Source organism: Hemicordylus capensis, chromosome 4, assembly GCF_027244095.1.
Source record: "Hemicordylus capensis ecotype Gifberg chromosome 4, rHemCap1.1.pri, whole genome shotgun sequence".
NCBI classification, from domain to species: Eukaryota; Metazoa; Chordata; class Lepidosauria; order Squamata; family Cordylidae; genus Hemicordylus; species Hemicordylus capensis.
In genome coordinates this window covers 53400140-53678013 of record NC_069660.1, presented here as the reverse complement: position 1 = coordinate 53678013, position 277874 = coordinate 53400140, and the positions used below count along the sequence as shown (strand labels likewise).

At 43.2% G+C, this 277874-nt stretch overlaps 3 protein-coding genes and 1 long non-coding RNA gene across 16 annotated transcripts; 1 reads left to right on the top strand and 3 right to left on the bottom strand.

Moving 5' to 3' along the window:
- Positions 1-51292: 51292 nt before the first annotated feature.
- On the bottom strand, positions 51293-57057 carry PHLDA3 (pleckstrin homology like domain family A member 3). Its single transcript, XM_053250813.1, has 2 exons — positions 56092-57057; positions 51293-52203 (listed from the first exon to the last, which is right to left on the bottom strand). Exons 1-2 carry the CDS (start codon positions 56450-56452, stop codon positions 52055-52057), a joined length of 510 nt encoding a protein of 169 aa, XP_053106788.1. The 5' UTR covers positions 56453-57057; the 3' UTR covers positions 51293-52054.
- A 14255-nt stretch (positions 57058-71312) lies between these two features.
- On the bottom strand, positions 71313-104169 carry CSRP1 (cysteine and glycine rich protein 1). The gene is made up of 6 exons (XM_053247079.1): positions 104014-104169; positions 88410-88522; positions 77368-77536; positions 75357-75486; positions 74576-74669; positions 71313-73219 (listed from the first exon to the last, which is right to left on the bottom strand). The coding sequence occupies exons 2-6, from the start codon at positions 88519-88521 to the stop codon at positions 73143-73145; spliced, it is 582 nt and encodes a 193-aa protein (XP_053103054.1). The 5' UTR covers position 88522; positions 104014-104169; the 3' UTR covers positions 71313-73142.
- A 3502-nt stretch (positions 104170-107671) lies between these two features.
- LOC128323624 (uncharacterized) lies at positions 107672-116404 on the bottom strand. Its single transcript, XR_008306395.1, has 3 exons — positions 115911-116404; positions 113537-113693; positions 107672-108619 (listed from the first exon to the last, which is right to left on the bottom strand). It is a non-coding gene; the product is annotated as an uncharacterized LOC128323624 (long non-coding RNA).
- PPP1R12B (protein phosphatase 1 regulatory subunit 12B) lies at positions 116389-277511 on the top strand. 13 transcript variants are annotated; one of them, XM_053247061.1, is made up of 26 exons: positions 116398-116855; positions 144101-144231; positions 146443-146561; positions 153591-153750; positions 155703-155847; positions 156136-156210; positions 159544-159620; positions 160209-160336; positions 163488-163600; positions 171064-171264; positions 172904-172983; positions 174115-174240; positions 177388-177570; positions 178091-178276; positions 196055-196145; positions 196597-196794; positions 197165-197348; positions 198235-198347; positions 201891-201932; positions 251803-251819; positions 252822-252960; positions 254365-254469; positions 254673-254726; positions 256450-256500; positions 269587-269621; positions 271949-277511. In XM_053247061.1, the coding sequence occupies exons 1-25, from the start codon at positions 116577-116579 to the stop codon at positions 269602-269604; spliced, it is 3015 nt and encodes a 1004-aa protein (XP_053103036.1). In that variant the 5' UTR covers positions 116398-116576; the 3' UTR covers positions 269605-269621; positions 271949-277511. The 13 variants fall into 13 exon arrangements, 11 of the variants coding, with proteins under 11 accessions (XP_053103044.1, XP_053103043.1, XP_053103041.1 ...); XM_053247059.1 differs by lacking the exon at positions 269587-269621 and adding an exon at positions 267231-267411; XM_053247064.1 differs by lacking the exons at positions 116398-116855; positions 269587-269621 and adding exons at positions 138971-139036; positions 267231-267411.
- Positions 277512-277874: the final 363 nt, after the last annotated feature.

Genomic DNA, 277874 nt, shown 5'->3' with positions numbered 1-277874 from the left:
AAAATATATATTTAGAACAGTTAAAAACATATCAGGCTTTAATGAAGATGGATAAGGACCTTTTGCTCAAGTAAGCTTCTGGTGAGAGGTGAACGCGGTAAAGAAAATGTTGAGTACCCCCTTATCTTCTGAGCAGAAGCTTCCTCTTTGCAGTTTCCGTACACCGTTTTAAACCAGTGTGGCAACAAAAGAGGTGTGTGTGTGGAGGGAGGGAGAGGGAGAATATTTTTATATATACAAATACAACGAATATTTATATACTGCTTTTCAACAAAAGTCCCCAAAGCGGTTTACATAGATATAAATAAACAAACAAAATAGCTCCCTGTCCCCAAAGGGGTCACAATCTAAAAAAGAAACGTAAGATAGACACCAGCAACAGCCACTGAAGGGATGCTGTGCTGGGGATGGATAGGGCCAGTTGCGCTCCCCCACTAAACCAAGAGAATCACCACATCTATCTATTTATTTATATTTTTAAAACTTATATACCGCCCAAACGTTCATCTCTGGGCTGTTAACATAAAACAATTAAAATACATATAAAAGTTAAAACAAATCAACAGTTTGAAAACAACCATAAAATTAAAACAGACAATTTTAAAAAGCTGGAAAAGCTTGGGCAAAAAGATGGGTTTTCAAGTGTTTTTTTTTTAATTGCCAGAGATGGGGAGGTTCATATCTCAGCAGGAAGCACATTCCAGAATCTCGGGGCAGCAATCGAGAAGGCCCGTCTCTGTGTAGCCACCAAACGAGTTGGCGGTAACTAGAGACGGACCTCCTCAGATGACCTCAATGGGCGGTGGGGCTCATAGTGAAAAAGATGCTCTCTTAAATACCCAGGGCCTAAGACATTTAGGGCTTTAACTAGCACTTTGTATTTTGTCTGGAAGCCTATTGGCAGCCAGTGTAGCTCCATCAGCCAAGGAGTAATGCGGTCTCTTCGAGATGACTCAGAGACCAACCTGGCTGCCACATTCTGAACCAACTGAAGTTTCCGCACTACGTACAAAGGCAGCCCCACATAGAGCACATTACAGAAGTCAAGTCTGGAGGTCACCAACAGATGTACCACTGTTTTGAGGTCACGGATCTCGAGAAACGGGCACAGCTGGCGTATCAGCCGGAGCTGATAGAAAACACTCATGGCCACCGCCTCAACCTGAGAAACCAGTGAGAGGTATGAATCCAGAAGTACTCCCAGACTGCGAACCTGTTCCTTTTGGGGAAGTGTGGCCCCATCTAGAACAGTTAGATCAAAATTGTCTCTAGTTCTGATCCCGTACAATAAGTACCTCCGTCTTATCTGAATTCAGCTTCAGTTTATTCTCCCTCATTCAGCCCATTACTGCTTCCAAGCAGACATTTAGGGAGGATATGCCAGCTCCTGAAGAAGCTGGCATGGAGAAGTAGATCTGGGTGTCATCAGCGTACTGGTAACACCCAGCTCCAAATCCCCTGATGATCTCTCCCAGCGGTTTCATGTAGATGTTAAAAAACATTGGAGAAAGTATGGAGCCTTGAGCGACACCATACTTAAGCTCAGATTTTGAAGAGCAACAATCTCCAATCAACAGGATCTAGAATCTGTCCGAGAGATGGGAGCAGAATCTGTCCGAGAGATGGGAGCAGAACCACTGTAAAACAGTGCCTCCCACCCCCAACTCCCTCAGACAATCCAGAAGGATACTATGGTCGATTGTATCGAAAGCCGCAGAGAGATCCCAAAGGAGCAACAGAGTCACACTTCCTCTGTCAATTCCCAATTGGAGATCATCCATCAGGCCGACCAAGGCAGTCTCCACCCCATAGCCCGCCCGGAAGCCAGTCTGAAATAGGTCTAGATAATCAGTTTCCTCCAAGACTGCCTGGAGCTGAGGCCACCACCCTCTCAATTACCTTGCCCAGCCATGGGAGTTTGGAAACAGGCCTATAATTGTTCAACTCTGATAACTTCTTCTAAAGAAGCTAATGCAGGCTTCTTAAGAAGAGGTCTAATGATTGCCTCCTTAAGACAAAGAGGCATCCTGCCCTCCCTCAGAGAAGCATTTATTATTTCCACCAGGAAAATAATAAATAAATAATAAATTTATATTAAATAAATAATTCCTCCCTGCTAGATAGAATAAGCCATGTTGGGCAAGGGACAAGAGAACAAGTGGTAGGCCTCACCGCTCCAAGCAGCTTGTCCTCATCCTCAGGAGTCACAAACTGAAACTGATCCAGTCGAATCACATAAGAGGAGTTGTTGGGCACCTCCAGTTCAGACATCAAATTAATTGTGGCACTTTTAAAAGGTGCCTCTTTGCTCAGTTAGCAGGGGCCACTCAGTTAGCAGTATATGTAATGTCCATGTCAACTGTGAGCATACATAAGGGTGCTCTTTTAAAAAAAATTAGCAGTCCCCACAGACAAAAGGGTAACCCATTCCTTTGAGAGCTTGGGAGCATGGCGCACAAAGAAGGACTGCTGGTATTAGGGAAGCTACATGCACGGCAAGCCCTGGACACGAAAAAGAGATTGTAATCAGACTCAGTTGAACAGTGATGAACTGAGATAGAGTAGTGGGGAAGGGAGTTCAGGGATGGACTGTCCTACAACTTGATCGCAAAACCATCTAAAACCATTGGCAAATGTGCCAACGTTGTTTAACGGAGAGAGCCTTTGTTAAGTGTTTCATCAGTTTCCATAGGGCCTTACACTCTGGTTTTTTTCCCCAGGGGGATTTTTAGGGCCCAGTGAGCTGATTCGCACCTGTTCTCTTGTGTATTTATAGAGCAGATCTTATGAGCACACAATTCAGAGACTATAGTCCAATGAGGACAATGCCTGGCATGTTAATCCCTGTTGCTGCTATTATGGTGGAGTCAGAGAATATAGGCAAGAGATTTGACTGTAGTGACAGGAAGGATGGGTGGCTGCAAGAGTGAAATGAACCACCCCCATCCAAACCTAGGTGTCGATGCCTGAAGATGGAGCTTTATCACAGGAGTGCTGCTAACTGAACAAAAGAGGCACCTTTTAAAAGTGGTGATTCTCTTTACTTAGCCAGGGGAGAGCAACTGGCCTTATCCATCCCCAGAGCAGCATCCCTCCAGTGGCTGTTGCTGGTGTCTATCTTGTTTCTTTTTTTCAGATTGTGAGCCCTTTGGGGACAGGGAGCCATCTATCTATCTATCTATCTATCTATCTATCTATCTATCTATCTGTCTGTCTGTCTGTCTGTCTGTCTGTCTATCTATCTATCTATCCATCTATCTATCTAATTCTCCTAAACGTAACTGTTGCTACGGAAGAAGCGCAGCGGTGGGTTGGAGGCAGCGGTGAACTGGCTGGCCTCCAGGAAGAACTGCAGTGGTGGGCCAGAAGAAACAGTGGGCTGTCCAGCATCCTGCTTCATAAGGTGGCCAACCAGGTGTTCTTGGGAAGCCCTCAAGTGGGGAGGAGAAAGCAACCACTCCCTCCTGTTGGCATTCTCTAACACCTGGTGTCCAGGGACATGCCACCTCTGATCCTGAGGCAGTATACAGCTATCAAGGCTAGTAGCCATTGAGAGCCATATCCTCCCTTAATTTGTCTACCATATTTTTGCACCAAGAACTCACGGGTTATACTGTTTTTTGAAAATGGAAGTGCAGGAACAGGGACTTAAACGAGTGTTTTCCAGCAAAACATTAACACAGACCACCTCGTTTCTATCCCCACCACCCAGTTTCTCTCCCTGCCTCCCCTGCCACCCCATTTATTTCCCCACTGCCTCTCCCCACCACCATTTCTCTCCCCACTGCTTTGTTTCTTCCCCCATGAAGAGTAGCGGGGTGCAGTCTTTCCAAATGACTGTGAACAAGGACCCTGAGGAACTGTGGGCTCTAGGCAAGTGTGAGCACTTGCTGTGTGCAGGGACTGTGCATGAAAATACGGTAATCTCTGTAAAAAAAAATCTAGATTGGTGACCATCCCATCTGGTGGCAGCGAATTGCATAGTTTACTACATATTGTGTCAAGGAGTACTCCTCAAGTATCAATTCTGAGGAAGGGAGAAACATGTCTCTATAATCACTTGATCCACACCGCACATCATTTTATACACCCCTATCATGCCCCCTGCTTACTCACCTTCTTCCTGAACTAAAAAGGCCCCAGAGTTGTAGCTTTTCCTCACAGGGGAGTAGGGGTGTGCAAACCATTCAATGCTGGTCATGCCCAGGCCATGCAGGGTCCCACTGCGCAGGCACGGCAGCCTCCAAAGTAGCCACCAAGCCAGGGAATAGGCCCGGAAAGGGCCGAAGATGCCCAAACTGGGCAATTTCTAGTAGAAGGGAGAGGGGGCGCCTCCACGGACCCCCCCCCCACCACCACCTTGGAGGGGTAAGTTTAAAAGGGGGGAATTAACAATGTTCATCAAAACTGCCCCCCCGAACCAAACCTGGGGGGGATTGAAGGGGGCCAAAACTAAACTGGCCTGGTGCAGTTTGAGTTCGGTTCGAACTCAAAACGAACCGGGCCAGGTGATTTTGTGCACATCCCTACAGAGGAGCTGGTCCAACCCTCTGATCATTTTGGTTTCCCTTTTCTGCACTTTTCTTACAAGACCTAGTGGAGGAGTGTGGGGGAGATATTGTGTGTTACAGCTACTCATCAAAGAATCAGTTCTCTTCTGTTGCTAATTAATATTGTCTGGAAACATGGAATTAAAGTTCTAAAAGGAAATCCATCAGGGAGATAGATAAGGCCTACATGCCTTGAGACAGCTACATTCAGGAAGTGGGGAAGGGAAAAGAAGGAAGTCTCTCTCTCGCCAGGTAAGGGAATGAAACCGGAGACTATCAGTCTAAAAAAGTATAACAAAGGGGAAGTAGAGTAGAGAAAGTGTGGTCAGCGAGGGAATGCCCTGACTGGCTGACTCTACCCCTAATGCCCCTAGTGGTCAATAGGGTTGCTGGTGCCAAATCAAATGTCAATGCCATCAGAAGCTGCGCCTCCAACAGATCTCCTACATCAGGGGGTCCCAAGTATGGCTCCCCAGATGTTGTTGGACTACAAGTCCCATCACCCCTAGCCACACTGTTCTTTAGCCATGGGGATTATGGGAGATGTAGGCCAATATCATCGGGGGACCCAAGCTTAGGGACCTCTCTCCTATGGCATACAAGAAGTAGAAGACATGTCTCCTGCTATTCCCCCTTGGACTCTCCTCTCTGTCGGCTCTAAATAACATTTATCACACATTTAATAATGATAATAACTGCCCAGAGCCTTTGGATGGGGCAGTATAGAAATGTAATAAATAAATATGATGATGATGATGATGATGATGATGATGATGATGATGAAGAAGAAGAAGAAGAAGAAGAAGAAGAAGAAGAAGAAGAAGAAGAAGAAGAAGAAGAAGAAGAAGAAGTTGTTGCTGGCAACTTCTGGATGGGATGAGGGCAGGGGTGTAAGGAAGCTGCCAATGGCCTTGGTTCAGCCTGGTGCCAGCAGCCCCCCAGCCAAGCCCCCTGTGTAGACGCAGGCGGCATGGTGCACTTGCAAATGGAGCCATGAGCCCCATTTGCAAGCAAACTGGCTCTCCCTGCTTGCCGCAAATGCGGCGCTGGCCAAATTGGCTCGCTAATGGGGACATGTTTCCATTTGCAAGCATGCCACACCCCTTGCATCTGACATCAGATGCAGGGGGCATGGCTGGGGTGCTAGGCGCGGCCTCTGACCACAGCGGCCTGGGTTCTGGGGGGGGGGGAACCACATACAATGGTGGCTCCACCCCTAGATGAGGGTCTAAGAACCAAATTTGGGAGGCCTGTTCTTTTCAGATGGGTTTTGGTGTCCCGTTGAACTGCGTGGATGCCCAAAATGATCCCAGAAGGGGACTGTAGACCCTTCTCATGCCAGTTGACACTATCAGGACAGGAGTGCTGTGGGTCCTAGGCAGGGGCGTAGCTATAATTGAGCAAAAGGGTTCAAAGAGCACGGGCCCCCAGCTCCTGAGGGCCCTTCAGCTCCACCCCTCCCTATTTTCTTCATTATCTCCCTCACTCTGGGGGGCCACCAGAGAGAGGGATGAACACGGGCCCCCTCTCCCCTACCTTCGCCCCTGGCTAGGGACTCCTGCTACATTGCTCCTGGTGCAGACACCCCTCCCTCTTAGAAGTGAAGGATGGTGAGAGGGGTGCAATGTTCATATTTAAGGGCTGAACTCCTTAAATATGAAACACTCATATTTAAGGGCTGACCTCCTCCTCGAGATTTCTAGGTTGAGTGGTCAGAACCCAGACGAGGCTCTTTTCTACTAACTTAGGGGCTTTTGCTATTAGGTCCGCTCCCTGTGTGTGTGTGTGTTTGTTTGTTTATTATCAAATTTATACCCCACCCAAACTTACATCTCTGGGTGGCCAGTTTATGAGACTCCATCCTGAACCATCAGAAATAGCCAGGCTCTGCTTGCAGACCCTCATGATGCCATCCTCTCTCCCCATCTGGCTCCACTAGTTTCCACCCCAAAATGCACCCTTGCCCCCGGTTGAAAACTATTTTGAGGACTACAGATTCTACTATTCTGAATGGGGAAAAAGGAAAGGTTGTGCTGTCGAGTCGGTGTCAACTCCTGGCGACCACAGAGCCATGTGGTTTTCTTGGTAGGGGAGTGGTTTACTATTGCCTTCTCCTGAACAGTATGAGATTAGGCCTTTCAGCATCTTCATATCACTGCTGCCCAATAGAAGAGTTTCCCATATTCTGGGAAACACACCAGCGGGGATTCAAACCAACAGCCTCATGCTCTGTAGGCAGGTTGCTTCCCAACTATGTCATTAGGTGGCTTATACACTCATACTGTATAATTGTAATATCTATATATATAATACACTAAGGTTGTATGTGGCAAGCCCCACCCACACAGTGCTTTACAGTGCTTTGCCAATCGGAGGTAACAGAACAGAAGCACCGTGGTCAGCGGGGGTTCCATATGCAGATAGGGAAGAGGAGCAGTGAGGGGGCGAGTGAGCAAGCGAGCGAGTGGAGAGAGGGCAAGCAAGTGGCGGGGAGGGGGAGGCTGAGTGTGAGTGGCTGACACTGAGCAATAAAGCAAGGGCTGTGGCGGGGGGCAAGGAGAGCAACAAAGTCCTAGCATGCAGATGCTCTGTGCTGGTCCAGCTATTATTAGTCAGTTATTGTTATTGTTGTTGTTGTTATTAATTTGCTAAATATAAGTAACAGATCTCATTTAGTATTACAACAACAACAAGAAGAACAACAACAGCAAGAAATATTTATACACCGCTTTTCAAAAAAAGTTTCGAAAGCGGTTCACATATAGAAATAATAAATAAATAAAATGGCTCCCTATCCCCAAAGGGCTCACAATTTAAAAAGAAACATAAGAGAGACACCAGCAACAGTCACTGGAGGTACTGTGCTGGGGGTGGATAGGGCCAGTTACTCTCCCCCTGCGAAATAAAGAGAATCACCACGTTAAAAAGGTACCTCTTTGCCCAGTTAGCAAAGGAGTGCCCAGTTAGGACTTGCCCGTTTAGCAAACCTTACCTAACAAAGTGTAATATATTTAAACCTGAAGATTCTTATTTTGACCTTGATCACTGACTTATGTTAATCACGCAAAGTTCTGCTCAGAGTTCTAGCACCTCCAGACTCTGCCCCCAAAGTCTCTGCACTTCAGGGAAGCTTGCAACCCTTTGCACATGCAATGCCTCTAGAGTGCTGGGCTAGATGACATGTGATCCAATGCATATGACAGTGGGATTTAATAAAAATAAAGTAAAATAAATAACAACAACAATACAACTTTATTTTTTAGCCACCCCATAACAAATTGTTCTCTGGGTGGCTTACAACACAACATTAAAACATAAGATAAAAACACAAAACACCTTAAATTATAACAGACCAAGAAGGGGGGCGGGGGGGAATACAAAATACAATACAATACCATGTAAAAGGCTTTTTAAAAAACAAACAGTTAAAATCCTATCAAAAATTAAAAATTTAAAATGCCTGAATGAAAAAAAAAAGGTCTTCACCTGGTGGCTAAAAGAAAAATGTTATGAAGCCAGGTGAATCTCACTGGGGAGGCTATTCCATAAATGGGGTGCAACTAGAACCATTCAGTTCTTTTTTTTTAATTGTAGCCGTAGGTCAAACAAAAACAATAACACAACCATTCAAAATTACAGTAAATAGAGTAAATATAACAATACATATACAGATAAAGTAAAACTACCATAAAACCAAACCTATAAAAGACCGTGGCGGGATGTCTGTCTCATCGCCCCATAAATAAATTTGGCTACCACTTTGGTGACTTCATCATTAGTATCAGCCAAGCAGTAGTTAAGATAGAAGGAATCAGGCCTACCAGGGAATTGCTCTAGTAATGGATACAGTCATTCACTCCTAGAATCACGGTAAAGGGAGCAGTATAGAAGAGTATGAGTGACTGTTTCCAGGCTACCCTCCCCACATGGACACAACCCCGAAACAGGAGGCTCTAGTACCAAAAAGGCCCTCTCCCTAGGAGCCACCCACTTCACCTCGTTTGGCAGGAACACTCAGAGGAGGGCCTCGAAAGAAGATTTTAAGGTCTGGTTTGGGACATATGGGGCAAGGCGCTCAAATAACCTGGTCCAAAGCCATTTAGGGCTTTAAAAGTTAACACTAACACTTTGAATTGAGCCTGGAAACAGACTGAGAGCCAGTGCAGCTGACAAAGCACTGGAGTAATCTGCTCAAAATGTCCAGACGCGGTCAATCATCTTGCAGCCCTATTTTGTACCAGTTGCAGTTTCTGGACCATTTTCAAAGGCAGCCCCATGTACAATGTGTTGCAGTAATCTTGGCAAGAGGTTACCAGAGCATAAGTAACCGTGGCCAAGTTTAACTGGACAGCTGATCTTGTGGTAAAGGTAAGAGTGCCGTCATGTCGGTGTTGACTCCCGGTGACCACAGAGCCCTGTGGTAGTCTTTGGTAGAATACAGGAGGGGTTTACTATTACCTCCTCCAACACAGTATGAGATGCCTTTCCTCCACAGCAATACAGGAAGATGCCTTTCAGCATCTTCCTGTATTGCTGTAGTAAGCATAAATTGTCACCTTTGCTAAGCCCTGGTTGCATTTAAATTGGAGACTACATGTGAACACTGTAAGATATATTCTCCTTAGGGGTTGGGGCCGCTCTGGGAAGAGCAGAAGGTTCCAAGTTCCCTCCCTGGCATCTCCAAGATAGGGCTGAGAGAGATTCTTCCTGCTACCTCGGAGAAGCCGCTGCCAGTCTGTGTAGTCAATATTGAGTTAGATGGACCAATGGTCCGACTCGGTATATGGCAGCTTCCTATGTTTCTATGTTCTTATGGCTGCTACTTTTTGGTATTCTTTATGTTTTCTAATTGTCTTAATTGTTTTTAATATTTCAATGTGATTTTAGGATTTTAGGGAGGGTTATTATATTATTTTTTGTAAACCGCCTTGTGGTGGCTAAAGATAGTATATAAACTGAACAATAGGTAGGTAGGTAGGTCGATTAGATAGATAGATAGATAGATAGATAGATAGACTGATTGATTCAAAGTCCATGAGAGGAGAAGGGAGCCAAAACATGGCCTGGTGTAACTTGTGAACCAAGCCACAAACATTAAGTAAGTGAAGGTTTATCATCCCTTTATGACAGGAAGCTTTACCTGCTGTAAAAGGCACAGGACAGAGCCAGAAAAAGTTGGCAAGACCAAATGAAATATTTTCTCTCGGTATGAAGGGGCATTACTTAAGATGCTGTGTATGTGTGTGTGTGATTCTAATTGTATAGGAATCTATAACCAGTTTGTTCAAGTACGAACAAAGCATTTGCAGCTTTGTAGCTTCTCTTAATTTATTTATTTTTAAGTACACTCCTCGTCAACAAGCCAGGGCAAGTTTCTTCCTTTGCCTGATTCCCAGCCCAACATCCCAGCACAGGGATATTAAGCTTTAATGAGTTTGACTGAAACCTTTATCAGGCAAGGGCTTGGGCGACTCAGCTTTTGGCCAGGAGTCAGGATACTGGTGCTGATGCCTGCCCAGAGGTGGGTTTCAGTGCCAGGAAAGGCATTGCTAACAAAGACAAGCTGCTGATCTTGTGACCTGTGGGGCCATCTATCACGGAAGCAGGGGTGGGGGCTTGTCAGGCTCAGCCAAACAAAGAGTTTTGCTCATCCCATTGACATGCCATGTTATTCCAGGGTCAGGTTTCCAATGTTCCCCTTTTGTTGAGCATCCAAGTTCCAGGGTGAGGAATGAAGGGAGGGTGTTGTGGAAGAAGGAAGACAACAGGGGGGTTAAAGGAGCAGAAGCATTGCTGAGCATTTAGAGAAGTGTTTTCTTCAACTTTTGAACTGAGAGTGGGGGAGGCTTCTAAGCTTTCTCTATCTTCTAAGCCCACTAAGTGCCAAATGTATTGCTGCATGTGAAGCTTTATGGGTTAAAGTTAAATGGAAAAAATGAATGCTGGACTGATAGGGAGAGTCGTCTTAAGAGTTTCTTCTTTTTCTGTTAGTATGAAACCAACAGACAGCCCCGAAATGTAGGATTAGAGTGAAGCACTCAGCTTGGGTAGCTTGAGCTGGGTTCAAAAGGTTTAGAGTGGTTTTCCCCCACTGCTATTCAAAGCTAGGGAAAGATATTCCAATTGGATTGACTGATGATACAGTACGTATATCCTGCTTTAGAACATAAAATGGATCCAAAGTTAATTACAAGTCACATAGCAAACGGCCAACATCCCCACTAATTATGCCCCTGTGCCCCAGGAAGGAGCTTCCAGAGCTCTGCTGCAGCTATCATGTAGGATGGGGCGATTTTAATGGATCTCTCTTTCCACTGAAGGTGCCCTGCACCACCCAAAAATATGTCCCAAGAGTCTCACAACCCATAGAGAAATATTTTTGAGTGGATCAGGACACTTCTGAGGGAAGGAGAGATCACTTAAAACCCAATAAAGGAGAAAAACAAGATTCCCTGGAAAGCAAGTTTCACAACCTTGGTGCCACCACAGAGAAGGCCCTGTCTCTCCAATAGAGGAGTATGCCGAGCAGGGTGTTCATTGATGACCCTGCCTGTTCTGGATGGGGTCACGCTCCACCGGAAGGAACAGGTACGCAGTCTGGGGGTGCTCCTGGATCCATACCTCTCCCTGGTGTCCCAGGTTGAGGCGGTGGCCAGAGGTGCTTTCTATCAGCTTTGGCTGACATGAACAAATGAACAAACGCAACAGAATCTGCTTTCTCAGAATGGGAATCTAGAGAATTCCACTCAGTAAAAGCATTCCTATCTCCAATCTTTTCTAGAGAAGGCTTGGGTTCTTCTGTTAAGCAACTCAGTTGTGGTCACAAACATTAGTGCTAACAGAAACAGGCACAGTTGAGTGATAAAAACATTCCTTGATCAATTATTAACTCCTTCCTTATGTTTCTGACTGTGGTATTAGAATAAATTTTTCACAAGGAACACAGTGGAAGTGTTGCAGAGCTGTCATGGAAACTAATTGGTTCTAATCACAGGAGGTCATTAATATTATCTTAATTCAGCCACACCCTCCCTTGCCTCATTTTTATTTATTTTTTGTCACCTTGCCTGGCGGGCTGGTTGATACAGACTAGAAACGGAGATGAAATTTTGAGGTCTACCTCTCTCCCCTTTTACTGTTCTTCTTCTGTGTCTGAGTTGTGCTCTTGCTTTGGCTTCCAACTTCAAGTCTATGCCACCTTTAAGTACCAGAAAAACTTTGTCAGGATACTTTCTATATATGTTTTTGAACTGTGATAACTAATTAATAAGCTTTCACTTTCACTACCATTACTAGCCATCAGTAGACAAATGGATTGCGTCTTACTGCATTTTTCAGCAGTTGTGATGCTTTATGGTAGAATGCTTCATGCTGGCTAGCAGTTTGCAGCATTTTAGTTCAGTTGACATACATACTGCTTTCAAAGAAAAGAGATTTCAGATATGAAACTAAATAGCGCCAAGGGCAGTTTTGTATGAAGCCTGTGTTTCAGAAGAATTAAACTCATTTATTTTCAGTTTAAAAAGCATGCTTATTTATTGCTGGGCAGAGCATACACTGACTTAAAAACTGAAAGGAAGAAGAGAAGAAGAGTCCTGATGCAGCTCCTGATGCCATTGACTCTTAGCAGCAGCAACCCCATAGACCACGAGGGGCACTAGGGATTGAGATAGGAACATAGGAACATAGGAAACTGCCATATACTGAGTCAGACCACTGGTCTATCTAGCTCAGTATTGTCTTCACAGACTGGCAGCGGCTTCTCCAAGGTTGCAGGCAGGGATCTCTCTCAGCCCTGTCTTGGAGATGCCAGGGAGGGAACTTGAAACCTTCTGCTCTTCCCAGAGCGGCTTCATCCCCTGAGGGGAATATCTTGCAGTGCTCACACATCAAGTCTCCCATTCAGATGCAATCAGGGCAGACCCTGCTTAGCTATGGGGACAAGTCATGCTTGCTACCACAAGACCAGCTCTTCTCTCCTAAGACCAGCTGTCCTCTCCTAGACCAGCTCTCCTCTCCTAGACCAGCAAGGGAATCCCTTCTCTGACTACGTTTTTGCTGCTCTACTTCTGCTTTGTTAGACTGATAGTCTCAGGTTTCATTATCTTACCTGGAGAGCGAGAATTCCATCTTCTTCCTTCCTCCTCTTCCTATATGTAGCAACCAGCCAGGCATGTAGGCTTCTCTATCTCCCTGATGTATTTTCTGAAAAACACCTGCTTTATTTAGAACGTTAACTCCATGTCTTCAGACAATATTAATTAGCAGTGCTTTGCTTACCTGTGCTCTTCTGCTGCAGCTGGGATAGATTTATTTTATTTATTTATTGAAAATATTTATACCCCGCCCCTCCAGTACGCTACTGCTCAGGACGGCTCACAATAATAAAATAGATACAATGTAAAATAAAACTAAGAAAATTAACCAAATTAAGGTAAATAAGTTAAAAATCCAGGCTAAAAACCACAATCAGAATTACTGTTGCTGTTTTATAAGTTCCAAATTAAAAGTTATTTAAGAAGCTAAAAATAAAGAATTATAAAAACTAAAGAATCTACCATATAGAACCAGAGATGGAACATTTAAAAGCCTCTTTAAAAATGTGTTTTAGTTGTTTTTTAGAAACACTGAGGGAGGAAGCATGGTGAAGCTCTTCAGAGAGGTCATTCCAAAGCTGAGGGGCCAGAACCAAAAAGGTCCTGTCTCTAGTCCCCACCAACTGGATCTCTGTTAATGACAGGGCCATGAGCAGAGCCTGAGGTGGTGAGCAGAGGGCCTTGACAGGTTCGTATGAGCTGATGTGGTCTGACAGGTACCCTAGCCCCAAGCTGTATAGAACTTTAAAGGTCAAGACCAGCACCTTGAATCTAGCCCAGAAGCGGGCCAGTCACCAATGAAGCTTCCGCAGGATGGGTGTGACACTCATGAAGCAACTTACACCCACAAGCATCCTTGCAGCACCATTCTGGACCATCTGAAGCTTCCGAACTGTCTTCAAGGGCAGCCCCACATAGAGCACATTGCAGTAATCCAATCTGGATATTACCAAAGCATGGGTGACTGAGATCAGGTCCGACTTCTCCAAGTAGGGTTGCAGCTGGCGTCCCAGCCGTAGCTAGTAAAAAGATTTTCTGCATACCACCACCACCACCTGCGCCTCCAAGGACAGTGTTGGGTCCAGAAGCACCCTCGAGCTGTGGAATTTGTCTTTCAGAGATAGTGTAACCCTGTCCAATACCAGATTTAGCTCATTACTCGGATGATCAGTTTTACCAATCCAGAGCACTTTTGTTTTATCTGGATTAAATTCCAGCTTGTTTGCCCCCATCCTGCCCAGAACAACCTCCAAACCCCAGTTCAGAGCATCTACTGCCTCCCCGGTGTCTGCTGACTTAATAGGTAGAGCTGGGTGTCATCAGCATATTGATGGCACCACAGCCCAGAGGTTTCATGTAGATGTTAAACAGCATAGGGGACAGAATAGATCCCTGTGTTACTCCATAGGCCAAAGGTCAAAGGATGGAGCAGGCATCCCCCAGCACCACCTTTTGAGTACGACCCTCCTGGTAGGAGCAGAGCCACCAAGTAGGAGCGTGCCCCCCAAGTCCCAACCCGGATAGACATCCTAGAAGGATACCATGGTTGATAGTATCAAAAACGGCTGAAAGGTCCAGGAGTAGGGATGTGCGAACCGGTTTGGGGGTTCAATGGTTCTAGATCAAACTGAACCCCTCCCCCCAATTCCATCTGGATGAGGAACAAACCCCACAACCAGTTAGCAAATATTATTATTATTATTATTATTATTATTATTATTATTATTATTATTATTATTATTTTAAAAATTAACCTTTCTCCCCTCCAGGGGAGTTCGTTGGGGTGGTGGTGGTGGTCCGTGAAGGTGCCCCCTCCCCCTGCCAGCCTTCAAAATGCCTCCCTCCGGCCCACTCAGGCCATTTTTTGGGCCCGTTCAGACCTCCATATATTTGTGTGGCAGCCATTTTGGAAGCCACTGAGCATGAGCAAATGGCCTCTGTGAGGCCTGTGAACCCCCCCCCACTCCCGCCACCCCAACGAACTTCCCCAGAGGGGAGAAAGGTAAAAAATGGGGGGTTGGTTTTTTGGGGGGATGTTCTAGGGGGTACAAAACTGAACTGGGCCAGTCAGGTTCAAATCCAGTTCGGACTTGAACCGAACCAGGCCAGCCGGTTCCATGCACACTCCTATCCAGGAAAATCAACAGATTCACACTCCCTCTGTCTATCTCCCGGTGTAGGTCATCCACTAGGGCAGGCATCCCCAAACTGCAGCCCTCCAGATGTTGCTGAACTACAACTCCCAGCATCCCTAGACACAATTTTTTGTGGCTGGGTATGCTGGAAGTTGTAGTTCAGCAATATCTGGAGGGCCGCAGTTTGGGGATGCCTGCACTAGGGCAACCAAGGCAGTTTCCATCCCATATCGAGGCTGGAAGCCAGACAGGAAAGGATCTAAGTAATCCGATTCATCCAGGGCTTCCTGAAGGTGAGACGCCATCATGCTCTCCAACACTTTGCCCAGGAAAGGGAAAAAGTTATTTAAGTCATATGGGTCCAATGAGGGCTTTTTAGGAGGGGCCTAATGACTGCCTCCTTAAACTGAGGGGGCACCACCCCCTGCTTTAAAGAGTCATTCACCACCCCCACCACCTATGGGCCCAGTCCCTCTATAGATGTCCTCACCAACCATGAAGCACAAGTATCGAGGACTCAAGTGGTAGGCCTAAGCCTTCCAAACAGCCTGTCCAGCACCTCAGGAAACACAGTCTGAAAACCATCCAATATAACAAGACCAGACGGTGGATTGGCAACATCTAGTTCCAGTGCCGCAAAAATCTTAGCATCCAATTCAGCACAGATACGAACAATTTTATCCACAAAATGTAACACAAATTGGTCACAGTGGGCTGCCAAGGGTCCTGTGAGGGTCTTTGGGGCCCTCAGATAGGAGGCCCTGAATGACAAAAAAATCTCCGCTGGATGACATTGAGCAGACACAATAGTGGTGGAAAAGTAGGATTTCTTTGCCGCCATCACCACCATAGAGTAGGCCCTAATATGGACTCTAGCCTGTGTTCAGTCACATTCATTCTGAGTTTTCCACCAATGATGCTCAAGCCGTCTTGCAGCCTGCTTCATTGTCCACAACTCACCTGTATACTAAGGAGTGGCTTGGACTTGGAGGGTTGGAAAAGAGTGTCCTAGATAAACAAATCTCCCCTCCAAGCTCTCTAACGTGTCCAAGCCAAGGGTAGCATCTAACTCCAGGCATAACAGAAGGTTCAGATATTTAACTCTGTAATGGCCATGTTACTACAACAGAGACATGAACCTCCGGAGAAAGAGCCTACAGCATTTTTGTAGTTCAACTAAAAGCCTTGCAGTATCTAGGATTATACCTTTGAGAGCACCTTCTTCTGGATGATCCCCATCGCACATTGAAGTCATCTGGAGAGGTCAGTCTCCAGTTACCACCGGTACATCTGGTGGCGACTCGGAACCTGGCCTTTTCTGTAGTGGGCCACTGTGTGAAACAGGATGCTGGACTAAATGGGTCATGGGCCTGATCCAGCAAGGCTGTTCTTATGTAGCTGCTCCTGGCCTATGGAAAGAACACCCAGCAAATATCCGCAGTTTAGGCTTGCTGTCGAGCCTTTTAAGAGGGCTCTGAAAACTTACTTGTTCGGCCTGGCCTTCCAAGGATTTTAATTTTTTTAAAAAAGTATTTTAATTGTTTTTAAATGGTTTTGAATTGTTTTTGAATTATTTTTATATTGTTTTTAACACTGTGTCTTAAATAGTGTGTAGCTTTATGTCTTTTTAATTTGTTGTACACCACCCAGAGCCTTTGGATGGGGCGGTTTATAAATGTAATAAATATATAAATGTGATAAATTTGATAAACAAACAAACAAACAAACAAACAAACCATCACCATTGTGGCTGGGGATGGCGGGAGTTGTAGTCCAACATCTAGGAAGCCAAGGTTGGGAACCCCTGACCTAAACAATGCTATGGCACATTTGTGGTTAAATAACCACTTTGAGAGGGGCAATGTTTGGTAGGAAAATTATGTGGAAGTAAAGTGGTACACATCTACCTTTACTTCAGTCACAGTCCAGAGCAAGGCCTTGTAGTTGTGTGGCTGCTATTTTTTGACGGGAAATGAGCCCCTAACTAGACAATGGTGCATTTAATATCACATCTAATTTGGCATTCAGACTCCTTGAAAATCAAACTGAGACTGTTCCTATATTAATTCTTTCAGATATGTATCCTGACACCTGCATCTCAAAAGGTTTGCAAAGATCAGACAGAAAGCTGAGGAGCTGTACATGCTGAGGAGCTGTATTCTCCAGATAAACCTTGCAGTGAGGTAGATGACCGGCAGTGAGCAGGGAATTGCACTGGAAGACCCTTGAAAGTCCGTCCCAACTTTAAAATTCATTTTAGCACAGAAGTTACAGGAATCTTAAGATGTCTTTAAAAAGCAAGGCCAGAATCAACCCCCTCCATTTCCAGAGTCCTCTGAACAAAGGGACCATGGAGCCATTCCCTTTGACCTTTTAAAAGGTAATCGCTTCCAAAGTGAGTACTGCATGGGACATCTTTAGAAACAACAGCTGAGCTTTTGTTGCCTTTAAAGATAGCTTTCTGGAGATAATTCCTCAAATGGGTCCCGTCCATCCTCCTCGACCCTTGATGTCCCCCTACCATAGGCTGCTGCTATTTACACTGCCAGCTCCCAAATGTCAGGAGAGCCTGGAATGCAGCCCAGACAGCAGCAGCTGCTGCCAGAAAACGCCATTGTATCCGAGGAGGCAGAGAAATTTCCAAGGTAAGCTTCAGAACAAAGGGAAGATATTACCAGTCTCCTCAGAAGGCGCAAACATCACCAAATCTGCCCACGAACTGTCATCTTATTTATAACCTATAGCTATATGTGGAACCCAAACACACCTGTGATGCCACCTCTCTTCCTTTAAATGCCTCTTTTCCATGTGGTTTGGGCTTAATCCTTTCCCCCAACTCTAACCAAGCTTTAAGTTCATGTAATAGCCTTCTTTGTCCACATTCTTCCCTCCTTTTCCTTCATCAGGTTGCATACGATGGAGGGGGCTCTAGTCCATAAAAGCTCATATTAGAATAAATGCATTAGTCCAAGGGTGGCCAGCCTGAGGCTCTCCAGCTGTTGTAGGACTACAGTTCCCATCATCTCTAGTCACAATTCATTGTGGCTGGGGATGATGGGAGTTTTAGTCCAACAACAGCTAGAGAGCCTCAAGTTGCCCCCTCCTGCATTAATCTTTAAGATATCAAAGGACTCCGTTGCTTTTGCTGCCACAGACTAACATGGTTGCAAATACAAAGACGACGGATATTTATATACCGCTTTTCAACAAAAGTCCCCAAAGCAGTTTACATAGATATAAATAAATAAATAAATAGAATGTTATTGCTCTAAAACTCCTTACCCTTGTCTGCTCTTTCTCCCTTCCTCTGTTGTTTCCCCACTGTCTATTGTAGATTGTAAGCTCTTTCTAAAGAGGAGCATGGATCTTGCCTATGGAACTACATGACACAATAACATGATGTGATATTTGGTTTTTTTATTGTTTTAGATTTTTGTTTTAATACTCTTTTTGCAATCTGCTTTAAGGTCAGTTGACTGGTGTGTGTGTGTGTGTGTGTGTGTGTGTGTGTGTGTGTGTGTGTATATGTAGGTAAAGTTGTGCTCTCAAGTTGGTGTCGACTCCTGGCACCCACAGAGCCCTGTGGTTTGTAGAATACAGGAGGGGATTACCATTGCCTCCTCCCACGCAGTGTGAGATGATGCCTTTCAGCACCTTCCTATATTGCTGCTGCCCGATATAGGTGTTTCCCATATTCTAGGAAACATACCAGCAGGGATTCAAACCAGCAACCTCTTGCTCACTAGGCAAGTCATTTCCCCACTGCACTATTAGATGGCTATATATAAATCAAATAAATAAATTGCTTATAGTCCATTTTTTTCTCTTCCAGGCATCTCACAATCTGAAAAAAAAATGATGTCACTTACACATCCACATGAATTAAAATGATTCGTTTTTAAAACACACACATGGCAGTAAAAACTAGCCACAGCAAAAAGAAGCAAACAACATAATAGCATAAAAGTTCATGATATTACTTGTCAACAGCTGAAGAGAATAAAATGGTTTTAATTTGGTGTCTAAAATATAAGAGGGTAGGCACCAAATGGGTTTCTCTGTGGATTATATTCTATCATTGGAATGCCACCGCAGAAAAGGCCCTGTTCACAGTAGCCACTTGTCTGCACCTCATAGGATTACCTCAGCGAATGGACAGGTTCCTGCTGGAGAAGGCAGTCCTGGCACCAGGCCATGTGAGCCTTTATAGGTTTAAAAAAACAAAAAAACAAAAAAACCCAGCACTTTGAATTACACTTGGAAACACACTGGGATCCTGTGTAACTCTTTCAACACCAGCAAGATATAGAGGCTGTTCTCCTGAGCAGCCAAGAGCGGGCTAAAGCAGCCAAGCCCACTCTTGGCTGCTTGTGAGAAGCAGCGGGAGGCATGCGGCTGCCGCCACTGCCACCACCACGGCAAACCCACCTTTGGAGCCCTTCTGCAAAAGGAGGTTAAGAGAGCAAGTGTTCTCTAGACCTCTGTGTTTTGGTCGTCTGCCAGCCCTGACTGCTTGCAGCCAGGGCTGGGAGACTACAGGGTCCCCATCCAGCATCAGGGGAACCCCCACAATGCTCCACATACTCATGAGGTGCATTATGAGAGTTTTGGGTGGCGGGGTGTGTTTCCCGTCCCCTAACCCTCTGCACTGCTGGCAGCTACCCGCAATTGTGTGGGCGGGCGATCCACCCTCCAAGGAAGAATAGAGGGATCTTCTTCAGGGAGGTAAGTGCTAGCAGCCTTAGGAACATAGGAACATAGGAACATAGGAAGCTGCCATATACTGAGTCAGACCATTGGTCTATCTAGCTCAGTATTGTCTTCACAGACTGGCAGCAGCTTCTCCAAGGTTGCAGACAGGAGTCTCTCTCAGCTCTATCTTGGAGATGCTGCCAGGGAGGGAACTTGGGACCTTCTGCTCTTCCCAGAGCAGCTCTATCCCCTGAGGGGAATATCTTACAGCGCTCACTCTTCTAGTCTCCCATGCATATGCAACCAGGGTGGACCCTGCTTATATAAGGGGACAAGTCATGCTTGCTACTACAAGACCAGCTCTCCTCTCTCTTCCTTCCTCCCTACTTCCCTTTTTTTATTTATTTAGTTACTTTTACTTAACCTGTTGAAATATGTTTGAGCCCTTTCTCAATGATAATTCTATATAGTGGTCCCAAATAACAAACTGACTACTGTATTCTGAACTGGCAGAAATTTGTGAATGCTCTTCAAAGGCAGCTCACATATAAGACGTTGTGCTAATCCATGGGTTCCCAACCTTAGATGCCCAGGTGGTGTTGGTCTACAACTCCCATCATCCCCAGTCACAATGGAGAATGATGGAGTTGTAGTCCATTAACATCTGGAGACCCAAGGATGGGGACCCATGCAATAAGCCAATTTAGCATTACCAAAGCATGGATAACTGGCAAGTCCATCTCTTTCCAAGAAGGGAGAAGCGTAGCACTCAGCTGCATGCAATTTGGGACTCCAATGACAGGGCCAGATCTAAAAGCCAAGCTGTGGACCTGCTCAAGAGAAGAGTGCACCCCATCCAGAACAAGCTAAGCACTACCACCATCTTCAATACCCAAAAACATACTTTTCTCACCCCCCCCAAAAAAAGCATCTTTCCTCTCCCTCCCCCTCCCCAATAAATAAATGAGGAGTTGCTCCTCAAGGTTTCCTTCTGCCAGTAATACCCCTGTCTGAAACATGTGAGTGGGTTCAAGAGGAGGCAACTACCTCCCTAAATGGTGTCCCTATGTAAATGGCCCTGCCCATAACTTCTTTCATATTGTGGGCTTACATCCAACATTTTGTGAGACCTCCCTGGTAGTTTGAATGAGCATTGCTTTCTGTTTCCACACTCTGAGTGCAGAGCTTGTGATTGAAGTCCAGTTCTTATGAGAAGTTCAACGGTTCTTCTCTTTGCCATGTTATCCGTGGGAAGCCCCGCAGGGGTATGAAGTTACACAAAATTAAGTGTCCCTATTTTCATCTGACAACTGCTGAAGGGTTAGGATTCTCAACTTTTTTTATGGCAGGGATCCTATGCCTTTAACAGCAGCTGCGGAATAAGCATAAATTCAATAGCTGAAACATTTCCCAGCATGGAGATGCAGGGATGAGCAACGCTTCCCCTGCTGAAGCCTTGGCTGTTCCACAGATGCTGAAGTCACAGGAACCTGTCAGAAGCAAAAGTCGGCAGCCCTGGGAAGGATAGGCTGAAGGCCGATCTGAAATACACTTTGATTGCCAAAACCCATCACCAAGCAGAAAACGTTGGGCAAGCGAATTTATTGAAGCATGCATTTATTTATTTTATTTTGTAATCTTGGTGGCTATTGAAAAATGCATTTACTGTTTTTAACAGTATTGGCTGACACATGCTCTTCTCTCCCTCACTTGGAGTGAGGGAGGAAAAGAAAGCACCCTGCTAGCACTTCATTTGCCAGCTGGAACAGAGCAGGAGAAGGGCTGTGCCTCATGCTTCCAGCCAGCGAGCACCTCACTCACCAGCTGGTTGTGGGAAGAGAACAAGGGGTGCCCGAGGGAGGGGCAAGGAGCACATGGCTCCACTGACCCCGGTGCCCCAGGGACATGGGTCTCACAGGAGACCCTAGGGAGGAGAACTGGTCTTGTGGTAACAAGCCTGACTTGTCCCCCTTACCTGAGCAGGGTCCTGGTTGCATATGAATGGGAGACTTGATGTGTGAGCACTGTAAGATATTCCCCTCAGGGGATGGAGCCACTCTGGGAAGAGCAGAAGGTTTCAGGTTCCCTCCCTGGCAGCATCTCCAAGATTGGGCTGAGAGAGACTCCTGCCTGCCACCTTGGAGAAGCCGCTGCCAGTCCGTGTAGACAATACTGAGCTAGATGGACTAATGGTCTGACTCAGTATATGGCAGCTTCCTATGTTCCTATGACATTTGTGCCTCCCCGCCCCCCTCCCAGCCATGTCCAGTGGTGGCTATGCCACTAGGCTGACACAACATGACAGGCAGGGATCCATCAACGGGATCAGAGCTGCATTGAAGCCGGGAGCCTTCAGAGAACAGTGTGCGAGGAGGGAGACTGGGAAGCTATTTTCACTTCTCTCCCCTGCCTGAAAAAGCACTGGTTTATCTACTGCACAGCCCACCATTGTTCTAAGGGTCTAGTGGGTCGCAAATTCTACTTAAAAGTAGGTGGGCACTGGCTGCAGAGGTGGGGTGTTTCAGTGCCTGCAAGCAGTGTCATTGCCGTTCCCTTGGTCCTCCCATTGGGAATAAACAGTGATGATGCTGTGCTTAGGAGGCATGGAGGCCTACTACCTCCACAGCCAGAGCCCATCTACTTTTGAGTGGAACTCAACAGCAGCTGTAAATCTGCCTTAGACTGACGGTGGACTGTGCAATATGTAAGCCACTGTTTGCTGCTAAGTGGGCACAGAGGCACCCTTTAAAGTGGTGGATTTTGTTGGGGGTTCTTAATTTTACCCCCAGGAGTAAACAGCAGAGCACTAGGGAAGAGCACACACTCCAAGTATGGAGTAGTTAGCACAGGGTTTAGTTGCTGCAGCTATTTAGAGAAGTCACATGGAGATTCTTGTAGAACTAAATACGAAGTATTTATCAGTGAAGTACACTTTGGATAGGAAAGACCTGATCCTAGTCTAAAGAACTATATAATGAATTGGGAGGGAGAGATAGAGATGTTTCCATCTGCTCTCTAAGAGGAAAGGAAGGATTGTGAGATTCAACAGGAAATACCTGAAGGGTAATATTGGGGGTCATAGAGTAGAGACGGGCAGAACAGTTAGGGAGACCCTTACTCACTATCTCTACTCCCAATGCCCCTAGTGGTCATTAGGATAGTTGGTGCAAAAGGTCAATGCTCTGGAACTCCATCTCCAACAGATTTATTCTACTGAGCAGAGGGAGAGCAACTGGCCCTTTTCAGCCCCAGCACAGCATCCTTCCAGTCATCTTTCCCAGTGTCTGCCTTATGTTTCTTTTTGGATTGCGAGTCCTCTGGGAACAGGAAACCAACATATTCTTTTCCCTATGAAAACCACATTAAGGACTCCCCCCCCCCCAAAAAAAAAGCAATACAGAAATGTTCTGGCTCAGGATAAGGCAGTTCCATATGAATGTCCATACACCCTCTGTGGGCCAGATCATACCTAATCATGAACACTTTATTTTCAGCACAAGGCTTCATTTTCTTATTCTGCCATCCTATCCTCTATCTTTCCTATCTATCTATCTGTCTGTCTATCTATCTATCTATCTATCTATCTATCTATCTATCTTTGTAAACCACTTTGAGGACTTCTGCTGATAAGCAGTATATAAATATTCACAGTAGTAGAAGTGTCCCCATCCACAACTTAGATGTGGGTCACGTCCCCTATCCTGTACTCCCTTGTGTTTGCCTTATCTTTGCCTTCCTGAGATATCAACCCAGGTGTAGCCTTCATGAAATCGTATTTTGTCACCTCTGACTCTGTGAAAATTGTAAAGCTTTGATCCTCTGAACTTCACTCAGATGCCAGACATGCTCCAGTCCTTAGAATGCCAAATTAAGAAGCAAAGCAGCATGCTTGTGTACCAAATGTCAGGGAGATGAAGTCACCAAACTGCCTCTAGAGGGCAGCCCAGAGCAGCTAATAAAGCATCTGGCCCATGAGCCAGTTGGGAGGCTAGCCAGGCAAATGTCCCTCTTTGGGGGCACATTGTGTTCTGGTCCAAGAGAAGCAGAGACAGCTGCAGTGTTCTTGGCTGGGAGCCAAGGAAAGTAAACAGGCTTTGTTTTCCTATATTGCAGTTCCCTCCAGCTTTATTCATGTTCACAAGGGATAGTTCTAGAATTTGGATCACCTTGAAATTGATGGAAGAGCCCCTCACATTCGGCTTTAACCGGCATGGTGCTAATGTTTGGCTAGGTGTCACCCTTTTTTCCTCGTGACTGTTGGTATTGGGGGCTGAACCACAGGGAATAGCAGCAGTTCTGCCGATTAGCTTATCAGAAAAGGTGAAATCAAGATTTTAGCACCCCAGTATATACTTACACAAAGTAGCACAGGGGTTGCAAATCTTCAAGTCATTTAATTAGTACCACTTAGCATTTATATGCTGTCACCAGTGCTGTAGAAAATACACAGGACTGACTGGGTAGCCTGAAGCACCACCTAAAAGTAGGCACATTGGGGGCGTGATAGAGGAGCTGCAGAATTCTGGGCAAATATATTGCCCAAACTAGCCTCCTGCAATTTTACTGACTCAAGCTACACATCCTGTGGCAACAGCATGGAAGTACAGGAATGGTGAACCAGTCTTGCAGTAGTGTGCATGAATTGTCCCCTTTGCTAAGCAGGATTTGCCTTGGTTTGCACTTGGATGAGTGACTACATTTGAGCACTGTTTGCTATAAGATATTCCCCTTAGGGGATGGGGCTGTAGCTCAGTGATAGAACATCTGCTTGCATGCAGAATGTCCCAGGTTCATCCCCTGGCATCTCCAGGAGGAGCTGGGAGAGACTCCAGTCCAGAACCTTGGAGAGCTGTTGCCAGTCAGTGTAGACTGTCCTGAGCTAAATGATGTTCTGATGGTATAAGGCAGCTTTCTATGTTCTCCTCTAAGCATTTGAGGAGGTCCCACCAAATATATTTTCTCCCCCAAATTGTCTTTCTTTCCCCCCTACAACAGTTTAAGTGATGAGTTCCTCCTCTGTTTATTTGCACCTCCTCTGCAAGGGCAGGTGGGAGTTTCTCCAAAGTGGAGGTGAGCATGCTCACTCCACACAGATTTGCTTAGAGAAGTTGCTCCATGAAGAGATCTTAGAAGAGGCACTTCCACCACTCTTAAGCTGGAGGCAGAGAAGGCTGAGGGGGCGGAGAGAGATAAAGGGCAACCATCTCTGACAACTTTTTAAAAGTCTCTAAAGACACATTTATTCACCCAAGCTTTTAACTACACTTGTAGTTTAAAATTTAAATTCTTTTTAAGATTTTATCTTGGGTTTTAATTTGTTTTATGTTGCTGTAAACTGCCCAGAGACAGATGTTTGGGGCGGGTGGGTGGGTGTTTGTGCGTGTGTTGAAATATGATACATAGACAGACCAAGGCTGAGCCACTTACGTGCTTCTCAGAAATGCTACCTGCCCCAGAAATGCTACCTGAGAAATGCTTCTCAGAAATGCTACCTGTTCCACGCACAGGTACAGTGAGACTGGCAGAACTGAGGGGTTTCAATGCATGGATGAGATGTTGGTGCCGGGAGGAGGGGTTTAGATTTGTTAGGCACTGGGACACATTTTGGGGCAAGCAAGGCCTGTACAAAAGGGACGGGCTGCACTTGAACCAAGATGGAACCAGACTGCTGGTGCTTAAAATCAAAAAGGTTGCAGAGCAGCTTTTAAAATGACACCTGGGGAACAGCTGATGGGAGCTGGGCAGTATCCCGTTTGGCAAAAGCCATCCTTTAAAGTGTGAGGCTGCAAAGAATTCAGATAAAACAGAAGGGGACAGAGCAGGACCACATAAAGAGCAGACAGAAAGCTGTGCCAGCTGATCAAAGAGTCAAAAGAAAGATAGCATACACCAGGTGAGAAATTCAGCGTATAGATGCTTATATGCCAATGCCAGAAGCCTCCGAGCCAAGATGGGTGAGCTGAAGTGCTTGGTTGCTAACACAGAAATAGATATAGTGGGCATAACAGAAACAAGGTGGAACAGTGAGAACCAGTGGGACACTGTTATCCCTGGGTATAAACTCTATAGAAAGCACAGGGAGGGGCACCTTGGAGGAGGGGTAGCACTGTATGTTAAAGAAGGGATAGAATCTAACAAGGAAGAAAACCTAGGTGGACCGGAGTCCTCCACAAAAACCGTGTGGGTGACAATACAAGGCCTGAAAGGAAATGCGCTACTGGGGACGTGCTATCGCCCTTCAGATCAAAACGCTAACAGTGACTGGGAGTTGCAGGAAGAAATCAGGGAGGTGTCAAGGAGAGGCAGGGTTGTAATAATGGGTGACTTCAATTACCCACACATAGACTGGGTAAATTCACAGTCAGGTAATGACAAAGAGGTCAAATTTCTAGATATGCTGAATGACGGTGCCCTAGAACAGTTGGTCTTAGAACCAACCAGAGTGAAGGCGACCTTGGACTTAATCCTGAGTGGACCCTTTAGGGAACAGTGACCATAATGCGATCAAATTCAGCATACATGCAGGAAGAGAATCACCAAGGAAGTCTAACATGGATGTATTGAATTTCAGAAGTGGAAACTTCTCCAAAATGAGGAGTGATGCACATTGGGAAAACTCCAACTTCAAGTATACACTGATGGGATCTGAGCTGTTGGTGACTGACCAGGAGAGGGATCTTGGGGTCGTGGTGGACAGCTCGTTGAAAGTGTCAACTCAATGTGTGGCAGCTGTAAAAAAGGCCAGTTCCATGCTAGGGATCATTAGGAAGGAGATTGAAAATAAAACTGCTAATATTATAATGCCCTTATACAAAATGATGGTGCGGCCACACCTGGAGTACTGCATACAATTCTTTTAAAATAACATCTTAAAAAAGGACATTGTGGAACTGGAAAAGGTGCAATAGAGGGCAACCAAGATGATCAGGGGCCCAGAGCACCTTTCTTATGAGGCAAGACTACAACACTTGTGGCTATTTAGTTTAGAAAAAAGACAACTGTGGGGAGACATGATAGAGGTCTATAAAATCATGCATGGTGTGGAAGTGGATAGGGAGAAATTCTTCTCCCTCGCACATAACACTAGAACCAGGGGTCATCCCATGAAATTGATTGCCAGGAAATTTAGGACCAACAAATGGAAGTACTTTTTCACACAACGCATCATCAATTTGTGGAATTCTCTGCCACGAGATGTGGTGACAGTCAACAACCTGGATGGCTTTAAGAGGGGTTTGGATAACTTCATGGAGGAGAAGTCTATCATCGGCTACTAGTCGGAGGGCTATAGGCCTCCTCCAGCCTCAAGGCAGGATGTCTCTGAGTACCAGTTGCAGGGGAGTAACAGCAGGAGGGAGGGAATGCCCTCAACTCCTGCCTGTGGCTTCCAGCAGCATCTCGTGGGCCACTGTGCGAAACAGGATGCTGGACTAGATGGGCCTTGGGCCTGATCCAACAGGGCTGTTCTTACGTACCTTTTCCTCCACTGACAGCAAAAAGGCTAAGAACAACTTTGTACAGAGGTTACATGAATGCTACTCAGAAGATTTCCTGTCAAGCACCCTGATCCTATTTCTAGAAGCAAAGGATGCTTAGGACTGCAGCCTAAGGGTATGTTCACAGGTACTTTTTAATATAGGACTAATTAGTGCTGAACCAAATCCCACACACATTTCTGCACCAACAAGTTAATACCTGTACTGTTCAGCTGCTACAGTTTCTTGCATAAGTCATGTCATCATTGTCTCTGCGTTTCCCCTCATCCACCTGGAATAAATCACCTGCTGTTCCCTTCGAAAAGCACAGAGTGTAGAAACAGGAGGGATGCTCATGCCTTCTTTCATTTTAATCCTGGTTGACAGCGCTGACTGATTAAAGGCCAAAGTCCACGTTACAGTAAATGCACTGTTTGGCCTTCCAAATGTCCTCATTTCCCCGGTATCCTCATTTTCATGAGAAAGAGGAAAGGCAATCTGTCTGGCCTTTGCCCACTCCCATGTGCACCTGGCAGACCTGGCCCCCTTTCAGCCAGTGGCTAGACCTACCAGACCATGAGATAAAGCCAGCAGGGAGACTTGGCAGCCTTTCTGCCAGTGACCAGGGCTTCTCTGCCACAGAAGGCCAAGTCTATCCACTGCACATGGGAGGCCTTGGTTGCACCAACAGCCAGATCTACAATGGGCCGATGGGATGGGCACCTCCCCACCCCAAACAATGGGTGGAGCTGGCCACTCAGCACTCCAGAGGCCAGGGCCACTGCTGGTGGTGGTCTAGTCCAGTTGATTGATAGACCTGGACTCCATTGTTCCCACAGTCTACTGTGGCCACTACAGCGGCCCCATTCAAATCAATTGGTAGGCAGCCTTCAGACTTGATTGGCTGGTTGATGTAAGTGGTGAGGAGGGTGTCTTCATTTTTCTTTTTAAAATATCAGACCCACAGAGGGTGAGAGGAGGGCAAGGATTAGAAGCTTAACTGCAGTGTATCACCCTTGCCCCTACAGGGCTTCTGCTTGCCCCAGGAGGGAAGCTGCTACCGACACCAATGGCAACTTTCCTCCTGGAACAAACAGCCACCTTGTGGGGCCCATTTCTGTCAGAATCGCAAGGGATAGGGCTTAACCCCCACTGCTACCCCTGTCCGAACCCTGTAGCTATTTTTAAAAACGGAAAGCCAAAAGCATGTTTAATATAACATGTACTGAGCCCAGGCCATGGTGTGATGTCTCATGAAGCATCACCCTTGCTGCAGCTAAGCTAAGCATGGCTAGGTCTGGTCAATATCTGGATGCCAGACTGCCAGGGAAGCCAACAAAACAAAACAAACATTTAACTCATGAAGAAGTGCCCATAACCCTGGATTCTTAGTGTTTCTTGTGTGCATTTGTCCTTTTTGAAAGATTCTGACAGTTGGTTGGTGGCTGATGATAAGCTAGGAAGGTCTTGTTTGCTTACTTGAGATTGTAGGCAGACAGAATGGTGGCTACTAGGGTAGGTCCCAGTGGCTATTGCAGCCCACATGCCTCGCTCTTTCTCACTGGCAAGAGTGGGCTAGAGACGGGGGAAACTAGAAGAACTACTGCTAGAAGAATACAAACTTGCCAAGTCAGTAGCACTTAAGTTCCATAAACATAAAACTCTTTATGGAACTTACGTGTGTTTTAAAACAAACACACACCCTTTTAACTCAGCTTTAAAAATAAATAAATAATTTGAAACAAAAAAACAGCAAATAGATAAATAAGAATGTGAGACAGATTTTTTAAAATCTTCCACTCCTTACAAATATGAGACATAGTTTGTAGTTTTAGAAATTTATTAAGGAACAGCTTCATCCATTCCTTTCCACACTTTCTCTAACTTCCTCTCTCTCCTCTTCCACCTGACTCCATTCCTTTCCACTGGATTCTCTTCTGGATTAATTTGTCACCTGAACAGATTAACTGACAGGATAAAACATCTTTAGGCATTGGGCAAAAAGATAGATAGTAATGCATGACTACTACTACTTCTAAACAAGAACTATCTATCTTTTTGCCCAAATATTCTCTGGGCCATACTAAGATGTTTCTTGCAAGCTTCCCACAACTGAAAAGAAAACCAAGAAAACACATCATTATGGTCTGAGAAATGTATCTACACATTGACTGATCAATACTCACTGTATACTGAGGAAATATAGTAATAATAATTACTAATAACTTTCCTTGAGCTTTCAAATGTGCCATTCAAACTGACCACAAGAGGTCACCATTTTCCCAGAGATCTGGAAGCATGTTGACATTTACAGCACACAAAAAGCATAGCATTGTATTGTCATGGACAAGGAAGATGACCTAGAACAGGGGTACGCAACCTTTGCACTCTGGTTGCTACTGAAATACAACTCACATCATTTCCTGCCACAAATTATTGTGGCTGGGGATGATGGCATGGGAGTAAAGGTTCATCAACAACTGGATAGTCAAGTTTGCCTACCCCGACCTGGAAAGTTGTCATAATTGTCCAGCAACATTTTGATGAAAATAGACCGGGAACGGGAGGCACCACACCAGAAATACCAACAAGGAAAATAAGAAATTTTAATCTGCTGGAGGAGAATTTATCTATCTCTATATCTATCTATCTCTATATATATATTTCTTTGTACACTTTCTTCTGGAGAAGAGGTTTTCACCTCGAAACATGCTGGGACCTTTTGGATATAAAAGGTCCCTTCTTTTCCTACTAGCAACATTTTGAGACATTCAAAAACACAGCAGTTTTCACTAATCTCTCTGCAACAATTAGATGGAAAACAACTGTGAAATCTGTGGAAGCTACATGCTGGGCCTGGGAGATGCAGGAAAGCCAAAAGGAAATACTTCTTTACCCAATGTGCAGTTCAACTGTGGAAATATGTGGTGATGGCATCGGCCACCAATCTAGGTGGCCTTCAAAAGGGATTGGATAAAATCATGCAGGATAGGGCTATCATGGCTACTAATGTGGATAGCTGCATATTTCCATCAGGAACGGTGGGTTTGAGGGGATGCCCCTGAACTCCAACAGAAGGGATCAGTTACCCTCTTTTCTCTACTTGTGGGCTTCTCAGTTGCACCTGGTTGGCCACTGCATGAAGGAGGATGCATTAGATAGGCCTTTGGCATGATCCAGCAGGGCTTTTCTTACGTTATTACAATCACAGAGGTATAACAAAGAACTTGCTCACATGGGCAGCTCCTATTCATTTCAGTAGTGAGTGGGTAAAACATACCTCCTGCTGATGCACTCCAGAGCCACATCCGCTGGTTCTCTTTGTGTATAGGATTTGTTTGCCGACAAAAGGCTGGTTTTCATGAGCAGCAACAGGGTAGGACAAGCATCCTATCCACATTCAGAAGCTGTGCAGGCTCCTGTTTTGCAGCTGTGTTCTCACAGGAACATAGGAAGCTGCCATATACTGAGTCAGACCCTTGGTCCATCTCGCTCAGTACTGTCTACACAGACTGGCAGTGGCTTCTCCAAGGTTGCAGGCAGGAATCTCTCTCAGCCCTGTCTTGGAGATGCTACACAGACTGGCAGTGGCTTCTCCAAGGTTGCAGGCAGGAATCTCTCTCAGCCCTATCTTGGAGATGCTGCCAGGGAGGAAACTTGGAACCTAGATGCTCTTCCTAGAGTTGCCCCATCCCTTAAGGGGAATATATCTTTCAGTGCTCATACTGAGAGGCAGCATGGTGTCGTCATTAGAGTGCTGGACTAGGACCGGGGAGACCCGAGTTCAAATCCCCATTCAGCCATAAAACTAGCTGGGTAACTCTAGGCCAGTCACTTCTCTCTCAGCCTAACCTACTTCACAGGGTTGTTGTGAAAGAGAAACTCAAGTATGTAGTACACCGCTCTGGGCTCCTTGGAGGAAGAGCGGGATATAAATGTAAAAATAATAATAATAATAATAATAATAATAATACTTCTAGTCTCCCTTTCATATGTAACCAGGGTGGACCCTGCTTAGCTAAGGGGACAAATCATGCTTGCTGCCACAAGACCAGCTCTCTTCCCTTCTCGCAAAAAGCATTAAGATTAGCCCTATTGAACATGGGAATAGAATTTCCCATTAGATTTTACCTCTGATCTTCAAATGTCATGATGAGCTAAGCCAGACCTACACTGTCGTCACTTCAGTATTTGGCTGTGGAAGCCAGAGAGCCAAGCAGGGGTGTTTGTAAAACTTCCTTTGCTTATCTCCATAGAGTTTTCACCTAAGACATTCCAAAAGAATCAGGTAACCACATTGCTACCACCACTCCAAATGGTTGTTCAATAATTCATCTTTTAAAATGCAAAGGTTTTCTAGCTGCCTGACATTTGCATCGTCCTCATAAACTTCCCACCAAATAACATAAAAGTAACTTATAGCCAAGCAGCATCAGCACAATATTTGAGCATGGATAGGTAATGCAAGGTCTACAAATGTGGCCATGCTATGTTTAGTTGTTATTCAGCCAGGGTACAGTGTGCCTCCTGGTGCTGATGCACTCCACAGCCACAAGCCCTCGTTCTCTTTGTGTATAGCATTTGCCAGCAGACAAAAGGCTGGGCTCTCATGACCAGCAATAGGGTGTCCAAGTTGTTTAGGAGCTGTGTGTGCTCCTGTTTTGTGAGTATAGCTGCTCCTTCCTACCTAGCAGCTATACCCGGCTGTTTAATGAAGTAGGAGAAAAAGCTCTCCTACCCAGTTGGAACCTTGCAGACTTACCTGCCTTGCTTTGCACAAGCACATGCTCACAAAATGGAAGTGTGCACAGCTCCCAAACTTGGGGAGGACCCTTGTCCTCAGGGCTGCCCCATCCACTAGGCAAACTAGGTGGTCACTTGGGGTGTCAAACAGGGAGGGGTGCTGACGGCCTTGGTCATGTGTCGCCCCTGCAAGCAGGAGTGTGAGGATTGACAAGAAGGCAAGCAGGCCTGCCTGGCCACTCACTCCTCGCCACCTCTGTCTGCTGATCCTGCCTCTTTTGGCTGCTTCATTATAATGTGCCGCGGCAGGCCGGAAGCAGGAGCAAAGGCTGGAGGAAGCAAAGAGAGCAAGTGGACAGCCAGGCGGCTGCCCATCCAACGGGAGACACCTGCCCATGCGGACGAAGGGGATGGTTTGCCCACGTCGCCTTGAGTGCCACTAACTCTTGGGCTGGGCCTGCTTGTCCTATAAAAATTGTGTGAATTAACGATTGTGTGGACTAGCCTGAAGTTGCAGCCAGCATTCCAAATCCTGGCAGGAAACTCTTCCTGGGTGCAATGTTTGCCTCATGTCCTCATTCCCCCTGGAGCTGGATGGACATACTGCACTCAGGCTGAAGGGCATCCAAACAGGGCTACAGTAACACAGCAAAATGGAGGCGGGTGGGGACTATCACATGGCATCTGGAAAATAAGAAAAACAAGGTATTTCCAAATCTAGCCGAGAAACAAACTTTGTCCCTGCACAGTAAAAGACACAAGACTCACACTTGCATCATTCCAGAAGCCATAAGAGATATCCTGTCTAGGGAAGCCACACAAAATTATACAAGATGTGGAGCCCATTGCATAATATGTTTTGATTAATTGCATGACTCACCCCATGTGTAACTGATAAAAATATTCTGGCATTGGTATATACAAATGTATCAGGATCATTAATTACGAATAGGGAACTAAGAGACATCCCTAGCACATGGGCAATTTGCTGTCATACAAAGAGGAAAATAAGAAGCATAACATGGATTCTCTTTCCTTTGAGTATCAGCTATTGTCCTGTTGGTATGATGAGTTTTGCTATAGGGGTACAGATGCCCCACAACACATTTGAGAAGACCCCCCTCATTTTATTGAACTCCCCCTCAAAAGTTATTTTCTTCCCCCAAAAGTGTCCTTCCTCTCCCACCAAAAAATTTAAGTGTGAAATTGTTCCTCATCCTGAAGCTTTCTCTCTTTCTGCACTCCTGTTTTGTTATATTGCTGGAAACCACTTTTGAAACACGTAATTCACAGCCAGTACAAATCTTTATGCCATGATGGGACATCAGAGAGAAAGAAACCCTGCAGTATGATGGGTGTAAGCCATTTAGAGTTTTACAAGGAAGACAAGAATCTATTCTCTTGGGTGACATTTTATAGGCTATGACCCTTAATATTACTGGTTCATCCACTAGCAAAAGATGTTCCCAAATGAATCACCACAGTGGTTGTTAAATGCTTTCATAAAGCCTGTACAATATATAAGCCATGATCGCAACTCAGCAGTCTCCCCGATTAAAGTCGTTTCTAAGAGGGCAATGAAATAATATCAGATCTTTGAAGAGAAAGCCTAGGTTTCTTCTTGTTCCTTCTTTGGCATGAGCTACTTCCTCCAATCTGTTATGATAATAAAGAAAGATTTAAGAAGTGGCACAGGTTGCCAGCTACTTCAAGTGCCCTCTCCACTGCCTTGGCATGTCCATGACAACATTATGTCCTTTGTTCTGGAGGTGTTCCTGGTTCCATACGTTATTAGAGTAAACTTTTGCTGAATTTATTGATGGTTTCATCATCACAGACAAGTTTTAACATTTCCTTGCTGGTTTTTCATGTTGGGTTTAACTTGCAGATGTCCAAGTGTTATGGTTCACCTAATGTATGCCCTCGTGACTGATAGCAGGGAGAAGAAAGAGGATCTTTTCTTACTTTTGCATAATACTGGAACTCAGGGATTACTTAAAATTGTCAGAAGAGAAAAAAGAAAGTCCTGTTTCACACAACAGATAATTAACTTATGCAAGTCATTGCAACACTTTGTAGTGATGGCCGCTAGCTTAGTAGGCCTGTGCATGCTGAAAACTGTCAGAATGGATCAGACCAGACCCAACCCGACCTGACAGAAAAATTGTCAGGAGGGACCAACATGACCCACCCCAAAACTATTGAGTTAGGTTGGACCAGATCAGATCAGAAAATCAACCATACTCTCTCTCTCTCAGAGGGCTTTAACTTTTCAATCCCAACCCTGCAAAAGATAAACTGCTTCTCAGCTGGTTAAAGCCCTCAGTTTGTAATTGAGAATTTAGGATTTAAAAGTTAAAAGGGGAAACCCTTTAACTTTAAATCCAAACCTACAAGAGAAAAGCCCCTTGTCTGCTGGATGCAACTAGCTGAAAGGCATCTTGTCTTTGCACCTCTAATGTGCAACAATCCATGTTGAATTCATGTTGCTGCTCTACTGGTCCCCACCCCACTTATATGCACTGTATCCAAAAGCTCTTGTTGGAGATAGTTTGTAAAAATGAAAGAATGAGGATGTTGTGGAGTGGTCCAGGGGCATAGGTGGGAGTGGGTCCAGGGACAAAAGTGAAAATGAGCCCCTGCTCCATGCCCCCACCTTCTTTTCTGACCCACAGCCCTGTGTCGTTGCTGCAGTAGTATGAGGACATGGTGCAAAAGAAAGTATTTTCAGAACACCCTTTATCCTATGAAAATATTACCACACATTCTCCACACATGCAGACACTTTATTTCATACACATACACACATTAACACACACACCCCGTTATACATGTGCATTCCTTGGCTCAGGTTTTTTTGTTTTGTTTTTTTAAAACACCATATACACACACACACACGTCATCTTTTTTGCAGCCAACATGGGACCTCTGATCAGGAGCCAACAGCATGTTGGCTATTTTAAAAAAACATTTTAAAATGCTTTTTTTTTAACACAAGCTTTCTCGGGGGTTTTTTTGCAAATTAAATTTTTATTGATTTTGACAATATTCTTATTAACATTCACAACAAATAAACAAATAAGGACTTCCCGCTCAGACCTCTTCGTGAATCATCAACTATCAAATTTATCTTTGCTATAATAATTTCAAAATATAGATTTAAACCTTACAAACACGATTTTAATCTACCCAAACTGCTGTTATTACTAAATTTCAAACCCTGCTGTAAAGTCCATAGTAGGAAAATAGTTCTTTAGATACAACAAAAATGGTTTCCAATCTTCTTTAAAACATTCTAAATTTTGATCTCTTATCAATACTGTAAGTTTTGCCATCTCCGCGTATTCCAAAATTTTTATCAGCCAATCTTCTTTTGAAGGGAGTTCATTGCTCTTCCATTTCTGTGCATATATTATCCTGGCAGCCGTAGAACCGTACATAAAAAATGTTAAATCAGTTGCAGAAAATACTCCTTGTGTTATTCCCAGCAGGAAGCTTTCTCAGGTTTTTAATTTAAAAAATAGTTTAATTTTATGGTTTTTAAATTATTGTATTTTAACTTTATATGTGTTTTGTGTTGAATTGTTTTAACTTTTATATGTGTTTTAATTGTTGTTGGCCGCCCAGAGACATAAGTTTGGGCAGGGTATAAATTGGATAGATAGATAGATAGATAGATAGAGTCAGTGCGTTTGGGAGGTGGGAGGCAGAGAGTGAAGAAAGAGCTGTTGCCCAGTCAGTGGGACCAGAGACATCCCTGCCCCCTACATTCAATTACAGCTACACCGTGGGGTGGTCACAGGCTGCATGGTTCCTGCTTTTGAAGGGCCCCTCTTCCTGTGCCCTGACTTACAGTGAGTATGGGATACATTCACCCCAGGAAACACTCCTTATTTTCTACATGGAACTTTCCATGTAGACTTGTCATTCCTAGAGATGTACATATCAGGCGGTATAAACATATGATAAATAAATAAATAAATTCTGAACTCTCCCCGGCAGCAGCCAGAGATGCCTTCTATAAGCTTCAGCTGATACACCAGCTGTGTCTGTTTCTTGAGATGAACTACCTCAGAACGGTGGTACACATATGCTGGAACCCTCCAGGTTGGACTTCTGCAATACACTCTATGTGGGGATGCCTTTGTACGTAGTCCAAAAACTGCAGTTGGTACAGAAAGTAGCGGCCAGGTTGGTCTCTGGGTCATCTTGGAGGGACCACATTACTCCTGTGTTGAAAGAGCTACGCTGGCTGCCAATAAGTTTCCAGGCAAAATACAAGGTGCTGGTTATTACCTTGATTGATTGATTGATTGATTGATTAAGTGCTGTCAATTCAGTGTCATAGGAACATAGGAAGCTGCCATATACTGAGTCAGACCAAAAGTCCATCTCGCTCAGTATTGTCTACACAGACTGGCAGTGGCTTCTCCAAGATTACAGGCACGAGTCCCTCCCAGCCCTATCTTGGAGAAGTCAGGGAGGGAACTTGGAACCTTCTGCTCTTACCAGAGCAGCATCTCCATCCCCTGAGGGGAATATCTTACCGTGCTCACACTTCTAGTCTCCCATTCATGTGCAACCAGGGTGGACCCTGCTTAGCTAAGGGGACAATTCATGCTTGCTACCACAAGACCAGCTCTCCTCTCCTGTCGACTCGTAATGAATACATAGATAGATTCTCTCCAGGACGATGTGTCTTCAACTTGGCCTTTAAGGTCTATCAGTGGTGTGTTCATTGCTGTCATAATCGAGTATATCCACCTTGCTGCTGGTCGCCCTCTTCTCTTTCCCTCAACTTTCCCCAGCATTATGGACTTCTCAAGGGAGCTGGGTCTTCACATAATGTATCCAAAGTATGACAGTTTGAGCCTGCACATTTGTGCCTCAAGTGAAAATTCTGGACTGATTAGTTCTATGATCCATTTGTTTGTTTTCCTGACTATCCATGGTATCCTCAAAAGTCCTAAGCAACTTAGGCCCTAGGTATTTAAGAGAATGTCTTCTTTGCCATGAGCCCCATCACCCATTAAGATCATCTGGTTGCCACCGGCTCCTCTGGTGGCTACTCTGAGACAGTCCTTCTCCATTGCTGCCCCTCGATTTTGGAATGTGCCCCCTGTTGAAATAAGAGCCTCCTCATCTCTGGCAACTTTTTAAAAGGCACTGAAGACATATTTGTTCACCCAGGCTTTTAATTAGATTTATAGTTTTTAATACTTTTAATGTTGGGTTTTTAATGATTCTAATGTTAATAAGTTTAATGTTTAAATGATTTTAATTGTAAACCTCCCAGAGACACAAGTTTTGCGTAGTATAGAAATATGCTAAATAAATATAATTTTTTCAAAAAATAAAATTCCCAAGCAATGTGACAGGGCACATTTAGAATGGTTGGAGAATGGAAAGCTCATGTGAGTCCAAAGCACACAGCTACAGAGGAGACTGCCCACTGCACATGGGTGTCTCTGCAGGTTCAGGGCTGCTAAGAGGTAGCCCAGGGCCTGGGGCCAAAAATAGGCTTGGAGCCCTCCTCCTGCACCCTCCCCTTCCCAAATGTTGTCCATATGAACTAATACATGGGGAGCTCTCCACCTTGTGTGACCCCTCAGACCCACCTCTGTACATCACTGCTCTGGAATGACCTCCTTCCCATCCAGAGCCATATTCAGAACAATGATTCACTCCACAACATGAGCAAGGGGTGCTCCTTGGAGAGCAGCTCAGTCTTCATCTTTCACACCCTAAAAGTAAACCTTTTCACAGTTCAGTTTCCCAGAACCCTGACTCAGCCTAATCTCATTTCCTCCAGCCAAATAAACCATCGCTGTGCCGCTTTGGTTGCTCTTCCCCAACCCTTGCCAGGCCATTTTCAGACAGCAGCCCCAGCTCTTTCAAAGGTCAGTGGGAAGGATTTATCCTTTGCTATTCAAGAGCAAAATGCCTCCGAGTTTTTCTGCCAAAACAGAACAGACCTTCTCTCCCACTTGCAGTGCCAGCAGCTAAAGCTCCTTAGGACTGCAACACTTTGCTGCTCTCAAGCCGCACACACCCTGGTATTGCACATGCCTGCTTTGAGGATGCCAGGCCTTCATGCAAAATGCTGGCATCAGCTTAAACCTCACCACTGGAGTGGCTCCAGTGGATGGATTCTTGTTTTCTGCTCCCACAAGGGCCCTGTGTTACATCCAGTGCGAACAGGGTCCCATTCCAACTGCAGGGAGGGTCTGTGCCATTTTTGCTTCTGGAACAACGTTTGGGACACTGCTAAGAGCCTGGCAGCAGAAGACCTTGGAGCATCTGTCTGTGTGGGTGGGAGATTTACAGACTAACAGCTGAGTCAGGCGCTGATTCCTCCAGCAAGGAGGAAGAAGAAGGAGTGTTTATTTATATGCGCATGGAGCGAAAGATTCCTTCAGGGAGGCAAAAGTTTATCCTTGTTTTCCTTGGGCAGAATCCCAGAAGCCCTACAGCAAACTTATTCAGATGATACAATACCAGTATAGCTTCATTCCTCCAGTTCCAGGACAAAGGGAATGACTTTCATTCAGCTCAATGAGTTATTCACTCAGGCCCTCTTCATAGCCTTGTGGTCCCTGAAAGATGGCCCAGCTTCGGCTTTGATGGGCTAGAGCAGGCCTGCTCAATTTAGGGGCCCCAGCTGTTTCTGAACTACAATCCCATAATCTCCAGCCACAGTGGCCAATAGCCAGGGGTTATGGAAGTTGTAGGCCAACATCTGCAGGAGGGCTGAAGTTGAGCAGCCCTGGGCTAGAGACTCAGCAGATACATCTGAAGAAGCAGGATCTGGCCTTTGAAATTGTTGGGGTTTGTGATTATTTAGCAAAGCACCCAGGAAGCTACCACTTCAGTTACAGAGTGCAAAGTTTAGTTGTTGCAGCTGTTTAATTAACACACATGGAGATCACTGTGTAGTCTAAACTAAATAGGTTTATTACTGAAATACAATTGGAATAGGAAAGACCCATCCTATCTATCAGCTACATAATGAATAGGTAGGGAGAGAGAAAGAGAGAGAGATGTCTCCATCTTCTCTCTAGGAGGAAAGGAAGAGGACTGACACACTACAGGTAGTACCTGACGACTCAAGCAGTGATCATAGAGTAGAAGAAAGCAGGGACAGGTAAAAGAGACCCTCACTAGCTACCTCTACTCCCAATTTCCCTAGTGGTCATTAGGATAGTTGGTGCAAAAGGTCAATGCACTGGAACTCCATCTCCAACAGAAATCTAATGCCACAATAAATATTAGGTTGAGTTCTGACATTGTTAACTGGGTAGGACAGTCATCCTTCCCAGTTTCAGGAAGTGTGCGTGCTCCCATTTTTTTTATGGGCTGCGTGTAGACAACAGGTAGTGCTTGTGTGTGAGGCTCCCTCTGGGTAGTACAAATTTTTGTCCCACCTCATTCATTCACCTGCTGGGAACAAGAGCTGGGTAGGACAGCACCAACCTACCCAGTTCCTCTCTCACACATGAGCACTCCCCTCTCCTCCAACCCCATTGTTTACTTTATTTACCTGAATACAAGACAACTCTGAATTCAAGACAAGCCCCTTTAAAAATAGAGATTAAATACAGGTTATGCCCTTATTTACCCAAGAGGAAGGGGGATCTCAATTTAAGATTACCCTTAAATCGGCCCATCTAGTACAGTATCCTGTTTCACACAGTGGCCCACCAGATGCCTCTGGGAAGCCCACAAGCAGAGGCGTAACTATAGGGGGGGCAGGGGGGGCACGTGCCCCAGGCGCCATCTTTTCTGGCCACGTGGGGGGTGCCGCCATGACCAATTTTTTAAAATTTTTTTTTAAATTGTTAATACAAATGTTTCCTGCTCAGTGCAGCAGCGCTGCAGCAGTCAAGGGAGCGCGTCGGTGCCCCCTTCCCCACGAGCGGTCCCTTCCACGCCGCCTGCGGCCCCCCCCATTGCTTTGCTGGTGCCTGGCGGCCAGTCAGTGGCCTGGCTTTGCGGCAGCGGCGGGCACTTGTGAGGAAAAACCGAAGTATAATGTAGTATGTTGGGGGGGCGGGGGCACCATTTCAGTGCTTGCCCCGGGCGCCGTTTTCCCTAGTTACGCCTCTGCCCACAAGCAAGAACTGTCATCATGCCCTCTCTCTTGCTGTTGCTCCCCTGCAACTGGTATTGAGAGGCATCAATACCCCTGCATACTATAGTATAGTATGTATATTATACATACTACATACTATACTATACATACAATACTCCCCTGCAACTGGTATTGAGAGGCACTTCTATAGGCTAGAAGTGCCCCATAGTCCTCAGACTAGTAGTCATTGATAGACTTGGCCTCCATGAATATATCTAAGTCCTTCTTAAAGTAATCCATGCTCGTGGCTGTCACCACATCTTGTGGCAGAGAATTCCATAGTTTTATACATTGTGTAAAAACTTACTTCCTTTTGTCAGTCCTAAATTTTTTGGCAATCAATTGCATGGGATGACACCTGGTTCTAGTGTTGAGAGAAGGAGAAACTTCTCTCTATCAACTTTCTCCACACCATACATGATTTTATAGACTTCTATATGTCACCCCTCAGTCGTCTTTTTTCCAAACTAAAAAGCCCAAGGTATTTGCCTTACCTTGTAAGGAAGGTGCTCTTGGTCCCTGATAATCTTGGTTACTAGTACTACTACTACTACTACTACTACTACTACTACTACTATTTCTATACTGATCTTCAACCAAAGTTCACAAAGCCATTTATAAAGAAAAATACATAAATAAAATGATCCCCTGTCCCCAAAGCGCTCACAATCTAAAAAGAAACATAAGGCAGATACCAGCAACATCCACTGGAGGGATGCTAGGCTGGGGCTGGATAGGGCCAGTTGCTCTCCCCCTGCTAAATATAAGAGAATCTCCACTTTGCTCAGTTAGCAGGTTGCCCTTTTCTGCACCTTTTCCACTTCTACTGTGTCCTGCCTAAGATATGATGACCAGAAATGTACACAGTACTCCATATGTGGCCACACCATAGTTTTGTATAAGGGCATTATAATATTAGCAATTTTATTCTTGGTCCCCTTCCTAATGATTCCAAGCATGTAATTGGCCTTTTTCACAGCTGCTGCACATTGAGTCGACACTTTCAATGAGCTGTGTCCACCACAACCCAAAGATCCCTCTCCTGGTCAGTCACCAACAGCTCAGACCCCATCAACATCTATGTGAAGTTGGGGTGTTTTTTGCCCCAATATGCATCTCTTTACACTTGCTTACACTGAACTGCATTTGCCATTTTGTTGCCAGTTTGGAGAGACCCTTTTGAGACTCTTTGCAATCTCGTTTGGATTTCACTGCCCTAAATAGTTTGGTGTCATTGGCAAATTTGGCCACCTTGCTGCTTATGCCAACTTCTAGATCATTTGTGAATAAATTAAAAATCACTGGGCCCAGTACAGATCCCGGAGGGACCCCATTTCTTACTTCTCTCCATTTAGAGAACTGTCCATTTACATCTACCCTCTGTTTCCTATCCTTCAACCAGTTACCAGTCCACACATGAACCTGTCCCTTTATTCCATGACTGCTATGTTTTCTCAAGAGTCTTTGATGAGGAACTTTGTCAAAAGCTTTTTGAAAATCCAAGTATACTATATCCAGATTTACCTTTGCAGAACCCATGCTCATTCTCCTTCAGCAGGGCCTGATTCTCCTTCAGCAGGGCCTGTTCTATATGCTTAACAATTTTATCCTTGAGAACGCTTTCCATCAATTTGCCTGGAGCACATTGATGGAAAGCTAACTTGCCTGTAATTTCCCGGATCCCCGTCGGGATCCCTTTTTGAAAAATGGTGTAACACTGGCTACTTTCCAGTCCTCTGGTACAGAGCCCAATTGTAGGGATAAGTTATATATTTTTGTAAGGAGGTCAGTAATTTCACACATTTGATTCTTTAAGGACTGTCAGGTGAATGCCATCTGGCCCTGGCAATTTGTTAATTTTTAATGCTGATCATGCAAATTTTATTTATTTATTTATTTTTACATTTATATCTCGCTCTTCCACCAAGGAGCCCAGAGTGGTGTACTACATACTTGAGTTTCTCTTTCACAACAACCCTATGAAGCAGGTTAGGCTGAGAGAGAAGTGACTGGCCCAGAGTCACCCAGCTAGTCTTATGGCTGAATGGGGATTTGAACTCGGGTCTCCCCGGTCCTAGTTCAGCACTCTAGCCACTGCTGAGAGGGTGGCGGGAATCTCCACACAGGCCTGCCAGTAAACACCTTCTCTTTCAATTTTAAAGGTGTCTCTCTCTCACCACTCCTCCACTGCCTTTTATTACCTTTGGAAGCAAAGGGGAATCCTCACTGGATTCCCCTTTACAGGCACTTGAACTGGTGAACCAGTCTGCAGATGAACTGGATTTGGTCCAGTTCAACTGCAGACAGGTCAGGACCCCTTTCACTGGGGCCAGTCCAGTCCATGATTGAACCAGTCGAACTGGCCTGGTTTGCTACGGACCAGTTTGGCACAACCCTTTTTGGCTTTGGTTCAGAAACCAAACCACTATTTATAACATTGCTTCCTACAGGAAATCAATTTTGGGGTAAGACTTTTGACTTTTTGAGGAGAGGAGAGCTGGTCTTGTGGTAGCAAGCATGACTTGTCCCCATAGCTAAGCAGGGTCTGCCCTGGTTGCATCTGAATGGGAGACTTGATGTGTGAGCACTGCAAGATATTCCCCTCAGGGGATGGAGCCGCTCTGGGAAGAGCAGAAGGTTTCAAGTTCCCTCCCTGGCTTCTCCAAGATAGGGCTGAGAGAGATTCCTTCCTGCCTGCAACCTTGGAGAAGCTGCTGCCAGTCTGTGAAGACGATACTGAGCTTGATAGACCAATGGTCTGACTCAGTAAATGGCAGTTTCCTATGTTTCCTATGACTTAAGACACAGCTTTCAGGAACCATTTGTGTCATAAGTCTGAGGACTTCCTGGATCTCATAAATGCAGCCCTTGTCACATGGGGTTCTGGGATATTTTATGTTACCAGTACAAGTAGGTTAGGAATATGCTGCAAAGTTCAGAGTTACATAAAACTCTCAGTCATCAGGCAATCTTTCTAAACTAACAAAAAAAAATCAGTGTTACTCAAAAGGCTGCATGCTCTCAAACGAAAACTGGTCTTATAAATGCAGGGGTGTAGTGGAGTGGGAGACAGGCAGGGATGGAACGCCGGTACTTCTCAGCTTCTCTGGTTGTTGGGGTGGGCATGACCATGGGGGCTGTCATAGAGAGTGCCTGCACTTCTGAATTTGCAACTACATCACTGTATAAATGATATCATTGCAACTTGTTTTATGCTTTCTTTTAGATTTGAAGGGCAAAAATGGCCTCCTTTTGTGTGTATTGCACGCATGATCCCATGATTCCACTGAGGCAGCCCTTCAATCTGCTACCCTATCTGCTTATGAATATAGCAACACAGCAGCACAGCTGTGACAAAAGTAGCAAGTTCACTTTATGCTGACGCTGAGGGTAAAGTCATATGGGCCCAGAAACTAATCTCCTGCCTATTTCCTTCAGCGAGAAGCTTGGTGACTTTGCCCTTTGTTGTTTTAATTAAAAATTAAAAACACAAAACAAAAAACCTCAGTCCCTGAAGGCAAAGAGAGAAAATTGGACAAGCCAGAGCCAGCCACCTCCACAGCCTTTCATTTCACACAATATGTTGGAAATATTAACTCTGTGTGCCATGGATAGGAGTCAAGCAGAAAACTCTTGAGCTTTGATTAGATGCATTTGGAGGAACAGCCTTCTTTTCCTCCTAGCCTTTTTACCGCTGCCACCAAGTAGACTTTGGGTATGGCTTTTGGTACGGGTCCAGTACAACAGCCCTTCAAACAACCCTCAGTAGTGTGGGAAGGCTTATTGGGTTGGGGGTGGAGACCTTCAACAAGCTTCTAATTTTTTTTAATAACAAGAAAATTTACTTTTAGAAAAATTTGTACCACTCATGGAACCAGCCCAACGGCGGCCTGGGTCTGGCCCCGCTTGGTGGTCCCGCCAGTTACAACCTGTGCGTGTGATGTCATGCACATGGAAGCATGGCTTGGTCTCCACTGGAGCCCCAAGCAGACTCCCCCTTCCCACACCCAGGCTCCCAAGAGAAACTCTCTGCTTTTTATTTCAGGCAGCGTGGCCTGGGCTCCTGAGAGCCCAAATGAGCTCTCAGCTTGTCATTTCAGGCAGCACTGGCTGCCTGGCAGGTCATATTTCCCTTTCTCTCCCTCTCATTTCAGGCAGCACTGGCTGCCTGGCAGGTCATATTTCCCTTTCTCTCCCTCTGGAGGAAAAGAAAGGAAAATATGTCTTATCAGACAGCCAGCACTGCCTGAAATAGCAAGCAGAGAGTTTGCTCAGGGCTCTCAGGAACCCAGGTGTGGGAGGGAGATTAGCCACACCCCCATGCAGTCTTCAGCAGCCCCTTCATTGGTGTCCAAAGTTCTTTGAACCCATTTGCACAATGGTGGCTCTGCCCCTGATTGGTTCAATTAAAACATTAATTTTTCAGCAAAAAAAATACAAATTCAAAACAGTTATTAACAGAGCAGGTCAAGGAAAATAAAAACTGGGGAAACACCTCACTCTATACTGGTCCCTAGTCAGTCCTCTGTGCTTTCTTGTCAGCTTCTGGCTTGCTGGGTGGTTATGATCACAGCACAGGTCTGGGGCTCAATCCAGCCTGGCTCTTTTTCTTCTTCTTAGTGATTTCAGTTGGGTTTCTCCCTCCAGCAGACTGACATCTAGGACTCTGTCTTCTGCAACCTCCTGCTCTGATTGTCTCCAGCAGATCAAAATGAATTTCTCTGGCTTCCAAGACTCTCTCCAGCAGACTGTTGACTTCTCCATATTCCAGGACACTGCCTCTCAAGACTCTGTCTTCCTTCTCTAAACACTCCCAATATATACAGTTTCTCTGGCCCGTCAGTTCCTCAGCCTAGCCAATCAGAACAAACAAAAAATTCCCCCCATTTTTTGAAATCTGTTTTCCTTCCAAAAATCAACTGTCAAAATGCTATACCAAATGTGAAACTACAGAAAAACAAGAATGAACTTTTGACCCTGCACCTTCTCCATGCACAGGGATTTGCAAGCACAGAAATCATCTGTACAATCCTGCAGAGTTCCTTTGAATTTAATATAACACAATTGGTTTATCAGGGCTTATTTACAAGAAGAGGTTTGGGAACATTAATACATGATACAATGCAGGGGCTTATCCACAGAAACCCAAGAGGTCCAGGCCTCATTCTTTCACAATGCAGGACCTTGAAGGGGTTTAAGGATGAATCGATGTGGTCCTTAGCTGGGGGTGACTTCAGCTGAAAGGACTGGGGGTGGTAGGGATTAAGGTGGTGTAGTGACTGCTATAATGTAGACACACATCCTTATAAGTAACAGCAGGGCTGTCTAAAGGGGGGTAGGGGTGGACACCCTGGACCCCACAATCACAGCCACCCCCACCCCCACTGCAGCTCAGTCGCAGAGACTCTTCTAGTCATCGTAGTAGTAGAAGAAGAAGAATCTCATTCTCCTTGGGCTGGAACAATATTGATTCATCATGGGTGGCCCTGCAAATGGGAGTTTGCAGAGGATCTCTGGAGGTTTAAGCGTGCAGAGCTGAGAAAGAGGAAATTTCACCAGAAGCAGAAGAAAAACTGTTATCTGCCTGGCAATAACACAAGACATTTACTTCTTCAGAGATGTGTCCTTAATGCAACCAAACCCCTAACTTTTCACAGGTGGCATGTGTTCAGAATGGAATTATGCAGGGCAAAGCTGGTCCAGAGCTCACACATCATCTCTCAGAAACTGATGCATTTGCTGACCTTATTGAGTTACATTTTCTCACATATTAAATTGATCTGGGAAGCAGCCCTGAAATGAAGAGCAGCACTGAGAGCAGAGTGTGTAAAGTTTGGACCTGAAATAGCAGAGGGTGTAGGCCGGTCACAAGGGGCATTTGACAGATCTGGAGCCCAGAAATCCAAACACAGGGATGGCTACCCTACTGAGCTCCAAACATTCTTGTTCTGACAGGTTGACAAATCTTATGCCTGATCCCCTGAACTAATTTTGTGAATGCACTGCAGATTTCTCTTCTTCTTGAACAGTAGCAAGGAGAAAAACAAAGGTCAGAAGGCATTGCATCAATACGGTTTCAAATGCAAGGGTCCCCCCCACCCCCCACCCTGTGCAGTTTAAGGAAAATGAATATGTGAATAGGACTTGAATGTTTAAATACCTTGACACTGTGGTGATAATATTTCTATGTCTAGCACCTGAAATTTGTACCTAAACCTGGTTTGCCGTTTTTGCATTTCGGACTTCTGATCTATTTCTCCTTTTTCTTTTCTTTTTTTTAAATAGTTAAAACAAAATCCTCACTCCCCTAATAATGTTCTTGCTACTCTTTTGCTCCCCCAGACTAGTTTTTCTAGAGCTGCTCCTGGCACAGAATGTGAGTTTTCTTGGTGCAGAGAACCTCCACTCCTTCCCACAGCATAGGGTTAGCCTGATAAACATCCTTGAGCAGAGCTACTGTCATGAGATAAACAAGTACTGATCATTATGTAACAATCCACAAAAAACCATCCAGATCTCTGCAAGGTGAAGGATTTTATATCAGGGCAAGTCTGTACAACTTTCTCCAAGTACAACCACCACCACCACCACCATCCAGCCAAAAGAGAAATCTAGCCTCTGGGGATTTCAGGAACTTGGTAGACAGCGGCAATGAAATTTAGGGAGCTAGTTCAACTGTATCTGAACTCCCTATTGGCAGAAGCTCATTCTAGGCAGACTGTCCCTTATTACATATACATTCAGGGAATTGTCATTGGTCTAGCTCTAGTTGTTGTTGTTGTTGTTGTTTTTAAAGAATTAAACCAAAAAATAAAGGCACAGTTTGAACCTGGTTTGCATTAAGAAGTTAGAACAAGCTACAGTTCTTTGGAGAGCCATGAGCTTGCACTCTCCCTGCTCTTTTACTTTCACTCTCCCCTTGTATGTGAAAGCGAATATGCAAGCCCTTGGCTCTCCACGGCTCATTCATTAAGCACCAAATCAATCTAGGATCTTTAATTTAGGGAGCTAGTTCAACTGTATCTGAACTCCCTATTGGCAGAAGCTCATTCTAGGCAGACTGTCCCTTATTACATATACATTCAGGGAATTGTCATTGGTCTAGCTCTAGTTGTTGTTGTTGTTGTTGTTTTTAAAGAATTAAACCAAAAAATAAAGGCACAGTTTGAACCTGGTTTGCATTAAGAAGTTAGAACAAGCTACAGTTCTTTGGAGAGCCATGAGCTTGCACTCTCCCTGCTCTTTTACTTTCACTCTCCCCTTGTATGTGAAAGCGAATATGCAAGCCCTTGGCTCTCCACGGCTCATTCATTAAGCACCAAATCAATCTAGGATCTTTATTTCAGTCTTTGACCAGCCTAAGGTAAAAAGAGCATAAAAGCTATAAAATAACATTAAGAAAGCAGTAGAGTCTATGTGTAGACGCTGTGGAAACATTATCGTTAAGAGTCAGTGACATAAAAACCAAAAATTAAGGCAATAACTATAATAAAGGTAAAATAATGAAAACTTTATAAAATGTGTGTAAAACTAGAGTCTATGAGAAGCTACAATATTAAGCAATAACTAAAATAAAAAGTAAAATAAGATGATGATCTGTGCTATCTAAAGAGTTAAGCTTTAACAATAAATGTTTTACGACTAAGTAACTAGAAGTAAGAGGTAACAGCACAGGTATAAGCTGTGTCAGGTCTGGTTAGCTCTTGCTGGTGGCCAGATCCTGATGGATTTTGTACATTGTCATGCAGAACTTGACAACATAATGAGCCGGGTCTCATGATCAGTGAGACCTGGTTTAGAAAGGTGGGCGGGCAGAGCAAGCTAAGCCCACTCTCCCCGCACACGAGCAGGGACATACTGGGGATACCCCTAGTGCCAGGAGGCAGCTTTTCGCCTGCCCTCCGGGGGTCTACTTGTGAATAACCATGGTGCAGAGCCGCACCGTGGCTACTCGCAATCTTTAAAACCAGGTTTGCAGAGCGCTTGCTCCACAAACCTGCTTTTAGGGGAGGGGTACTTCGGCGGGTTACCCACCTAGGAACCACCGGGCTTGCAGCCTAGCCCGGTGGTTCACACGATGGGGCGAAATCGGGCTAGCGGAGTGAGATCGCCCCATCGTGTGAATAGCCTCAATGTGTGATGAAGGGGCACCAAACCATAGTTTAGTGTTACAGCTGAACTGGGCTACACCACTGAATAGCACTAGCTATCTCCTTTGAGCATCTGGATGCTGTCCTTATCTTCTTATAAATCCTTCCATAGGTTTTAGCTTTGACTTTGTATTAGAAACTTAGGCCAGTTTCTAGGAAGCTTGGGGTTACTCGCAGGCTAATCAGAGGTTCCTCAACATGATCAGTAATGACCAAGTGACCAAGGATCTCTGAAAAGCTGACCTTCATTGCTAGTGAAGATTGCTATCACTACCAATCTTCTCCTGCAGTGTAAAGTCCCTGGACAATGTTGGTTGTGTTTGACGGTGCACTCTCAATTCATGCATGACAACGGTGAAGCCCAATTAGCTGACTGGTGCTCCATCAAACTGACTATATACCACAAAACATAGCCCTAGAATACTTGGCAACTTGCCATGAATCTGCGGCAGACACTCATGCATACCTTAACAACCTAGAATAGGTTCTTTGCAGGCAGAAAGCTGAAAAAGATACTGAGGTCATTCACACAATCGAAAACTGTGTTCTACCTGGGTTTGGGAACTGTGTGTACTCCCAATTTTTGATTGTGTGGAAGCAAGGTTAGAGGAAAACCTGGGTAGCTTTTTCTCCTACCTTGCTTCCACACAATCAAAAATTGGGAGTACACACAGTTCCCAAACCCATGTAGAACACAGTTTTCGATTGTGTGAATGACCTCACTGGCTTAAACCCTTCATAGCATTCAGGTTCAGAGCTTTGTCCATCTACAGTTGTTCAGTACCATTAGTTGTGTAGCACCTCAAAGATCAACTTATTTTATAAGGGCATGAGCTTTCATAGACTTGTTGGGATGCCGCATTAACTGGTTGCCTGTGTGACCCTAGGGAGTCTGGCGGAGAGCACAGCGTTCCTCCTTTGGGGCTTCTGTCTTGCCCTGAAGGGAGCGGTGTTGAGATGGTTCCAGGCCGGTTAGGTCCTGGTGGGGTTGAGCAGGCAAGGCAGGAAGAGCTGCAGAGAACAGCTCCAGTGGGGCCGCTATGTTGGGAATGGCAGGAAGCAGGAAGTGAGACAAGGGTGGGGCTTGGAATAGGCTTTAAGCCCTGTCAGCTCTGTACTAGGGCATTTAAAGCCAAGGCAGCTGATGAGGACTGCTCTTGAGTGTGGGACCAGATTTTCCCCAGAGAGGGAACTGGATGGATGTAGCGAGCCAGGAGGAGGACTAAAGTGATGAAGTAACCTTCTCCCCTGGCTTTCTCTGAGGATGACCTGGGCTGTAGGGATGTGCATAGAGCCAGTTTGGAGGCCTCCAAACTGGTTCAAACGACTGGCGGTTCCACCAGTTCGAAGGAGGCAGGGTTGACTTTAAGGGCAGGGGAAGGTGCACTTACCCCAGCCTCCGCTTCCTCCCCTCCATCATTCCGTTTCCATAGGGTCCGTCAGGGGAGCAGCGTACCTCCCTGCCACCCCATTGCCTCATCAGACCCTACGTCAGCGGACGTACCTGATGCACCTGAGTGCGTCAGGGCGTGTGCACAAGCATGCCATGTGTGCGCAGGCGTGTCGGGTGCTTCCGCTGACATAGGGTTGGATAAGGCAACGGGGCGGCAGGGAGGTATGCTGCCATCCTGATGGACCCTTTGCAAATGGACCACCAGTGGGGGGAATGCAGGGAGGGAGTGCACCCTCCCCCACCCTTAGTCACCCCCCCCCACCCACTGCACCTTCGAACTTCCCCCGCCCGGTTCTGTGCATATCCCTACTGGGCTGTTCTCACACTGGGATTCTGGAGTCAAAAAGGGTCAGGAACACACCTCCTCCCCCTTGGAGTATGATGGACTACAGTTCACTGTAGCTGAAAGATAGCTTAGGCCATTCTGATTTCAGCATTCTAGTGTGCTTTCTTTTAAGTCTAACACAGAATTTCTCAACCCTTTGGCCATTGTGGTTGTGGGAGAGCTAGTCTTGTAGCAAGCATGACTTGTCCCTTTTGCTAAGCAGGGTCCACCCTGGTTTGAATTTGGGAGATTACATGTGTAATCTGGAAGATATTCCCTTCAGGGGAAGATATTCCCTTCAGGGGAAGATATTCCCTTCAGACCACTTTAGGAAGAGCACCTGCACGCTTGCATGCAGAAGGTTCCAAGTTCCCTCCCTGGCATCTCCAAGATAGGGCTGAGAGAGATTCCTGCCTGCAACATTGGAGAAGACGCTACCAGTCTGTGTAGATAATACTGAGCTAGATGGACCAATGGTCTGACTCGGTATATGCCAGCTTCCTATGTTCCTGTGATGATGGGAGTTGTAGTCCAACATCTGGGGAGCCCAAGTTGAAAGCCCCTGGTCTAACATATTCACTGTCACATTTTGAGCAGGAAACCGAACCCAAGTCGTCTGATATCCTCCCCCTTTCAGACCCAGGACCCACTCTTAACCCGTTTTCTTATTGAATATACCCAACTCTCTTCTTGTTTTTAATAGCTAGGGTGACCAGACTGAAGGGACCTTAATAATGGGGGGTGGGGGAAGAGACAAATTTGGCAAGTGCAGATTTTCAGGTAGGAGGGACAAGTTACACTTGCTGAGTTTCCCTTGTTTTGCATTCAATATTAAATGAGCTATTCCTTCTTTTACACTTGATCATCCACTCTACTCTTAAACATGGGAGTGGCACTACTGGAGTAACCCACTTGAGGGTCCCAACCCCAATAGTCTAAGCTACAGGTTTTGGATGGGACAACACTGATCCACACCATAACATGGTACCATAGAACAGAGGTAGCTGTAATGAAGCGGCTTAGAACTGAGTCTGATTGTCCCATTTAGCTGAGTAGCCTGCAGAGAGTGTCACTGGCTCTTTAAGGTTTCAGGCAGAAGTTTTTTCCAGTCCGAATTGGATAACACCATGAACTGAACTTGGGACGTTCTTCATGCAAAGCAGATGCTTTACCACTGCGGTGAGGTATGGCTCCTTCTTCTTTTCCTTTCACCAAACTCTGATTACTTTGGCAATAAAAAGTGGATTGATGACTCATTTGTGACTGTGTCACACATCCGCCTTACACAGAATCTCAGGGCATAGGACATTTTGAGCACTATACATCCACATGCATACAGCAACCTCATGTTTATTACTGTCCACCTCTTTCCATCATAGGAAGCCTTGACAAACACTCCCTTCTTTGTAACTAGATTCATTCTGCATTATTATTTCAGCAATGTCCCTGTGTTCGCCACAAACCAGCAAGCTACAGAGTGATGAGCCCAGTAAGAAAAAAGAATAAGGACACTTTGCTAAAGCAAGACAAATGAGTGCAGTGTTGATTGTCCTGAAATGTTATTAATAAAGGTTTATACATAATTAGATCTGATACAGTTAACAGGAAAAAAATGTGCAATACAAGAGTGCAATATGATCATTGATGATATGATTGACTGAGCTGGAGCACAAGGTGGTCAGAATGGGCCCACTGCCTCAACCAGCGCTGTTCATTTTGTTTAAAGTTGCTAACATTCATATTCCATTTCAGCTTCTAGCCCTACATACTTCTTTCCAGCAACAGGTGACTTCTCAGATATCACAGCAGCAAGTTCACAGTCACTTCATCCACTGGGTTCAGCCACTGGAGTTGGTAAGGAGGGAGGTGCCATGATGCTGCCAGATGGTACCCGACAGGCTCAGCTTGCAAAATAAGCTCTTTCTCCTCAATCCTCTGTTTTCTGTTTCTTCCAGCATGCTGCCCAGCACCAGGCTGTTACCCTATGAAGTGATGGAATGATTCTCTTTCACCACTCTTGCTGCCTCGTGTGTCTTCAACCTAGCCTACGAAGTCCATTGAGGTGCACCACCCTGGATAAGGCTACTGAGGGTACAAAGGCAATTTATCAGCCCACAGCAGTTTGGCTGCAGGCCTTGTCAATGCCTTACCAAGAGGTGAAGGCAGGTGAGTGTCACAGCAAAGACATGGCAGGAAACAAAAGCTCATTCTAGCTAGATCTGAGACCCAGGATCTGCTGGATGCTTTTGGCACCACTTGGTTTTCCAGCAGTGATGCCACTGAAGAGAATTAACTGGCCTGTGTTCAGTTGCAGCTGGAAATGACTTTCTGTCCATTGGCAGGTGATGCCACAGTCATCAGCTCCTCCACTTTTCCCATGTTGAGCTGAGGGTCTGGCTCCTTTGACCCATTCACCAGGATCTGGGTGCCTGGAGCGGCCTCATGTTGAAGTGCTGGGAAAAGGAAGAAAACCCCACTGATTAGACTAGAAGCAGGCAAAAAAAAGGACCAGGCTACTGCCAATGCAGGACGGTAGTAAAAGGAATTCATACCAGAGCAAAACTGCCCAAAGCTCATAGGCTCATTTGTAACAGAAATTATTGCACAACACCAATTTGTACACCAAACGGTATTACTGAAGTAATTTTATATTCATTGATAATAACAACATTAAGACCCATGAAGTCAAACGCTTGGCTTACAAACCATAACGATTTCCCCCCTTTTCAGAAATTACAGTCTCTAAAGTACACATCTCCAAATGCAATTTAAATGGGCTACCAAACCATTTCTGTTTGAATCTTTAAAGCACCTTAGATAATTGTGGGCGGGGGGGGGAGGATGCTCATGGGTGATTATGTATGCCGGAACAAACATTCCTCATGAAGAGGCAATTGGCTGTCCTATGGTTCAGTGGATTCTTAATTACTTGTACACATTGGTAAACTCATCCTGGCAGAAAACAATGTATGTAACAAGGGGAGGAAGAACAATTGACATGGTCCAGGGAATGCTCAGGGCTGCTCCTACTTTCACTTCTCTAAAAGGAGATGATGACTCTGCCAACTGCAACAGTAAAATGGGTGTAGTGGACTGAGCCATATGGAAGGCATGGTTCCCCTTGGTCTCTGCACTGAGCTCTGGGCCAATGAGAGCTCCACACACACTTTGAGCTGTACAAAGTCCTAGACCAGTGGTTCCCAAACCGGGAGCCTCTAGATGTTGCTGAACTGCAACTCCCATCAGCTCCAGCTACAAATTGTAGCTGGGGCTGATGGGAGTTGTAGTTCAGCAACATCTGGAGGCTCCCAGTTCGGGAACCACCGTCCTAGACATTTTCTGCCCAAAAGCCATTGTTTTATCAGGCTTCTTGGATGGAGCAAGCTGTCTCCAATGCACTGGTTTGGACATGTTCTGAACAATAGTCTTGTCACTGATTGTGATGGGGCTTTGTAGCATGACAAGTCAGAGCAGGATAAAGGAAACAGAAGAAGGGCCAGCACATCTGCAAGGGATGAGAAAACCATGCAACCATCATGTTGGCATGCATGGCCAAAAAAAAGCTCTTATGGGAACTGGACTACATTCTTGGGAGGCTGCCACATTTATTACAAGCAAGATACAGCCACAGCATTCTATCTGATTTAACTTGGAACTGCCCCATCACATGGAAAGGGGCAAGTGGATATGGGGCCTGATTATGAAGCCAAAGAGGGCTCTTCAGCCCATGTAATTTCACCCCAGTCAAGGTCACTTCCAGTATCAGAGCTCAGCTCAGCAAAAAAGCACTCAGAAAAAGAAGCTGCAGGGAGTTACGCTGTGGGTGAGTAGTGGTTCTACAGCGTTCACCTGCACACCACCTTTACTTTCAAAATTTGGCCCACATCTACCTTCTTTTATTCATCTTGATGAACACACGGAACTGTGCCTTCATCTCTCTTTTGGCCCTCATTGGATAGGCATTTGAAAGATGAGTCATATCCACAAAAATATATTTGAATAGATGACAGAACTAGGAAAAACTGAATAGAGTGGGAGGGGGGAAATCTTGGGTTGGAGAGACAATGTTATCAGCATAAAAAGATAAGCAGTAACCATCCCCTTCCCAATACCTCCTCAGCTGTTTCTAAGTCATAATCCAAAGTAGTGCAACAGCTACTAAAGGGGTAATCTTTGTAACCGATAGCAAAGCAGATGATGATGGCGATGATGATGATGAGGCAACGTACAGATTAATCATTAATTTAAATCCCACTGAAATTAATGGGATTTGTTAGTTGGTGCTTAATCATTACTAACTAGTCTGGAAAACAGGAAGCTACCTTACAGACCATTGGTCCATCTAGCTCAGCACTGTCTACACTGACCGGCAGCAGCTTCTCCAAGGTTTCTGGCAGGAGTCTTTCCCAGCCCTGTCTTGGAGTTGCCAGGGATTGATCTTCTGCATGCAAGGCTGATGCTGTACCACTGAGCTATGGCCCCATCCCCATGGGGGTGAGCAGGTAATATTTGTATTAATACTGGATGTTTCCCAGTATTAATAAAAATATTTATATACTTTTTTTAAAAAGTTGTCAAAGTGGTTTACATAGCAAAAGATATGAGGAAATGGTTCCTTGTGCCCCATCCCCAACAAAAGGAGGAAATATTATCTGCTGGAAAGATGCTGTGTTGGGATGCACAGGAAGAACTACTCTCCACCTGCTAAATAGAAGAGAACATCACTTTAAAAGGTGCCACTTTGCCCCGTTAAGCAGGGATCCAAGTTATTCGTAAAACACTCTCTGCAAAGAGTGTGTGGCATCAGTGCAAGTTACTTTAAAAGCTAATAAGGGGTATAAATAATATTCTGTTGCTCCTGTGACACCCTATGTTGTTGTGGTCCTTTAAAAAAAAAATTACATTTTATATCCCGCTCTTCCTCCAAGGAGCCTAGAGCGGTGTACTACATACTTAAGTTTCTCCTCACAACAACCATGTGAAGTTGGTTAGGCTGAGAGAGAAGTGAATGGCCCAGAGTCACCCAGCAAGTAGCATGGCTGAATGGGGATTTGAACTTGGGTCTCCCTGGTCCTAGACCAGCACTCTAACCACTACACCACATTGGCTATGACACCCTATGCTAGGTTTCCCCAGCCGTGGATCCCCAGATGTCTGGCCACTGTTGCTGGAGATGATGGGAGTGGTTTCCTAACCTTGTGCTCTATCTGGGGGCCTATGCTATCTCTTCCCTTACAAACACCTGAATTCTTGCTTGCACATAATAAGAAGTCATTCAATTTATCAGGAGAGAAGAAGCCACCAAGTATTTTACCAGTTTGTTTTCCTTAATTCAGGCTGCTCTTGTTAGATTCAGCTCTAGTAACATGTAAATGGGATATCTGCTAATGAAATTAGATATATATTTGTCATAAACTAGCCAAAGGAGCAAGGGGGTATAAAGGATAACAGTTCCTCTGCAAACCAACAGTGTGGTAGCTAATCACATGCTGTTCATCCTATGTTCAATGATGGCTGGTATCCAGAGCACCCGCTACATCAATAAAGACAGAGCAAAGACCTTCATAAATAAAGGACTTCTATCTATGCAAAGGCTGTTTGGTCAGCACATTGCAAGTGCAAGAGGAGGATCAGGGCTGAATTACATGGCATGCTGCATCCAGTGCTGGACCTACTGTTGGGCAGGGCAACCAACAGGATATGGGCTATCTGCATTTTCTGACCAGGCACCAAAATGTCTTAGACCGCCTCTATAGCACAGGGAAATGTAAGTGGTGGAAATGCTTTCTGTAGACACAAATCTTCTTTTTGCCTAGAATCACCCAGAAACTCCACATACTCAAGATCACTCAGTGCAAATTAGTTACTCCCTTTGATGTTTCGATAGCCAAGATGCCAGTCGGTGAAAAAAATGATTAATATCCCCACTTTCAAGCATGTTTCAGGAGTGCAGTAGATATTTTAATACACATAGTGACTGATGGAACCAGAGAAACAGTGTCTATATTATGAACATATAAAACTGCCTTCCACTGAGTCGGACTCTTGGTCCATCTGGCCCAGTGTTGTCGACTCTGACAGACAGGACTTCTCCAAGGCCTTGGACAGAGATGTTCCCGGGAGCCTTTTAACTGGCACCAGGGGCTTAACCTGAGATCCTGTGCCTGCCACGCACGTGCTCTACCCCCGCCCCCAGCGCCCCCCAGCTATGGACCCGCCCCATAATTATGATGGATGAGATAACACTGAAGGAAAGGGTGGGGGTGGGTGCGCGTGCGCCCCCGCCGCCTGTTGCCCCGCGCGCTGTCTCCCACCCCGCCGGGTTCGGACGCGCTGCTTACCGGCCCTGCAGCTGTGCCTGGCGCGCACGATCTGCACCGCCTGCTGGTTCTTGAAGCGCACCAGCGCCATGGTGATGTCGGCGTTCCAGCTGGGCTCCTCCTGGGAGCAGCGGAAGTCGATCTCGGCGCCGCCGTCCGTCACCACGGTGAAGTAGATGTGCCGCTGCTTCCACTCCACGCACTCGACAGCCTTGACGTGCGCGAAGCTGAATTCCTTGCAGCGCGTCGAGCCCCGGCTGCTGGCCTCGAAGAGCCGCAGCCCTTTCTCGCTGAGCAGACAGCGCTTTTTCTTCCAGAGCTGCAGCAGTCCCCCGCTGCGCTTCTCCAGCACCCCCTCCCGCAGCACCTTCTCGGGCGTCATGGGGCCAAGCAGCAGCGGCGCTGCCTCAGTCTGCCCACGATGCTCTGGCCGTGGGAGCCGCCGCCGCCGCCGCCGCGTGGTCTGTCAGTGCCTGCCGAGGGAGCGCTTTCTCCTACTTGGACTTCCGACGGCGAGAGCCCGCCCTCCTCTGCCGCGTGCCCTCGCTTATGCTGGCGGGTTCTGCCCCTACATGCCCGCTGCTGGTGCCTCGCTCTCTTCCCTTCCCACCCGCATTCCTTTCCTGCTCCGCCAGAGCCTCGCCCCAGTTTTGCCTGCCTTCCTGACAGACACCGCTCACGCCCAGGCGCGGGCCGGCGATGCTGGGAGCCTGAGGGGCCGGCAAGCCCGACCGACTCGGAGGACTCGCTTCTCTGCTGACTTGGCTCTGGCTGCTGGAGAGGCGGGGGAGGCCCGTTCGCAATGGCATGGCGGTGGGCGCCGTCGGGCCCACGCGGCGGTTCTGGCGGGTGGGGTGAGGGGGCTGAGGCAGCTGCCACAACCCGTTGGAGCCACTTTGTGGATGCTTTATAAAAAGGCAGGCTCGCAAGCTTGAAGGTCGCTTCCGACGTGACGTACACGGAAAGCACTTCCGTGTACTGAGAAATTACTGTCATTATAATATCACCCACCCTTTTGGTGCACGTTTTATGAGTGATGATTACTACACTGCTTTCGAGTAAGAACAAACTCTCGGAGCAGTTTGTGTCACAAAAACAATGAGAAAATGGTTCCTCTCCCCAAAGGACTTTAAAAAGAAAAAAAAATCTTTTAAAAGAGAAAGAGCAGACCAGAAGGGAAACATCAGCAACAGCCACTGGAGGGATTCTGTCCTAGGGTTGGATAGGGCCAGTTGCTCCTCCTGTGCTAAATAGAAGAGAGCCACCATTTTGAAAGATGCTGCTTTGCCCAATTAACAGGGTTGGAGGCAGGGGCGTAGCTATAATTGTGCAAAAGGGTTAAAAGAACACGGCCCCCCACTCCTGAAGGCCCTCCAGCTCCTTCCCTCCCTATTTTCTTCATTAGCTCCCTCACTCTGGGGGGCCACCAGAGAGAGGGATGAACACGGGGCCCACTCTCCCCTACCTATGCCCCTGGAGCTGGTGGATGACCCTATGTACGTGCATTTCACTGTGGACTGGTACATGTTGAAGTAGAACTTGATCAAGAAGTTGATTGGGGCCACTTCTAGACAGAGTGCTATCAGGAGGCAAAGATTTGCAGCAGACAATGGGTGTGTGTGCTTAAACTGTGCTGGGTTCCACACATACATATATTTAATTCCCGAAACCCACATCTGTACTTCTCCAAGGGACAAGGCTGGAGGAGAGGGATTGCTGTGACTGGGGGAAGTGTTAAGTACCTTTGTCCTTCCTCACACACACAACAGTAGGACAGGCTGCCAGCTGAGAGGGAGTAACCCCTGCTAACTGAGCAAAGAGACACCTTTTGAGGTGGTGATTCTCTTATATTTAGCAGGGGGAGAGCAACTGACCCTATCCAACCCCAGCACAGCATCCCTCCAGTGGATGCTGCTAGTATCTCTGCTTTGTGTTTCTTTTTTAGATTGTGAACCTTTTGGGGACAGGGGACCATCTTATTTATGTATTACTTATTTTTCTATGTAATCTGTTTTGAGAACTGAAGAACAATATATAAAGATCTGTAGTGGTAGTAGTAGTAGTAGTAGTAATGGTGTCCCCCCAAAAGCAGAGGCAGCAAATCCTGGTTCTTTTAAAGTGGAAGCTGGGATGTTCCAGGATGCAACTTGGACATCAGCCCATGCTTACTTTATGGGCTTTCCTATATGTATGCATAGATGTTCTTTTTTTAGAATTAAAAGCAGCAGCTGAAGGTTGTAATTGGGAGCAGAGGAAGGATGGGTAGGGTGGGGATGCATAACCCTTTCCCTACCAGCCACCTTTGCTTTCAAGATCAATGTTCACATTACTGTCAGACCAGAAGGGACTTTGCTTCCTTGCCTTTCATGATGGCTCCCTCAGCTACTGCTTTAGCTAAAATTGGGGGGAATCAGGCGTGCAGTTTATAGATTTCACTGTTAAGGACATCACTACCTTTTCCCTTCACAACCTTCACATTCCTCAAGATAGTTGTCTGAAAGCTGCTTTTCTCCTTGCAAGGACCCTTATAGTTTCCTCTGTAGGGAGAGAAGCAACTTTGGAAGGGATTTCTGAGAGGGCGGGGAGTGGCCAAGAAAATATTATTCATCCCTTTCCCACTCCAGACTTCCTCCCTTACGCAACCTCTGGCTATTTCTTCTAACTGGGGAGAGGGAATGTTGAAGGAAAGTTGTTCCAAGCTCTGTGTGATATACAGCTAGACCAGGCCTGCACAACATAAGGCCCAGGGTCCGGATTCAGCCCGCAGGGACTATTTTACTGGCCCCCAGGTATCCTGCAGCAATACAGGAGCTGGAAACTGCCTTATAGCGCCATCCTGTGCATGCTTTCTCAGAAATATGCTCCATTGGTGTGCCCAGTGAGGCTTACTCCCATGTAAGCATGCCTAGCATTGCAGCCTGAAAGCAACAACAATTTAGGGAGAGGAGAGGACTTGGCATTTGTTTGGGGCTGGCATGCACTCTAGGGGCCCCACTGATTGAGCAGTGACAGGACCTTTTCTCTGGCCACTATCCTTGGTTGAAACTAGGGGTCCATTGACGGGGAATAGATCCACAAGTAACTAATAATAATATTTTTAATTTTAATGCAATACTGTGCTAAAAATTGACCTTGGCCCCTGTACACCAAGTTGTGGATGGTTCCAGACCTCCAGGGCATTTGAGTTGTGCAGCCCTGAGCTAGACCCATAGGTTCAACCTGGTGCATTAGGACTGTTTTTGATCCTCCTGTGTCTGTAATGCACAGCCTGTTTTGTCATGTAGGAGCAAAGCAAAAGATCAGTGTCTCCTGATTTCTGGTTGTTTTTAAATGACTCCTGGAAACACCTGTTGTATCAGGCTTTTAGTTTGATGTCTTCAAGTTTTGTCTATAGTAATTTTAATACATTTTTATGCTTTTTATTATTTATTATTATTTATTATTATTTATTTATTTATTACATTTAGCAACCGCCCCATCCAGAGGCTCTGGGCGGTGTACAACAACTTTTTAAAAAGACATAAAACATAATGCCAAAAACAATATAAAAACAATTCAAAAAAGATTAAAACTATTTAAAACCAATTAAAATACTTTTTAAAAAACCACAACACTTTACAAGCCTTGGAAGGCCAGGCCAAATAAACAGGTTTTTAGGGCTCTCTTAAAGGCCGACAGTGAGCCTAAACTGCGGATATCTGCCAGGAGTGCATTCCATAGACCAGGGGCAGCTACAGAAAAGGCCTGGTTACGAGTCGCCACCAGACATACCGGTGGCAACTGGAGATGGACCTCTCCAGATGACCTCAACAAGTGATGGGGATCATACAGAAGAAGACGCTCTCTAAGGTAACCTGGACCTAAGCCGTTCGGAGCTTTAACGGTAATAACCAGCACTTTGTATTTTGCCCGGAAACATATCGGCAGCCAGTGCAACTGTTTTAAGACAGGCATCATATGGTCTCTCCGGGTTACCCCAGAGACCAATCTGGCTGTCGCATTTTGAACTAACTGAAGTTTCTGAACTATGTACAAAGGCAGCCCCATGTAGAGCGCATTGCAGTAGTCGAGCCTGGAGATTACCAGCTGGTGCACCACTGTTTTAAGATCGTTCTCATCAAGGAATGGACGCAGCTGTCGAAACAGCCAAAGCTGATAAAAAGCGCTCCTGGCCATAGCCTCCACCTGAGATACCATAGTGATGTCTGGATCCAAGAGCACTCCCAAGCTGCATACCTGTTCCTTCTGGGGGAGTGTAATCCCATCCAGCACAGGAAGATCTAACTCATCCCTTAAATTCCGATCCCCCACCATGAGCACCTGTCTTGCTTGGATTCAGCTTCAATTTGTTATCCTTCATCCAGCCCATTACTGCCTATAGGCTGGCATTTAGGGAGTGAATGCCATTTCATGATGATGAGGAGGAGGAGAAGGAGAAATAGATTTGGGTGTCATCAGCATACTTATAACAGCCAGCACCAAATTTTGCGTTTTGATTGGATTGTAAACCTATATAGGACGGTATATAAATGTGATAAATTAGATAGATAGATAGATAGAATTTATAAAGTTATTAGACAGCAGCCAAAATGTAACTGCCGTCTCCACTGCCACACACTAGTTTTCTCAAGACACAGTATGCAAAATACCTTTCAAGCATCCTGAAACATGGATTCTCTTAAGGCATGAATGGAGACCAATTTATGAAACCAGAATTAAGATGACATATCACTGAGAAAAGTACTGTTGAGGCTCCCATGTGTGGTAGATGTGATGTTCATAATGTTAGACTGTGGAAGAGAAATTGAACATAGCCTGAAACCCCCAAAATGTTCAATAGTAGGTAGCCCCTGGACAGTATTGTGTTGGCCCCATATTGCAGAAACCACAGCTTCTTCACCAAGCCTGGGTGGTTAGCCTCCAGTCAGCCCTCCATGCCCTAGGTGCTTAAAGGGGAACAGCCCCCACCTCTGGGTGCTACGCCATTCCTACCTGCAGAGTATCTGAATGAACAAATCCCACCCCTCAAGTAACTCAGAACTAAAACATGCCCTCCTCACAGCTTAAGCTGATGGTCCCTGACCTGTCCAATGTAGGTTTTCCATGTGTTAAAAATTAATATAAATGTAAACTGATTTACGTCCTGCATGTGAAAATGCCTATAGTTCAAAATAATGAGTAATATGCCCTTCTCATGGGCAAAGTTGTAGGGGAAAATGGACTGGTGCATTCCAAAATGTTCAGGCTGGAATTTGCCTAAAATTACAGACATCATTATGAATAAAATTTTAACAACGATTAGACTGGGGGTACATTGCATCTATCTTCACATGCCTAATAGTGGCACTGAATTCAGTGGAATGTGCATATTAATAATTTCAAGGCTGTAAAGTAAAAAGTAAAGTGTGCTGTCAAGTCAATTTCAACTCCTGGCGTCCACAGAGCCCTGTGGTTTTCTTTGGCAGAATACAGGAGGGGTTTACCATTGCCGCCTCCCGCACAGTATGAGATGATGCCTTTTAGTCACGGCTGTACATGCCCTGAAATTAAGAGAACACGCAGTTCTCAGGGTACTCTTACTATTCCAGTTTATTAAAACTTCCTGAAACATTGAAATGGGCTTCAGTCAGAGACAGGATACTGGGCAAGACTGATTATTGATCTGACCCAAGAAGTATGTACTCTGAAATCCCTGCCCATATGGAACTGACACCCATGCATTCTATATAAGAAGTCACTATCAGAGAGAGGTAGAGGAAAGCCTCATATTTTCCAAGAAAGAATGTCTGCCCTCCTGCCTTCATGGCTACAGATTTCTATGCACATCTTTTAAACATCCTGTTCTCCTCCTTTGCAAAGTAATAAAGCACAGGTTGCTGCTGAATATGCTGACAGAGAAGTTAGACAACACTGCGCTGTATGCAATGCTTAGAGCCCCTCTGTACTGGACCCTAAGCATGGCTGTTTCATTTTGCAGCTATAGAGTTACATCTCAGTAAACATGTATTTAACAGAAGCAATATGTAACAACTCCTCTGGTGGCTGAATTACTTGGCTAAGAATTTGATTTGCAGTTTCAGTGGTAGCGCTTTGTAGTCTGGGGTAGGCTAGGATGAAAGCTGGCTGACAGGAGTAGTGTCCTATGTGCATACCAATGAATCTCTCTGTTAGGTTTGCTTTTGGAAAACAGGCTCACATAATGAGACAAGTATCTGCAAAACACTTGTAATTTGAGTGTAAGGAAGAAGCCAGAGCTTTATGGGGAAATCCTTGGGGGAGGGGGAGTGTGGTGTGGATATCCCAAAATTATGTGGGATGTAAAAATGTCTTGAAGGCACTGAAGTCCTAGTTGAGACAGACAGGGAGAAGATCATGGGATGTGCTGAAGAACTGGAACCCCACCGTTACTCTGCAGTTCTGAATGGTTTAATATTCCTGGATGGGTGGAGGAAAAACAGACTTGTTGGAGGAACCTGGGGCTTTTAGAGATTTAATAAACAATTTGCCTAGATACCAGGAGCTTTGGGTTTTTGTTTTGGGGGAGGTGGTGGGAAGCTAATAGGTGGCTTGTCCATAAAATGGTCTTGGTTTCAGTTCTGATGTTTCTGTTACTATTTAGACTTGTTGCCCTTTTTAGTCAACAGTTTTAAGGTAGAAATTCTCCTTGTGGTTCTGCTTCTGCCATTTCCCCCCTTGCTAAGAGGCACCTTTCAAAGTAGTGGTTCCCTTCTCAAGGGGAGAGCAACTGTGTTCATTCAGCCAAGCATAGTGTTGCTCCAGTAGACTGTTGTTGGTGTGGTGTCTACTTTGTGTTCCATTTTAGATGGCTGAGTAGAGAGGCGCCTTTTAAAAAGTGGTGATTCTCTTTATTGAGCAGGGGGAGAGCAACTGGCCCTATCCACCTCCAGCATTCCTCCAATACTGGTGTCTACCTTATGCTTCTTTTGTAGATTGTGAGCCCTTTGGGGTCAGGGAGCCATTTTTATTTACTTATATCTATGTAAACTGCTTTGGGAACTTCTGTTGAAAAAAGGTAAAGTGTGCTGTCGAGTCGGTGTCAACTCCTGGCGACCACAGAGCCCTGTGGTTGTCTTTAGTAGAATACAGGAGGGGTTTACAGCAGAAATATAGGAAGATGCTGAAAGGCATCATCTCATACTGTGTGGGAGATGGCAATGGTAAACCCCTCCTGTATTCTACCAAACACAACCACAGGGCTCTGTGGTCACCAGGAGTTGACACCGACTCAACAGCACAACTTTACCTTTTATTCAAAGAAAGTCTGAAGGGAGGCCATTCCTACAAATTGCCTACAGGAACTAATTAAATATCAAGACAGTCTGAGAAAGTATGAGTCAGAGCAGATGTACTTCTTACAATAATAACAAAGGTGTGAACATTCATGCTCTCCATAGTTCTGGCCCTGAAACTGGCTCAGTCCCTTTTTCAAAACAAACATGCCAGATAAAACCAAACGGGAGAGAGAAGCACTCTGTAGTTCCGCTCTGTAGTCTTATAAAGCATAGAGGGAGAGCAGCCTGGATCCTGCCTTGCTTTTGGGATCGCTGGTCAATGAACTATGGTTGGGCCTGCTGCACTGTCAACATGCTGGAAGTTTCTACTGCCTGGACAGGCCTTAATCAATGGTGAACTCAACTCAATGAAGGGCAGCAATAGGTTGGTTACTCAACTCAAAGGTCACCAATAGGTTACTTCTCCTGTGATACTGCAATCAAGTGTTCTGCTGCAATCCTGTTTGCAGCATGGGAGTAAACTAGTATTGTAGGGAGAGGAACACCCAATAGTCTCTCTTTTGCTTGGACTGGAAGAAGAGCCAGGTAGGAAGCTGTGAAGCATCTGAAGGGAGAAGGCAGAGGATGTGTGGACTGATAAACAGAACTTGAAGAAAGAGTACATGGAGGGGAGATGGACAATTAAGGTGGGGCAGAATACAAGGGAAACATTCTCAACAACAGTCACACGATAGGAGGGTGAATGCTGTTGGCCGTGAAGGTAGGAGGGAGAAGTCAAGAAGGATGAAAGAAGCAAAGCAGTATTCAGACATCTGAATAAATTATGAGTACACAGGGGTAGAAAGGAGTGTGCGCGGTTGTGGGGGTTTCCAACTTGAGTCTCCAGCTGTTGGGTTACAACTCCCATCATCCTCAGTCACTATCGCCTTTGGCTGTGCTATTGTAAGGAAGGGATGGAAAAGGCTTTGAAGGCTGGAGAACTCTGCGAGGGGACCAAGCAAGCATGCACTGCCAAAGTTATACCTGAAGAGAATTCCTATACCTAGAGCCCTTTTCACACTCTATGTTCAACCCTCATACAAGTGTACAGTATAACACAGGTACAGATCCGTCCACAGTAGTTATTCACATTGTGTTGAATGTACGTACAGCTGTAGTACACTTATCTGTGCCATGTGTCTGAGGGGCGTGTACCCAGGACAGGTTCACTTTTAAAATGGAAGCCGGTAGTCATTTACACAAAAACATGTACAAGTGTACAGGCATCTGTAATACTCATACAGCATAGTGCCTGAACAGGGCTTAAGAGTTGCATAGCAGTGAAAATCACACCAAATGCCACTTCCCTGGTTATTACAGCAGGGGAAGTCTCTTCTCTGGGTGAAATCCTCCTTTTGTCAGAGTTCTTGGGGACCTCTCAGAATCTGGACTGGGGCACTTTAAGGAGCCGTGCTGCCCTAGATGAAGCTGGGTGTTCGGTTTCAAAAGCCGGTCATCGTGGAGGGAAGGCAAGTGACTTGGGCCAGCTTCCTTTCGCAGGCTTGTTCTGTAGAGAATGAGACGCTCGAGAATGGCAAGAGGGAAGAGAATGACCTGTGGTGTGGCCTGCCTTGGCATGGCTTCTCCCAGGGTTGTAGCTATAATTGAGTGGATGGGTTCAAAGAACCTGAGCTCCTGAGGGGCCCCTCAGCTCCTTATCATCTTCATTATCTCCCTCACTCCTAGGGGCTGCTGGAGCAGGGGCGTAACTATAATAGGGCAAGGGAAGACAGTTGTCTGGGGGCCCATTGCCTTAGGGGCCCCCCTAGAGGCAAATGACATGACTGACTCCCCCAGCCGCGCACCCGCCCGGGCTTCCTTCAGTTGTATTCATCCTCCCAAATTGATGTGAGTGTTAAGACCTGGAGCTACAAGAACAGCATGTCTTTCTCTAGTACCATTAAATGACTTGCATCATCCACAAGAACTGAGCTTCAGTGAGTGGGGGCCATTTTAAAATCTTGTCTCTGGGCCCACTCCAACCTTGCTACGCCCCTGTGCTGGAGAGAGGTGTGAACAAAGGCCCCGCCCCTAGCTACGCCCCTGGCTTCTCCCTCCACAGCAGTGGCACTTCTGCCTCCAGAGAGGTGCATTGGCTGGCACTGTGAAAGTCACAGCTGGGAGAAAGAATGACTCAGGCCCCTCCTTCCACCAGCCTACACTTCATAGATTGAATGCAATTGATGGCTCTAGGTTTGAAGCCGCTAGGACTGCTGCTATCTGAGGATATGCAGACAATAATCTGAGTGTTTGAGGGATGAACATCTAGAAGGAAACCAGCAATACAGCATCGTGGGATTGAAACCTGAGGACCCCATCAATAACAAACACGAGGAGGTGACATCAGCTCAAAACCGGATCTCTAAGTTGGGCAGCTGTATAGGGCTTTGTATTATTATCCATTCAGTTAAGCCACTCAGTTTACTGAGTGGATCCAACTGAGTGGATTTCAGTCATCCACTCAGATCCCCATCGCTTGTGGAGATCATCTGGAGAAGTCCATCTCCAGTTACCTCTGGTACATCTGGTGGAGGCTCAGAACCGGGCCTTTTCTGTAGCTGCTCCTGGCCTATGGAATGCACTCCCAGCAGATTTCCAGTTTAGGCTCACTGTCAGCCTTTAAGAGAGCCCTAAAGACTTGTTTGGCCTGGCCTTCCAAGCCTTGTAAAGCGTTGTTTTTTAAAGGTATTTTAATTGGTTTTCAATGGTTTTAATTGTTTTTATATTGGTTTTAGCACTATGTTTTTAATTGTGTGTTTTTATGTCTTTTAAAAGTTGTTGCACACCTCCCAGAGCCTCTGGATGGGGCGGTTTATAAATGTAATAAACAAACAAACCACTGTAACGCAGTAGATTGATTTGTACCATTACTTCTGGCATTACTTGAATATAATTTGTTCCTCCTTTGGTTTCTTATAGCACTGAATTCTCAGATCAGTCCTTACATGCTCCTTCTGCAGCAAGGAGAGCTACCTTCTACATCAAAGAGTGGTCTGCAGTTCCGGTGACAATGAAAGAGTAAGACCTGGGTATGTTTATAATATCTGTTACTCTTAGGGCTGGAAACTCACCATGCAGCCTGATCCCCAATAAACAAGTTATTTTCATAGTTTTCCTGTAAGCCCCTACTAGTATGAGTTGCTTTGAATATACTTTTTTTCCCCTTTCTGGAGCAAAGTAACCAGCTAATTCAGTAAAGAGAAAACATCAACCCAAATCTAGAGTGAAAGATCAGCAGCAGTGCCATGCAAATGTTGTAATCATTCCCATTTTTGTGATGGCTTTGATACTCTGTTTACATAACCATGACCTACAGCTGGAATGCTACACTCACATCACTCCAAAAAGACACTCCACCCCCCTTTTTAAGGGGGTCCTTTGTTGGTATGTTAACCACAAAAAAGCATTTTTGTTACAATTTTAATGGAGTATTTTCTCTCGGTTAACCCCCCTTTTCTGTGTAGCATGCTGTCCTCTTTCTGTTATAAGCCTCCTTTTTATTTTCATAGAGCTCTTTTCTCTTTGCATCCCATAGCAAACACACACATCCACTCTGCCCCCACCACATCACCACAGGTCTGCAACCTTATCTGTTTGCCCACCCACAGGTCTCTCTGCCTTCTTCGCAACCTCTTCGTTTCTGATTTTTTTCTTCCTTCAGTCCAAGTTGTTGCCCTCATTATTCCCTTCCACTTACCTTTTCTCAGCATTCATAGGTGTTTGTGTGCTTTCACTTTCAAAGCAATTCACACCAATGCAGGAGTCTCAGATGCAGGTGGGTCCAAGCAATACAATTCACTGGTTGCAACAGGCTAGAACAGGCCTGCTCAGCTTGGGCCCCCCAGCTGTTTTGGGGCTACAACTCCCATAATCCCCAGCAACAGTGGCCAATAGCCAGGGGTTATGGGAGTTGTAGGCCAACATCTACAGGAAGACTGAAATTGAGCAGGCCTGGGCTAGAAAGATTAGCAGCCATTCCATCATATGCCTCTGAATCCAGGGAGAGGAGGAAGAACAGCAGTGGAGGCATCTTCCCATCCCTACTCTCAATTTTATTTTTACACGTATATCCCACTCTTCTTCCAAGGAGCTCAGAGCAGTGTACATGGTTATTTTTATCCTCACAACCACCCTGTGATGTAGGTCAGACTGTAGGATACATGACTGGCCCATATGCCTTTGGGGAGCCCACAGGCAAGAGGTGGGCATGTCCTTTCTCTTGCTGTTGCTCTCCTGCAACTGGTATTCAGAAGCATCTTGCCTCTGAGGCTGGAGATAGCCCATAGACACCAGACTAGTAGCCATTGATAGGCCTCTCCATGGATTTGCCCAAGCCCCCTTTAAAGCTATCCAAGTTAGAGGCCATCACATCCTAAAAAATTCCATTTATTAGTGATGTGCTATGTGAAAAAGTACTTCTTTTTGTTGGTAACAAATTTCCTGAACTTCAGTTTTGTGAGATGACCCCTGGTTCTAGTGTGGTGAGAGAGAGTGAAAGAAATTTCTCTCTGTCCACTCTCTCTACTCTGTGCATAATTTTATACACCTCAATCATGTCTCCCCTTAGTCACCTCTTTTCCAAACTAAAGAGTCCCAGATGCTGTAGCCTAGACTCCGAAGGAAGGTGCTCCAGGCCCCTGATCATCTTGGTTGCCCTCTTCTGCACCTTTTCCAGTTCTACAGTGTTCTTCTTAAGATACAGTGACCAGAACTGTATGCAGTAATCCAAATGGGGCTGCACCATAGATTTGTATAAGGGCATTATATTAGCATTTTTATTTTCAATCCCCTTCCTAATGATTCCTAGCATGGAATTAGCTTTTTTCACAGCTGCCGCACACTGAGCCAACAATTTCAACAAGCTGTCCACCACGACCCCAAGATCTCTCTCCTGGTCAGTCACTGACAGCTCAGATCCTATCAGCATATATATGAAGTTGGGGTTATGCATCACTTTACACTTGCTTACATGAACCACATTTGCCATTTTGTCACCCACACACCCAGTTTGGAGAGATCCTTCTGGAGTTCCTCCTGGTCTGGGCAAGGTCTGGAACCTACCTGTGAAAACGGCATTTTACTAGCTTTTGTGACTTAGTCTGGGAGTGTCATGTCAGTCAGTAAGTGAGGCCCCAACAGCGTTATATTACATATACCAGTGAATTGCTCTCTCTGGGTGCGCACATGCACACATACTTTTCATGGTTTAATTTTTGGTTCCTTAATTATCCATAGAGTAGATTGAAGGCTCATTTTAAATAAATTTTCTTCCCTGACACCGCCGTGGAAGTGTTGATAGCAGGTCTTGCAGTTCAGTTCTACAGCTCTACACCTGTGAAAACTGGGAGTGTGAGGCCGGTGGTGAAAATTATCAGTAATCAGATACCTATGTATTCAGAACACTGCCACTAGAGGGCAGCAGACAATTGAGTACACAGCTAGTAAGGCAGAGCTAGCCCAGGGCATGAGCCCATGAAATCTACCACATCACACTAACAGAAGGGATAGTTGCTGAGGAGGCTTCACTGGGCAAGAGGCAGAGAAGCAGAAATAGATGCACTCAGACAGGATGGGAAGGTGGAGGTGTCGATGGAACTTGTTTTGGCATGAAGAATTCTTATGCTGTTGTCTGCCCTGAACCTTCAGGATCGGGGAAGCCAAAAGTCTACATTTAAGTAAATGTGGCACAAGACAATCTTCTCCCAATATCACATTGTGGATTACTTAAGACAGTGAAGCCTGCCATGTAAACATATAAGGTGGCAATCATCAAGGGAGCAGAGTCTGCTGGTGTGTGGAATACTGGGATCAGATATATTGGAATGAGCACGTGATCCTTAAAGATAGCCCCTGCAATGACATTGTTTAGTTTCCAACTAACGTAAGCAGAGTAGCTCCATAATAACAGTTTCAAAATTCAGTCTGGTCTGCTCCTGTGAGATATGACAAAAGACCTCCAAAACCAGGGATCAACAAATTTGGGCTTAGTTCACAAGACAGCTGCTGTTTGTGGTTGCCACCAATACCCTCTCCTCCCATAAAATCCTTTCTGACACACAGAGGGAATAAAGAGAAGAGGTTCTATCATTTGTATGTGGCAATGGTAAGAAAGAGCGGGAACCTCCTGGGATTCCTGCTGTTTCTTGCCTTCTCAAAATAACGGTAGTGGAAATGAGACCTCTGAGGAAATATGGGTGGTGCTGGGTGTCCTGCTCGCCAGAGAGCTAGGGAAACTTGCTGCTGGCAAGTGGATCTATGGATGCCTGTCTGAAACCATGCTTGGGATTCCTGGGGGATTTCAACCTGACATTACTAGAGCTGGCCCACTCTGATTTTACTAGAGTTGCCAGTAGGGATGTGCATGAAACAGATTTTGTGTTGTTTCGAGCTCGAAATGAAATGCAGAGGGCCAAACAGTTTTGTCAAAACAGTGGCCAACCCCAGTTGTTTTGACCAAACGCTAAACATTTTGAGTGATTCGGCCATAGTTCCTCTCTGCATTGCTTCCCCCTTGAAAATGGAAGTGTTTGGTAAGGTCAGTTTTACTTCTCTTGCCTTACCACAATGCAGAAAAATGTATTTTTAAAGAGGAAGAGGAGAGCTGGTCTTCTGGTAGCAAGCATGACTTGTCCTATTAGTTAAGCAGGGTCCACCCTGGTTGCATTAGAATGGGAGACCACATGTGAGCCCTGTAAGATATTTCCCTCAGGGGATGGTGGTAGGTAGCACCCATCATGCCCTACCACATAGCCCACTTTGGTGTCTCTAGGAACTACCCATGGGGAACAACGGGGTGTTTTTAATTTCCCCATTGTTCCCTATGGCCAGAACAAGCTGCATTCACAAAGTGCCATGCATTTTGCAACCCTGCCCTGAAAAACACTGCAGAAGCACACAGTAAAAGGGAATCTCTCTCTCCCAACACACACATCTCAAACATAGTCAAAATGGCCAAAGAAGAATCACTGATCCAGAATCCACTGCCTGCACTATAGTAACATCATTAGCATAAGTCACTCTCACACACAATTACATATATTCCTAGCATTGCAACAGCTGCCATAACAGCACCCTTAGCAGCAAGCATAGCCTTAAGCTCAACTAGAGCAACTTCAGCCACATTTTGACTGAGTACACCTTGCAGTGCAGATTGCAGAGCAGATCAGAGCAGTGAATGAAGCACAAGTTAGTCTCAAGGCCAGACATAGAACTCATCACAGCTATCACCAAGAAATTTCTCTCTCTCTCTCTCTCTCTCTCTCTCTCTCTCTCTCTCTCTCTCACTCACACACACACACACACCCACCCACCCACCCCTACCTGCCACTGTACATTTCTCACCACAACACTATCTCAAACAAGCCACAACTCAAGGAAGGCAGGCACCCAAATTTTGCCTTTGTCGGTCTGAGATCCAGCAAAACCAGATTATAGAAGCAATAGCACAACATATTGTACTCAGTGCTGAGAAAAACACAAAATCAAACCTACCTTCCTCCTCTTCTGATGTATCCTCTTCAAGAGAGTCCCTTTGAATAGATGTTGAAATTCCTTCCAAAAGTGTTTCCCTCTCTTTCCCCCGCCCCAGCCAATGGGGGTACAGCTGCCTAGGTCAACACTTGATTTGTATGATAAGCCAACCAATCAGCAAGGAGATTGCAAACCATTCAGAAGCCAGTGCCAGAAAACCAATTAGCAAGGGAAAAACAGCTTGAAATGTCTCAGTTGAAACGGTACGCTGTTGTTCTGCTCCAAGCTCAAAACAGGCCCTTTTCAAAGAGGGTGTTCTGTTTTGAGTTCAAAACGTCCCATTTCAGGTCAAAACAGAACTTGCTTAATGAACTCAAAGAGTGGAGCCACATATTTCCACAAACAGGTTAAAGATCCCTCATGATCTGCATTATTGGTGAGTTTCCTCTACAGTTATTAGAAAAGACCCATATACATCCATTCCTTTTGGCTGCTTTATTGAATACATAGGATTTTCTTTGAACAGAGCTCTTTTATGTAACATTGTAAAAAGTGTATTACTACAGTTTCTCTGGCATGCTAGTAACAGATGTATACTGAACCATTGCATTATAAACTAATTCCATGCCAATCACCTAGAGAGAGGAGGAAATTTTTTTAAAAGTTACTCAGGCTGCATCCTACAGGAAACTCATACCAAAGCTTTTCAGCACAGTAGCTGTTCATCTTAAACTGGGTAACAAAGAACTTTAGCCTCGTTCCTTTGTAATATATATTTATATCTATATCTATATCTCCAAGCCCCCTAAGACAATTGTAACAGAAGTGAGTCTGTCAACTTACTTTGGGTCCCATATATAGATATTTATAAAATCTAGTAAGTTCTAAATATTTCTGTAGTTTAAGAGGAAGAGGAATTTCAGCCCACCTTGACCTTCTTAATGCTGCTAAAGTTTGGATTACTTGCCAGCTGTACAGTATTCTTCTATAAATTCCTGGAATTGTTTGAATGCTGGATTTTGTTTGAGATTTGGCCAAGATAGTTCAGGTGCCAGTAATTGCACATGGGCGCAATACAGACAGGCTGTCATCTGTCCTTATGAAGCCTCTTTAATAAATACATTTCTCTGTATTGTGGCAAGGCCACTAAGAGGCGAGATAAGTAAATCTGACCTTACCAAACACTTCTGTTTTCAAAGGGGAAGTGACACAGAGAGGAACGATGATGATGATGATGATGATGATAAGAAGCAGCAACAGATTGGATCTTTAGACAATCAGTGTACAGAAGAGGAGCTAGAGAAAGATGGGATCAAAGACAGCTACCTCTCCTGACTGTCCCCATGTTTGTGTATCTTTTAGGAATGACAGAAGTGCTGAGCAAGGTCACTGGGAAAGGCAGCCGAGGACCATCATGGCTGAAGGCTTAGTTTTATTTGGCCCAGTTCAGTTCCAGGGAAATAACTAGGTTGGAGTGGGCCTGGGGACAAAAAGTGAAGAAGGGCCCCTGCCTCCCCACCTTCTAGCTATGCCCCTGCCCCAGTTCTCCAACACAGAAAGAGTGCCTGTACCAGTGGTCACTACTGAATATATTGGCCTATTAGTACCTTTATGGAAAACAAGAGGACCTACTTGAATGTTTGGGAGCAAAGACCATGCTCCCTCTTACAATGTGCTCTACTGACACGCTATACAGGTTTAACACCTTCTCTGCACTTCTTGCACACTTGAGCAGTTTCTTGCTCTTCACCCCTGCAACCCATAATCATTAGCTTCAATATTTTGCACTTGGGGATTTTTAATAAGACTTTTAGTGTAGGATCTGATGATACAATATGAGAGTTCTAATGAAAAACAACCACCAACAACTATGGAGAGGATATCGCTAATCCAGTGGTGGGGAGGGGGAACATGTCAGAGGAAACTGTCACAGTGTTTTATACAGATATGGTTATGCTCTCTGCTAGCTATAGTTTCAGTGGTGGCTGAAAGCATGGATCTGTGTTACGGGAAAGGGGGGGGGGATTATACTGATGTGAGCCTGGTGGGTTACACCCCATTATGGCCAACTGGAAACGTAGTGTCCTCAAGGGCCTGTGAAACAGCCATGGTTGGCTGCCCAGCTAGCAAGGAAGAGGTGGACCAGTGATACACTGGAAAGCAGCAGATGCTGTTACTGTATTATTCATACATTTGCAGGAATAGGTGAAACAGCCCTGTTCTTTGCGAAGGTCAGTCTGGAGGAGCTCAGCATTGGCAAAGCGTTCAATAATGGAAAGATGACGACGTCCAAACGACGAGATCAGCTTCTCACTGGGAATGGACAAGTGCTCCAGCTCCCTGCCCAAAGCCAAAGCCCTTGGGCCCAAAGTTCTTGGCGTAGCAGGCTGCAGGAGAGGAGAAGAAAAGGTCAGTAGTTATCTGGGAAAAGAGAAGCTGTCGCATCACTTGACAGCTTGAGTATTGGCTTAAGGAGGAACCAGAAGATTTAAGGGCCTGAACAAGGATCAGTGGGCAAGTGTCACTCTGAAAGTAGTACAGTTATACCCAGGTCTGGTCTCTTGCTTCGGGGACAAACTGCATGTGGCGATGGTCAGTCCCCACCACCCAACATTTTCTCTTCTCTATTTCAGTACTACAACCTGCAGCAACTGGTGGGGGTGGGAAAGAGGAGAGACTTCTAATGGGAAAAATCACAGATGTATATGAGGGTAAAGCAGACCGCCCCCTCCCCCTGTCTTCCACTGAAGACTGTAAGCTCTATGGCTAGATTTCATTAAATGACACAAAACTGGGGATGGGGCCACAACTAAGAGGTACAGCATCTGCTTTGGATGCAGTTTCAATCCCTGGCATCTCCAGGTAGGGCTGGGAAAGACTCCTACCTGTAATCCTGGAGAGCATCTGCCAGTCAGTATAGGCCGGGGTGCATAACTCAAATGTCCCCGTGGCCCAGAACCAACCAAGACTTGGTGTGTGGGGAATGAGGTCAATTTTCAGTACATTAATTGTTACATCCAAAGTAAAAATATGAAAGTTTGGGGGCAGAAGGCTGGAGTCAGGGGGAAAGAGGGATGGCATGGTTGGGTGAGCAATCTGGTCTCCAGCAGCCAACTGCATTGAGTTGCTGCTGCTTGTCAACAGGACTAGCAAAGAGCTCCTCATAGTTCCTGCTACTGGTGCAGGATAAGACTACCTGGGGGCCAGCAAAGAGAGAGAGAGAGGAGTCCCTGTGGGCCTGATCTAGCCCCAAGGCCTTATATAGTGCACACCTGGTGTAGACAGTACTACACAAATGGACCAATGGTCTGACTCAGTACATGGCCGCTTCCTATGTTTTATGATGCAACAAAGCATTAAATGTAGTTTGGTCCTCAGACACGCAAGGTAAGATGCTGAAATGAAAAGGTTTCTATACACACACCACGTATCGTTAGACATGATCGCCAGGTGTGGGAAGCAGATAATGTCTTCTTCACAATCATGCTGTGAAGTCAGTGGCACAGCTGGGAATAGGAGGAGGATCCAGGTTTCGATCTCTGGTGCTCTCCTGAACATCTAGATGTTCACTGAGCCTAACACCACCTTCTGCACCAGTTCTGCTTCTTACTTAGCCCCCCGAGACCATCTGGAGAGGGACAGAATACCCCATGTGTTTGCATGCATGCTATTTGGTAAGTGATCAGCAACTAATCATCACTCACCCTGCACTAGTCACGCAATAAGACACATCAGATTCTTACCTTTGCAGTAGATTTCACCATCCTTATCAGCCAAAGTAGTGGACTCCAGGCCCTTGCCACACTTTGCACATCGGAAACAAGATTTATGCCATGACTGAGGAAAACATAGGAAGCCATTATTAGAGTAAGAGCACAGAAAAGGATTCATAGTTATGAAAACAAATGCTGGCCTCTGACATTAGGTCCTGTCAGGTATTTTTGGACAAACGACATGTTCCTTTTAACGTCTGCTTGGACCTACTGGTCTTGGGGCAGTTCTCAAAATCGTAGCCATGGTGGGTCCAATCTGAACCGGGACTGTGGAGAACACAAAGGGTTTAAGCCCCTCACATCTAATGTACATACATCTAATGAGACAGGTTCTTGTCTCTAAAAGATCACGCCACAATGACTAGTGCCATAAGATTACTTTCTTGCTGCAATAAATTAGCCTGGGTGTTCTGACAGAAGCTAAGTTGTGAATGTCATTATAAACCCCATTTGAACACCATCCAGTTAGGGTTGTACTGTCCTATGAATTTCTGGGATGCATTGCCAGTTAGGGCACATTATAAATTCCATATGTAGACATAGTGTCCATGCAGCAATGAGTGACAAGTGCACACGTGTCCATTTCACCATGCACTTGGGGTGGGGGAAGGAAGCCTCTAATCAGCAGTAGGATTGCACCACATCTCTGTTGGTTGGTTGGTTGGTTGGCTTCTGAATTCACATGGTTGACACTGAGCTAGTGCTTCAGGGTTCTGTTCTTGCTATCCGCCTTACCTTCCCAGGTCCTTACCTTCCCAGCTCCAACCACCTTCTCTGCAGCATATACAGCTTGCCCACAGCGGGGACAGCCATCCGCACCGCCCACCTTCTGAGCCATCTTTGATGCGTTGGGATTGTTGGTGGGCTGATGAGGCTGAGGGCTGTGGGGTCCAGACAGGGACACAGTCATTCTACATTTGCATGTGTGAATAAATACCCACCTCCTTATTTTACAGCTGTGTGTCAGACCTGCATTTTAACATAGGTTTGCTATTATCATACCTAATTAACCTCCAGACTGGATTACTGCAATGTGCTCTATGTAGGGCTGCCTTTGTATGTAGTCCGGAAACTACAGCTGGTTCAGAATGTGGCAGCCAGGTTGGACTCTGGGTCATCTCAGAGAGACCATGTTACTCCTGTATTGAAGGAATTATACTGGCTGCCGATAAGTTTCCAGGCAAAATACAAGGTGCTGGTTATAATCTATAAAGCCCTAGACAGCTTGGGCCCTGGGTATTTAAGAGAACGTCTTCTTCATCATGAACCCCACTGCCCACTGAAATCATCAGAAGAGGTCTATCTGCAGTTGCCACCAGCTCGTCTGGTGGCTACTCTGGGATGGGCCTTCTCCGCTGCTGCTCCAAAGCTTTGGAACGCGCACCCTGCTGAAATAAGAGCCTCCCCATCTCTGACAATTTTTTAAACGTCTTTAAAGACACATCTGTTCACTCAGGCTTTTAATTAAATACTGTTTTAATAGTTTTAACATTGTTTTAAAGTATTGTTTTAAAATTTTAAATTGTAATGTTTTAACTTTTTGCTGTCATTTATTTTAACCAAAGTTTTAATTGTTGTTGTTGTCATTGATTTGTTTTAACTAATGTTTTAATTTCTCTGTGTTTTTTTTGTTGTAAACCACTGAGAGATGTAAGTTTTGGGTGGTATAAAAATGTGTCAAATAAAAAAAAAATAAACTTAGGATTTTATTTATACTGGCATTTGGAGATTAACCCTAGGGATTTCAGGACTGTTTTGTAGGTTTCTGCCCGAAACATTTTGGAGGCCATTGTAAAGGCCTCCGAAACGTTTTGGCACTGGGGTGGGATTCGGTGCTTCGGCACCGGCGGAGGTAGTACTTTAAGGGTGGGGGAGGGTGTACTCATCCCCCCGCCGCATTTCCCCCGCCGGCGCTCTCCAAATTTCAAGCCCCTCGGGGTGGCAGCGTTCCTCCCTGCCACCCCATTCCCCCCGTCGGCCGGAAGTGGCCGGAAGTTGTGAGCACGCGTGCGCCCGTCATGCACGTGCACGACGGGCGCTTGCAACTTCCGGCTGATGGGGGGGAACGGGGCGGCAGGGAAGAACGCTGCCGCCCTGAGGGGCTTGAAATTTGGAGAGCGCCGGCAGGGGAAACGCGGCGGGGGGGTGAGTACACCCTCCCCTACCCTTAAAGTACTACCCCCGCCTGTGCCGAAGACTATTCGGGCACATCCCTACTGTTTTGCCTCAGTGAGGACTGCACAATGCCAGCCCTCCAGCAGCTGTTGGACTACAACTCCCAATATCCTCAGACGCAATGGTCAATAGTCAGGGATTATGGGAGTTGTAGTCCAACATCTGCAGGAGGATAAAAGTTGTGGTCTAAATAGATAATATTTATTTTTGTTTTGTTGTTACCTAGCAAGAGCCCCTGAGATGGGGTAGGCCATACATTTAAACAAATATGCAACTTATAATAAAGTTAGAGAGTTGCACTTCTCTGAGCCAAGAATTACCATGCTTGAGATGACAATATGAATTAGAGATTGGTCAGATTCCATTTTTCTTAAGGTTAACCAGCATGGTGACTTTTCCACACATGGAAGAGCATTTTGACATTTTAAAAAGTGCCAGGCCAGCATGATCTTTAAGTTATAAGGTCTTCTCCAGGGACCGCTCTCCTCTGGGGGTGAGTGAGAAGTAAAACCTCTCTCTACCACCTGTAACAGAGGAAATGGGCCCTTTGTTACTAGATGCAGGCAAAGGTGAAGATTCCAACTCACTCATCATGTTTGATTCCCAGGCCTTCTCCCTTGTCCATGCTCAAGGTCCCTGCTCCCTGGCCATATCCATAGCCTTTTGGTCCATACTTCTTCCCGTAGCATGACTTGCAATAGATCTCCTCTCCATGCACAGCCACAGTGGTGCTGTCCAAGTTCTTTTTACAAACCACTGCAGGAATGGGAGAAGGGAGAGGAAGGGAAACATAAGCAAACATCATTTAAGAGCGTAAGTCCCAGAACTTCTTCCTAAATAGACAACTGTGGAGATTTCGTTAAGGCCATTAACATATCTGCAAATACCAAGTGAATTGGGGTCAAACTAGATGTGAAGCAGATTTGTAATCAGGATCTCCTCAAGTCTGAAGAAGGGCCTTTTAAAAAAAACACAGAAACTGATTAGCAGCCCTAGCTGGTTGCTTTGAAGACTGGGCCTGTGGCACTGAGGAAGGAGTTAACCCTTTCCTCCCATGCCATTTCCCCAGTCTAAAGTCTCATCCTTGAAGCTGATGTTAGTTCCACAAAGGAGCATTCAGATTGGGGAAATTATATGGGAGGAGGGAGGGTTAACTTCCTTCCTCAACATCATGGCCTCAGTCTTCTGTGCAATTTTGTGTGCCTGATAATTAGTAAAACAAAACAAAAAATGCAGTAGATCCTGGTCACTGATCTCCCACATTATTTTTTAAAAGTTATATCCTGCTAACTTGCACCAAGTGTCTTAGGAACATATGAAGCTACTATATACTGAGTCAGACCATTGGTCTACCTAGCTCAGTATTGTATTCACAGACTGGCAGCTTGTCCAAGGTTGCAGGCAGGAGTCTCTCTCAGCCCTATTGATAGTCTATCCTCCCCTGCTCGATCTCCTTCGGAGAGTTGAAAGCCAGATCTTCTGTCTAGTATGGCTCACAGCGTCCTTCCCTTTGGCCCATGCGGTAGCATTTAAGGAGGCTGAGCGGGGAGGCCTAGCCCTACCTGCCCTGCAACCCTATTTTGTAACTGAATTCATGTCCTACAATTTTGGAAACTGGATTTTCGTGAATGTCCATAATATGTCCAACCTCCTGCAAAAAACCTGGGTCTCGCTTTTTGCTCTGCATTGGCGCAAGTCAGCATGGGGCATAGCATGATGGAAATGGGCCCTAAGGATCTTTCAATGGTAATATCACACAAGTATTAGAAATAGAACACCCAGACTACTTGAGAGATTTGTTAGTCACACTTAAAAAATGGAAGGTTGAACCGGATCTATTTAAAGGATCCTCCTCAGTTAAGCAGCTAAGGAAAACAATTTATGGAGAGATTCTAGAAGTGGGTTTCTTAAAACCTGATTTAGAACGTAAACGCTACAAACACCGCACTTCACAGTACTTGTTGCAACCCGATCACCCTATTGTTCTCTTTAAGGAGAAAAAAGTCCCTTTCCATTTATGGGAAACAAGGTGGCGCTTATACCAAGTACTGCCACTTAATGCGGCTAAGCCATGGCTCCCAGAGGACCAGCAAGAGTGCCCTAAAATCACCTGCAAACACAAAGCTAGTGAGCTAGGCAAAACATTCAGGGAAACCCACTCACATTTCTTAAAAGAGTGTGTGGTAGCCAAAAGAGTGTGGCAGGGAGTAAGCAAGCTGTTAGAGTGACCTGATTTGGAAAAAACAGACTTGGGAAGAACTAACCACGGGTTTGAGCGATAGAACCTCCTTTCGAGGTCCCAGAAAGAAACCTTCAAGGAAACGGGACGGAACAGGTGTCCTCATACTAGGGAATTGGAACGTTCCCCTTCTCGTAATCAGGTTACTAACCTGTATGTCATTTATGCAATGCTCCTGCATAGGAATAGGGAGGGAAGACGCGACCAAGAGGTTCACACAGATGAGACAGTAAATCTCTTCTGGAAAAGTTTGTATGGTTATGTGCAAAAAGACAAGAGTATCTCTTCTAAACAGTAATGGGACAAATTGTGGAAATGGACGTTGGACGTAACCCCCCCCCCCTGATTACCTGATGTGCCTTGAAATCCCCCACCCCCGAGTTACAGTACTACCTGCATATACTTCATAACCTTGTGGGTTTCCAAATCCTTGTGTGTAAATCTTTGTAGATATATGATGTACAAACAACCACTTTGTATATAATTGTGCTTTGGCAACGTACTGTATGCTTTGGTAGTTTGTTGGTTCAACAAAAAAATCTTGTCCTATCTTGGAGATGCCAGGGAGGGAACTTGGAACCTAGATACTTTTCCCAGAGCAGCTCCATCCTAAGGGGAATATCTTGCAGTGCTCACACTTCTAGTCTCCCATTCATATGCAACCAGGGCAGACCCTGCTTAACTAAGGGGACAAGTCATGCTTGCTACCGTGTTTCCCCGAAAATAAGACAGTGTCTTATATTAATTTTAGGCCCAAAAAATGCACTAGGGCTTATTTTCGGGTAGGTCTTATTTTTATTGAAGTTCAAAAAAGTTCTAGTTTGAATAGCTGGCTGCTACCCTTCTACTCAGTGTCCTTTTAGTCCATCAACTGTTACTCAGACATGACACCTCAGTTTGCTGTGTTCTTGACCTTAATCAAAAGTTATTTGTGTTTCCCCGAAAATAAGACAGTGTCTTATATTAATTTTAGGCCCAAAAAATGCACTAGGGCTTATTTTCAGGTAGGTCTTATTTTCGGGTAGGTCTTATTTTCAGGGGAGGGCTTATAATTAGCGGTACATCAGAAATTACTGCTAGGTCTTACTTTCGGGTTAGGTCTTACTTTCGGGGAAACACGGTACCACAAGACCAGCTCTCCTCGCCAAGCTCTCCTCCCCTTGTCTTCATGGCAGCTTACAATAATAAAATTAGTGGAATAACAATTATTAAATTAGTTATTGAATTAAGAGCCCCCCGCCCATCTGATAACTTTTTTAAAGTCCCTAAAGACTTGTGGGGTCTTTTCACCCTAGTGCTAGTCCCCTGCATCTGGTATTTAGAGGCATCTTGCCTCTGAGGTTGGAGGTGGCTGGTAGCCACCTCAGACTAGTAGCCATTGCTAGACCTTTCCTCCATGAATTTATCTAAACCCCTCTTAATGCCATCCAGGCTGTTGGCCATCACCACATCTTGTGGCAACAGCAACGAATTTGCAACTAAACCTACAAATACACTTGTAGTTCTAAGCCATGCATTTTTTCTGTGCATCCCAGAATGTGTCATATCTTTTTTGTAGAAAGTCCTATGTGAGATTGTTTTAGCAGAGCAAGTTCAGCAGCCCTTTTCTAGGTAATATTGCAATTCCAGCCTATGTGAAACAGACTTGACTTCTAAACTTGTGATGTGTGGAGAGGACCTGCCTGTTAGAGCTGGGAATTTAATATCCAGGCTCTTGAGCCAGCTGGTGTTTGTTGTTTTTGTCTTAATAAAAAGCTTTTGTTCTTGTTTGGCTGCTCTATACAGCATCCCATGTTTGTTTATCTTTTGTTTTTACGAGTGGTTCTTCCATCTTTGTTTATACAGTATGGGTCTGCTGATTTCTCTAGTGTCTCGTATCCTCCCTCTGAGAATCTCATATATGCAGTGTTGCTTAGCTTCTGAATAAGCTAAACTCTAGCAAGTGAAGGGAGATGTGTCTGATGTTTTATAGTGGCCTGCTAATCTCTGAAAGTGCAGAAGGAACGGTCCTTCCTTATTGTTGACCAAGGGCAACAGCTGTTCTGCAGTTTAGCAGCTGGAAGCCATGGCTCCTACTGCAGAGAGAGACATCTGAAGTAAAGATATGCTACCCTTTTAGCGCACTCCAAGCTTTTAATGTGTACCAACCTCTGGCATCTGTGTTTACTATCAAACCTCTTAGATCCGAAGTAAGTACCAAACTAGAGATGGAGAAGCTACATCTGTTGCTCATAACTGCCCCAATTCACGTATAAAAGCACAACATGAGTGGGTCCAATTGTTATACCAGATGTGAGGCAGGGTGGGAGTGCCTGAAGAAACAGTGTGGCAAAGTAAATTAGGGAAGAAGGTAACTCTTCTTAGCCATGTGTGTAGTTCTACAAACTAGAAATTACCATCCTTGCTTAATATGTGAATGAAACAGACCTAAGGAGGCTGCCCCAACATGTCTGGTTTGGTAGTAACCGAGCATGATATCTTAAGGTCTCGAATGCTTATGTCCACACTTGTTGTTTATTTCCAATTCTGGGATATGGCACATCAAATGGATATTCTAGAGCATGGCCTGTAGCCAGCAGCAGCACTGAGATGTGGAAAAGACGCCTTTTCTGCCAGGCGTTTGCCCATTTTAGAAAAAAATTAGTTTATTTGCAGAGCTCTGCCCAGGTAGGGGGGCTCATGTGTAGCATCGGGATTGGGCCCAATCCCGGTGCTGCCCCGCCAGTAGCCCAAGAATTTTATCCAGGCTATTACTGAGGTAGAAGGGTGCGAGTGTGCCCTTCTACCTCAGTTTGGGCCTGCAGCCCGAGCGTGCACACAGTTGGACAGCAAGACAGCTCGGCCGCAGGGGGATCACCCAGTGCACCGCGCTCCTGATGCAATGCATTGTGGGATGCCAGAGGATGTCTTCCTCGCTGCCAGCTTTGCCACTTGCCACGGCACCGATCATGGGTAAGCAGCAGAGATGAGGTAGGCAAAGAGATCGTGTGTGGGGAGACAGGCAGGAGCTTGCCTCTCCACCTGCCTTCCCCAGCGAGGTCGTGAGAACAGCCTCACAGCGTGGACTGGTAATCCACTTACTCCACGCAAGTTGAGGGGAGTGCCTTCATGGATTATGGGTTAGGGTTTACTTAAAAATCCACATCTTAAAATGGTCGATGGCAGGGTTTCTTAACCATGGGTCTCCAAATGTTGGACTACAATTCCCATCATCCACAGCCATGGCTTTTGTGGACAGGGATGATGGGAGTTGTAGTCCAACAACATCTGGGGACCCAAGGTTAAGAAACATTGGTTTATGGTACAAAGAAAGAGGTACACATGTGAAAAAGTTCCCCCAGAAAAAACCCTTCATTCTTACAAACAAAAAATCTTACAAATTATAGAATTACAGCATCACACATAAGCAAACTCCACTGCATGAGTGTGTGTGTGGGTTAGTAGGCCCTGTACGTATGAATGAAAATAGGGAAAGGTGTGTGGGTTAGTAGGCCCTGCTCACCCTCATGTGATTGGGAGGCCCACTATCCACTTCCACCTACAGCTCCACTGGAAATAAGGGCTACCTTCACAGCAGTCTAGCAACAAGTCTCAAATATATGTTCAGATGGAGGGACTGATAAGTCAAGTGACATGTAAAAATTGCTTCATGGCATGGCCATCGACCAAATCATAGGAACATAGGAAGCTGCCATATACTGAGTCAGACCATTGGTTTGTCTAGCTCAGTACTGTCTTTACAGACTGGCAGTGGCTTCTCCAAGGTTGCAGGCAGGAATCTCTCTCAGCCCTATCTTGGAGATGCTGCCAGGGAGGGAACTTGGGACCTTCTGCTCTTCCCAGAGCAGCTCCATCCCCTGAGGGGAATATCTTACAGCGCTCACACTTCTAGTCTCCCATTCATTTGTAACCAGGGTGGACCCTGCTTAGCTAAGGGGACAAGTCATGCTTGCTACCACAAGACCAGCTCTCCTCCCATCCTGTGGCCTTGGGTGTACATACTTTCCAAGTCTCTTGCAACTTGCATACAAGAGAGAGTAGCCTTTTCGAAACTAATGACAGCTTCTATTGGGCAGAATTTTAAGTGCTTCTTCCCCATCTATAAGTTTTAGATAAAAACAAAAATGGAAATTCACAATATGTTTGTTGTCATGCCTGAGTTGGTCTTTATGATATTTCCAGTCATGGGGAACCAGAGGACCCAAATATCGCACCATATATACAACAGAGAGCCAAAGGCTATATTACAAGTATCAACTGAAGGGCTGCCAAACCACAAACAATGCTAGAAGTGTGAAGCAAGAGGGGATAGGATTATACTGTTGTGTCATTTACGTATAAAACGCTGACACTTCCTCCCTATTAATTGGTATGCAAAGCTGTGTACAGTACTCAGTAAATGATTCAATTCAAACAAGGGATTTCAAGCTGCAGCAAACTACCTTTTGGGTTGGGTAGGGAGCAGTTCATAAAATTCAGCTAGAATCTGTATTGGTAATCTTGATCAATTACTAATATAGATGATTATTATTAGAGGTTTTAGCAAAAACAGCAATTGCATGCCTAAAATGAAGGGAGTAGGGAGAAGGAGAAGATAGCTGTTTGGCCCTTATTAACGTTGAATGACTTAATGTAAGATTCAAAATCATGACTTCTCTACAGAGGAAAACAAACTTTCAAGTGCACCAGCTTCCTGAATGATTACTGAGAACAGACCACGATTGCCCTGGATTGTAATGAGAACACACCAGCACTGAATCGGTTCCTGTTTCACTGATTAGGACAGAGAACATAGTTCATCAGTGACTCAACTGTAGAAGACAGAAGAGTAAATAAGTGGTGGGCTTGGATTACAGCAAAAACAAACACCAGATTCTTCTAAACAGCTGTTTAACAAAGTGCAAAAAACCAAAAACCAAGCCCCTCGCAAGCCTAACCTTTTTTAGCTTTCTGAGCTCATGAGTAATGTAATCTCTGCACCAGAAACCTAGAACTGAAGGCTTGAATTCGAAGGAACAGATTAGCATTTTTGTAAGGAATTTGGCAGTGGTGTCTCAAATATTTGTACACATAAGCTGAAGAAATGGAGACACTGGAATCACCATAATAATAATAATATCTGATCAAAGCCATCCTCCCTTAAAATTGGGCTTAGCTACCCAATAAGACATGCTTCTTGAAGTGACGGTGGCCTAAATGGTAGTAATTTAGAAGCTATGTGTGCTGCATGAGCACCAAATCCAATTCCAGGGCAGTTACAGAAGTGTTAGCTATTTCTGCTTGAAAAGAGTGTTCCGACTTCTAACATGCCTCCTTTCATGGCTATACATCTTGCTCCTCCTGCTGTTAATTCTTCCAAGTCAGTGAGGGAAGAAAAGCACCATATTTGGTAATAAGGATGGGAAGTTGAGTCTTAAGAGTCCCATATTTAGCTGCAAGGTATAGAGCCTGCTGCTACTGTTCCTACTCTGGCATTCCTTAGGGGAGTACTCTGTTTTGTTTTTGCATTCTTTAAGGGTAAGACATTCTTCTTCAGGCAAAGAGGAAGGTCTCTCCGCCTTCCAAAACTGTTGCACTTGAGTGTGACAGGATTTTATGCTGCCGGCTGTCACCATAAAGTCTCTCTTTGAAGGCTGCTTTCATGTTGCAATTACTTTGCAGCTATGAGGGGCTAAAAAACGAGTCTATTCCTTTTGGCCCCAGCTCTGATCTTGCCTCAGCCATCCTCTTTTACTCCAACTACAGAATCCAAGTCTGTAGGACAGGCCTGGACAGATTTTCTTTGGATCTAGGAGCCAGCCCAAAAATTTAGACGCTGGACAATGGACACTTGACAAAATTACCTGGCTTGGTGACTGACATGGTAGAAGGGAAGGTTAAACTGGTTTCTCTTTATCGCCTTTGCAAGTAACATACTGAGAACAGAGGGGACAAATAAAGCCCCCAGCGTGGTGGCTGTGGGCCACTGCCAGCCTCAGAGACATGATGCTTCTCAATATCAGTTGCAGGGGAGCAACCGCAGGAGAGAGGGCATGTAAATACCTCTTGCCTGTGGGCTTTTTATAGGCATCTGGTGGGCCACTATGTGAAACAGGATGCTGGAATGGATGGGCTTTGGGCATGATCCAGCTGGGCTTTTCTTAAAATACTGGACCTAATCCAGCAGGGCTGTTCTTACGTAAAGCCTGGGACAAAAAGATTTTATTAAATAACGATGCTTTTGAATATCCTAGTCTAGGTGCCATGGCTCCCTGGGACCTGGAATTTGTCAAGCCCTGCTGTAGGATATTAGGATGAATGGTGGCTGGAATGCATATTTGTCTTTGAGGGAGGAAAATGCGCTCCTATATCGATGAAGATGCTTATGCTGCTAGGCATTGCATAAACCAGGCACAAGCATCCTTCTAATCATGGACTGAAGTACCTCTTCAGTGGCATCTTTTCCCTCCTGCCCTTGCCAGTTCTTTCCACAACTTCATATGGACCCCAAACACTTACAGAAGTCATGTTTACTGGGATCGCCACCTATTGCCCTAGTCACTGTAGTAGTTCATCCCCTCTCTGTTTTACCTGATGTCCTGTGATTAACTTAGGGGTGGAAGTTGGCAAGCAGGATATATGGTTTGTGGCCTGATCCAAAAAGTTGACGTGAGGCACATTTGGTGGTGACACATACTTGAGCCTTCTCTGTGGTGGCCCCAGTTCTCTGGAGCTGCCTGGCTCCTGATCTCTGGCTTACTCCTCCCTCTTTAGTTTTAAGTGTAAGCTGAAGATTTGTCTATTTCAGCAGGACTTCCCTTAGATTTTTGAGTTTGATTCCGCTAATGCCTCTGTATTTAACTATTAATGTTTACTAGCTGGGCCGGGCGCAGAGCATCTACGCCTCCAACCAGCCCACCCACCACCACTGTTCCCCACCACCACCACACCAGCATGCCTGGCTTTCTAGCTAGCCGGCCAACCAGCTGCTCCCTGCCCTGCTTGCTTCTCCCCCCTCCCCCACCCCACACTTTCTGGCAGGCTGGATGGTGTCCTCTCTCCCCCCACTCCACATTTTCTGGCTTGTGGGCCAGCCAGAAAGCTGGCCCATTACCTCTTCCCACCCCCTCCTCCCAGCAGCCGGGCCAGGCTGGCCCGCCGCCTCCTCCCGCCACCTCCTCCTGGTGGCTGGGCCAGGGCCAGGCTGGCCCGCCGCCGCCTCCTCCGTCCAAACGGCGGCAGTGCCAACCCACCACCGCCATTGTCTCCCATCCCCATCGCTATCGCCCAGGCAGTTGCTCTCATGAGGGATTAGCGATGGATATGTTTAGGATTAGGAGAATATATAGATAGATGGCTGTGCCTATTCTGATTTTGTTGCTGCTGCTTTACTATATTTTATTGGGATTTTAAAATTTTATTTATTTCTCAAATTTGTAGACCACCCCAAAATTCTGTCTCTGGGTGGTTTAGATAAAACAATTGAAAACCATAGTCAGATTAAAAAGCTTGGCTGAAAAAAAGCAGGATGCTGGACTGGATGGGCTTTGGGCATGATCCAGCTGGGCGTTTCTTAAAATATTGGACCTAAAATGATTTAGCTATATTTATTGAGTTGGCTAGGATTGTCTAGTACAGTTAATAGTAGGCCGGGGTGTGGTGGGGGGAGAGAGTGTTTTGTGTTACTCAAAAGCTTATTACTTCCTTCCTGATCAAGTTCTATGAAACTTAAAAGCATGCTCCCATAAGTCTACCAACATCACTGTTCCAGTGAAAAGGTAATAACAGTAACCTTGCTTGGCCCTTCCTATAGGAAATAAAAAATATTTCTTAGTATCTCTGGCCATTAGTCATCTACAAATCTGACTGCATGATAATCAAGGGGACCGGTGCGGAGATCTGAATTTGACTGCAACCAACACATCTGCATATTTTGCATGTGAAATGCCCAAACAAACTTCCAGACACTCTCCTATGACTTGTAATGTGCAACTTCCTAATTCACGACTTTTGTTTGGGAGCAGAAGGTCATGGGAAATCAGGTAGATTTCCTGACTGTCATTCAGGTGATATCAGCAATCTACAAGTAGTCAGAAAATCAACTCTAGGCAATGCAAAATTTCTACTTGGGTAGTCAGGCATTACTAGACAGACAAAACAGGAAAAATGACAAATCTAGCTTGCTCATTATAGGAAAAATGACAAATCCAGTTTGTTCTTAATTTAAGGGTACATTTAAGCTGAATGTGCCTATAAAGGCTGGAGAGTTCATATTTTACTGTTGTTCCTCTTAGGATGCTTAGAAGACAGTTCAGGAAGAGTAACATCTACTACTGTGCTGGGTAAAAAGCTCTTTCAAAAGGCACAACCTCTACACCAGGGGTTTCCAACCTTGGATTCCCCAATGTTGTTGGACTACAAGTCCCATCATCCCCAGCAACAATGGCCAAAAGGATAATGGATCATGTAGTCCAGCAACATCTGGGATCAAAGATCAGGAATCCCTGGTCTATACTCATGCACTCAATGCAAGGGAATATGGGATAAGTGCTACCGCTCTTCTCAACATGGATGCAGAGCTGAGAGAAATGTCAGCAGTTTAATCCTTGTATACAGTTTACATAACCACTTCAAACAATGCTGTTGAAAAGTAAAGGTGTGACACAAGTATGCCTTTTAGCTAAGCATATTATGAAAGCACACAAAGGTAACAGAACACTTGACTGACCAGTGTAACTCTCACCAAGAACAAAAGGGTTTTAAGTCACTGCATAGTCAAAGAGTATGAAAATAAATTATTGACTCAAGTGAAAATTCAAGTTCAGTCTGTCAGTGTGGAGCACCCTTTTCATTCTGGTTCATCTCACACTAGATGTGGTCTTAGGAATCCATGTAGATATCCTAAGAATCTAACAGGTAAAGAAGATCTTTGCACAGATGTCTTTCTTCCCCCCCCAAAAAATCTGTAGAGTTCAAACAATTCCAGATCCTCAGGGAATTTTGCTCTCCAAATGCTATGCAGATCCCCTTCACCAGCATTCCATCCTTTCTTCCCCCTTACCAAAGGACTTCTTTGCAGGAAAGCAAGAGCAACCTTGTTATGCCTCTCTATCATGGGTAGACGACTTTGACTCTCCAGCTGTTGTTGAACTACAACTCCCATCATCTCCAGCTAAAATCATTGTGGCTAGGGATGATGGGAGTTGTAGTTCAGCAACAGCTGGAAAGCCATAGAGCTATAGAGCCTACCCCACCCTATATTGTAAGCACTCAGCCAGATATCAAGTTGCCCATGCCCGCTCCTCACTAGCATCCAAGGAACCCCAAAGGCAGTTTGCCATGGTGGCAGGAGGGGGCCTAGGCCTGCCCACACCTATGTGAACTGAAAAGCAGAGACGCTGCTATACTCACTGCACAAGAAGCAGGATTTGTGGAAACTGTTGCCTTCGCATTGTACTTCCTCAGCAAAGTACACCGTCTTCTGGCAGACACCACACTTTTTTCCTCCACCCCAGTTTGGCATCCTGCAAATAAGAATGGGAAAAAATGTAACTGCCAGAAAACAAATTAAAACCAAGAAAAGAAACTCCACTGAAATCAAGCACCAATCGCCAAGTGGGCAAGTCCCAGAAATTATCCTGCAAGATCTTTTTCCTGGGAAGAGATAAAGGTTTGCCTTGCATGATGCCTCAAGCAATGCCATACTCCTATAGCACAGGCTACAGTGTTTGCTAGAAACTGCTTACAAATGGCTAGAAATAAAATTATGTCCACACCATTGGCCCTGCTTGTCTCTCCATCTTGGTTTCCTTCTCCTCTCTTTTGCCTTTTTGTTCCTGCATTGTTCTGGGTGCATTTGTAGTACACATATGCAAAGATCATCACTGGATCGGATGGCAGGTTGCATGGTTGCACTTGACTGGAGATAACGACATCTTTAAGTTAGTACAAGGATTCTCAAACTTGGGTCCCCAGATGTTGTACTTCAAATTGCATAATCCCTTTGGCCACTGCGGCTGGGGATTGTGGGAGCTGAAGTCCAGCAACATCTGGGGACCTAAGTTTGAGAAGCTCTGAGCTAGCAGCATTACTTGTTGACAGGACAAATCTCAGCCTGCCTTATCCATGACAGAGACAGGGGCATCTATCATTGACAGTAGTGGATTGCTGAGGAGATTTGGAGTTGCATTAGTATCACGCTTGGTCTCAGGGGTCAGCAGCTCCCTTCACTTGGCTCCTTGCCTTCCATTTCCAGCTTCTACTCTAGGAATGTTGGGGAGTGAAGAAATGGATGGTATGATAATTAAGAGCACCACATGCCTATAATGCTTCTGCTCTGCCCACAAGATACATTCACTAGACAAAAGCTTCATAGAGCTTCACCCTGGAGACTCTCTCTTACTGCTTTACATGAGCTGCAGGAATGTCACATTCTGTTTGAAGTTGCCAATTTCTATGGAGGCCCAAGACTCATGCCTCCCACAATTTTAGAATGAAAAATAGGAGGGAAGTATACACCACTGCAACTAGAGAGTCACATGCTGCCTTTAAAATGTTAAGTGATGCAACAGACAAGATGGCCATGGCTTCTACCACTCAGTCCTTCTATCCATCCCTTTTGCCCACCCTCACAGGAACACAGGAAGCTGCCTCATACCGAGTCAGACCATTGGTCAATCTAGCTCAGCATTATCTACACAGACTGGCAGCGGCTTCTCCAAGGTTGCAGGCAGGAGTCTATCTCGGCCCTATCTTGGAGATGTCAGGGAACTTGGGACCTTCTGCCTGCAAGCATAAAGGCGCCATTCCCAGAGTGGCCCCATTCCCTAAGGAGAATATCTTGCAGTGTTCACATGTAGTCTCCCATTCAAATGCAAACCAGGATGGACCCTGCTTAGCAAAGGGGACAATTCATGTTTACTACCACAAGACACCCTCCTCCCCTCTCCTGACTGTTGTAGCAAGCAGGTCTCCAAGTAATGCATCACAGGTGAGGAAGGAGAGCATATGAAGGGGAACTGGGTGGGGAAAGAGATGGAAGAAGCCATTCCTGGCTCATCTCATGCTTTCTCTACTTTTTTCCTGGAAAGGTTTCCGTGACTGTAACTATTGCATGATAGGCCAAAATTCAAGTGAAGCTTCCCCAACCCCCGCCCATCATACTGGACTTCCATACCAGGAAACATACATACTAAATTTCTGAACACCATGCAGTTGTTAAAGGTAATCTATCAAACAGAAAAGTGGCAACACTGTGCACAAATGTTTAAATGAAACAATTTGGGTGTACTCAAGTGGGGTGATCAGATGCACAGGCGATCAGGCGTCCTTTAATAGCCTGAACAGTTGCATAGAAGGGGAACTTCAGCAAATTTTTATTGACTACATCGCTATCTCACACTTGCACAATATATGCACCCAAGGTGGCTAATAGCAACACAAGGAATCATGAAAACAGCAATAATTTTTTTTTTAAAAAAAGCCAAATAAAATGGTACCAATATCACTGTAAATAGCAATGAAAAGCAGCAGTGGAATCAAGCTGGTTAAAAGCTGGACTGAAGAGGAGAGTCTTTACAGAGCGGCAAAAGGCCCTCAAGAAAGGGTCACAATGGATCACCTGGGAAGGGAGTGCCAGAACCTGTGTGCTGTTACAGAGAAGACCCTTTCCTGAGCTCCAGCCAAGCACAAATCAGATCCTGAGGGACATGACAAAGAGCCACTCTAGCTAAAGGGTGGCCAGCCCAAGCCTCTCATAATCCCCAGTCACAACAAATTGTGGCTCAGGGTGATGGGAGATGTAGTCCAACAACAGCTGAAGAATTTCAGGTTGGCCACCCTTGAGCTAGCTGAGCTTAAATTGACAGGAAGGTGCATGTGAGCAAAGGAAGTGTCCTGGTCCCATATCCTCAGCGGTAACATTCCCCTCTTCACAGGACAAGCTGTGCCTGCAGAACTCCCTCTCACCTGTTCAAGGTGCAAAAGCTTTATCTTCCTTTACACCCAGTTAGCCTAATTTAATGTTGTTCTTAGATACCCCTCCCCATACTGACCCAAGGGCAAATCACCCAGACTTAAGAGCTCTAGCTGAGCTACAGGTTGTTGCAGTTGAAGACTGGAAATCCCCAGTTCAGGAGATTCCCATTTAAAATGAACAGCATAGTCTGGAATAAAGATGGGAGATTTGCTGCAAGTGAGATGGGACGGCTGTTTTGTGGTCTGGGTGACCCCATTTGGATGTTTACTTCAGCCGTCTATCTCATCACAACGTTCCCTCCTCCATATCCTGCAAACTAGCTTTTCCGTGTTCTGAATCCCTCCCTCTCAGCCAAGTCATTCCAGCAGCTGGGAGCCTTGGATTGCCTTAAAAGGAGATATGTGGCTCAGAGAGTCTCATTTCTTTCTTCTGGAGCATGAGCCCAGTAATCTTCACAGAAGAGAGGCCAGGCCAGCTCAGGCTTTCAATAGGAAGGAGTGGCTCTGAAGAACTGTTTCAGATGTGCAATAGTAATGACCTGCAGTTGCTAAATTAATTCAGCTGCTGCAGGTAGCACAGATGGAACATGATCTCCATATGTTCTAGACTAGAGCTAGAATAATCAGATATGCAAAGCAGCACTCCATCCAACAGGGATTCCCAGATGTTGTTCACTACAGCTCCCAGCATCCCCAGCTGCAATGGCTTTTGGCTGGGGATTCTGGGAGTTGTAGTCAACAACATCTGGGAATCCTTGTTAGAGGGAACAGTGGTGCAAAGGATAATAGGGTGTGCAAAGGAGAATAGGGTCCTTGCACCTTTAATACCTGTATCGATAACATTTTCATGGCAAGCTGCCATGAAAATGCAGTAGCACTGCCAAGATGTGCTACTCTTGGTCCAAAATTGGTCCAACGTGACAATTGGCATCCTGGAGCATCTCCTGACACCACAAGGTAATCTTCTGAAGCATGGAAGAGTTGCCTGGGCAATGGAGGTACACTTATATAATATAAATTCATGGAACAAGCAGAATCTTAAAGAGTTTGCTTTTCTTACCCATCACCACTAACCAGAGAGAAAAATAGCCAGATAGTTTAATAATGAATCAGGACTCACATGCACAAGAACAGAGACAAGTTGAGGCACAGTTCAAAGGATTGAGTGGTTCCAAGTTGAGACTGGATCAACTCAACAGAGTTGATCAAAGCCATTACATTCTGTGCATATTCAGGGGCGGGGGAAGAAAACCTCAGAAAGATGGCCAAGTGTGCTCTGAATGTTAGCACAAATAGGGCCACCTGAGTATCAACCAACTGCCAGTTGTTGTTTTTTTGGAGGAAGGAAAGTTCCCTCCGGAAAAGCCTGCAAGGCACTCAGTAGAAGGAAGCAATCTACAGACTTCTGACAGATGGGAAACACCTGAACTGAAGACACTACTATGGGCTCAGTGTAATTAAAAATGACTGCAGTAAATGTGAGTCAGATGCATCCGAAACTTTCCATTCGTTAATCAAGACTGCCAGTCAGAGATTTTGCTAAGGACAGGAAATATCTTAAGCAAACAATCCTTAGTTCATTTTTCTAAGTTGAACTTGAAGGTCAAAATGTTTACTTTAAATATCATCTGTGAGCCGGGCTCACTGCATCAACACCAGTAGAAAACCTGGGAAATAAAACTGCTGAACACTAAACAGCTGCTCTAATATTGTATGCAAACTGGGAAGTTCTCTTTTTTGTGCTACTTATGGTTTTATTAAACAATTTGACTGGTTGTTAACAAGATTATGTCTGATTCAGACATTACATGAAGCCAGGACTGATCACCTAGTTTTGGACATGCACATTTCTCCTCCCCTTTGTGCATAAGGAGTGAAGCAATTCTTCTAAGCCAGGATCAGAATAAGCCAAGATCTGTTGCAGCATAAATCAGGCAATTCTGGCCTATTCTGGCCAATGTTTGCACGTAACCAGGATCCCAGCTTCAGATCCTGTTGTATATGCAAACTCTGGCAGAATAAGCATCACCAGATTCAGATTTCACAACATATCCTATCTTGTTCCAAGTCAGGATCAGATGAAAAATTCCTCCCTTGTGCATGAAGGTGAGGGGAGAGTGTGTGCACCCAAGACTAGGGAATACCACACAAAAGCAAGACTCAATCCTAGCTCTGTAGGACACCTGAACGTGTTCTCTGCTCTGTTTGTATTGCATTTCAACGTTGTCGCTAATAATCACTTTGGGAGTCTTTGGGCTGAAGAACAGGATACAGAATGCTCCAAATAAGTATATTCCTTAAACACATATCTTTCAATATATGCAGATCAGCAACAAGAGAGTGAGGTTGTTCTCATGCGGAGCCTAACCCGGGCTAGGGACACTCAGCCCGAGTTAGGCTGCACGTGGGAACCAACCGCTGGGATCTGGCCCTATCCCAGTGGGGCAGCACCACCTAGCGTCACTTTCAAACCCGGCTGTTATGCAAGGTTAAGGGAGCACACACTCTCTTAACCCAAGCTAACTGCTCAGTTGTCTGCTGGGGCTATGTTTACTCCCAGCCGACACAGAGACAGGTGCCTAGAGTGCCAGTCTCCTGGGGGTATCCCCCAGTGCATTGCACGGTGCATTGTGGGATTCAGGGAGGCTGGACAATGAGTCCTGTTCTCAGATCCATCCACCCTGCTCCATGCTGCATGGAACGGGGCTGATTATGTGGGAGCACGCTCTGCGCTCCCACCCACTAACCAACGATTGTCTGGGGGGAAGGCAAGGTTTGGCAAGCCTTCCCCACTCCTGCCCGGTAGTAGCCCCAGTGTGTATCCATTTTAGAAAAAGTGGTAATTTGACATGACTTTGGAGCAAAGTACAAACATGTCATCTTGTGTATCACGTGTACAAATGTAACAGACTTCTCTGCTATTGCATAATTCTTCAACAGCATCTCTTGTATCCTATAGCTGGTCAACAGGTTATGTCTCAGTGTGACATAAAAAAGGTAAAGTGTGCCGTCAAGTCAATTCCGGCTCCTGGCGCCCACAGAGCCCTGTGATTTTCTTTGGAAGAATACAGGAGGGGTTTACCATTGCCTCCTCCTGCACAGATGAGATGATGCCTTTCAGCATCTTCCTGTATCACTGCTGCCCAATAGAGGTGTTTCCCATAGTTTGGGGAGCATACCAGTGGAGATTTGAATTGGCAACCATCTGCCAGTCTGTCAAGCATTTCCCCACTGTGCCACTTAAGGTGACATTCAGTGCAACATACCTGGGGCTAATTTACTTGCCAATACCCTTGCCAGCTGCAACATACACCTGGTGTCCTTCAACACCCAGTTCACAGTATCATAGACATGGAAAGAACAAGAACAGCCCTGCTGGATCAGGCACAAGGCCTATGAGGTCCAGCATCCTGTTTCACACAGTGGCCCACCAGATGCCTCTGGAAAGCCCACAAGAAAGAGGTGAGGGCATGTTTTCTCTCTTGCTGTTGCTCACCTGCAACTGGTATTGAGAGGCATTGTTTCTCTGTGGCTGGAGGTGGCCTATAGCCACCAGACTAGTAGCCACTGATAAACCTGTCCTCCATGAATTAGTCTAAGCCCCTTTTAAAGCCGTCCAAGCTAGTCGCCATCACCACATCCCATGGCAAACAATTCTTCAGATTTATTAGGCGCTGTGTGAAAAAGTACTTCCTTTTGTTGGTCCTAAATTTCCAAATCTTCAGTTCCATGGGATGGCCCCTGGTTCTAGTGTTGTGAGAGGGCGAGAACAATTTATCTATGTCCACTCTCTCTACTCCATGCATAATTTTATACACCTCTACCATGTCTCCCCAAAGTCACCTCTTTTCTAAACTAAAGAGCCCCAGATGCTGTAGCCTTGCCTCATAAGGAAGGTGTTCCAAACCTCTGATCATCTTGGTTGCCCTCTTCTGCACCTTTTCCAGTTCTACAGTATTCTTCTTTAAGTGTGATGACCAGAACTGTACGCAGTATCCAAGGGTGGCCACACCACAGTTTTGTATAAGGGCATTCTAATATTAGCAGTTTTATTCTTGGTCCCCTTCCTAATGATTCCAAGCATGGAACTGGGCTTTTTCACAGCTACCACAAATTGAGTCGACACTTTTAATGAGCTGTGTCCACCACAACCCAAAGATTCCTCTCCTGGTCAGTCACTGATAGCTCAGATCTCATCAGCGTATATGTGAAGTTAGGGGTTTTTGCCCCAATATGTATCACTTTACACTTGCTTACATTGAATCGCATCCGCCATTTTGTCACCCACTCACCCGGTTTGGAGAGATCCTTTTGGAGCTCCTCACAATCCATTTTAGATTTCACTACACTAAATAATTTCATATCATTTGCAAATTTGGCCACTTTAGGGCTGCTCAACTTTGGCCCTCCTGCAGATATTGGCCTACAACTCCCATAATCCCTTGCTATTGGTCGCTGTGGCTGGAGATTATGGGAGTTGTAGTCCAAAAACAGCTGAGCAGGGCAAACTTGAGCTGATGTGTTCTAGATCATTTATGAACAAGTTAAAGAGCACTGGTCCCAGTACAGATCCCTAGGGGACCCCACTTCTTACCTACCTCCATTGTGAAAACTGTCCATTTATTCCCACCCACTGTTTCCTCTCCTTCAACCAGTTCCCAATCCACACATGAACCTGTCCCCTTATCCCCTGACTGATAAGTTTACTCAAGAGCCTTTGGTGGGCAACTCTGTCAAAAGCTTTTTGGAAGTCCAAGTATCAACCAGAACACCTTTAACCGCATACCTTTTGACACTCTCGAAGAATAGGTTAGACTTTCCCTTGTAGAAGCCATGCTGGTTCTCCTTCAGAAGGCCCATTCTTCTATATGTTTAACAATTTTGTCCTTAAATATGCTTTCCATCAATGTACCTGGCACCAAAGTTAAACTTACAGACCTGTAATCTCCTGGATCCCCCCGGATCCCTTCTTGAATATTGGAGTCACATTGGCTACCTTCCAGCCCTCTGGTACAGAGCCTGATTGTAGGGACAAGTTACATAGTTTTGCTAGGAGATCTGCAATTTCACTTTTGAGTTCCTTCAAGACTCATGGGTGGATGCCATCTGGTCCTGGTGGTCTGTTAACTTTTAGTTTTTCAAGACAGTTTAGAACATCCTCTCTTGTCACCTCAAATTGGCCCAGTTTTTCATCCTACAAGCCTGAGAAGCTCAGTTTCGGAGAGCCTATATGGTCAGTATCCTCTGCCATGAAGACAGACTCAAAGAACTCATTCAGCTTCTCTGCAATCTGCATATCCTCCTTAATAATCCCTCTCATACCCTCATCATCTAAGGGGCCAACTGCCTCCCTGGCAGGTTTCTGCTTCTGATATATTAAATAAGTTGTTGTTTTCCCCCTTGACACTTCTAGCTATGTGCTCCTCAAATTCTATTTTTGCATCCCTTATTGACTCCTTGCTTTTCTCTTTTTTTGCCAGAGGTTATGCTCCTTCCCGTTCTCTTCATTCGGGCAGGACTTCCATTTTCTGAAAGAAGTCTTCTTCCCTTTTATAGTTTCCCTGTTAGACATGCTGGCATCCTCCTGAACTCGGTGGTACCTTTCCTGCTTCTTGGCATACATTCCAAATGAGCTTCTATTATTGTGATTTTAAATAAATCCCATGCTTTCTGGAATGATTTGACCCTCCTGATTTTTCCTTTCAGCTTCTTTTTTTAAACAGTCCCCTCATTTTTTTTAGAAGTTTCCTCCTCTGAAGTCCAGTACATCAGTGTTGGACTTCCAAAGAAAGTGGATTGCTGGAACAATCTTATATTTTGCAGCTAAGGAAGATAGAGAAGCACATGCTGCCCGCAAATCCCACTTAAGTCAGAGTGCAAGGACTGAAGTTCATTTTCTTTCCACCCCAAAACTGCTTGATCACTTATTGTCACAATGCAAACGTGTATAGATTTTAATTTGTTAAAGTTACATAATGTTCAGAGCACTCGTACACAGAACGGGAGGAAACTGAACCTGAGAACTAATAGCCACAGAGGGGAGAAAGATCTGTTAGGTAGCTACAGAAGAAAGCTATATTAATTTCCATAATTACTAGAAGCACGCAGAAAGCTAGTCAAATTTACACTGGACTGTTAACTGGGAGGCATATTAAAGAAACTCATTGTCCAGCATGCTTTTGACATGATATGGGTAATGTCCCTTGAAGACCGAAGAAAGTGGGGTAGAAGAGTGAACCTCGGGAATGTGTTTTTAAAAAAATATCTTGTCATCTAGAATCCAGTTTTATTTCGTTCTGTACCAGTGTTCTTCACTGCAGGGCCAAGTGGCAGCCCCCATCAACCTTAAGTGCAGCTCCCTGACTAATTGTTTACTGGGCCTGTGTGAAGCTTCAGCCAAAGCCAAGTACTAATCTGCACAATGCCCATGGCACTTTGCGGAGGCATCCATTCTTACTGCACAGTGCTGTGTTTTGCCCAGCACCAGGAGGGCTGCTGCCTTAAGGGGAAATGAGCCCTCTAGAGCCCCTGCCAAAGTGCTGAAAAGTGTAGCACTCCCCAGTGCTTCCTTGCTAGAGCTCATATGAGAGGAGTCTCCATCTCTCTTGAAGGGCCCTCCCTTCCAGCACAGAGAGAAGCACACAGTACTTTTGACTCCCATGGTCAGCACCATGGGATGTGACTCTTACTCACATGGGACTCTCACTTGAAAAACAGAGAAGATCACTGTTCTACTGTAGAAAGCAGGCATCTGGACAAACAAAGGCATATCACTTGACAGTGATGTGTAGGCAATTCCATCCGGCAGAAGAAAACTGAGAAAGAAATCTGGGGCTTAGCTGCAGTACAGCTTACCTTGCTCCCTTTTCAGTGTGTTGTTTGCCGGCATTCTTTACAGTTAACTTTGAGCCAAGTTCCGCCTTGTAATTTGTATGACTGTGCTCAGATTCATTCAAGCAACAGGTGTTAGTTTGGCTCTTAAGCATCCCAATATCTTGCTTGTTAATTTTAGTTTTCTACAACTGTGCTGTTTTGGACAGCATTGACTCAGGGAGGAATGGATTAATTTGACAGGATCCCACCACCGAGGACTTCTTGACAGGACTGTTTTAATATAGCAAAGCACAGGTTACAGACAGCTCTGCCAGGGACCAGATTGCCCTATTCCACAGCAGATGTGGGTTGAACGGTGAGCCAATCAGAACTTATTTTTCACACTACAACAGTCAATCTGACTATTTACGCATCCCGTCTAGTTCTCTCTTCAACTAGAGCTCCTGAAGGCTCTTTCCACCCGTAGCACAGTACCTCCAGTGATTGTTGCTGGTGTCTATCTTACATTTGTTTTTAGATTGTGAGCCCTTTGGGGACAGGGATCCATCTTATTTATTATTTCTCTATGTAAACCACTTTGGAAACTTTTGTTGAAAAGCAGTATATAAATATGTGTTGTTGTTGAGCAGCCCTTTGGGATAGGGAGCCATCTAATTAATTAACTCGCTATATAAACCACTTTGGGAACTTTTGTTGAGACACAAGTTTTGGGCAGAATAGAAATATTTTAAATATTTTTTAAATAAAATAAGTATATAAATATTGAATTGAATAATTTATTATGGTCCGTGACCAGATAATAAAAATAAGTATATAACTATTCATAGTACTAGGGACATTTTACAAAAAGGGAGCATAGCAGTGGTCTCAATAAGCACGAGGCACTTTTCAAAGTGATAATTCTTTCTATTTAGCAGTGGGGAGAGCAACTGGACCTGTTCAGTCCCAGTACACAGTACAGTGTCCGTCGAGTGCAAGGCTGCACAGCTTTGGCCCTCCAGATGTTGTTGGACTACAACTCCCATCATCCCCAGCCACAGTGGCCAATAGTGAGGGATGATAGGAGTTGCAGTCCAACAGCAGCTGGAGGCCGACACTGAGCAGCCCTGCCCTAGTGGCTGTTGCTGGTTTCTACCTTGTGTTTCTTTTTAGACTGTGAAGCTTTTGGGGGCAGAGAACCATCTTATGCTTTTCTATCTAAACCACTCTGAGAACTTGTGGATTGAAAAGTGGTATATAAATAGTTGTAGTAACAGTCATTGTAGTAAGCAGCAGCTGATGTCATTGGTTCAGCTGAAGGAGCTGGTCTTGCCTTAGTAGTTAAAGCCACACACAGGAAATCCTATTAATGGATCTCTGTCACATCTTCTTTGATCCCAAGTGAATGCTACAATAGTACCATTATTGGACCAGCCCTGTTTCTCAGTCATAATGCTCAGAATGGGGGAGAAGAAGCAGCTTAAAGCTTGTGACAGATTATGGAGCTGGAGCTGACACAGGAAAGGCTGTGGCTTCTTTTGAGTCCACACACTTTTTTATTTTTTTGCAGGAAAATAATGTGAAGTAGAGAAAGACCACCAAGCCACAGCTACAAGATATTCATATATACTGTCGTCCCTGGTCAGATGTATGCCCCAAATCCACCTCAAGTCAAATATAAGTGGAATCAGCTTCAACTGAGCACTGATCATTGTTAAACAGGTTTTGTAAATAACTGTAGAAGAGAGACATTCAGTGAAGCGGAAGTCTACACACCCTTAAGCTTAGGAGTAAGAGAGACTGATCTGATATATATTGCACTACAGAAAATAAGAGATTAAATGAACATCCCTATCCATAACCAAGTTAAGGTAATTGGATTTAACACAGTATAATCTCATTGACATTAACTGGATTCAGTGTGTCTTATAAACCAGGTAGGTTAGTACTGGAAAAAGTAAAGACCAGATGGCATAAAGCTTCCCATGTTCCTATAGACTGAGTCAGACCATTGGTCCATCTAGCTCAGTACTGTCTACACCAGGCCTGCTCAGCCTCCCAGCTGTTTTTGAACTACAGCTCCCATAATCCCCAGCCACAGTGGCCAATAGCCAGGGATTTTGGGAATTGTAGGCCACCATCTGCAGGAGGGCCGAAGATGAGCAGCCCTGGTCTACACTGATTGGTAGCAGCTCTCCAAGGTTAGACTCAGGCAGGAGTCTATCCCAGACCCACCTGAGGGGATTGAATCTAGGGCCATCTGCATGCAAATCAAATGCTCTACAATGACCTTACAGCCCCATCAACCATCCAAATACAAACCAGGGAAGACCCTGTTTAGCAAAGGGGACAATTCATATTGGCGACCGTGAGACCAGCTCTCCTAGAGAGGGTAGGGTAAAGGCCAAAGTCCTCCAAATATATCATAGTGGCCCTCCCTAAGAAAATCATTTGAACCCCCAGCTGTAGTTACAGGACAACTTTCACCTTCATTGTAGGGTTAGTTTTGAACTGCAGAAAAAGAAAAGAAGAGGGAGGAAATGGATTTAAAGCACACTTATGAGGGCCCCAAATTAGCAGCCCCAAGGAAGTAAGCATATGGGGGTGGAACAGGGGCCTGCCCAGTGCCTCCTCAGAAGGGCCATCATAAATCTATCTGGGATAGTGGCTGTAATAGCAGCCCCCCCGCCCCGCCAAAGTACTACACTACTAAAGTAAGTGTGCAGTTGACTCCTGGCGCCCACAGAGCCATGTGGTTTTCTTTTGGAAGCATATAGGAGGGGTTTACCATTGCCGCCTCCTGCGCAGTATGAGGTGATGCCTTTCAGCATCTTCCTATATCACTGCTGCCCGATATAGTTTCTTCCTAGAGCAGGAGCTTTTCCAAACCATTACTGAAAACAGTGTCGCTACACTTAGGCTGGGGAGGGCAGTTCATTTACAGCGAGGTCAGGACAGTAACAGAAGGTGCTGTTCATTCAATGGCACCACCTAGAGATGCACATATCAGGCGGTATATAAATAAAATAAATAATTCAGCTCTGCTCCCAATGATTCACAGTCACTGCCATTATGTGTGGCCTAAAAAAGTAGCACTTTGGTGCAGTACTCAACATGGCTTAACTTGAGGCACTTCCTGCAGCAGTAAAGCTACCAGTCTGGGAAAGTTCCAGGTCACTCACAGGTCATTATTAGGCAGGTCACTCCTTTTTCATGTTACAGAAGAGGAGGGCTGGCTCTAGGCAGCTGCCAGTGACCATGGCTGATCCCTGAAACCACATCAGTGACTGTAGCCTCTGTGTGGTCATGCTAAGAGACTCTTTTGTAGACTACCCACTCAGAAAGAGGCTCAAGGACAGCAGTTTGCTGAGGGCCCCCAAAAGCTGGAGCTGGCCCTACAGACGCAAAACCCAGGCTGAGAGAGTGTGGCCCCATTACTAAAGTGTAGCATTTGGATCCAAGAGTCCAGGGTCCACACAGATTTAGGATGTGGCCTTGGGCATCCTCTCCACACTATCCAAATGTCCCTACAGCTCCAGACAGTTGTCCATAGATAGAGAGAGACACAGAACTGAAGCATTCTAATGAATCTTAGAATTGTTAATGTCCAACTCTGTGTTTTTTATTTGCCAAAATCCTAGAGCTTGTTATAGTCAGTTGTGGTCAGAAGGCTGAGCTTTTAAGCTTGGTCTAGAACAGTGTTTCTCAACATTTTTGGAGTCATGGACCGGTACATCCTTTGTGCACAGTTTCCAAGACCAGCAGTTAGTAAAGGGGTCACCCCTCCCACCCCCAGGCACCCCCCAAAACAATTTCAAGCCAGGGGGCACAGCCACTGGGAACTCTCCAGGGCTGCCTGCCTAGAAATTAGCTCTGGAGAACTCCCAGCAGTGGTGGCCCTCACCAGCTCAAAATTGTTTGGTGGGGGGATTAATTTCTCATGGACCAGCAGAGACTGGCACTCAACTCCTCATGGACTGGCACCAGTCCATGGACTGGTGGTTGAGAAACACTGGTCTAGAACACCATGCAATTATCAAACAACTAGCACACTTTGCCATAAATTGACATTCTCTGAACAGCTGTCAAATTCTTCGGATAAAAGGTACCTAGGTTAGGCAAAGCAAGATTCTAGCAGTTCCATACAGCAGTGCCACACCCCAGTCAACTTTCTATCCAGTACCTTTCCAGAATACACTATTAACTTGGTTCACTCCTGCCCAGCTGAAGGCAGATAAGAGGATTTATGGCCTTCTGCAAACATGACTTGCTGTTTTTTTTAAACAAAAATAAAAAATCATGCACTTTACTGGGTACATGGAGCTAATTTCAAACTGACAAGTCTCATAGCCACAGTTCCTATGTAAACAACGTTGAGACTTTTTTTTTGTCTTAACAGTTAATAATACATTTTAATACAATTGTTAATATTTTATTTTTTTCTTAGAATTGTAATAAAAATAAAGAAAACTGATGGTACTTCCTCTGAAGGATAGGATGAACTAAAAATCTTAAAAAAAACCCACCCCACCACAAGTTACTGTTGGAAATGTGGTGGTGGTGGTGGTGGGGAAACATCCAGACTACGTTATGACATCAGATTAAGGATCAGGTTAATCCTGACTAACAGAGACCGGCCTTCTTTGTTGCTGCCCCAAGACTCTGGAATGTACTCCCTGCTGAAATAAGAGCCTCTCTTTTCTTCACCCAACTTTTTAAACTTGACTGTGGTTTTAAATTGTTTTAAGGTTTTCATTTTTTTTGTTTTCATTTGCTTTATGTTGTTGTAAACCACACAGAGACGGAAGTTTGGGGCAGTCTACAAATTAGACAGATAACTTAAGTCTGATTTCAGTGGTGTTTAGTCATGACCAATTAGTTTGGATGCTGCTCAAGATCTACAGCCTTGCTGAAACCTTAATCAAAATGCTGGTATTTTCCCCTTTCCTATTAAAAAGATGCAGGTTTTACACTTCAATTCACTTTGCACTTTAGTTCACATCACAAAGAACACTGTTTTTGTGTTGTTGGTGCCCCCCCCATCTTTTCCTCATATGGAATAATTCAGCTCTATTAAAAAGAATGGGAGTGTCACTACTGACCTCAATGGGGGGTGGACAGCACCCATATTGCATACGTGCCTCATATTAGCAGAAGTTAGTCACATCCCTCATGCCTAATGGCAAAGAAAGCTTGCTCAGCTGGTACCCAGCATATTCAGCTCGTTTGGAAACTTAGTCTCCAACTAAGTTGGAAGGTTCCAGTCAGGCTTGCAAATCCAGGATGGAACTGACATGGAAGAAAATTGACAGTTTATAATTACAGCTATGGAGGAGGTAGCCTGAGGGCTTCTATCAAGGAAAGGAAGAGCTGCTTCTGTTATGCAGATCAGGACACTTACCTAATACAAACCCTAGCAATGAGCATCTAATGCCAACAAGATTTCAGCAGACTAATAGCTGTTGCCATATGTACAGTAAGTTATTGGTGTGCCACACTGTAGGCTTCAACACACCACTCTGTTAGGACATCATCAGTAGCAGGTACTAAAGTTTAAAAGTAGGGAAGGGACAAAGAGAGGCACATATGCTTTACAGCCAAGAAATATGCAGACACAAGTGAGGGGCTGCAAAGGAATTGTTGGATCATGAGGGCTCCAGAAATGTGTCTGAACAGAATTGACTTCTGTGCCTCCCTATTTCAAACAAAGATGAAGCTTAGCTCTTATCTTTAAAATGTATTCTCAAAGAATTAATAACAGGTTTTGGATGGAAGAAGGAAGAATCCGACACCAAAGTTTCATATGCAAGGCCATACTGCCTTTATTCCATGTTACATCTACGCCCCGATCCCATAATGCACCAAGACCAGAATCCACAAAGTAAATAAAGAATCTCTAGCCAAGCTGTGGGGCTTTCATGAGCTGCAATCAAGCATCTTCGAGAGCACGCCCTCACTGGGCTTACTTCCGAGTAATCATGCACAGGACCGGGCTGGCTGCACACGTGCTTAGGGACAACCTATGCTAAGTGTTTGGGCAAGCACAAAGTTTTGCGGGCTCAATCTGTAGCAGAAGTTAGAGACTCATCTTAAAACTGACTACAGTCGCGGAGAGGTTTTTGTAACCCAGGGAGAACAAACCCTCGGTGATTATTTCGCAGAGATCCGGCCGGCCCTGGGCTGGCCTGCCTTCCCGGATGAGGAGCGACAGAGGCCCGGCACTTACCCGGCGGCTGGTGCTGGTTTCCCTTGCGTCTGTCTGGCTTTTCCCGTCGGGCTCGTTTCCACTGCAAAAGACTCCGGATGGGCTTATTTTGTTCTCTCCGGGAAAAGGCGTGTCCCCGAGCAACAACCCGCCAGCCCAAAGCGGGGTGGAGCAGGCTGTGCTCTTTTGCACTCCGCACCACGAAAGGGCTGATGTCATGTTTCCTGAGGAAACAATCAAGGCGGGCGGCGCTCGCCCACCCAAGCAGCAGCAGCCAGCAGCAGCAGCTCCTCGGATGGACGGCGGGACAGAAGCTGTCTCTGCACACAGCACAGGAGCGGCCGGCAACTCCCGCCTGCCAAGGCTAGTAAGAGCGGGAACTGGGAGAGGACTGAGTCTCCTTCTTACCTTGCGCACACTTGCCCGGGACTGGGAATAAGCCCCACTGAATAGAGTGGGTCTTCCTTCCTTCCGCGGTCCCACGCATAGGATTGCGAGCTGTGAATCTGCCATGGTTTCATGCAGGGGTTCTCCAGCTTAGGTCCCCAGAAGTGGCTGGTCTACATCTCCGATCACCCCCAGCCACAATGGCATTGCTTGCGGGTGATGGGAATTGTAGTCCAACAACATCGGGGGACTCAAGCTGGAGATGAGAATCCCTGAGGGCGCTCGGAAATCCAGCCTATTCCTGTGATTGAGAAGGCACACAATGCATTCCAGTCACGCTGCGGTGCCGTTCTTCTTAGGATGATGCCCTGGGAGGACCGGTTGAAGGGAGTCTTGGGTCTACCGTGCAGAGAAGAGGGCCCCTTTACGATCGGATGCAATGCAGCTCTCCCAGGCATAGAGGTCGTTGCAACTGAAGCCCAACTCCTGTGCTAGCGTTTTCTAGTACTATTCCTATTCCTGATATACCCAGAGGCGTAACTATAGGGGGGGCAGGGGGGGCACGTGCCCCGGGCCCCATCTTTTATGGTCACGTGGGGGGGCGCCGCCATGACCAAATTTTTTAATTTTTTTTTTAAAAAATTTGTTAATACAAATGTTTCCTGCTCAGTGCAGCAGCGCTGCAGCAGTCAAGGGAGCGCGTCGGTGCCCCCTTCCCCACGAGCGGTCCCTTCCGCGCCGCCTGCGCCCCCCCCATTGCTTTGCTGGCGCCTGGCGGCTAGTCAGTGGCCTGGCTTGGCGGCGGCGGGCGCTTGTGAGGAAAAACCTAAGTATAATGTAGTATTTGGGGGGGGGCGGTGGGGGGGGCACCATTTCAGTGCTTGCCCTGGGTGCCGCTTTCCCTAGTTTCGCCTCTGGATATACCGCTTTTCAGAAGAAAGAAAGAAAGCTAGCTAGCTCAAGGCGGTTAACACAAAAAAATAAAAACAGAAAGGAGATGATTCCCTGTCCCCAAAGGATTCCTAGTCTAAATACACAAAGCAGATATCAGCAATAACCACTGGAGGGATGTTGTGTTGTGGTTGAATAGTTGCTTTCCCTCTACTGAATATGAATGATGCCTCTTTGCCTAGCTAGCAGTTCCCATCACCCGCAACCTTTTTCTCTGGCTGAGCTCTTTAGCAGTTGCTGCAGAACAATCAGAAGGGCAATATAGATTTTTTTTTACTGTTACTGCATCTACATTCTATGAAATGTTTCACTTCTTGAATTTCTGTCCTACAGCTGTTAAAGACACAGGAACAGTTGTCTTTCTACCTAGCTTTGCCACCTCCCAACTTTAGAACCTGTTGTTTTTTGTGAAGGAGTGAGCAATATGAGGGAGTGCTACTGTGCACCGAATGACTTTCCTTCAGTACACTGACAACACATTAAAAATTGCTTAAAGCAAGCAATTCTAGAACAAATATAATCTCAAAACATTTCCTGGATTGTTACTTAGAGTGATGGGTGTGATTATTGATTTAACACATATAAAGAGGAGGGAAGGGAAGGAATAGTTGGGCCACTGAATCAGTGTCTGCTCCTGGCAACTAGAGCCATGTGGTTTTCTTGGTAGAATACAGGAGTGTTTTACCATTGCCTTCTCCTGCGCAGTATGAGATCATGCCTTTCAGCACCTTCCTATATCACTGCTGCCTGATATAGGAGTTTCCCATATTCTGGGAAACACACCAGTGGGGAATCGAACCAACAACCTCCTGCTCTCTAGGCAGGTTGCTTCCCCACTGCACCATTAGGTGGCTTATAAAGAGATATATGGGATATATTTTTATATCTCATAAAGAGGAAGAGGGATATACAAATAAAAAAGTAGGAAGAGGGGATATAAAAGGAGGAAGAGGGACATTAAAATGAATGGTAACCGTAATAAAAGTAGCGATATGGTTCTGTGTTGAAAATTAATAAAGTATACTTTTAAAAAGTTTCTTGTTATGGCTGGAGATCTCAGTACTGAACAGTGAAAAGTGATTTCCACCCCCACCTGAAGTCATCTTCAGCTGAAACAGCAGAAGTCTGATCTGCACTATCATCATCACTAATCCTAGGAAACCCCTGAATTGCCCAGGGGTTCACCACTCTACCAAATGATCCATTTTTGATCTTCGCCTGCCTTCTTGAGTGGTAGAGTGGATAGAATGCTTCTTTGATCAGTGATAGTAAATAGCCTAAGTAACACATCTGTATTCAGCCATGACTCTCTTCAGTGATAAGCTATTCTGCCTCATTGTTTGCAGATCAATGATTGAAATAAAGTGCTTTGCATCATAATAATCAGGTCTCAAAATTGAGTGCAATTATAAATCTAATATAGATTTTTAGACTACTTTCCAGTAGGCTTATGAGGTCACCCAGCATTCCGTGTGTCTGTGTCCCCCCGCCCCATATCAACTTTGCAATGCCTGGACCAATATGAACCCAATCAGGTATTGTTGTTGGGACAAACAGGGACAACTCGGTATCCACCCCATTCAAGATGGCGGGTGCGTGAACTGTTGAGACACAAACTGGGTAATGTGAACTGCCTAAATGATTTGAACCAAATTTACTACAGCTTCAGGGACACACAGGGATGGCTCAATGGCATAGTTTGTGATAATGTCATCTACCCCGATTCAAGATAGTGGATGCGTGAACGTTTGAGGCACAAGTGGGCTAACACATGGACTGCTTAACTGATCTGAACCAGATTTGGAACAGTTGTAGTGAGTGGCCAGTGTGTCCACTTGCAGGGATAGTGAAAGGAAAATAGACAGATTAGTTCTTACTAGAACAACTTGTTAGAAATTGATTTCAGCTCAGGGAATATGACTTTGGCTGCAGTTTCAGACCACTGAAAGAATATTTGAGTTAATATGAATCGGACAGGTGTTCATGTGATCTAGTATTATTCATTACTAATTCTGACTGGTGGAAATTGAAAGTGGCATCTCAAATCAAGTAAGTAATCCTCTCTCTCTGTCCCAGAACCTCTTCACTAGAGACTGTGTATCATCAGATGGCAAAACTACAACTTCAGTACTGTACCTGCAATACCTGAAGCCAAGTTAACAAGAACTGTTCGGCATAGATTAGTGTCTCTCCCCACACCCCAATTTGATTTTGTTGAGTATTGATTTTAATGATGTTATTGTTTTATTGATTGATGTAAGCTGCCCTAAATTTCCAGAGACGGGTAAAGTAGAAATCTTTTAAAATAAATACATACATATATAAAATGAGATGAGGCATATATAAAAACATGGGTTTAGCAAAAACACAACTTCAATTTCAACTTTAATTTCAATTTAGAATTGCTTGGGTATGTATGTCCAAACCAAAAACTCACTATTTAAGGGTGTCCTTTAAGTATCATGAGAGGTTTAGAAGGGTCAGTACATACATCTGTGTTTTTGTGCAGGGTACAGATCCCCCCTTAAGCATTTGAAACCCCTCCCTCATTTTACTGACCTCCTCTGCCAAACCTAATCACTCATATTTACAATCCTCAAAAGATATTTCCTGCCCCCGTGAAGTGCCTTTCCTCTCCCCCCACAAGAAATTTTAGTGAGGCATTGCTCCTCAGCCTTTCCCTCTATCTGTACCCCTGTTTATGGAAGGTTCAAGATGGGGAAATCTGCAAGGAACTATCCAAAAGCAGTGGTGTAAAAAATGATCTTTTAGGTGCTCATTAACTCTCTGATTTTATATAACCCAGAAATGTCTTGTGCAGACATCACCCAAAACTATTAAAAAGTAAATGAATCCTCTTAGTAACACGATTATGAATATGAACCACTCGCTTTGCATCCCTATTCACAGGTCTAACAACAGTACAGGGTGACTCTTAGAATATTGTGTTGATTTTAAGATTTGTCTTTCAGGCTCAGACAAAGGTCTTCTATCTAGCTTGTTTTTCTGGGAGCTCCTAAGCAAAACAAGATGATGATTATTTTATTTTATTTTATTTATTGTTGCATTTATATTCCACCTTTCATTAAAAGACAACCCTAAGGCGGTTTACAAAAATTAAAACATACAATAAAAAGACAATAAAAGTATTAAGCTAAAAAATATAAAACAAACGAAATTTAAAAATCTATAAAATACAAGCATAAAAATGATACAACAGGTAAAAACACATAGAAGCTGCAGTAAAAACGATTATGTAAAAGCCTGGATCCCTGGTAGTTTGTTAGACCTGTGAAGAGATGCCAAGAGAGTGACTCAGAAGCTTGTTACAGAGGGGCAGGGGTGTAGCAAGGTTGGACTGGGCCCAGAGACAAGATTTTAAAATGCCCCCCCCCCACTGAAACTCAGCTCATGAAGTAAAGAAATCCCACAACAGAACATCATCCTAAATTATTTTTTAAAAGGTTTTGTAAATTGTGGATGATGCAAGTCATTAAATGGCACCAGAGAAAGACACGCTGTTCTGGTAGCTCCAGGTCTTAACACTCACATCAATTTGGGAGGATAAATACCACTGAAGGAAGCCTGGGCGGGTGCGCAGCTGGGGGAGTCAGTCATGTGACTTGCCTCTGGGGGGCCCCCCAAAGCAGTGGGCCTCCAGACAACTGTCTCCCCTTGCCCTATTATAGTTACGCCCCTGCAGAGGGGATTCATTTATTCATTCTGTAAGCTGCAACCGCGTCTTGTGATAGTGAATTCTGTAATTTGTTGTGAGAAAAAGTGCCTCCTTTTGTCCATCCCGAAACTACAGCCAGTCAATTTTCGGGGGACTTTGAGTTGTCGTTCTTATGACTGAAAAGCCTTAGAGTTCTCAAAGCAGAGCCTGCAGCAAATACAGATACAGGCATGCAGGCAGCTTATTTTGATGTTAGAAATTGGGAGGTCATCTTAAATTCAAGATCCTCTTCCTTTGGGGTAAATAGTGTAACCTATATTTAACCCATATTTTTAAAGGGGGTCATCTTAAATTCAGGGTCATCTTCATTTCAGATAAATACTGAAATACTTGGGAGGACAGTTTAAATATTGTGGCAATGCCATTCCTTGCCTTGGATGTAAATCAGACTGAGACATATGTATTTGGCCGTATAAAAATAGGTTAAATAAATGTGTTCCTCTTCATGCACACCTTAAGATTTTAACTAAAGTAATACATTAGTGGAAATGAAATAAGAGGTGAGACTGCATTTTTCAAATAAAGCTATGAAAATCCACATCTGATCTCTCTGTCTCTCCCCACATATGCATTTCTGGTATGAAGGGTGGGTGGACTGGTAGGGTGAGCAAAAAGTACAGCCTCTGATGAGCCATAAATAAAGTATTCTGCCTGCTGTGAACTGGCATGGTTACTGTTTTCTTGGAGTCTCTTGATGGCTTATAATCAGAGCATGGCCAATGTGGGTTTTTACCTGGTACAAGTGACTTAGATTTTATATTTTGATGCATTTATTGTGCTTTTTTTTTTTTACATGACTGTGTATTGTATTTACTCTTGGTATTTATGTCATTAGCAGAGCTGAGTAAAAGAAAGGGAGAATACAAATTATGTCATACACAGACTAACAAAAAAACTGACAGCCAGACTAATGAAGTGTGGATGCAGTGTGCTGCATTGCAGACGAAAGCAGCGCAGGTGCGCACGTGTGTGTGTGTGGTGGGGGGGCTGGTTTTTGCTAATCCCCACTTCCTTCTGAAGCACTTTGTGACACCTGAGTGTGCTGTGTGATCCTCAGGAACATATTTTCCGTTGGCACAGAGTGCTTCGGGGGAAGGGGAGATCAATGGGATCGGCCTATCTACATGGGAGCACTCACCACGCTGCTTTTGTCTGAAACTCATCAGGCTGCACATGTGCTTCCCTTGCTGCATGTGAACTTCATTAGTCTGGATGTCAGCCAGTATATATAATAAATCCTGAACTTTTTGTTGAACTATAATATAGAAATATTCAAAGTACATAACAATTACAACATTGTGTTGTGTATAAATACTGTATTGCTTTTGGATTACTTGCAGCAATTCTTTTGTTAATATTAAGATGTAGCAGTTTTCGGAGTACTAGCAGCAATTTTCCCCCACACGCAAACTTTCATTCTGAAATGGTACAGTTATTTGTTTCTAATTTGGGACAATTCTCAATAGTCCAGCTGCCCTCTGGTGTTTCAACTGCACTATTACATCCAATATTGGCTGGATATTTACGGTAGGTGCCAAAAAGGGTCGTGTTGATCCAATAATTGTCAAACTGCTCCTCAGGACTGAATGCTGTATCACTGAAGCTTTGCAAATTAATTCCCAGGTTGCCAGTATTGATTATTGGGAACTGTGTTAAGAAAAGCTATAAAGATGAAATTTGAAAACCAACAGGGGGTGGTGGTTCTTTTGTTTGTTTTTTTAAATGGAGCTGTTCTGGAATTTGCAAATTCCTTTAAAATTAGGGCCATAATTTTTAATTTCTTTTAAAATTAGGGCAGTTTGTGGAGGAGACATGCAGACTGGGTTGTAATTCAAGGACCAATTTATATATTCAATAAGAATATTTGAAATGGTACAGTCCTACTGTCTAAAACTTCATCATGTCTCATCTAAAGAGTCACATGTTGAAAGCAATTCCAAGTTAAAATTAGCTCTATTCAGACATTCTGTCATATGTGCATTCAAATGTCTGCACATATGTACCGGTTTTTGTTCAAATGACTGTCTATGCCAGTGTTCTTTTGTAAGGCTCCATTAACCCCGAGTGCAGCTCCCTGAGCTAATTGGGCCTGTGTCAAGCTTTGACCAAAGCTGAATACTCCACCCAGTACCCCTGGCACCAGGAGGAGACAACCATTCCCACTGGGCAGCCTTCTTTTGGGGAAATGGCTCCCTCTTGAGCCCCTGCACCATCCTGGAAGGTGCACATGGAGTGCTAGGAAGTGTATCCCTTCCCAGTGCTGGTCTTGTGGTAGGAAGCATGAATTGTCCCCTTTGCTAAGCAGGGCTCACCCTGGTTTGCATTTGAATGAGAGACTGCATGTGTGAGCACTGTACGATAGGTTTGCCTGCAGTTGCCGCCAACTTGCTTGGCGGCTACTCAGGAACAGGCCTTCTCTGTTGCTCCCCATGGACTTTGGAATGCACTCCCCATTGAAATAAGAGCCTTCTCATCTTTGGCAACCTTTTAAAAGGTGCTGAAGACACATTTATTCACTCAGGCATTTAATCAGATTCATTGTTTAAATTTTAATGCTGGTTTGAAATTATTTTAATGTTGGTGTTTTTAATGTTTAAATGATTTTAATTGTTTAATTGATTTAATTTTGATTTTAACTATTAATTGATTTTAATTGTTTATATTTGTTGTAAACCACCCTGTGCCATTTTTGGAAGGGTGGTATATAAATCAATCAAACAAACAAATAAATAAATAAATAAATAAAATATTGCCCTTAGGGGAGGGGTCCACTCCAGGAAGAGCATCTGCATGCTTGCATGCAGAAGGTTCCAGGTTCCCTCCCTGGCATCTCCAAGATATGGCTGAGAGAGACTCCTGCCTGCAACCTTGGAGAAGCCACTGCCATTCTGTGTAGACAGTACTGAGCTAGATGGACCAATGGTCTGACTCAGTATAAGGCAGATTTCTGTGTTTCTCTTAAGAGAGGGCTCCATCTCCCTTTAGGGCCCTCACAGCACTGAGGAAAGCACAGTGGGAAATGGCTCTCATATTGAAGGTTTTATGCCAGTGGCCCCCACTTGAAAAATAGTGAGGATCACTAGTATATGTGTTTATTTTAAAGTGAACCTAGGTACAGACCCTCTCAAATACAAATATTGATAGGTAGTATATTGCTGTATGCATGTGCAATGTAAAGTGGCTAGGATACAGCGCAAAGTGCCACCCATGGAAGAGGGACACGCACGCACTTTCGTCTACCCAAGAGCCCATCCTCACAGCAAGAGTTGGCAGGGGTTGTTGCATGCACCCAAAGGTGTGCATAATTGCAGCTCCACTGCTACCTCCATTATTCCCAATGGCAGTAGCCAAAGAGTAGCAATAACACACAGCTTTGTGTGCATGCAACAACCCTTGCTCACTATGAGGATGGGCTCTCAGCTGGGACAGAAGGTGCACATGTGTGTCCCTTTTTCATGGGTTGCACCATATCCCAGCCTGCGAGGATAATTGTACATGCATACAATGTACACAGATTGGATTGCGTTGAAGACAACATGTGAATAAGGCCAATGTGCCCCACTACTATTACTACTACTTTTATATACTGCTTTTCAAGAGTTTCCAAAGTGTTTATGTAGAAAAATAAATAATAAATAAAAAGATTACTCCCTGTCCCCAAAAGGACTCATACTTAAACACACACACGCAAGGTGGAATCACGCAAAAGACGCACAAGGCAGAATTGCTGTTAGCAACAGTCACTGGGAGGGATGCTATGCTGGGTTGAATAGGATTAGTTGCTCTCCCCCTGCTAAATATAAGATAATCACCATTCTAAAAGGTGGCTCCTTGCCCAGTTAGCAGGGGAGTTCTTGTTGGACAGAAAACTTTTCTGCTCAAGGTAGATGATGGCCCTGTACAACACCACACAAAGTCCCTCAAGGATCCACCCTGACAATTTGAATAGTTGGCAGGAAGCAATGAGTTGCAGGAAGCACAGAGAGGCACCAGGCATCTGGATAGGAGGTAGCAGATAAAATGAGAGGTGGAATCAGCAGGACCAGGGACAGCACCCAACTGTTGCTCCCCAAAGGGGCAATGCTCATGTGAGCCCTTCTATCCTGTTGAGACCAGATGATGGCTCAGATTTCACCCTTCAGCTAAGAGGCCATTCTACGACATGGAGGTTTCTCCATGGTGTTGCTGAGAAGCTTCTAATTATCCTCCCTGTGGTTTCAAATGGGGATGAGCTATTGGTATGATGGTGCAGAAGGTTAGACTCCATAAGGATATGAATCAATCATATCATGATTAGAATTCAGAAATACATTCCTTTCCTCAAGGAGGTCTATGGGTTCTTTTTCACTTTTTAAAAAAAATATTTGGGGGGTGAATCTGGAGATAATGAGAAATGTGAGTCAGGTTCCTCCAGCTTCAGGTCACTGTCTGAGGGCTGATTCATGAGAAACACATTAAAACTTAACTTACCTAAGTGAGAAAGCTTGGCAGCCTAGCTCCCATTAGTAAAAATGATGAAGATTGTCACATTTCTGCCAAAAACCTGATCCTGCATATATTAGGTCCATATGTCTCAATGAATTCAAGGGCATAATAGACAGAACAGTCATTACAAGTGTGCACTCTTCTAAAAAAAGAAAAAAAAAGATGCCAGAACAGTTCAACAGTACAACAAATTATCCCCCCCCCCCAAACTCTGGCCCATGTAATTAAAAAGGAACATCCTGTGAGCACACACATCCTTACTTCTTTCCACAAAATCCTGATATCCTCCTCATATATTCCTTTACTGTGTGATAGGGTGTATAACCTGAACTGCCACACTACATATGGCCAAATACTAGTTTAAGCTAGTGTATGTAGCACATCTAAAGGGACAGTTTGCATCACTAACTTGTTAATTAAATTAGTCATGATGAATGTGTCCTATTAATTTCAATGGGACATCTATCAAGTAATTTAGTCAGGATGTCAACCACTTTCTTGAGCTGTGCTGACTCTTGCCTGCTCAGCACTCTGTTCCCCATCCACAACACTCAAGAGCGTACAGCTTCTTCTGTCTTTAAGCTCTATATGAGCTTTCCCCACATGGTATCTTCTTCCAATTAGCCCTTCCTTTCTTCAGCTTTTCATTTTTCATGTCCTTCTTTTCCTTGTGCCTCCATCTCCACCTAACTTGCCTTCAGGTTTCTTTATACACTGTCTATTCTGCCCCTCTTCAGACACACAGCTTTCCAGCCTTTACCCTGCCCACACAGCCCTTCTGTCTCCAAGGCCTATATTTTAATCCCAGCCAAACTGACTATTTCTCCTCTCCTCCCAGAAGATGGTCTGTAAGCATTATTTTGCTAATGGCTTGGCTTCATTCCTTGAGCTGCCCAAATATTCATAAGGATTCCATGACATCAAAATCAGCTCAGCCAATTGTTTTCATAAATCCCCCATGGTAACTGTAATTTGATTTATTTATTTATTTATTTAACATATTTTTATACCGCCCAAAACTTACACATCTCTGGACAGCTATTTTATTTTATCTATTTTATTTATATCCATTTATATCCATCCCTTCAGAAACTTTTGATGAAAAGTGGGATCATCAACTTTTGATGATCAACTTTTGATCGTATAGGCCTTGGGGACTGAAGAGCTGTGTGGGCAGGGTAAAGGCTGGAAAGCTATGTGTCTGACTGAAGAGGGGCAGAATAGGCAGTGTATATTTATTTTGATGAATAAATATTTGTTGTATTCGTATAATAAATGTTAATGAGAGTCTCTTAGAGCTAAATTGTCCACAAGAGGGAGCAAATGAGGTAGAAAATGACATTTGAAGCTGCTACTACAAGAATATTGCAGAAACAAGCACCCTTCTTCTCATAATGCTACAAAACTGAAATCTCTCTATTCCACTGATTAATTTCTAGTAGTACTATTGTTGATCATTTATACATTGCAGTCAGTTTGCAGTGCTTTAAAATCTGTGTTTACCCTAACACAACCCTGTAAGGCAGGTTACATGACTTGTTAAGGTCATGGAAAAGATGGGGCTTGAACTGCTATATCCCAGATCCCACTCCAGCTCTGCTCACTGGTCTTGATATCACACGATCTTCCCCAATAAAAGTGAAATTGTGCCGTTAAGTAGGAGCTCTTCCAGTAAGGTAAGGTAATGTGTGTCGTCGAGTCAATTTAGACTTCTGGCGCCCACAGAGCTCTGTGGTTTTCTTTGGTAGAATACAGGAGGGGTTTGCCATTGCCTCCTCCAGTGCAGTATGAGATAATGCCTTTCAGCATCTTCCTATATTGCTGCTGCCCAATATAGTACCAGTGGGGATTCGAACCCATAACCTGCTTGATAGTCAAGCATTTCCCCGCTGCACCACTTAAGGTGACGCTCCTCCAGTAGTCACCCTTAATTCAGACGTCGGAGTGGATGGGCTATGCTTATACACTAACACAGGAAAATGTTCTAATATATTCATGTTGTTTTGTAACACTTAGATTTTATATTTTCTAGAAATGGGGGAATGGCCATGATTTTTTTCTTTGTCCCAATAGCCTCCAGTGCAAACGGAAACCTGTCTTGCACCCATCTAACAAAATCTTCGTAAACCTTCCTGCACTCCATCTCTACTAGACTTGTTATAGTGCAGACTTTGGGGGCTTTTGCACTGTACCCAGTCCCTGCACCCCCTGTTTTTGCCTTGCTTCTTCTAGCCTGATGAAGAATTCTGCAGAACTTGAAAACTTTCTATCATTTTGGTTGGTCCTGAACCAGTCCATAGCCTTACCGCACTGTAGCGTTTGGATGTCTCGCTTACTGTCCATATGGAAGAAAGCTTACCTGCTTACCCTCAGGACGTCTCTGTGTGTGTCTATGCGTCCATGTGCATCTCTCTCTCCCTCTCTCTCTCTCATATAACTTTTGCGTGTACAGTACAGCACAGTCCAATACAGGACAAACCAATTTCACAGCATATGGTGGGAGGGTAAGAGGCCCACCACGTTAAAACAAGAGGAAGGTGGGAGGCTCCTCTGTTAGTTCGACCCAGGACGACTCGTTTTCTCATGGCCTAACGCGGCTGCCTACGCTTTGCTTTGGGCTGTTGATGTCAAGGCATAGAACGAACGAAGGTGTCCGACTCCGGGTTAAACGCTCAATATGTCCCGCCTTTACAAGGTCTCCTAGTCTTTCCTCTTCCTCCGGCAGGCACCATTAGGACAGCAGCCGCCTCCGAGACACAGCATTAAGCATTTCGAGAGATTTCGGCTTCCCAAGGATCTGACCGGCGAGCTCCCAGGCAAGAACTACGTTTCCCAGGATGCTCCCGGGAGCTGTCTGCGCCCGCGCCGCAGCAGCCCCCTAGGGAGGTGGGAGGGGGAGTGGTAAAGATGGCGCCGCCGCCGTTGCGCTCTCCTCCGGGCTGGGGCGTCCGGCGAGGCTGCTGCCATTGAGAGAGACTGACCGGCGGGCAGACAGACAGACAGTGGGGCAGAGACCGCCGCCGCCATGTCGGAGCCAGGGCACCTGGGGGTGAAGCGGGCCGAGTCGGCCAAGTTGCGGCGGGCGGAGCAGCTGAAGCGCTGGAAGGGCTCGCTGACCGAGCTGGAGCCGGTGACGCCCGCCCGGAGCCGGCACCGCGGCGGACCCTCCCGCGTTCGCTTCGAGGACGGCGCCGTCTTCCTGGCCGCCTGCTCCAGCGGGGACACCGACGAGGTGAAGCGCCTGCTGGCCCGCGCCGCCCGCATCAACACGGCCAACGTGGACGGGCTGACAGCGCTGCACCAGGTAGCCCCGGGGCGGAGCAGCTCCGAGACCCCGCAGCCGACTCTCCCTTTGAGGAGGGCAGGCGGGGAGGAGTGAGGGCCGCAAGTGCGTCCTGGGTGGGTGGGTGGGCGACCAGAACCCTAACCCTCCGCTTCACTCCCCGACGACCCCCCCCTCCCCGAAGAAATCCTTCCAGGGGCTTAAGCTCCCAGAGGGATGGATGGTAGCGCCATGCCCCAGTCCTTTTCCTTAATGGTCTATATCTATAGCAGAGCTAGACATGGGGGTGCGTGGTGGGGAGAGACCAGGGCTTGACGGATGACGTTTCCGAGAAGCAGAGGCTGCCGGCCGGCCCCTCTCCCAGCGAAGGAGACCAGCTTTGCCTTCCAGCCTCTGTACAATCCCCTCTTCCCATCCTCCTCCCCCCCCCCCGCGCCTTGATGTCTGAACCCCTGCCATGGTGAACCCCTGTAGAGGTGGAGTAACACTTGCTGCCCGGGCTGCTTCCTTGTAGGGATGGGTGCTGACTCTCTGAAGGCAGCACTGCGCACAGCGTTGCACCAAGAACCTAAACCTGACTCGTAGCTTGCAGGGACTGCACCCCCTCCCCGTTTTGACGGGCTCTGCTTTTCTTTTCTGTGTATCCCTGGGAAGTTGCCTAGGTGGACTGATAGCACCTTACAAACCTATTCCTGGCATTCATTGTACACTGTAGAATTGAGAGGAGACTCTGTAGAATAAGTAATGTTTTGCTGCATCCAGGAATGATCAGGTGCACAGTGGTGGCAATGTGCCATATTATGGGCATAGGTGGAATCTGAAATTGGCCATTTTTCATTGCACTTGCCTTGATCTGAGCCTCTAAAGTCCTTGTACTAGTGAATATGTGTAACCTTCCTATGGCTGTGTTGGGTAAATCACCCTCCACTTTCCATGAATCCCCAGAGGGAAAATGAGGCCATATAAGTACGTTCAGTTAGTCTATCATGTTTCTTCTCCAACAGGATAGCAAAAATAGATGAGACTGACTTAAATGTGGTTTGTTTCAGTTCTTTAAAAGATCAAGACAAGGTCAGACTAGACCAGTAAATGTGGTCTAGAGTTTCATGTTTACAGTTAAAAATGGTGACTTGCACAATGATATTGTTTGATTCTAGGCTACCTTTCAGAGTTTATCTTGCAGCAAAAACAACTGAGCTTTAAGGCACCTTAAAGATGACCACACTTAGAGCATAAGCTTTTGTGGACTGCAGTCATCGGACACATGAAGTGTTATCTTCGGTTGACTGTGTATGTGTTCGTAGCATACACTCATTAGTATAGAGAAAGAGGAGAAAAACTATAAACAGTAGTAGAATGTTAGATTGGGCATTCTTCTCTTTTTTGGATCCCTGTTTGTGTATTATGTAATGTGTGTATGTACATATGTGTGAATACACACACATATGCATGCACACACCTTCCAACATGATGCATCTTATGAAGAGGATTGTAGTCCACAAAAGCTTACGCTACAGTAACTTTTTCATCTTGAAGTTTCCACAAGATATTTTGTATCAGTTACCTTTATCTGGCTGGACTTACAGGAGGGGCCATCATTTCTGATGGAATACCTATCAGTAAGAAGTATCTGCCACAGCTATTTAAACAGGAATTTCCCTGGTTTCTGTTCTTCACTTGCATTAATTTTTTGTAATACTAAAACATTTGATTGGAAGATACTGTTACAAAAGATGAAACATCTAGAAAAATTACATTTGAAAAATGGTTTCAGCTTTATGCTTTGGAATCTTTTGAAATTATGTCTCTGGTTAATTTATGAGGCTTTTGCCATGTCAGTAAGCTTTAAATTGTCTTGTCTACAGCTTTGACACTGAGGAGTTGCTGTGATACTTTTGACTTTGAAAATCTTTTCTCTTGGCAACCTTTAGAGAGACCACAAGGTGCCAGCATCTAAGATAAGCAACATCAAATTCTATTAATAGAATTCCTAATGTGCATCAAGCACTAAACGTATCCTCGTGAGGCTACTCCTAAAATGACAAAACCATAAACATTCAGTTTTTTGTTCCTTGGTACTTGCTGTTGTAATGCAACATAGAATATATTTTGAGACTAAAAACATCTAATGAAAACATGTGTACATATCATGTCACTTCAACATAGTCTTTATTATGGCATAAAGGAGAACAAGATGCCTTGATATTTTTTCACAAAGCTAGTATTTATCTGAAATGATGGAGGAAAGGTTTCGTGGGTGTTGGGAAAAGATAGGTGACAAGATGGTGGTAGTATGATATATTTTAGTATATCAAGCTGATAAATGCCAGAGAACATAACATGAACTTTCAGTAATGTCTATATCATACAGAATACTATTAAAAATGGGCTTGCAGCTTATTTTATTTATATATTTATGTATCAGATTTGTATACTGCCCCAAACTTTCGTCTCTGGGTAGTTTGCAAACATTCCTCTGGTGATAGTGGTTCTTGGGGGTGATGAAGGTGGGCGGGGGAACATAGCTTTAACAAATAGCATATGTCTCTACCACTAGCACCTGGCATCCTGTGGGAAGCCCGGGAGGCCTACGCAGCATCCTGTAGAGACCTCACCTCTCAGTTGGCTTCTGTGAATGTGTGGTGCTCATCTGAATGGTCAGCACAGCAGTAGAGGCCACTAAAATGCTCATTGTGACTCTAGTTGTTTTGTATTTCTGTGCGGTCTCATTCCCCATGCTTTCCATGGGAGAGTTTTCTCACATTTTCCAGGAACTTTATGGTTTTTTTCTGGGGTTTTCCATTTTTTTTGGCAGTCTAGGATCTGAGCGAGGTCTGGAAACATGTTTCTATCTTTTGTGGTGTGGTCTTGGTGTTTCAAGTCAGCCAGTGGCCCAAGCAGCGTTAGCATATTTGCATATTTTTGTATAAATTAGGCATGAAGAAGAGCAAGGAATCATGCAGAGAGTAAAGCCCTGACCAATGGAGATCTTACTCTACTCTTAACCACTTAAGCTTCTCAGATTTTATTGTGCACACAGTTTGAACCATCTATTTGCAGGCATAAAGGCTCAGTGCTTCATTTTTTTGGTTGGAAAGCTGCTGCTTTTTTTACCCAGTGCTAAATTATGTGCTTACTGGTAATATGCAAAAGGAAAGCAGTCCATGGGTATTGAATCTTCATTTGAAGAAAGGTATATCTTGCTTCATACAAGATAGATCTGTTTTATGGCCTTATGTACCTGCGGAGTTCAGAAAGAATGTTACATTTATTCGCGCCTTAAGGATCTGGAACTAAAACTAGTTATCTCCTGATGAGTTAAAACATAACTTAATTGAAAAGAATGGGGCCCTGTGTGCTTTTGATGAAAGTGTCTGATTTTGCTGTCCTGACGCACCACCAGGTTTTGGAAAAGCGAATGAGACATAATCAAGGGCAGTGTGGTGCTGCACATGAACAACTGTGGAATACTTTTTTTAGTCTTGGAGGGTTTTAGATGTGACAGTCACCCTTTCAAAATGCCTGTGGCTGCAGATGAACTCTTGCCCCCAGTTGGAGAAATGACTGTTGTTTTAGTTACCTCTGTTTCCCCAGCTTGGTTCTTTGCACAGTGCCTTTTTCTACTTCCTTGGAATCACACTGCAGTCTTCAGCACACCAAAAAATATCTCTGCTTTACTCCAAGTAAATGATCCTTGGCTATCTGTTGCCTTCTACTCAACTAGGAAGCTAGTTTTATGTTCTTAGAGGCAGAGAATGGGTTTACTATTAAGTCCTCTCTGAAGGTCAGAATTGGACAGGGATAGTGTCTGGAAAATACACTTCCACTCCAAAGATCATGCTGATCTCTTTCTCCCCATTCTGACTCCAATTATCTCAGCAGCTGGCAGAGTATGAGGTCTTTGTGCTACCAGTTTGGCTGCTAGTAGCTCTCTATCCCTGCTAACTCTGCAATACCCAACTGGGCAAAGAGGCCAGTTTTTAACATGGTGATTCTCTTTATTTAGCAGGGGGAGAGTAACTGGCCTATCCACCCTCAGCACAGTACCTCCAGTGACTGTTGCTGGTGTCTGTCTTACATTTCTTTTTAGATTGTGAATCCTTTGGGGACAGAGACCCATCTTATTTATTTATTATTTCTCTATGTAGACTGCTTTGGAAATTTTTTGTTGAAAAGCAGTATATAAATATTTGTTGTTGTTACTGTCTTTGATACTTGGCAGGTCCTCATTCCTATCCCCAGATGCTGTAGGATTGAAGCTGAGATCAGAGCTCACATGTCCTCTTCTGTTTGGCATAAAATTGTGTCTGCATGTATTGAGGAATTAGCATATCTAAAGAGATGAAAGTTTGGGGCGGTGTACAAATTTGATTAAATAAATAAATAAATAAATGTCTGGTATTTATTTATTTTTATTTAATACATTTCTATACCGCCCAAAACGCAGGTTCTCTGGGCGGTTTACAAACAATAAATACAGCCAATAAAAGATTAAAACATTTCAACAATTAAAATTAAAAAGTTAAAACTATTAAAAGACAATTAAAACCAGGGTGGATTTGATTTAAATCAAACTGATTTAAATCACGATTTAAATCACTAGCAGGGTGGATAAAAATCAAAAAAATCTGATTTAAATTAAAAAAATTGGATTTTTTTTATTTAAATCGGATTTTTTTGATTTTTATCCACCCTGCTAGTGATTTAAATCAGTTTGATTTAAATCAAATCCACCCTGATTAAAACAGTATCTAATTTAATACTGCAGACAAACCTCTCCAGATGATCTCAATGGGTGGTGTGGTTCATAGCAAAGAAGACGTTCTCTTAAATACCCAGGGCCCAAGCTGTTTAGGGCTTTATAGGTTATAACCAAAACCTTGTACTCTGCCCGGAAACTTACTGGCAGCCAGTGTAGATATTTTAAGATAGTAGTGATATGGTCTCTCCGAGATGACCCAGAGACCAATCTGGCTGCTGCATTCTGGACTAACTGAAGTTTCTGGACCATGTTCAAAGGCAGCCCCACATAGAGCGCATTGCAGTAGTCAAGTCTGGAGGTGACCAGCAGATGTACTACTGTTCTGAGGTCATTTATCTCAAGAAATGGACGCAGCTGGCGTATCAGCCAAAGCTGATAAAAGGTACCTCTGTCCACTACCTCAACCTGGGACACCAGGGAGAGTTTTGTGTCCAGAAGGACCCCCAGACTGTGTACCTGTTCCTTCTGGGGAAGTGTGACCCCATCCAGAACAGGCAGATCAAAATCATCTCCCGAGTTCCAACCCCGCACAATAAATACCTCCATCTTATCTGGATTCAGTCTCAGCTTGTTATCTCTCATCTAGGCCATCACGGACTCCAAGCAGGCGTTTAGGGAGGTTATGCCTTCTCCTGATGACGTTGACATGGAGAAATAGATTTTGGTGTCATCAGCCAAGTGATGACAGTGTCATCAGCATACTGATAATACTCTCCACCAAATCTCCTGATGATCTCTCCAAGCGGTTTCATGTAGATGTTAAACAGCATTGGAGACAATATGGAGCCCTGAGGGACACCATGGCAGTTTTAATAATTGCAGTCACAAAATGTGACCACAGTAAGTTACTGTTTTTTGTAACTTTCTAAAATTTAATGGCTTTCAGAAGCATTTTGGCAGTGTGATATGTAAAGATCTTGCCCTATTCCTACTTGAGTTTCCATATGCGATTTGCTAAGCGTATTATGTGTTTTCACTCCAAATTATATTTCCAGTGATTTTAATAGATACACATGCTTATGGTTTCAGTGGGGTGAGGACTACACTTTTAGTGTGGATTATTGTGTAAGATAACTAAATCAAAGGACTAAAGTTGCAAATTGCAGTGTTGTGCCAGTACAGCAGTAGTTCCAGCCCTTCCAAAGCACTTTTTTTTTAAACTGGAGCAGCAACTCTGGGTGTGGTGGTTTTAAAAGGTTTGACTCTGTCTCATTCTCTCCAGAAACACTTCAGTCATAAATGCCAAGTTAGAAATTAAATACTTCCCCAACTTTAGTTTGCTTTATCATACTTGTCCACCTTACAGAGCAGTTGTAAAGATTTAGAGGGATGTGTGGAATACACGTTGAACACTTGAAATATGCCATATAAATGCCATCTTAGACCCACTAGTTGGAATGCTTACTAGTATTTCATTTCAAATGTGTCACTTGTGGGACACACTTGACAGATGGGTTAATGGTTGAAGAAGCTGCATCATCATGAATGAGCCCCTGGTGGCGCAGTGGTAAAACTGCCGCCCTGTAACCAGAAGGTTACAAGTTCAATCCTGACCAGGGGCTCAAGGTTGACTCATCCTTCCGAGGTCGGTAAAATGAGTACCCAGAATGTTGGGGGGCAATATGCTAAATCATTGTAAACCGCTTAGAGAGCTTCCAGCTATAGAGCGGTATATAAATGTAAGTGCTATTGCTAAGTGTAAGTGCTATCATCGTGATGACCTGAATTTTTTTTTTTTGTACTCTGATTTGTAATGACACTTGAAATATAGTTATTATTTATTATTTATTCCATTTCTATACTGCTCTTCCAAAAATGGCTCAGGGTGGTTTACACAAAGAAATAATAAATAAACAAATAAGATGGTTCCCTGTCCCCAAAGGGCTCACAATCTAAAAAGAAACATACCATAGACACCAGCAGCAGTCACTGGAAGTACTGTGCTGGGGGTGGATAGGGTCAGTTACTCTCCCCTCTGCTAAATAAAGAGAATCACCACATTAAAAGGTACCTCTTTGCCAAGTTAGCAGGGGTTATTATTATATTATATTAGTAGTAATATAGCACTATCTATTGCTGTACAAAAAGTGAGAGGACAAGTCCCTGCTCTGAGGGGCTTACAGATTAGATAGTGACACAAGGGAAAAAGAAAAAGGGAATGAAGGCTCAAGGGAAGAATATGTGATTATTTTAGCTACATATACTTATGCTTAGTTACAGTATAAAATGGGATTAAGGTATTGTGCCAAAGCCTTCACAGAAAAGATGATTTTTCCAGAAGAGGTTTACAGGAAGTAAGAGAGAATGCATCACACAGGTGCATGAGCAGCAACAAGAAAGGACAGAGTCATTTGCGGAAGCAGGAGATCTTTGGACAGCTGAGCTGGTGGACTTGGAAGAGCAAGGTAACTGGCAGGAATACAGTGAAATACGAGAGAGAAGATAGGCAAGATCACAGCAGAAGGTTTGGGTAATCTAAGGCAAGACAAATTGTAGCTGACTCCAAACTAATGCAGCACTGGTTCTATGCAGAAGGGGTGATTTTTGTTGATCTCCCTTTCCCTCTGAAGCCCATTGTGCCTCCCAAAAACATCTTCCTGAGGGTCACACAATTCTCAGGGACATATTTTTGGAAGGCATAATAGGTTTCAGAAGGAAGAGGAGATAAGTAAAAATCAACCCTGCCCTGTAGCACTGCCTTTGGTTCTTGCATACTTGTCTTGGAGCACCAGTGTTTGCTGGGGTGTGTTGTGATTTAAAAAAAAAATTTTTTTTTTTTGCTTTGAGGAAGTATGTAGAAGTTTGGTACTAATTTAGCATTGCTTGAAGTTGATTATGCCTCACTTCTCAACTTATCCTGTCTTGTGTACCCATTCAAAAGTTAACAGTTGTAGTAAGAAACCATACACTTACTGGGAGTGAAGCTCCAAAATACAATCTGCTGTAATGGCTAGAAAAGGAAAACTGCATTAAATGTTCTATGGGAGGAGAGCTGGTCTTGTGATAGAAAGCATGAATTGTCCCCTTTGCTAAGCAGGCTCCACCTACTTAGGTTTGTATTTGAATGGGATACTACATCTGAGCACCCTAAGATCTTCTCCTTAGGGGATGGGGTCGCTCTGGGAAGAGCATCTGCATGCTGGCATGCAGAAGGTCTCAAATTCCCTCCCTGGCATCTCCAAAATAGGACAAGATTTTTTTTATTGGACCAACAAACTATCAAGGGCTGGGAGGGACTCGTGCCTGTAATCTTGGAGAAGCCGCTGTCAGGCTGTGTAGACAATACTGAGCTAGATGGACCAATTGTCTGACTCAGTATAAGGCAACTTGCTATATTCCTAAATGGAAAATATCTAATAACCCTCACACTTTGCTATCATTGAGTATTGAGACTAAGGATTCAGATTTTGCTTTAGATGAGAAAATTATACTACACCAGGAAAAGTGTGTGCTAGTTCCTGGTTTCCTACAAGATACTTTGTGTGTAACTTGCTCTGTTAAATTCTGTCTTTTTAAATTCCAGGCTGAAGCAACTGGTGTTACCAAAGAGGATAAGTGATCTTGGAAACAACTGCTATTCTAAGTTTCTGTGTACTCTGTGACTGCTTGGCTCCCAACCAGTGTTGTGCTTGAAGCCTGGAACATAGAAACATAGGAAGCTGCCATATACTGAGTCAGACCATTGGTCTATTTAGCTCAATATTGTCATCACAGACTGGCAGTGGCTTCTCCAAGGTTGCAGGCAGGAATCTCTCTCAGCCCTATCTTGGAGATGCTGCCAGGGAGGGAACTTGGAACCTAGATGCTCTTCCCAGAGTGGCTCCATCCCCTGAGGGGAATATCTTACAGTGGTCATACTTCTAGTCTCCCATTCATATGCAACCAGGGCAGAGCCTGCTTAGCTAAGGGGACAAGTCATGCTTGCTACCGCAAGACCAGCTCTCCTCTCCAAGCCTGCCTGGAAACTGGTTTTCACTGAACCGTTACCAGTTCTTGTATTCTTCAAAATTTGCTGTATTTTTCTTTCAAAAGTAATTCTGTGACCGATCTGCATGCAGCGTCCAGGCTAGCATAATATCAGCAGAAGCTCCTCCTGTTCATGGAAGAAGTTTCTACCAAAGGAGTGCTAATATGGATGTTGCCCATTTGTTTGTTAGCAGCCAGGGTATCCCAAGGCTGCAGTCCTAGGATGTTTGCTTGGGAGTAATCCCTGTTGAATTTACTGGTAAATTCATGTTTAACAGTAAACATGGTAGATTTAGTGGTAAACATACTGAAGTAAACAAAGTGGATGTTTACTTGATCCTGTTCCAAGTAAACATGTATAGGATCAGGCTGCAAGAGATCTTTATTATTCTGCCTTCTACTAGATAAGTGATACCTTCCAGTTTTTCTACAACGTTTTGCAATAATTCTCATTTTCTAAAAAAAATAAAAATCAACTTTCTCATGTTTTGGAACAAACCCCAAACTGCTGTTATTGAAGACAAGTTTGTGTTCATTTTTAAATTTCCAGCTATCTCTTTACCAGAACTTCTGTGATAACTTCATAGTTTGGCTTGCAGTTCACCAGTGTTGCATAGTTTGTCTGTCTGAACTTTAGGTTTTATCTGTTCTTTTCCTTAAGTAATATAGGCCTCTGTTATAGGAAAGGCTTTCACTTGCTCACCATTTGAAGTAGAATAGGCACTGGTACTATTTCATTTTTAAAATGTCAAAGAGCAGCAGTGACAAATTAACATCTGTAAGACAGAAATTGAACTTCTTTGCATCATAGGTTTGAAATACCTATTCAGCTGATGTGCATTCTCTAGCCTGTGGTTGGGGAGTTAATGGCAGGATTTCATCTCCTTGGAAGATGCCTCCCTCTGCTTCTTGAGTTCTGGAGTGTACCACCTTTTTGAGTTGATAACATGTTCAGCTATTCTGTTTTCTGTGATTAAAGAGATCTACAAATACCAACATTAGAGACCTGAGTTGGGAAATAGTATAGATTTTATATATGATTGGGTTCAGTTTTTCATGTTGCCATCTAAATAATAAAAATGAATCCATTTTCCTTCTACTCTTACAATGGAGAGCTGGTATGGTTTAGTGGCTAGAGTGCTGGACTAGGATCAGAGAGATTTGGATTGAAATCCCTACTTAATCATGAATGTTCCTGGGTGACCTTGAGCTACAACTTTCTTAGCCTAACCTACGTAGGTTGCTGTGAGGATAAATGGTAGAGGGGGACCATGCATGCCAACTTGATTTTCTTGGTGTAAGGGCATTATAGATAAGTAATTTTAAAGTGCAAAAGATTACTTCCAGAGTTACACTTCTAAACTTGAGTCTGCGATAGAAATGGGTTGAATGCACAAATTGCTCACACAAGTGGTGTATGGGAATTATTCTGAAGAAGGAAGGGCACCTCACTTCCTATCATACAGTTATATTGCTCTGGGTTTTTGAGAGGAACAGGAGATGGCACTATTGCTGCCCAGTACCCAATATCATCCTCAAAAGCTCTTGCTATCTTTTAAATGTAGCAATCTCGCAGTTGCTCTTGCTACAGCTAATCATCTCTGACTAAACAAAAGCTGCTGTTGCTAGAGCAAGTGAGAAATTGCTGCTTTTAAAGAAAGATATCTGCAGCTCACTGCCTCTGCTTATTCTAAATGCTGATGGTAGTGAACAGTGTTCCCTGTAACAGGGATTCACAGATGTGTTTGACTACAACTCCCAACATCCTCAGCTGCAGTGGTCTATGGCTGAGGATTATGGGAGTTGTACTCTACAACCTCTGGGAAGTCCTGTTGCATGGAACACTGGAAGTGAACCATTTGCCTTCCTCAGATTTCTAAAAAAGTGGACTCACCTCAACCACACATGCGCTGTTTAGAGAAGAGTATAACGAACTGTTGTTCATTTGGAAGCTCTGATTAGTGGATGAAACTACTGTTATGCTTAATGGTAAAGAATGACAATTTGGGCATGATCTGTTTTTTATACTTGTAAGAAAATAATTTAAATTTCAGTAAATGAAAGGCTGCCTTAATTTATGAAATCACTGCCTAAGTGGTCCCTTTATGCATCTGCTACCTCTTACTTTTCCAGCATTCGTCATCAGAATTAGTGAAATCTTCTGAATGTGGAGATCACTTGCTATTAGTCTTTTATGTGTCATTGCCCTTTCAGGTCCAAACTAAACTTGGCTCTTGGATACTCTGAATGAGAGAGTTGATCTGACACCACAACTGTTCATCATCCATTTCCGGACCATACAAAAAACAGGCTTCTATTTATAACATGTTCATTTTGGTCTTCTAAGCAGCAACTGTAGTTTCTTTACGGTGTCTTGAACTTTAAACTACAAAGATCTTATGAGTGACTGTCTTGGTGGCTTCAACATCAGTCTCTTGTGTGCTTAAACAAAGTAAGAAAAAAAGTAATCAAAGGAGAGCTGGTCTTGTGGCAGCAAGCATGAGTTGTTCCCTTTGCTAAATAGGGTCCATCCTAGCTTGCATTTGAATGGGAGAGTACATGTGTGAGCACTGTAAGATATGGGGTTGGTCTGGGAAGAGCACCTGCATGCTTGCATGCAGAATGTCCCAGTTTCCCTCTCTGGCAGCTCCAAGACAGGACTGAGAGAGACTCCTGCTTGCAACTTTGGAGAAGCCACTGCTAGTCTGTGTAGACAAAACTGAGCTAGATGGACTAATGGTCTGACTCGGTATATGGCAGTTTCCTATGTCCCTAAAATGATGCATTACTATGCCACGTTAAGGCTACTGTTATATCTGCACTAGCCCTAGGTGACAAGATTTTAATCTGTCTGGTGGCCACACATGAGATTTGTCTTTGTGGGAGAAGAATGTGGACAGGTACTTCCCCTCAGATTGCTATACAGAGGAGTAGGTTAACATTTTTATCTTACAGTTTGCAATTTAATTGTATGTGAAAGCAAGTACCTGTCCCTTATTTCTCACCACAGATGGTCCCCCTCCCCTGAGTATGCAGTATGTAGGGATGGATGAAGTTGATTTTAGTGTTACAGAGTCCAGAAATGAACCTTCTAGTTCTCTTGCTGACCCTAGAGGCTATATTTCACCCCTGTATTTAAAGGGCACATCATAAATTCAGAGTCATCTTGTATTCAGGTAAATTACTTTGCTAAAATTCCAACAAAGTTAACTGTTTTACAGAAGATCTAACGGACACAAACTTAACAAGCTAACTTGTGACTGAATGTTGGAAAAGTGCTTTTAAATGTTGCAGAACAGAGAATGGCTTAATTTGTTTCAGTATGCAGTCTGGTCATATTACTATTACAAAGCATATTACTTTTGCAACATGGTGGCAAGGCCTTTGTAGAACATGGCCTTTGCTTCCTTCTTGTCTCTGATTCCTCTTCTCCAGAACTGTTGAGTCTTTAAAAAGATACTGTCAAGGAATTAAGTAACTTGCAAAAGAATCAAGAAGCTTCTCTGTTCATGAAAACATTGTTTTCTGAACTTCAGTAAGCTAAGTGAAAGGTTATAATAAGCGATAGAACTTCCAGACACCAATTCCAATTAGGTAAATCAGCTTGAGATATAATACCTTCAAGGATACCATTGTTACTGACATGGAGTGATATATATTCAAGATATTGTATTTTGTCTGAAGTTACTACACTACTTGCTGTCTAATCGAACTCTGGGTTACTCAGAAGCAAATTATCTTGACTTGACTTCTTGGGGCTTAATCATAAGAACATAAGAACAGCCCTGCTGGATCAGGCACAAGGCCCATCTAGTCCAGCATCTGTTTTACACAGTGGCCCACCAGATGCCTCTGGGGAACCCAGGTATGCGTGTGCCCTCTCTCCTGCTGTTGCTCCCCTGCAACTGTTATTGAGAGGCATTGTGCCTCTGAGGCTGGAGATGGCCCACAGCTACCAGACTAGTAGCCATTGAGACACGTGTCCACCATGAATCTGTCTAAGCCCCTTTTAAAGCCATCCAAGCTGGTGGCCATCACCACATCCCATGGCAAGGAATTCCATAGATTAATTATGTGCTGTATGAAAAAGTACTTCCTCTTGTCAGCCCTAAATTTCCCGACCTTCAGTTTCATGGGATGGCCCTTGGTTCTACCAGGCGCGGAGTGGGACCCCCGGCAACCTGTGTGCAGTGGCAGCCCCGCTGACCACATGTCTGACGTCAGATGCAGGGGGCGTGGTCTGGCTCCCGAATGGAGCCTTGAGGCTCTGCGAACGCAGCACCAGCCTTAGTTTAGCTCCCAAAGGGGCCACGTGGCCCCCACTTGGGAGCTAAACTAGCACCCTCGCATCTGATGTCAGAAACGAGGGGCGTGTCGGCCACGAGACGCGGCCCCTGATTGGGCGCAGCCCAGGTTCTTTAAACCTGTTGGCCCAATGATGGCTCCGCCCCGGGTTCTAGTGTTGTGAGAGAGGGAGAAAAATTTCTCTGTCCAACCTCTCTACTCCATGCATAATTTTATACCCCTTGATCATGTTGCCTTTTTTCCAGGTTAAAGAGCCCCACATGCTGTAGCATAGCCTCATAAGGAAGGTGCTCCAGGCCCCTGATCATCTTGTTTTTTTTATTTTACATTTTATATCCTGCTCTTCTTCCATGGAGCCCAGAGCGGTGTACTGCCTACTTAAGTTTCTCCTCACAACAACTCTGTGAAGTAGGTTAAGCTGAGAGAGAAGTGACTCTGTGACTCTTGCTGGGCCCAGAGTCACCCAGCAAGTATTATGGCTGAATGGGGATTTGAACTCTAGCCACTACACCACGCTGGCTCACTCTTTGCTGCTTGCCCTCTGCTGCACCTTTTCCAGTTCTACAATATCCTTCTTAAGATAAGGTGACCAAAGCTGTATGCAGTACTCCAGATGTGGATGCACCATAGATTTGTATTACGGCGTTAAAATATTAGCATTTTTATTCTCAGTTCCCTTCCTAATGATTCCTAGCATGGAATTAGCCTTTTTCACAACTGCCATGCAGTGAGATGACACTTTCAATGAGCTGTCCACCACCACCCCAAGATCCCTCTCCTGGTCAGTCACCTACAGCTCAGATCCCATCAGCATATATGTGAAGTTGATGTTTTTTGCCCCAGTGTGTATCACTCTACACTTGCTTACATTGGACTGCATTTGACATTTTGTCACCCACTTTTTGGAGATCTTTTGGGAGCTCCTCACAATGTGTTGTGGATTTCACTACCCTAAATAGTTTAGTGTCGTCTGCAAATTGGGCCACTTCGCTGTTCACCCCAACTTCTAGATTGTTTATGTACAAGTTAAAGAGCACTGGTCCCAGTAACGATCCCTGGGGGACCCCACTTCCTACCTCCCTCTATTGTGAATACTGTCCATTTATTCCTACTCTCTGTTTTCTGTCCTTCAGCCAGTTACCAATCTACTGTACACATGAACCTGTCCCCTTATTCCATGACTGCTAAGCTTACTCAAGAGCCTTTGGTGAGGAACTTTATTAAAAGCTTTTTGGAAGTTCAAGTATACTGTGTCAACTGGATTGCCTTTATCCACATGCCTGTTGACACTCTTAAAGAACTCCAAAAGGTTAGTGAGGCAAGACTTACCCTTGCAGAAGCCTTGTTAATTCTCCTTCAAAAAGGCCTGTTCTTCTTTATGCTTAATAATTTTGGCCTTAAGTATGCTTTCCATCATTTACCCAGCACCGAAGTTAAGCTGACCAGCCTGTAATATCCTGGATCCCTTCTTGATAATTGGAGTCACATTGGCTACTTCCAAGTCCTCTAGTACAGAGCCTGATTGTAGGGACAAGTCATATATTTTTGCCAGGAGATTGGCAATTTCACATTTGAGTTCCTTCAGAACTCTTGGGTGGATGCCATCTGGCCCTGGCGATTTGTTAATTTCTAGCTTTTCAAGACAGTTTAGAACATCTTCCCTTGTCACCTCAAATTGGCCCAGTTCCTCAGCTACTAAACCTGAAAAACTCAATTCTGGAGAAGGTATATGGTCAGTATGCTCTGCCATGAAGACGGATGCAAAGAACACATTCAGCTTCTCTGCGATCTCCTTATCCTCCTTAACAATCCCTCATTATCTAAGGGTCTAACTGCCTCCCTGGCAGGTTTTCTACTTCTGATATATTTAAAGATGTTTTTGTTATTCCTCTTGACACTTCTAGCTATATACTCCTCAAACACTCTTTGCACCCCTTATTTTATTTTATTTTATTTATTTATTTATTTATTTATTTATTTATTTATTTATTTATTCTATTTCTATACCGCCCTTCCAAAAATGGCCCAGGGCGGTTAACACAGAGTAATAATAAATAAATAAGATGGATCCCTGTCCCCAAAGGGCTCATAATCTTAAAAAAAGTTAACTTTTTAACAGTTAACTTTTTCTCTCTTCCCCTTATCCTCGTGAACTTGGTGGAACTTTTCCTCCTTCTTGGTATACATTCCATCTGTGTTCCTAGTACTGTGGTTTTAAATAAGTTCTATGCTTTCTGGAGTAATTTGACCCTCCTGACTTTCCCTTTCAACTTCCTTCTTACCAGTCCCCTCATTTTTTAGAAGTTTCCTCTTCAGAAGTCCAACGCATCTGTGTTGGACTTCCTTGAAAATTTTCCACTTGCATATATGCTGAATTATATCACACTATGGTCACTGCTACCCAGTGGTTCTGCAACTCTGATATCGCCCATCAGGTCCTGGGCACCACACAGAATTAAATTCAGAGTCGCCATCTCTCTGGTTGGTTCAGCAACTAACTGTTCTAAGACACAGTCATTTAGCACATCTAGAAATGTGGCCTCTCTGTCACTACCTGAATGTGAATTTACGCAGTCTATGTGTGGGTAGTCGATGTCACCCATTATTACTGCCATGTCTCTCTTTGACACCTCCATGATTTCCTTCTGCAACTCCAGGTCACTCTCAGTGCTTTGATCCGGAGGGCAATAGCACATCCCTAGTAACACATTTCCTTTCGGTCCTCATAATGTTACCCATAATGATTCTGTGGAGGACTCTGACCTAGGTTTTCTAGCTTATTGAAATCTATCCCTTCTTTGATATACAGCTCCACTCCTCATAGTTAACAGCAAGCAATAACACAGCAAGCATATTATACTTATTCAGAGCTGAGAAAACCATGAAATCAAACCAACCTGCCTTCCAACCTGCCTGCCTGCCACAGAGAGACAGTAGGACTGTTGTCCTGTTGGACCAATGATCTGACAAATAAAGCCTTATACTCCTACTATGAGAAAAAGTTGACTTCTTCTCTAGTGTATATCCCTGCTTGTTTCTACACCATGGCCTCAGATTGGTGCAGCCTGACACATGAGTCAGGGTCATCATCGGCCATGGTGTCACTGTTCCCTGTGCATGCGTGCTCATACGGTTTTTGATGTCTGCTCAGTTAATTTTAGATCCTGCTCAGGTTTAAACAGGAAGGTCCCACTCTGAATGCCTATGAGCACACACTGCCTTGATACTGCCACCCAGAACAAAACTTATTCCTCACACAGATGAGAAAAATTAGAGAGAACACTGCATGGCACCTGTGCATATCTGCGTGTGTCAGCAGCACTAACAGGCAGACTGTGGCACATCTGGGTTTGGAATTGGCCAGGGTGTGGTGAGCTGCCAGAGGTGTTGCAGTGGGTGGGGGTGACCATGAGTCAGTCATCCTTTATGGCCAGCTCGGGATGGTCCAGCTGGGAGAGGCTGGCCTTCAAGAAGACCAGCCACTCCACCATGTCGGCATCCATGTGTGCATGATGGGGTGTCACCACACACCCAGGGAACACCCTCTAGATCAGTGATTCTCAAACTTGGGTCCTCAGGTGTTATTGGACTTCAACTCCCATAATCCCCAACCAAAGGCCACTGAGGCTGGGGATTATGGGAGTTGAAGTCCAATAACACCTGAGGACCCAAGTTTGAGAATCCCTGCTCTAGGTGATGTTCGGCAGGCATAACAGGAATCATCCAGCAACTGTTGCCAAATGTGGCCAGACTTGGTGACATGTTGCCCCAAACTGGATCAGCTCCATATCTCGGCCTGCCACCAGCTCTTTCAAGTACTGCAGCACACACTGCTCAGCACTGCTGCAGGGCTTGGTGGGCTCCTCCCGGACCCCAGCAAAGTGCCAAGTAACCCCCCCATAAACCATAGGGTGGAACATGGAGATGGAACCACCAGCTCACTTTGCCCTGCCAGGGACACCACGCTGCTGGACTGGGAAGCGGTGGTGATGCTGCTGTTGGGGTGGATTGCGCATTAGCAGTAGGTGCTCCAGCACCCTTCTCCTGGTTTCACCCCAGCCTCCTTCCTCTGCTTCTCTAACCTCTGCTACCATGAAGTCTCTTCACCTGGGCAGCTGGTCAGGGGTGACCACTTTGCCCTTCATCCTTGGGTCACATAGGCAGGAAAAAAACATGTGCTGCTGATGCACTTAAGGGTGTGCTGAGCTGATCCACTTCTCCAGTCCTCAGCTGACCTGCCAAGGCGATTGCTTGCCCAGTGGTCAGTGTGTTCTGGAGCTCATCCATTGTCTTCTTGAGGAGAAGAGCAGTGGGCAAAGCCTGGCACAGCGTTGCTGTCTTGGCACACAAGATGATTATGGGAGCAAAGAATGGCTTAAGTGCCAATACAACCTCAAAGAGGAGCGGCCAGTCCTGGTTAGTTAGGTTGCATACTTCCAAGCCACACCTCCTTGCCAGGACATGGATGGCCATCTCTTGCTTTTGCAGGTTCCAGAGCAAGAGAAAGGTGGAGTTCCATTGGGTCGGAACATCACGATAGATGAGATGTCCAGATAGGCAGAGCTCAAGCTGCCTCTCCTTCCTCCTATCCTTTTCACTCAGGAGGAAGAAAGCTGCTGTCTTCCAGCACCTCTCAGCAACAGGGTGGTGTCCAGCACTTGCAGCGGTAGCAATGTGCAAGCGGGCTTACATCGGGTCAGGCTCACCATTGAGCTGGTCCAGTTTGGGTGGTCCGAGGTCAAATAGGACCAGTCCCAAAGTGGGGGGTGCTGGTCAGGGTTTGGAATGGACCATCCCACTGGTTTATAGAGCTGGCTCACAGGCTAGCTCCAGGGGCAGGCTGATCCGGCTTGGATTCCCCTTTCCAAGTACAGGAGATCTCCTAGCCTAAAAAGGCTTTCCTTTTTAAAACCTTAATGTGGTGGTGAATGCAGACTAAATGCTTTTTAAAAAAACTTTTAAATGAAGCCCCACTGGTGGCAGGGGCAGCCACTGTGGCAGCGGATACTCGGGAGGTGTGAGCTCCTCCAACCACCCCGCTGGTGGGCGAAATGGTTAACTTTCATGTTTAAAAGGAAGTCCTGCTGCAGGCGGGGGTGACCATTGCAGTGGTGGAGGTAGCGGCGAGGGCTCCTCCAACCACCCTGTCACCCTTCCAGTTGATAGTCTGGGCCTTCTGTGGCCCTGTTCAGGTCTCTGTGCCCACACTTTCAGTGGTCACCCCCACTACCAGTGAGGCTTCATTTAAAAGGTAGAAAAATAAGCGCTTAGTGTCCCCCCCCCCAAAAAAAGCTATGATGTCCATAATAAACACTTTACTTTCATACTGAAGAAGAATGTTCAGCTGTCTAAGCAACTGCTTGTCCATCATAAGCAACTGTGGAATATTCAGATAATAGCTGTTGCTATGGTCTGCTATTTATTTGGATTTCCAACTTGCCCATTCCTAGGGCTGAGTTCTGGTTACAATTTTGAAGTGCATTTATCTATCATATTTTTATACTGCCTGATATGTATATCTCTAGGTGGTGTACTAAATTTTAAATATTAAAAAGTCACAAATTAAAATACATGACCAAACAAGTTTTTTAAAAAAATTATTAAAATTAATTCTAATTAAAAGCCTGAGAGAACAGCAGGGTCTTGAGGTTCTTCCTGAAAACAGAGAAGGAGATGCTCTTATTTCAGCAGGAAGCTTATTCCAAAGCCCTGGGGCAGCCACAGAAAAATCCCGGTCCTGGGTTGCCACCAAATGAGCCAGTAGCAACCGTAACCAGACCTCTCCAGAAGATCGTAAGGGTGCAGGGATTATGACAAAAGAGGCACTCTCTCAAATAGCATGGACCCAAGCCATTAAGGGCTTTATAGGTAATAACCAGCACTTTGTATTTCACCTGGAAACATATCGGCAGCCAGTGCTGTTCTTTTAGAACCAGTGTTATGTGGTGCATATAAAAGTGAACAAACAAAATACATGATAGAATATCCTATCTATTAACCTAACTAAAAAGTCTTGCAATATGTCCTCATTGGGCTTTTGGTAAGTATTGAGTGGGTGAGAATCCTATAGGAACAACTTCCTGTTGGGCTTTTTGACATGAAACCGTGCTGAATGCAGTCAATCTATTTCCCCCCGCTTTGCATTAATTTCAGCATCCAGCAGTCATTAGGTGGTACACTGGAAATTTGGTCCACTGATTGACTACTGGCCATGTTCTCACTTCTTTTCTAGTGAAATGAAGAAAAATAAATGAATATACTTGGTGAAGGTTCTTGGTATGAAGGTGAAGGTTCTTGGTATGTGCGTGAGAGAGGCTTGGAGTATCTACCTCTTGCCATGTTACCTCTTGTTTACTGTTAAATTTACAGTTTGACTTTCCAGCCCCCCACGTGATTATCATTAAGTCGTAGAATCTCCAGACTTGCTTACAGCTTGTTTTCACCCCCCACTTCCACAAGTTTTCTTCTGTATTTGTTCTATACTTTATCATCTTTCTCTGTGTTGAAATTGTTTGTTGCATATAAAATGTCTGCTTTAAGGTTGATACTGAATTTAGGATTAATTCATCTAGAAATCACGCTTTGGTGTTCTGAAGCATGTTGGTCACTATCAAGCAACTACCATATCATGTTGCCTACAACTGCAGGGTCCGTTGTCAGCTGGGAAGAAAGTTATTCAATAGCTGTATTGACATGATTCGATACTGGGCCTAGAAGATTAAAGGATACAGAAGTAGCAAATAGTTGAAATGATTCCACAGTATGCATTTAGGAAAATATTTAATGAGGAGTTCATTGCCAGGATGAGGCGCTTGCATAAGTCTTGTGTCAGATTGGTGTGGTTATATATATTTTTTCTTTGCAATCAATATGAGATAAACATTTTTTTTGTTTATAACCTGAGACCTGCTAAGCCAGCTCTGAATCTCTTCTGCACCCCTTCACCCATAAGTTGACTTCTGGCATCACTAAGATTAATGGAGGATGTTTTTAAAAAATAATAATTTTAAGTACATACATACATTACACTTAAAATGCAAATAATTCCCAAAACTTAAACCAAATCCCCTCATACTTAGAAAAATAAGATCTAGTACTGAAAAAAGAACATTCGTGGTCTGCTAGAGTAAGTAAATCAAAAAGCTATTTTTCAATATCTGGAGGGTATTTACATTCCCAATTTTGTAGAATAATGCATTTAGTCACCAGAAAGGCCCTAGTAAGCCATTTCCATTGATTAAGGGATATTCCTTCTGCATTAGAAGGCAATCCCAACAAAACTAAAACAGGATCTAGAGAATATTCCCTTGCTATAACTAAGTTGTTACAGTCACTTATCTTTTTCCAGAATGGAGATATTACCTTACCAATTAAGGAACCGAAGTAAGAGTACTGCCTCTCCTTCCCCACATCTCCAACATTTGTCAGATTTTTACAGAAGTGATGTTTGCACTTCACTTCAATTTGTTTTTCCATCTAGACTTTACAGAAAAGCATTGCTCTTGTTTGCATTGATAAGTATTCAGAGTCTGGAAAAAAAATTACAGTTCCTGCTTGTGGGGGGGGCGGACTTGTTAATCCTTATGGGCATGCAATGAAAGAAATTAATGGAAACATGTCAGATTATCCTGACAGTAGGTAGTTTGGCCTCCTGCAGTAGGGAAGCCATGGATTGTAGTGATCACAGTGCATAGAAATGCACTGCATCTACTAAAGTCCATATATCTATTCAGTCTCTCATGGTTCAAAGCGCGGTTCAAGCACTTGCAGGGATATGCAAAAGGGAACTTTAAGAGAAAGGAGAGCAGGTGCTTACCTGCTCTCCGCTGCCCCCTCCAGCTTCCTGCTGGAGCAGCGCACATCCCCCAAAGCCCCATGCATCATCAGCATTAGTATAGCGCCTGCGTATGCTCTCACTCCTTTGGTTTTCTCCACATGCCTTCCCTTACTTTTAAAGGTAGCTTTGGGGCACCCCCATGTCTTTGGATAGATCAGAAGGTATTGTGAGAAGCTTCGTTTTTACTTTTATAGGCCATGTCGTTTGAATGAAGTTGGAACATTCAAAGGCAAACATTTGGTGAGGAAAAATTCCTCAATATTGAACTAGTTGTCCTTCTGTACTGATAAAGCTGAATATAATCATATTTAAATGCAAGGTAAATGTTGTTTTTGGAGCTCTGCCATGAAGTTCTTGAATTGTTTTATTTTTTCCCATAACAGTTTAATCCAGCTTTAGAAAACCTATTGCAGGTCATAATCCATCTCCATGTCTGCAAGGTATGTGACTATCTTTCAGAGAGAGAAGTAAACTTCAGTTTGAGTGGTATAATAAATGACCTGTCATTGGCAGGGAGAGGTAATATTGAGTGTGACTAATAGAATTCATTTGAAAGAATGGGTGCAGGATGGCTAAGACTGTGTCAATAGTGATAAACACATTGACTGTATACTAGTATGCAACAGAGATGTCTGGGAAATGTTTGAGGCAAGTCCTGAAAAAACGGTGAGAGCTTCCTAGACTGACAGAATTGCTGACAACTGTACTCCTCTGTACTGGTGTTAGGAGATGTACCTGAATGCTTTCTGGCAGTGCCACTTCTGATGAATGTTCTGAGTAGTAAGCTCTGATTATGGGGTATGAAGGCAAGGACATACCTTCCAGTGCTGACAATTGCTAGTGGTGACAGTTGCAGGGTTATTTTTGGAGTTTTATTCTATCATTCTTTGAACTCCTGTGTCTGCTCCCAGACACTGTTAACCCTGACACTGTTCAGCTGTCACAAGGCTTGTCTTTATGTAATGGGTGCTTGCCGACTTACCATACACATGGATGAAATTAAGCAATTTCTTTCTTTGCTGGAAGCAGATGATGCCATTCTTATGCCTCTGTGGAATATGCGTGAATACTGAGACTATATGAGTGGGACCAGTTGTGTGGGGGGGTCCTCCTTGACTAGGTGGCTATTTGGGAGGCGGGGATGATCCATGTGATTGACACATCCCATGTAGTTGACTCTCTCTCACTCTCTCTCTCGTTTGTTTACCCAACAGGGAAGCAGCTTTCATCATGCTTTGCATGTAAAGAAGTTATGCTCTAACAGAATATTGGCAGTAATGCAGTTTGAAACTTAGTGCAGATACCAGATCATGGCCACAAAGGGAAATAGTAGTAAGTTTTCATTCAGAAGACTTTTAAGCATTTGCCCTTATGATGGCTGTGAGAAAACGTTGTAATCCATAAAAGAGCAAGCATATCAAAATAGTGGTTCTCAATACAACAAAGGTTGAGTTATTGATTTAGTCTAAATATTAGTGGCTGTATTATACAGCAGATAATTTAGTGAGTTTGTTTTCATCATATCTTTTAATTCTGTACTACTTTCTATGTGGAAAACACAAAACAGTGGTCAGGGTGTCTAAAACAAGTTGCACTCGCTTTTGAATTCTGGACAGGACACACACAATATATATTTGTCCAACACCTCAGTGTGTTAATGTGTGCATGAGGACTTGCAATTTTGATTCAGGTTTGCACTCTTTAAAGTAGACGTTCAACTTCTGGTTCGGCTACTCTGTTACCATTAAAATACTTACTGAGCAATGTACTACTGTGTACTGCTATGAATAAAATAACTTGTTTGTGGCACAGCAATAAATGAGGTGGAGTGGATCTGTATTTCTTGTTCTTTGGCTAGATTAAATCCTAATACCTTCAGTCCCTGAAGTGCTCATATGTTGCCATTTTTAAAATCTTTTGGGCATAGAAAGAGTCCACTTTTGCTAAGTATCTGAATCCAGTCTATAAATCCTTCACTATCCCTACAAATCAAGTAACTGTACTGTAGATTCATTGCAGGAACAGGTGGGGATTTATGATGTTTGTCTTCCTTCCAGTTTCCATTCCTCAGGAATCAAATGGGATATTGACCAATAGCAACCAAGGCCAGTAAGAGCTCCAAAGGAATCTAGCCTTTTATTTTCTTGGATGTAGTAAGCTTTCTTTGAGGCCAGTTAATCCAGTAATTTGTGGGGAGGGAAACCCTTTCAGTTCTTTTGGCTGGCAACTAAATTGTTCAGAGTGGTTGTCTCCAGTTGCTTTGTTGTGCAGATAAGAGAAACTGTTTTTCAATCAATAACATACCAGTCACATAGAAGTATAATTTCTAGTCTAAATTCAGTTTTAAGATAAATCTGTTTCAGGTGAAATGAAACCAGTGACACACTATATAAGGAAGGCACATACGAGTACAATAGTTTGGCTTCATTATACTTGTGTGTCAGTTCTCTTATTCAAATGGTTGGTGCTTGTAATGCAGTAAATAAGTGCATTTTTTGGAGTTAAAAATGTACCTAGTTTTGGTGAGGACTGGGCAATGTTGTTTCTACAAATCAGGTTTTAAGATGAAGTATTGCTTGAAATTATAGTAGCAATTCTAATCCTATGTGTGTTCACTGGAAAGACAATGCCTAATTGGAGAGTGGAGGAGGGCAGTTTAAGAGAAAATCTGCTTATAAAAAAAACCCACCCTCAAAACTTCCTAGGCTTTGAATTTTTTATTGATGGAAGATGCTGAATGGGGCACATGTGAAAAAATGGCTTGTTTTAAGAGAAAAGCTCATGATAATCATTCACTGCTACAGTGTGTGTCTCTGCAAGATTTTTATAGTTTAAAAAAAGCAGGGAATTTTATCTCACTTAAAATTGTAGCTGTATTAAATTCTGAGATCACACACACACACACACACACATACATATATACACACACACACACACATATATATATATATATATATATATATATACACACACACACACACACACATATATATATATATATATATATATATATATATATATATATATATACACACACACACACATATATATATATATACACACACACACACACACACACCCCCCACCACACACACACTGATATTTTGACTTGGGTTCTTTTAAAATAACAGTCTTTTAAAGAAAGATACAAACTTTAAATATATTTTTAAATCATTTTAAATGTTTTTGTCTAATCTGGCTAATCGTATATTAAATTGGCTAAATCTGGCTAATCGTATATTAAATCTTATATTTTGAATAATGGAGTGGGATTTTGTTACTTCAGAGGCTGTAACATAGGAATTTGGCTTTGACAGAGAAATTATGGGTTTGTTTAATGAGCAAAGGCCATCACTGTCAATCGGGTTCAAGCTTTTATTGGTCACAACATGCCGAGGTGTCTCTTCAAGAAGTGAGCACACCTTCAGGCTTTTGAGAAGAGTCTTTTATACTTTTTACATACAGACTATAGGATTGAGTACAGAGCATATCAGAGGCCAAAGTTTCATGGTATACACCAATCCTACAAGCAGAATAAAGCTTAGCCTTTGGTAGATAAGGTGAACCAATTACAAGGCAGAAATCAGCAATAATGCACGAATCAGCTTTAGCTGTGCCTATCTCTAGTCAGGCAGAGCAAGGTATGGTCAACAGGTGCTTATCTCTAGTCAGGCAAGGTAGAGTATTGTTTCCAGGAAAAGGGGCCATGGAAGGCAGGGTACAGAAACTTGTGATCTTTAGGGCTTATGTAGGTAACACAACTAGGTGAAAGGGGATAGTGGAGTTTTCCTTCATCAGCTTACACCAATTTAAACAATTGATCCTCCTAGCTCTGTATTGTCTACACTGACAGGAAGTGGCTCTCCAGGATCTCAAGCAGGGGTATTTCCTTTTCCTACCTGGAGACCTTGGACTTTCTGCATGTACAGCATGGGCCCTACCACTGAGCTATGACCTCATCCCCAGTTAAGGAGATAACTTAATTGTAACTCTCTAGAGTAAGTTTAAACACTATAAACAGCACAATAAAACATGTTGTTTAATGTGTGCTTCCTGCTGGACCCAGGCACTAACAAATAAACATAGGTTCTAGGAGCTACCATCCTGTAAACCACCAGAACATGGAATCTACATAGCCCATTTGAGCAATCTCATATTCCTGTTTTATGTGCTCTGATTAAGTGAGCTCTGTAATCTCTACATTGCTTCTAAAATATTTTTGACTCCAGTTACTGAACAGTATTGATGTTTACTTTCCACTTATTGAGACACACTATTTTGCCCAGTACTAGCCCCTGCTTATGGAACATTCTGGACATCTATAGCCCAATCCATTCATGTTTGTTCAGATGTCAATTCCCACTTGGTTCAATTGTACATGCTTCCAAATAAGTGTGCTTAGGACTTGTAGCCTTAGCTTTCAGGTAAGTGATCTTGTCAGTATCCTTGCATGGTGTGTGTATGTGCTAAGAGGCAAACAGATCTCTGTTTTAGGCAGATATAATTTTGCAGTGCACTTGGGCAACATAATCACAGATTTTGAATTATCCTTCTAGGTTGTGTAAAAGCTCTACATGATTGCAAACCAATGAGGTGATTCTCACAACTGCAGGAAATCAGGCTAAGGAAGCCTAGCCCGCTTTCGTGCACCTGTGTGCTGCAATGGGAGCTGTGTGGTTCCCAGCCGCAAACTGCAGAAAGTACCCCCACCCTTAGCAAGCATTCTGCTAACCCGGTTTATCTGATCATGACTTAACATGGTGCGGCTCCGCAACACAGCGACTCATGAGTAGACCCCCGACTGAGAGGCTACAGCAAGCCTCGCTGCATGGGTCTCCCCTGTATGCCCTGCACTTGCAAGAGGTATGCTGGGACTTCCGGGGGCCAGGCTATGGAGCCGGTAGTCATGTGGGTGGCCGATCTGGCAGCCCAGGGCTCGGCACTGGATTGTCTGTGGGGAAAGTGGGTCAAGCCTCAATACGGATCGTGTGTATAGCCTCAATATGTTTTGTTATAGTGACTGGTTGGTATGCATATTCAGAAAATAGATTCTGAAGCAGGAAACTTTATTTAAATACATTCATCCGACTTTTGCACAGAGATAGTTGCACATATTTTAAATTTAAAATATATTTCAATGACTTCAAAAGTTTCTGTGTCTATTTTATCCATATTGTAGTATTGAAGCTATAAACAGGAAAACAAGTTCATAAATATGCATTGAACCTTATGGTGTATTTGAGACTGAATATGCTGGCCAATCTATTAGTCCAACAAAACATCCAACACAACTTCTGTTATAAATACTCATTGTAGAGTGAGTGTGTGTATTAGCCTTGTCCAGTACTCTTACCAACCTCAAGGTCCCCACCTTGAGGTTGGTAAGAGTACTAGACAAGGGAGGGAGAGTGACAGAGCTTCTCAATAGATGTGATTTTTGTCACAATCACATAAAGTCTCCACACTGAATGCCACTGGACTGTATTGCAAGTGCTGCAGACTTTTTCTCATTTAAGACAATTCTTTGATTGCATTTGAGTTTATCAAAATTGTCCCACAAATGGCTTTTCTTTTCTTTTTTTACTTTGGACTCAGGAGAGTATGCATTGCTCAGTCTGATTATCTTGATAAATTTTGCTTTTAATAAGGAACATACTGCAAACTTAGACTCAAAATAGTGCTGATGTGCCCAATACAAATACATTTCTGCATGCTTTGTACTACAGAAGAGTACTGATAAAAATTAAGTTTTATTTCAATCATTTAAGAAGGGGGATACTTTTCAGAAAACAATTCTTCTTCTTCTTCTTCTTCTTCTTCTTCTTCGTTCTATTAATAAAATAAAAACATTCTTTATTAGCCACCTCACAACAAATTGTTCTCTGAATGATTCACTGCTACGTTTTATATCATAAGTTCTTAGTATAAAATCAAACTGTGCTTCATATACAAGGAAGATAAATCTGCAGTATGCAATTGTTCTGAATTGGGTTTCACTCAAAATTTCTCTGAAATCATGAGTCAGATTAACTACTTTAATTGTCACCATATGCTGTTCCAGTGAGTGACCTGACTCCTGATACAATCTCTTTCATTGAAGCTTTCCTGGAACAGCATGTTCCAGACCTTGCACTGGTCCAAAGAATTTCGTGCCGTTCCTAAATCGAATACCAAAAGATCATTTTACAGTATGTTCAGTACCCAGCTCTTGGGAGGTAGGGGAATAAGGGGACACTCTTATGGAGATGTCAGAGGGAGCTGAAAGATAGACAGGTTCACTAAGGAAGTGAAGCTGCCAGCATCATTTACAGCTGTTAAAACTGAAAATGGAATTTGTTTGCTTAATTTAACACCCTGTATCTTTCTTCCTTCCCCATTTCCTTTTCTTCCCCCAAGGCTTGTATAGATGAGAATCTGGACATGGTAAAGTTCCTGGTAGAATATGGAGCCAATGTAAATCAGCAGGATAACGAGGGCTGGACCCCACTTCATGCGGTTGCATCTTGTGGCTATCTGAACATAGCAGAGTGAGTGAGTTTCAGGATGACGTAGATATTGGAAATAGCAAAGTAGTTGTCTCTTTTTCAGAGTCAGGGGGAGATGCCTGAATGTCTGATGTCCAGTTTGGTACCATTTGTTAACTTCTACTTAAAATGATGTATATGAACAACTTTATAAGCAAACACTAACATAGGTATTTGCACGCCTTTCTTTTGCATGGACAACCTGATGAAATGGTAACTAGCTGCATCAAAGTTAATTGCAGAACCCCTTTAAATGTCTGTGAAAGACAAGATGCCTGAATTTTCTGAAGAACTGATAATGATAAAGGATTCCTTAATTCTAATTAAGTTTATTTATGCTCTGGAATTTGACATGGATCTTAAGTCACTCTGGTGCAGGCCTTAAGAGTTACTATATACTGTATATCCTAGTATGGATCAGTAACTCCTTTAGGATTTGATATTCTACTAAAATTTAATAGTGCATATTGGCTAATAAAGATAAGTCCACAGAAAACAATCCTTTCTAAAGTAAATGTTACCTTCGCTGTTATCAGTCCAAAAGCTGCCACAAATATGCCACCAAGTATTGGGCAGAGGAGAGGCTTACTAATGCACAGTTGTCATTATAAGTCGTTACTGTTTCAACATCAGTAACAGGAGTCCTTTGCTACTGGGATGTCCTCTTGGAAGTGAGATTTATGGAATGAAGGGCAGAGATATTATTTTGGAAGGAAATATCTACTCTTGAGTCTGGGGCAGTGGGCTCCATAGTTGAAGGCCCTTCTTTCTGTCATAACTATGGCTGCAATGCAGTGAGGGCTCCACTTGCTGTGGAGCATCTGGAAAGAGAAGGAAAGGTAGAGCAGATTGAAGCAGAGAACTACAAGCATGATGTATTCTGAAAATAAGGCTGTATCAGGAACATAGTGAACAGAAATCGACAAAGCCTTGGTTAATCCACAGTCTTACTCTACTCAAAGAAAGCAAAACATTTGTGTGCCAGCTTTTTCTTTCCTACATGTAATTTCCTAAGGGAAAATTCAAGCCTCTTGTCTTAAAGATTTTGTGCAGTTTCTTGCTACACTTTTGTTGAGTGATGAGGAATGCAAACTTCAGAGATTTAACATAACTTTTCTAGAGCATAATTAGGTAATAAATTGAAGCAGGAGGATTAGTTGCAAAGAACTAGTCTATATGAATATCAGCTCACTCTTTTGGATGATGATGTGTTCCTGTACAGAAAGGCTGATAAAGCAGATCTTACTGATCTTCATCAGACATCATCCTGACTGAAAAATTGCCTTTTAGAATAATTTAAAAAAACTGGTTCAAAAACCTATTAAAAATGGAGATAAGAATTGTATTATTTCCAAAAGCTTTTAAGGTGTGCAGATATCAAGAAATTATATCTAAAAATGGCTGATAGCTTTTAGCTGTACCAAGTATAGTTTGTGATGGAAGATCTACTATTGCTCCCAACTTTAATCACAAAGCCAAATAGCATACCCTTGTTATGATATGGTCTTGTACGGCCCACATGTGCTGTTTTTGTCCAGCTACTCATGGATAGGAAAGATTTTATTGAGATTTTATTTTTCCATTAGTTATACACAGATATATAAAATTAGTAGTTTAAAACACAAGTAAGCAAACCTTTGTATTCTGTATTGCTATACAACAAACTACCTCATTTGACACAGTGGCCGTGTTCAGACCTAATGTGGAACTGCAGTTCTGCACCCCCCGCTCTTCCATCCACATTTGTACATCTGGGAGAGCTGCCTCTCTTCAGTCAGCAAGACTGCAAAGAGATGGGGGAGCTGGCTGTGGGGGCTTCCTTCTTGATAGGAGGGCACCCTGTACAGCCATTCAGGCCAGAGTGAGGGAGGAGGTTCCTCCCTCAACCCCAATTCTGCGGGGCCGAAACTGAGGTGCCAGCATTTGAATGTAACCGTAGTGCCACAGAAATGGAGTTTGCGGCACCCAAGCTCCACTCTGAACCAAAGGTTCAGATTGGAGTTCAGGGAGGTAAACCACGGGTTGCTTTCCCCCACCAACTTCATTTCCCCGAATTCAGATGTGCAGATTAGGAAATGGGAGGTGAAGGGACCCCCCGTTTCCTGTTGCATCTGAATTTGGTGAATAGATAACTAAGCTCTATGTTAAAAAGGAGTTAGGGGTGAGAATTAATTCTTGACATTCCATCTATACACTGGCTATCTTTCCATGTAGATACTTAATAAGTCACGGGGCCAACATAGCTGCTGTGAACAGTGAAGGTGAAGTCCCATCTGATCTTGCAGAAGAAGCAGCTATGAAGGATCTGCTCTCAGAACAAGTGAAGAAACAAGGTTAGCCAAAGATGTTCCTTTGTACCTTTTTAGATGGTTTTTTAAATAAAGGAAAGCCTACACTTTTCATAAAGAATACTGACATTTCTACTTCGGTAATAAAACATTAGGAATAGTGATGCATGGCATAAAGTACTGTTGATGCATTTTGAAAATATTGAATTTTGTTTATACATCTCTTAAATTAGGGTATACACAAAGGAAGATTAAAATTCTGAAAAAGTGAAATGATCATCCATCCTGTGGTATAGTGGTTGCACTTCTTTGAGTTTTACTTTAGGCTGCTGTTGACTTCATAGAATACCTCCGGTTTTGTCTTTCTAAATTGGAAAATATGATTTCAGTCTGTTTTATTCTGCTGGCATTTGTCAAAGATCTTGTCAGCAGAGCTGCGTTTTGCACCAGTGACATTTCTAGTGTGTCCAAAAGATCTATAGAATGGTTTGTATAGGGGCCTTTTTCTTATAAAACAAGCCTAAAGTAAGTTTTGTGCTTAACACAGCATTGCCCCCCCCCGAGTATTTACAAGGCTTCAGATTGTCAAAATATCACCCTGCGTACGTGTCTGCCCCCCGCTCCCCACTGGTTATTTTTGGCACAGTTGGGACTCTACCAGCTCAGTCTTTCTATATTGACATACAAAAATATACCATGAAGATGAGATGCTAAAATGTTGGCTGGCACATATAGATGGCAGACAGTTGTGCTGGATGAGTGGTGTTTTTTTTAAACTTCAAGGCTAATTTTGTACAAATGGCTGGTCCGTGGACACTGTATCTAGGGATTTTTCTTTATTTGATCTTGACAATTTGGTGATTGGCTGCTTCCATTATGAGAACTGTGGAAGTTTGCCTAGAAGCCACATGGGGAGCTGCTTTGAAAAGTGCAATCCTTTCTGAATTTATTACCGTGTTCCCTTGGAAACGAAACCAATTTAACTCTGCTTACCTGCTACAAAGCTTCCTAACTGGTGTTAGTGTTGTAGGAGTTAGCATGCTGAGAATAATCCAGGATTCTCTTTGCTGTGCTTATAACCCACAACTCTTGTGGGTGAACTTGTGCAATACAAATGAATGCTTGTGTGCTCTCGTTCTCTCTCTCCCATTCTCTCTCTCTGTATGTGTATTTCCAAACTTGGTTCATAATCCCATATGGCTGGCGAAAATTTGAGTGTGCAGAAATACACATTTCAGATTCGATTGAGTACATAAGAAAAGTCTGGCTGGATCAGGCCCAAGGCCTATCTAGTCCAGAATCCTGCTTCACACAGTGGCCCACCAGATGCCTCTGGGAAGCCCACAGGCAAGAGCTGAGGGTGTGCCCTCTCTCCTACTGCTATTCACTTCCCTGCAACTGGTATTCAGAGATATCTTGCCTCTGAGGCTGGAGGTGGCCTGCAGCTACCAGACTAGTAGCCACTGATAGACGTGTCCTCCATGGATGTATCTAAACTCCTCTTAAGGCCATCCAGGCTGTTGGCTGTCACCACATCTTGTGGCATAGAATTCCATAGGTTGATTATACGTTGTGTGAAAAAGTACTTCCTTCTGTCAATCCTAAATTTCTTGGCAATCAGTTTCATGGGATGACCCCTTGTTCTAGTGTTATGAGAGAGGGAGAAAATTTTCTCTGTCCACTTTCTTCACACCTCTAAAATGTCTCCTCTAAATTGTCTTTTTTCTAACCTAAAAAGCCCCAGGGGTTGTAGCCTTGCCTCATAAGGAAGATGCTCTAGGCCTCTGATCATCTTGGTTGTCCTCTTCTGCTCCTTTTCCAGTTCTAAAATGTCGTTGTTAAGATAAGGTGACCAGAACTGCATGCAGTACTCTAAATGTGACCACACCATAGTTTTGAATAAGGGCATTATAATATTAACAGTTTTATTTTCAAACCACTTCCTAATGATTCCAAGCATGGAATTGGCCTTTTTTCACAGCTGCCACACATTGAGTTGGCACTTTAAATGAGCTGTCTACCACTACCCCACGATCCCTTTCCTGTGAAGCTGGGTTTTTTTGCCCCAATATACATCACTTTACACTTGCTTATACGGAACCACATTTGCCATTTTGTCACCCACTCATCCAGTGTGGAGAGATCCCTTTGGAGCTCCTCACAATATCCTTTGGATTTCACTGCCCTAAATACTTTGGTGTCATCTGCAAATTTGGCCATCTCGCTGCTTATTCCAACGTCTAGATAATTTATGAACACGTTAAAAGAGCACTGGTCCCAGTATTGATCCCTGGGGGACCCCACTTCTTACTCTCCTTGATTTAGAGAACTGTCCATAATACGCCTACCTTTGGTTTCCTGTCCTTCAATTAGTTACCAATCCACACATGAACCTGTCCCCTTATCCCATGACTGCTACGTTTTCTCAAGAGTCTTTGATGAGAAACTTTGTTGAAAGCTTTTTGGAAGTCCAGGTATAATATGTCAACTGGATCACCTTTATCCACACACCTGTTGACACTCTCAAAGAACTCCAAAAGGTTCGTAAGACAAGATTTACCTTTTCAGAAGCCATGCTGCTTCTCTCCCAGCAGGGTCTGTTTTTCTCTGTGCTTTACAATTTTATCCTTGAGGATGCTTTCCATCACTTTGCCTGGAACGGACGTTAAGCTAACCAGCCTGTAATTTCCCGGATCGCCTCTGGATCCCTTTTTGAAAATCGGTGTTACATTTGCTACTTTCCAGTTCTCCGGTACAGAGCCTGATTGTAGAGATGAGTTACATATTTTTGCAAGGAGGTTGGCAATTTCACATTTGAGTGGTGGGCCACTATGTGAAACAGGATGCTGGACAAGATGGGCCTGATCCAGCAGGGCTGTTCATATGTTCTTATGAGAACTCTTGGATGGATGCCATCCCGCCCTGGCAATTTGCTAGTTTTCAATTTTTCCTGAAAGTTTAGAACATCATCTCTTGTCACTGCTATCTGACTCAGTTCTTTCTCCACCATCCCCAAAAAGCCTGGTTCAGGAACAGGTATATGCTTAGTATCCTCTGCCATGAAGACAGACGGAAAGAACTCATTTAGCTTCTCTACAACCTCCATATCCTCCTTAATAATCCCTTTCACTCCCTCGTTGTCTAATGGTCCAACTGCCTCCCTGACAGGTTTCCTGCATCTGACGTATTTAAATAAGTTTTTTCCCCCCTTGATGCTATTAGCTAAATGTTCCTCAAACTCTCTTTTTGCCTCCCTTATTGTCACCTTACGTTTCTTTTGCCAGAGTTTGTGTTCCTTTCTGTTCTCTTCATCTGGAGGGGGCCTTCCAATTTTGGAAGGAAGTCTTCTTCCCTTCTGTGGCTTCCTTGACATTACCTGTTAGCCATGCTGGCACCTTCCTGGACTCAGTGGTACCTTTCCTCTTTAGGTATACATTCTAACTGGGCTTCTAGTATTGTGGTCTTGAGTAAACTCCATGCATTCTGGAGCGAAGTGACTCTCCTGATCGTCCCTTTCAGTTCTCGTTTCACCATACCCCTTATTTTGGAGAAGTTTCCTCTTCTGAAATTCAAAGTGTCTGTGTTAGACTTCCTTGGTGATTCTCTCCCCGCATGTATGCTGAATTTGATCACACTATGGTTACTGTTCCCTAAAGGGTCTATGACCCTGACATCACACACCAGGTCCTGGGTGCCACTCCAGGATTAAGTGGTTGGTTCTAGGGCACAGTCATTCAGCGTATCTAGAAATTTGACCTCTTTGTCTTTACCTGACTGTGAATTTACCCAGTCTCTGTGTGGGTAATTGAAGTCACCCATTATTACTGCCCTGCCTCTCCTTGACACCTCCCTGATTTCTTTCTGCAACTCCCAATCACTGTCAGCATTTTGATCTGGAGGGCAATAGCACAATCCCCATTAGCACATTTCCTTTCAGGCCTTGTATTGTCACCCACAGGGTTTCTGTGGAGGACTTCAGCCCACCTAGATTTTCTAGCTTGTTAGATTCTATCCCTTGTTTAACATACAGGGCTACTCCACTTCCAAGGCTACTCCTCCCTGTCCTTTCTATAAAGTTTATATCCAGGGATAAGTGTTCCACTGGTTCTCACTGTTCCACCATGTTTCTGTTATGCCCACTATATCTATTTCTGCGTTAGCAACCAAGTACTCCAGCTCACCTGTCTTGGCACCGGAGGCTTCTGGCATTGATATATAAGCACTTATACGCGGAATCTCTTACCTGGTGTATACTATTTTTCTTTTGACTCCTTGACCAGCTGGCACAGCCTCCTGTCTGCTCTTTATGTGGTTCTCCTCTGTCCTCTTCTGTTTTATTTGAATCCTTTACATGCTCACACTTTAAAGGATGGCATTTGTTGAACCGGATACTGCCCAGCTCCTGTTGACTATTCCCCAGGCATCATTTTAAAAGCTGCTCTGCAACCTTTTGATTTTAAGCACCAGCACTCTGGTTCCATCTTGGTTCAAATGCAGTCCGTCCCTTTTGTACAGGCCTTGCTTGCTCCCAAATGTATCCCAGTGCCTACCAAATCTGAACCCCTCCTCTCGGCACCAACATTTCATCCATGCATAGAGACCCCTCGGCTTAGCCTCTCTCACTGTACCTGCATGTGGAACAGGTAGCATTTCTGAGAATGCTACCTTGGAGGTCCTGGACTTCAGGATGCTACCTATCAGCCTAAATTTGGCTTTCAAGAACTCTCCACATTGTTGGTGCCGATGATTTCCCCTGCTAACACCTGCTAACTGCGCAAAGAGGCACCTTTTACCATGGTGATTCTCCTTATTTAGCAGGGGGAGAGTAACTCGCCCTATCCACCCCCAGCACAGTACTTCCAGTGACTGTTGCTGGTGTCTATCTTATGTTTCGTTTCAGAATGTGAGCCCTTTGGGAACAGGGAGCCATCTTATTTATTTATTGTTTCTCTTTGTAAACCGCCCTGAGCTATTTTTGGAAGGGCGGTGTAGAAATCGAAATAACTACTTCTACTACTACTACTACTACTATTACTACTACTAACCAATTGCAGGGGCAACTAACACTCAAGCAATTGACATTTTACAGCTAAGAGCAAGAAAGTAAAGATGAAATCAAATTTAAATAAACAAAACTTAGATAAGTTGTTTTAATTATTTTATAGGCCACGTTTTACCACCAATGGCAAATACAATTGCTATTAAAATAGAAGACAGATAAATAGAATTGTAAAGTATACTCCTTTACATATTTATAGTGTGTGTGTGTGTGTTGTATCTATAGTGGCACATAATAATGCACGTGTGCACACACTGCCTTGATACTGCTGCCCAGAGCAAAACTCATTCTGCTCACTGACAGGGGAAATTAGATGGAACACTGGTCCCCACCCCGCCAGAGGAGTATTCCCTGTGCAAGAGGATATGTGCGAGGACTCACTTTTTAACTTGCTTAGGAATTGCTTCATGCTTTTCCTAAGAAGTAGTAAGTCTGTCAGTGACTCAAACAAAGCCTTGTCCTATATCTGAATAAAAGGTCAGACTGAAGGGAGATGCTGAAACCATATACAGGTGGACCTCAGTATTTGAGGGGTTTCTGTTCTGCAGCTGTACCACGGATATGGAAACAGCGAATATCAGATCATTGATTCCTATGGGATTGCACGTTCCAGGCTGGCTATCTTCAGCCAATTTTTGTGGAGGGGGAGAAGCTCCTTACCGGTCTGCTGCTTCCCCCAGGTTGCACTGTGCCTTTCAATTGGCCGAAAATTGCAGGTTTTTGTTTTCTGATTTTTGTGGATTTGATTCCTAAAATGGCAGCTGGAAATGATCTCCGTGATCATTTCTGGCCACCCTCGACCTGTGGATATGCAAGGTCAATGGTATCCCCCCGCCCCCCCCCCATGTATACTGAGGTCGGGTGTCATTTTCCCAACCGTGGATATGCAGATAACGAATCTGTGAGTAAGGAGGTCCATCAGTATTGATATACCCTAACCTGCAGGATCATCACTCACTGAGCAACCTTTTTCAAATGGTCATTTAGGAACTGTGGTTTTCTGGTATCGTACCTTTTGACTCATCTTCCACTGTTACCTCCTAAAGCACAGTGGGGACTTCTTCCATCTGGCATTACTTTCCTGGACTATCCAGTTGCTTACATTCCTGCAACTTAACATCCTTTTAGTATTGATAAACGAACCTACTAAACAGAATAAGGCTGTTCTTATGTTCTGCTGCAACTAGACTAGAGGCATTCAAAAAGGTAGCTAAATCTGCAATCCTTTGCATGGTTAAATGGGAGTAAGTCCTATTTAATACAGTGAGACTGACAGGGCATAGATAGGGCTAGTCTATTTGAATAGTTTTATGTACTAGTACACATGGCCCGTGGTCCCAACATCCGGAGTTTCGCATATCCGTGGTTGGGCAATGGAGACCCGACCTCTGTATACATACTGCTAAAAATGGTAGGAATGTGCATATCCATGGTTATTAGGTGGCTGGAAATTACCTCTGAGGTCCTTTCCAGCCACCGTTTTGTTGAAAGGAGGCATTTTGTGGCTCTTTTCTAGTAATAGTAATAAAAAAATGTCCTGTGGTTTTTGTGTGGAAAATCACCAAAATAGTTGGTGGGGGTGGGGGGGTCATTGCCGGACAGCTGGAGACCCACAGAGCACGATACAGCACTTTATTTCTCTTATTTCTTCCACCTTTAGCCTTTTTTCACCTCCAGGAACCTAACCCTCCAATTACCATTTCCTCAAGGTCTTGTTATCTGCAGTTATAACTGAGAACGGAACCCCCCGCAGATAAAGTTCACCTGTATGTACCCTTTTGTAGCTTTTGGACAGAAACAGACCAGTTTTATCAGGCTTTCCATCACCCAGATTAGTTTGACAACAGTATTTCTGGAAAAGAGACTCACAACAAAACAATGCTATATTAATCTGCATTCTTGATACCTATGCTTCTGTTTCAGCCCCTCAGATTGTCCTTATTGTTGTATCCACTTCTCTGCATCTTCTTCTGTTCTACCCTGGTTTTTTCACAATTTGTAGTCTGTTTCTCCAGGACTGGATCTTGATCAGGCAAGAAAAGCAGAAGAGCAACAAATGCTGCAGGATGCACGGCAATGGCTGAACAGGAGGAAAATTGAAGAAAGAAAGCAGCCTCGAACTGGTGCCACTGCTCTCCATGTAGCCGCAGCTAAGGGCTACTCTGAAGTCATGAGGTATGGCTCTCTTTTCACTGTTTGTAGTGCTAAAGGAAAACTTTTAGACACTCCTCTACTGGTGCTGTAGAGGGAGAATTATAATGTTCCTGGGGTTTTCTAGTGAGATTTTCAGAGACTGAAGTTAAGAGGAACGAATAAACACATTTGTGCAGAAGTCTAATGGATTAGACAGACTCTCTAAGCATAGTAATTTACAGGGAAGGGCTATAATTGCAGAGCAAAAGCCTAGCTGCTACATCAGTATTGACTTTGTGTGTGAGAGAGAAATTTGCCTACTTATCAGTCCATGAAGAAAACTATCAGTTGACTTGATTATAATATTTGTTTATTCAAATTGTAACATTTGCTTGCTTTGTGCTTCTAGGGCATGTCTTCACATATTACTGTCTGGAACAGTAGTTCCTCTGGGGCTGAAACTGTAGAAAGCATCAGTATTTAAGAATCTTTTTTGGCAAAATGCTCTGCTTACAAAGGAAGAGCATCACTAACTGACCAATTGCCCCACACCCCATGAAAATCTGCTTGCTTGCTTGTATTGCCCCAGGGTGTTCTGTGTAAACATCCTTACAGTTGTTAATGTTGTCACTGTTACTTTATGTCCACAGTTATTTCATTTTTCAACCTGTGTGGCTCCATTTGGCAGGTTTGGATCCATGGGTTGAAGTGAGTTTCAGAGCTTGGGTTTTCTGAAACATATGTAGGTTAGAATAAGCCGAGATTAGTGGGTTCAGACATCGCGACCAGTCTTGGCTGTTCCTAACCTAGAAAGGAAGTAGGCGCTCATGTGGGGTTGGGAGGGGGAGCATGCTCCTAAGGCTGAGGGTCATCTTACGGTGCTCAGCATTAACAGAGGTTCTGTGTGATGTCTGAAGCCATCCAATGTTGGCAACTGAGCTCCAATTGTTGAGTTGAAAGCAGAGAGCTGTTGTATAATTTTGAGCAGTTTTCTTCATGTCCCTTTTCATTTCCTGTTTCAAAATGAGTCTTAAATCCACTGAATATTTCATCTCTGAATTATTATTTTTTAAGTGATCTGCTGTATGGTCCAAGAATTAGTAAACTGTAGTTCTACAAAACCACAGTAACATGCAGATGCAAAAGCCAGAGGAATTTAAGCCTCCCGGTTGGGTAGCAGTAGGGAAGTGATCTTAGTTGACATTGAGAACACAGCACTGTCTTCACTTGCCTAGCCCTTCTCCCCTGTCAGAAATGTTCTGTGGGATTAAACCCTTCTCCCTTGCCATTCCAACACATTGCAGCATGGGTCGGGCAGTGGGGAGAGAAAATGGGTTTCTTACCACAGCAGCTGATCTGAGATTTAGTGAGGAGAAACTTGGAAAACAATATGCAGGTGATATTCTAATTGTTATTTTTTTCGTAAGAATTTACTGTTGAAGGGGGAGGAATGTAGTAGCGGAGCAAATATATGGTAGAATGTCAGGATTTAATCCTTGGTATCTCCAGTAAGAAGGATCTTGGATAGCAAGGCTGCAAGAGTCCACTCAGTCAGAGTGGATAAGGGTGGGCTTGATGTACTAATAGTCTGATTCGCTTAGAATATTCATATGCTTTAATCTCAAGAAGTATGTTAGATAATGATGATTTTTTTAAAAAATTGTCTGCTCATAAGTTAACGTACTGAAGAAATGTCATTGCCGCAGCTTCTGCTTTTGTTCTGCACACCCAGAGTGCTTCCCAAGGACACCATCTATGCTCTGTTGACTCAATATCCTCCAATTCCTAACCTTTATTGCAGTTTAGTCAGTTACCAATTGTATCACATAGAAGCTGCTGTTCTAACATCCTTGAGCTTTCTGCTGAGCTTTCTGCTTTTCTGCACTAGTTGCTGGCACGGGATAATCCCCCTTCACAAAGTCACTACATGGTTACAGTGGCTGTTAAGTTGCATGTTTGAACAGTTGCTGTTTTCGATCACTTGTGTTTCTTAGACTCTTGATCCAAGCGGGGTTTAATGTGAATGTTCAGGACAATGATGGCTGGACTCCACTTCATGCTGCTGCACATTGGGGAGTGAAGGAAGCTTGCTCTATCTTGGCTGAAGCACTCTGTGACATGGACATCAGGAACAAGCTGGTTAGTGAGTCATATAATTCCCAGAGCTGAGACAACTTGACCATGTTCCTTGGCATGCTAAATATGCACTTAAATTGCACAAATGTAATTCTTGCCTGTGGTAGAATTCAGCCAGTTGTTGAACAGATTGGGTTCCTGTGTGTGTATGCGTGCACCCTTGAGATTACTTTTAAGGCTTTAGTGTGTACAGAAACATCTGTTTTCTACTTATAAAGAATCCCTTTATACTAATGAAATACTATCATGTATGGTGCTTCTATTTTCTAATTCACATGCCATCATGCACAGGGTCAGACACCATTTGATGTGGCCGATGAGGGATTGGTTGAACATTTAGAGATGCTGCAGAAGAAACAAACTATGGTGAGTTTTTGGCTTCTAACTAGTCAACATTCATGGACACTTTGTTGTGATTTCTCAGTTGATGGCGTGAAACTAAATGTCAGTGTACTGATGGTTGATTAAGGAGCATTATACAAAATCTCTCACAATTAAAATGACACAAACAATGCAGAAATTCTGCAGCTACAGAAAGTATCATGGAAGTTTAATGATAGTGAAATTGGGCAAGTCTCAGATACAGATACACTCCTTCCCCCATGAATCCTTTGAATCAATGAAATGGCAAAAGTTGTTTATCATGGAAACTCTGTACTTTCCATTTAAACTGTGTCAGCAATAAATAGAACTATTTTAAGCTACATTTTTAAAAAAAATCTTTCATTTTAAGAAACTGCATTTGGAACTACTGTATTTGAGATTAAGATTACATTGAGAATACAGTACATTTCTTTTACTTTACTTCAAAGCTGCCTGATTTGTTCTTCCTGGTCTTCTATGCTTTTCATGTGAATAGGCAACAGTAGGTCAAAGCACTAAGCTATTTCCTGCCAAGGGTGACAGTTCTAGCTTTGTGAAGCAGTCTAATCTCTTCCTGCTTTAAAGAAAGAGCAATAGCTAGCCTTTTAATGAAAGCAAAGATTGAGTAAGTATGTTCAGATTCTCCAATGAAGTTCATCTTTGTGCAAGATAATATCTGTTCATGCTTACCTACTTGCCATACACAAGAAGACATGCCTAGTAGGTAAGCATTTTCTTTTTCTTTTGTTTCATTCATTTTCTGGTTGGCTTTTAAAAAATGAGTTGGGGTTGTTTTTGGTTTTTTTCCTTGTTAACAAGCAGCTTCTGGCCAGAGCTGCTTTCTGAAGCCGCCTCCTTGTGATCACTTTCTTGTTTTGCCCATATGTGCCAAAATGTAGCATCATCTGGGCAGTGTGGATATAAAAAATGACAGCCATTATGAGATGTATTTGGTAGTTTCCTTCCTTCATAAAAGTGTAGGTGGTTTTTACCTCAAACATATAAAGCTGATGTGTGGAATTCAAAGTGGCACTCCTTTAGCAAGAAGCCCATACTGTGACCAGAAGGAGTGTTGAACTTGTGCAAGGACTGCTTGTGCAAGGACTGCCTGAGCAAAAGTGCAATGCTCTGAGCATTGCAGATGAGGCACTAGTCTGGATGATTCCCAGCATGCTATGTTACCAAAAATGGCATTGGTGAACTCCCTATAAGTCCTCATGAGTATCTTGTTTGGTAGTACCCAACTTTGGGAATAGAGACATTCCCATTTCTTGACCTGCATTTCAGAAGAATCCAAACATTTTGGGTTTGGCTTTATTGATGATTTTGCCCAAAAGATTATTATTTGGAGAGGCAGCATTTCTCTCAGTAATAGTTAGTTGAATGCCATCTGGCTCTAAGATCTTTACAGAGATTGAGCCAACTTCTCTCCATGCTAAATTCATAAGAATTAGAGGTGAACTTTCAGCCTGTATTTTTTTAGTCTGGTCATTTATTTAAATTATCAAAGTATTTATAAAAACTGTAAGTGCTACACAAAGACAACATTTTAGACAGGTTCTGCTCACAGGCTATGTGGAGAAGATTGATCAGAAGATGTAAGCAAAATGAGGTTTCATGAGTCTGGTATCTTAAAGGTAAAGTGTGCCGTCAAGTCGATTTCGACTCCTGGCGCCCACAGAGCCCTGTGGTTTTCTTTTGGCAGAATACAGGAGGGGTTTACCATTGCCTCCTCCCATGCAGTATGAGATGATGCCTTTCAGCATCTTACTATATCGCTGCTGCCCAATATAGTACCAGCAGGGATTTGAACCATTAACCTTCTGCTTGTTAGTCAAGCATTTCCCTGCTGCACATGGTAAATCTTATTTCTTGTCTGTCCTCTGAGTCAGTCAGGAGAAGGAAATACTCCACAGTAAAGATGACTAAACTTGGAATGAAATTTGACAGGTGAACTCTGCAGATGAGATCTGTGTATCCATTTTTTTAAATTGTCATTTAAAAAAAAAAAAACATGCTTCCTTATTGTCTAGACATCTGAATTCTAGATTAAAACTCCACACCCCCCCCACTTCAGGGTATTCGCCTGAAAGGAAAAATAGAAATTAGGCTTGGATTGCTTAATAGTTTTAGTTCTTGCTTAACCATTTTCAACTTGCATTTGCAAATTTCTATCAGACTGCCTGTGTAACTTTACAGAAGAATTTCACCGTATCAGGACTGAAAGTTTGCCAACTCTTGAGCAGTGTGGTTCCTGCATTGGTAGGAGTGGTACACTATATTTGTTTCTACAAAACACCCCTTATCTACTAGATCTTCAATCCAGAGAGCTGCTTTATTTTATTTTTATTTTTTAAATTTAAAATATTTATATTCCTCCAGTACAGTGTGGTGTCGTGGTTAGAGCCAGTGTGGTGTAGTGGTTAGTGCTGGACTAGGACCAGGAAGACCCGAGTTCAAATCCCCATTCAGCCATGATACCATCTGGGTGCCTCTGGGCCAGTCACTTCTCTCTCAGCCTAACCTACTTCACAGGGTTGTTGTGAGGAGAAACTCAAGTATGTAGTACACCACTCTGGGCTCCTTAGAGGAAGAGCGGGATATAAATGTAGTAGTAGTAGTAGCAGTAGTAGTAGTAGTAGTAGTAATAATAATAATAATAATAATAATTACTGCTTGTGGCAGCTCACAGCCTTTATAAAAGAATTACAATATAAAATCAGACTAATAAAATTAACCAAATTAAACAAGTTAAAAATCCAAGCTAAAACCACAATCAGAATTAGCTTCTAAAATTTCAAAATATTTTTTTTTAAAGCTAAAAACTAAGAATTATAAAAACTAAAGACTAAAGTACCTACCAGATACAAGCAACAGGTAAAACGTCTTTTTAAAGAGTCTTTTTAGTTTTTTTGGTGGGGGGGGGCAGTTTGGCATATTTTTTAAAAACCCTTAGAAAACAAAGCATTTTCACGCAGCAGTGAGGCATTGGATTTCTCTGCCACCCCGGCCCTCAACATCGGCTTTTCTGGCTGCATTACAGCTTTCTCAGAAATCTTCACATTTCAAAAGCAACTTGTCTTGAGACTTTGGGAGGGGTACTAGGGTTGCATTTTTTAAAAAGAAAGAAAAATCTTCATCACATAGAGTTCTCTGGAATGTGTATCACAGTTTTATGGATTACTGGTCATAGATTCATGTTGTCTTAAGTGATTAAACCAAGATACAATTCTGCTGTTTGTGTGAAATTTATTTTTACATACTAGATAATGAAAATAATCTACCAGAGCCATTAGTGGTTCTTTGAAAATGGCCTATCAATTGTGTTTTTGACAGCTGTGTAGTGAAGAGACAAGAAACAAGCTAATTGAAGCTGATATGAATGGCAAACTTCAGAGTGGACTCTTCAAAAAGTAGGTTTCAGTTGAAAAATATATGGTATGGATGTTGTGTGCAAGATTTGATGAACTGAGGGAAAAGGATATATAAATCATCTCAAGTTTATAAAACCATTTCCTTGCCTACTTGCATGAGTGTGGATGCAGTCGTTTCAATGAGAAGTGAGGGGGTGCCACTGATTAGCAATGCCCTGACATTTCACTAACATGCTCTTATACTTTAAAATCCTCTCTTCTTTGAACATATTTTATTTTCCTTCTAGGCTAGGAACTGTATGCGATCTAGTCTAGTTAATTTCACCTCTTCATTGACACAATTCCAGGGCAATTGGAGGGAATTGGAAAACAGGAAAATTCAACAGGCTTAATTCCCCAGTTTCCAGTCTACTTACATTACATTATGAGCTTCTGAATAAGGATTGGAGTTAGTGGCATGGTGATGTTAAGGGGCAAGTTGCACATTTTGATCTGCAGAAATTGTTCTGTGCACAGACTGTAGCTGTGATATGAAGTGTTCTTATATTGTCAGTTTCTTTAGCAAAATGTTTAATTAACTTGCTGTGCCATTATAATGAGCACTTCTCTAACACTTTTGTACCTCAGCAAAGAGAAGATTCTTTATGAAGCAGACACTCTGAAATCCCTAGAAAGAGAAGAGAATAAAGAGTCTAGTAGCTCCAGCTCTGAGGAAGAAGATGAAGTTTCAGCATCTGATACTGAAAAAGAGGCAGGTAATGCACTATATAGAACAGAGATTATTGCCTTGTTAAAAATAAGTCCTCTTCAGGCATTGTTTTAAAAAGATGGCAGACTCATGTACGTTGTCCAAAGTGGGTTCAGAAGTCATGTCCCCAGGATGCCAATCACGGAAGCACCCACCGTCACACTTACAGCATTGACCTCTTCAGAGGAATGCTGTAACCATGAACAATGCAGGAGGGAAGTGAGTGATGCACTGGGGGTCGGGAGGGGGGGATGGGACAGGGGACTCTGGGACATGGTTTAGTCCATGAATATTCTATCCTTTAAAAAAAATAAAATAAAATCTGAAGAGGGCTATAGTTCAGTTTCTTGCAAGTCTACCAAACTATCTTAGAACATTTTTTAATGTTTTAAAGTATGTTAATGATTCTATACAAATAACACTGGCAGTCTAGAGTTTGTCAAGATACTTAGGGTTAAGTTCTGTAATATAAAATAATATTAATATTAATACTAAACCAACCCTTATGGGCTTAGCACCTGTATATCTCTGGATATGCCTCTCTTGGCCGGTTGTATCCCATCCTGTGAGGTCTTCTCAGCTGGTCCTCCTTAGTGTCCTGGGCCCTGGTGAAGTGCCTGGGCCCATAGGAGGGCCTTCTTTGTGGCTTCCCATCTTTGGAACACTCCTTCCACCTCACATTCATTCAGCCCCCTCCCTGGCTGTTTTTAAGGCCCTTCTTAAGAGCTACCTGTTTCGCCAGGCATTTGCCCTTTACTTTTTAAAAAAAGAAATTGTTATTGGTATTGTTGTTGTCCAATATTGTTGTAATATTGACCCCAAATTTTTTGAAGAATAATTTTTGTGCTGGTGAGTGTAAAATAAATATATATAAAAGCCAATAATCTCATGCACATTAATCATAATAAAAGCTCTTCAGAAATATGGTGTTCTCTGTATTCCATTGTATGCAACATTTAGAACAAGAATTTCTAATTCTGGATGCAAGTGGAGCCTTTTCTTTTCTTCTTTTTTTCATATGTCAGGACAAACAGATTCAAGGTTAAGTCACTTTTTTAATGACCTTTTCCCATTGGCCAGCCAAGAAAAGCCATAATCATTAAGTATTCAAAATGATATAGAATGTTGAGGACTTATGCCAGCAGATAATATTGTAGGAAATACTTGTTCCAAACATATAACTTCTTGAAATCTAATATGTGTAAATAATTGAAATAGATGAATCTTTGGCTTAATAATTGCCTTGGGGTAAATTTATGAAATGTGGTATAGAAATCTAGCTATAAATAAGAAATTAAATTTTTAAATGTGTATTTTCTGACTCTTTGTTGAAGTCCTCTAAAAGGGTTTGTGCCATTTGTCTTGGGGAGCCTTTCCAGATGATCAATTTCTACTGCAATTGTAATGCAGTGCAAAGGCCATTGGTGGGGCATCATTAGCTCCTCCTCATCTGCCGAGAGTGATGATCTAGCATGTGTCTTTACATAAGGGACTGTGTGCAGCAGTGTCTTTTATAATCTTTAAAAATTAAAAAATAATAACCCTTGTTCTGTACCCCCACCCAGCTCACTTTCATAGGCTGCTTTTCCAAAGTAGCTTGTCGCATAGCATGCCCCAAAGTGGGTGGCTGCAGTTCGGAAAATGAAAAAGCTCTCTATGTATGTGTATGCCTTGCATATTTCTCTGCACTACAGCCATGGTTACAAATTTGAAGACAGCACTCTCAAAGCTTAATGCATTTCCCAGCATATATTGCTGCAGTGCAAAAACAGAGCAGTACTTTATGCTAATAATAGCTCCCAATGAATCAGAAATTACTCATCAAAGCAAATGCAGTAATGTAGTCTTATCCTGCTTAACAGAATTGTTGTCAACAGTTGCAGACAGGAAGAAAAGAAAGAGCCTTGGGACAAAAGGACTTCAAACTCAGGGGAGGGGGAATTCCTGCCACCAGCCACCTTAGGAGATACACAACCTCTAGGCAAGTAGGCAAAGATGCCAGGGATAATTATTCCATCTAGAGAAATCTGTGCCTTGTTGCTTCTTATAGCACAAGGTCATTCAATTTTTCTTTCCATCCCACAATTACTATATTTTATTTAGTAGCATAAATCTAGTCAGTGTGGTTAGGTTACCTGTTTCCAGGAAAAAACATTATTGTTGTGTGCATGTCAGACCTTTCTCTGGCTCTTATACTGGGAACTGATCACTTTTGTTGTGCCCCTTCACTTAGCATTATTTTTTAGAGATGGAAGGTATGGTAGGGATATCCAGTTCTTGGTATGGAGGCCTTCGATACCACTTCACATATATGAGTCTTTTCAAATAAGCTGGTGATCATGTAAGATGCAATTCCCATAATTCACATCTTCCCTGGCTATATACCACACATTTAAAGGCATATCAGAGGTACTCATGCTGGGATTCAGGTTCTCTATGCTAGGAGATGGGGAAAGGCTCAATTCCAGCATAAAAACCACAGGAGGGTCTGAGATCGCCTAGATTCTAATGCACAACATTTATGTTATAACCTGCAGACCTTGCACCATGTAGGAGCTTGATCCAGATCTCTTCTAAACACAGAGTCCTATCTGAAGTGGATCAGTGGGAGCTGGAACTCACATGAAATTGTCACCAAATTCCAGTTTGTTGTGAAATTTGGCAGCAACTCAACCATTTAAAATGATACTTTGAAAATGAAAGTAAAGATCTCTCAGTAAAGCATAGGCAAAACAATAGTTTGTGAAATCAAATATTGCCTAAATTAAGAGAGTGTTACAGAAAATATGTTTAAAATTGAGATTAGTGTTCAAACGGTTGCAATGAATTAACTGCTGCAGATTAACATTTTTTAGTCTGTTTTGACAACCCTAAAACCTTCCAGGGAACATATTGATAGCTGCTATATCTCATTCAGATTTACTGTTCTCTTGTGATTAGTCTGAAGTATTTTGGGGTGTGGGAATTTGAGTTTTTGGGGGGCATGTACTTGTTGATTTTATTTTTCTCTTGTTTAGACCAATGGGCATATACATTTTAATTCTAACCAGTCACAGGAACTAGGGATTGAAGGTCAGGAGCACATCACCCTAGTGAATCAAGAACTGTCATGGAATATTCACAACTATTTTGCCCCCTGCTCTTTTCTATCTCTGTAGAGAGGAAGGAAGAGTCTATTGCTAACCATTCCAATCATGAATCCAGAACTCTCATCACAGAACAAGTGCCACCACCAGAGCATAACTCTTTCACAATGGCTCCTGCCAGAAAAGTAAGTGGAGATGGACTGAAAATTAACACCATAGTTTTACTCAGGGTTGCAATTCCATACAGGCTTCCTTAGAAGTAAAAACCTATTATGTTCAGTGAGACTTGCTGATTGGGCCCAGTCTCACTTTGAAAGAGGTTTTAGCTATGTGCAGATGTGGTGATTTAATCTAATGAACAGTTTTTAGAATGGCGTGGTTATTGGGAAAACAGGGAAATTAGGTTTTTCATGGTTATTTAATGGGATGTAGATGGTAATAGTTGTGACTAATTGCATGGCTGTAACTGTACATCAGAGTATCTAGGCCATTAATCAGAGGCTTGAGAATATCTAGCTTTTATTTCCATTTTTTAAAGCAAGTAACAAAGTATCTAATTTTTATAGTTGTGAATAAAACCTTTCAGGTGGCTGAAACCTGAAAAGAGCATGTCAGTTGAGTAGTGGATAGTGTTAGATTTGGACCAGGGAAATCTGGGATCTCTAGATTTCACGGGGAAATTTGTGGCCAGTTACTATATTTCAGCCTAACCTACTCCCTCAGGGTTGTTAAGAGAAAAAGAAGTAACCTGAGTACAATAAAAATATAGCAGTAGTCAGTTGCTTCTCCTTAAGAGGGTTTGTGTTCACGTTTTTTTTTAATTTGAGATCAATGTTTCTGTTTGGAACAAACCTGCAGAATTGTGAGTTTGGATTGTGTATATTGGTTTTTAGCATCCTATAATTGAAGCTAACTGAACAAAGAAGCAGCTTTTAAAGTGGTGGTTCTCTTATATTTAGAGCAATTGTCCCTATCCAACCTCAGCATAGTGCTGGCTCAGACTGGCCCACAGGGCAACAGGGCATATTCCCAGTGTGCCTTATCTGCAGGGCGCCCCTGCGCCCCAACTCTCACACTTAATTTCCCATTCTGCTTAAAATCTGGCACCCTCCCCACACACATTCCACCACCCTCTCAATGCACCGAGTTGGGCCTTGGCATAGTGTTCTTCCAGTGGTTGCTGTTGCTGCCTTCTTTATATTTCCTTTTAGATGTGAGCAATTTGGGACAGGGAATTCTCTTTTTTCTCTCTTTTCTCTTTTTTCTCTTCTCTTTATTGAAAAGTGGTATAAAAATATTTCTAGTCTCTGCTTCATAATGTAATCTGGGGCAGAACACTGTTTCTCCTTGTTTTATTCTGAACTACTTACTTGAGTTCATTTTGTCTGGGAGGGTTGTTGCTTGTACACAGTGGAACTTTTCAAACATAATGCCAAACCATGGTTTGGTGATGTGAGAACGAGCCTTGAGCTTACATGCTACTCTCTCCTTTCATGAGCAGCAGCTAGTAACTTCCGATCTTTGTTTGTGGCAAACCATAGCTTGCCATTTTGCCAAACATGCATAAACTATAGTTTGTGTTTGCTTGCAAAACAGGGTCAGATTTCAGAATGTAATACTGGTTTGCAAGCAAACACAAACTGTTTGGATGAAATGGCAAATAATGATTTGCCACAAATAAAGAATGTAAGTTAACAGCTGTGTGCAAAGGGAGGAGGAGGAACATGCAGGGCTGTCCCTAATGGGATGCGGAACTGGGGGTGAATCAGCATGTGCTGAGCCTCCTTAACATTTCATTCCATTACAGAATCATACTGATTGATGACATACTGTGTAAATAGTACGAGTGAGTGAGGTTTTTGGACATGTCCAGCCAGCTTGGACATACAGTGCATTTGTAAGGGGCGGGGAAAAAATAAAAATAAAAGCCCAATTTCAAATTAAATATACATAGCCCTTCCACCTTGCCCTACATCTGTGCTCAATACCAAAGCCCTGTGCCAAATCATTCCAGGTGATCTAAAGGCTGGGGCAGAAGGGGCCGTGTTTTACCCTTTTTTATGAAGGCAAAGGGCAGATTCCTCCATGTGGGGGTGGAATGATGGTTGGGGGGGCGGCGGCTACAAATTTCTGCCATAAAACAAGCCAATTATAGGACTTCTTTGATGTCTTTGAAAAAAAATTAAAAATCAACAGATTGCCCAATCCATTTCAAATTATATATTCAGAGCCTTCCCAACCCGCCCTACACCTGTGCCCAAAATCAAAGCCCCATGGCAAGTCGTTACCTAAATATTCAAGTGGTGGGGGGAATAACCCCCAAAAGGAAATCACATTTAAACCTCCATTACTAGGTCTAAGGACTCTGACTGTCAGCAGGCATGGGCAGGGCAGGGGGTCTGCACAGCACTGTGGCAGGCATGGGCAGACAGCTCTGGCCACTCTGCCTTCTTTCTTCCTTCCCTGCTGCCTGCCAGCTGACATTGAAGAATTTCAGGCTTCAAGGAGGCCAGCAGCTAGATGTCACTCTGGAAGCCCCGCCCACCTGCTGAACAGCTGAGAGGTGGGAGTGGAGAGTGAGGGAGCTGTAGCAGCTTGAGTGCCGGGAGACTTTCAGTAGCAGGCAAGCCTGGGCCTTATTAAAATGGTTTGGCTCTCGGCTGGGCTGCAGAGGGAAAAGATAAATTGCTGAGACTGGGAGAGAGCAGGGCAGGCCGCAATGTGCCCAGAGTGGTGCCTGTGCCAGTGCTGGGCTCAGGGAGATCACCCTGGTCACCCTGCCCTAAGGATGGGCCTGGGAGCATGTAAGCTGTAGCCTTGTGCTATGCAATGAGGGCGAGGGCCAGGCGGTATTTTTGGCTTCTGTGGTTGTTTAGGTCTTAGGTGTTTCAGATGTGTCTTCCTTTGTCTGGGGATGGGGTGTGTCCACTGACTGTGGGGTGGCTAATCCAGTGGTGATGGGGGTATAGAAGAAGTAAAGTTGGCAGGTGAGCGAGTCGTTGCAGGGAAAGGGAAGTCAGAAATCTCTTAGCTGTTTCCCGTTCCGGCTGTCCTGCCAGCTATTTGACCTTGGAGAGTAGTGCCAACCTCCCACAGACCCTGCTCCTCTGTAATGCTAGGTCTGTCCAGAATAAGTTGGACACCATCCATGGTTTGATTCTGGATGAAGGGGCAGACAGGGTATGTATTACAGAGACTTGGTTGGGAGAGGCTGGTGGCCCAGTATGGTCCCAGCTTCTCTCTCCATGGTACTCCATTGAGGAGCAGGTGCGGGGATGTGGGTGGGGAGGGGGAGTGGCTGTGGTCTATAAGAATAACCTCTCCCTGACTAGGATGCCTGTGGAAGTGTCTGACCATATTGAATGTGTGTACCTAAGTTTGAGGACCAGGGATAGACTGGGACTTCTCTTGGTGTACTCATCGCCCCACTGCCCAACGAAGTCCCTAACTGGTCTTGGGTTTGGCGTTGGAGTCTCCCAGGCTTCTGGGGGACTTCAGTGTCTACTTTGGGACCAATTTGTCTGGGGCAGCTCAGGAGTTCATAGCAGCCATGATGACTATGGGCCTATCCTAAAGGGTCTCGGGACCAACGCACATTGCAGGTCATACGCTTGATCTGGTCTTTCACTCTGATCAGGGTGATGTTCCGTGAGTGGGGACTCCTGTGATTTCCCCATTGTCATGGACAGACCACCATCTGGTTAAGTTTAGACTCAGTCACACCCCACCTTTGCAGAGGTGAGGGGTTCATTAGAATGGTCCGCCTGAGAAGGTTATTGGATCCAATAGGGTTCCAAGAAGCCTTGGAGGGATTTAGCATTGGCTCCGCTGGTGATCTTGTTGATGCCCTGGTGGAGAATTGGAACAGCAAACTCACCAGGGCAGTAGACATGATAGCTCCTAAGCGTCCTCTCCAACCCACTTCAAAATTGGCCCCTTGGTATACAGAAGAACTATGGGGGCTCAAGCAGCAAGGTAAACAACTGGAGCACAAGTGGAGGAAGACTTCTTGAATCTGACAGATTACAACATAGAGCACATTTGAAGACCTATGCTCTGGCAATATGGGCAGCAAAGAAGCAATTCTTTTCAGCCCGTATTGCATCTGCAAGTTCACGTCCGGAGTTGTTCAGGGTTGTGAGAGGACTAGTAAGTGCTCCTCCCTTGAATCAGAATCTGGAGCCACTTATTACTCGCTGTGACGTGTTTAATGATTTTTTTGTTGATAAAATCTCTCATATTCGGGCTGACTTGGATTTAGACCCCACAATTACTGCAGTGTCCTAATCGGAGCTGTCCAGCGACTCCTCTTATGTTGTCGGACTGGATCAGTTTCAGTTTGTGAGTCGTGAGGAGGTGGACAAGCTGCTTGGAGTGGTGTGGCCTACCACCTGTTCTCTTGACCCTTGTTCCACATGGCTAATACTATCTGGCTGGGAGGTTGTTGTAGAAGGCCTATTAGAGATGCCTGCTTGCCTTAAGGATGCAATTATTAGACCACTTCTGAAGAAGCCTGTCTTGGACTCCTCAGAGTTGAGCAACTATAGGCCTGTCTCCAACCTTCCATGGCTGCGCAAGGTGGCTGGGCCAACCGTCTGTGGCTGGGCAACCACCCAAGAGGGTGGTGGCCTCCCAACTCCAGGCAGTCTTGGATGAAACTGATTCTCTGGACCCATTTCAGACCAGCTTTTGGGTGGTCTATGGGGTGGAGACTGCCTTGGTCAGCCTGATGGATGATCTCCAATTGGAAATTGACAGAGGGAGTGTGACTCTGTTGGTCCTTTTGGACCTCTCAGCAGCTTTAGATACTATTGACCATAGTATCCTTCTGGAGTGTCTGAGGGGGTTGGGGGTGGGAGGCACTGCTTTGAAGTGGTTCCACTCTTACCTCTCAGGCAGATTCCAGATGGTGTCCCTTGGGGACTGTTGTTCTTCAAAATCTGAACTCTCTTATGGTGTCCCTCAGGGCTCCATATTATCTCTGATGTTGTTTAACATCTACATGAAACTGCTTGGAGAGATCATCAGGAGAATTGATGTAGGATGTTATCAGTATGCTGATGACACCCAAATCTTTTTCTCCATGTCAGCATCATCAGGAGAAGGCATAACCTCCCTAAATGCCTGCCTGGAGGCAGTGATGGGCTGGATGAGAGGTAACAAGCTGAGGCTGAATCCAGATAAGATGGAGGTACTTATTGTGCAGGGTCAGGAACCCGGGAGATGATTTTGACCTGCCAGTTCTGGGTGGAGTCACACTTCCCCAGAAGGAACAGGTACACAGTCTGGGGGTGCTTCTGGACACAAAACTCTCCCTGGTGTCCCAGGAAGTCTTTAAAAATTGTATTTAACAGTTCACTGAGATAACATACAAGCTGCGAGTTGTGAGTCAGGGCTTTCAACTACCTCTCTGATTAGTTCATGGCCAAGTGTGAGTTGATCTGTTGCATGTACCCAGATTATGGGGAGGTCTCTAATCCATCTGGTTGTCTGACACTGGCATGTTTGATGGAGCTGGATTTTTAGCTTAGTTGATCTTATGCTAATTGTCTAATATTTCTTTGCATACTGTATTATCTTTGCATATCAATCCTGAAAGAAATTGGATTCAATTCAGAATTCCTGTAACAGAGATTCCCAGACGTTAACTGTAACTCCCATAATCCCCAACCAATGGCCACTGCAGCTGAGGATGCTGGGAATTGTAATCAACAACATCTGGGAATCCCTGTTACAGGGAACAAGGGTTCAGCTCATATGTAGCTGTCACAACATTGCATCTTAAGTTTGCAGTTTATGATAGGTACATACATTTTAAAATGATGGGCTGCATCAAAAGGAGAGCATATGAAAATCTGTTGGTACAATGAGGCTTCTCTGCCACATTTTCCTACTATGCCCCCTAAGAATCTGCTGTTGAGAGTTGTGGATGCTTCAGAACAGTATCCTCTCATGTGGCCCAGGCTGCCCAAAACAGCGCTCGAGATATTTTGCGGTTCTATAGAACCAGGGGAGGGTTTTTTATCCCCGCAGCCTTAAAACTTTTTCAAGCGAAATCATTGGCACAGTTATTGTATGGTGCCCAATTGGGTCCTTACCCAGATCTGTCCCCCTTAGAAGTGGTGCAGTCTAAGTTCTTGAGAGCAATATTTCAGACACCCAAGTGTACCTCTAATGCGAGGCTCAGATTGGAGGCGGGCCTCATTAAAGTTGAAGCCAGATGTTGGCAAATGGTGCTGTTTTACTGGCTGAGAGTTTTTTCCTCGGACACAGGGCTGAGCCGCTTAGTATTAGAGGATTCTTATCAGTCGCCCTGGAAGTGCTCTCTGAACCAAAAGATGACCACTTTGGGCCTTGATCAGTCTGCCCTGCTTATGCAAAGTTTGGAGACAGCTAGGAAGCTCATCAAACAGAGAATTGAGGATATCAAGAGACAAACAGATATAGCAAAGGTACCTGACTTTCAGAGCCAGGAATCAGTCAGATATAGTTTGGCTTCAGCATCCTACCTCACTGTCTTGGAGGTGCCCCCTCTTAGAAGAGTTTTTACCCTGGCAAGATGCAATGTCCTGCCTTCAGCCCTCTTAGAGGGCCGATATAGAGGGATTCCCTATGGGGAGAGGCTCTACCCATGTGGTGAGGGTCAAGTGGAAACAGTCATCCATGTGCTATTGGAATGTTTGTTCTATAGAGACCTGCGCCGGGATCTCATTTACCCCTTGATAGCCAAATGCCCAGGTCTTGATTCTCCTCAGATGACTGACATGCTGTTGGAAGGAAGCAATTCCTGCGCTACCAGACAGGTAGCTAAATTTTGCAGTGCAGTCCTCCGTTTGCAGAAGAACTTAATAATTGGAAAATAGGCGATGGATCTAAGGCCAGAGCAACTTGTAGCCATAATGTGGCTAGCTGCAGGTGGGCATGCAGGTACTGGTATCACCTGTATATCAGCTGTAAATTTAATGACAATATCTTCCAGAGCTCCAGAATTGTTTAACCCCCCTCAGATTTAGGAGTCGAGAAGGCAACTGGTTGAGTTTTGATTTGTGTGCAATAGCCTCATAAGTAGGAAATACTGCTGCCTCTTTTATCTTCAATTATTTTAGTAGTATTTTCAGTATCCTGATCTATGCTAAGGAGGACTTTTAAAAATTTATTTGGTGTTATTGTTTGCAATAGAAGTTTGACTGTCCTCTCTTTTACATTTGTTTTAATCTCATGCTGGTCGCTGACCGAAATAAAGAGATTGATCAGAACAGTATAGGACAGAGTGCTGGGGAATTCAAAAGGAAGTAAGAATTGGTAGAAAGGGGAGGGTACCATGTATAAGTGGGAAGTGTCTTTTTGCTTGCACAAATCGTCTTGTGGATACAAACCAATATGTACAAAGACACATTTAAGGGAATATAGGATATAATAGCTTTTTTTGCACACTTATGAGTAAGGCACTTTGAATAAATTTGTATTAGTAAAACTATTACCATATTCTGTGTCTACATAGTACTATTATCAATGTCTGATTCAAGTTTATAGCTTAAGCATGCTTATATGACTGGCTATTGGTTACTCTCAATGTGGTGAAATGATATGGGAGCTTAGTCTTCCTGAAATACTCCTGATAATTCATTACTCCTTTTCTTTCTTACAGATTACTCCTTTGCTCAACAAGTCTGAAGAGCAAAAGGATGAATCTCCTTCTTCCTGGAGGCTAAGCCTGCGGAAAACAAGCAGCCAAAACACACTTAATGAAGGCACTGGTCCTCGTGATGCACTGAGAGAGAAGGAAGGTTGTATCTATCGCTCCTCTTCAACCCCTCGGATTTCTGCATTGTTAGACAACAAAGAGAAGGTGTGGAGTAATCTGGCTTCACTTACTTTGAAATGCATGGCTAGTAATCTTAGGCAGTGCTGACTAGAGGCCTTTCCAGGTTTTTTTTTTAAAGAATCAAGGTTTCCCCGCCCCCTTACTACTGTATTCATGTACGCTGAGGCAATGCCAGGAGTACTATATCTGTCGTCATATCAGAGAAGTCCTGTTGGAGCAGACTGAGGGTCCATCTAGTCCCAACAGTGGCCTGCCAGATACTTCTGGGAACCCCATAAACAAGCCATGTCATTAGCAGGGCTGGGAGATACTTACAACCATCACCTTCCGCAGCTCTCCCAACGTTCCAGAACCAGACAGGGAAGAAGAAGTGGTATTTCCTCAACTCAGGTCTGTGTGAGGAGAGCTCTGCCCCCAGGACATCTAAAACACCTGAAGGGCTGGGTGGGTGCAGTATTTTCCCCAAGCCTGATGGCGGGTCCCAGAGCAGCAATAGGCAAGTACTCCCATCATGAAATACATCTAGATTCCTTTCACCAATGGAATTTTTCACCACTTTGAAGTTTTCTGTTTTGGGAAAATTAATTTCGTTAAATGCAAGAATGGCAGCAACTAATGTCAGCGTAAGAAATCTAGATATAATAAAATGTTAGCAGAGAACATGGGTTATCAAACCCCCAAATATTGTTAGACCAGTACTGTAAATGCTATAGCAGGTTAACTAAGAACTTGTGTTTCAGGATGTCAGCCTAAAGAGATGTTAAGAGGGATAGCCGTTTTCAGAAATATAGGATGTTCTTTTAAAAACAAAATAGTGTACCCAAATCCAGAATCACTTGTTCTGAAACAGTCTTAACAATCACCATTGCTTCCTTGTGTACTGTTCTGAATCACCATCCTGCATATATATCATAAGAGCTTGTTAGAAATTCTCACCTCAATTTGCATATCTTTCTATCTTGCAGAAGTTGCTGCTTATTTTGCCATGTAGGACTGTGCAGATATAATACTTTTGTTCCCTTAACAATTGTTAAAGAAGAAGACCACAGATTAAATGTTCCTTTGCCCATCATGTTTTTCCCTTCTTGCAAGCAAATTTCCTCTTCCAGCCCTTAGGATTTACATTGACCTTAATGCTGAACAAGTTCACATTTAATCATGGACTTGAACCAGCTTCAAACCCTGGCAGGCATGGGAAAAACTAAGAGACGATTCTGATCCCTCAGACATGGTTAAGGGATTGAGAGCATTATATTTTCACAGGATCATAGGGGGCAAAAAAACCAAAATTTCTAATCAGATAATTGTGGTGGTGTTCATCTGTGAGCCTCAGAAGTATTGTAGTTGGAAACAAACAAGGATTGGTTATGATTCCAAACTGCTTATTCTTAGTCATGATGCCCAAAATGACCAAGCTTGCCTACTTTAACCAGAGTTCTGGGGCTTGTATGCAAAGGTGAATGTGGTTCCTGATGCTAAAAGACTCTGTGTGAATCTTGGCTTTGTAAGACATCTGAAGTGGCCCTTTGTCTGACCATGGTTAGAATTAAATTTGAAGCAAAGCACCTGAAAATAGCATTTGTTGATTCAGAGACTATTAAGGCCACTAGAATTTTTATTGAAATATGAACCATCTTTAAGAAATTTATGTTTGTTTCAACAGGACAAGGACAAAAGCTATTTTGCCTCAATAGCCCCTCGAAGGTTAAACAGTACAGGTGACATAGAAGAAAAGGAAAACCGGTAAGATCCCTTGAATATGGAGCTTTTATAGAAATGAATTCCCATGCATTTGAATGTTTGGTTAAATCTCTTCCTCCCTAATTCTACACGTACATTATTTTTCACTTCATCAGCTCTAATCACCCTTAGAAATGTCTGAAACAAATAATATATGCTGTGTGCCAGCTATACCCCCAATATACTTCTTGCATGTTTAAACTGAGCAACAAATTATTTGGCAACAATAAGTCTCTTATTTGTAAGGTTTGACTGGCCTCTTAAAAAAACACAAAAAACCTTCAAATGGGATAAAGCTGCCTGTATTTTCCTTAGTATGACTCTGTTCTGTGTAGTTCCACATGTTTTTATCAGTCAATCCGTTTACTTCTGCGTATAATATAAATTTGTAAACAATTGGTGAAGCCTCTGATCATAATCTAGTTTAATAATAAAATGCATTGTCTTTCAGATGTGATGGCATGTGAAAATAAATAGCAGAAAACTATATGCCAAAATCCAGATAACAAAAATTTCAAAGCAGGCAGGCTGCAGTAATAGGAGGCCCAAGCAAATGAAGGATTATTCATAACAGGTCACTCTGGCAACTTTAAAAAAGGCACTGAAGACATAGTTGTTCACCCAGGCTTTTAATTAGATTTATAGTTTTAATACTTTGCCAGTCTGTGAAGACAATACTGAGCTAGATAGAGTATATGGCAGCTTCCTATGTTCCTGTGTAAAAGAGAACAATAGGAAAACGTGAACATCCCTGTTACATTATATTAATCTTGTCAGCTAGTGTAAACCAATTATTCTTGTTTCTGAGAATAACTTTTGCGGTGTATTGTTCTGAAATTTAATACAAGCATATCCTTTCAATAGCAAGTTCGTACTGGCCTTTAACTTCAGGCATGCTTTATCCCAGTGGAATCTTGTTCTTGATCACTTTGGGCCCCTTACATGTACCATAATCATAGTGTGAATCACCTGAATGCAAAAGTGTGTTTCAATCTGAATAGTTCCATTGCTGACCAACAGTTGAAAGATCTTTAATCCACATTGTGACTGACTTGGTTTATTGCTATATAACAAACATATCTCAACATAATTTATTATAAGATTTTCTCCCCCTCACCCCTTTTGCCTTTTCAGAGAATCTGCTGTTAACTTGGTACGAAGTGGTTCTTATACCCGGCAGCAGTGGAGGGATGAACCAAAGGGAAGTGAAGTCCCTGCAACTGGTGCACCTTCGACTTACGTATCTACCTACATGAGAAGGTGAGACAGTAAAAATTCTGCTCTTAGGCAATACCTAAAACTCGCATTTACAAAAGCTTCTCAAGTAGATATGAATATAATGAAAACCATAGAGAACAGAAATATTAATGATTTGGGAAATCTGTCTGGTTTCTGTGTACAGAGAGAGAGCACTATAATTCTCATGATCTGGATCGTGATCTGTTGCATTCATAAGGAATGGGTTCTGCAGCTGCTCAGGGACCTCGCGGGTAGATTGGGCATGCCTTCGTAGAAATGACACTATATTTGGAACTTTAAGACAACAGTTGTCTTGGTTTTTTGATATCCTGTATGTAAGAACTGCCATGTTGGCACCATTTGCTCATGCTAGTTGCCACAGTTACTATGGAGAACCCATTCAGACATTTTTGTGACTGGAAATATGTGCTGCTGCTAATAGACGTACTGTATACTGTGTTTTATATGACCTTCATGCAATTAGATGGTATTACTTAAAGCAGCTATAGCTTGACCATATTATGAGGTATGAAATTTGTAGTGAGCAATGTAGCTAGTATTTCTAATACCCCATATGAACAATAGGGCAGGGATCCGAAGAAATTAAAAAAAACTGACTTCTGCATGCCCTAGAGAGCTAGGGCTTGGGTTCGTTTTTTAAACAGTTACATTATTATCATGCTTTTTTTCTTCCCTTGATCTTGAATAGAGCTTTCAGTTAAAATATCGGGGATCAATAAATGGACTTGCCTGATACGTCAGCAAAACGTAACACCTTCAGAACCAACAAATTCTGCCTCCTTCTAGAGAAGCAATGTTGCCATTTTGACACCATGTAGAAATTGGTGTGTTCCTCTTTTCCTCTACTCTTGCCAGAGATAATCATTGGCAACTTACACCAGTTGAGCACTTACACTGGCTTAGTCTAACTCAAGTTGTTTTGCTGTTCATCAAATGACTTTACAGATGTAATGAACTGGTCACAGCCAGCTGAATCGCAAGGGAGAGTTTTGCTGAGTAACCCCTTCCTCTGAGTTATGAAGCTGACTGGAGTTTTTAATCTTTAACTTTTAAGGCAAGAAGTTAAAGAAAGAAAAAGGAAAACTCTGGTAGTTTAAATTCACTGCCACCAAGCACTCTAAACTTTCAGAGATCATACCACTGGACTAGAGTGCTTTAGTCCAGGGTGTCTCTTGAACTGGTTATTGGTCAAATACAAACAAAAGCCTGCTCCCCAGGCACTTGCATGCACATGGAGCTACTGATAGCTGAGCTGAACTCTCAGAAATGCTGTGCGCTAGTGGGCTCCCTCCCACCGCTGCTTCTTCTGAGTTAATAAACAACTCTGGGAGGCTTGTAAGAAGAAAAGAACAAAAAAAAAGTTTATTTAGTACTACAGACTGGTTCGTCTGAGGCTTTAGCTTTTTAGATGCACTTAAAAATGCTTAGATTGATTACAAGAATGTTTCAAAACACTCCAGTCAGCTTTCTTAGGTGGCACACACTGAAATCTTAGTTACTCAGTTACAAAGAACAGATATTTAGGAATGCAAAGCACACACAGAAAACAAAATTACTCCTGACACAAGGTGTTTCTAAACATACTTTTCCTTATGCTAGATTCCAAAGTCTCCAAAGCCTGGGCTTCATTCCCCCTTGAAAACTCAACAAAGATCCTAATGAGATCAAGCCTCCTGCAATCATGAATTTCAAGGATCTGCAGAGTCACCATGCAGGGGAGCAAACTCCACACTAGATTTCCTGCCCCTCCACACTCTCCTCTTTCACTTCCCCCTTCTTCTTCCCAGCAGCAGCCTTAATGTCCCACCCACCTGGTGGATTGATTGGTCAGCCCTGGGGATTGCCAGCCTGTCAGTCAAGGCCAGGGGTTCACTTCCTGTTAGCTCTGTTGGGGGTGGGGCGGCTGGTCACTACAACAGACATCATTAGTCTAGTCAATAACTTGAGCCCATTATTCATAGAAAGTTGTGTCCTGCATATAATGTTGTCCAAGTGCTTTTATGTATTTTGGAACTGCACTTTTTAGACAATTCTTCTTTATCCCCATCCCCAGAAGTAATCTGTAAAGGGCTTTTTGTTGCTGCGAGTCATGTCTTATTTTAATGGAGTGATCTGGTCTAGATTTCCTTCAAGTACTTTTCAGTAGTATTATCTTTGCAGTTCTAACAACTTTAAACATTTAACAGATCAATTCACCCACGCCTCTCCGTAGCAGCAACACCCTCTGACTATAAAATTATTGTTAATGAGTTACATAATCTCGTTGGAGATCTCTATCTAGATAATTATTCGTGAGCATTTTGTAGGAACTCATATAGGTTGCCATAGTGAGGAGTATTTATATCTTAGTAAGCTTCTAGGAAATAAGTTATCACATTCTGGGTTCTTGGATTGATTTAGGCTTAGCCTGTGGTTAAAGTACTGGCAGATGGACCATCTATTTTAGGCTATGGGAACACATTTTCCAGTCTTTCCTTCAACCCTCTTGTTGGATGTTGGCTTTTATATTCTTTCTAAGCAAGCTGGTAATGACAATGCAGAGAAGTGGAGTTGTTTATCATCCGTGTAAGATTCAGCAATCAATAGTCCTATTGCAGTTTGGAGTTTATCGTTCATAATCACTTGGGAAAGACTCCAAAAACATTTGTTTAAAATTAGTTGCTTTCAGTTTTAACTGAAGCTAGTAATAATGCTCTCTTGCCTTTGCTTGCATATTTTCATTTTGGCTTTTTCATTCTTCCTGAAGTTCAACATTAGCTAGTCCCTCCCCCGCCCCTCTTTTTCTTGGCTGTTCTTGACATTTGTTTATCTCTCTGTACTCTTCATTCTGTGTTCTACAACAGGAAAACTTAATATGAAAATAAAGCATGTGCAAATGAATTCTTGTTTCAGTTTTCCTGTTTCTTCTCTTACTTTATTACGTTGTCTGTTGTGCTTCTTCAGTTTTCATCCTGTCTTGATCACTTTACTTAACTATGGAAATTATGACAGGCTTGGGTCCAGAGTGCAGTTCTTGACAAGACTATGACCTGTGATCTTCCTTGCTTCCATTTTGCTGATAGGAAACATTATGTGGGCCACTAGCCAGGATCCTGCAACAATATTTTAGACTACCTCTGAAGAAATATATTTTCTGCTGTCTTTCAGTGCTTCATTTGGTAGAAGTAGTGACCGCAGCAGTCCCTACATTTCAGCCACTCGCAATGCATCTCCTGCTACCTCACCCACTATCCTTGGTTCATCTACCTCATTGGGCATGGAGCGGCAGCATGCCTCTTGCCCCACATCTGTTAGTTCAAACACTACAGCACCAGTCCACCAGTATACAAGGTAAGGGTTGATGCGTAAGGGTCCAGGTGCTGCAGCAGTGTTGGTAAAAGGTTTGGCACCAGTAGTTTTATAATATTTCATTCTGATCTTCACAATGTGTTCTACTAGCTAGTAAAGTATTCAGACTGAAAAGAGTGGCCATATGTGTTTTTAAACTCCATACAGTACTGTTTTTTTTGTCTCTGTCTTTGGCTCCTTGGGTACAATGGGGAGAAATTACAAGCACACAAATACTTCATTGATCTGTTGAGTTATCTTTGCATCTGATTCTTTGAGCTTCACTTGTAGATTTTCACAAATACTGCATTATACTCTTCTGATTCATCTAAGATTCTAACCTGTTTTCATCACATACATTACTAGTGTTGTGTTATACACAGTGTATGACTCCTTATTCTAAGCTTTAATTTTGAGATGATACCTGGTTTATTAATGGGTTAACTCACTTTTTGCATTTTCCACTTCTTTTTCTCTGAGATGCCTTTTACCTATGCATGACTCCCTTCTTTATATTTTTCAGAGCCCCATACAGACAACAAACTGACTCTACTGTAGAGAAGAGCACAGAAGATGTCTCTTCAAGCATTCCATTAAGTGTCATAACAAATCTTGCTGTACCCAGTAGTGCCAATGGTGTTACAACTGCCAATTCTAACTCAACAACTGGAACAGAGTCCTCTGCTGGAGATGCCAGGGATCGTAGAAGGTTGGTGAGCCTTTTTGTAAATATCTTAGGAGCTGTATTTGTTCACTGACAACTGAATCCCCCTGGGAATCTTCCCATTTGCTTTCACCAGGCTTGTTTTTAACAAGCAATCACTGCATCCTGTTTTAACAATGGATTACTACAACTACAAATATTTATATATTTGCTTTTCAACCAAAGTTCTCAAAATGATTTACATAGAAAAATAATAAAGGCTCCCTGTCCCTAAAGGGGACATAAGTATAGACAAAAAGAAACATAAGTATACACCAAACAACCATTGAAGGCATGCTATCCTGGGGTTGCATAGGGACAGTTGCTCTCTCCCTCCTAAATATAAGGGCACTATCGCTTTAAAAGATGCCTCTTTGCTCAGTTAGCAGGAGTCTTAGAAGCTTTCTTCTAGGTTGGTACTTCATTTTCTCCTAGAACTTCATTGGATAGTGCTTTGGCTATACTAAAGAGTCTGGGCTTAAGCCATGATGCAAATATTTTTGTCTGCACAACAGGGACGTAGTGAGGAGAGAGTGGACCCATGTTCACATAGTAAACACAGGTGGCCTCCCTTCACCCATGCTCGCCTCCCCACTCCAGCTGCTGCCGGCCGACTTTGCCTCCGGCCATCTGGCTCCCAGGCCCATCCTCCTTTTATTGGGAGCACGAGCTTGACAGGAGTGTGTGCGCACCTCCCTCCATTGGCCAGGAGCCTGGCCAATGAAAGGAGAATGAACCTGGGAGCCAGGCACATGGATGGTGGTGTGGCTGTGATGGGAGCCCAGCCAGCTGGAGTGGGGACAAGGTGAAGAAAAGTGGCTCCCGGATGCAGGACAGCTTGGGTTCTTTGAACCCGTCCACCCTGTTGCAGCTCTGCCCCTGTTGTTAAAGAAGAGACACAGTTAACATCTTAATACTTAAGATGGTGCATTCTTCCAGTTCTATATGAGTTACCTTCCATTGTTGGCATTTACATATCTTTGCTTGAAGGGCTGCTTGTTTATAACTTGTGTAAGTATCCTTGGGTGTGTTTCTTCATGTATGTGAAACAAAGAAGATACTTAGGAGTGCTTTTAAGTAATACCGATCAACTGCCTCCACTCAAAGTGTAGTGGCTCCTAAATGTTAATCATTGTCATTTGTATAATAAAGCCTCTGCATTTTGTTTAGTCCATCTATATAGATTGTTTTGTAATGTTGTGATTTCATTGTAAGCAGTTGCTGAAATCCTCTGCAGTACTGTGCTGATCTGACACTATTGAAGTGCGTGTTACTTTTGCCCACATGTTTTGGAATTATAGATAGCTTAAAGGAGGCATTTCTATAGATAAACTTCTAAACAATGTGGTGTCTGTTGGATGCATGGTATGCTCTTCTGTGGAATGTGGAGGGACATCTAAGTTTCTAGTTGTAGTTTCTTTGGAACTGCAAGTCCACTTTGCCTTTAAAAAAAATATGCTTTTTCTAGGGATTGATTTCTATTGAGTCTCTTTGGAATGAGATTATAGCATATGTTATCTGAATGGTGATTAGTTGTGGGATTTAAGCTGGATTTTGAGAAATTTAGATCCTAGTTTGGAAGTACTGATATCTGAGTTGGAGCCAGGTTGGTAAGAAACGGCCGACATTTGCCAGACATCACGATACAGGTTTTCAGCTGCACTTAACGGCAACTGTCACAATAGCACATTCCTCTAAATCAGTATTCCCAAAGTCATAGGTTTCTCTTAGCAACAACAACATAACGATCTAATATTAGTCTGGGAGTTTGAGATGCCTTCATAACAGGCAGCCTCAACTTGCCTATTTGAAGCCAAGGGATTAAAATTTGGAACGCATTGCTAGGTTTAGGGAGGAGTAAGAAAGGGTCATCTGGAATGCCCTTCCCTTCAAAAGGATGCCGCTCCAGTGTTTTGCATCACAATCCAATGCATGTTTACTTGGGAGCAAATTGCAGTATATTCAGCTCCAAGGAAAGTCTGCATAGAAATTCAGCTTTAGAGGTCATAACTGACTCACTCACTCGTATTAATTCTGTTGAAGGAAATCTGAGTGGTGAGACACTTGAATCATTTCCTTATTTGCATTATTTCTGAAGTGCAACAAATCCAAAGCTTTATGTACACACAAGGCTCTCATTCTTACTTAGGCCTGGCTCATGCTTTCCTGCAATGGTGTGGGAACAGCTGCTTCTCTGGGGTCCATTCCTACACTGTTCCCATAACATCTGGAAGGAGGAGACACATTCATGTTCCTTTCCACAGGAACACTATTCACTCTGGATGCATGGTTCCTCCTATTCAGATATCACTGAAGCAGTATAGGACTTGATCAGGTAGTTCCTACATGACTGTTGATTGATTGATTGATTGATTGATTGATTGATTTGATTAAGTGCCATCAAGTTGGTGTCAACTCTTAGTGACCATGTAGATAGATTCTCTCCAAAATTATCTGTCTTCAACTTGGCCTTTAAGGTCTCTCAGTGGTGCATTCATTGCTGTTGTAATTGAGTCCATCCATCTTGCTGCTGGCTGTCCTATTCTTCTTTCATTCAGCTTTTCCCAGCATTATGGACTTCTCAAGGGAGCTGGGTCTTCACATAATGTGTCCGAGGCATGATAGTTTGAGCCTGGTCATTTGTGCCTCAAGTGTAAATTCTGGATTGATTTGTTCTATGATCCATTTATTTGTTTTCCTGGCTGTCCATGGTATCCTCAAAAGTCTTCTCCAGCACCAAAGTTCAAAAGCATCAATGCTTTTTCTGTCTTGCTTCTTCAAAGTCCAGCTTTCACATCCATAGAGTGTCATGGGGAAAACCATTGTCCAAATGATTCTCATCTTTATAGGTGTAGACACGTCATGACATCTAAATATCCTTTCCAAAGCCTTCATTGCAACTCTACCAAATGCTAGTCTGCGGCATATTTCTTGACTGCTGGATCCTTTACTGTTGACGGTCGATCCTAAAAGGCAGAAGCTATCCACCACTTCATTGTCTTCATTGTCAGTTCTGAGGCTGGTTGCCATACACGTTGTCATTAGTTTAGTCTTCTTGACATTTAGTTGTAGTCTCATGTTTTCACTGTACTTCTTGATTTTCATTACTAGAGCTTGCAGATCATCCGCATTCTCAGCGATCGGAGTGGTGTCATCAGCGTAGCGCAGGTTATTGATGTTTCTTCCTCCAACTTTAAAACCGCACTCATCTTCTTCCAATCCAGCTTGTCTCAGTATATATACAGTCATATGTAGATGACTGTAGTAATGTATAAATTGGACTTTAGACTAATCTTGACTTGCACTATGCTTTTATAGCACGTAGATTCTAGTTGCAGGAGTAATTTATCCATTACTGAAGACAGATTTCAAATAGAGCATGTCTTCATACTCCACACTTGTGTTCAACATTAACCATGGAAGCCTGGCAGTTGACTATATGACTGCGCTGCTGCTGCTGCTGCTGCATGCTTCTTTATTCTGTAGCATCACATCAGTGTTGTGCTGAGTCTGCTGCCTTAAGACCTTGTCTATTCTCTCTGCTGCCTTGGCAATTTAGGTGGTGAAAGGAGTTTGCTTCCAGCCCGGCATCCTGTCTTGACCTTGCCATCATTTACAGTTGTTACCCTTAGTATTAAAAACAATTACTAAAATGTTTGAGACATAAACTCTGGACTTGCAATCATTATGATGAAAAGATTTCTTGCTTAGTGAATTGCAGAAATAATTAAGTAGACTAACCAGGTGAGATTAAGTGTTAATATTGTTGAAATCTGACTGTTTTGTGCAATATTGGCATATGATTGTGACTTCCATATTGTTTTCTATCTATATTATAATTTAAAAAATGTACTGCTGCAGTTTGGGGATATTTATAATACATATGGAGAAATCCAAGAAGAAGAAATCTCTCCTTCCAAATATAAGTTCAGGCCCCTTTTCCTGAACAGTTCTCAACATATGTGGATGGCAAGAACTTTGCTTCCAGGATGCACTGTGTATATCTGCCTGTGAGGTGACCTGGCTGTTCATTTGGGCTGCAGTAACTCTGGCATTGGAAAACCCTTTAAATAGTTGATAGGGCTGCTTTTACAGTTGTAATGATTTTATTGAGTGATCCACATGGTATTCACAATGATGGGTTCGTTTAGTGTCTCCCTTTGTTCCTCAAGAAGTATGATTTAGAAGTAGAGAAGAATTATTCCCAGCCTTGATAGTGGCAGTGAAAGATAAGCTCCTCCAAATGCTATGCTACCAGCCCTTTAAGTTCCCATTGCCAGGCAAGGTACTGTACACAGGCTACAGAGGCTTGTGTGTCATTTAGTATCACCATGTGACTGGTTTCCACTTTTAAGTTAGTTCCATCACTATCTAAGTGTAGAATTGTCGTTGCTTTCTACTGTTTTTACTCACTAGTTATGATTGACCAGGATATGAACAGAAGAAGTTTTTTTAATTTCACAGGCACTGCATGATAACAAATGGATAAGAGCAGTTCAGATACCAAAACACAATGCTTCACAGTGAGTGTTGTACATACATCCAAAAGCTGGTTCTGAAATTTCAGCCTAGCAGCTATCTGTGCTTTCAGACGCCACCTACTGTTTGGGGATTAAGCCTTTGCTATGGCAGGTGTGTGTGGGGTAGGTGGGTGGGAGGAATAGAATGTTTGAACTGAGAGAACACTTGATCAGAAGGTCAAAGATGCACATTGCTTAGGTGTTCTTTGTACATTTGGCCTTCTTGATTTCTGAAAAGAAATGACATTCTCATGTCTAGAAAACAAATAGTGCAGCAGTATTATATTCTGTTGCACTTGCAGTGATAGCTTCCAATGATCAGTGCATATTTTTGCCTGGGGGTGATGGGAAGAGAGTCAGAAACAGGTGAGACACAAAGACAGGTAGCACATAAAGGTGATTGATGGGGTTGGTGCAAGATGTATGGGAAAGAAGATGGTTAAGGAGAGAGGGAGAGAATTATTATTACTACTACTACATTACATTACATTTATAAACCGCTCCATCCAGAGGCTCTGGGTGGTGTTCAACAACTTTAAAAAGACATAAAAACACCCAATTCAAAACACAATGTTAAAAACAATATAAAAACAATTCAAAACAATTCCTCAGAGGGCAGGGGTGTGGGGGGAGCAAGAGGTTCTTCTTGCCAATTGTTATGAAGACTGCACAGGAGTGATATTGGCTAGATGCTCTGGCTACATTTTGGGCTAAGTGGGGAGATTAACCCAAATTGAAGTGCAGCCCTGAAAACAGCATTAAATTAAACAAGTGTGGTGTACTGGAAAGATCCAAAGAAGGAGAGACGAGATTGTGAGTTTAAGGCGTTATTGAAAACAAACTTGGGAAAGTTACAGAAAATAAAAGAAAACTTGGTTAAAAATCTTAGTACAGTGCCTGGTGCAGAGAATAGGGAAGAGATGTTTAGGGTTGGAGAGAAAAGGTGGAATGGAACTGGGAGTGCTGAACTGAGAGTTACCTATCCCTTCTTGTGTACGTTCATTGCACAAAGTTAGATGGGCGATCCTGAAGGAAGTGGGCGGGTGCAGGGTGTGTGTAGAAAGAGGGGAAGTAGGCAAAAGTGACAAGGATAGAGAGTCACTTCTGAGCAGCTAGCTCGCTCTGCATATGGCTTGCCAAGGGTAGATATACTCATAATCATGCCCCTGAGTTGTGGAAGGGCCATGGAGTAGTATCTTGTTCCAGGATGGCAGGAAGATTGAGGCATTACAATGGTGTCAATAACTGGGTTAAGCTAATCAGCATGAGTGCACATTCTGTTGTAGCATAGAATGGCAAAAAAGGACAAAGACGGTTCCAACCTATTCCTGAGTGGTTGTGTGCTTGAGTGCCTTACTGAAACCATGTAAACCAGGTTCATATGTATGCAGAATTCTTTGTTTCAAGTTGAGCTTCCTCCTTACCTATTCACACCCTTTTCCTACTTAACGAGGAGGAAATGGTTTCATGTTTGCCCATCTTGGCTGAAGCACTCAAGTGTCATTATCGCTACCAGAGTAATCCTGCCCAGGATATAGCTTGCTAAGGTCTGTCAGCTGACAACATGCTCTTTAGTCAAGCTGTGTTTTGACCTTTAGGTGAGTTTCCAAACTTGCCTTTTGCCAATGTTACAAATATGCAAAGAGCGTGGGCTGGAAGATTGCTGAAGGCTGCTTAGCCATGGACTTGGTTGCTTTTGCGATGTTTGGGGGAGGGTTATGCCCTGTGCACCCCTGTAAGAATGCTATTGGCAACACAACTGGGCACCTAGAATTTCTCAACCAAATATTGACTGCAGGGCAATATTTTTTAAACTACATGGAGGTGAGGGATGGCTGGCAGGTTCTGGATAACTCTACCCTACCCACCCCCACTTCACCGCAATCCCATGTAGAATCCCATAAAAGAGCTCTTTGGGTAGCTCTTCAGTGAGTGAGTATGAAACCAGATTTATATTGGATGGAGAATACTACATATGAGAAACAAGCTTCAAAGTTACCTCATCTGTACCTGTGAACTAAGTAAACTTACTTGGCTGTTTGCATGTAATGCTAATGTGTTAAGGTGGTTGGTTGTTGATGCTCCAGGTGCCCCTGCCCTTTTGAACTCCTGACTCTGGAATCCCTGCCTGTGGGAAAGTCTCCCTAGAGAGATTTGCCTGGCACCCACTCTTGTGTTTTGTGTTCTTACACCAGAAAAGCCTTTTAATTTTTCCAGGCCTTCAAAAATGTCATTGAAGCTGGTTTTATTCTGCTGTGGTGCATTCATATGTTTATTGCCCCTGCTGTTTTAATATGTTTTATTTGTTACTTTAAAAAAAAAACTGTTAGCTGTCATGAGATTATTACTGAAGGGTGGGCTATACATTTTCAAACTATATAAATAATGAGCAATTATCCTGCATTTAGTTAGCAATCTGTCACTGGCTCCCCTGCTCTTCAGCATCAGGCATAAGCTGCCTGCTTTTCCACAATCTGGTTTGTCATCCTTGACTAAACTTAGTTCATAAAACCTTCAGGAATCTGTAAAATATGTACTTATCTCAATCTTAGGTTTTGCGGAGTCCTGTGCCCAGTCACCTTAAGTGACACAAACGGGAAAATGCTTGACTAACAAGCAGAATGTTGCCGGTTCAAATTCCCACTGGTACTATATGGGCAGCAGCAATATAGGAAGATGCTGAAAGGCATCATCTCATACTGCGCAGGAAGAGGCAATGGTAAACCCCTCCTGTATACTACCAAAGAAAACCACAGGGTTCTGTGGGCACCAGAAGTCGAAATTGACTTGACAGCACACTTTACCTTTATGCTCAGTTTGTGGTGCTATTCATGTTTTATTTTAGTAGGGAAAGATAACAAAGGAAAATACTTTTCTGAAACCAAATGCCATGTCACATTTTCTTTTTCTATAATCCCAAAGAATGTTCACAGTGCTTGTTAAAATAGCATGTCAGCAGTAACATAGATACTAAACAAGACTGCTGAGTTTAGTTATCATTGTTGCTGGAATAGTATGTGTATTGTGTGATGTTGATAGCTTGTGAACCTACTTCTTGGGATGGTTATGAGTTACTACCATAGTACCTCTTCAGTGAGTATAAAGAAGTCTTCCAGAAAATCTGTAGGTATATGCTGGTCTACCACATTTCCTAGCCCTATCATTGATCAAAAGGTTTATTTCAGACTGAAGCGTTTCATTTGTCATACCAGTGTGGTGATTTTGTAAAGGACTTGTAAATTCCTACATGAATATAGTACTTAAGCCATTGCCTGCCTGGGAGAAAAGATCAGTTTTCCTCTTCATGCCACATACTTGGTGCTGTGTTGGGAAAGAACAGCAAAGGCTTGCATGCATGTTAAGAAACAAGCGATCACCCAACACCTGCTTCTGAAAGCGCTTATCAGCCATGCTTTTATAGTTAATCTCATTGCGATAAAGTTGTCCTTTATAAAAGGAGCTGCCAGTGCTATTGTGGTGATGTAGGTGGGGCTGGAATTCTGCTTGCTGTTTGATTTTCCATGTTCGGAAGAGGAAAGGTTGCTGTTGCTTTATCGGGCATGAAACTGCATTTTTATGTGCAAGAGGTCAGAAGGAGGACTTGTGTGTTAGTGCTGAAATCCTGGCTTCCTGTGCAGTAACTGAGCAGGTGAATTTGCAAGACTTCCAGCTCCTGGACTGACATCCTGCTCAAATTCAAGGTGGGCATTTTAATTGACCCCAGCTTGCTACATATGTATACTTGGTGAAGGAGCAGGGAGATGGGCAGATGGATGTTGATTAAAAATGGCTTAATGAAGACTTGTAGGGCTTAACTTGTATAGGAATTTAAGAGAAAGTCCCAAGAGAACAAGTTTATATGGTATAAATATCTTAGGACTGCAGTTTACATCAGTAAAGTAGCTGAAACATCAGGTAAAACTGCCAATCACGTGGTTTCTGCGTTTTATTCTGCTCTTGCTTCTTAGATTGCTAACCAAATGGATCTGTGTGCATGCTAGCTTAAGGCTTAAGATGCATATTCTTTATGAACTTCCTTTAACTATACAGAAATTATTATAATATCTTTAACAGTAAGATCTCAAATATTCTCCACCTTTTGGGATTTTCAATACTGCTTTGTTGCTAATTCGATTAAATTGTCTTTTTATCCTCATTGATTGTTCATGGAGACTATAATTGAGAATGTGGTGAATGGATTAGTCTGGATAGGGATTTTATGGGTAATGTGTGTTCTAATCATGCTAAAATTCAGGATAAATGATGTAAAACAAGCTTTTCCAACAACTGAAGCTTACTGTGGTTAGCCACTTTACTCCTTGCCAAAATTCAGTTCTTTCCTAGATCTTTCCACTCCACAAGGTGGCAGCAGATGACTTGTAGTCCTGCTCTTAATTTGTCATAGGATTAATATAGGATTTTCTCTCATATATATGTTCACTCCTATGTAAAGTGAATCTTTTTCAAATTACAGTTAATTATCCTGGTACCAGCTGCCTTTTATGGACATGAATATGGGGAAAATATCTTGTGCTTTTAACACTTGCTTCATAGATATGATTGCTGCTTCTTGGGTCCTGTGAAGTTTCTTCTATTGCAAGAGTGTCTGATGGTCTAGTAAAGGCAGCTAAAACAAATGTTCTACCATACACAAGAGTGTATTCCATGGTTTAAAACATTAAACTTTGCCTCATAAAATGGGAAAATATTTTGATTCATCTGACTTCCTAGATATGTAAATGAGACAGTGTCTGTGTTCGAGTTAGTTGTGTTAGAGCACTCTGAAGTGGGTTAGTACAGAGGTTCTTGAAGCATAGTCATAAGTGTGTGTGTATATATATACTATAAACACACTTTAGTTGATGAACAGACTTACCTAGTACATGTCAACCTTCTGCTATAGAATGCAGAATGTCAAATTCTGTCTCAAACACTTGCTTGCTTTGGTAGTGTTGAATCACAACGGGGGTGGGGATGCGGGTGGGCGGATAAATACTACTACCACCAGGTTCTAGTTCTGGACACCATCCACACTGCTCCTGCTAGACCCTGGCCTGTTCTGTGGATATCTCTTCCTCTGTCGTCTGAACATACCAGGTGTGCCTAACATTCTGCAAACCCTTCTTCTCGTGTGCCCTTAGTTTTTATTAGTACCAGGATTCAAAAAGTGAGGCTTAAATGGGAATGGGAAATGGAACCCTTTACCTGGCTCTGGGATCTCAGCCTGGGCTGCAAGCCCATTACTATGAGGGAAAATGGGACCGAAGTTATAGATAATGCTTGAGGTTTGTTTATGCAGACTTATTTCCCAGACTTATTTCCCAGATCTTGTGAGACTTACTGAAGTCTTATCAACAGCAGAACAGAACAAGCAGTATGCTGAACAGTGACCTGCCAGACAGACCCTCTTCCACTGCAAGTGAGCTTGTAAGGGAATTCTAGGGTTTTCATTTTGAGAGACAGTGGTACATATCTCACTGTGATATGCTCTCTCAAGAACTATGGCCTAGAGTTCCTTAGCTCCTTATATTTCCTATGCACAGGCAGGAAGAGTCACCAGTGTGACAACCCACTGGCAGCAGGAAGGAGGAACAATTGCCATAAGCAGCAACACTGAGATCTCGGGGATATTAGGAACCAGTGCTGCTAAGACTGCCCAGAGACGGAAGTTTGGGCAGCCTACAAATTTGAAAAATAAACACCATCCATCCTGACAAACAGATTCACAGGACCCAGAACAGATATGAGTAAATGTTTTAAGTCTCTAGAATGTACAGAAGAACTGGCATTGGATCCCAAGGTCGCTTGTGAATAATACATGCATAATATACTGCTGAATGTGGCTAGAAATGCAAATCAGTTGGTTGAAGGGTGCTTAAAGGGACCTAAAGAAGCTGAAGGGACACCAGTTAGCCCTCCAATTTCTTAAAACAAAACAAAAAATATCTTCTGTGAGTGGTGGGGAAGGTAATATGTTGCAGGTTTGTAATGGGCCTAGAAAAGTTATGCTTGGGCATTGAATATTGCATCATTTGTGTATTCCTTAAGGCCTAAAATTCCACAGCTTATTTGGGATCTTGTAGGTTTTCAACAAATAAATGGTAGGGATGTGCACGGAATGAGCTCAGAACATTTCGAGTGCTCTGAGTACCATTGATAAATATAGATAAATAAATAAATTGGGGGTGGGGGCGTGGGCTGTTTTGCCCTTGCTACAAATCAAGTTGATTTGTATAACAAGCTATCCAAGAAGCAGAGAGATCAACAAGCCAATTAGAAGCCAGTGCCAAAAACAGGAAGCAAGGGAAAAACAGCCCGTCAAAATAGTGCTCAGAACATTACAATTTGGAACAGTGTCATTCTGTTCTGAGCTCAAAACAGGCCCTTTATTTGAAGTGTGTTCTATTTCAAGCTTGGAACACTCAAAATGGCCCATTTCAAGTTGAAACGTTCCAAGCACGTTATATGCTGCACATCCCTAATACATGGACTGTATTCATGCTTCCAAGCAATCCCACACTTGGGTGACATAGTGTAGAAAAGACAGTGAATAGCCCCAAACCAAGATATGACCATACTTCCTTGCAGGTAGGTTGAAATGACTTGAGGTTTCAGAACTTAAGTTTCTGCCATGATGTCTATTGTTGCATACTACAGAGATACATTCTCTTAACTGAGTATTCCTTTTAGCTTTGAGGTGTTTGCTTAGCTTAGATTACTAGCTGTTGATGGACTGATTCATAATCCTCTTCTTCCACCCTTACCCATGTAAATGCACAGATCTGGAAGAGATTTTAGACCACCCTCATGTCAAAATTCAGGTCCGCATCATGTGGTTCATAGAATGAGGTGCACGAGCCACCTCATAGTCCATGGAATACAGACCATAGTGGCCTCTAGCAGAAAGCAGGCTCACTCTAGAAAAGTGGATGTAGAGCAAATAGCTCCAGATTTCTTAGGCAAGTGGTCTAGGCCATGTTACAAGGGCTTGCAAAAAATCTCCAGGGACTCCAGCCTATTTACCTGGGGGATGTGGGATGGAATTTCTTGCTGAAGTACATATACAGTAGCAGTCAAACCCAGAGTGTGAGCAAGACTGTTCAGTCATGCAGAAGAACATTCTGTAGATCGCAGTTCTGCATTGGCAGCATCATGTCTCTAGTTAGAGACCCTACCCGAACCTTAATATCTTCTTCAGAGGCCCTGCTCCAAGTGCCCCTGCCAAACGAGGTGAGGCGGGTGGCACCAGGGAGAGGGCCTTTCAGTGGTTGAACCCCATTTATGGAATAGTCTCCCCAATGAGGTTCACCTGGCTTAGTCATCTTGTTCTTTTAGATGCCAGGTAAGGACCTTTTTGTTCACCCAGGCTTTTTAAATTCTGTTCTCAGGTTTGAACTAATTTTAAAATTGAATTTTTAAGCTTCTTTGTATTATATATTTTTATTTTCTTGTAACTTTTTTGTCTGTTATTATTTAATGTGTTATGTGTGTTTGTTCTATCTTTTAATCCTATGCTGTGAGCTGCCCAGAGAACAATTTGTTATGGGGTGACTAACAAATAAAAGCTGTTTATTATTATTGCTGCTGCTGCTACTACTAAAGTTGCAGCTGCAATGGCTGGCTATCCTCCCTAATAACAGAGAGAGCTAGCAGGCTCAATGAACAGAATGGGACACAATTGAGGTATTGCAATAAAATCTTCCTTGCACTTTATTCTTCAGTTAAAACAAAGGTAGATTCAGTTCCTCCTCTGTGGTGTGCAGCCGGACCCTTTTTTCCCCCCAGTTTTGCCCCTCTGGAGCTTGTCCAGTCCAAACTTCCAAGAGCAGTATTCCAGGTACACTGCTGTCTCTAATGCTGATCTTCAATTGGAGGCAGGCCTGGTGAAAGTGGAGGCCAGAGTATGGTTGACCATACTCAACTACTGGCTAAGATTATCCCTCTTCCCAATGGGCTTAGCCCCTCTAAGTCTGGATGATGGCCATCAATCTATGTGGAAGCAAACCCTGCTGGCAAAACTATCATTACTTGTGCTCTCCCCTTCCTCCCTACTTTGCCTGGGTTACGAGCAGGCCAGAACTCTCATTAAACAGTGTATAACTGTTGTAGAGCACCAAACTTCCCTATCACTGAAAGTCTACGGTATATAGCAACACCTGCTACATATCTTATGCAGCTAGAAATCCATAACCACAGAAGGACCTTCACCTTAACTTGTTGTAGTACCCCCCCCCCTTCAGCTACGTTAGGTGAAAGATTCAGTAAGATCCCCTTTTTGGAATGTCTATGCCCCTGCAACATCAGCCAGGTTGAAACCACTGAGCACATCCTCCTCTATTGCTCTTTCTATAGAGGCATCCTCAATACCCTATTTCTTCCAGTACTTATCAGTCTGCCAGCACTCTCTGGCCCATTTTATGTTTTCCTAGTACTCCCTGACTCCTACCCCTTTATAATATGCAGTGTTGCCAAGTTTGGCACAACAAGGTTGAGGTCTAACCACCAGCAAGAGTTAACCTGGCCTGACACAGATCTTACATATATTGTTGTCTCCATTAGTTTGGAAATTAAGTAATAATTTCCAGTTACAGGCAGATCTCGATATCCACAGATTCACATATCTGCTGTTGGGTAGAAGACACCTGAACTCTGCATATGGGGGGTGGGACGTGCCAACCTCATATATCCATGGGTCAGGGGTGACCAGAAATGACCACGGAAGTTATTTCCGGCTGCCATTTTGTGTTTGGGAGCCTCAAAATGGCTACATTTTTAAAAATTTGGCAATTTGGGGGCAATCTTTAGGCAATTTGGGGGGACCACACAACTCAGGGGACCAGCGAAGCATGGTAGGGAGCATCTCCCTCCGCCGCATCTCCCTCCAGAATTTGGCCGATTTTCTGTGATTTTCCCTACAACCAGGAACCTAACCCCCATGATGCTATAGCACCAATGATTTGATATTTGTGGTTTCCGTATCTGTGGTTGCAGCTGGGAATGGAACCCCTGCAAATATCAAGTTCCTTCTGTACTTCTGTTTTATAGCTTTTACTATTACAGTCTATAGCTTTTTAGATAGCACAGGGCATCATCCTATTACTATATTTTATTACTTTCATTATAGCTTATAGTTGTTCTAATTTCATCATTTTTTGTAGTTTTTCAGATTTTAACTTTAGGGCAATTTTATGGTTCTTACGCTACCACATTTTAACTCTATAGCTGTTGTTATTGCCTTTAGGCATAGACCAGGGCTACTCAACTTCGGCCTTCCTGCAGATGTTGGCCTACAACTACCATAATCCCTGGCTATTGACCACTATGACTGGGGATTATGGGAGTTGTAGTCCAGAAAGAGTTGGGGGGCCTAGGTTGAGCAGGCCTGGCATAGACCTTTCTATTAATGTCACAGTTATTAACTTTACAGCTTCTATCTTCTTTTTACCTTATGCTGGTCAAAGACTGAAGTAAAGATATTGATTGACTAATATCCACTGTTTTCTAATAGCTACAAACAAGCAGTGACTTGAGCTTTAAGAAGCCGGTGGAGCTCGGAGGGAGGTCTTCAGCAAAAAGGGCTCCTATGTCTGCTTATGCTTTGTGTGTCTCTGTATACAAATAGGATGGGAAATATCAGAATGGCACTGTAGCAAGATCTTGGTTTGATCTTCATTTCCAGTTGGTCTTTTCCAAACTGTATTCAATGCGCATAAGATAATACTTACTAAATGATCCTTTCTGTTCATTTCTAATTCGACTACATTTTCAATCCAACGATGCATGATTTGATTCCCTTGTTAAACAAGGTGAATAAAATAAGTAATTGTCATATTATATGACAAGATTGAAAATGTAGTCACTGAATCTAATAGAATATCTAAATTTAAACTATTGTTGAATCATTGTCTTAGTTGGTGTATAAGTCGGAAGCACCTTGAAAGCAGAGGTAAATACAGATAGAAAATGACCATCTAAAGTTTCTTTTGAACTATACTTTAATTCAGATTTGGAATCGTGCTACTTCATGCTTATTAGGCTTTTTCAGATATGGTTGAAAACAGATCTTCGTAACAAGAACAAATATTTATATACTGTTTTTCAACAAAAGTTTTCAAAGCAGTTTACATAGAGAGCTAATAAATAAGATGGATCCCTGTTCCCAAAGGGCTCACAATCTAAAAAGAAACATAAGATAGACACCAGCAACAGTCACTGGAGGTACTGTGCTGGGGGTGGATAGGGCCAGTTACTCTCCCCCTGCTAAATAAAAACAATCATCATGTTAAAAAGATGCCTCTTTGCCCAGTTAGCAGAGGTTCATAACCCATATATGCTCTTGTAATACATATTCAAGCAGAATCATAATTGTTCAAGCTTACCAGAACTATACTTAAGATAGAGATACATTATCTATTAAGAGAAAATGCTTCAAGAAAGTTTTCACACACCTAGGTAGTCTCTTATGACCAGTAATTTAATCTTTCTGTACTTAGATACGTATTTGATACATACTTGAGGTGACCGAAAAATATGAACTGTTCAAACTAACGTGAAAAATCTCATATATCCCTGTATATAATCAGGAAGATAATTGATCTGTCCCCACTTAGCAATTGATCACTCTTCTGGCGCATTAAAAAAACAACTGTCTAATGGGTAGCATTTTGGAAGCTGTGGTCAGTACTGCTTGTGCTTTCTCCAACAGCTTGCGGACGGGTTGCTAGCAAATGGCAAGCAACTGCTGTTGGTCTGGCATCCAGACCAGCGTTATGCATGCATGACAGAGAGGCGATTGCAATCAGTCTCCCCTACTTCTCTCTGCAGCCCACTGTCCTTCCCAAAAATATGCCCTGAGGTTCCTCAACCTTCAAAGACACATTTTTGGGGGAGAGAATGGGCTGCAATGAGAAGGGAAGGTCTGTGAGAATTGCTTCTCCCCGACCATGCATGCACAATGTTAGTCTGGATCTCAGCCATTGTTGTTTTATTTAGAAAATGTACTGCTTTTCAACAAAAAAAATCTCAAGGTGTTTACCCCCAAATTGAGCTTTTGTACTTGCAAGATAACCTTGACTAATTGAGTTTCCATCAGTTTCCGAGGGCAACAGTGCTGTAACAGCAGTATTTGAGCAGGCTTGCAGTTCTTGTCCTCTAGAAATCTTTAAGTGCCCTTAGATAACGGATTCACTGCTTGAATCAACTATGCAGTCTGCATTAAGAGATAAACTGTTTCTCTGATCTGTCTGTTTCAGAAGAGGCCATTTGAAAGATGATTTTCTCTTAGTTATCCGTAACTTCCTCAGGTGCTAAAACCTGTTCCATAAAAATGTATGTTAGAAATACATGGGATGTGCTAGAACCTTACATCTCTAGAATAGAGGTTTTCAAACTGTGCAGCACTGCAGCCCTTGGGGACATATTTTCAGAAGGCACAGAGCATTTCCTGAGGCAAGAAAAATCAGCAAAAAGCACTCCCTCTCTCTGCATGTGCTGTGGAAGTGGGGGAACTTCCAGCTGGAAGGAAACAACCTGCTGTGTTCTTGCTTCATTAATCAGGTTGTCAGCCACTTATGTGATTTTTGTTATACTGTATAGGGTATAGTATTCGTGTTACCTGGATCAAGAACAAAGATATTGTCTACAAAATGTTTTATTCCCTTTTATCCAAACATAACTGCCTAAATGGAATATGATCAGCCATGGAATGAACATTGTCTGAGGCTATTTCAAATGACATGTTTTTTTCTTTGTGCATAACTGTATCAACATAAAATACACACATTCAGCATTATCTTTGAACTGTACATATGCATTTTCAGCTACTTTTCTGTTTTTAAATACATATTGGCAGAAAGCATGAAAGGAGTGAGGAGAATGTTTGTGTGGATTGAAAATTGCACCATATCATACCCCAGTATAGAAACTGGTTGTCCTTGGAGCCAGTCCTACAATGTCTACTCTTAGTTTCATGTTTAAGCTGGTCTGTGACCTTAATAAAGATTGATAGTTACATGTTAATGATGCAGCTACTGAGAAAAGGTGAAGCTTCTAATGAAAGCTTAGGTAAGTGTTGGGGAAATTGCATTGAAAGATGGCTATAAATCCTCAATATAAGTAAATGTTTCTTCAGTTTACTGTCAGCTCATTTCATTTATGAATTTCATTTATGATGCTGAGAAAGATGACATTCAAAGTAATGTGTAGACCTGTTTGTTCTGTAGAATATGTACTGTAGAAAAGTGTATGAGACAGCCAGTGTGGTGTAGTGCAGGGGGTCCAAAGCAGTGGTGCGCTAAATGTTGCTAAATTACAATTTCCATCATTTCCAGGAGGCCCGTAGGGAGGCCAGCGGTGGCCCATTTTTGTCCACCGCCACGGCCCCCTGCCCTGCCCCCTGTGTCTGATGTCCAATGCAGGGGGAAGGGGTTTTCCCAGCCAGCGCCACATTCCAAGCATGGCCGGGAGCAGCTTTCCCTGCTTTAAAAGTCAGGGAGACGCATTCCCAGCCAGGCTGGGAAGCTGACATTCAGCTAAGTGGCTCAAAACAGAGCCACGCAGCTCCATTTTTGAGCTCCAGTGCTGGCTTCCCATCCTGGCCGGGAGCATGTCTTGCTGCCTTTTAAAGGAGGGAGAGCTACTCCCAGCGTGGAAAGTGGCAGTGGCCAAGAATTTGGAGCGTGCGCACCCTATTTCTGAGCAAACCCCACCCCCTGCATTTGATGGGGCAGAGGCACAAGGTGAGGTCCCTGATGGGCACGGCCCGGGTTCTTTGAACCCATTGGCCCAATGGTAGCTCCGCCCTGTTTCCCAGCTTCAGTTTATTGTGGCTGGGGATGATGGAAGTTGTAGTTCAACATCTGGAGTACCACTGGTTTGGAACCGCTGGTGTAGTGGATAGCATTGGACTTTAGGAGACAGGAACTTAAGTCTCCATTCAGCCAAGAAGCTCACTGGGTGACCTTGGGCCGATCACTTAATAAAGCTGTTAGGAGGATAACACAGAATAGCATGGCCTCAGTTTGGTGCCCTGACCACCTTGCTGGAGAGGTGACGTACAAATTTGATACATTTAGTATTGTAATTGATTACCGCTCTGGTGGATTAGCGTGATGCTGAATGCCAGTCAAGCCCACTAAAAATGCATTGTGAAAGCCGAATACTTAGACAATAACCATGATTCAAATTTTAGCAACTACCTGCATAAAAAGGAATAAAGTAATGTTTGCCTGATTTGAAAGAGGTCTTTATCTATCCCCTTTTTAAGGTCCTATCTGACTCCTGTGCGAGATGAAGAAGCAGAATCTCTAAGAAAGGCACGATCCAGGCAAGCTCGCCAGACTCGCAGGTCTACACAGGTGAGGAGCAATAACTCTTCCTTAACCATCAAATGTTTGCTTTGAATAGGGTTGTATTATTTCTAGAAGGCATCTAGTTTCAGACTTTTGTGAACCTCTAAAGAAGGGAATCGGCTTACTTGATTGATATACGAGAGTTAATTCTGGGTTTTTGTAATCGACCATATTTTCTCTATGGAGAATAAACAAGAAAGGTGGGAAGCAAAATCCACATGGGCACCACACCGCAATATTAATTGTTATGATTTCATATTTAGCATTTTTTCTTCCTTTTAAAGAATACTGTTAAAGCATGCTAGCTGAAATGTATATTAACGTAAAACTGGGCTTAATTATTTATGGACAATATGGAAAAGGTAACCTAATTTGGGGTGGGGACATGAATTTCACATAAGAGCTTTGATCCTAGCACATGTAAATATAATTGACAGAGCTTTCTCTCTTTTCCTAGGGTGTAACACTTACTGATCTTCACGAGGCAGAAAGAACTTTTAGCCGATCTCGGGCAGAGCGGCAGACTAAGGAACTGCCAAGTGAAAAAACAGAAAAAACTGAAGCAGCTGAGGAAGGCAGTGAGAAACGGATTGAAACTGCAACAAGGGAACCTGGAGAGACCCTCTCACGATGGAGTAGAAACTTGGATGAAGAGGTGAACAAACCTATTGTTACTAACTTTTAAAAATAATTTTATTCATGGCTTCACATAGATGACACAGATGAAATTGTAACAGATCATTTTTGCTTTATACATATACAGATGAATGTTCAGTTACTGCTTTGTTTTCCACTTTGCTGTTTAGATATTTGTCCTACATTCATGAAAATATGTGAGTACAAAGCCTAGTGAAAAGATTGGCCCCCAGTAGTGCTATTATTCAGAATAAGTAATTGATTCCTTCTAGTTATGGAATTGACTAGAAGAAACTTGTGGTGTTGGTGTGTGTTTAGCACTTGAAGGGCATGTATCTAGCTCATTATATTCTTCCTGACCATTATTTATGCTCATGTTTGTCTTGTAGTCTGTCAGCCGTCGATTGAGGTGCCCAGCGCAGCAAGACAAACCCACAACCATCATCTCTCCTTCATTAGCCCCTTACCTCTACTCAAGTTCTCACCTGCCCAAGACAAGTAGATCTATAACTTCTGACTCGGTGAACCCAGCAGACTTCCAGAGCACATCTGCTGGTGACATGGAGAAAAATGGTATTTACCATTGTAAACAGACTACATTGTTCAAAATCATTTGAGTCAGTTTCTTTATTGAGAAGTAAAAGTGGTATTTCATACCTGATTAGCAAGTGTGGTTGAAGCAGAGAAGTGATGGAGAATTTCCGGGGGTGGTGGTGTAAATGTCTGAACATGAACACAGAAAGATAGTGTCCAAGAAAATCTGGGATCCTTATTTTTACACAAAACAATAAAATTTAGCTTGCCTTTCAGTTTATAACCATTTCCATGGAAGCTTACAACTAAATAAAGAAATGAAACCAATAAAGATATGAAATAACAAGAATGTAAGTCCCTGCTGAGTAATGTATATAAGTCCCTGCTGAGAGCCAGCGTGGTGTAGTGGTTAGAGTGCTGGACTAGGATTGGGGAGACCCGAGTTCAAATCCCCATTCAGCCATAATACTAGCTGGGTGACTCTGGGCCAGTCACTTCTCTTTCAGCCTAGCCTACTTCACAGGGTTGTTGTGAAAGAGAAACTTAAGTATGTAGTACCGCTCTGGCTTCTTGGAGGAAGAGCGGGATAGAAATGTAATCATCATCATCATCATGGTAACCACCTGAATTTCTATTTGAACTTATGATTCTGCATCATGTTAAGATAACTCTGCTACTTGGAGAATCCTAAAATATAGATTATTAGGTGAATGGGATGGGAAACCACACACTGCCCATTTTGCTTTATTTTGAAATACTTTTGTGGTTTAGATCAGCAGTAGGCAACCTTGGCTCTCCAACAGTTGTTGAACTACAACTCCCATCATCCCCAGCCACAGTTAGGAGAGCCAAAGTTGTCTACCACTTCTTTAGATGCATGAATTTAGCTTTGTATGTTGAGTTAAAGATATATTTCTTTGAACAGAATATGAAGAGCAGGATTTGGATGACAGAACTTCAAACAAGCAGTCAGTTCGGGAGAGGAGGCGACCAAAAGAGAGGCGAAGAGGCACAGGAATCTCTTTCTTTACGAAGGATGTAAGTAATGCCATTTCTGGAAATGGCGGGAGAAGATCAGATTGGATAAAGACTACTTGCAAAATGTGCTTGCACAAATTTTTAGGGGATTCCCTACTCCTCCTGAACTGCATCTCATACTGCTCCCGAGATCTCCTTGAACCTCAGGAATGGTTTTCGAGAGTGATGCAGGGAAATAAATCTCTTGTACTTGTGCCATTGAAGAAGCATTGATCTGGATCCAACCCATTAAGTCCCAGTCTATTGGAACAAAAATATAACACCTGCCAATTGCTCAGGAAAGTGAGACCTAAGAATCCTTTCCACTGAAAAGGCAGACTTTTTATTTTAGGGGTGTGCACAAAATCGGTTTGCCCGGTTCAGTTCAAGTCTGAACTGGACCGGGCAGGTCCAGGTTTGGACACCCATGAACCTGCCCCACACCAGTTCGGTTCGGAGGGTTCTAAGTCAAACATGCTTAAAAATTAACTCACTACCTCCATGGGGTGCTGCTAAGCCATGGGGGGGGCGCTTATCTCAAAACAGCCCATTTTGGCCATTTTCAGCCCGTTCGGGGCCTCTCTGTAGTTGCAGTGGCCATGTTTGAGGACACCTGAGTGACCATCTCATACATGGCCGCCACACCTATAGAGAGGCCCGAAATGGGCCGAAAAATGGCAGAAGCAGCATGTTTCAAGACCAGGGGAGGCTGGGTGGGGGAGGGGGAACCTCCAGAGATGCCGCTGCTACCTAGCAGCACCCCCCAGAGGTGGTGAGCTAATATTTTTAAAATTTTGACTTGGAATCCTCTGAACCAGCTGGGCGGTTCGATTCAATATTGAGCCATCGAACCGAACCGGTTTGATGTTGAACAGGCTCTGAATCAAACCTGTTTGCAAATCCCTAACTTATGCTTGTGTGCTTGATTACTGTGGCATGTAAACATTGTCTCTGGGAGAGACTCCACTGCTGTTAGGGTGGAGCTAAGGAAGCAACTGCTATAGCATTGTAATGTTCTCTAGGGGGTGTCTAGCTTTGTCTCACTTCTAGCTTGAGCTCAGACCAATAAAACTAAAAGAGAAATGCTCAGGCCCCACAGCATAGCCCAATTTAACATACTGAACAAGTGGAGCAGGCTATGGACAGCCACCCCTAAACAATTTTCAAAAATGTGTAAAGGCATGCTTATCCCATTGTGTAAATTGGATAAGCATGCTTCAGCATTCAAGCACTTCAGTCTTCAAGCCTTTCACTCACCAGACCCTGATACAAGGCACTGCTAGGTGGCCAGATTTGGCTTTAAAAAAGCCAAATTCTGGCTTACGGCCCATTTGACCCACGAGTATACCTCTTAGGTTCTGGCAACCCTAGGTGCCTAGACATGCACTCCTTCATGGGAGCAGAGCTGGTCTTGTGATAACAAGCATGAATTGTCCTCTTTGCTAAGCAAGGTCCACCCTGGTTTGCATTTGAATGGGAAAGTATGTGTGAGCACTGCAAGATGTTTCCCTTAGGGGATGGGACATTCTGGGAAGAGCATCTGCATGCTTGAATGCAGAAGTTCCCAAGTTCCCTCCCTAGCATGTCCTAGATAGGGCTGAGAGACAGTCCTGCCTGCAACATTGGAGAAGCTGCTGCCAGTCTGTGTAGACAATATTGAGCTAGACAGACCAGTTGTCTGACTCGGTAGAAGGCATCTTCCTATGTTCCTAGGTCTCTCAGATTAACTGTTTTGAAATGGTCAAAATTAAACTGTTCATCTTGGATAACTTGACATTAAATATAAAATTACAAGTCAGTTGCAACAAAAATCAATTCATTAAAGGTTTGTGGAATCAATGTTAGTGAGCTTGGAAGAGTAGGTTTTGGCTGCGGGGGGTGGGGAGATACTACACAGAATTGTTGGAAACAAACACTTCGCACTGTAAAAATGCCACTCTCAACAGGGCTGTCTAAGTCTTTTCCTAAACTGAACTCCTTCTTGTTTGCAGCACAGATCAGCAGCTCCTTTAATGCAGTATTTTTTTAAAATAAAAATCTTCTTGATTACGTTATCCTAGCCAGTTAGGATCACATCTTGTAGCGGAATTAGATGTGACATTATCTAAGGGAGGGTGGAAAGCATTGTCAACCCTTTCTCCTCTGTTTGTGGGACTGCCCCCTTCCCCAGAAAAAGCACCAAAAGGGGAGGGGGTGATTTTCAAAACTTTTTTCCTGCAAAAAGTGTCTCTCCCCCTGCCTGCGCTCCCTCCCCACTCCTGTTTTGGCTCAATCCTAATACAAAAAAAACACTCAATAGTTTTGTTCTTTGCAAATACAGTGTTGTCATGAAAACTATGATTTGCTCAAAGGATGAAATAATTAGAGCCTGTGAACTTAGGAGAGGGGAGATTGCAAACATGCAGTCTGGAGAGTTAGGAATGTTATGTTTGAATTGGCCCTACATGTTACATTTTTCAAAGAGTTTATTTTAAAAGAGAAATTACTCCATGTTTGGGAAGCAATTGTATCCTGTGACCAACAGCTTAATGGTGAAAGGAATGGCTTTTTTGTCCTATTGGCTGAAATCACTACTTATCTCCAGATGCATGTTCAGCCACACACAACATTTTAAAGATTAAATTATTTTAAGCTTGCCAACCGTATTTAGTTTTTCATTTTCAATCTGCTATAGAGACATTCATTGTTTGCCTTCATAGATCTCTAATTGCTTTCTCTAGTTATACAAACTTTTCTTACCATCAATAAATGAGGGATCTTGGGGTTGTTGTGTACAGCTCGTTGAAAGTGTTGACTCAATGTGCGGCAGCTGTGAAAAAGGCCAGTTCCATGCTAGGGATCATTAGGAAGAGATTGAAAATAAAACTGCTGCTATTATAATGCCCTTATACAAAACTATGGTGCGGCCACACCTGGAGTACTGTGTACAATTCTGGTCACTACATCTAAAAAAGGAAATTGTAGAACTGGAAAAGGTGCAGAAGGGGGCAACCAAGATGATTGGGGCCTAGAGTACCTTTCTTATGAGGCAAGGCTACAACCCTGGGGCTTTTAAAAAAAGACTGCGGGGAGACATGATGGAGGTCTATGAAATCATGCATGGTATGGAGAAAGTGGATAGAGAGAAATTCTTCTTGCTCTCACATAGCACTAGAACCATGAAATTTATTGCCAGGAAATTTAGGACCAACAAATGGAGGTACTTTTTCACACAACACATAATCAACTTGTGGAATTCTCTGCCACAAGATGTAGTGACAGCCAACAACCTGGATGGTTTTAAGAGGTGTTTGGATAACTTCATGGAGGAGAGGTCTATCAATGGCTACTAGTCGGAGGGCTATAGGCCACCTCAAGCCTCAAAGGCAGGATGCCTCTGAGTACCAGTTGCCGGGGAGTAACAGCTGGAGAGAGGGCATGCCCTCAACTCCTGCCTGTAGGCTTCCAGCGGCATCTGGTGGGCCACTGTGTGAAACAGGATGCTGGACTAGATGGGCCTTGGGCCTGATCCAGCAGGGTTGATGTTCTTATGTTCTTAAAGCAGTTCTTCATTATTCTTCCTAGGATGAGGAGATGGATGATACTGAAGAAGTAAAGGAAGCTAGGGTAAGTAGAGGATCCAAAGTTTATACAAGTGGCCCTCGTTATCCACTGTTTAGAGTATCCATGATTGGGTCTTAGAGATCTAGTTTGCCTAACCACAGTTTTGAGTGGCTGGAAATGACCCGGAAATCACTTCTAATGTCATTTCCAGCTGCCATTTTCTAGCAGAGCCATTTTGTGGCTCTTAAAAAAAACAAATTGGCGAATATTTGACTGGTTTGCGGGGGTATTGCTGGAGACCTGGAGAACAGAATAAGTACTGTCCTTTTATTTTCTTATTTTGTCTCCCCCCCACACATACTTTTTTTGTTTTATTAGGAACCTAACCCCCCAATTCCCATTGACTCAAGGTTAAGTTATTCACCGTTGCCCTATTCATGCCTATAGGCAAGAATGGAACCCCTGTGAATGAGAGCCACCGGTACATTAATTTGTTCTTTCACATGAAGCTACATTTGCAGAATTCTTCTCCATTCACTTTTATTTCGAAGTTAAGTGTGTGAGAGCTCTAGTTTTGAGTGAATGTCACTTTAGTAACACTTGAGAACGTATTTCTTTTCTTTGTACTTGACTCAAATGGCATACCTAGTAAAGTGTGCCGTCAAGTTGATTTCGACTCCTGGTGCCCACAGAGCCCTGCAGTTTTCTTTGGTAGAATACAGGAGGGGTTTACCATTGCTGCCTCCTGCGCAGTATGAAATGATGCCTTTCAGCTTCTTCCTATATCACTGCTGCCTGATATAGTACCAGCAGGGATTCAAACTGGCAACCTTCTGCTTGTTAGTCAAGCATTTCCCCGCTGTGCCACTTAAGGTGACTGCATACCTAGTAACGCTCTCCCATTATCATTAGTATTTCAACTCTGCATTACCTGAGTTATAATTCTGTAGCTTTTATTTTTGTTGCTTGGGCTGTAACATGGAACAAATCTGAATTTGCCATGTGATCTTATGTTTTTAGAATTTTGTGGCATTTGTTTCCCTGCAATAGGGAGAGAAAAGATTAAGGCTGGATTACTATTGCCCAGATATCAGATTTATTTTACAATCAAGGATCAGATACATCTATTGCCCAGGTACTTGTCAGAAGTTTTTACAACTTCTCATCCATGTTTGACAAGGTAAGGTAGGCAACTGGAGCGCAGGTGGAGAAAGACTCAGCTTGATTCTGACAGATTTCAACATAGAGCTCATTTGAAGATCGCTCAGGCAGTACGTGCAGCAAAGAAGCGATTCTTTACTGCCCATATTGCATCTGCAAGTTCACGTCCAGCGGAGTTGTTCAGGGTTGTGAGAGGGCTAGTATGTGCCCCTCCTCCCTTGAATCAGAATCTGGAACCATCGATTACCCGCTGTGATGTGTTTAATGAACTATTTGTGGGGAAAATCTCTCGTATTCGGGCCAACTTAGATTCCGTCTCCACAATTACTTCAGTGTCTGATGTGGAGCTGTCCAGTGACTCATCTTGTGTGGTTAAGTTGGATCAGTTCCAGTTTGTGACTCCTGAGGATGTGGACAAGCTGATTGGAACGGTGTGGCCCACCACCTGTCCTCTTCACCCTTGTCCGACATGGTTTATACTATCTGGCAGGGCAGTTGTTGTAGAAGGCCTGGCAGAGATTATAAAAGCATCTCTGAGGGAAGGTAGGATGCCTCCTAGTCTTAAGGAGGCAATTATTAGACCACTTCTGAAGAAGCCTACCTTGGATCCCTCAGAGCTGAGTAACTACAGGCCTGTCTCGAACCTTCCATGGCTGGGCAAGGTAATTGAGAGGGTGGCGGCCTCCCAGCTCCAGACAGTCTTGGATGAAATAGATTATCTAGACCCATTTCAAACTGGCTTCCAGCTGACTATATGGGGTGGAGACTGCCTTGGTCGACCTGATGGATAATCCCCAACTGGGAATTGACAGAGGAAGTGTGACTCTGTTGGTCCTTTTGGATCTCCCAGCAGCTTTCGATACTATTGACCATAGTATCCTTCTGGAGCGTCTGAGGAGGTTGGGAGTGGGAGGCACTGCTTTGCAGTGGTTCCGCTCCTACCTCTCGGGCAGGTTCCAGATGGTGTCCCTTAGAGACTGTTGTTCTTCAAAATCTCAACTTTTGTATGGTGTCCCTCAGGGCTCCGGATTGTCTCCAATGTTGTTTAACATCTACATGAAACCACTGGGAGAGATCATCAGGAGATTTGGTGCAGGGTGTTATCAGTATGCTGATGACACCAAAATCTATTTCTCCATATCAACATCATCGGTAGAGGTCATAACCTCCCTAAATGCCTGCCTGGAGTCTGTAATGGGCTGGATGAGGGATAACAAACTGAGACTGAATCCAGATAAGGTGGATGTACTCATTGTGCAGGGTCGAAACTTGGGAGACAATTTTGATCTGCCTGTTCTGGATGGGGTCACACTTCCCCAGAAGGAACAGGTACACAGTCTGGGGGTGCTTCTGGACACAAAACTCTCCCTGGTGTCCCAGGTTGAGGCAGTGGCCAGAGGTGCCTTCTATCAGCTTCAGCTGATACGCAAGCTGCATCCGTTTCTTGAGATAGATGACCTCAAAAGAGTGGTACATATGCTGGTAACCTCCAGACAGGATTACTGTAATGCGCTCTATGTGGGGCTGCCTTAGTATGTATTCCAGAAACTACAGTTGGTTCAGAATGCGGCAGCCAGGCTGGTCTAGGAGAAACCATATAACTCCTTATTGAAGGAGTTACACTGGCTGCCGATATGTTTCCGGACAAAATACAAGGTGTTATTTATAACCCATAAAGCCCTAAACAGCTTGGGTCCTGGGTATTTAAGAGAATGTCTTCTTTGTTATGAAGCCCACTGCCCATTGAGATCATCAAGAGAGGTCCATCTGCATTTGCCACCGGCTCGTCTGGTGGCTACTCAAGGACGGGCCTTCTCCATTGCTGCCCCGAGGCTTTGGAATGCGCTCCCTAGTGAAATAAGAGCCTCCCCATCTCTGACAATTTTTAAAAAGTCTTTAAAGACACACCTGTTCACCCAGGCTTTTAACTGATACTGTTTTGATTGTGTTTAATGTTGTTTTAGAATATTGTTTTAAAAAATTTAAATTGTCATATTTTAAATTTCTTGTTGTGTTTTTAACTATTTTTATTTTGTTGTAAACTGCCCAGAGACGTAAGTTTGGGGCGGTATAAAAATATGTTAAATGTTGGATGCCAGGCTAGTTTTTCTTGCCAAATCACTTGTATTGTGGCAACAACTAAATGACGGCTAAAACATTCAGGTTGAGTAGCTTAAAACACTTTGCTTTACATTTGCTTGGTGGTTGGACAATTCACGCCCACCACCATTTTTGTATTTCTTCCAGTGGAGACTTATGTTAATAAGATATTTGCTTCTTTTACTTGGTAGTAATTCTGTCTTCTCTTACAACATGGAAATAATTAACAATATACTCAGGCAATACTTCAGTTCTGATGAGGAGTATGCCAGATATTCCTTAACACTGATATTCATTTTGATGAAGCCAAAGATATTGGCCCCGTCCCCCTCCAAAAAAACTCTTGGCTTGCCAAACATTGTTTTTGGGTTGCTGGCACCATTTTGTTCTCCTAGCTGTTGTAGCTTAACACCATTTTCCTTTCCCATTGCTCTTACAGTGATCACAAACATGAATTTGTTCACAAGCATCTGGAATAGTATTATACTTAACACAGAGTAATTACATTGTTGACAAAAATCACATCGACTAACCCAGTCACTTGAATTAAATAGCACTGTGGGCATCTTAGGTTGTGAAGACAAAGAAAGATTAGACTAGACTTTGAGGACAAAAACGATTAGACTAGAAGGCCTCCAAGGTTCCTTCTACCTCTCAAATTCTATGGAGGAGAGAAATGGTGCTGATAACAGCATCAAATATGTTCACAGCAAACCCTGAAAAGGGGAAGGTGCTTTTTAATATTTCAGAAAGCAAACATGAAATGGAAAGTATTTTTGGTTCAGCTCTAATACTGATATTTCATGTTTTAGATCATTACTTAATGACCAAGCCTTAAAGCATAATTTCCGCCAGAGGGAGCATGTTCTACAACTTTCAAAGTCTGAAGTGAGAATACTTTTACATGATAATTGTTTATAAGAGACATTAGAGGTTTTTTTAAAAATTTAATTTGGACTTAAAAGTATTGGTTGGGGAACAAATGGATATAGTGTCCATTAAATTTTCATTTTTCATTTTCCCAATTAAGTGTATGCAAGTTAACTAGTGTTAAGACTATGATAAAGGAACAATAATTGGGTACCTTTGCTTATACCAATTTTGTGTGGGGATTTATTTTAATATTTCCTGTGGTGGTAAGAGTTTGGACAGATGATGATCTTATGTTAGCAGCAGCATGCCAAAGAGAGGAGGTGGGGGAGAAAGTGTAGCATTGGCACAAAGTCTGATTCTGGCTCACTTTTTCTTTGGTAATGTAACATATTACTTTGAGGTTTGGGTAATACTCAGTTTCTTCAAAATTTAGTTGACCTCTTAAAGTAAAATAATTAAAACCATTAATTGCGATGGTTCTAATTATTTCTAAAAATCCAGAACGTGTTCACCTTGTCTCAATTTGTTTACATGTTTATTTCTTTAAAGTCAAACACATGATTCAGGGAGGCAACTTTCATAGAAGGACAAAACAAAATTGGGGCTTTGATCCTCTGGCCCTACAGGACCATTTTCAGTCTTCCTGGAAAAGGGCCGCGTGGACTAGGGGTGTGCTTGGAACCATCTGGCCCGCTTCGGTTCGAGGCTGGATTGGCCTCGAACCGCACCAAGCCAGTTTGGTCCGGCTCCCCATCGGAAACCCCCCCCCCCGGGTCCGGTCCGTTTCCCGGACCGGTCTGTGATTTTTTTGTGTTTTTGTTTTTTAAATTAAATTATTTTAAAAGTAACTTTAGCCCCTCCGGGGGGCTTGCTGAGGCCATGGGGGGGGGAGTGTGTGTCCATGCGGGTTCCCTCTCTCCCTGCCGACCTTCTTCATCACCGCCGCGGCTAGGTAAATGAACTTTTTTGGCCCTTTTGGGTCTCCGTAGGAGCGTGTGGCCCCCATTTTGGCATTGGCGCATGCGTGGCGGCCGCGCACTCCTATGGAGGCCCCAAAGGGCCGAAAAAGTTCATTTACCCGGCCGCGGCGGTGATGAAGAAGGCCGGCGGGGGGAGAGGGAACCTGCACGGACCCCCACCCCCACCCCGTGGCCTCAGCAAGCCCCCTGAAGGGGCTAAAGGTACTTTAAAAAATTAATTTAAAAAATTCGTGGACCGGACCCGGCGGTCTGGTTCCGGTCCGACAGAACCAAGTGGGTGGTTCGGTTCACCCCGGACCGCCAGACCAGTCTGCACATCCCTAGTGTGGACTAAATTGTCGCTCCTGGTTGCTCCTAAATTCTCCGCCCCTCCACTTGCTATGGAACAAGACCAAGCGAAAACAGTAATCAAACAGAGAATAATGGAGACTGTGCACCAGGCTGACCTAGGCAGGGTACTATCCTTCTTGTCCTCGGAAAGGGTCAGATCCTCTGCCTCCCCCGCCGTATACCTGTCACAGCTAGAAATCCCAAGCCACAGAAGGGCTTATACCTTTGCCGGATGTCATGCCCTTCCCTCCACTGTATTGGAAGGCAAATACAGAAAGATCCCAATGGCAGAGAGACTTTGTCCCTGTGGCACTGGGGAGAATGTGTACTCTTCTTTTGCCCCTTTTACAAAGACATTCAGGCCAAGCTTATATTTCTGCTACTTTGCAAGTACCCTGGCCTTCCAAACCATGACTATACCTAGTTGCTGCTTTCGGATGAAGACCTGGCCTTCACGTATAACACTGCCAAGTTCTGCATGGCAGCATGTAGGATCTGCCAGGTCATGACTGCAAGGCCATTCCCTTGCATCAGCTCTGCATAGTTTGAAACTGCTATTTTGTCTCTTTTAATGTTCCTGTTTAGATGCCTTATTTTATATACCTTGTTTTAGCCACTGCTTTTTGCATTTTATATATTTCACTTTTTTTTAAACAGCCATTTAATAATCTCATAGCTACCCTCTTTTCTAAGGATAGCAGCTTTATAGTATTATAATGTAGCTTTATACTATTAGAGTAGTGATTTTAAAGTAATCTAGTTTTATGGTTCCATAATTGGTGGTTTTTGTTTTGAATCATTCTCGACTGTTCTATCTTACGCTTGTCTTGGGCTGTAATAAAGATGAATGATTATACTGCATGTATTTGGGAATTGTAATTATTTAAGAAATGCATTTCCATGTGAAGGTGGATATTAGAAGTACAAGAAATAACAACTTGAACTTTTCAAGTAGGATGAACAGCAGGTTCAAATTGTGGTGATTATACTATTGGGCTTTTTTAAAAGGCCTGTGGTATCATGGAATTGTCAAATCATGGAAGTTTGATCTGAACTCCTGCACTCATGAATTCTCTGAGTCCAATAATTTAGGGTTGAGCTAAAATGGGGGGACTGTTTTCATGAAAAATGTCTCCCCATACTAAACACCTCCTAACATCTTATTTATGTATGTATTTTTCTTTGTAAACCACTTCAAGAACTTTGGTTGAAAAGCAGTATATATATTTGTTGTAGTAGTATTTCTCCTGCGCATGCTTGCTCGCCACCGGTGAGCCACCCTGCTGCTGGCTGCAAAATTGTATGACTTGCCCTGCCAGCTTCCTCGCTGCCACCTGCAAAGTTGTCTCTCCCCAGCTTCTCCCTCCACAGCTGCTGGTTGGTGGGGGGGGCATCCCCACTACTGGCTGCAAAGTTGGTAACTCTCCCCCTACCTGCCTGTCCCTGCCAGCTTCCCTGCTGCTGCTGGCTGGAAAGTTGTGACTCTCCCTGATTCCCACCCATCCCACTGCTTACTTTTCCCCACCACCCCTACCGGCTTCCAGCCTCTCTCTCTCTCCCTGTTGCATCCTTTCTTGTTTTAAAGAGCAATCCAGAGAATGAATTATCTGTTTTATCTTTGGCCAGGCAGTGGGGAAACTGTGTGGGTATCCCTAATGACAGTCTCTTGGTTAGCTTGCTGTCCTCAGTCTGGGCGCTACTGTTTCCATGTCCTCCTGCACATGTTTTTCTCAGTTGCTGTGATCAAGGCCATTTCGATGGGTTATCCCCCTCCATGGCAGGACTACGCTAATTAGCTGAAAGATAGAAGTCTCTAGAGCCTGAGGGGGATGACCCTGCCCAGTTCTTACAGTCCTGCGTTGCTCCAGGCAGACTTTCTCTTCTCTCCGATCTTCTCCTGAATTTGATCATCTTTTACTCGGCTTTGTTTCCTCAATTCTCTCTCCTCTTCCCCTCTCCTCCTACTTCTCTAACTGTATGGAGTGCACAGGAAGGCCTATAATGTGTCTGTTCCTGCAAGGAGAACAAGGAGTGTGTTCCCTAGGGACACGAGAAGGCCCGGATCTCCACCACTAGTCGTGTCCTTGCCGGCTTCCACAGAGTCATCCGACAGGATGGAGGATGAGGTCGCAGCCAGTCTCCTGCCCTCAGGCCCGAGCCTCGGCGTAAGGTGACATGCAGGCCGCAGAAGGAGGTTGCAGCCAGTCTCCCGCCCTCAGGCTGTGAGTCTGCACATGAGGCGATGTCCAGTGAGGAAAAAAGGCAGGCAGAGGCTTTAGAGCCCTTCTTCCTGCTGGAGAGCCAAATCAGAGTGGCGGCGGTGGCAACCCCCCTGGCTTATCTACCCCCAAACTCTGGTGGAGTCCTGAGGGAAGTGAGTGTGAAGGAGGCGGCAAGAGGCCTTGCGGCAGCAACTCTTTGGAGACAAAATACCTGCAATAAAAAGCCCGCCAAAAACAGCGCTGGGAGGAATAAAACAACACGCTGAGGGAACTGGACAAAGCAAAAACGGTGAGCTCTTTCCATGGGGCGGGCAGCTCATAGGTGGGTCCCCCCAGCTAGCCTACCAGCTTGCCTAATTAAGCCGGGGTTTGTTTGTTTTTTAAGCCCTTGATTCTCTGTTCCTCTGAATCCTCCCTTCTGTTCCCTTTTCCCTCCCTCCTGGCTCCTTAGGCTTATCTTCAAGATATCAGCCAAAGCAGCAGGGATCCTCTGAGGAGGAACAAAAGGAGCAGGAATGCCACAGGCTCCTGCAGAAGGCAGCCCAGAGAGTCTCTCCCCTGCCTCCCTCCTCAGAGATATTGGTGGTTCTTCTTCCACAAACTTTGGGGCACAGCAACTCCAAAGGAGGCTTCTTCTCCAGGTTTTTGGCCTGTTCATCACCTGCCCATTCACCTCTGCAGCCCTGGCCTCAGCACAATCAATCGCCCCTTCTGGTGCCTGATCTCAGCACAATCAATCGCCCCTTCTGGTGCCTGATCATTGTCTCCATGAGGCAGCCGCAGACCCAGGCCAGCAGCAAGCAAACGGCTGGAAGTCCGGCGGGAAGAAGTACAGCCTCCAGCAGCTCAAGTAATAGGCAGGGAGCGGATGGGAACAGTGGCAACTACTAAGTCCAGATGAGCTCTGTTCCTAGCAGCGAGGCAAAGCACCTGGGCCTAGCCCAGGAGTGCTGCAACCAACCATGCGGGGAGCAGGGGAGCTGTTCCAGATGCTGCAGCCTCAGCTTGGAGAGCCCACCAAAACTGGTGGGCGTGTGGTATAGTGGTTAGAGTGCTGTACTCGGACTGGGGAGACCAGAATTCAAATCCCCATTCAGCCATGAGACTTGCTGGGTGACTCTGGGCCAGTCACTTCTCTCTCAGCTTGGCCTGCTTCACAGGGTTGTTGTGAGGAGAAACTCAAGTATGTAGTACACCGCTCTGGGCTCCTTGGAGGAAGAGCGGGTTGAAAACAAACAAACAAGATCTAGGCCAGCAAGCATCTCCCTATGGCCACAGACCTGCCTAGGCAGTGGCCCCCTCTCTCCTCCCTAGGCCTAACTCCCTTTTGGAGTTTTTAACCCTTGCCACAAGAGCTCTATGCACTAAGCTCAGTTGGCTGGCTTTTAGGCAGCTCGTCCTAGCAAACCTGGGAGGACCCTTCCTGCACCTTCGCCAAAGAGCCCATTTTGTGAGGGTGCAATAATGCATGGCCCTCTAGGGGTCATATTGACAAATACCCTTTCCCTTCCTTGGAACCTCCAGGGTGTAAAGGGCAAATGGAGGGAGGAAAAATGCTCCTCTGGTCAGTTATATGGCACCCCTCGTTTTCTGCAGAAGTTTCCTCCCTTAGAGGCAGAGTCACAGCCTTATAACCATGTCCATAACACTGCTGCTACCATGATATGTGTTTACACCACATTTGTATGGGACACTAACAAATTTCTTACATTACAGGTCTCTGTGACCAGAAAATCTGGTTACATTGGGGCGAGCGAGGGTGCTTTCATTTGCAGAGCAGGATCAACCCTGCGTGCATTTGAATGGAAGACCACAGTATTATTGATTGTTTTATTATTTATTTGTTGCATTTCCATTCCACCCCTTCCAGGGCTCTGGACAGTGCACAACAAGGTCTGTGACTGCTGCTTCCGTAACAGCACAGGAACAGCCATGCTAGATCAGGCCCATGGCCAATCTAGTCCAGCTCCTCTTCACTAAAGGACATAATTAATTTTTTGTTCAAATGAACTTCCAGGGACACTAATATTTTCCCTCACAAGAGGGTTCTATCCACAAAGGATGCAACCCGTACTTCCGAGGAGAATGACCTTTCAGGTCAGTGCCAATGATTCATTCTATGTCTGCAGTTCGGTAGAACATAAAATTAAGTTTCCAGGAGAGCCCCACCCTCAAACAGCCCTGCTGGATCAGGACCAGGGTCCAGCTAGTCCAGTATCCTGTTTTCGCTCAGTGGCCCACCGGATGCCACTGGAGGCCACGGGCAGGGGTTGGGGGCATGCTGTGGTACTCAGCTGGTACTCAGGGGCCTCAATGTCCTTTTCATTTACACTACTGGGGTGGTTCTCTTATCACTAGGTATGCCCTCTTCCAGTGAGATAACTTATCTCCGCGAGGTGCTTACTTACATATCTTAAAGACCAGGCATCTAGCCGGAGGTCTCATGCCCTCCCATGAGACATAGGATCCTCCGCTGTACTTCTACTCTACCTTTAACATTCCATTATTGGGGAACATGTTCATACTATCTTTGCTGCTCTCATGCATCTAATTTGAACCTTAATAAGGCCTCCGACCACAGGCACTGATAGCCTTGCCTCTTCCGATTCTCCCCTTCCAAGGCCCCACCCTAGCCTCATAAGGTGGCTGTATGGAGCCTAGAGTCATACCCCCTTAAGAGGCTGATTCCTTCACCCTCCTGGCTCTGGATCTCTGGGGTAGTATTGAGGCGGTTCAGAGAGACCACCTGGATAGATGCCACCTATGAGCGAAGTCCCTAAGCATAGCCCCATCTACCTCCGGTTAGCGGGCAAGGAAGTTCACATCGACAGCCGTTCCGGCTCTGTTCACCCTTCTGGATGTCCCACAATTAATATACAATGTGAACACTGCCAAATTAACAATGACACAGCAGTGGACAGCCTCCTCCAATCATGGTAGGACTACAGAACCACAGTCCCACCCAGGCTTCCCACCTGGCATGCACGTGTAGCTGCCACTTCCAACAGAGGAAGGCCTCAGTCATGTCAGCATCTCCGGTCACAGGTATGAGGGCACACCCCTGAGAGTAGTATACCTCATTTCCAAACACAAAATTGGTGAAAGGGGGGATACATCATATTATCCCTAACACAAAATATACTTTGCCTCAGATCTCCACTCCCTGGATCAACAATCCCATATGAGGTAGCAACCAGGACGGCCATACTAGGCTTTAGTGACATACCTCCTACCCAGTACAGCATAGTCCACATGGGCTCTCACAAATGAGCCATTGTCCAGCCACTCGGCAACATGAGTCCTAGACCTTTGAGGTCTGCCTCCTATGTAGAGAGGGACGTGCAGCCAGGTCCGGTGCACTGCCTAGTAGTAACCAGGGCCACATTGGCCCATTCCCATCTTAGATACCCTCTCCAGGGTCATGTAACAGCCATGGTTCCTAGGGGAGCTCATCTCCAGCACCCAAGACATATCAAGACTCCCTTCGGGTGGTAAGGATATGGCTCACTGTTTTAATCTCTAGTGGGTCCCCCATTACAGGTAGTGACATGGCAAGCACCAACTGTACAGTCGACTGATTCCATCTCGATCTAGCCTATTGACAGTCACTCTCCATATAAACCATCTTAGCCATGAGATGATGGCACGGGCAATGCCTCGATCAATATAACTGTTTTCGTGACTACTGCTATTCCCATCATGGGATATATTACCACAGGCTCATAGCCTCTCACAGGCTTATAACCTCTGGACTCTCTCCAGCTGTCTTCACATTCTTGCCTAACTGTTCTTCCAAGGTGGAACTCTCTCCTCCCACCACCACCAGCTAGTATAGAAGGGCCATGGCCATATAGTTGGATGACCACACCCAACTAATCCTAGAGAGTTGTTGTACTGCTTGTAGCCTAGCCTAAGGCAGGCAGAGTGTCATCGTTCCTGAGGGGTGCTACCTGCCAACCTCTCCCTCAGTACGTCAGCTGGGCACCTGTCCAGTTCTCTACCTGGGCATGAGATTTACCCTAACACAGTGGAACCCTCACCGTTGGCCTTACAGAGGAACCTAGGATATTCATCCGACTTTGACTTTTCTCTTGATGTCCTAAAGACCAAGGTCCATCTACAACCAAAACTCTCTCAGGTTGATGGCACAACTTGGACCTATATCAGCAGCTCAGTCTCATTCCATAAAACTGACTGTCTGTCAGTTTCCTTCTACCAGGATCTGTAGGCGAGGCAGTGACTTCTCCAACTATTGCCAGATGGATTACCGCATGTATCGTTCTGGCACACAAAACACAAAACATTCGGCCTCCCTTATATATCACGGCCCACGAGGGTGGCAGCAACCTCAGCCACCTTTTTTTACCCAATGCACCAGTCCAGGAAACCTGTAGAGCTGCAACCTGGAATAATCCGTACGTTCACGCATCATTTTAAAGTGGACGTTATGCCTCTGCCTAGGTGGCTTTTGGTAGACGGGTTCTGCGAGGGCACTTCTACAGGAGCGACCAAGAGCGCATCCCTCCCTGGCGACGTACAGGCTTTTGTATGTCCCATCGAGATGGCCTTGATTGCAGCAACCGAGAATGGAGCATTGGTTCATTTACCATGAAGGCTTCTTCTGGTTGTTGTAGTCAAGGCCATCTTGGCCCTCCCAGCTAGCCGCTCTTGAGTTGCTCCTGATGGTGGGGTGTTGCTGTTTTTGTTTTACTCGTTTAGTACGAGTGCTGGAATTAGATCACTCTTTCAGCTGGCAAGTGCTCTTCAGTATCGTATGTCCATCCAACTCACCTGTCTGTTCTAGCTTACTATGATTTACCCCATGTAGCTTAATCTGTGGTTGGAAATATAGGTCAGTCTTTATTTGCTAACTTGGCCTGTAAGAACTGGGCAGGGTCATCACCCTCAGGCTCTAGAGGCTTCTGTCTTTCAGCTAATTAGCATAGTCCTGCCTTGGAGCACAGGAGGGGGATAACCCATCGAGATGGCCTTGACTGCAACCAGAAGAAGCCTTCACGGTAAGTGAACCAATGTTCCGTTTTCTCACACTATTTGTAATAGCCTCGGTGCAATTATCCTTTCCCCTTTTATTTGTTCCTTTCTTCTGCACTAAAATTTTACTCTGCCTCTCCATTCCCTTAAGAAAAGGGCAGGTCCGTTGTTTCCAGATCTCTTGCTAAAGCACAAACGGAGCTGCTTGCATCCATTTGAAAGGGGAAAGAGTGTCTGTGTGCATGGGGGGGTGGGGGTTCTATGACTGTGGAACTTTGCCTTTTGCATTGAAGATTTTGCATGGAAGGAGCAATGGAAAGGCATTTTTTTAAAAAGCCACCAGAACAGTGCTTACCACCACTGAAAGAGCCCTACTGAAAATGGGGGGAAGCATGCCTGTGCCTAGACAATGGCGTCGGGGCACATACATGCGTGTCGCCATTTATAATAGGCTCCTGCTAGAGCGGGAGAGTGGATTCTCCCGCTCTGGCCAGGGAAGTGCCAAGCCAACTACAATTCTAGATTGTGCAAAAGTGGGATTTAAAAGCACAAATGCAGAGACAAAGGCTGCTGCTAATGTGCCTGATTCCAAACTGATTGGTAATCCTCCCGGAAGCTTTACAGACAGGGCTTCTACCCCGAATCTCCTTCGGGAGAGAGTGTGTGCATTCACACACACCATACAAACGTACCCCAAAGTCCTTTCAAGATCCTTGGACCCGCTCCACACACAAATTGGGCTTTGTCTTGCAAATTCTAGCTTATCTTGGTGTGTTTCTGGGTTTTTAAAATGCTGGTTTTAAGCTACTTTTTCTGAAAACAGCGGAGCAAATAGGGAGAGGCACTGACATAGATTCAATAGCATGATAAGAGGGATACTCTCTTTAGAAATGCAGAAATAGCTCTTTAATAATCTCTTCCCCACCCCCAGTGGCTAGAAGGAAAACACGGAGGCATGCCATGTGAACTTGCACAAACAAAAATGAGAACAGAGGGGAGGGGCTGCATCCCTCAATGTCACGGGTGTAATTCAAAGTGGCTTCACTCAACATTTATCCTGCAGCATGAAGCCATGTGCAAATAACTCCCCGGTGACCCTCTGTAGTCTCCTTCTTGCTGTAACTTGCATTCACCTAATTAGCAGCTCCTTCAATTCTCCAGTCCATTACAAGAGTGAGACTGTGGGGCAAGAGACTACTGAGAGGCACTAAGGGAAAACAGCTGGGCAGAGGGCTAGGGGAGAAAAGAGTATGTAGTGGCATAGAGCAATTCATTCATTGCTGCTGAATCTTTCTGACTGACTTGACCTTTTCCAACCCTCTCAAAGAATCCCAAATGGCTGAGGTAGGAGTTCCTTTGAAAAAAGCCATGACTTCTGTTTCTTTCCATTTTCTTCCTGTAGGTTAATTTGGCTCCTTTAAAGAACAAGGAAGTGGTACAGTAGGAAAGCTGTAAATAGAAATGGCGCTCTGCCATACACAACTCTGGGAAGAAAACTCAACAGGGAAGTTAGAATGGCCAAGTCCCAAGAACTGAAAACTACTTGGAGTAAACTGATTGTGGCCACTCAGGCTAGAGATAATGACACCTTTTGGCATATCATATCTGGATTTAATCAACCTAGTGTGAGTTCTAGGGTGCCTGCTCAAGCCTGGGTTGCCCATCTTAGGTCTCTTTTCAACACGGATGTACCCCCTTTAAGCGATGATTTCCTCGTTCTGGAGAGGCTACCGCTATGGCCCCCCGTGACTTCTGCTGATATAGTTAGTTTAGCTTCAGAGAGGTAAGGCACCTGGTCCAGATCGTATTCTCTCTGAGACCCTGTTAGCCGACTTGGACTGGTGGCCTCCTGTTTTGGCCAGCCTGTTCTCTTCAATTATTATGAACCCCACCGCCCATTGAGATCATCAAGAGAGGTCCATCTGCATTTGCCACCGGCTCGTCTGGTGGCCACTCATGGACGGGCCTTCTCTGTTGCTGCCCCGAGGCTTTGGAATGCGCTCCCTAGTGAAATAAGAGCCTCCCCATCTCTGACAGCTTTTAAAAGATCCTTAAAAACACAGCTGTTCTCCCAGGCTTTTAACTGATACTGTTTTGATTGTTTTTAATGTTGTTGTAGAGCACTGTTTAAAAAAAATTTAAATTGTGTTTTAAATTTCTTGGTTTTGTTTTTAACTAATGTTTTTTAATGCTGTTTTTATTTGTTGTCAACCGCCCAGAGACATAAGTTTTGGGCGGTATAGAAATATGTAAAATAAATAATTAATAAATTAATTAATAATACTGGCATTATTTCTCCCTCTTGGAAGGAGGCCATTGTGATACCCATTTATAAACGTGGTTCTCACTCAGATCCCTCCAACTACAGACCAATTAATCTTCTGTTGATAGTGGGCAAGCTTTATGCGCATTACCTACTGGCTAAGTTGGAGAGCTGGATGCTTGACTTCAATGTTCTTGGTCCTGAACAGGCTGGCTTTCAGGTGAACCACTCCACCCTGGACCATTGTATGTTACTGCATCACTTGGCCACTAAGTATACAAGTACCTTTATGGGCAAACTCTTTGTTGCATTTATGGATCTCCAAGCTGCTTTCGACTCTATACCTAGAGAGCTATTATGGGCCAAACTCGCAACAACATCTATTGATAGAAGACTTTTATTTCTGATAAAACAACTCTATGTTGACTCCTCTATTCGAGTCAGGTTTGACCCGAAAGGGGCACTGACAGACTCCATAGTTACGTCTAGAGGAGTCAGGCAGGGTTGTCTTTTGGCCCCAGCCGTCTTTAATTTATTTATTAATGACCTGGCCTCTGAGTTGAATAAGGTGGACACTCACTCCCCTAACTGGCAGACCATTGGGTTCCAGTGCTCCTATATGCTGACAATTTGATCCTTTTGTCCCAGACCCGAATTGGTCTCCTCAGACTTTTAAGAGCATTTATTTATTTATTTATTAGATTTATATACTGCCCTTCCAAAATGACTCAGGGTGGTTCACAACATGATAAAAACAATTAAAACAAATTAACTATTAAAATCAAACTATTAAAACACAATAAAACCAATAAAACAGCTAAAAGCCCTGAAAATCAGGGCAACAGTTTAAAACAGTTTAAAAAAATTAATCATTTAAAACTCAGGAAGGCCAGGCCAAATAAGTACATTTTAAGGGCTCTTTGAAGGACAGCAATGATCTCAAATTACGAATTTCTGCCAGGAGTGCATTCCATAGCCCAGGAGCAGCTACAGAGAAGGCCCGCCTCTGCGTCGCCACCAGATGAACTGGTAGCAACTGGAGACGGACCTCCTCAGATGACCTTAACGTGCGGTGGGGATCATGTAAAAGGCGCTCTCTTAGATAACTCGGACCTAAGCCATTCAGGGCTTTAAAGGTAATAACCAGCACTTTGTATTTTGCCTGGAAACATATTGGCAGCCACTGTAGCTGTTTCAAAACAGGCATAATATGGTCTCTCCAGGTTGCCCCAGAGACCAATCTGGCTGCCACATTCTGAACTAACTGAAGTTTCCAGACTACGCACAAAGGCAGCCCCACGTAGAGCGCATTGCAGTAGTCAAGCCGGGAGGTTACCAGCTGATGCACCACTGTTTTGAGGTCATCCTCTCCGAGGAGTGGACGCAGCTGTCGAATCAGCCGAAGCTGATAGAAAGCACTCCTGGTCATGGCCTCCACCTGAGATACCAGGGTGAGGCCTGGGTCCAGGAGTTCTCCCAAGCTGCGCACCTGCTCCTTCTGGGGGAGTGTAACCCCATCCAGCATAGTAACTCATTCCTCCGATTCTGAGCCCCCACAATGAGCACCTCCGTCTTACTTGGATTCTGCTTCAATTTGTTCTCCCTCATCCAGCCCATTACGGCCTGTAGGCAGGCACTTAGAGAATGAGTGCCATTTCCTGAAGATGAAAAGGAAAAGTAGATTTGGGTGTCATCAGCATACTGATAGCATCCAGCACCAAATCTCCTGATGACCTCACCCAACGGTTTCATGTAGATATTAAAAAGCAATGGTGACAGAATGGAGCCCTGGGAGACTCCATATAACAGCTCCCATTTTGAGGAGCAACTGTCACCAAGCTCCACCAACTGGAATCTTCCTGACAGATAGGAGCAGAACCACTGCAAAGCACCGCCCCCTATCCCCAACTCCCCCAAGCGATCCAGAAGGATACCATGGTCGATGGTATCGAACGCCACCGAGAGATCCAGAAGAACCAGCAGAGTCACACTCCCTCTGTCGATTCCCCAGTAAAGGTCATCCATCAGGCCAACCAAGGCTGTCTCAACCACATAGCCAGCCCTAAAGCCAGTTTAAAATGGATCTAGATAATCAATTTTCTCCAAGACTGCCTGGAGCTGGTCGGCCACCACCCTCTCAATCACCTTGCCCAACCAAGGGAGATTGGAGATTGGCCTGTAACTGTCCATCACTAAGGGATCCAAAGAAGGCTTCTTTAGGAGTGGTCTAATCAATTCCTCTTTCAAACAAGGGGGCACCCTACCCTCCCTCAGTGATGCGTTTATGATATTAACTAGGCCATCTCCAACAATCTCCCTGCTAGATAGAAGCAGCCAAGTCGGGCAAGGATCCAGAGAACCAGGTGGTAGGCCTCACCACCCCAAGCAGCTTGTCCACATCCTCAGGAGTCACAGATTGAAACTGATCCAATCTAATACTGCAAGAGGGATTGCTGGACACCTCCTCCATAGACCCTGCAAAAACAGTAGAGTCCAAGTCGGCCCAAATACAGGAGATCTTGTTTTCAAAAAACCAAATATTGTAATGATAATTGCCCAATATTGTAATGATAACCATCTTTCCATTAACTTTGCTAAATCTAAGGTGTTGGTGTTCTCGAATGCCAGGAAGGGTTACAGCTGGAGAATCAACCATATTAAGATTGACCAGGTTTTTAAGTTTAAATATCTTGATATTTATTTCCAGTCAAACCTTAATTGGAAATCACAGTGTTTATATGCAATCCATACTGCATGTTCCACATTATATGCTTTTCTTCGTTTTTTCTTCACTAGGGGTGGCCAATACATACCTATGGCTCTCAGGGTGTTCTGAGTCAAAATTGTAGGTCAAATGCTCTTTGGGGCTCCACTATGGATTCAGGGGATACAGTCGGAGATGTATTCTATTCAGTCCAGATTTCTCAGAGCTATTTTTAGAGTGCCAAAATGTGTTTCCTATGATGTCTGGAGTCGGGTTCCTATTCCATTGCCTGTTGGGCTTGGGAGCTTACACTAACCCGCTGGCTTAATTTTTGCCTTGGGTCTCAGGGATCATTGTATATTCAACTTATGTGGAGGGACAACTTCCCTAACTCTTGGTTATCTGTGGTTACCAAAAAAGTGCTGAGTTTGGAGCTTTCTTCCTCCAGTTTATTGTCCTTGTGTTTTACCAGTGCCAAGGCTATCATGATCCAACGTCTTAGAGACATTGAGTATCAACGCCTTGTTTCCTTAGCGAATTGATGCTGTTCTCCCATATATCTTGGTGTTTCTCTCCCTGCTCGAAATCATCCTGCTAAATATCTCTCCACTTTCCATCTGGTTAAATTGAGGTCAGTCTTTGCAAGAGCCAGTCTGAATGTTTTACCCTCTGCATTGCTCCTTAGAAGGTTTTGCAAGGATTCCCTGTTTCGGGGCTATGTTGTTGTGGAGAGGGCTGCTTAGAAACAGTTGCTCATGTGCTTTTGTACTGCCCTCTGTTCCGCGACTCAAGGAGAGAATTATTGACCCCTTTATTTGATCAGTTTCCAGGCAGGCCTGACTCATTTTATCTTAATTTATGTCTTGCTGATGTTAATGTGGGTATTACTAAACTGGCTGCTAAATTTTTATATGGGGCTATGAAACTGATCTCTCGTCATGGGGTTTTATGAGGCTGGTTGTGTATCTTTTAGTTATTTTATGCTGTATATTATGCATGGTAACAGTCTAAAGTTTTAATTTTGTTTGGCTTATGGCCATAAATAACATGATGGCCATAAATAACATAATGAGGGTATTTTCCTTATTGGTTAACTTTTTTTAAAAAGCACATGTCTTCTTAAAAAAAAAAGCTAATTTACCTTCCCTACAAAAAAGTGTGTGGTGGTGGTGGTGGTGGTAGGGAATTAAAGCATTTTTACCACTGTTTGCTTTTCCAGTTACTTTAATTTGGGTAATTGCTTAGTCAACTTTCAAAAATATACTTTCTGTTTTTTATTTATTTATTTTTATTTTGTTACAATATTTCTGTACTGCCCAAAACTTGAGTCTCTGGGCAGTTTTATAATTAAAATAATTTAAAACATCAAATCAATTAACAATTAAAATCATTGAAAACATCAAAAACCCAATATTAAAAATATTAAAACTATAAATCTAATTAAAAGCCTGGGTTTAAAAAAAGCAAAATTCCCTTTCATTTCAGATTTGGCATGCAGGTCCCAGATTGTGTATTATTTCCATGGCATCACACGAGCATCCAATACTTAATTTTTAAAAATCTTTTTTAAAAAACCAATTCTAATTATATAAACTCCTCAGAGCTCTGTATAGTAGAGAGCTGGTGTTTTCCTACTGTACCATCTCCCCATTCTGTGATGCTCAGGACAGGAGGACACCCCGCCCCATCCACACAATACTTTGTTCTGTTTTTTAAAATTAAACATAATTAGGTTTTTTTAAATTATGTGCAATCCTTCCACAGTGTTTATAGAACAAGTCACAAAATGTTTTACTGCTTGATCTGACATAGCACACAAAACTATACACATAGTATATTGTGGAGAATTGGGCATTGCTTGCTGCTGGTTTTAGCATATTTGACTATTTGGGTTAATATTTTAATTGCTATATTTGGTTTTAATATAGTGCCATTAAGTGTTTGTTGTGTGACATCATCATCATTTCTATACTATTCTATTTTTATATGTGTTGCATCTGTTGTGGCACTGGCACATAATTGTGCACATGTGCGCACACTGCCTTGATACTGCCACCCCAAACAAAACTCGTTCCGCTCACGTATGAAAAAAATTAGAGGGAACACCAATAGTAGGCCATAACAGAATTCACAGTACAATATACATATCAGGCAGTATAAAAGTATGATTGAATAAATATATATGAATTGATAACAAAATGCTGGACTTCTAATATTCATGTTGTGGAAGAACGTAGATAAAGAGAAGTAGGCAAATCATATAAACTCAGGTTTGGATATACAGGAGAAAACTTACTAGTTACACAAAAGACATCTCAAACTATTTCCACTTCTACAGATGTTTTGTTGCCTGAGAGTTATAATGCTGAGCAGGTTTTGTAAATAACACTTTATTAGTATAATGTTTACTCTGTGCCAAGTACTTTTTCCAATGCAGTAACAGCTTATAAGAAACTTAGTAATAGCTGTTACATCTAATTATTCAAAAACTATATGCAAATCCAGTATAGTGCATGACTTCTTGAATGATTTAGTAGAACTATTAATATCTAGACCACTTAAAAATTATGATTATTTGAACTTTCTATAGTATGACCCGAGTGATACTGAAAGAACAAATATGGAAGAATGTAACATAAGAGAGTTGTGTTTCCAAGATTATAGCATTTCCCATTTCCATGTGTTTGAACCTGTTCTTTTCATAGTACTTCTAAGCACTTCCCAAATAGGTTCGAGATCTGCAATCTTAATTTTTGGATCCCTGATGCTGTATTGTTTCAGCTGATGTTAATTTAGAGACTATATACTGTTATGGGGGGTGGGCAGCTAACATATATCAAAATTATATAGTGAGCTAGAAATCCAGAATGAAACTGAATGCATTTGAAAATCCAGGAGTTACACTTCAGTTCCCTGTGCAATGTAAACAGGATGTTGATCATCTGATTTGTGATATGTTTAAAATTCAAGCTTATTGGAGTCTTCTTGTTCTTTTAGGAATTCAGTGAAATTCCAAAGCTGAAATCTTAGCTTTTGAAGCAGTCACAAGCTCACACAAGATTTATCTTTTGTGTACTTACTCCTTACTTTATTATGAAGGCATTCTTCTGTTCCCATTATACATTTTGACAGTCCAGCCGAGAGTCTTCCACTCCCTCCCAGTTCCATCATACTGCTACTCCTGCCAGTCTCTCACTATCAAATGTCGTTGCTCTCTAAGTTTGTTTCTAGCCATCTTATTAGGTTTATGTCTGCCTTCAGGAGCTTTTTGTTTTCTGGGATCTGACTGCCTAATATGGTGAGGTATGCCCTAGTCAGAAGCAGTTGCCTTGTGCTTTGCGGCAATGGAGTTTGTTTGGTAGTATTAGATGAACTTTTAACAGGCTAATATGAAATAGTAACTGCTTAAATAGAAACATTTTTTGCTTAACTACTTCTGTAAATAGCACAACTTATGATGCACTTTTCCTTTTTTGGGAATCTATAGAGTGTTGCCTGGAGGTACATTTTCCATTTTGTGTTATTTTCTAGCACAGATGCAGTATTACACTGGGAAAGCTTTCATCTTGGCTTATATCCATAGCAGTGTGGGAGGGAAAGCAATTTTAGAGAAGCATGATAAAATAGGACCCTTAATTATGCATAAACTGGGGATATCGCTTTGAAATACTAGCTTTATAATCAAAGAATCCTGTTGTAATCAAAGAGTACTTGCAAGTAGATTGTAGATTGGTTCCTCCTGTTAGTATACACAGTTGGCAGGATATCATCCTAGTAAGAAGTGAGGGTATACATGGCAGAAAATCTGTTAAGTTGGTGTTTTGTGGTAGCAGCCTTGAGCGGAGAGCCATCTGTGTTTTTAAGGGAAGCTTTTGTCTTGTGATCAGCCAGAACACTAGGGGCTCACTAAATAAGAACTTAGTAGAGGTGTGTTTTCTTTCTGATTTCACATTTTTGTGTATGGATACTTCCCATTTTGTTTAACCTTAAACACTCCTTGTAGCTGAGCAAAAAAGTCTTCATTCTATTCTGGGTCCAAACAAAGTGGCACCTGGCTAGTTCTGTTTAAAGCACCTGTCAATTTTATGTCCACATATGACAGGTAAGCAGGATTATATTGGATCTTGCTTGTTGTTGAATAAACCTATAACTTAAAAACCCAGGATTTCAGTTGAACTGGTTCATGGCAGTTGAACAGAGAATTAAGCCTGAAAGTGGGCCGGGGGAAGGAATAATAAAAGAACCAGTCCAGTTTACAAATCTAACGGGGGAAATTCCTGGAAGTACTGACCTCTTCTATCAAGAACATTCATGCTCTTCCACTAAGCTGTGGCCCCATCCATCATTGCAACCCAGTGTAGCCTCTCAGACAATGGGCAGTTTTAAGTGTCCGGAGCTGATAGTCGTAAGGCTGTGTAGAGTGATCTGTCTAGCATTTTTGTGTGTCTCCCAGAAATGCAGGTTTCACTGCCCTAAATAACAGCTTTTGTATGTTTTGAAGGAGATGAAAGCAATTGTGTTTGAAAGCAAAATAGATAGCAGTGGACAATTAAGGGGACTAGTTAAATGGGGATGTGCCTTGAAGTATGGCCTACAGCTGGAATAATTGTTCTTTTCATGGGAAATAAGAAATCTTAAGACCTGCTTCTATAACACACCACAGCAGGACTGACAATGGAACATACCATTCTAGAACATGACCTGCTGTTTATACAGTTTCATGTGATATGGTTAATCATTAGGAAGTACCTGCCCCCAGGTGCACAGAGTGTTTTTGTGTGCATGGTGCTTCTTCTGTGATTGGGAGCTATATGGATGGCGCTATAGCTCAGTGCTTTGCATGCAGAAGGTCCCAATCCCTGACAAGATAAAACTGCCCTCCCTCTTCCTCGGCCTTCCTGACTGGGTATGGTTGTGCAGCAAAGCACCGCACTACTTAGCAAGTTGTTACAAAAAGTCAGTATAAGCAGTGATTATATGTACAGTAATACAGGTTGAGTATCCCTTATCTAGACATCCGAAATCCGGAATGCTCCAAAATCCGGACACCATGCCGTAACAAAAACAAAAAACAAAACGCCTCAGCTCACTCGCTCACAGATTCCTAATTTTGCTGCTTTTAAACATGCAGTCAAAACTTACTTATTTCACAAGGCTGTTAGTGACAGGGGTTTTGTCTGTAATTCTCTCTAGTTGTGGCTCTGTTTTTATTGTGAAGCTTTTTAATGTGTTTGATGTTCTTGCTTTGGCGCTAGAGGGAAAAGGGAAAGGCCCCCCCCCCACTCCTTGCTCAGTTTGGCGCCTGCTCTGTTGGCATCTGTTTTGGTGCTCTGGATCCCATGCCCAAGATATCTTATTATGCAAATATTCCAAAATCCGGAAAAAATCTAAAATCCGGTCCTAAGCAGTTTGGATAAGGGATACTCAACCTGTAGTAAGGATCTATTTTGAAAAGAGTCTTATGGGGTTTTTGTTACCCATATTGGAATATACAGGCAAAAAAATGGTTTTATTCCCTTCTTTTACATTAGTTAGATTATTGTATAGAGCAGGGGTTCCCAACCTGTGGTACTTTAGATGTTCCTGAACTACAACTCCCATCATCCTCAGCTACAATTTATTGTGGCCTTGGATGATGGGAGTTGTAGATGTCTAATTGGGAGTGTTTGGTCATCAGCACTTTCATTCCATACACTCGAAGACATTATCAAGAACCAAGTGGTGATTGGTGTGGTAAGCTACGACTTGGTAAACGATTGTCTGTTGAACGATATCATAGCCTTCAGATTTTCTTCTTATCTGAACTTTTGTACAGGCATGTAAATATTATAAAATTATGTTGTTGGATGTGAGGATAACCACCCTTGATATTAGTGTTGTTAAATATACAAGTATATGTAATATTTCACATGTATCACAGTATATACATGCAGTATTTGCATTGCTTTCTGATTGTGTACATTTTTTATTGTTAGCTGCCTTGGGTCCAGGGCCATCTCTTGGAGGGTGTGGGACTGGAGGTGAGCAGCGCTCCTCTTCAGCCATACTTCTCCTTTGTCCTGCCCCACTGAGTTTCCAGCACAGCAATGAAAGCGGCGACCAAACTTCCCAGTGCTGTGCAAGCTGGATACTAAATGAGGTGTGCATGTGCCCTGCATCAGTGTGCATGCACACCTCTTATTTAGTATCCAGCTTGCAAGGAACTGGGAAGTTCACCTCTCCGCTCCAACATGGAAAGAGGCGACTAGAACCATGTGAGCTGGATACTAAATAAGAGGTGAGCGTGTGCCCTGATTCAGGGCGCATGGGTGCCTCTCATTTCATATCCAGCTTGCACAGCACTGGGAAGTTCACCTCTTTCCTCAGTTGAGCAAGGAGAGAGGCAAGCTTCCCAGCGTCGTGTGAACTGGTTACTAAATGAGACACCCATGCTCTCATACACATGTACAGGTATATACATGTACCCAGTGGTCCCTCTAACTTTTTTCATCTTTGTGCGGAATGAGTTTTGTTCTGGGCGGCAGTATCAAGGCACTGTGTGCGCACATGCATTCAGAGTGGATTCAACCTAAGTGAGATCTAAAATTAATTGAGTGGACATCAGAAAACTTGTGAGCGCATGCACGCCTTAGAGGGAACAGTGCACGTACCTCTCACCAGCTAGTTCTTTCAGCCACATGAGTGGGCAAAAATATGACTGGCTGAGTTTCTTCTGTGTTTTACCTGTAGGAAGCACCTGCTTTGTGTTCTAACTTGTTCCCCCTTCTGTGGTTATAAGATTATTCTTAATAGAAGTATTTTCAGACAATCAATATTTTATATTCATGTTCTTTGGCTGTTGGCATAACAAAACTAAGTTTGGCCATTATTTACATATTTCTCTTCAATGTGTATGTATATAACAATGTTTAAAGGATGCTGTAGTTCTCCTGAGTCAATGTTTTGGCTTGAAGCCTAGGAAGTTGGGGGATGTATCCACTTTCCTAGTTCTTTCTTTAAAGAAGATCATTGTTTGTAGTACGTGTACATTCTGTTCCTCTTCAGACATTCATCTTTAACTAAAGCTGACTGTTTCTGAAAATTAACTTATTCAAGTATAATTAAACTTCTGCATATGCCAAGTACTTGATTTGTAGAGCATGAATGAAACTATGTTGTTCCTCTTGGTTGCCATTTTTTGTTTTCCTTTTCAGCTTTCTGGATAAACTCAGTGTGAGCTATGGCTTGATGCTAAATTCTGGAAAAATACATAAAGTTAGAGCTTTATAGTAATTCATATGGGCACCTTGTTTTATGCAGCAAAAAATAAATGAGCTTGTATTTTAATTAAACGATGCACAGTGTGGAAATCAAGCAATTTCGATCTCTGAATTGACAGATCATTCTCTGTATATTTAATTGCTGGATGGTTTGTTCTGTAAACCCCCTTTTCCAAGAGTTGAGGACCTGCTGATTGGTGATGGATCAGTGCTCAATTGCAGGCAAATGGCTTTGCTTGTCTTCCTTTTATGGGAAATTTCTGCAGAGCTTTTATATCATGTTTATAATATAGCCTGATGCCAAGGGGGCAGGGGGGAACCCTTTTTGCAGTTCTTACAGCTTGCTTACAATACATGATTTTGCCATCTTAAGTTTATAATTGAATTTTTCAGTGGGATTATTGCTATAATCACATAGGATTCTACTTATAACAGTAATGTGGAAATGTAGCTTATTCACCTGATAATGCTCAAATGTAGGTAAATCTCTGATCATTTTAGTAGAGTAAAAGAGACAGAGAAGAATCAAGTGAAGAGCTAGAGAGCTTATGGAGTAGAAATATGACAATAGGTGGGCAGACAGGTGTTGAAGTCTTTTTTCATGGTAATGATGTTTTTAGAGCTTTAAGAAAGCAGTAGAAGGAGAAATATATATCTCAGAGATAGCTGGGATGACTGTTAGAATGTAGAGTAGAAAATGATCACCAGTCGTAGGTAGAGTAACCTAAATTGTACATCTTAAATTTATACTGTGGTGGGTTTTTTTGACATACCTTATAGAAAATGTAAGCAGAATTCTAAACCATATTTTCTGGCTTAAATGAGCTAAGACAAAGGTTGGCTTTAAAAAGCAATATATGTAAATACAAAAATCTGCCTGCTGTTTATATTGTGATGTTTTGTGACTAACTTTCCCACTTACTACACACTGAGGTTGTACACACCTCATTTCCCAGGGCCGGGTGGAAGCAAGGATCGCTCCTACCTTCCCCCACATGACCACCGTGCTCACCACACTCCCAAACACCACTGCAGCGATTGGCGTGGCAATGGAGAGCCTGGGGGAAGGATGCCCGGCCTCCAGAAAGCCCATGTACCACACTGCTCATGTGGTGTATTTAAATCATTCTATAGCTACAGGCAGCCTGAACAGGGCTACAGGCAGTCTGTGCTGCCACACAACCAGGTGGTGGAGTAGAAGGGTGCATGCATGCCCTCTTATCTCACTTTTAGCCCAGGTAAAAACCCAAGGCTAGCCCTTCCTATTTTGTCTCCCTTGTGTTGATTTTGTAGATTGTAAGCCCCTCAGGGCAAGGTCCTGTCCTCATAGTTTGCAAAGTTGTGTTTATGTACAGGGTGCAATAAGAAATGAGGCACCGCAGTGTGGGTATAAGCTAGTTAGGCATATGAAGTGGCAAGGGGGTTGGAGGAGTTAGGTGAATATATCCAGCGAGATTTCTTTGCAAGGGGAATCATCTAGTAATTTTATAAAAGAAGAATGATTTCATTAAGCTTAAGATACTTTGGATTGGTCGGCAAACTACTTATCAGTTTCTTTCTGTCCAAATAGTTCTTTAACTGCTAGAACTTTTGTTGATCTTTAATTGACAAATGCAGAGTGACCTAAAACTGAAACACTGTCTTTTATGGCTCAGTGTGCCATAAATAGTGCCACTCATTAGTTGTACTTTGTCTTGAGAGCTCTCCTCCCCCGTCCCACCCCAGCTCATTCTAGCAAAATCTGGGCAGTGTTGATTATGAATCACTCCATTGTTCTTAGTATATTGACATAATGTTGGGAAAGAGCAATAAGTGTGGAATTCAAAGATCTTTAACTCCACCTTGATCTTAAGCTGAACTACCTTCAAGTTTTTTGCTGTCATGATACATGGTGAGCTGCTTTGAATTGTTCTTTAAGGTTTAGGAACACAAATAATTATAAAGAAGAGAACAGAATTTTGTAAATTTGCTTTCAGGCTAATCTGAAATATAACTACTGAATTTTCAGACAGTAAGGGCCAGCCTTCCAGTTAAGGCATTCAATTGCTAGCAAAGGTTCTCACATTGGTAACAGTTAGCAAAGGTTCTCACATTGGACTTGTCTATACTATTAGTGTTAATGGGCATTAATGTGAATGTCTTATGCGAGGAGTTCCCAACAGGCAGTACTTGAAGAGCTCCCACACACACTGTTCCCTCTAAGGCATGCACAAGTGCATGCACTCACAAGTTTTCTGATGTCCGCTCAGTTAATTTTAGATCCCGCTCAGGTTGAATCAGGAAGGCCCCACTCTGCATGCAAGTGCGCACACAGTGCCTTGATATTGCTGCCCAGAACAAAACTCAATCCGCACAGAAATGAAAAAAATTAGAGGGGCCACTGCCCACACAGTGTGTTCTCTAATTTTTTTTAATCTGTGTGCAGAATGAGTTTTGTTCTGGGTGGCAGGATCAAGGCACTGTGTGTGCATGTGTATTCAGAGTGGGGCCTTCATGATTCATAGGAACATAGGAAACTGCCATATAATGAGTCAGACCATTGGTCTATCTAGCTCAGTATTGTCTTCACAGACTGGCAGCGGCTTCTCCAAGGTTGCAGGCAGGAATCTCTCTCAGCCCATGGGGCATAGCTTGGTGGGGGAAAGGATCTTTCAGTGGTAATATCACACAAGTATTAAAAAGAGAACACCCGGACTACTTGAGAGATTTGTTATTCACACTTAAAAAATTGAAGGTTGAACCGGATCTATTTAAAGGGTCCTCCTCGGTTAAGCAGCTAAGGAAAACAATTTATGGAGAGATTCTAGAAGTGGGTTTTTTTAACCTGATTTAGAATATAAACGCTACAAACACCGCACTTCACAGTACTAGTTGCAACCTGATCACCCTATTGCTCTCTTTAAGGAGAAAAAAGTCCCTTTCCATTTATGGGAAACAAGGTGGCGTTTATACCACCAAGTGCTACCACTTAATGCGGCTAAGCCATGGCTCCCAGAGGACCAGCAAGAGTGTCCTAAAATCCCCTGCAAACAGAAAGCTAGTGAGCTAGGCAAAACATTCAGGGAAACCCATTCACATTTTTTTAAAAAGAGTGTGTGGTAGCCAAAAGAGTGTGTCAGGGAGTAAGCAAGTTGTTAGAGTGGCCTGATTTGGAAAAACAGACTTGGGAAGAACTAACCTCGGGTTTGAGCGATAGAACCTCTTTTTGAGGTCCCAGAAAGAAACCCTCAAGGAAACAGGACAGAACGGGTACCCACATAGTAGGGAATTGGAACGTTCCCCTTCTCATAATCAGGTTAGCAAACCTGTATGTCATTTATGCAATGCTCCTGCATAGGAATAGGGAGGGAAGACGCAACCAAGAGGTTCACACGGATGAGACAGTAAATCTCTTCTGGAAAAGTTTGTATGGTTATGTGCAAAAAGACAAGAGTATCTCTTCTAAACAGCAATGGGACAAATTATGGAAATAAGACATTGGACGTAACCCCCCCCCCCAACGATTACCTGATGTGCCTTGTAATCCCCCATCCCCGAGTTACAGTACTGCCTGCATATACCTTGTGGGTTTCCAAATCCTTGTGTGTAAATCTTTGTAGATATATGATGTACAAACAACCACTTTGTATTTAATTGTGCTTTGGCAACATACTGTATGCTTTGGTAGTTTGTTGGTTCAATAAAAAAAATCTTGTCCTAACTTGGAGAAGCCAGGGAGGGAACTTGAAACCTTCTGCTCTTCCCAGAGCGACTTCATCCCCTGAGGGGAATATCTTGCAGTGCTCGCACATCAAGTCTCCCATTCATATGTAACCAGGGCAGACCCTGCTTAGCTAAGGGGACAAGTCATGCTTGCTACCACAAGACCAGCTCTCCTCTCCTGAGTGGGATCTAAACTTAACTGAGTGTATATCAAAAAAAGTGTGAGTGCATGCACGCGCACACATTAAAGTGAACACTGCTCCCACAGGGTACTCAGAATCCTCCTGGCTTGCCATACCACAGCTGAGGATCACCTGCTTGAAGCAGACACATTCTCACAGATGTGTCTGCTGCAGAACAGAAGGAAGGTGAAGATCCTCCACTGCTCCTGATTGACTGGCTACATGCTGAAGCTCAGTGCACCCCTCCCCTCAGCCTGACTGACAGGCTTGAAAATTAGTACTGAGTACGCCCTTTGAAATTTATGGGACAAGTTAACTTTGGTTTTTGTCCCATTAATTTCCATGGGAGCATTCATGAGTAATTTAGTCTGGATGTAAGCTAGTGACTGGAGTATTTTGTTTCAAAACTGTAACATTTAAGTAAGTGTGTGTGTGTGTGTGTGTGTGTGTGTGTGTGTGTGTGTGTGTGCGCGCGCACGCGCGCACCCGCACCTACCCTGAACATCTTTGGGAATTGTAGGAAGCCATTGGCTTAATTCAGTTGTACCTTTCTGAAGGAAGCTTTCCATTTCAAAATAGCATTATAAAAAATTATGCAGTCAGGTGGTGAGAATTATAGTTGTACATTCCAAGCTGATTTATCATTTTGCCTCCCTTTGTTTTGTTTCCCCCCCAACCTGCTGCTGTTCTTCCTCTGTGGCCTCATATAGGCATAATGTTTGTGATCGGAGACTGAGGGCATGGTATACACTTGCTAGTTTCCACACTCTTTCACATAAATTCCTTCTTCCCTTTCTTTTCCTTTATTTAGAGTGCTAACTGTGGTGCAGTGTTTTGTCTGCACAAATGTTAATGCTAATTGTTGTCAGCTTCAAAATCAGTATTTGAAATCTGGTTAAGACATTTAGTACCATAACTATCAAACAGAAGTTTTTCATAGTTTGCTTTGAAAGGAAAGGTGGGTGGGGGGAAGAGAATGCATGCATAAGAGGGGACAGAGAGGGTAGCATTTGAGTTGTAGATCTGCATCAGCCTAAGTTATGAAAAGCTATGTACATGCCCATATAAGCCTCTACCATATGGAGTTGAAAGCTGGAGGTGTAGTGAAGCTACTGTGCGATGCCAAATGCTGAAGTCCGTCTGATCTACTTTGTTTCCATAGGAATTAAATAGTACAAATTGGTCAACTGGAGTAAACAACCAGTTAGCAAAGGGTTGATTTGTTCATTATATCTATACCCCACTTTCCAGCCTAGACTGGCTTCCAAATTCACATATCAAAAATGTACACAAATAAACAATTACTGTGTGTTTATAAAACAGATTTTATTGTAACCTGTCATGAATCCATATATGAAAAATAGTGGCATATAAATATTTTAAGTAAATAAAGAGGTTTTGACTCCTCCCTTTCCTCCACTCCCCACTTACCTTTGTCTTGAGGCAGCTGGGGCCCCACAGCAGTTGGGATGTGTATGGTAGAGACTTCTGATCCCTGCCTTTTGATAACATGGTCCAGTTTTCAGATTCTTCCCTGAAAGGACAGAAAAAACTGGACTTGGGTGGACTTAGAAAGAAGTTCAACTTGGGGTGTGTGTGTGTGTGTGTGTGTGTGTGTGTGTGTGTAATTCCAGTCCACAGAAGCAGCCCTCCATTATCTGTGCAAGACAGTGAAAGTATGAACTCAATATATCCATAGATCCCATTTAATAGCAAGCTGTTCTTCCTAAGAAAGTCATGTTTCGCACCCCTACTATTCCCTCTCATGTTTCCAACTGATTTGCTATTCACTGGCAGAAATTATTTGTATTATGACAGTAGTTCTTCTGCTTTCTTAATCAGATTTGGCAGAGCTCCGTCTTATCAGTCATCTGCTTCACTTTGTTCACACATACTTCCTTTAGCTGCAACTTACTGAACAAGTTTACCTAATTATCTTCATTCCCACCTTAATGTATAGATGTATTCACTGATGGAAACTTGGGTCTTAGAGATGCTTAAAACTCCTTGATCATTGTGTTAGCCTCTCAGTCACACAGACTTAATTCTTCTAAGCATATTTTTAACATGGAGCCAAGTACTTTGCATTTATATCAGGAAATATACGTGTAGTGAGTTCTTGTTGTCCAACATCTCTTTGCATATTTTCTATATTTATACAGAATCATTGTAACACTAAGGATTGTTCATTTTCCTAATGTTCAGATCCTTCAGGAATTATGAAAATTAATCAATGTGCCTCCTGTTCTTGCATTTGAATAATTAAAGAGCATACTTTAAAGTGTGTCATTCAAATAACTGCAGTACTTGTGTGCTCTTGACACTGGTAAAATGTGTGACACCCAGATCAATTAAGCATGTGTTTATACAGATATTTATTAGCTTGCCACTTGCCACTATTTCATAGTTTTAGGGAACTTGCTGCTTAATGGTAATTTAAGGCAATATTGGCCATATGTTCAATACAAGTGTATACAAGAATTAAGGAAGGTGTTGGCCACTGGCCATGTGTACCTATCTTGAATGGCATCATGATGCCCTTAGTAAGCTTTAGTTACTAATAATTCTAACCTTGAAGGAATTTCAGTTTTTGTTCTCCATGGATTTGGTCTGCTTAGTGGTGGTTACCCAAAAATTCTTGCAAAGTGAGCAACTCTTTTCACAACCACCTACAAAAATCTAGTGGCTGGATCTTAGACTTTGCAGGCTTACTCATTTTTGCTCTGACCTCCACCTTGAAGCTTTCTGGGCTTTAGGAACTGCCAGCTTTCTTTCTCCTACAAGTAGCAGTCCAAATCCCAAGCTGAAAATGAATCTATGCCTTTGGCCTCCCTCCAGCATTCCTCACTGAGCGAGTAAGGATTTGGAATGTCAGAAAATAGCAAGAGGGGAGGGAAGACAGAAGTGTGTGAAGGCGTTCCTAACTTGGAGGATGGGACAAAACACAGCTTCATCTGGACTGCCCCTTTCTGAAGCACCATTTGTTCCTTATTTGTACTTTCTCACTAATGATGCAGCTCTGCTCTAGCAGTGAAGACCTGCCTCTGCAAGGCTGTGGATTAAAAATGTTTCCTTATTAAAAACCCTCTTCCTAGCTGGAAAAACTAGTGATGTTTAGGCTTTGTCACTTTTAGGACTGGATTTCTTGCCATCTGCAGTTACTTGGAATTTCTTTGCTGGTGCTGTATGAAAGATCTGAATAGCAGGAAATCTTATGGAAGACCTGAGGGCCAGCTTCAGTTCTGAAGGTGGCACACTGTAGCACTTTGCATTGCCAGCAGAATCTCCTTGGGGCCTGTCTTGTCATGACTAAAGCATTATGGAGTGCAGCACACTGTGACATTTCTTCCTACAGTCTTCAGCCTGGTGCCAAAAAAGTGTAACTTTGAACAGCGGTTAAAATACTATAATTGTCAAACTAGTTTCTTCTTACTTTAGAAGGCACCACCCAGCTGCACATAGTGAGACAGAAGTGAAGAGTTGGATCTTGTTGCTACTGTGACCTGTTGCCACTGCCCTGAATGGACCATGTCGTCCTTGTATACCAGGAGTAAGGAGTTTACTCGAAACAGAAAGTCTCAGTCCGATTCTCCCCCATCGTCTCCTTCCCCGATTGCAAAGACGCTCAGAGTAAGCAGCCTTTTAATTTATGTTATACTGCAACGTGCTGAGGGCTGATTATGATCACAGATTACATGTGCCTTTTCCCACTTTAGCTGTGGTGTATGCCTCATTTCTTTTCAGAAGGTGTCAGTGTGTTAAATGAATCCTTGACAAACAAACCCTCTTCATAGCAGGAATAGTATAGAAATGCAAGTTCTTCTATTCTTGGCTGTAATTATTGTTTGAAGGATTATTGCTCCCTATTTCCCCATGATGAGTAGGAACCACATTTGCTGGTTACTTTTACTAGGGCACTGGCTTTGAAATGGGAATGAGGTAAAACCTGAACAGCTTGTTAAGCCACTATGTCTTTCATATGCAGTGTACTTAAATCTTGCAGAAGTCTGGCCAGCCATCTTAGCGATGAAGTATTGATGAAATGTTACAACCTTACAGTGCTTTAGGATCCAGAAAATAGCCTCTTTGTGAGAGACACTGATGTCGACATGGCCATTGTTCTATTCCACATTACTTCAAATGTCAGGAGTTTCAGTTTGTAAGCATTCATTACAAAGAGAAACTTCAGAACCCAGATTTTTGAGGAGTTTTGAAAAAATCATTCTATTTCTGACCTTAGCACTGAAAAAGGAGTGGTGAGTTAACTTGAACATCTCTTTCCATTTTAAGGCACACTTCCACATTTCATACTTTTCTCTGTGGCTTTTAAAAACTTCCGATGAATTTAACTCTGATCTTAGTACTACTGTATGATTCTTGGTAAGAGGCTGCAGGGAACCAAGATGGTAGACTGAAGTAGCCTACATGAAAGCATTCTATTCAGATTATCAAATATATAAGGTGTTCCTCAGCACACATGCACTCAGAAAAATCCAGAGAACTAAGTTATGAATGAGAGTCCAGTTGCTACCTTTTACCAGTGAATAATTAACCTTGGTAACAAAGGAACCAGTAGATTTGCCATTGTGCACACTTCTTGTTTAAACTTGGCTTTTTTCAGTGGATCTGCTGTATTAGCTTCAGGAAATCAATTTGATCTGTGTGCTGTGCAGAAAGTCAGACTAAATTCTTAGTATTTTATCACTGCATTAAAATTTGTTGGCAGATATTCTTGTGTTAGTAATTTACTATGCAACTTTAGATTGTCAAATTAACTTTTTAAAAGTTGTAATATGCCTTAGCAATATTGGTACTTAACTCAGCCCACATATTTGATGTTGCCTCAACTAAGAGATTGTCCTTTAACTTTGCTACACAACGCTCCTGTCCGGCTTCACCTACAATGTTTTTCCTCCCTGGTTCCTACATGGTTTGTCTTTTCTGTGCCACTTTCCTCTGCAGTCTGCGGTTTGGGGGCTGGTAACAACTTGTGGTATTGCAAACTACTCCCCAGCTTGAGAAAAACTGGTTTACAGCTATCTAGTGCCATCTAGGCAGACTTTTCTGTGTAGTTAATTGCTTAATTAGGTGATTTTCTTTTGCTGTCAATTAAGCTCCTTATTAGGATCTATTGTTAAGCAATTAAATCACTCCCTCACACTCTGGAGAGCTCTTGTTATGCTGAGATAGTGAGCAAGTTAATCAGGCTCCTTTCAGCTACACACCTTATTGCTTCCTATTTTCTGTCCCACACAAGCATAATTGCATTTCAAAATGCAGTAGGTTTTATAAATATTATTTCCAAGTACATAGAAGACCCATGTAAATGAGACAAGAGACTTGTCCATTAGGTACTGCAGTTCTTAATCTGAATCCCTTTGCTCCACCACAGAAATAAGTCTGTGACAGAAATCTGTTTGTAGACAGAAGTTATTAGCTCATATACTAAACCTGGTTCAGTTTTGGTGCATCTTCCAGCATGCAGTTTGGCTTTCCACTTGAGAGAGAATATATATGTTGTGCAGTCATTGTGCATATTAAGTTCTTGGTGGTTCAGCGAGGTAATGTTGAAAATTTGACTATGTCTACAGAGAGGGAAGAACAGATTTTGCTCATGCTCTGACTGCTGTTTCTAGTGAGTCTAATAGGAGGATTCACCTGGATACTTTTTTTGTTTATTTTCAGCAGCGTATTGAACATCTTAAGTATAGTCTACCATTATGATTTCATGAAGAGCGGCCTATATATTAAGGAATGAAAAAGCTGAGCTGTGTGAAGTAGGCAGAGGAGAGAAACTAATGAAGAGGTCAGTTGGCTATGGATGGGATGTGTGTTCAAGCAGCAGCTGCAGTAATCTGTCAAGAACCAGAGTCCAGAGCATGCAGATAGGTTAGAGGCAAGTTTGTGCACCAGTTTGTGAGCCCTTTGGGGACAGGGATCCATCTTATTTGTTTGTTTGTTATTTCTCTGTGTAAACCACCCTGAGCCATTTTTGGAAGGGCGGTATGGAAATCGAATTATTAATAAATAATAATAATAATAGATCTAACAGACTGACTACAAACAAAGGCATGGCAAGGTAGCAGGGATGATACACTGGAACATCTGCAAACAATACAAGCTACCTGTAGCCAAAAATTGATGGGACCATAAAATTGAAAAACTTGTAGAAAATGAAGATTACAAATATATTGTGGGACTTTCGACTGCGAACAGACAAGCATCTGCCACACAATACACCAGATATAACTGTAGTCGAGAAGAAAGAAAAACAAGTTAAAATAATCGACATAGCAATACCAGGGGATAGCAGAATAGAAGAAAAAGAAATAGAAAAAATCACCAAATACAAAGATCTACAAATTGAAATTGAAAGGCTGTGACAGAAGACGACCAAAATATTCCCAGTAGTAATTGGCACCCTAGGTGTAATTCCAAAACACCTTGAAGAGCACCTCAACACCATAGGGGTCACAGAAATCACCATCGGCCAATTACAAAAAGCAACTTTACTGGGAACAGCCTATATTCTACGACAATATCTATAATAATGATACTGATAATAATATTTAGCCATCCCAGGTCCTTGGGAAGGACTCAATGTCTGGATAAAACAAACCAGTCAATAACACCTGTCTGACTGTGTAAACAAGAAATGATAATGATAATGATGATGATAATAATAATAATAATAATAATAATAATAATAATAATAATAATAACAACTGAACATGTAAAAACAAATTAAGTTCAGAGGATCAATTGTTGATGATTTTGCATACTAACACTTCCTAGTAGCTTCTGGGTGAAAGAACAATGGCATTTAAAGCAATGCATGAAACTCTAGTTTACATTCTATGCAGCACCTCACCAACCCAAAACCAGGCCTCACACGCTGGTTTCATGCAATTCCAAACCCCATCCATGCTGCTAGAGAAGATGGAGAAACTCTGTTGCTGCTAAGGATTGTGTCTTTGCTGTAATGGAGATTCTCGAGAGAATCCTTGCTGCAGTATCAACTGAGCAGTTGCTCTGCCTTCACTAGTAGTATGAATGGGGTTTGGAGTTGCATGTAATTAGTGTATGTGCCCTGCTCTTGGATCAGCGAGGTGCTGCGCAGAATATACGCCACTTTCTTTGTTACCAGTTGCCTACCCAGAGCACTTAGTATTCTCCATAGTAGTATTTGCTTTGATCTAGTGTTGAAACATGTTCTGTGGACTCCTTTATTATTTTTTCATCTGATCCCTTTGGGTCCCCCTCCCCCCCATTATTCTTGTGATATTTCCATCAGTAGAACTTGGTCAAAACCTGTCAAGAGGTCGTAGTTTTCCCCCCTGTCATACTAGTCTCACACCACATTCAAATGTGCCTGGGGCTGAATGCTATGAATGAAGTTGCAGCAACACTAGAGAAAAGAATTTAGATTTCTAAAAAGATGTTTGGCGGGATAAAGGGCAGAGCTCATCACCACTACTCAGCGCTCACTGTTCCAGACCTTGATCTGTCCTGGTCAGAAACTATCCATTATCTGCCACAGAAAGTTCCTATGTAAAATGGAGCAATCCTATAAACGGCTTTTAGAGTCTAAATCCCAGGTGTCAAAGATAACCACTCAGTCTTTAAAGCAATTGCATAAAATGACAGCATGCTGACATGAGTGCCCACATAATATAGTGACTACAACTACGAATATTTATATACCACTTTTCTACAAAATTTCTGTTGAACTTAGGTTCACTATAACAATATATGAGTGTATGGGCTTAAAACATTAATATCTTGCCTTTGCATTATTTGCAGCTTACAACAAATGAGAATAAAATTCACAATAATAGCAATTATAATTCAAACACTTAAATAATGATATTCAAATAAAAGCCTAACATATAGCCACAAAACAAGGAACAGTAGTCCAAATTATCCCTCAAAATTGTCTTAGCCTGGCACTGTTTCCACCCACCTAACCTCTAAAGGTGGAAGCACCTCAGAAGATAATCATAAAACACCGGCAGTTTCATGTGGGAGAAGAAGTTGTCTCATATGCAGTCTAGCAGAGCTAGGAGTACAAAGGGTGATAAGCATTTGATTGGATTATAGCCATGGAAAACTCTTAGGAAAACAGATAGGTCTGGCAGTCACAATTCATTGTGAGTAATAAGCATATATCAGTTTAATACTCTTACTGAGTGAACTCGACAAATAGGATCCAGGTTGTTTTCTTACGGCCAGTCAGTGATAAGAGCAATTGGGCGGCGGCGGGTGGTAGTGGTGGTGCATCTTATTTTACTACAGCTTGATAAAGACCATTTAGAATTTAACTATGTTAATTTTTAATTGCTGTTTTAACCATGTGTACACCACCTAGAGACTTATCTATGGGGTGGTATTAAAATATAATTTGAAAATACAGCCAGTCACAATTAGAAGGTATCAAGGAGAGGGAGGGGTCTCTGTGTTGTTGTGCGTCTTATCATGTTGTTAATGTTGGCAGACGACCTCTGCAGGCATTATGCTCTCAGAGCAATTAGTTCCCTGCTATTTTCACCCCCTTCCACCTGAAAGCAAGCCACTGGCACCATGTTTTAAAACTTTAAAAAAGTGTTTTTAACAGACATCCCTGCACCTATTTGCTTGAAATATTGCAGGCATAATGGCTTCAGAAGGAACTACCAGTTCCCTGCTATATTCTCTCTCTCTCTCATCTCTTCCCCCGCACCGCTCCAAGTGCTATCATGGCCATACCCACACCTCTCATATTGTTCAAGACTATTGCTCTTCCCAGGAGTCTGTATCCACACTGTGACACAGATGGCCCTTTTCCTGTGGCACTTCCCTTAAGTCAGTTTTTAAAAGAATAATTCTGGCCACCTACAACTATAACACTTGACACAAGCCAGGCTTAAACCTCCAGAGTTGTAACATCAAAGTTCTCCACTGAGCTAAAGAGCACTGTTAACCTTCAAGGCAGCCATCAGAGAAATCTGGCACTTATTTCCCATATGCTGTGCAGCTGTTTGCTAAAGGGCTGAAGCACAGTAAGTAGTGTTAATGAATTACTGAATTTTAAGGCTACCAACAGTAACAGTGGTTTTGGTTTAAAGCTTTTCTGTCAAAACTACATGTCATTGATCATTCTTTACCTTATAAAGGAAGGAACAGGAACAGGAACTGAGTCATGGGAAAACTGAGCTCCTTTAACTGGGCCTACTTTTTCTATGCACCATGACACATCCATAGCATCCATGGGGCAGGACCTGGTTCTCATGGTGTGCATGTGATCTGCCACTGAGGCTCTTCCTTGTAAAGCTGATAAAGTTATAGGCCCTTTCAGCTTGGGTCAGGATGGGCTTGAATTTATGACCTCACAGAATCTTCCTGAGGGAGATTATCATGACACTACAACAGCAGGTAATTCAAGCTTGATTCACCTTCTAAGTAATGTAAATGTATTTTCATTCCTGCATAATAAAAAGTCGGTGGGTGAACAGAAGGCTCTGCCCCTTAACCCCTCTCATGAAGCTCTAAAGATAAGCCTTCCACGTTCTGGGTCAAGGATAAAGGTAAAGTGTACCATGGAGTCAGTGTGACTCCTGGTGACCACAGAGCCCTGTGGTTGTCTTTGGTAGAATACGGGAGGGATTTACCTCTGCCATCTCCCGAGCAGTATGAGATGATGCCTTTCAGCATCTTCCTATATTGCTGCTGCCCGATAGAGGTGTTTCCCATAGTCTGGGAAACATACCAGTGGGGATTTGAACCGGCAACCTCTGGCTTGCTAATGAAGTCATTTCCCCGCTGCACAAGGGTACCTACTTTTTATTTACTCTTACAATGTTATTTCTAGAGCATGTTAGCTTTTATTGCTGAATGGAATGTTTGACCAATTATTTTTATCTTTAAAATAGTCAACCAAATTAGATTTCTGAAATCTAATTTTTATTACCTTACAATACAGTCCATCTTGACACTTTATGCAGAGGTGTAGGTTTGGTATTAATACAATGCAGCTGGGAAACTGAGGCTGGTAGCCTTCTGGGTCACCTGAGGGATGTGGGATTGGGTGGTTCCATTCCTACCTCTGGTAGATTCCAGATGGTGTCACCTGGAGACTGCTGCTCTACAGAGCAAGTTCCACAAGACTCCATAATGTCTCCAGTGCTCTTTAACAGCTACATGAAACTGCTGGGAGAGATCATCAGGAGGTTTGGTGCAGGGTGTTATCATTATGCTGACAACACCCAGATCTACTTCTCCATATTGAATTTATCAGGAAATGGCATATCCTCCCTAAATGCCTGCCTGGATGTGGTTATAGGTTGGATGAGGAGTAACAAACCAAAGTTGAATCCAAATAAGACAGAGGTACTGACTGTGGGGGGTCAGGACCTGGGAGATGGTTTAGATCTGCTTGTTCTGGATAGGGTTACACTCCCCATGAAATATCAGGTATGTAGTTTGGGAGTGCTCCTGGATCCAGAACTCTCCCTGGTTTTTCAGGTTGAGGCAGTGGCCAGGAGCGCTCTTTATTCGCTTCAGCTGATACGTCAGCTACGCCCGTTTCTTGAGGTAAATGACTTTAAAACAGTGGTGCATATGCTCCAGTAGTCAAACCTCCAGGCTTGACTAATATATGCTACATGGGGCTGCCTTTGTACATAGTCTGGAAACTACAATTGGTACAGAATGCAGCAGCCAGGCTAGTCTCTGGGGCAACCATATAACACCGATGTAAAAGAACTGCACCTCAAAATACAAATTGCTGGTTATTGCCTATAAAGCCCTCAATGGCTTGGGTCCAGAGTACATAAGAGTGCCTTCTTTGTCATTAACCATATTAAGATTATCTGGAGAGGTCTGGTTACAGTTGTCACCGGCTCATTTGGTGGCGCCCTAGGACTGGACCTTCTCTGTGGCTGCCCCAGGGCTTTGGAATATGCTCCCTGTCTAAATAAGAGCATCTCTATCTGTCATTGCTTTTAGGAAGACCTTCAGGAAGACATACCTGTTTTCTCAGGCTTTTGGCTGAAATTAATTTTAAAATGTTTGTTTCCCCCCATGAAATTATTTTAACGTTTTTATTCTGTGAAATGGTTTTGTTTTCACTCTGTTTTATATTTGTTGTGTGTTAAATTGTATACACCGCCTAGAGAGACACATTTTGAGCAGTATATAAATGATAAATAATTTTAAAAGCCAGAAGTAATGAATCCTAGTAATACTTCATAACTTCAGACCTATTTTGGGACTGGAACCATCTGCTAATCAGATGTAGATATTGGTTGGTTACTGAACTTGTTTCTCATTCAACATGTTTGGTTTTTATTGTGAATACCATAAGCCGTTCAGCTAAATGTTGAAACTGCCATTCATAAAAGCTTATCCTTTAATATTATGTTCCAACAAAAATAAGGATTTATTCTGTTAAATCCATTGATTTATAGCTCCTGAAAAATAATACTTTGTGTTAGGTTATTCAAAGGTGGCTCAGTTACTCTTGGTTATTAATCACATGAATGGGATTGGAGATCCTTGTGCTAACACAAATGCACAAAGCAAGCGGGTCGGGGTTGGGGGAACCTCAGCTGAAAGCACTTTGACTCATTCGGGATATTCTCAGCGTTACCTTGCTTCCACCCTCAACACTTCAGTCTTTCCAAGCTTCTATCAGTCCCGCAACCTATCAGCAAACGTAACCCCAAATGGTTGTTGTGATTTCCAGTAATCATTCTGTCAAACTATTGTAGTTTAGCTACATTTTTTTGCTAATTTAATCCCCCCCTAATTTTTTTAACATTGGGCTTCAAGAGAAAAGAACGTGTAGTACAATAACTGTGTATTAAATTAAGCATTATGTCTATTATTGTCTGTGATTACAGGTCAAGGTGTGTTCTTATTGTACCAGTAGTGCAGCACAGCATAAGTAGCAACTTGCAACCCCATCTCCAGCAAAGGGACAGTCAGATTTCACCCCAGTTTTAATGATAACTTATGTCACTGCTGCTTAATGTTGACATCTCATTAAAACAACGTTTGTCCATTATTGTATATTTAAACACTGCCTTTCAGCTCTTAAAGCTTGTGGCCTATAAATCAACCCTAGGTAAAATGGCCCTCTTGCCTAAGACAAGATAATTCATGATCTGGGATATGAGTATAATACATAGCTTTATGTGCATATCCCCTTCTCCTCTGAAGTTTCCCATTCATTCACCTTTGCCCTGTGGTGAAAGTGTACTGTAGAAAAGCAACTGTATAGGTTTCAATCAATTTGACAGCACTATGTTATACAAGGGGAATTGAACCAGTATTTGCAATTGCTTTGTCAGGATCAAGCTTGTTAACATTAAAGATGTGTGTTGTCTTGGCAAATAACTCTGTTAGTGGATGTTTCACACATGAGTAGCAGGGGGAAAGACCCTAAAAAGAGCTTCCTTTTGTTTGTTTAAACCTTCAGAGCATTCTTCTAAAACATGGTTGTCTGAAAAGAGCCTTGAAGTTAATTGCTATCATTGCTAAGCTTGATATATGCATGAAACTTGGTATTTTCATGGAGCACAAGGAAAAAACAGCTGCATCCATGAATCAAGAATTGTTTGCAATAGTGCTTTTGCCCTGAGATGAACAAAATCTTAAGGCCAAGTATGTTATGCATTCTTGCACGCTCAGAAAGCACCCACACACACACACTCTCTCTCTTTTAGTGGTTTCCCAGGGAAGCGAAAGTGTTTGCAGCTGAAAAAGGGAACACATTTTTGAGGAAATAGTGGGTAATGAAACTTCAGCATGGCAAGTCAGGCATTCCAGTCAACCTCAGACGACAGAAGCAGGCTTGTGTCCACTGGATGAGCAGCAGCTTAAATAGAACGAGCATCCAAATGAGGTGCTGTCCATTGTCATAGTATTGTTTTTGATGGGATTTGTGTCCCCCTTTGCACTCTGGCATGTTCACCCGGATGTGCATCTCATTTCAACCATGACTCCTGATCCAGTAAGTGACAGGTGTGCAGAAGCCTCTTTCCATGTACCTCCTTCCATGCACCAACATTTTTGCTGCACTGAGCTGACAGTTTATTTGCTCAGCAGGGCAAGAGAAGAAGCATCTACACAGTCATTTTTGCTTCCCTTTCTCTGCTAATCAGAATGAGAGCAATGCTTCGTTTCCCTCAGTGATGGCATCATACAGTGCAATCAGATTGACTATGTGTCACCATGATTTCCTCACTGGCTACATGATCCCTGATTTCTTGGGGTCATGTAGCCAACAGGAAGAATACTTTAATATGAGGCTGCACAACTTTGGCCATCCCACTGCTGTTGGACTACAGCTCCCATCATACCTGCATATTGGCCACTGTCACTGGAGATGATGGGAGTTGTAGTCCAGCAGCAGCTGGAGGGGCAAAGTTGTGCGGCACTGCTAAATGATGCCAAAAGAGCAGCTAGAAGCCAGGAGCAAGAGACCAAAAAAGGTTGGGTGGATAGAGGCATGTGATGAATGAGTTTGAGGCCCCAAGAACCATTGTTGTGCCAAAGTGTTTGCTCCTGAGCATGTGATAGAACCCTCCTTGTATATCAAGGACAGTAATAGTACATAAAATGCAAAATATATTCTGCTGAATGATCTAAAGTAGCCTTGGTGGGGTTTATTTTAGTTCAGCCAGTTGGATAGATGGAATGTTCCTGGAGATTTTTGTGGTGGTGTTTATTTGAGGAAACATAAATATTGGATTTTTTTTCCCCTTTCCATCCTTCTGGGGTCAAGTGTTGGCCACAAAAGAAAGTAACTGAAGCCAGTTAAGCCAGTTGCTCTTTTGGCAAGAATCCTTGACTGTTCGTGCTCCGCCTTTAGAATTGCATTATTGTAAAAATGTTCTTTAAGGAACATGGTTTTAATTACACTTATGCCATCTGTCAAAGCTTTTGACATTTAAAAGCAAGACTTTAATATTCCCTAATCCTACTCGTATCTCCAATCAAAACTGTATGTTGTTTCTGGCTTTTTACAATCCTTTTGTTGTTCAGCTGTACAGAATTGCCTATACTGTACCTTGTCCTAGATCTCTTTATTAAAAACAGATATGGAGTGAGCATGGTGAATGGTGTTCCCTCCCTCCCTCTCCCTCTCCCCCCCTTCTCTCTCTATATATATAGAGAGCGCTCAGTTTCATTTGCTCCTTTCTTTTCATACCATTGTCCGCTGCCACAGGCTCACAGTGGAGTCAGCCAAGCCCAGTTTGTCAAAATTCTCTCTGGGGCTTATTTTAATACTCTTCTGTGGGTTTACTGTAGCCATTGCTATTTAAACTACTTCCTCTGTGGTTATGCTGCTGCTGCTTTCTACTCAGGAGACAAAATATGGTCTCATAATAGTCCTCCAATGCACATGGAGGGGATGCAGCCCCCCCCCCCCAGAATAAAGCTGACCTCAGAGGCTCACTGTAGAGAGTTGGGGGGGACACAAACATGAATGTTTGCAGGAACACATGTGTTCCTAGTTCACTCTGGTTTAGCATGTTTTTAAAGGTACTCCTCGGTGATTGCACATATGTGCTTCCATCTTTCCACTAGGGAGTATCTCCAGCAGCACAATGTAAGCAGAAGTCCTGGCCTGATAGGGGAATATGGGTTATGAGCACACCTCACTTAACAGCCTGCCAGTACAAGGCACTGCTCTGTTTCATCCCTCCCTTCATTTCCAAAATGTCTATGTGGTTGGAGGAGGGAGGAATTGGGCTCAAATATGTGCCTCTGGTGCGTTGTCTTGGAGCATATTTCCAGTGGTGGAGGTAAAGAGCAGTAGTTAGTGCTCCCTTTGTCCCTGAAACAACTGCAGGGGAATTGGGCTCTTGGGAAGGTTCTTCTCAACTGGGCTCAGTGTTTTCTCTGAATGCAATTTTTCCTCCCAGCAATTGAATTGTTGAAATGGAATTCTCTATCAGTGTTCCCTCTAATTTTTTTCCATCAGTGAGCGGAATGAGTTTTGTTCTGGGTGGCAGTATCAAGGCAATGTGTGCACATGTGTGTTTTTATGTGCCACTATAGGTACAGTGCACGCACGTACACAAACACTTGTCATTTATTTTGATTGATTGATTGATTTCTTTACCGCCCTTCCAAAAACTTCTCAGGGCGGTTTACACAGAGAAATAACAAATAAATAAGATGGATCCCTGTCCCCAAAGGGCTCACAATTTAAAAAGAAACATAAGATAGACACCAGCAACAGTCTCATTTTGTCTCAATATAAATGTGCCTCTAATATGTTTTTACAATTTCTTTAAGAAATATTTCTTAAAATAATCTCCCAGTCATGCATTTGCAGTATAGTGTAAAAATAACGTTGGATTTAAACTATTCGATACTTTCACAGAACTACATCTGAAATGAAGAATGCTGTTGAAACTTTATTCTATAAGAGTGTGATGATTTTAGTCAACATTATATATATTTCTTTTTAAATTATTATTGCATGTATAATGGTAGAGCATCAACATTAATTACCTTGACACACTAGGCACCCTCGTAACAAACAAATATACCACATTCATATGTAATTAAAATCCCAATAGGGTATTTGATTTAATACACAGATATGTTAAAGGGAATTTAAAGAGATAATATTAGAATAGGTTACATAATGGCACAGTGGGGAAATGCTTGACTAACAATCAGAAAGTTGCCAGTTTGAATTCCCACTGGTACTATATCGGGCAGTAGCAATATAGGAAGATGCTGAAAGGCATCATCTTGTATTATGTGGGAGGAGGCAATGATAAACCCCCCACCCCGTATTTTACCAAAAGAAAACCACAGGGCTCTGTGGGCGCCAGGAGTCAAAATTGACTTGACGGCACACTTTACCTTTAAAGGAAATTTATTTATTTCTATTTATAAGATATAGTAAAGGGATTTTTAAAAGATCACCGCTGAGAGGCTATGCATGCATGAAGGTAATGAACACAAAACTGGGAATAAAAGCAGTGATGCAGAGTCATGTTGGTGTATGGGAGCCTAAACTCTTTGGTAACAGAAGCACAGTGTGAACAATAATATTTGGCAACCTTGGCAGCACCAAAAATGTGAAACTGTACAAGAGGGTGTGCGGAATTAATAGCTATCACACAATAAATGAAGGAAGAGAGAGCATAGGAAGCAAAGGGGAGTTGGGAAAAGCAGATAGAGAAGGAACACACAATTAGAAGAGAAGAGAAGATGCTGTGGGAACATAGGAGACAAAAGAGAGATAGGGAAAGGAGAGAGAGAGAGAGAACCTTTCCCCATAGCTCCAGCTTCTCTTCCCACCCACCCACCCTCTCCACCTCTCTCTGCCCGCCGCTCGTGCTTTTGTGAAGAGAAGACGCTATGGTCTGTGCCAACAGACCCGGTCTGGCCGATGGCACCTGGAAATACCGGGATAAAGCCCCTTCTGGTGTCCCTCGGCTCCAAGAAGGCCCAAAGAGTCACCAAGCACACTGGAGATACTCCCCACCACAACTCTGCTACCCCCTACTAGCCATGTAGCCACTCACAAAAACCGCTGCAGCGGAGCCTCATTGTAAAGTCACTCCAGTCCTGTTGCTTTTTTGCTGCATTAGAAAGGAAATGAGAAGGTTCACCAGTGGGAATGACTCTGAGTCAGAGCTGCACAAGAGCCCAAGCGGCAGGCAGGGATTGGTGGAGATGTGGGCTCTTGCCAGGACAAGATCGATCTTGCCCTGACAAGAGACCACATGGTGGTGGCAGCAGCAAACAGGACTCTGGGAGGGAGTCAGGAGACAGATTATTCCCTGCACAAGAGCCTAAGCGGCGGGCAGGGAGAGGCCGAGGTGGTGGATGGGAGGGAAGGGAAGCTGAGACGATGGGGAAAGGTGGTGTCGGTGAGAGCCGAGGCACAGAGGAAGTGGCATTCTTGGGAGGGCCAAGGGAGCAGCAGCCAGCGGCAGGAGAGAGAAAGTGAGCAGCTCTAAAGGATTGCTGCGCCAGGGGCTTGGAGGGGGGAGGGGCGCACGCACGTGCAGCCATGCACCTTAGAGGGGATGTTGGTCTCTTTTGCCCCCTGCCCCATAATTCCCTGTGGCTTCCCAAAGACAGTCATTTGGGGACAAAAATAATCTCTCATTGCTTGAGAAATGTTCTTACCATCCTGTTCCTGAAATTAGACTCTGTCTTTTTGTGTTGGGTTGTTTTCATTACCACCAGCAGCATTATAACCTACTTCTATCCATTGATACACAGCAGGGCCGGACTGGGGGCACTGAGAGGGTGGTGGAATGTATGTGGGGAGGGGCCAGGTTTTGAGCAGAATGGGTAATTAATGGTGGGAGTTGGGGCACAGGGGTGTGGTGGGGCACACCAGGTGGGGTGGGGCGGATGGGGCACACCGGGAATATGCCCTGTTGCCCTATTGCCCTAAGGGCAGTCTGAGCCTGCTTCTCACGACCAATCAGAAGGAGAGGAGGTGGGGCTCTCTGGAAAGGGAGAGGAGGAAAAAGGAGCCGGATAGCTGGCGTGGGGAGAGCCCAGCAAGCGCAGCAGGGTGCACCAGGTGAGGGTGCACCGGGAATATGCCCTGCTGCTCAGTGAGCCATTCTGAGCCTGATACACAGTAGCTAAACTATGCCCCTGTGGATTCTGAATACCTAATTAGGGCTACCACCCAAAACGTCATCAATTAATCATATGAGGCTTAGTCTATTTGTTGATGAACTCTGCATAAATGTGAGTGTGACACAAAACTGTCCTAAAGAAATAATACAGTATACATGTGCTGCAGCAGACATAATCTTAGAAATGGTATTCCCGCTTCTGACAGACCCAGGAAATAATGCCACTTAAGATGGCACTTGCCACCTGCAATTTTAGAAATATTTGTTTTGAAAATTCATTTTGAACATGTCTGTGGTTAGTGTTGTGCAGGCATATTATCCAAGCTGGTCTGAAATCCCCAGTTATTGTTGTTGCCTACTGTTTTTTAACTGAGAAATGGTATTCATGTTGCTTCTGTAGGATAGTATTCATGTCAGTTGATGTTGCAGGGACTTGTGAAGTAAGAGTTTGTGGAAAAGAAGACTTCATTGTCTTATCTTGCAGGAGGAGAATATTTGTCTTCCAACCTTTTTTGGGGGTCTGAAAACTTGTAGCCAGTTGAGTTGAGGATGGGAACTGTTTTGAAACCTTAATTAAAACGCAGCTATTATCAACAGCTGCACTAATATCAAGGGCTGGCTTTTCTTTCTAAATCAATCCATAACACAGCTGCTCACAAAAAATTCACTCTTGTCTCAGCTTTAGTTTTAATAAACCAAGGCTGCATCATTAAGTTTATGTGGAATACAAACAGGCCAAGTGTATTCAAGGCTTCCAAGTACTGGAAAAGGTCTAAGCTTTCCAAGGAGCAACATCTGAAATGTCAAATTATTTCCTGTAACTTGTTAACCACTTATTCACTTGAGTAACTTGACAAGACATCAGATGCAAGTCCGGTGGATTTTAGTGGAAATTATTTCTAAGAAAGTGTTAGGCCTATACCCTTTGGCTTCAAAAAATGATTACATTCTGTTTGTTGGGTGTCTGGTATTCATTTCTCTCTATCACCAGCTTGTTTTAAACTAGTAGAATGCATAGGGTTTCTCTTTCATGCCCATGGTGCTTTCAATTAGAAATGCTGCAAAACTGGATTTAAGGTTTCCATGAAACTCTGTTAGGGAAGAATCCAAATCTTGACTCAGGCCAACTTTGTGAAGCTTACAGATTACACTTCCATCTTTCTAGAAGTGATTTATGGTTGCCATGTTTATATGTGATCACATGATGTGATTGATTAAAACCTGTCTACAACACACTTTCACTTTTATTTTCATCCGTTGACAGTGTAACGGTCATTCATACTCCTGCCTTTACCTCTCGTGTGGCTCTATACTTCTGTTTCTCCAGTGCTCATTCTTTAAAGAGATTTCCTATTTGAAGTCTTTTTCTCAGTGTTGTTCCAGAACGTAAATATTTAGGTTGTAATGCTTGCTAATCTTAAAATTAAATGGATTATCTCTGTTAAGTTTGACATGGTATGATAAGCTGTCATTGAAAGCAATTGGTTCAGGAGTATGTAACACACTGGAATGAATTTCAATTGGAGCTTTGTTAATTTTTCTTTTTCTTTACAGTCTTCCGTCAAGGGAAGTAAATGAATTTTGGGGGGTCAAGAGGCATACAGTAGGGTGCAGGCTTTGGTCCTGCAGTGACCTTGGAAGCAAATTCTTGGAAGCAAATCTTACTAGAGAGGCTTCACAAAAGAATACCAGAGCTTGGAGACTTGGGAAATAATCTGAGTCAAAAGAATATAAGTTTTGGATATGTCTCTGAAACTTTACTTATACACTATTGAAGGGTTTATGTGATCTTTTTCCTTTTTCTCTTTATTGCAATGAACGAGGATAGTAATAATATATGTGAGTGTAAATGGAAGAGAAAAGGAAGAGAAAAAGCCCTAAACATAAGTTAAACATAATAAGATACAACCAGCGCAGGAGGTAAAGAAAGGGTGCAGGTGACATCTCTTAAGGATATATATCTTCTGTTTCAAAGCATAGACAATTCATTAAAATTCAACCAAATAGGTGAAAATTCCTCTTTCACCTTGCCATCTGCGGGTGGGGGGAACAGTTCAAATGCTGACAAGGAACACATCAGTTATCCAAAGCTGGATAATTGACATGTGATCTTAATGGCAGTGTTGCCTTGAATAAAGTATTCATTCCGAACCTGGGAGATCTGGTTCAAATTGCTTTTTGATTAACCTCATGGGGAACTTCTCAGCCTCAACTTCTTGTTATACAAAATAGTGGCCTGCCTCAGAGATGAGAATGAGTGCATAAGGAATAGCAAGATGTGATATCAAAATATGATAGATATGATTTGGGATTAATGCGAAGCTCAATGCTTTTTCTTTGAAGGCTCTCCAAAAAGAGACACAAAGGGCGATCTGCCTTTTTAATTAAGATTTTTAGTCCCATCTTAAGAGCATGCTTAAGTGACTAGAATGAAACATACCAATAGTTTTTTCCAGCATTGTCACAAATCATAATATTGTATGGGTGTTTGTCAAATAGACAAAACCCAGCTTCCCATTTTGTAAAGATGTTTTGATCAAAAGTGATGTAATGATCTCACATGGGACCTAACCAATCACAAGCATTTAGTTGAAGCTCATCATTTAATTGTATACTTTTAAATATGTAGATTGAACTTGAATGTAAGCTGGAAGGTAAGAGACTGTGGTCATAGCCAAGTTTCCCAAGAATATGTGCAGAACTCTTTTTTATTAGGGCCAGAGCAGAATCAGTGGGATAACAAGGAAAAGGCATTTAACAGTTTTCAGCATATACTACCAAAAGAAAAAGAAAAGGCAGTAACAACACTTTTTTTGATGTCAGGCAAGTCTGATAGCCAAGATATATAAGATACATAGCATTGTTATACAGTACGGGTATGTTAGTAGACTGAGTGATTACTGAGCAGGGTAATACAAAACTACTCATAACATAAGTAAAGATTCCTAACCATCTCACCAAACCCCTGTAGCCTAGAATACTGAAATGCTGTTGATCATCGGAGGTAGAAGTAGTTGCTGCTGATATTGTGCTTCTGCTGCTTCTGACAGGTTCCATTAAGCTTCCTTAATAATATTGGCAATGCATATATTGGATCCTTGAAAGGAATGCATTTTTTGGCATGTGTGGCTATACTTTTTCTTCCATCTCCCTCAGCAAGTAATAGCCACTTTGATAATTTTGAAAGTATTTTCCAATGTAAGGATAAGCCAGTTCATCCTAACAAAATGGCTTTAATAGTGTTTGTAAATAAACCTTAGTTTTGGACTCATTCTTCAGTACAACATAATCAAGCTCGTCCTAATGCAAACCTGATGTCATAAGTACCAGTTACCAATGGGCATAATTAATAGGATTTTTGGCTCACAGTCTTAAATTGCAAATATACAAGTGGTTCCATGAAATTATAAACAAGGTCCATCAATTCTGACTTGCTGGATTCACAGTGTCCATTTTTACACCTGGCAGATTTCAGTGGCTACAGCTTTACTACTGGAATGTTAATACTGGTATTTCTTAATCAATAATTCTGTTTTCTTTCCCCCCCTTCTTATAGCATGAAAGACTTTCCAGGTAAGATCTTCAGTAAGCATGCTTTTATTAGGGATATGCAAAATGTTTCGAGCGCAAAACATGCCTTTTTGAGTTTTCTGAGCTCGAAACAAAACTCCCTTGGAATAAGGGAACTGTTTCATGCTAGAAACAAAATGACCCTGTTTTCCCAGGGAGAGTTGGTCTACCAATTGGGGTCGGTGGGTAGACCAGGCCTCCGCTCCAGACTTAGCCTGTCTTCCTGCCTCAGAGGCCTGGTCTACCTACCTCACACAGCCGGTAGACCAGTCCTCGTAGGCAGGCCAACATGCTAAGTTCGGAGCAGAGGCCTGGTTTACCCGACAACCCCAGTTGGTAGACCAGCTGTCCTCGGAAAAACAGCTCTCAAAATGGCACTTGAAACACTCTAAACATTTCGGGTTTGTTTAATCAAAACAGCCTGCTTGGCCGCTGTTTCTATGAAATATTTTGAGCATTTTTAAAGTTTCGTTTTGAGCTCGAAATGAAATGCAAAATCTGTTTCATGCACATCCCTAGCTTTTATTAATGCAGCTTACTACCATTTTTAATGAACAGCATTTTCTGCTAACTGCTTTGAAGTCAGAAGCGAATCTCCTGATAGCCCATCTCAAAAGGACTATCAGTTGTGGTAGACTCCCTTCCATATAATTGGAATGCCTTTTCCTTTCCCAGAATCAAATTTGTGTTGAAAGTCGGTAGCAAAAGGAGCTAAATCTTTTTGTGTCAGTTTGAGTGAAGCATTTCAAATTGTCCTCTTCCCTGCCTATCTGAATAGAGAACAATATTTCGGGGTGGGTGGGCTGGGGTGGACTTTTGCTGCATGTGAATAGGGCATTTCTTCTAAAATTGTTCCTTTCTGTTTCCTCATCTTGTTTTCTGAGATTACCCAAACATTAGGCTTTTTAAAAAAAAAGTGAGTGGGAAGGTGCAAGTTAGTAAGTGGTTATTAAAAGCAAGTGAAGTTACAATTTTAGATTGACAAGATATTTTGTCTGTCTCTAGGTTGGACACAGCAAGCTCAACCCCTGATACCTACAGCGATCGGCCCACAGGCCGGAGCAGTGCCTACACCAGGAGGGAGAATCGTTTGGCTGCCCTCAGCAGCAGAACAGAGGATGACAGTAGTAGGGATTATAAAAAAGTAGGTCACTGAAATGGACTGTCTTTAGTCCTTGCTTCGTTGTCCCTCCCCTTTCTCTCATCAATCTAACAAGCAGCAGTTTCAAGTGCAGCTTTCTTTGTAGAAAGCTGGGTTCTGTTAGAGAAGGAAAAATGTGTTTAAATATATGCATAAAGACCAAGACAGCATATTCCCAGTAAAGTACCAGTAATGTTAAGGGGCCTCTTAAAACCAAAAAGGAATTCATTTCATAAGTATTTTCTTTGGTCCAGATGAGAACATAAGTAAAACCATAACATAAATATAAGTAAACCAAGCAAACGAGTTCAATGCTGAGAACTGGGAGCATTTAGCAGGAATCTGATTAGTCTCCCCATCTTCTACCTCAACTGTGGGCTTGCCTTTAGCAGCTCATTATCTTTAACTTAATTTCCCATTGATAGGGAATATTGTTACACTATTAAATATATAGATTTCTGGTTAACATCAGAATACTTATCAACTTTTGTGCATCGTCCACTTGAAATATCAGTGTATTTCATTAGTCAAAACAACACATAATTTTGCTTATTACCAGAGAAAACAAAAAAGCATAACATCACTGGTGCAATTACATATTTTGATGATAACGGAGCAGGAAGATACTTGCTTCTCGGTGCACAACGAGTAAAAAACAAAAACACCATTTAAAACAAACTGCTTAAAATAATATAAAAACAAATGTAAAACAGTTCAGAACTATTTAAAACCAATTAAAAATTCTTAAGAGCAATTTAGAAACAAGTAAGTTTTTAGGGCGCTCTTGAAGGTTTTGCTTAGGAATAATTGGGTTAGAAAGCAGGGTAGTGCTTTCCCTTTCCAGAATGACATATCTGCTATGGACCCCCTGATTGTCTGCCATGGAAATGTGTACATAGCAGAACATTGTATAGGAGTATAGCAGAAAATGTTGTATGCACATGTGGGTTTTTTAATCTTCTCTCCTAAAATGAGAGAGAGAGCAGATATACCCAGTGCTATTGACTGTCAATCTATCTAGCTATATAATTCTCTAAGACGTACCCGTCGCTAATCCCATGTGTGGCAGCTCTCGTGAGAGTTCACAACTGAGCTGCCGTGAGGGGCAGAGGAAAGTGGCGGGGAGGAAGGGGGGAAGAAAGTGGTGGCAGGAGAGAAAGTGGTGGTGGCGGACAGGGGAGCTGAGAAAGTGGGGAGAGCCAAGAGGGAGGGGGAAGGAAGGAAGAGAACTAGAGGCACAGATGCTCTGTGCCCAGGCCAGCGAGTTAATATTATTGCATTAAAATCTGATGGCCTCTTGAGTTGACTGCAGGAGGTTGGGCAGCTTTCCTCTATTGCTGTTGATGTTTCAGTAGATTGACTCTATCTGAAATTGAGGAATAATTCTTGTTCTCTCTTCCCATTCAGCTCTATGAGAGTGCTCTGTCTGAAAATCAAAAGCTGAAGTCAAAACTGCAAGATGCTCAAGTGGAGCTTGTCGATGTCAGAGTAAAACTAGACAAGGTAGCCCAGGTGAGCAAATCTGGCAACATGTGGCATTACAGTATTGAAAATGTAGCTGGGAGGACTGAGTGCGTTTAGTGGCTCTGCTGTTGGGAGTTTAATAGCTTCTGAGGAGGACTATCTATTGTTTCTCAAATGAAGATAAAAATGATTTACACATCCCTTTTATTAAACCTAGTTTTGTAAGAACTTTTTATTTTTCATTTCAACAGCAGAAGCAAGAAAAAACTTCTGACCGTTCAAGTATGCTTGAGATGGAAAAGAGGGTATGTATTCCTGGTCTCCAGTGTGTCTGCTTATAATCTAACATGGCTTTAAAATGTATGCTAATTTTGAAAGAGAAATACTATTACAAAAAGTTGATTCTGTTCCTTTTCCAGGAATGGTTGGACAATACCCGACTCCTGATCTGTCTAGTTTCTCAGACTTATTTATCAGCACTTTTTGTTCACTGTAAAACAGTTCATTTCAACTTGCTACTGTATCATAAAATGCTGCAATTTAATACATTACTAGTAATTTGGCTCAGAAATTACTGTTGTATGGTAATTGATGCCAAATTATTTTTGAAAATGGATGAAATGAAATATACATTCATTTTTTCATAAATGACTAAAATAATATGTGACTCATTTGATTTACAAACGAGTCACAATACTGACACATTTTTTAAAAATCCAGGCAGTCCTCTTCAAAGGATAATGTCTCAAATGTTTACTATAATTTAGACTTCAAGTGATAACAGGCTTCATATGCAAACATTGAACTTATATTGAATCCTCTTTATCCATTATCTCAGAGCTGTTTCTTTAGGACTTGTTGTCCCTCAAAGTACTTTTCTTCAGACTAAGTAGCAAAAGATACTTGGAGTAAAATTTTGCTTTGTAAACCACTTCTAAAACCACTTTTTCTGAAACTAAAAATTTATGTACTAAAGCAGTATATAAATACTTCAATAATAGTTGTACTTTAAGTCCTGTATATTCATTCATATTTTCTCCCTCTCCCTCCCCGCTCACATTGCTGTATTCTCTCTCTCTCTCAGCCTTCAGGCACAGCTCAGTAGAAGAGTGTAAGGCATAAATGATTGAAGCCATCCTTCTATTTTGTTTCTGGAACTTTCTTAGACTTGGTGTACTTCTTCTCTTATGAGGTGCCACCTCATAGAGACCTGAAGCTCTCTAGTTAGGAGAGCAGTTTGATACAGATGTGTGTCTCCATTTTAGCAGGTTGGGACTGTTTCAGCATTACTTTAGTAATAGAATGCACCCAATAGAGAACTCTCAAACCAATTAGATAAATTATTCTGAGAGTGTTGATCAGCCCCTTCAACCATAGTCTGGGGCTGAGAGCTGGCTTTTTTCTCATAAGAGGCAGCAATCTAATGACAAGAACATTGGTTAACTGAGCAAAAAGGCACCTTTTAATGGTGACTCTCTTATATCTAGCAGAGGGAGAGCTACTGGCTGTTGCTGGTGTTTCTAGATTGCAAGGCCTTTTAGGACAGGGAGCTATCTTATTTATTATTCTACGTAAACTGTTTTTGTGAACACTTTTGTTGAAAAGCAAAATATAAGTATTAGTTATAATACTAATGAAGGCTAGAACAAACAGATCAGTCAGTTCAGATGTCACAATCAATCTTGGTTTATATTGTGACCTAAATTGGATGTGAATGTGCAGGTAGAAATGGGATGCTTAACACTGATTCCACATCACATCTGAACCAGGGGTGTGTGTGAGAGAGAGAGTAAGAGAGAGAGAGAGATACACTCACTCTCTTTCTGTATGTGAAAGAGAATGAACTGTGTTCATGAACAACAAATAGGGCTTTGCCAATTTTTTTTTTTTTTTAAATGAAGGATTGTATTCTGCTTGGGAAACCACTCATTCACACCGTCTGTCTTTGTAAAAAAAATAGCTAGCATGACTACATTTCCACAAGTAACATGCAAGATCATCACTGTGAACATATTGCTTTCTAAACAGGAGAAACGAGCTCTTGAGCGGAAACTCTCTGAAATGGAGGAAGAGATGAAGGTATGAAAATGTCCTCACTTGTGTTTCTCCCTGTGCCTAGTGGTATTGTTACAGATATACAGTGCTGCAATGGCAATTTCTTGGCGCCAGTCAAACCTTTAGGTCCCAACACAGCCTAATAAACTTGTAGGTAGAATGTTGAGCTAAGGCTGGAGTGCCTTGGATTCAAATCCCCGTTTAGCCACAAAACTCACTGGGTGACCTTGGACCAGTCACTAGCTCATGGCCTAACCTACTCATGTGGTTATTGTGAAGACAGATGCAGGGGATGTATAAACCTACTTGAGCTTCTTGGAAACAAATGGCTCCCCACACCATTTCTACATTTTAATTGTATGGTTTTCCTTTGGATTTTGTATGCCTTGGATAGGCCTGAATTCTGGTGCTCCTTAACAGTGAAACCCTAACTGCTGAATTGTGGCCCTTGTTATTACCAGGGCTATGGTCTGAAAGCACATGATGCAGCAACCTACCTAAACCAAGCAAATCTGAGTCTAGTCAGTGCTTGGATGTGAGACTCCCTGGGAATTCTCTTTGAGTTAATCATGGAAGAAAGGTGGGGTATAAATGCAATAAATTATAGTATTACAGAGCCTGAGTTTCCGTGTCAAAATACTCTTCCAGACCAAGGTAGAGTAGAATGACTTCTGAGAATGCAGAAGTGGTTCGTCACTGCACTGGTAAAAACATTAGGCATTACATAGAAGTAGGCTTGTACAGGTGCAAACAGAAGTTACCTCGATGCAGTAATCACAGCAATAAGATGAAAAGTGTGTATGCAAAGCCCTAAGGCAAGGGCTCTGCATGAAATCATACAGCAGCTCTTTATCAAACTGTCACTTAAAATGCAGCAGTTTTTTACGGCAACTTCAGTGTTAATAAATGTCGAGTTTGAGTAATGATAGTTTATGAGCAAGAAAACAACATATTCCCCTATTCCCCATTGCATAGCTTCTCCATAAAGATTGTGATTATCTTAAATTGATTAATCACCTCATATATGTTTGCTGGGAAATGTTGGAAGTTTACATATCATTGTGTGCACTATGTATACACATATTAGAAAACATAACATAATGTGTAGAAAATTGCAAGCATAACTAAGGGTCACTTGCTATATTACCAGTCCGATATCGTAAGGCCTTTGGCTTTAAAAGACTCATAATTCCTAGGAAGCCAATTCCTGCTTCCTCTGTGCAACCATTATGTCTAGGGCAGGAGGAGGCAACTTTAGCTCTACAGCTGTTGTTAAACTAGAACCAGGGGCGGAGCCACCATTGGGTGAAAGGGTTCAAAGAACCCAAGCCACCAATGGCGAGAAGCCACCAAGAGAGCCCCGCCCTGTGTGACTCGGGCTCCATAGGAGCCCAGAGCAAACTCCCACGTCCGGGCCGCCGAGAGCCCAGGCAAACTTTCTGCCAAGTATTTCAGGCAGCTCCGACTGCCTAATAGAATGTTTTTCCCTTCCTCTCCCTCTCTGGAGGGAGAAAGAGAGAAAACGTCCTATTCGGCAGCCGACCCTGCCTGAAATGATGCTCCGAGAGCTCGTTTGGGCTCTTGGCAGCCCAGGCCATTCCCCCTTGCACATGACAAAGTCACATGACAAGGGGGCGTGGCCTGGGCTGCCGAGAGCCCGAACGAGCTCTCGGAGCGTCATTTCAGGCAGGGTCGGCTGCCAAATAGGACGTTTTCCCCTCTCTCTCCCTCCAGAGAGGGAGAGGAAGGGAAAAACATTCTATTAGGCAGTCGGAGCTGCCTGAAATACTTGGCAGAAAGTTTGCCCGGGCTCTCGGTGGCCCAGGCGTGGGAGGGGGGAGTTCGCTCTGGGCTCCTATGGAGCCCAAGCCACGCCCTGTGTGCATGACGTCACGCGCATGGGCATTTAGGAAGGGGCCGCCGAGCGGGGCTGGACACAGGCCGCCGCTCGGCTGGCTCTGCGCCTGACTAGAACTATTATCCCCAGCCACAATAAATGGGAACTCGGTCCTTGGGGACACAATAACTTCCCTGATCTTATTTGCATCCTTCCCTTATTTTCCTCTGGATGACAGAGAGAGGAGGGAAGCAAAGCACGAAGGGAAAGAGCAGCAACTGGCTTAGCTCCTCCCATGCTCTGACCAGCTGAGCAAAACTGGGCTCCAGAAAGTCATAGTGCAAGCAAGTCTTGGGTAGGTTTGGCAGCGCTATTCCTCAGATAGGCGCGTGAATGCACAGCATTAAGAAGCACAAGAAAAGCCCGTGACCCAGCAGTGGAGAGAAGGGAAAGTGAGAGGGGTGATGGATTCTCAGGGTTTAAGCAGAGCAGCCCCACATACCATGATCCTTTGGGCAAAACACACACAGGACCGGGTCTCACGATCCATGAGACCCAGTTTGGGGCGGTGAGTGTGAAGAGCGGGCTAAGCCCGCTCTCCCCACTCACGAGCGGGGAGGGAGCCCTGGGTGGCCAGATCAGCTGCCCACATGATTGCTGGCTCCGAGACGGAGCCGGCGGGGGCTGGGGAGCTCGTGGGCCATGCAGCTCCCGCAAGCCCCAGTATGCCTTGCGCGAGTGCACAGGGCATATTGGGGAGACCCCCGGAGCCGGGAGGTGGCTTTTCGTCTCCTGGTTGGGGGTCTACTCACGAGTAGCCAAGGCACGGAGCCACGCCGTGGCCACTCACGAGCAGATAGCCCGGGTTTGCGGAGCGCTTGCTCCGCAAACCCGGGCTAAGGGCAGGGGTTCTCGAGTGGGTTACCCACTCTAGAACCACTGGGCTCGCAGCCGAGCCTGATGGTTCTGATGAATGACAAAAATTGGGCTAGGCTTTCCTAGCCCGATTTTTGCGATCGTCAGAATAGCCCCACACAGTCACATTCACACACAATTTTTTAAAAGGTGCCATCCATGTACCCTCTTAGTGAAAGTTAGGCATCCACCCTCATGAAGATGCTCTAGCTCAGCGCACTGCTCTCATCTTCCTTTCTTCCTTCCATGCCTTTCCCCTCTGGCTTTTGAAAATGCCAGAGGTGGAAATAAAGTAGCTGTGCTGGTGCCAGTGTGCTGCCAAATAAAGTGAGGAAAGTGGAGGGACCTGCAGGGGGCAGGAAGTACTGTATCTACTGGGGAGGGAGAGGAAAGAGCTGGCAGTGAAGGAGCAGTGCACTGCTTGGGAGGTGGGGAGAAAGAGCCAGGGTAGTGGGGGCAGTTCAGATGTGAATTGGGCAAATTGGGTTATACAGTGTGCGCCAAAAGTGCACACTTAGGGACAGTGAGAACACAATGTGAAGAATGGCGTGTAAAATTCCATTCCTTACAATGGAAGCTCAGGGCAGAACAACTTATGCTCCTCCAGAATGTGAAGTTCATTTTCTGTTCTGTCATCTTAGTGGGGGGCATAACTAAGGGGGTTGTCATGACAAGCTCCTGACCTTCAAAAATTTACCACTATACTGCTAGCTCCTCCATATCTCCCAAAATTATTCCTGTCAGTGCAAAATTAAAATAGCTTTGGTGTTCTCTTTACTCTGAAACGCAGTTCAACAGACTTTTGTACAAGGTATGATTTTCCCCCTCATGGCAGCTTTGGGGGAAATGTTGTACACTTGTATTACTTCCTGGTCATTCATTTTTCCCGACTCCAAAATATCACTTGAAGCTAGTGGATCCATTGGTAGAACAGTAAATATATAAGAGGTGTTGGGCAGTATCTGGTTTTCTTGCATCCCCATTTGGGCTTTCCATCTATTTGAAACTGACAGAACTGCTCTATAGTTGGAGTAGCAATTTGCCCCTTCAGGCAACTCCTTTGACTTGCCTTTCCTCTCCCCCCCCCCCGCCCCCCCCACATCTGTACTGAAGAACTACTGTCTTCCTGCTACTGCAATTCCTGGTAAATGAAGAGGCGATGTGTTGTGCTACCCTGGTGATGTAAAAGCATTAAGCTGACTTTGCACTAGTATATTGGTTCCTGTAATATGCAAATACTTCTCTTTCCAGAATATGTCTTTGTTCTTTTGTCTGCTTCGTGGTGCTTATTTCCCTTTTGTATAAGAACCAAATAGAACATAGCTTCATTGCTATGAACAACAAGAAATTTCTCTGCTTCAAGAAGCTGCTGGACGGACCCCTGAAACTGATGAAAGCCATTTCCTGCCTTGCTGGAGATGGTTTCAATTTCATATTGCCCTTCAAAAGGGCTTCAGATGTTTTTACTGAGTGTGATAATTCTTTGAAGTCTTGCTTCATTTGGATTTCAATTTATCTCTATAAAGAAATATGTCAGCAGCTGAAGTCCATATTAAACCCTGTTCTGGAATCCACAGTTGTAGGAGAGAGGCTGAGATATTGATCCTTCAAAGCACTAGGCTGAACCAGTAATGCACCCTCTTTAAAGGTTATGTTAAAGTATCATTATTCACATGGTAAACTCTTAAAGAATTAAAATAGCAATACAGAGGAACAAGCTTGCCACTATGTTAATGAAATATCATCATCATCATCATCATCATCATCATCATCATCATCATCAAGATGGGACTGAATAGAGAAATGAGAAGAATAGATGAATTTTGCAGAAGTGTGCTGCACATGATGCACTCTGCTGTTGCTGTGAATGTATGGCGTGACTAGCGGAAGACGAAAGCAGTCGTAAAAAGTGCACATTTTATCCTATAGGACTGTTTGCTGAAGTATACAGCTGTGAAGTGTATAGCAACAGTGAAAGTGATAGAAGTATGAAAGTAGTTCATAGTTTTACTACCATTTCCATTTATTGAAGCAATATTTAAAATGAATACATAACCTTTTGTTCACCTGTGTGTAGTGGTGATAATACAGGCCATATCTGCTTTTCTGGACTGGCATCCATTTCATGTATTGCATGCCCTAACTGTCCACAGCTTTTTATAGCCAGAGTCGTCTTGTGGTGCTAAAGCAAATTTGCATGCACCCTGCCTCCATTCCCTCCTGTGCTTTTGTTACATTTTGGCCTATTACTTGTCCAGAAACTCCCCTTTAACTGTGCTTTAACTTTTTTATGCTATCAGCAACTCACTTAGAAGATGACATGGAAGGCTGAGCTTTACTCTCAATTTCAGCAGTGTTGGTAAACTTTCAGGATTACTTGATCATACAGTGGTTCTCAGCTTCACTGCTCAGTTATATAAACTCAGTCATCTGGAATTTTGAGCAATTAAGCCTTGCAATTGCCCTATCTTTTGATAAGTGGGATACTGATAGACTCTACAGTGCTGTTTTCAGTAATCAAACTTGTGTTGATGCATTCACTTGGTTGTCTGGACTTTGATTCTTGCTCCTATGTAACATAACAACCATGAGCCTGTGAACGACTGAATTAATGCAGGATGAGTCAGGCATGTCAGCTTTGCCTTCAATCAATGCCTAAATGCAAGGAGCACAAGAGGGCAGGGGAGGGAAGAGGGCAGCACTAGAACTAAAGGGGAAAGTAATAGACTGTTGCAAATATATTGCAAAATTCCAGGATATGTTGAGCGATGTGCTCAAAGTATCTTCATGGTCTTTTGGAACAGTGTCATTTCTTAATCCTTTTCCTCACTGAAGAGCACAAAGCTTGTTGGGATCTTGTAATGTAATGTTGTATAAAATAATCAATCAATAACTTTTCTTTGCTATGTGGGATGGGGCATAAGGAGAATGTTAGGCATTGGACTGCTATGTTTATCTTGCAAAGCAATCACAAATAGATTGATGATCACTGTTGTGTGTTACTTAGTGCATTTTTACTGGTTTTATTCACCAGTTTTATCAGTTTAATATTCTAAGTTAAGAAGAAACAAGTTCACATGAGCTGTACTCTTAAATATCTGTCCAAAATGTTAGAGGGTTTTTTGGTTGCAGTCTAGATTGAATCAATATGCTTTGAAGGTGAAAAAAACACCAAATAAATGAAGGATGGCATGGAATTGAATGGAATGCATATTGCCATTATATCCCTAAGGACTTGCTGCCCCAAATAATCAATATAACCTGGTTCTAGATTTTAAAACCATTAGTGCTTTTTATATTGACTGGAAAGCTTTTTTATCTCACAGTCCATAGCCTTCCTCAGGCACTACATCATCTTCACTGATCACTTTAAAAAGTTTTGCTTAAGTTACAAATCAATTTGGAAAGGTTAAAACTTCTGTTCTTGGACCCTGCTTGCTGTTTGCAGTAGATTCTGAGATTTATCTATAAAGCTTGTGCATCAGTGTCCACCCCCTTGGTTTACTTTATGGTACAAATTGGGTTGTGATTTCTCTGTCCACCCTCTCCACTCCATGCATAATTTTATACACCTCGATCATGTCTTCCCTTAGTTGCCTCTTTTCCAAGGTAATGAGCCCCAGATGCTGTAGCCAAGCCTCGTAAGGAAGGTGTTCCAGGCCCCTGATCATTTTGGTTGCTGCCTTCTGCACTTTTTCCAGTTCTACAATATCCTCCTTAAGATACAGTGATCAAAGCTGTACACAGTACTCCAGATGTGGCCACACCATAGATTTGTATAAGGGCATTGTAATATTAGCATTTTTATTTTCAGTCCCCTTCCTAATGATTCCTAGCATGGAATTAGCCTTTTTCACAGCTGCCATACAGTGAGACAACACTTTCAATGAGCTGTCCACGTCCACCCCCCCCCCGAGATCCCTCTCCTGGTCAGTTGCTGACAGCTCAGATCCCATCAGCATCTGAAATTGGTGGTGTTTGTCCCAATCTGCATCACTTTACACTTGCTAACATTGAACCGCATTTGCCATTTTGTCGCCCACTCACCCAGTTTGGAGAGATCTTTTTGGAGTTCCTCACAATCGATTGTGGATTTCACTACCCTACATGGTTTAATGTCATCTGCAAATTTGGCCACTTCACTGGTCACCCCAACTTCTAGATTGTTTATGAACAAGTTGAAGAGCACTGCTCCCAGTAACGATCCCTGGGGGACCCCACTCCCTACCTACCTCCATTGTGAAAACTGTCCATGTATTCCTACTCTCTGTTTCCTGACCTTCAACCAGTTACCAATCCATACATGAACTTGTACCCTTATCCCAGGACTGATAAGTTTACTCAAGAGCCTTTGGTGTGGAACTTTATCAAAATCTTGATAAAGATTTTATCAAATCTTTATCAAGATTTTATATTTTTTATTTATTATTAAATAAATTTATTTAATAATAAATAATTTTTATTTATTATTAAAGAGTCACCTTGGCTACTTTCCAGTCCTCTGGTACAGAGCCTGATTGTAAGGACAAGTTATATATTTTTGCTAGGAGATCGGCAATTTCATATTTGAGTTCCTTCAGAACTCTTGGGTGGATGCCATCTAGCCCTAGCAATTTGTTAATGTTTAGCTTTTCAAGAGCTTTCCTTGTTACCTCAAATTGGCCCAGTTCCTCAGCCGCTGAAACCTGAAAAGCACAATTCTGAGAGGGCATATGGTCAGTTTCCTCTGCTGTGAAGACAGATGCAAATAACTCATTCAGCTTCTCTGCAATCGCCTTATCCTCCTTAATAATCCCTTTCACACTATCATTATCTAAGGGTCCAACTGCCTCCCTGGCAGGTTTTCTACTTTTGATATATTTAAAGATTTTTTTGTTATTCCTCTTGACACTTCTAGCTATATACTCCTCAAACTTTCTTTGCATTTCTTTTGCCAGAGTTTATGTTCCTTCCTATTCTCTTCATTTTGGCAGGACTTCCATTTTCTGAAGGAAGTCTTCTTCCCTTTTTATAGCTTCCCTGCCTCAACTTGTTAGCCATGCTGGTGTCCTCCTGAACTTGGTGGTAATTTTCCTCCTCCTTGATATACATTCTAACTGTGCTCCTAGTACTGTGGTTTTAAATAAGGATCACTGATTTGATCCTCCTGACTTTCCCTTTCAACTTCCTTCTTACCTTGGTCTTTGACCTTGGTATGATTTAGGGGTGAGAGAACCGGCACAGTTTGAAGGCTCAACCTCAGAACTGACCGGGCCAGTTTGAAGCCCCTAATTGTGAGTAAAATGGCTTACTTTACAGCTTCTTGCGGCTGCCGTGGGCTGGTAGGAGTTTGGGAGCTGCCGTGGGTGGTGGCTCCCAAACTCCCACCAGCCTCCCCTTAAGTCTCCAAAGCCAGTTTGTGCTACCTTTAGTCCATTTCGGGCCTGTGCATGAGGCCCTTATTTTTACCTTTGTGCATGTGCACAGGCCATTTGCATTACCATGAACTGAACTGGGAAAACTGATTTTGTCCACACCCTGTGGTTAATTACTAATTGTGCAACAGTCATCACTTTTCCTTTCTGGTCCTTTGGTCACAAAGGCGCACATGCGCAGCATGATGTATGCGGCACACACGCGCCAGCGGCAGAGACGAGCGCACGAGCCGCGAAGGGCACATGTGCGCCGCCAGCTCTTTGTAGTTTAAGGCTTACAGAGACAACGACGGGGGCAGGGGCGGCAGGGAGGAACTCTGCCGCCCCAAGAACGTTTTTAGAAGCACCAGCGCCGGAGGGGGAAGAGCGGCAGGGGGGAGTACTACCGCCCCCCCTTAAAGAGACACTCCCCCGCCCTTCTGAACCGCCGGAATTCCGGACTGGTCCAGAGGCCTTTTCTATGGCCCCGGACCGGTCCGTGCACACCACTAATTAGGCCTTCTCAGTTTGTTGCTCCTAGGTTGTGAAACACACTCCCCGTGGACATAAGGGATTATCTTCCCTGGAGGCCTTCAGGAGAACATAAGAACAGCCCTACTGGATCAGGCCCATGGCCCATCTAGTCCAGCATCCTGATTCACACAGTGGCCCACCAGATGCCACTGGAAGCCTACAGGCAGGAGTTTAGGGCATGCCCTCCCTCTTGATGTTACTCCCCTGCAACTGGTAGAGGCATCAGAGGCTTCTAATGATTTTTAGTTTTAGTTTTAATTTTAATCTGGTTTAAATAGGGTTTTTTATTTTGTTTTATGTGTGTTTGATTTTAATGTAAACCACCCTGGGCCACTTTAGGAAGAGCGGTATATAAATAAACCATGTACTCAGGTTGTACATAGGAAGTTGCCATATACTGAGTCAGACCATTGGTCTATCTAGCTCAGTATTGTTTTCACAGACTGGCAGTGGCTTCTCCAAGGTTTCAGGCAGGAATCTCTCTCAGCCCTATCTTGGAGAAGCCAGAGAGGGAACTTGGAGCCTAGATGCTCTTCCCAGAGTGGGAATATCTTACAGTGCTCACAATTCTAGTCTCCCTTTCAAATGCAACCAGGACAGACCCTGCTTAGCTAAGGGGACAAGTTATGCTTGCTACCACAAGACCAGCTCTCCTCTCCTCTTGTACATACGTGTGTGTGTGTATGTATGTATGTAACACACACACACACACACTGAAAAGTATGTTGTATTAGATTCTTACAATCTCTTCTTCTAATTTCTATCACAAGCATATTCTATCTTGTATATTTGGGTGTGCTAATCTAATGTTGTCTAACATCAGAATATTTAATAGTTATGCAGGAGAATATGAGTCTAGTTGATTCTTTCAATATTATTATTCTCCCCACTCCACTTCCTCAACTTTACTTGCTTTAGAAATGGCTCATCAACTATATCCTACCATTGTGTTGTCCTTGCTGTCCCATAAAGACATTTCATTACATAGAAATCTTGAGTAGGTAAATTCACTGCCCCACTATGTACGGTTTGAATGGGCCCATTTAAGACTTTTCTGTGCAGCTTTATTCTAACTTTTACACTGTACTGAAAGAGAAACCTCTTTTAAATATTTCTCACTTTAGAAAACTGGTTCTTCTTAGATTTCTGTTGCTACAAAAACCCTAATTGTCTGTATACTTTACCAATGATACTTGGAATTTGGAGTCAATACAGAATTTTATTCCTGTTTCATAATAGAAAAAAGGGGTAGTCGAACCAATGAAAGTGCCTAAATTGGCATGAATAAGTTAGAAAAAGACATATTGACCATTTTCCATTGTAGTGCTATGTCCATACACACACAAGAAAATGTATTTTGATATTTAGAGAGGTGTGTGTGCATGAGAGAGGGGGGTTCTATACATATGGTGTTTAGCTAAATGAGGGATCATGAAGTACTGGAGTGGTGTTCTTATGGACAGCCTGGACTGTAAGGGTCTTTCATCTTGGAAGAATTCTGAGCATTGCTAACCTGTACAAACTAACTTCCCTTTGCCACAGCATGTTGTGAAGGTGATTGCTTTTAATACAATCCACTTAGCTTCAACCATATCCATTTTTACTTTTACGAAGCTGCTTTGGTCAGGACGAGGGTCATATGAAGAGATGTATGAAGGTCCTTAACTGTCCTATTGGTACTCTTCAGACTAGGATTAGTTGACTGTTAATAACTTGCAAAGAAAGTGCTTTGAACAGGGGTTCCCTTGTGTGGTTTGCAGGCACAACTAAGTTTAGCACATTAACCTACAGAGCATAATGTGCCACCTTTATGGTAGTAGGTTCCCACCACCCATTACATGTAAAATTTGGCTAAAATCAAGCCCAAAGAAAGAGAAGAGCATCCCTGGTGTGTGTTTCTTTTTCAGTCTTTCTAATGCTTCAGTGTGTTGTCCAGCTTCTTGGTACTTTCGCTACTCTCCACCTGTCATTGCTGCACTCTTTTTTTCTTGCTTGTCAATTGAATTCATGTTTTGTTCTGTTTTATATCCTCTGTGTTTTGTCTTTGTCTGTCTCCTCCATGTTTCACTTTGCAGAACCTCCACCAGCTCAAACAGATTCACTCTTTGAGGCAAATGAATGAGCAGCTGCTGGCCGAAAACAGGGCTTTGACCCGGGTTGTAGCCAGGCTCTCGCAATCCGCTGAGCCCCCAGAGTCAGAAGAACTATAGCATCTCCCCCTCCAGTTGAACCTCTCTTCTCCTTCCACTCTTCCAGGCAGGTCTTTGCTCTTATTGTCTGTCAGAGCTATCCATCACTTTTTCTAAATTCTTCCTATACGTGTCCAATAAGGAATATGACACTTAAATAGCAGTGTGAAAATATTTTCCTATTAAAATACTGTTTGTGATAACTTACATTTCGAACTCCTGCAAGGTACCATCTTTGTCTCAGAGGTACAACACTTCATTTGTATATTTCCTCTCAGATAGGTTCTGCATCAAGTATTCCCCCCACCCCCCAGCAGAATGGTAATTTCTTCAGACTTTGCTTCCCCCTTTTAAAATATATCCTTGTAATAAGGGGGTGAATGAAACAAGTAGAGTAGACATGCAGAAATCTAGTGTTCTGGTTTCCCTCAGTGCTCTAAAGATGCAGTAGAACCACGTGATTCTGGAGGTGAACATCAAAGCATTTTAATACTACTAAAATCTGCAGATTACCAGATTGTGGGGAAATGTTAAGCGTGCATAATTTGCATGTTATGATATTCAGTGGGAGGTAGGCTGTACTCTAGCTGTTTTTGCCAGCCACTAAAGCTTTTCTTCTAAATTGTGTGGGCAAGGTGGGAAACCATGAACGGCAAGACCATAGAACAAAGAGGGGATGGTTTCCACCCAATGTTACAAACACTCAAATATAGAAATTGTTGTATTGCTATCACGTTACACAGTCTCTTTAACAGCCATCTCTCTATACAAAAGGACTAGAAGGTGGCTGATATGCCATTCAAGCTCCCCATTGGTCAGCAAGGATATTGCTAAGCAGATCTTGTCACAGTTGAATCATGGAAGACTAGACTGGCTAGAGCAGTAGTTGGATCCCGTGTGTCTCCATTTTCCCTAACAGATGTGTGTATTTTTCCAACAGGCTCCAGTTCTCTGGGCTGGCAATAAGTGGTCACTTCTGCATACTAAAATCAGATAGACGATCAGTATCTTCTTAAGAGTATCATAAATAAATATTAACTACCTGATACAGCGCAGACCATCTGCACTCCTAATCCTCCCTGTCATTTCCCCCTGTCCCTTCAGCCCCAGTCCATTCTCCTCCCCCGCCCCTCAGCCCTAGTCCGTTCTGCGCTTGGCTTTCCTTCTCCTCCCTGCCCGCCGGCGGTGGTTTCCCTTGCCGGCCAGCATGGCCAGCGCCTTCCCTCCCTGCCATCCACCCACTGCTGCCATTTTCTCCCCATCGCTGTCCCCCAGGCAGCTGCTCGCAAACTCTCATGAGAGCTGCCACACATGGGATTAGCGACGGGTACGTTTAGGATGGCTGGATGGAGATATATATGTATATAAATAGGTAACAGGCATAGAAATGTATAAGGTATAGAACACTTAAGGTTGCTCTAGATACTTTAGATCTCCAAAACCAGGTTTACTTTCTGATGTAACAGTTGAAGATGCTTGCACAATTTTTAAGAAATATTAGCCTATCTGCTGCTGATCTGAGCCTGAAGGCTTTTAAGACATTATAGGTGTCTGCTGTGTTTGGTTTTTAACTTTTGTAGACCAAAGTTCCAGACTAATATATTTTTTCCAGTGTTTCACAGGAGCAACACTTTCTTAGAATAAAAGGATCTTCAAAACCAAATGTGTATGAACACCTTTCGTTCAAGGATACTAACTCCCACTTTATATTTCAACCACTTTAACTCCTTAGATTTTGAAACGTGTATAGCAAGATGTTATCTCCTTTTGAATCTCACCCCCCCCCCCCACCCACACACATATAATACAGATTTGGCTGAGAGGTGCTAAGAGACCACATTTCTTTATATGCTAAACAAATTATTTCATAAGCATTAACTGGGACATGACATTCAGGTCTTTCTCCTTCTTAATGGTGTTTTTTAACATTTATTTGCTGGAAGGATCCTGATATCCGCATCTGCACTGTACATGGAAAAAGAGTACTCCCCTCGGTATTCATGGAAATACTCTTAAGATTAGTTCATTCCCCAGCAAATACATTTTCATTGTTCATGTTAATATGAATTTGTTTAATGGGAAATGATGTTGTATGTGCTGCATAAACATTTGTGGAAATGAGTTCCAGGGTATTGTGCAACTTTATGTATGTTAATCAGCCTTGACTTTGCTTGTATACTACTTAAAATACCAGGAGCTGCCTTAGTCTGACCAATTGGCTCTCATGTTTGGTCCCATCTAGTTTCCAAGGAATTACTGAAGAATGCCATTGGACTGGTGAAAAAAACTTATTATTGTACACCCTGTGTTGCCTTAATAATCTCACCTCTCTGCCTCACTTTCTCATTTGTAAAATGAAAACCATGGTTGTACTCCTGGAATGTCTCTTTAAAAAATTGCAGAACTCATCCTGTGCTTGCCTATAGCATCAACCCTGTTCACACATTGGCATGCAGCTCATGGTAAAGCCATGAACCTCTGATTTTGCTTTTTCAGTCTTGAGTCCATCTTCTCCTTGTGAGCCCTGAATATGCAAACTTGAACATTGCATGTGTAATCCACAATCACTTCAGTCTCTGCAGCCTCGTCAGCATTCATGACACGCTTGAATGTTTTGAGAGAGATCAGGAATGTGTGTTTGTCTGGGCTTTTCAGCAGGTGATATGTGAAGAAAGATGATTTTAAAGTGTTTTGGAATGTTAGACCCTATTCAAGCAAGGATGTCAAAGATGTCTGTTTTGGATTAGCATCTCAGTATGGCTTCTTCCTTATTGTATAATCAAATATGATCGCAGTTGTTGCAGAGTAACTTGAATTCATGACAACTTCATTACTTGTAATACTGAATTTTGTTCATCAATATTGACTGAAACTTTACTTGTAGCCTTCTTAAATATTCAGAATGCCAAGCATGAAACATTGGTTTGAGAAGGAAAAGAGAGTTTGCATACAGTTTATGATTCTCCACACAATCCCCTGGTCATCCTCCTGATAGATTATTTCTAAGTGCACTTCACACATGACACTTAAACTACATAGATAGAGCTTGAGAGGAAAGTGTATTCTTTTGTCACCTTTTTGTAGGAGGTTTGCATGCATATCAAAATATGCACTGTATATTTTGCTGCATGTTGATAATCTGCTGTTGGGTGTTTCGCTCAACAATTAGCAACAAGTTCCCAATACATTTGTGTAAAGACTTTGAACATACAGTAGAAATGTACTTGTGTCTCTTCCCCCACCCAGCCGTGTAGGTAAAACTGCCATGTTTGAAGGTCCCTTTGTAGCTTTATCTTGGCTATGATGAGAAATATTTCATCTTCGTCTCACTGTGACATGGATTCCCCTCCCTGGGCTCTGCAGCTTTGGTTTGTATCCAGAATTGGATGTCATTCCATTATCCCTCATCACGCCAGGCACCTGGTCATTTCTCTAAATAGAGGTCAACCTCTAGAAATTCCTGAGAGGTCGATGTGTCTGGCAAAATGTTTGGGGTGCCCTGAAAATATGCTATCATCAACCACATGTTGAGTACTACCCTAGTGATGAAAGCATAAGAGTGCCAAACTTATTCCCTGGCCGAAATAAAGATCATCCTTGGATGTCAAGTGCCCCCAAATTACGTGGCATTTCTAGGAACTCAGATTAACAATTCTTGTTTGCATTGTGTGCAATTTCTATGAATATATATTCAGTTAAATGAAGCTTGTATCTTATAAGGGAATTGTTAAGTAAAGGGACTCTTTATTCAGATTCTGTGACCATTTTAATCTAAGATACTTTGATCACTTTGCCAAATGTGGAGTGAACACTTTCCAAAATCACATCCATCTGTATAAATTGCCATTGTGTAAGCCTCTGTGTGTGTGCATGCATGTTTCCTTAGTGCATTACAAGATATACATGGTAAAACCAAGTTATTGTGAACAAAATGTCTCACTGTTACTATTACTTTCATGTATTGCAAAGAACAGTGATAGATATGCACATCATGTAAAAGACATCTTGTGCAACCTGCTATTATATCATAATTTCACACATGAAAATAATGGTGTGTGAATCCACCCTAAATTCTCTGGAGTTACACGACTTGCCTTCATGTTTTAAAAGTAATGTGTCCTTTGCCCTGTATTTATTCAAGTGTGTTAAGGGAAAATGCTACAAATGAAGTGCATTCCCTAAACAGGGAAAGCAAAAGAAGCATTGTCCAGGATTGTGGGTCTCTCATAATGTTCTAGATTACAATTGTTCTCTAAATTGTATTCATGCCTAACCCTTCCAGATATATTTGCCTTGACTTAGAAATGTTAACAAATTCAAAGTGTAGCCCAACCTACTCACTTGAGCAAGTGCTGTGTTGTGTACATGAGGACTGAAGAGGTGACTCCATGTCCCAATTTCGAGCTGTAATACTACTGGATTGAATATAGGGAGTATATAGCACCGATATCCTTGCTGGTCTGTCTTACCTGTTCTAAGATGAAAATCATTTTATAAGAATACCAGACTGCTGCATGTCCCCAAATTTCTTTTCAGCAGTGGTAGAGCAGAGATTATCAATCCTAGAATACTTAACATTTGCTTTATTTTCTGTCTCTAAACAGGTTTTGGCAGAGCTGAAGTCAGACAATCAGCGGCTGAAAGATGAAAATGGAGCACTCATCCGTGTCATCAGTAAACTCTCCAAGTAGTACACTGAGCACAAGATGGGCATAAAGAGAGGACTTGTGTGCACAAGCTGCCAAATTTCCACCTGCTTCTGATCTTCCAGTTAAAAGATCTGCTGGAATTTCAGGTGTGGATCAGATGGCCACGCCCTCCACTGCTCTTTGCACCTTGCTGGGCATTCCTGTATTGCACAGTGCTTGTCCCTCCCCACTCTAAACACTGCATACTCCACCACTTTTTTTTTTAGAATGCTGAAGTAACTGTTTCAGAGGGATAAAGAATGAGTTTACTCTGAGCTGCCCAGACTATCTGCTGTAAGTCCCATATCCGTCCACCATAATCCAATGTAAAGAAGCATCTACTGTAATAAGTGATATATAGAAATGACTATATATTGTTGACCCAACATGTCTTAAGATACTGACTCGGAGGAGTAGGGATAGGGAGACAGACTGGGAATTGTCTCTGCAGATGCATCCATCTCCCTTTTAGAATTTGGGAGTCTGCAGTGCTGTGAAAGCCACGACTTATTTCTCTGGGAGTCTATGACAGCGGTTACTTGGCTTGGAGATTCGGGTTCTCCATGTGTCTCAGTAGCTGACTGATTTATTTAATGAAAGATTTTTTAACTTAATTTGGGGCTCTGAGTCAATGGTTCCTCCTCCTTCTTGCTTCACTTTTGCAGCCCACCTCATGATGCTTCCTGCTGTTCTCTTCCGTGGTTGCCTTTTCCGGTTCAGTTTTAGTAATAAGATGGTTTTGTAGCTTCTGTATTTTTTGGCTAACACTTTGTCCTCTCAATCTTTCAAAACTTCTATTGAAAGATGACTAACTAGCAGAAATGGCTTATTGAATTCCCAGTTGTATGAACTATCCATGCAAGAGATAGCTGTGCACAAGACACCCTTTTTTATTCGCAAGCGCTGCATTTTTCAATGAAGTGATAACATTGCATGAAAAGCCCTAAAAAGTACCTGGGCAAGTGTATCATATGTTTGTGGTAATTTTCAATAGACACAAAACCAAATGGATATAGGAATGTGTTCATTTTTAAAGCAGGAGAAGGTTAAGGTATGATGAGTAGAGTGCTTATACTTGTGGGAAATGTTGAACCCTCAATCTTGGTGGAAAGTTCTGCCAGAAGTATCAACCTAATGTTTGAAAATATTTGACAGTGATCATTTGGCCTGTTCTGAAACATGAATGAGTGTGCATCTAATGAGGGACAACAGGATCTGCATTGCTCAAACTCTGTGCATATGATAAATGAACAAGTTCACTTTTTATGGATTCTCAGAATGTAACTGCTTTGGACACTGTTCTTATGCATCTTCTGACTTAGGAAACAGGATTTTTTTTTTAACCTACAGAACCTATTCAGAAGATTTCTTGCCAGTGATACTTTGTTTGGTGGGCTTGTTCTTTTTCTCTTCCAAAGCATGGTATTATTCTTATGAAACTATTGATTCGGACTAGCTTTAGACAAATCTCACCATTGGTTAGAAATGAACCTTAAGAGAAGAGCCACTCCTTCATAGGTACAAGTCAGCAGGGTCGACACAGGCATGACTCTCAGCATTGTCCAGTGGGGTAAAGTGTTTGTCATCTATGTTTGATCTGTTATGAATCGCTTGTTGGACAAAGACATGGATGACTTTCATCATCTTTGGCTTCTCCTTATCCAGAGGTTTTTATTCTTCTCACTATTGCCAACTGAATAGAACTGTACGGATCTTTCCTTTAAGAACCAGTTCGGATCACCTCTGAATTGGCCAATTAGGTTTCTTCTGTACAGTGGCCTCAGATTCTAGTATGATGAACAGATTTTTGCACACCAGTTTTGAATGGAAAGAGAACAAAATCTGGCTTTACAGCAAGCCATTACCTTTTTTTAGCCTGGGATGTTTTGTTTTAGAAGAGCACACACTCAGGAATCTGGATAGGAAACTGTTATCTAATGCGATTCCTTGTACCGTACTGATAGTATGCATCATTTTTGCAAATTAACACTTTTGTATGTTGGGGTGTTTGTTTTTGCACTTGTCATATTGCTCTTTTCCTGTTTCAGACCTAAATAGACCAGGGGCTGGTTGCTTGTCTCTGTCCTTTAAGCATACAAGGGATCATCACCTCCTACTGACCCCAGTGGGAGTTGATGTACATTCTGATCTCTCTGCAGGTGAATATCTTCCAGCTCTCAGGCATGCTTGCTAACTCACCAACCTGGCTAACTTTAATTGTGCAAGGAATTTCAGTGGATCTTGTTCAGACTCTGCCCTGAATGGTCACTCAACAGCATAGAAGAAATGGACATCCTGCACTTGTAATCCATTCTGTAAAGATGTCCTGCATTCTGCTGTAGCCACTTCTACCTGAAGCAAAGTAGTTCAAACATAGATCACAGTTTTAATGAATATGAACTTAAGAACAAGACTGTGATAGCTGCCACCACATATAAAAAGCATGAAGGATGGTGCCGTATGAAGGTCAAGACTTTTAAATGTGGGATTTGATATATAGCCGTGAATTCTTTTATAGGTTAGAAATTGCATGAATAAATCCTGTTTAAAAAGCCAAATCACTATAACATGGTGCTATGGAAAATAGCTGAATTAGACAATTCCATTGAGATCAGTTCCAGCCGTATGGGCCTCAAGGCACACGTTCTGATATAATTTTCTTTGTTTAATATTTGCTTTGTATCTCATAGTAAGAGCTCAAGGCTTTTCCGAAACAGTGTTTATCCCAGAACTAAAGTAAACAATGTTTTTAATATAGTTTTTAAACGGATGGAGAAAACTTTCCTGAAGACCTTAGGAGAGCTCTGTCACAAGCAGATTCATGTCTGTTTTTAAGTAAGAAAATCCAGAGAGAACATATTACTACTTCTGGTTGATGATTGCTTCATATTGGTAAGTTTTAGCATTTGGATGGGTTTTATGTAATGCTAGGTATAATTGTGGAGTCTGGTAGAACATTCTCTACCAAAATTGCAAATTATGTGGGAGAAATATTGGAAGTTTAGCTTGAAAAAGTGTGTTAAGAAAATTTAAGCAGTGGGCACCAGAAGGTTTTCATTAAAATAGAAAGACTCCTCCTGCCTTCCTACTTCCTTAACTCCAAAGAGCTTTTACAGCTAAGACATACACCACTAAGATATTCTTGCATGTCTAACACCTGTGCTGAGTTTTTTGTGCAGCTTCTCCTTTAACCTGGGAAACAACTCAGAGTAAGGAAGAAACAGGGTTTCAAGTTTCAATGCTTGCAAATCATGTTTTGGTGGGACAGACTTGTTGGTCAGAGCAAAGTTTCAGATTAAGCTTGAGGCATTAAAAAGGTCTGAGTTGAGGGAAACAAGCGCAGATAAGGAAGGCAACTTGAGAGCTGATGCTTTTTGGTCAATTGGCTTTCTATTAAGAGGGGCTAGGTTGTAGTCTAGAAATCTGGATGGACAGCTGCTAGATGGAAAGAACTCAGAACAGTTAATGAAAAACCATTTCAGACAGAGGATAGGGGTGTAGCCGCAAGAGCAAATGTCTTTTATTTCAGCTGTGTCTAGTGCCAACTGATGTAGTACAGTTTCGTAGCAGCTGCTCACGGTATCCATATTGTTGTACTGTTAACAGGGAGTTCATGGAAGAACTAGGGAACAGACCAGCTGTGTTTCAACCAGTCATGGAGCAGCTTGTCTCCTGTAATGCAGGTTTTAGGAGTATACTGCATTCTATCAAATAAGCTCATTTCAAATTGGTTCAAGTGAGCTTAATTTTTGGAACATGGCTGTATATAAATCTGTTAGCATTGTCATTGATGCAATAGCACTTCCTTCTTACTCTGCTATCGAAGCAACTCAGTCAGTGCAGCTGTTCATTAGCAGTTAATATTTTTATTCCATTGGCATTACCAGACAGCTAGTGGCCAGTAAATCAGTGGATAAATCGTTTGCAGCCCACTGGCTGTGCTTGGAAACATAACGTTTGCTTTTCATTAAGAGAAGATCAGATATGTTCCTGACTGAACTGATGGTATGATCTGAAAGATTTAGGATAAGTTGTGTTGTGTCATTATGGTCCAGTGCTGTCTCTAAAGAAGTCTCAGGCCTGTAAGCTTGATATGTGAAATAGTGAACTTGGTATGTGAGATAGTAATATGTTATTACTTGAGGCTCTCTACTGTTGTCAGATTGTGAGAGACATACTAGACCTGGGATTTAGTTCGGGATGTGTAGAAATCAGAGTTGAAATCAATCCATATGGAAAAGTCTTCTACTGCATCATGCATATACCCCCTTAACCACCAGCATTTGTTCAGAACTGGAAACTTGTTTGTGAGCATAGCCTCAGAACATTTCAGGAGAAATTTTCAAAATCCCCTACGTGAGTTCAAACGCAGGTCCACCTCTACAAATGTATATCTGGTGGTTTGAATGAAAGCTTTCTCACAAGTGAGTCAGATATCAGAATGGCAAACATTTCCCTTCCTTGCTGAGAATGTAGATTCTCCTGTTCACTCACATGAGCTGTACCTTTATTAAGCAGCCCTTCCAGATCTGCTGCATCTGTGATGTAGGCTTGCTCAAAGTTCCTTTTCTCCACACTTTCATCTTAGCTGCCCCAAATGCCTCTTGGCTCACTACCATACTAGCCCATCTGAAACACAGGGCAGTTCCTGAATCTGAAGCCCAGCATTTGTGAATCTACTATTCCCTTCAGAAAGGCCAAGAAGGATGTAAATTAGGAGGCCTCTTTCCAAAAGCAATTTAGCATTAAGTTTGCAAAATCCACAGGACCTTTTTCCTTGAGCAACTTCTGTTTTGGATCACATTTGCCTTCACATTCAAAAGCCTTTTGTGCGATTCTGCTAGGCAGCATGTTTCAAGAAGGGCTTCATGCCAAGAGAACTCCTGAGCAGCTCACAGGTGAAATAAATCACTTTCCAGGGTCAGTTCTTTTCTTCTGTTTCTTTCCCTTGACAGACATTCTCTCTTTTCCTGAGATGAGTTGAACATTGGGTGAATGTGACTTCGCATGTCCTCAGTAAAACAGTAGGGCCAAAGCCATCGCCAGGAGACCTGTTGGGCTTCCTCCCCCCCCCCCCCCACCACCCCAACTCATGCTCTTGAGGATTCAAGCAACACGTCCTCCCTCCCTACAAATCTTAACTCCTGGAAAAGAGAGAGTGGTCGTCTGCTGTTGGCTTGCTAAGTTCCCAAGCAACAAGTATTCTGTACTTACCTGTTTTAAGGAGAGTTTTACAGATCTTTGTAAATACACTACTTGGAGAAAAGACTAGCCTGTAAGTGGTGGGAAAGAATGTATTTTTATGCAACTTTTTTGAGTGGCCTTTCAAACTCTGAGATGAATGATTTTTGTTTTACTGATTGATATATAGTATTCTAAGTATTATATGTTTGAAAGTTTGGGAATAATATTCACATCTATATGATGCTTGTAAACACTACGGTATTTATAAATGAATAAAATAAGTGCTTTAACACCACCTGAGTCATCTTAATAGTGAAGGCATGCTCTGAGGTGCTCTAATTATGAATTTATATTTTGCTTCTTGAGGGAAACTGGCTTCCACTGAGTCTTGGGGCAGTAAAAGTTCTCCCATCACTCCATCTCTAATGTAATAACTATACGCTCACTGGAGATTTCTTTGACCTTGGGTTACATTGTCCTAGTCCGATAGAAACCATGAAACAGCATTTGAAAACAGCAGCGACAGAACTAGATATAAAAAGGGAGAAACCAAGCTTCTGAACTTATGTGCTGTAAAGCAGCTGCTGCTTAAGGGGAGATTGAGGGTTTGCAACCTTAGAAGCCATTCCTGAAGTTCCCTAGAAAGTGGCTTGTCAGT

Bases quoted from the DNA above. Each gene is read 5' to 3' on its own strand.
- PHLDA3 (XM_053250813.1), bottom strand. From the start codon at position 56,452: ATGACGCCCGAGAAGGTGCTGCGGGAGGGGGTGCTGGAGAAGCGCAGC. The intron at 52,204-56,091 runs GTAAGCAGCGCG...TCCTTTTCCCAG, and splicing joins CAGGCACAGCTGCAGGGCCG to CACTTCAACATGAGGCCGCT.
- CSRP1 (XM_053247079.1), bottom strand. From the start codon at position 88,521: ATGCCAAACTGGGGTGGAGGAAAAAAGTGTGGTGTCTGCCAGAAGACG. The intron at 75,487-77,367 runs GTGAGTTGGAAT...TGGACCCCACAG, and splicing joins CTGGGAATCAAACATGATGA to CCCTCAGCCTCATCAGCCCA. The intron at 73,220-74,575 runs GTAAGAATCTGA...CCTCTCCTGCAG, and splicing joins TGGTGAAATCTACTGCAAAG to CCTGCTACGCCAAGAACTTT.
- PPP1R12B (XM_053247059.1), top strand. From the start codon at position 116,577: ATGTCGGAGCCAGGGCACCTGGGGGTGAAGCGGGCCGAGTCGGCCAAG. The intron at 171,265-172,903 runs GTGTGGAGTAAT...TTGTTTCAACAG, and splicing joins TGTTAGACAACAAAGAGAAG to GACAAGGACAAAAGCTATTT. The intron at 172,984-174,114 runs GTAAGATCCCTT...TTGCCTTTTCAG, and splicing joins ATAGAAGAAAAGGAAAACCG to AGAATCTGCTGTTAACTTGG.